The following is a 273,600-nucleotide window of genomic DNA, read 5'->3' on the forward strand; positions in this document are numbered from 1 at the left end:
AGCTCTGCAGCTGCTGTGAACTGCCATCTTCCTCCTGTTCTTAGGGCTGACCAGGGGCTCTGGCATCTTCAGGCAGGGCAGAAGGAAAAGCAGCATGTAAGCACTCCCTGCAGGAAGGGTGCCCGCATGTGCCGGAGGAGGAAGGCCCACTGCCACAGCCTCGAGCAAGGTTGGCGCGGGTGCCCCGCACATCCGCAAACCGAGGCAAATGAACAAACATCATCCTGGAACCCTCCGAACTCATCTCTCCTATCAGCCCACGCAAATACAAAAGAAACGTGGAAAGATAAAGATTTGCAAATGGCCCTGAGGTATAAAAATCCACTGAGTAGGTTGCTTACTGATCCATTTACATGGGAAAAGTTTCTGAATCCCCAGATCACTTCCATATTGAACTCTCTAAATCCCTCCTAATTCTGGGCTAACCTGCAACCCACCAAGATGCCCTTGCTGGACAGAAGCACCACTAGTCCAGAGGCTGGAATAGAACCACACCTGACCCAGGACAAGAGCCTCAGAAGCCTCCGCTCCCTGAACTGCCAGCTCAGCCTCGCGGTCTTAACGCTCCGCAAGAAAACCGTCTCCGGGATCAAAGCTGAGAGGGGAACAGTTCCTGCTCTCCTGAGAGCAAGGAGCTTGTGTCATGTGACATGCACAAGCCAACCCTCCCTGGTGGCCTCCTGCTTAGAATCCCAGGGAACAAGGTGAGCACCTTCCCGTGCCAGCCCAGGTGAGGCCGGGCCCTGGGGAACACTGGAGGAGTCCTGCTCTCCTGGCCCAGGCAAGGCAAAGATGGTCAGATCCCTGGCTGGTTTTTCAGAAGATGACAGGGTTGGGTTTTGTTTTTGTTTTTGACCAGCCAGGACACAGGTTCAATTGGCCAGGGCCTACTTAGGTCTGCTCCTCAACCTGAGGTAATTTGAGGACAGAAGTTCATGGTCCCTGCTAATCCCAAATTCCCGTGGCTTCATTTCCTAAGGGAAATGCAGTTCTACTTGTATCTAGCACTGTTTTCCTAGAGTTGGAAAAGCTGGACCTTTAGTTGTGTGGTACTGGGGATAGCACAAGTAAATATATTCACAGTTAATGTTCCATATTAGTGTGAAGTTTTGCATTCAACATTTGCACAAAAGCTCCTTGAAATATTAGAAAATGGCAAGATGCCCTACTCCTCCCACTTGGGGAAGACAACACTGTCAGCACGGGCACTGAGCTCTCTTCCAGAAGTGAGGTGAGGAAGGAGGGGAAAAAAGAGTTACATGGGGTGCCCTTTCACATTCAAATTATGTAAGAACCAAGGCTTAAGCTAGTTGATTAACATCTCAGTTTCCATGCACAAATCTTAAGGTTCTGTTTTCCTAAGAGTTTAAACATACGATTTTAGACTTGCCTGATGCATGTGAAACAGAATTAAAGGGAGGGAAACGCTAAAGCAGTAGGAAGAAAGTCTCCCTCATTTATGAAGAGAAAGCAGATTGTCCCAGGAACACTTGGATACTAGGAATCCAGCTCCAGGAGGAAGCTTCGGGATGCCAGAGTGGCTGCTTAGGAGAGGGGGACACCCTGTCTGGTCCCCCAGAGCCAGGGCTTGCAGCAGGGGCCACTGAAAAGGAGTGCGAGGCCCTGGCCTGACAGCGGAGCTCCCACAGAATTCAGGACCCCGGGCCCTGTGCTGTGTCTGCTCCACAGCCTGCTCGCCACGCTTACGAAGCCAGCAGCCCTAGGAGAGGACGACCCACCAGTAGTGCCGAGGACGGGCTGCTGCACATCAAGATCTCAACTATTTGATGGTCTTTCTCTGCCTTGCTCTCATTTACTTTGTAGACACAAACCGCATAGACCTTACCCAAATCATTCTCCTGCTGCCCCACAGAAGCCATGAGCCAGCATTTCTCCTTCAACAGCCTGAAGTTAGTTTCCATAAGGAAAGTGGGGGGCCTGAAAGAGGAATCTGTCGCTCAGATACTGAGTGTTACCATCTGAAGGGTCTTGGGCCTTGCCCAAAGCAGATATAACTGTAGCCAAATGTTAGCCTTCATTCCTTCAGGGACCAGACAGGACTTATTTGGGACTCCCTGTTGTTATAAAACAGTGTGAAAAATCAAAGGTAAAGAGTAGTTTATAGAAAATAAATACGAACTTGGGAGGCTAAAATCTCGTCCTCCAGGAGCCCTACTGCAAAGCCCCCCTGTGCCAGCTCCTTTATAGAGAGGACTTTTCAAAAAGCCACACACTGAGCAGGTAAGACAGTATGGAAATGTTAACCATTTCTCCCTGAAGTCAAGGAGCCAGCAGCTGGAATCCTCTCAAAAGGGCTTTAGGATTCACAGAGCAGCAGTAGGGCTCCAAAAAAGATCCATCACAGTAACTGTGATTCCAGAGGCTCCTTCCAGTAGCAAGGCGCCCGGAGACGGACTGCGTGTGGAGAGGCAGATCAAAGCAGATAGGCCAGGGGAAGCTGACGGGAGAAGATCCAGGAGGCCAGAGGAACCACGGCTTGGCAGCCCAGCAGCGCCAGACCACAGGGATGGCACTGCTGTCCCGGCCCAGAGCGTGGTGTGCTGGCTGGGGCAGAAGCCTCCTCCCCTAGCGAGGCCCGGGTTTCACTCTGTTACAGGGAACTCTCTCTCGTTTCTGCACCCCCTACAGATAATCCCAGTTCCCGTGTCATGTCATACTGACGCTGTGCTCAGCTAGACGCATCTTAAGAAAGTGAGACCTTTACACTTGGATGGGTTTGTTTATAAAAGCAAATACTCACAGTACAGGGTCCCACTAACGTCAAGCTCTGCGGTGGGAGCACCATCCCACGGTGGTCTGATTTGGGTGCCAGCAGCAGGCCACTCAGCCCCTTGAGGGGGCACCTGGTGACTTCTACCAGGTGAGACCAGTACTTCCCTCACTAAGGGGCACGGCACCTTCTGAGGAAGATGCTCCAGGACCAACATCCCAGGGGAAACACTGCGCCAGGTGCGCACATGACACTGGAGCCACCGAGCTGCTCACCGGGAGGCAAGCCCAGCGTGTTGCTGGTTCTTTCCCAACCGCAGCTCCCACCCGCCAGCCAGCGCGCAGCCTGGGGTGCACAGTCCTACCTGGAGGAAGGAGAAGAAACTGCCGCTTAGCCCCAGGGCTTCCCTTCGTGCAGTGAGACCCAGTGGAGAAGATGCTATCTTCTCACCTAGTGACTGGACGCAGCGAGGACTGACAGGTCTATATGAAAACTGTGGTCAGTAGGAAGTCATTTCAGTGTACGAATGTTGCCGACAAAATGCACATATCCCTTGGGTTAACACTTAAAACACAGATAGAAGAGTTAGGAATTCAGTCACTCAAGAAATACCTCCTGACATTAATTTCACTACACGTGATGAATTTGATAGTAAAATAAGACAGAGACACACATGAAATGGCCACAACACACATTTGGTTTCTGAATCCCTGTTTGGGGCCAAACTGACCCTGGCTGTATGGGCAGCCTCTCTGGCGTGGACCACGTCTGAGGCGGGAGACACAGAGGTCCTCAGGTGGGGACACAGCCACTGCTGGGCCCCGCGGGCCCAGGGACAGGGGAAGGGGGCAGGTGCCGGCAGTCCCCAGTGTTCCCTCCTTTAGACACATGGGCCTAGACGTGCCTTCTCGGCAGGGTGCACAGAGCACAGCTGGAAGGTCCGACTCCTTTTCTGACAATGACATACATCCCAGTGGGAAGGGCAGGAGCGTGGACTCCACACCACGAGTTTACTCGAGGGCCCTGTGGAAGATTTCCATTTGGCATCTGTGTAGCAGCATCGTGGGTTAACAAGAGCAAGGACGGGGCGGTGGGTGACGGCGCTCCGTAAGCTGGGGCAGAAGAGGCCTGGCTGAGCTGGAGGCCCCAGGCTGTGGGAATGTTGGGGTGAAGCCACCTCGCCTCTTGCAAAGATAAACCATAGGTTTAAAATCCATTAACATTCATTTTGGTGATAAAAATTCCTTAGAGTGGGAGCAAAATCACATTCCAAGCAAACGTTAAACCTTTCTGAGGGAAAGGGACACCGTTAAACATCAACTTAAAACAACACTGAGCTCAGAGAGGCTGCAGGTCCCTGTGCAGGCTCCACCCTTCAGGGCCAACAGCCTGGGCAGGTCTGTGTCATTCATCCTTGAAGTTCGACAGCAACACCCGCTGGGGCACAGAGGAAGGGTGCCCCTCCCTGGGGCAGGGGCCAAGGAAGGCCACTGGAGGGACAAGTCCATCCTTCTAAGGTTACATCATGGGGTCACAGCAGAGTTCAGACAGAACAATTTAAAACTCTGCAAAAGACACTTTTTAAAAACATGATCTCTCGGAAAAAAATAAATCGCAACAATTTTCAACTTCATGCAAATCGAGGGAGGAGAGTGGATAATGATAAAAGGTACAGCTGAAAAAATAAACATGATTCTATTTGGGCGGAAGAAATTCATCTCCATCATCTCGAATGCCACGCCCTGGCTGTCGATTTCACGTCTCCAGTTTCCATTCCTGCCCTCCCCGGCCTCCTCTGCTGCTTCCAGGAAGGGGACAAAGTCTTTGGTCTCAGGACGGTGCAGGATGCAGCATGGCACACAAGCGCACGCTAATGGGATTCACGGTCAGGCGCGGAGGCCGAGGCCGGTGCTCTAGATGGCGCCCTCGCTGTGCAGGCTGTGGTTGGCCTTGCTGTGCGTCACACAGTTCTGTTCATTGAGCAGGTTGGCCGTCTCGTCTGGCAACCCGTCGTGCAGCTCCGTAAGAGTCAATTCAATTTTAGTGTTTTCACTGTCTGAAGACTGAGGAGTTTTGTCCATCCGGGATGCCATCAAGGCATTTTGGTATTGCTGTCTTGAGATCTGAGGCCAGGAGATGGTACAGAAAACAAACCGAGATAATGTTTATTTTTAGGCTCTCTTGTCTCCATATGGTATTTATTACACCTTACGTCCCCCGAAGGGCCCCTAGCAGTTGCTCTAGAAGAAAACCATCCTTGAGTATAAACTGAGCCACTTATTAAAGTTCAAGTTGATTCTAGTGAACAATACACTTTTTGCTGATATATAATAAGCCATCTCCAAGTTCTGTCTCGACATTTCACAGAGACTAGAAAATGGCTTCCATCAGCTAATCCCCCCCAAAGCTATCTTTATTTCAGCCTAAGAAAAGAGCTCCGTCTCTCGTGAAGACCGGCTGGAAACGTTTACTCATTTTCTTACCCCCTCCAGCTCTCGTTCCCTGAAAAAGCCACACGTGACTTGGCAGCTCACTGGACAGAGCCAAGGAGACCGATGTTCTTCCCCAGCCAGAGTCAGGGCACAGGAGCTGGAGGCAGGGCGCCCGCAAAATGACCGAGGCAGGCTCGGCACAGAGGCCGCAGAGCCAAACGCTCTCGCTCTCGGTGGAAGCTGACCGCCACCTGCCGGGCCCTGCCAAGCCGTCGTCTCCTCTTACCTTAACAAACTGGAGATCGGAGAGGGCTCGCACCGAGTAGTCCGGGATGTAGACTTGGAGGAATGAAGAGCTGAGCTGATTGTTGCTGCTCCCCAACGTCGGCGTTATCGCATCGATCCGGTCACTGCGACTGAGAGAGTCCGAGTGATTCAAGCCGCATGGGCGAGGAGGTGACTTGTTTTCACCTGGAAAAGGAGAAGAAACCCAACTGCCTTTTAAGTGAGGTAGACACAACTCAAAGCTCTTTATTTTCCCAAGAATAATGAATAGACAAGCTCAATCAACTTATGCCAGACGCCTCGGCCATGCAGCCCAGCTGCAGGGTCTCCTGCAGCACGTTCCCGGCCCCCGTCCACGCCAACAGACCCAATCCTCCGAGTTTCCAAGAGCAAAGACCCCGTGGCTGCACACTGTGTCAGGAGCACAGGCTGGGGAGGCGAGGTCCGAGACACAGGAGCTACTTGATACGAAACATGGGCTGTAGGAAGGCAGCGCTGCATTATTTTGCCAGAAGCAAAAACAAAGGACTCTTGAACGTTCATAAATGAGTACATGTTTTTAAAGGGATCAAAACGCTTCTGTCTGCTTATACCATACCTGGCAGCCAAACCTGTTAACTTTGCCTCTGACCCCAGTAAAATCCCTGTCAGGCAGCCCGAGGACATCTCAGGATTGTTAAGAACCCTGGAAGACACCAAACCCTGAGACGGTTTGATTAGTCACCTTAGGTGCTGGGGGAGTCTTCAATGAGATCGACAGTACTCTTTCATTAAAACAAAGGAAATCCAGGTGAATCTAAGTGTTGCTGCTTTTAGAGGCATGTTCACCATAGCTTCTAATAAATTTCATTAAAAATAAAACCCACACCCTCACCAGGGCTTCTTCCATTTTTGCTTCTCTAGTCAAACCTATTGCACGAATATCAACTGGGTGCCCACGCTGAATTGTACAATATCACGGGATTGAAAGGGACCAATTCTCCCACCTGATGGTTGGCTCCTCTTTCCAATGTATCCCTGACTGGCTGTCAGCTGGTCCCACCCTTCAACTATCGGAAAGTCTGTCATCACACCCGTCAAAATCTGCTTCCCCAACTTCACTCTCCTCCACTCTGTGGAGCTCTACTGAGTGCTTTCCCTTCCTCTGCTACTTGGAATAGCCCTTAAAAGTCTGAAGATAGCTAAGTCACTTCCTCTCTGGGCTAAATGATTCAACTGTTCACCTCACATGTTTTATCCCCCCCCCACTTACCCCATCCTGACCATTGTCTGAGAGTCCATTCAGCAAACGTCCCTCTTTTCTTCTTTTTTTAGGCCATGCCGTGCGGCATGCGGGAACTTAGTTCCCCAACCAGGGATCAAACCCATGCCTCTGGCATTGGGAGTGCAGTGTCTTAACCACTGGACCTCCAAGGAAGTCCCAGCAAAGTCCCTCTTAAAACATGACATGCAGAACAAAACATGGCAAGTACTCAAGGAACCTCATATGGCGAGTCCCCTTTCTCCTAAAATTTTCATGTAACCACTTTCCCTACAATTTTCATGTCATGAACCAATTTTCCATTGTTAGTCAAAATTACACTCAATAGCAGTTCCTCTTGTTGCTTCCACTTATCTACGAGAACAAGGCAAATTAATTTATCAGATGTTTCCTATTTAGATGACCCAACTTTGATCAGATGACCCAACTTTGCTAAGCCTCAGAGTCCCTATCTGTAAAAGGCGAACGGTAATAGCACCCACCTCGTAAGGTCTTATGGAGATTCAAAATGAGATAAGGTATATGAAGTGCCTAGCACGGCATCTGACACCCAGTAAGTGCCTGATAAAGGAGGCTTGTTAACATTTTTATATTCTTTCCCATAAGTGTCATCCCAGACCTCTCCACCACGCGCCTACCCTCAGGATCAAGCTACTCTGTACTTGTGATAACTTCCCACAGGCTGATGGATGGAACAGTCTGTGAAACAAGGGATCCCACTGTATCCCTGGGCTTTAGCCCCAAATCTACAGATACTTCTGAAATGGTGTTCCCTTCGGTGGGTTACGATTTAAGGTTATAAAAACAAAACGTTTAAAGGGCAATTTCCTTATTGGTCAGACCCTGTGCGTGGCCAGATCGCCGTCTGAGGCCTTAGGCAGTGCTTCTCCATCTCCTGTTATTTTCTCCTGCGGAGGATTACAGGGCAATTTCTCTGGTCTCCCAAAGTATCTAGACTCCCAGTCAGCTTCCCCTCAACCCACTGCCCTCTGTTTTCTGAGAGATGAACCCTCTCCTTTGCCAGGAACCCGCTGCCTGGCATCACAGCCACAGTCTGGAGCAGCAGACCGTTTTCCAGGACCTCTTCTGCAACTCGACAGGAAGCAGCACAGTCACCTTTCATCGGCGTGTGGGGAGATGTGCGGGTCTTCATACCAAGGAGGACAAAGACTTTAAGTGGCCACCTCCCAGTGCAGGTCATGTTTTGTTGCCAAATTTATGTGCCACGGTTTTATGACAATAATTATGAAAAAGACTTTCAATTTTAATTCCTCTTATGCCTTTTCAGAATTGTTTTCTTTGCTTTTTGGTCTTGGCTTATTTCATTCATCCTACCTAGGGATGCTTTCATTTGCTAGTAAGCTAGAAAGACACAATAAAGAAACATTCCCAGCCTCCACCCTTAGAGCCACCAGGCACCGTGTGGAACTGGCTGGAAATCAGTGGTGTAGCTCAAACCCCATTCATCAGGTATCATATTACTGTAATGCCAGCACCTCGAAGGCCTGGGCCCGCAAAGTGGATTTTCTCATCACTAGATCAGATGGAATGGGCAGAACTAAGAAATCTCTAAGTTCTACGGAAAAAGTAAGACACAAATGACATTTCCCTGAGCTTCGGCCAAAAGTCGCTTTACTTCAGCATCTGTGACATTTTAAATTGGTAGCAGATGCCAGCAAATAAAATGGGGAGGAAACAATACAAACATACACATAAATACATATTTACGTATACATATATGTGTATACGGGTATATTCTGTCAGCGGATTTGATTCAAATAGCCCCATGAGTAATATCTTATGCCCAAACACCCGCAATTTTTTTTAAAGAGCAAAGACCTGAGGGAATATTAGCTTCTAAGACAAGTATTGCCTCCTTTGCCGAACATCCGCATTTTAAGAGTTCTGCAGAAGCTGGATTATGAAATGCAAATCTCATCGGCCAGATTTTAAAATATAAGCTGTATGGAGCAAAATAAATACAGAAAAGTTGTACTACCACATAGGAAAGCCCAGCAATTTTAATTAAAGAGAGATTAAACCTCTGCCTTTCTCTTAGCAGCTGGACATATTAGCCAGGCACGAGCATACTCTCCTGCGGGGCAATAATCAGCAGCTCGTCAGGACTCTGCACAGTACTAACTTCAGAACAAAGACAGCGAGAGGGAAGCGGGGCCACCGCCCGGGGAAGGGTGGAAGTACATGCGCCTCGTTCACAGGGAGGCCACAAAAAGGACCAAAGGAACAGAGATTTGGGGGCCTCGCCAAGAAATGTTCATAGTCCTTTCGGCTGAATGTGTCCTGCAGAAGAATCCTCAGGTTTGGGGCCTCTGCAAATTCCACGCACCGTGACTTTGCTGAGGTCACCAAAAGACCAAAGGGCAGCCTCGAAAATCCGAGGTCAGCGGTGTGGATGGGTCACGCAGGGAACTCATGTCAGACCCACTCTCCCTTTCCCAGTTTCAAGATTCCCTTCCCATCTCCCAAACCCTTTGCGCATCTGTTGTGGGCTTATGCTGTCCTGGATAGCTCACTATTAGTCACAGAACCATGGAGTTTTAGAGCTCAAAGAAGAACTGAAAATGGCCTTGACCAAATAAAGGGGGCAGACCCGGCCAGCTGGGCTTTGGTGGGGTCAACGGAGGCAATCAGAATTATGAAAAGGAAACATGCAGAATTACCTGGAGAACCTGCTGCTAACAACTCTGTTCTGCTGACAACAAAGGTACGAGACAGGGACAAAGGAACTGAAAAATGGAGAAAAACAGGGTGAGACCATATCAAAAGGCAAGAAAGGAGCTCTCTGTAATCAGGGGACAGGAGTGGATACCTGTTCTACCCATAGGAGCGTTCAGTTCCGGAAATGCAGAAGCCTATATGATATTATATAAATCAACTGAACACACACTGCTTTCCAGGAAGAGGAACACAGGGAGGCTGAAATCGGGAGAAATCCTACTCGCATGCTTCTTTACTAACCTAGAAACCTCTTAAGCCAGTAATACCCCATTGCAGTTTATAGCTCAAAACGTGCTCTCAAGGACTTCAATCACAGCTAGCCACGCAAAAGGGGAGCTTGATTCATCAACTGCCCCGAGAGCATGACCCAAGCTGCCTGTGCCAGCACCTCGATACCTGTTCACAGCACAGCCTACAGCATCCCTATCTGTGGCAAAAAATGATTCAATTCATTTACATGCTTAATTGGTCTGATTGTAACTTTGACCAGATGTTTTGAAATTTCACAGTATTCCATAGCAATTCAAAGTATTAGAGGAAGGTAAATAAAGAATATCATATACAGATTTCTTGGGAATGGCAGACCAAAGTCAGTCAATATGCCCTACCAGGCAGGGGTCATATTTTCTGGGCAGGTTTTTGTTTTTTGCTTTTTTTTTTTTTTAACTTGAGGTATAATTGACAAATAACTGGGTCGGTCTTGATAACTGATTACTGTAGGGTCTTTCTAGGCAATCAACATTAATAAATAGAAACATTACCTTGGGATTATTGTACTTATTACTGCATCTCAATGAATATACAAAATCCTGAATCCTCAATGTAAAGTCAAGTAAAACGCTGGGCTTTGAAGTAAATAAGATGCCGTTAATGAAATTCTCTCCCTTCCGAGCATTTCCTACCACATTAGGTAGGAAATTGCAGCCCCACACACTTCCTATATGGAAGGCCTGCTCTTCAATTCCTTTCCTGAATGTGATTTACCCTGTATAAATCCATGGTTTAATATGAACTGGGCTAATATTTAGGGTTCAAGAACTAGTGATGCATAAAAATGTACAAGTTACTCCTCTAGCTGCCCTTTCAAAGCCACCTTACATACCTGATTCTGCCAACCTGGGGCAAATTGGAGGGTGGTTGCCAAGCAATAGTCACAATCGCAACACCTACTTGTGTTAAACAAACATTTCCTCTTGTGCTTTAAAGGTGACAGAGTACTCATGTGAGTATCATCACATTCTATTCTTCTAACAGCCACAGGAGGTAACCTTATACCCTTTTCATAACGAGGAAGCCAAGGGCCTTTCTCAGTCAGATAACCCATAAGTGGAACTCAGGCTGTCTCCGAGGTCGTCTTGGCCTAGTTAAGAATCTCCCCGTCCTCTCAGTAGCAGTGAAAACAGAAGATCACCTTGAAGTTGACAGCAGACACCTACTAATTAAGTGGGGTTAGACAGGCTTTTGTTCACACTGGGTGCTAGACAATGGGGACACTGGCCCATGTGACTCAAAAACCTGCACCAGGATAGTGAGCAGATGCATCGGGGACCGGGGAGGTTTAGAAATGTCAGAGAATTCTTGACATTTCCCTGGCTTTCTAACTGTTAACATCTCTGGGCGCCTGAGACATTGTGTGGAGCAGTAGATGAGGACCAACGTCACAACACAGACTTGTCTGCAGGTGCCCCCTCCCCTTTTTGAGACTGGTTTTCAGAAGTGACAGCATTCTTTTAGGATCGGCTATTTTAAAGTTTGAGGTTTATAAAAGGTTATTTCCTAGCACAGCATGTCATTTGGTATTTTGGCCACAAGGTGGTACTGCAGCCCCTGTTTACCTGCCTGCCCTGTTCCAGCGGGGATAAGGTAGCAAAGCAAGTGGTGCAAAGAACCATTCAAGTCCCATCCCAGAGGTGAGCCAAGTATCCGCGTCCATGTTCCTACTAGAACAGACACCGCTTTCTGGCATCTTGTGCTCAGAGCACTAGGTCGATACCCCGCGGCACACCCACCCTTAGTTGGCTGACTTAACTGGCCAGCTCTCTAGTTGAGAAAAGCTGGCTATAGGCAATGGATATATATTAAAACCTCAACTACCCTCAGAAAAATGCAAATTTTAAAAAGTCCAAAAAAAAAAAAAAAAAAAGTCCAGGATCGTTAACATCTAAAAGAGTCAACAGTTATCAAGTGATGGATATGGAGCCACTGGAACCCCGGTCAGCACGGGCAGGAGTGTGACTGCCTCGGCCACCCTGGGAAACTGTGGGGCTGCAACTATTAACGCCGACCCCGCCATTCCACTCCTACACGTACACCCAACAGAAATGTCTTCACCAAAGGACGCGGACAGTGTCACAGACACACAATTCGGAGTAGCCCCCAAACAGGAAACTACCCCAGTGTCCATCTGCAGTGAAAAGAATAAATGCACTGCTGTATATTCATACCATGGAACACTGTACAGCAATGAGAAGAAACAGTACAAGCTCACACAGCAGGACAGATGAGTGCGACCAGGACAACACTGGGTAAAAGCCGCCAGACTCAATGCAAAATGTCCTGTATAATTCCATTTACCTGAAGTTCAAAAAGAGGCAAAACTAGTCAATGCTTACAAGTCAAGACAGTGGTTTCTTGGGGGAGATAGTGACTAAAGGGGAGGGTTGGGGGAGGGTTCTCTGGGGTTGGTGATGTGCTGTCTCTTGATCTGGGAGCTGGTTTACACAAGAGAGTTCTGTTTGTGAAAATTCATGGAGGTATATATGTATGATGTGAGCAGTATTTTTTGTATACATGATACACTTCAATAAAAAGTTCAAAAGTAAATAAATAGGGTTAGCCGGCGGGTACAGAAAGATGACAATACAAGGGCATTACTTCCTAAAACCTAGCCCTGCCCTGAGGCTGAGAAGGAAACTCACCTGGGGAGGCTGTAAGGGCCATTACACCATAGTATGAAAAAGCACTGGCTTCAAACTTCATACCTTCTTTCCCAGCTTCTACTTCCACTTTCCCCTGTGAAAAGAAAAAAGGGGGCACGTTCAGTCCAATTACATGAATTTCTTTGCAAACTCTATGCAAGATTTAGTCCTTCCTCAGATTTTTGTCTAAACTCCTTTCCCAACAATCCCAAAGAAGTAAAAAAAAGCCTCAGATAATCTTTCCCACCTAGATCGAGGAGAGGGTTAATTCATCTTAAATATGAAAAATTGGATTTAGCTAGAGATGCAGAGGTGAAAGTAATGTGATGTTTAATTTCCACGAGTCCACTCAATATTTCCCAGCATCCCAGTCCGTGGGTTGAGAGCCCTCCCAGTAAGTGAAAGATGGGGCTCTTTTTCCACCCATGCGACAAACGCTGAGAAGGTGCTCAGTGACGGTCACCCAAGCAGTTCCACGGGAGGCTGAGTCAGAGCAGAGTCAGGGTCAAGGGCCAACATGGTTTGTCACCATGAAACAGGGAGGACTAAACCGGCTCCCAGCGGCAGAACTCCCTCTTATCTCCCTAGCATGGGTCCTGACCAACTGAGCAGACACGTCGCAGGCCAATCCCTGGTCATCCAGACACTCCAGAGGCACTGGGACACCATGGTACTTCTCAGCAAAGCACCTTAAGTCATCTCGTCCCATCAGGACAAAACCTCTTCTAAGGTTCTCCCTTTTCTTTCCTTCCTCTAACTTGACTACAACTTCTTCCCTCTCATCATATCCTCTGGGACACACTGTGCCTTATTCATCCCTCTAGCACCATAACCCTTTTCTGGGCTATTGGAAAACCTTCATAAGCAAGTTGCATTCTAGATTTCCAAGTCAAGGATCAGAACAGCACTGGCTCACCTTACCTATAATTATTGCCTCTCTAGTAGGAGGGTACGTTTATGGTGCATCCTTTACTATGGGTAAACAAAAATTAAGCTACCATTTATTGAAGAGAAACTGTGCTAACAATTCACAGTGCTTATGAATCCATTTTAACGCTCACAAGTCTAGGAAGCAGACACAATTACCACCGTCTTATAAATCAGGAGAGCAGGGCTCAGAAAGATAAAGTAACCGAAGAACAAACTCTTCACCAGGTGGCTACACTGTGCCACCTACGAACGCAAACTCCATCATTGCGATCACTCCCTATTATTCTATACCAAATTCCCAGTTATGGAAGCCCTTTCTCAAAACCCTTCTTCAGAAAACGATCTGTTGTCTCTCTTTTGGGTTTTCCTTCATTCAATGGAAAATATTAGTTTTATCACTCTCCAAACAATTCTCTTGCTATAATATAAAATCAACCTGCAAACCAACAGGCACTAAAAACCCTGACCATGTAGGGTCCTCAGGAGAGGCTGTGCAGCCTTGTGAGAAGACAGCCCTTGCTCCTCCAAGAGCATACAATGCAGAAAAGGGGAGAGCACACAGTCCAGAAAAGGGGAGAGCACATGAAACTCAACGATGCAAGGCAGTAAACAAAAATTCTTCCTGTTCTTGTATAAAGATAAATTTTATACAGGAAGGAAAATCTGAGTAGAATTTGAGTCAAGGGAAGGGAACAGTGTTGAGGAAGGTCAGAGGTGGGTGACAGCAGACTTTCAGGCTCAGTGGGTTTGCCAGGAAAGAAGGGGAGATGGGCTTGGAAAAGCAGTTTGGTGAGCAGGTCAGACTGCGGAGCCCCTTGAAGGATGGGCTAATGAGGTCAGGTTCTTGAGCAGAGGAATACGGTTTCAGGAGGATCAAGTCTAGACGTACACGAGAGCAGTAACCACAGGACTGGAGCAAGATCACTATGAGAGGAGCTATGGATAAGGAATCAACATAATTTGGTGAAACCGTAAGGGAGAAAGAAGCGCAAGGAGAGAGAGGGGGCGTCAATAATCACAAGAGAAGTTTGCTCTGAGCGACTTGAAGAACGGGGACCCCATGAGTGGAGATGGAAATGTTGGGAAGGGGATGCATCAGTGATGGGGGCCGGGAAGAGGGGACAAATTCCCTCTAAGAAAACAAGGCCTTTTGAAGAGTCCATCAAAAAGGCTGAAATGGAAGGACAAAGGTCACGGAAAAGGTCAGAACTGGAGACGGGGGTCTGAGAGAGGAGAAGAGAAAATGAGGAATTATAGCCCTTGACTGGGAGTAGGAGGAGAAAAAGAAACAAATATGGGACCAAAGGGAAAACGGATATGAGTAGAACCGGACAACCGTTGTCACCACAGAAGCTGGGAGAGGGAAGAACCTCAGAGTAAAAGGATGGTCAGAGGGTCACTGAGGAGGCAGCCACTGTGGCCTCAGGGAGTCTTTTCCTGAAGAAATCAGACTGTGGAAGGGAAGGGAGGGCAAGAGGGACAAAGCACAGGCAGCAGGGCCGCAGGGGAGCTGGCAGCAGCCTTGGGGTCAAATGAGGCTTGTTTAGGATTAGGCAAATTGGGGCAGAAAGGGCGGAAAGTTAGTGGAGAGAGAGAAGGTGGGAACTCAGGGAGCAAAAGCCAAAAGCTGGTGGGAAAGAATGGGATGTAAGGTCCCTAAGAGAGGGGGGCAGGGACACAATATTCAGAGACGATGAGCAGCATAAATGGAGGTGCCCGCTGTGTATACCTTCAGTTACTTATCCATTTCTTCATGGACTAACCCCTGATTTTGTATCAGAGAGCTAGGATGTACGTATACGCTAACTGAAAACATCTGCCTCAGTGACTGTAAGCGCGAAAGTGTCTGTAGGACCATCACGTAACCTGCATTTCTATGCAGAAAATCAGGAGGAAGGATCAAATGCCGTAGAGCCTCATATCGTTTCTATGGATCTCCTGTTGATCTGGATCCTTTTTTTTTTTTTTTTTTTTTAAACAAGCTACAGGGCCTTCTGTGTTCCGTGTCCCTGCGAATGGGTGCCAGCTCTGGAACCTCTGTGCACCCTGGCCTCTCAAGAGACTCCCCCAGCAGCTGTGAGCCTGCAAGTTAAATTAGGACAGCTGCTCGAAGATCTGCAGCCCCTCAGCTGATCTCTCCCTGCCCCGCAAGACAGGCCGGCAGGTGGTGGAGAGGATCCGCTATCTTTCTTCTGGAGTCTAGATCCATCAGATTACAGGCGGGCGTACTAGGTCAGTGGTTCCCAGCTGCTTGGATTCCAAGAACTAGGAAAATCCATCTTCCTTTCAGAAACAGCGAGAGGGTTGCCGCATTTTTATTTCATAAAATAAAGATATTTTTAAAACACAGCTATCTACTGTGACCATCATTCCACAAAAGCCCAGACATTTTAACCCCCAAAATATAGAAAATGTATAATTTCAGAATAACAGGTCTTTAAGCTGAATACACACAGCTTTATGAAGAACTCACTGCAACTGTTTTTATTTTTCTCATTTTGCCTCAAACTGGCGAAAACTTTGCCAAGTATCCGCATTTAGGAACCACTGCACTAGACTAATTTTGCTGCAGTTGTAAAACTGCAGCAAAGGAGGGGAGACCGTGGTTCTCTCAGTCCTAACATCCTGTAGCTCTACAGGTCCAAACGTTTAAAAAACTGCCCAGCCCCACCTCCTCCTCTAGAGGACTGAAGCTTTCCTGGTAGGCAAGTTTTAGAAACATCCAGTGAACACATTTTTTTTACTCATCTATGTGTGTCAGTGTCTCAAAGAAGCGACCGTTTTCGAGTAAACCTACCAGTACACAAAGCAGGGCTACCCCATAAGGAAACGGCTTGCCTGGCCCAAGTTCAATCAGGTGTCTTCTCAGAAAATAAATTTCTTCCATATAGGGAAGGAGCTCCGTATCAATTTTACTTTTGGAACATTCACGAATTTGCTTTAGTCTAGTATATCACACACACAGAAGAATAATAATCGAGACAGGACAGACTCCCAAAGGAAGCTAGGGCTTCATGTTGGTAAACTGACAAAATGAGAAGACAGCCTCACTGCCCCAGGCAAAGCTGGCTCCCCGAGTAAAGTTACTACTACAGAATCCTACCTTCCTTTGGAAAAAGGTATTAGACAACTCTTTTCAAAGTTTCTAAGGATCCACAAAGTACCCAGCAGTCACGTGCTGTACCTGGCCTCAAGGCAGAAGCCTAAGCTATCCTCGTTGGCACGAACTAGATCAAGCGCTCAGTGGAAGCCGTGGACTCAAGGCTGAAGACCCTCAGATCCCACACGCTGAGCATCTGCTTGGTCTCCTGCTCACTCTGGAATTGAGTTCTTTTTTAATTTTGTTTGTTTTTTAAATCACAAAATAGGGTTTGACACCTAAAAGGAGGTAATGAAATGCCAGGGGCACAAGTGCTAGGTTGTGTTCACCAGCACTGCCCAGTAAGAGGGGATGCACCACCCAGACATCCTCTAGCAACATTTTTCAATCTGCAGTCCACAGATGTAGTCCTAGGACTCAGCAAGTTTGCTTCATAAACACTTAAATTAAAAAAAAATTTTTTTTGACGGTCAAAAATTAATTTACATATAGTTCAGGCTATCTGGTGCTGCCACCAGATGTCAGTGGCAGCATCTGCCTTAGTGCTCAAATCTGTTCAGTTGTTCTTACTACGTGAATCATCGTGGCTAAGGCTTGCTACTCAACCAACTGGGAGCTTGTTAGAAATGAAGCATTTCAGACTCCACCCTAGACGTACTGAATCCCCAAGGGATTCCCAAGCACACTGAAGTGTGAGAAGCACTGAGCCAAAGAGAAAGGAACAGGGGAGGACTAAACATACAAATAATCCGGTCACACCCAGTGGAGGCCAAATAACAATACAACATACTGCACAAACGTACAGAGTAGCTCAAACTGAGCACAGGGCTGGAGGGTGCCATCCTTGCCAGGCACACAGGGACCTAAGTGTGCTGAATGCAAGAGCCAGCGCCAGAGCTCCCTGCTACCGTCCTGCGACCAGTGGCACTTGCCTATCAGCCAAACAGTGTCATTTACACATTTAAAATACTAATTACAAACTTGTTTTCTTTATTGTTCTATGTAAGAGTTCTCAGCTCAAAGGGTTCAAAAGGAGCTCATGCTAGTTTTATATTTATACGTATTTAATTTTTAAAAAATAGAGTCAACACTAGGTATCTAAATAATTTTTTTCTGTAACATGGCTGTGTTATCTGTACACAACTCCAGAGTGAGGAAACATTATTCACTGGGACACGGAGACCCTGCAACTCAAAACTCCTTGAGAAGGTTTGGTATTGAAGGCTTCAATTCTCTCCCAATAACAAGTGAAATGATACTAAATATTGTAAAAGGCTGTTCAGTTCTAAGATGCTACCTGCCACCTCCACAAAAGAACAGATTTCACTCCGTAGGGAAAAACCCTTTCGAATCTACGTCAGAAGCCCTAAAGGAAAAGAGCGGATGGGGCAATTGAACAATAAAACGACTGGGGCATGAAATCAACAAAAATTAACCCCAGGAAAAAAAGCATCCCTTTCCATTGATTACATAATTGGCAAAGGAAAAAGCTATTCCTCTTGTTTTCCTATTATTCTTTATATTTACTAAAATCATAACCTAATTACGTGTTGTGTAAGAACAATGATTTTTTTTATCTGCTTAGACATTTTACTCCGCAAAGGACCAACAAATACTTCACTGTAAAATATCAACTATATTAGAAAAATGGCTTATAATAGTTATAATTACAGGCACATTATCTTTTTTGACATATTTTTGTACACGCTTTCTACTTCTTTTATGACCACATAATGATCTCTCATATTATCCACACTGAAATTTGATTAGCTTAGACATATGGACTATTTCTACTACTTTAATTATAATTGATAGATTTATTTGCTATAAATCTATTTGCATAAAAAGCTTTATAAAAAATGATTTCTTGAAATGCATGTATATGAGGGGTTTTATATATTTATTCCCAAAAGGAAGCTGCCAGTTTAAGCATGGGATTGGTTTACAGCATTTTTTTCTTTTTTGTTCACTGTTCATCATGGATTTTTACAAAGATTTTTTGTTTTTGGTTTGTTTTAGAAATCAAGAATGGATGCTTAATTTTGTCCTGATATCTATTGATTTAAGCATAGGGGTTTTTTCCTTTACTGCTTCCCTAATTAACACGGCATATTTTAGTTTTGTTGTCCTTCTATTAAACTAGCCCTGAATACCTAAAATAATCCTAATTCAGTCACAGTCACAGTGAATAGCTCTTTCGGTTCGTTATTGGTCTCTAACTGCTACCTTTTTATTTAGGAATTCTCCATCAATGTGGACAAGTGAGACTGGTCCAGATTATCAGACTTCAGATTAGGCCATACTGCCGTAAAGAATGCATTTAACTATCAAATCATCTTGTTCTATTTGTACAATACAGAAATTGAGTTCTTTAGAGTCTTAATTTTTTTTTTTTTTCCCCAAGCAATTCCTTTGATTCTAGCTGCTTTTTGGGGGAGAAGGGAGAACTTCTAGTTTTCTTTTTTCTCTTATCACATTAATTATGCAAATAGAATAATGATTTTTTTAATCTTTTAGAAAAACCAATCTTTATTTTATTTATGGGATGTAAAACGTTTTCATTTTAAAAGTTATTTTCATGACACTATTATTTAATTTGTTCTTTTTAGTTTGTTGCTTTGCTCTTTTTCTATTATAGAAAATCAGAGATTTTTTTCTTATGTAAATACCTAGAGGAATAAAATTTTAAACTTTGACATACTGTGGATACGGTATTTATATTATTTAATAGTCTTTTATTCTATACCTTATGTATAAACCTTTGTAAGAGAATTGATTAGTTTTAAAATAGCTTAGTACTTTTCGCTTATGCATTTTTATGTCTAATTTTATTTCATTATGATCTGTGCAGGTAGTTTTATGAAATTTCTATCTTTCTGAATTTTTTAGAATTTACATGTGACAGCACAAATGACCAATTTTTATGAAGAAGTAACATAAAACTTTTTTTTTAAGTGTATTTCCCTGGCTTTATATTTAATTTTCTTCAATTTGGTTAATTTTATTTACACAATTTAAAACTCTAACATTTTTTTCTTGCTCTTTTATGATGGTGGAAAAAATTTCCCACCAAGATTATGTTCCTACCCATTCCTACTTTTATATGTGTATTCTGTTAAGTTATTAAAGACATGTAGAGCCAATAAAGTTTTCTTCCACTATTTATTGTGCTTTTATCACAATACATTTTAGTTTAAAAATCTACTTTCTCAGATAAAACTTGAAAGTGCCTTTTTATTCATATGCAGTATGTGTCCCATAACCTATAGGATATTCTTTTAAGTAAGCTTACTTAAATGGTTTGCTTCGAATAAATTAGACTTTATTTCATCTAGGGTTTAAACTCAAAGTGATTGTTTCTAGTTATAATTGTATTCCAAACATCAATTACTTAATAAAAGAGTTTTTCTAGTGTCTGAAGACGGCAGCTCGCTGGCACTGGGGCCAGGAAGGGAAGGCAGCTACAGCTGCTTTCCTCTGGTTTAATGCTCTCGAAATGCAGTAGAACATGCTCAATAACCTGGAATGAATTTCCAATGATGGATTAGTGATATTTTAGGGTGGAATATACTCTGTAAATGGTGATGGCTATGCGAGACTGACAGGGTATTATGATATTTCATTTTGTCATACTCTGGGTACCTCAGGTAACTGCCTGGCCTTCAAGAACATGATTTTCACCAAACTCTACAGTTTGAATACCTCCATAAACCTGTGAAATCTTTATGAAACTCCCACGATGGGGTTTCCCTGGTGGCGCAGTGGTTAAGAATCCGCCTGCCAATGCAGAGGACACGGGTTCGAGCCCTGGTCCGGGAAGACCCCACATGCCGCGGAGCAACTAAGCCCGTGCGCCACAACTACTGAGCCTGTGCTCTAGAGCCCGTGAGCCACAACTACCGAGCCCGCGCGCCTAGAGCCCATGCTCCGCAACAAGAGAAGCCACCGCAATGAGAAGCTCGCACACCACATCGAGGAGTAGCCCCCGCTCGCTGCAACTAGAGAAAGCCCGCACGTAGTAACTGAGACCCAACACAGCCAAAAATAAATAAATAAAATAAAAATTAAAAAAAACTCCCATGACATCGTCAGTTCCAAGAACTTGTCACATGTGTAAAAATATTTAACATGACATAGGTATTCAAATATAGGTACATGGACATAAAAACCTATCAAAAATATCTTTAAAGATTTACTTATAAAGGGACAAGAATTATGAAGTCCCTCTTCCATAAAATCTATTTTTAGATCCACCAGCCAGGAAATGGCTTTTTTACATACCAATAGAGCATTACTGAATCAGAATTCATAAACGCTAACTATATAAAAATCGACGATTGAAAGCCACAGAGTTTCTAATATTACTGAAATTCACAATGTCAATCCTCAAAGTTCTAAATAAACTGTCTTAAATGTCATTCAGTTTCTCTAGGTTTAAGGAATATTCACATCTAGATTTTATGAGAAATATGAATGCCTTACTCCTTCACTGTAGTAAATCAAATAAATTCCCAACCCCCTCAGAGTTTCAAGCTTGTCTATCCCCTGAGAAAAAGAAAAACAATTCAGGATTGAATGAGACTAAGGTTAGTAGAATAATCAGGGTACTGACTTAGAAAACCTGCAAACAGAAGTTTCCAAGAAACACTATATGAAAGCAGCATATACCTGGTTAATCCATAGACTTTTCTACAGTTCCTCACTTCTGCTTCCAGAATTCACTATACAGTCCAAACACGGGGCATGAACACAACACTTCCCAGAGTTTCTAACATCTAGACATCTGATAAGAGTTATTTTCAGATAAAGAGAAACATCTTGATTCATTTAGATAATTGGGACTTGCTGGACTCAACGTAAATTGTAGATGGGTCTACCAAGTGCTAATTATACTCTTATAAAGATCCCTCCAATTCTTACCTAGGAAGTAACCAAGAAACAGGAGAATGCTTAAGGGACTAGTATTCTTATATTGAAATACACTCAGAATTCCTGTAAAAGTAATTCTTCAATAAAGAGACACAAGAAATCAATAAAACTAGCATGCTCTTCACTGTACTATGTATCTCGGTCTCCAGGCCAAGAACTGCGCTACCAAGTGAAACTTGAGATAATACGGGCCTCCTGTCAATCCAAGCACAAGAGCCCCTCTAGGGCCCTTAGGAGGGTTCAAATGGATGGACCTTCTCACCTTATACAGTGGATTAGGTTACAGTGAGAAGGAGGTAAGTTACCACTGCCATGAGAGGCTGTGATTATCCCATCAGTTCCTCAATAAAACAGAAGCTGGCAGTAATCAGGAATAAAAACAATAATAAATGGATTATTTTCATGGCGTTAAGGGAAGCGATCATAAGGCATCTCTAGGAAGTTGTGCAAGACCAAGTCGTAACAAGGGGCGGAAGAAATAAAAGATGATAAAAAGAAGACTCAAGGAACTCACAACACTTAAATTTCAAATGCCCAGCCAAGATTTAGACATGCACAGGTAATTCCCCAAACTCTTCAAAAAAAAAAATACAAACACCTAAATTCACCCTTCTTCAGATGAATGCCTCAATGCCTCAGCAATCACTAAGTGCCCGTCTGTATTGGAAATTAAATTAATAACATTGCTTTATATTGAAATTGTCTGCAGATACGAAAACAGGGAGATGAAATTCTCCCACTGTAAGGCCACCCCAGAAGTTATTAAGTATGTTATATCCTTGACACCCATTCACCTATACCAAGTCTCCTCCAAACTGGAAGGGTGGGTACTCAATAAGATCAAACAACTGTTGATTAATTCTTCTGACCTGCAAAATGAGAACGAAGTAGTCTACGGGTTTGTTTCGCTGGTAGAGGTAGTATTCTGGGGCTTTCTTGTTCTTCTCATCATACTTCAGCTCCTGGATGACATTGGGGTGCTTTAGCAGCCTTAGAAGGATCTTCTCTGACATCTGGGATGGGCTAAATGCTTCTACTTCTATAGATATAAACACAACTTGATATTACACTTCAAATGGATGGAAAAAAATGATACTAGTGATTAAGGTGTTTAGAGAAAAGAATACTTGGAATTGAAGCGGTAACAGTATGGATTAACGAGACTTCCGTTTGGTGATCCGCTGGGGGCAGATTACCTGGGAGAAATTAGAAAATGCTGAATTCTCACGTTTGTTGCTTTAAAACTTTTCATTTTCAACCTGTCATTGGTTTCAGTTCTCAGAAAAATACCCTCATTTTCTGACTGACACAAAGGAAAAGCAACCAGAAGCAGGCTCCATGACTGCCAGGACGCCCTGCAACAGGCCACAAAAGACTGACTGTCCAACAACAGCCAAAGGAAGAAGCAAAGGTCAGGAAGCATCTAGGTGTGGGTTAGTACCAGGTGCACACAGGCAGTGCTCCACATCTCATTCTCCCATTCAACTACCCTGAGAAAGTCTGGGAACAAAGGAAGGTAGAGATTCAGAATAAAAGCAAGGCACGTGCACACATCAACATGCACTCCAACTTGCTAGTTAAAAAAAAAAAAAGTAATGTTGATCTGAGTTTACAAAGATATTGATCTTATTAAAATAACAAAACCCAAAATTATTGACTTGAGGGTGCCGTCCTGAAAGTGGACTTTATGGTGCCTCAGAGGCAGAGTAGGACAACATTTAGTTTTAAATTGTGGTTCTTAAATGATGAACAATATTATCAGAAATAGAAAATAATAAGCAAGTTAAAGACACTGTTTATGTTTTAAAAATTTTTTAATTTTATATGTGCGATATAAATTCTGCACTAGCTTCTGTGACTTTTTTGTAATAACAAAATTAGACAGTACATTGTGGAAATTTTGGAAAACACAGAAAAAAATAAAGAAGAAAATAAAATCACCTATAAACCAACCACTCGTAACCATTCTGAGCAATTGGTGAGCATTTCTTTCTAATACCTCACCTAGGCATGTGTGCCGTGTACGTGTGTGTGTACACACAAGAACACAAGGATAATCTTGTGTACACACAGTTTTATACTGTTTCTTCTCACCTTACATTAAATTATGAGTATTTTCCCATGTCATAAATATTATACGGTGAGCATGTCCAGGTATCTGAAAACATGATCTTAAAGAGTACATAACATTCCATCACACGGCTGCCGTTAGCATTCTTTTCAAAATATCTTAAGTGTACTGCATTCAGTTGAAAGGCACTGGCTGCCCATCTTGGACACAGACGTCTTCTACAGGCCACTGGGTACTCTGATTTTCTCACACTTCCCCTGGCCAACAGAGCTCACCCTTCGCCTAGAGAGCCATCTGGGGATGTGAGCAGGGTCAGTCGGTCTCTCAAGTCCGTTCGACCTTGACCTCTCTGGAGCAGTCAGTGCTGGCTGGGTTGGTGGTTTTAATAATGTGAACACTTGCCTCCTGGAATGGGCCCAAGTTAACAATCTGATTTGAAGAGGCCATCAAGAAATCCATGTCAGAGTTCTTAGAATTTCTGATTTCATTAAAACCATAAAGGGTAAAGATTTTATTTTGAAAATTTATTGTTCTTCTTTGCAAATCATAGCACCTGTGTCACCACCGATGTCCAACTGTTCTTCTGAGGCAAGCTGAAGAGAGAACTACTCAACTGTCCGACACACAACGAGGTAGTGTCTGGTTTGCACTGTCCGCCTGCTCCGCCAGCTGGCTCTCCCCTGGACTTAGCTGAAGCGGATGACCTGGCCTACTGTTCACATGCAGTGTGGCACTGACATTCATCCTTACCTTTCAGACCAATTTTAAGTTACTGGTCCACCCCTGGTAAATGTCTCAGAGGGTTCATGCCGACACTGAACATAGGAGAGGAGAGAATTTAAAAAGAAAAAAACAAAACAAAACAAACAAAACAAAAAAACAAAAAACAAAACACAAAAGTGGCATTACTTATCACCCCATTTCCCAGTCTCCACCCCCAGCCCACCCCAGTCAGCGGTGGGTGAGAAACTCGCTCCAGGGTTGGCAGAGATTTCAAACTGTGATAAGTTGCACTTGCCTGTTGCTAGGAAACGGTGCATGGCCAGGAGAAGCTGTGGTGATATTTTAACCTTCATCTCGCTGTCTGTCTGCTTAAAGGCAGAAAAATCTTGCTTTCTTTCTCGATGGGCCACTTTCTTTTTCGTTCTGTTATCAGCTGAGGGAGAAATGGAAATACATTCCGTTAGACTGGGGCTCTTTTCGAATGAAAATGACATAGTATATGGAAAAGGCTAGGCTCTCTCTCCAGATGGTGGGCACGCTACATACAAGCACCACATGGAAAGGGGAAGGGAGAGAGAATCCTCATTAAATCAGTGCAGTACAGTCATGACTGTGACACAATCCAGAGTAAGAAATCACAGGCAACCTGATGAGGAGCAACTACCGACACACTTCGTGAGGATCTTCAGAGGCCTTTTAAGTACACTATTGGGCAGCTGGGGACAAGAATCCTCCCCTCGTGGAGCCTATACAACCACAGAGCAACAGAGCCTGTAGCCCGGAGCGCACACACGCTCCTGCTACTGAGGTCGCCACACCACAGTCAAGAACAATCATTACAGAAGACACAGGGAAGCACGTCCCTGCCTTTAAGAGGATCCCAGCCTCTGCTGAAAGAGCACACACACACACACACACACACACACTCAAGAAACAAACAAGAACACTTTCATGGAACAGTATTTTAATAATAATAACTGTTAGCTGCATTTCTACCCCAGACCATGAGATCCTCAAGGTCAACCAAATACAAAGGAAGTGATTCAGAATAGAGGTCAGCACACTTCCTCTGTAAAGGGCTAGACTGCAAATACTTCAGGCTCGCGGGCCATGTATGCTCTGTTGCAACTACTCAACCCTGCTGTTTAGCAAAAAGCAGCCATACGTAAATGAATTAGCAGGGCTGTGTTACAGTAAAACTTTATTACAGATATGAAATTTAAACTTCTTATCATTTTTGCATGTCACAAAATAAAATTATTATTCTGATTTTTTTCAACTGAAAAATGTAAAAAAAAAAATTTTAGCTTCTGGGTCATATAAAAACAGGTGGCGTGCTCTTGAGGGCTGTAGTCTGCCAATCCTTGATCTAGAAGGTGTCTCATGCAAAACCTTTCTTCAAGTATTTTTCTGGACAAAGTAATGATCAAGAAAAAACTAGGTTAGAGACAAGATCCTAATTGCTTCCTTTTTCTCCCCCAAGAATCTTGAGTCTTTACATTACCATTTCATGCTGAGGGCAAAACAGAGTGATTACTAACTAGGCTTGTCCTGGGGAGACGGTGAACACAACCTGTAATTTTCCTGTCTCAAATTCTCTTTAGAATCAGATAGCATAAATCAATGCAAGCATCCTAAATAATGTTCTAATGACAAAGGTAGTCACCATCCCTGATCTGAATCAAGAATATACCTGAACCACAAGTTCAGCCTCTCATCTCAGGAAGCCATGTATGAAATCAGTCTCACCAAGGTTTAAAAGAAGTGAACTGAAGTGTAAACATAAAAGCTCATAAATGTCTAGATTATCTTTCTTACAATGAGGATTACCCCTGGGGAAACACATAAATATGCAGAGACACACTTGGTATTAAACAGTCACTATGAGGAAGGATGAAAAGAATGTAAACGCAATACTGACAATATTCTCTATTATGAAATCTCTGATTATTCTCCAAGAGTCAAAAGGATAAAACACATAGGAACTGGTGTTTTTTGTAAAGAACACTATACAGATGTGAGGAAAAAATAAGATACATTTTCAGAAGGAGGTCAAGAGCTAAACATAAAATGTATTTTTTTAAGGGTGCATGGAAGACTTTTTAAATGAGGGACATTCCCTTCTAACGGGACTGAAAACAAATCATTCCGCTTTGAGCAAGGCTGGCTTTGTCCTGGGTGCTCCAGGCCATTTGAACAGTCCATTTCCCCCTCCAAGTCACTCTTTAAAAGCCAAACAGGACAAAAAGAGCCCAGATCCTCTTTCTCTATACCACCTTTGAGAGCCCCAAACATCTCAGGCCTTGGGCCACCTCTGGCATTAAGAAACTCTTGAAAGAGTCTTACTTTGCTAAGAGTAAGGCTGAGGAAGAGGGTTTAAGCTCCACAGTCCAACAGTTGTGGACTTTAATGAGACAAGATTCATGTTCAACACTCAGCCCAGAATCAAGCCGACTCCTGGGCAAACAGGTGTGGATACTTCCCTTCCCCTGACCCGATCCAAGACCACCTCTCAAAAGGCAGAGAAGCACAGAACAAGAAAAACACATTTTTTATTGTGTACCGTAACCCGTCCTGCTTTCTCTATATATACCCTGCTGCACCACCACTGCCCCAGCAAAACTATGCCTGCAAACCTCACCTCTACCCTGGCCCATGGGTCCTGGAATAGAGACATTTCAACAGTTGCTATCCATCAATTTAACAATCCCCCCTCACTTTTTAAGTGTTTGAATTATGACCATAGGTACAGACAGAAATTTATCTGAAAACAATTTGCCTAATTGTGTAAAATGAAAATTTAGTAAAGAACAAGTCTCCCTCCAGATGTAAAATAAATGTGAAAACCAGGAATGGAGTTTTCTGTTCAGGGCAAGCAATGCTCAGATCAACAGTTAGAAGCAGTTGGCTTTTCAAAAAAAACATGGTCAGTTGACATTACAGGACCTGCCTCTTCTTCCTCTCTGATGAAGCGACTGGAATATACTGGTAGGTGGTACCCAGCCTACACACACAGTGCATAATTAGAAACAGGCAGACAACAGCTGGAGAGACGTCAGATGACTCACAAACAACATGACAAATAAAAGCAAAGGTTTTGGAAAATTACACGCAGGCAATGGTACTCACTGTATAAATCTGTTTCATCTAGAATCTCAGATTTGATGATTTCTTCAATCACATCCTCTAATGTGACAATTCCCAGAACTTCATAAAATGGATCCCCCTCTCCCTCATTGTTTACTCGCTGCACAATAGCCAGGTGAGATTTACCTTTAAAGAAAAGAAAACAAAGAGATAATTTTCAGAATTTCCTGAATGAAGTCTTATAAATGATGATGGTAAAAATAGCAGCGAACACAGATACAAGATTATCAAAGTCTATCTTTCAGCATTTAAACATGGTTGGGAAATACCACAAACAAATGGAAAAGCTTCATGGGCCATAAAAAGTAAGACCAGTTAATCCAGAAGAGCATCATCGTCTACACACATGGTACCACCATGTTACCACTTGCTTCCTGATGGATTTGGTCTTCGGTTATGTCAGCTCTTCCCTTGTGACCTTTTAGCAACTGCTACTTTAGGAGAGCTCTCAAAGTGTGGTCTGTGGACCCCTAGGGGTGCCCAAGACCCTTTTAGGAGAGTCAGAAAGGTCAAACTATTTTCATTTAGAACACTAAAATGTTCCTGGAATTTTCCACTGTGTCAATATTTGCACCAATGGTGTAAAGTACCTGAGCACAAATCAAGGCAGCGGTAGTGGTGGTCACTATGCTAGTGGTCACTGTCTTCTCCTCCACACACACACACACACACAGAGGGGAAAAAATTAGTTCCTCTTAAGAATATCCCTTAAATTAGGAGTTTGGGATTAAAATATACACACTACCATATATAAAATAGATAGCCAACAAGGACCTACTGTATAGCACAGGGAACTATACTCAATATCTTGTAATAACCTATAATGGAAGAGAATTTTAAAAAGTATATAAATATATATATATGTGTGTATATATAGATATACATATATACATATATATGTAACTGAATCACTTTGCTGTACACCTTAAACTAACACAACATTGTAAATCAACTATATTTCAATAAAAAATTAAAAATAATTCTTTTCGGAACAACAAAAAGAATATCCTTGATGAAGCAGTGAAAGTTATAAGCTTCATTAAATCTTGATTCCCGGGACCTGGCTTTCAATATTGTATGTGACAAATTGCGAAGTACGGTAAAACACTTCTGTTGCATTCTCAAGTATGACAGTTGTTCTGAGGAAAAGGACTCAAATTGTTTTAAGGAAAATGACTCAACGCAAATTGTTTGAGTTGCAAGTTGGATCAGCCACTTTTTTCCACTGAACATCTTTTTTATTTGAAAGAATGACTACCAAACAAACTATGATTATTTAGACTTGGATATTTGGCAGACATTTTCTTGAAAATGAACAAGATGAGCCCGTTACATTGAGGAAAACAACAGCAGTGTTTGCTGCCAAAGATAACATCTGAGCTTTCAAGGGAAAATTAGAATTTTGGGAAACTTGTATCCACTGCCATGAGCTTGAGAGCTTCTCAGTAAAGACTTTTCTGATGAGACAGGTGGTGCTATTAACAAATGAGATTTTGAAAGCACTGAACAATAAAATGTGTCAACATTTCAAAGATCTGCATAACTGTGTGAACAAGTATTTTCCAAATGACCATGGCCATGGTGTTACCAAATCACGCATGGGTAAATGATTTATTCAGAATGCAATACATAACAGCGGATTTTTAAAAACTTTTTATTTTGCAGTAATTTTAGATTTACAGAAAAGTTGCAAAGACAGTAGAGTCCCTGTATACCTTTTACTCAATTCCTCCCCCACTGATAACATCTTACTTTACCATGATATAGTCATCAAAACTAGAAACTGACATTGATATGGTAATATTCAGTAAATTCTAGATTTTATTTGGATTTCACCAGTTTTTCCATTAATGTTCTCTTTCTGTTCAAGTATCCAATCCAGAGTACCATATTGCATTTAGCTGTCATGTCTTCCCAGGTTCCTCTGTTCTGTGACAGATTCCCAGTCCCCCCTCGTTTTTCATGAGCTTGACCATCAAGTAGCACTGGTCAGGTACTCTGCAGAATGACCTCTTATCTGGATATGTCTTTCTCACGATTAGACTGGGATTTTGAGTTTTCTAGTTACATCACATCAGGGCTCACATGGCAGCCACGTGACATCACAGGCGATGTTCACCTTCACCACTCGGTTAAGGTAGAGTTTCCCAGGTTTCTTCTCCACTACAAAGTTACTAATTTTTCCCTTTCCCTCATTCTACTTTTTGGAAGCAAGTCACTAGGTCTAGCCCACCCCCAGGGAGGCGTGAGTGGTAGGAATTAAGCTCTACTTCCTGGAGTCAGAGGGTAGCTACATACATTATTCAGAATTCTTCTGTAAGGAAGATTCCAGACCAAAAGATTTTAATGTAACAGTGCACCAAAAGTCCACTGGCATAGTTTCAGATTCTATATTGCAACTAACCTTTAAGAAACTATCACTTGGGGAGTTTTGGTATATTATCAAGGAAGAACATACGCAATTATTCAAAAAGCCTATTAAAATACCCCTCCCTTTTCCAAATACATATTTGTGTGAGGCCAGATTTTCTTCACATACTTCAATTAAAACAGTATACAGCACAGACTGAATGCAGAAGAGAATCCAGCTGCCCTCCATTTAGCTAGATAATAAAGAGATACACATAAAGGGAAACAATGACACTATGTTTTGGAAAAAAGTTTTTAATAAAAATGTTGTTTATGTTAACATGTAATGGATTTATGATTGTCCCTCAAAAACGAATAAGTAAATGTTGAAAATTTCTCAGGTTTAATTTCAAATATAGTAAACATCAAAAAGATATAACCTACAAGGAAGAACACATGCTGTGAAGCTGACCAGTCCTGGATGTGAACTCCAGCACTGCCACTTGAGCCATCACCAGCAGTGTGATCGGGAGCAAACTACCTAACTTTTCCGAGCCTCGGTCTCCTCTAAACCCAGGCTCATTCATGATAGCCGCTGCCACACAGGATTATCGTGAGTGTCAGAGATAATGTTGGTACCTAGCAAAGACAGTGCCTGGGATCCACTGGGTGATCATTAAATGGTAGCTCCTATTAATTTCTTAATATTCCTCCTCAATTCTAAGGCACCATCAACTTATTGCCAGCTTAGTAAGAAAAAAAAAACCCTACTACACTAAATGTACACTGTGGTTCAAAGATGCATTTCAATTTCAGAAAGATCTTTTAAAATATTAAATTTATCTCAAACACCAATATTGGTTTTCCCAACCCAAGGCACGCAAGGCATCTGAAACTTATCCTTAGGTTAAGCCAAGGAGACATGATATCTGGAAATTTCATGATCAGTTAACACGTATATTATTTTTTTTAATGTCGGTGAGGTTTTTGGGTTTTTGCAGGGGGTGGGGGTGGAGTGAGGGGGTGTCCTTTAAATAAAGTTTACTTAAAACTTCAAACTGGGTGAGTTTGCTCAGACACAATCAGCCAGACAAACTAAAAATATCCTGAAGGCCAGGTCTGATCAAGTTCCCAGCACTTACTCAGAAACTGGCTTTGGTTCTGTAGAGCTTGTCCGCCCTTTTCCGCTCTGCCTCAGACCCCTTTACACGCAACAGTGTCTGGAGGCCTAGAAGTTTAGACAATTAGGCCTCCTAACAATTTGCATCCTTAGCAGGCTCACGCTCAAAGAATGAAAATGTTTTGAGCAAATGAGACTAGGAGGGAAACTTATCAGCAATAGATATAAACAGGGCATCAGCTCAAGTCATTCTAGTCTAGTCAATTCGGTCCGGTCAGTTTCTCACATCTGCTTTCCCAAGGACCCAAACATAAGCAGTTAAAAATTCTTGGTGAATGCTGTCTGTCGAAAGTTAAATTCTTTTGCTATTCCCAGCTTGTGATCATTTAAAAGGAATTTTCCAAAGCAAGGTCTAATATTAGACTCAAAATGAAGTTTCCATTCCACTGAGGCGCTATTCTCACCAAAGTAACTACCGCATAATCAGATTGTCTTGGAGCAATTCGTTTAAATGCAGATGGACATACTTGAAATACCAGCTCAGCAGCACCAACAGATCTGACTGGAAAGAGCCTTACTCTCGGAGAAATTATTCATGTAAGGTAGGCTTCTGAGATTGAAAATTATTGAGTTTTCTTCCAAGCTCACTTGTTCCCTTTCACACCCCCACCTCCAATGTTGAAACTTCTTCATCTGCCCCAGAGCCACATATTTTTAGCTTTGGAATTCCTGGTGAGTCTTGTTTTTTGAACCTTCTTCCCACTAAGCAGTACAAAAAAAAAAAAATGATACCCCTCTTCCCTAATCATGCTTTTGGAGGACAACGATACAAGGTACCTCTTCCCCCACTTAACCATTCGCTGCAGGGAGTTCAGTCTTTGGCCTCATCCATGGAACAATCAAAAAGAAAATGTAAACCTGTCAATACAGAAATTTTAAAAACTGAGCTCAAATAGCATCCTTTTGAACCTGAGTGTTGGAGGCATTAAGCCAGGATTGAAAGCAGCAAAGCAATTTTGGGGAAACTAGTAAAAGGCATTTATAAACCAAAAACTAGAATTTTTTTTGGATTCTTAACCTCTAAAGAATGAAAACACAGCAATCAGCACAATATGTAATTATAGGCATTAAGTAGCACTAAAACTTTCAAACACACATGGATTAAATAAACTTGATTAACTATATACAGAATAAAGCAAGACATTAGGGCTTGGAGACAGCCCTTTTTTGCTAGCTATAAGAGGTCCTGCAGTATTCATGTCATTTCCAACTGCCCTGAACTTTATACCCACAGCCTCTCTTCACGTAGTCTGGTCCTAGATCGCTAAGGGATCACTAAGTCAGACCTAAGAGAATCTATGCAGGCCTCTTTTCAGAGTACAGGGCTCTATCAGTATATTTCTATTCAAATTCAGTATCATAAGCAAGTTATTATGCAATAATCACCTAGATTTTAACTGCTACGTGCTCAAAACAGGGCACTTGCACAGATGAAATTACAAGAACATGTCTTCATTGTGAGGTATGCTAAGTAAAATCATCCACACACGTAAAACTGGGATCGAATTTCTGCCTCTGCCTGCTTTCACTGCTCCCTAAATCAAAGTATTGCCTATTCTCTCTGGAGAATCAGCCCAGAATGGTAGCAGGTTGCCACGCTCCCATTTTTTAACCTTACCACGACGCTAGGCTCGAATTCTGAATGACAGATACCATTTGTATTTTGATAGAAATAATTAACTAGATAGTGATTAAGCTGGCAAAGGGTACCTTAGCTGCCTGATGAAAATATGGACTCGCTGGCTATCATACAAGTGTGATGTCAATCAAGTGAAATAGAACAGTAGACAGAGTAACTGAAATAGCTAAGGAAGAAAGCCAAGAGGGTAGATGAAGTAGAATGGAATTAGGAAGAACTCGACACAGCTGCACTAATAACAAGTGACAGGCGGTGGTCCAAGAGACCTAACAATGCAAGCGCAAGGCAGACAGAGTCTTAAATGCTACTCGAACAGCAGGAGGAAAACAAACAGAAGATTCAGCCATGAGAAACTAAAGCCAAACGTCTTATATCTGCCATGGCTGCCGTGTCACACCACTGTAGGGGCACAGAATGTAAGGCCTAATGGTTCCCCTGAGGTTGTGCAGTGTCGTGGCCCCTCACTTAAAGAAGGGTAGGGCAAATGAAGCATCTGATATGCCTTTGTTTTTAAACATTTCCCAGTTTATCTAACATAAGAATTATAGTAACTCAATAAGTAAGAATTAATAGGGGCTTCCCTGGTGGTGCAGTGGTTGAGAGTCCGCCTGCCGATGCAGGGGACACGGGTTCGTGCCCCGGTCCGGGAAGATCCCACGTGTCGCGGAGCGGCTGGGCCCGTGAGCCATGGCCGCTGAGCCTGCGCTCCGCAACGGGAGAGGCCACAACAGTGAGAGGCCCGCGTACCGCAAAAAAAAAAAAAAAAAAAAAGAATTAATAAAGTTCCTTAGAGTGAGTTCTATGACGGGTCCCCAACCCCCGGGCCGCGGACAGGTACCGGGCCGCATGGCAGGAGGTGAGTGGAGAGCGAACAAAACTTCATCTGCCACTCCCCATCACTCGCATTACCGCCTGAACCATCCCCCCATCCCGCACCCCCGTCCGTGGAAAAACTGTCTTCCACGGAACCGGTCCCTGATGCCAAAAAGGTTGGGGACCGCTGTTCTATGGAACTAGTGATAAAAGAATGAAATGCTCTGTAAATCAGAATTCAGGGCCCCCATCACTAAAACAAAACGGGATGGAGGATAGATTTGAATGGCCATACTTAAGATCTCCCAAGGAAACCAGTTTGCACATTAGTCATCAAGGAAGTCAATACACTTTAAATAGCATTAGAGTTAGATTTAGTCTGACTTACAAAAAGTGAACAAACTGATCAATGAGCTAATGTTTATGAACATAATTTATAATCCAGAAAATACAATGCTACGTATGTATCAATGAACTATAGTCACACAAATCCATTCATTCACTCAGTAAACATTTACTGAATGCCTACTACCTGCCAGGCTCATACCTCAGGGAACAAAACAAAGCTCTGGCTTTCAAGGAACATTCTAGCAGGGGAGACAGACACTAAGGGAAAGAGATAGTATGAAAGCATGTCAGATTGTATAAAATGTGCTGTGGAGAACAAAAAAGCAGGGGCCGAATTATTTAATTTAGGCTGGCCAAGGGAAAGGAGACATTTGAGCAACGCTGAATGTCATTAAACAGCCAAATGAAGTAAGTAAGGGGCTGGGGAAGATGTTTCAGGTGGAGGGAACAACGGAGCGCTGAAGAGGGGAGGCCTGGCATGCTTGAGGAAAAGCAAGGACGCTGGTGTGGCTGGAACAGAGTGAGCAGGAGAGGAAGAATCAAAGATGGGGGTGGGGGCGGGCAGCAGGGGTGGTGGGCAGTGGGCAGATCATGTCACCATCACAAAGACTTTAGCTTTTACTCGGAGATGGGAAGTCCCTGGAGGGTTCTGAGCTGAAGAGTGACTTGATCTGTATTGTTTTGAAAGGATCACTGGCTGCTGTAGTGAGAAAAGTCTTGGCAGCTGGTGGGAGAAAGATGCAGCGGGAAAGGCAGAGCCGGGAAAAAGGAAACCCAATCAAGAAGTTATTTCATGACTTTTTTTTTTCTTAAATTCCATATATATGTGTTAGCATACGGTATTTGTCTCTCTCTTTCTGACTTCACTCTGTATGACAGACTCTAGGTCTATCCACCTCATTACAAATAGCTCAATTTCGTTTCTTTTTATGGCTGAGTAATATTCCATTGTATATATGTGCCACATCGTCTTTATCCATTCATCCGATGATGGGCACTTAGGTTGCTTCCATGTCCTGGCTATTGTAAATAGAGCTGCAATGAACATTTTGGTACATGACTCTTTTTGAATTATAACTGATTCACTTTGTTATAACACAGAAACTAACACACCATTGTAAAGCAATTATACAGAAGGGAGGGAGGGAGGAAGGGAGGGAGGGAGGGAGGGAGGGAGGGAGGGAGGGAGGGAGGGAGGGAGGGAGGAAGGGAGGAAGGGAGGAAGGGAGGAAGGGAGGAAGGGAGGAAGGGAGGAAGGAAGCAAGGAAGGAAGGAAGCAAGGAAGGAAGGAAGCAAGGAAGGAAGGAAGGAAAGTTATTTCAGCAATCCCAGTGAGAGGAGATAGTGACCGGAACCAGATGTTAACAGTGGAGGGGATGAGAAGTGCTTAGATTCCAGGTATATATTTTAGAAGGAGCCAACAGGTTTTGTTGATGGACTGAATGTAGGCGGGAGAGAAGGAGACAAGCCAAGGCTGACTCTAAGGTTTTGGGGCCTGAGCCATGGAAAGGATAGAGTTGCCAAGAAGGACTGTGGAAGGTACACATCTGGAAGGAAAAAATCAATTCAGTTTTAGACAGGTTAAGTTCAAGATGCCTACTAGACATCCTAGTGGAAATGTCAAACAGGCAGTTACATACCTACGTCAGAACTCGAGAAAGAGAGCGAGCGAGACATGTGGGTTACAGATGAAGAGCGAGAACCCCCAGAGAAGAGAGGCTAGTGAAGCCAGACACTGGAGGAGATTACCGAGAGAGAGGGTGTGGGCAGAGAAAAGATCCCAGCACTGAGCCTGGGGCAGGCCAATGTCTCATAGGGCAGGAAGTGGAGATACAGCCAAAAAGGAGATTGAGAAGGAGGGGCCGGTGGAGTGAGCAGAGAATAGAGAGAACAGTGTTTTGGAAGCCAAACTTTTTAAAAACCACTTCAAGAAGCAGAAAAGAGTCAAAAGTATATGTGGTCAAAAGGTTGTGAAAAATGATTTTGGTGACAAAAGATGCTCAAGATAAGAAAGGTCATAGATGAAGAATCCAAAGATTATCATCTCAGTGCCATCCACTGTGATTTCCAGAACAGCCCTTCCTACTTCTAACAGGGACACACACTGGCCTGCTTCTGCCAGGGAGCCTTCACCGGAGAGAAAAAGGCCTGTGTCTTTAGACAGAGTCTGGTTTGTCCTCCCCCAAATAACACCTCTTTTGAATACCCACTTCTGGAAATGATGCCATTAGATCTCCAATCACCCAGGCTTTAAACTCTAAATCACCTTTGCCTCTTCTCTCCATTTCTCCCCACCTTTTTTTTTTTTCCCTTTTTAACGAACAGTGAATGAATGGATGGATACCTACATGCAATAATGTGTATAAAATGCATGGTTCAGGGACCTCCCTGGTGGTCCAGCGGTTAAGACTCCACGCTTCCAATGCAGGGGGTGTGGGTTTGATCCCTGGTCAGGGAGCTAAGATCCCACATGCCTTTCGGCCAAAAAACCAAAACATAAAACAGAAACCAAATTGTAACAAATTCAATGAAGACTTTTAAAAAAATTGGTCCACATCAAAAAAAAAAGAAAATGCATAGTTCAAGGAGTAGTTACAGAACTACCACCCAGGAGGGACTAGAGGGGACTTCAGGGGTATGGGAGGCAGGGGCAGGAAGGTGCCAGGGCACGACAGGAGAAGCAGCTAAGTCGGATAAGCAGACGTAAGCAGGTTCCGAGGGGAATACAGGCCTGCCTGTGGCCTCCCAGGTAGGACCTGTCAGCAACCCCTTCTGTGTTAATAGCAGGTCCCCATAAAATAGATGACCTGGTGGTCCAGCAGCACACTATCTCATGATGACTCAGTGGCAATACAACCTCAGAAAAGGGGAAGCAATGCTCCTACTACATTTAGCCATATGTGGAATAGTGTGTTCAGGTCTGGGTCTTGCATTTTGTAAGAGGCAAACTGAGGCGAGAGCTACCAAGATCTCATAAGATGTATACGCAGTGGCACATGAGGAGGAAATGAAGGCCAGAGACATTGAGCTAGACGAGAAACCTGGGCAGGGATGAGGCAGGACGGCAGCCTTCAAATCTCTGAAACGGAAGTAACCATTTGGTTCTTGTGGCCCCTCCTCAGCTGACAACACTGCCCGTGTACTCGAACCTCATTTACCACCAGGTTAGTTGTTTCCCTGCTTAGATCATAAACTCCTTGATCACAGGGACCTCTGTGTTATTCATCTTTGTCTTACTCTTCATCCGCAGGCCCCACCAAGCCTAGCATAATAACCTAACACTCCTACATACACAAAGGTAATACTTACTAAACCGCAACACAATCATATCGTCCTATTACTCAAAAAGTGCTCCTTTCCCATCCACAGCTAAATTTAAAAGAAAACGTCTTCGAGTGGGGTTCAAAGGCCATCATACTCCTCTTACGCTCTCATTGTCCCGGCCAATCAAATGACTTGATTTCGTCCAATCATAACCTCCATGGTTTTCCTCATCCCCACAGAAGAGGTAAGAAGGAGCCTCTCCTCAGGGGAAGTGATCAGCGATCACAGGAGCCCGACTCCTGCACACACAGCCCTAACACGGGGAGTGCCTGGGTCTCTATACCCACATCACTCTTAACAGTAGATAGGTCCTTACCCTATCCATCGCCCTCTCAGTTCAACAGGTGCAAAATCAAAAGAAAAAGAAACCCTGAATAACAAGCTATAATACACAAAAGCAGCTATTTTCTCACAGATTTCTGTAATGAATACATGGATGAATTCTTACACATGTCTTGCAGATCCTCTACTGACTCATACGGTGATAGATCTAGTATTATGACATGAGTACAATGGTAAAGTTTGCTTAAGGAGAAGCAACACGATTTCATTCAGGGAGCTATCACCTTGCTATTTCTGTCCTGTTTAAAGCTAAAAAAAAAAAAAACCCCACAACCTTCATGTTTTTTAAGTACTTATTTTACCTCACCATCCCAGCCACAGCTAAGTGCATTTTTTCCAACTGAATTTTCCCACCATAAAATACACCAGAAAAATGTGACACAGATCTTAAAATAGTCCTGTATAAATAATCCAGGAGTATATCTATAGAAGCACTTGCTGTATATAGAAATACACGGGTTTTAAGTGATGATAACTGTTGCTATTCCAGGAGACAAAAGCCCTCTTTTATCAGAAGTTTTACTACTTCTAAAAATTCCAGTGGCCACCAGCTAAGTGGCTGACCAAGATCTCCCTAGCAGGACAGCCTCTCAGCTCCAGGTATGTGGGGTTCCTCAGCCATCGACACTCCCAGTTAGGTCACATCTGCCAGGAGGTTTACTAGGGTGGAATATGGAGTCATGGTTTCCTAAAAAATAATCTAATTTTGGGGGGTGAGGGTAGGAGTTTTTGATGCAGACAGTATTTCTTAATAGGGCCGTTTCCTGGGTAGAACCCAAATTTATCTACTAATTTAGATTATAACCGCTTTCAGGGAAATTCGTTGACCAAGCTCTGAAAGTAAGAAGGGCAATCACTCACGGAGGCGCTCAGCCTCTAAGGGACTTAAAAAAAAACAGAAGCAAAGCCTATGCCTTCCCTGAAGGTTGACTACAGAGACCTGGGCACAGAGCAGGGAGCCCCCAGGAGTAAGAGCACCTAGGTTGAGTTTACCAGGGCCCAGCCTCAATGCTGCTCCCTGGAGGTTACCTCTCTGATTGTCCCAGGCTTCCTTCTATTTGCTATAAATACCTGTTTCTTAACATTTAAACTAAGTTTGGTCCCACCTGCCCATTCTTAACTGTAGTTTCTTATTCTGTATCCCTAAAATAGAAATACCTGAGGGACTTCCTTGGTGGTCCAGTGGCTAAGACGCCGTGCTCCCAATGCAGGGGGCCCGGGTTCGATCCCTGGTCAGGGAACCAGATCCCGAATGCCGCAACTAAAAAAAAAAAAAGATCCCGCACGAAGCAACGAAGATCCCGCGTGCCGCAACTAAGACCTGGCGCAGCCAAATAAATAAATAAATATTTAAAAAAAAATACCTGAAAGAGAAAAACATTAGGTTGAACATATCTTTTAAGACAATCAATGTTTAAAAAAGAATTATGTTTGTAGATATCTTTAGAATGTTACTATTATTTTTGACTGGTTGAATTTCACTTCTCCATAAATATCTCTGATGCAGTAAGATTAGAAACATACACTGAGAAAATCCAATCCACGTGGTTCTCAGATTTTGACAGCTGTATCCATGGAGATTTGGGGAAGGTGTGGCTGCCTTCAAGGACATCAGCATTTACATCTGGAAAAGTTCCTGAAATACATGAAAACTACAGATAGCTGCCCGGCACCTCAGAGGCATGCAAATATTCACTCAAGGAGCAAATCCACACACCTATCTGAATCCTTCGAAAGTAGTTTTACCTTCAATCTATACAACTTTCCAGGCTAAAATAGTATTTGTCCTACAGCTAACTACCTCCTGCGCATTTCTAGAGGTTTCCTCTAGACTTATGTTTTAGGTTATGTCTGGCCTTATTTTTTGAGGTAGTAAATCACATCTTTTCTCGGTCATCATTATTACAGAGTGAAGACTCCATCTTTTTACAGTATGCTCAATATTTCACCTAAGAATTTAAGCTTCTATGTTGTGTTTAATATAAAAATGTTTTGTAAAAAATCATCTATCACCTACAATTTCCCCATCAGGCATACTTTCATCCACTCAAATATATATTGAGTATGTAGTTTATTCGAGCATAGGGCTAAGTACATATACATGTCTACCTCCTTAAGAAAACATGACTATTTTTAAAAGACAGATTAGAAAAAGATTAATCATATTATAAAAGGACTGCCTTATAAAATGGATCATTTTTAATAGAATTTTATTTTGAAATAACTGCATTCTTATGCCATTGCAAGAAATAACAGAAAGGTCTCATGATGTGTGTTCACCCAAGATCCCACATACTTTTGGGAGCATGTTGCAAAACCAGACTGTGTGACAGTACACCTCAACCAGTATGCTGACATCAACACAGTAACGTACAGAACATTTCCATCACCGCAAGGACTCCCCTCCCGTTGCCCTTTTACAGTCACACTCCCTTCCCTTTCCAACCCCCAGAACAAACCATGTTAATAGCTTCTCTGGTAAAGTAAGTGCTTAGTTTTCCACTGACAGTGGCTCTTAACCTTTAGCTTTTAAGTGTAAACAAATATTTAAAAACTCACAAAATGGTGATCAGTAGGAAAACATTTTTCAGTCAACAAAAACCTGTTTTACATGCAACTTCTGAAAACTCAAGAGTGGGCTTCAGTCCTCACAAGATTAACTAACCAGGCTCCCCTGGTTGAGGCACACAGCAGGCAGTTCTACAACTGTGAATGCTCAGATGGGACTGCTGATAAAAAGCAGCAGAGATACCAGCCCTGATTTAATAAATGTCTGCAGAAGCACCTCTGTGGCAGTATTTTCCAGGCAGCTCCTCTGGCTTCTCTGAATGTGATGGATTTTTGATGTGTCAACTTGGATAGGTAACAGCCCTCAGTAATTCAATTAAACGTGAATCTAGGTGCTGCTGGGATAGGATTTTGCAGATGTAGTTAAAGTCCCTAATGGGTCGACTTTAAGGGTAGCTATCCTGCTACCCTTAAAGCAGATTGGGACGGGCTCAATCTACTGAAGGCCTTAAAAGCAGGGTGAAGGCTTTCAGAGAGAGAGAGATGACCTTCCACCTGTCGAAAGCTGCTGCAGACCACACCTGTGGGGTTTCCACCTGCTCATGACCTTCCCTCCCTCATGGCCTGCCCTACCAACTCTGTACTTTCTCTTAGACAGCCTCTGCAATTACATAGGCTTGCCCCTTTTAAGAAAATTCCTTAATGAATGCGGTATCTGTCTTCTACTGGTTCTGCTTGTTGAACCATGACTGACCTACTCAGGATCCACACCACAAAGGGATTTAGAAGGCAGATACCAAAGGAAAACTAGGATTAGGGAATTCCCTGGCAGTCCAGTGGTTGGGACTCTACACTTTCACTGCCGAGGGCGCAGATTCAATCTCTGGTTGGGGAACTAAGTCCCTCAAGCCACATGGAGTGGCCAAAAAGAAAAACCAGGATTAGACTAGGATTAGACTAGGTAATATTTCCCAAACCCAAGACGGTGGGTGACTGATTGTCTAGGAAGACAAACTAATATTATGTAGTAATATATGCACTAAATGCCAGAGAGACCTGCTGAATGAACTTCCGGGTAGAAATAGCAAGGAAACTAAATTTTCAGAACAAAAAATTAACCTAGACTAAACTGTGATTGTATTTAAAGACAAGAAGCCAAATCATTTACTTATTAAACCATCCATGTGGATTATCCTATTAAGGACAGCCCTGTGGTCCTCCCACCTAACTCAGGATTCCAGGCCACAAATAATAGATGGCCTCACATTCCCACACCACCACCAGCTGTTCATTCTCTTTTGCTTGTTCTTCAGTCTTGCTGCCAGATACGTTAGCCAGAAACCCAAAGTGAGGCAATTAATAGAAGATTCCAGTCACTATGTGACTTGCTTAATGGCCTGTCCAAATGATTTGTGAGAAAAATCTTATGAACCAACAGGATAGAAACTGAAGAGTTTTTTCCATCATTCTCCTCTCCCAGAGTATTTAAAGACTTGGATTTTCCCATCTTTTGGGGAAATATTTTCTTATAAATAGTGAGGCATGCCGGGCATCTCCACTTCATCTTTTTTCGTGGTCTGTACCACTCACTGTACACTCACTGGAATGTTTTCCTAGTAAATGATCAGCAATGGAAAACGTGGCTAAGACAAAGGATGGCTTTCAGGCTGAGATGATGGGAACCTTCCCATCTTTCCCAAGAGATAAGTAGTTCTATAAAACTGCGGGGCTTATTTCAGAACCAATGAGTCTATTTCTGTCTTTCCTTTAGACTTGTAGCTTTCGTAAGGATGATAAATAAGGACTGACCATCTTAGTGAGGTAACAGCCCAAAATATTAGTAATTGCCCAACAGACCCAGTAACAGGAGATTCAAAAAAGGGAAATATACTTCCACTGCTAAGGTAAGGCCAACTGTCTGTGTTTTAATTTTATGATTTGCTCTTCTGTTCCTTCCTTGGGTCTTAGTCTTTGGATCAGTAACATTTAGAACTTTGTTTTGCAGTCCAAAACTCTTAACATCAACTGAACTAATTTCTTGGATGATTTCTACAACACAAGGAGGCAAGATCGGTAATTAGACAAAGCAGACATGAAAACATGGTTCTCTTGTGATATAGTGAATAAAAATTACCTAAGTCCATGGATATCGTAGCAGAAAGTTCTAAAAACTCAGAAGAAAAGGGCTACAGTTCTTAGCAGGAGAGACAGCGAGGAGTTGTCAGGAAAGCTGCAGGTTACTTTGAGACAGTCGTCCCAAATGCATTAGAGAAACTGTAAAAATCTGCCACAGAAGGAACGATGATCCATAGTCAGAAAAGTTACTGCAGCTTAAACAGGAAACCCTTCTTGTTCAGGACTGTCATAGCCACAGTTTGCAAAAAGTGCAGCTATCGATTAATGCAATGTAGTGTCAATTAGATGTACACTCCTGAGGTCTTTTATCTGTTGTAGCTTTTTCTTTTTCTTTTTCTTTTCATTACATCAGGTATATTGCCCTGTAAATTGTGGTAGTGGTACCAGGAATAAAAAATTAAGGAATTTTTCACTTTTCAAAAAAAAAAAATTACCTAAGTCCAGATGACGTGCCAAAAAACACTACAGACGAAACCACCCCTTACAACATTTGCTTTAGGAGCAGGCATTTTAAGGAGAGAGGTGAGGTCATCTCTTCTTTTAAAACCTGCTTAAAGGGAAAACTAAAGGCTGGTTTTATTAAGGAAAACCTTATCCCCTTTTCTTACTAAAGTCTCCTCTTTTCAGAAGTCCTTCCTGATGACCTCGAGTTGTAATGAGGAAATGGAATTGCTATTTTAAATTATTATACAGTTAATATAAGTTAATAGTTATGTATTATCATATAGTTAATAATCACATGATATGAGGGGAAAGGGCTATCAAAATATCACTGAGTCCTGGAGTTGCAGGGGAAAATGAAAAGTCATCTAGTTCAAATTCTCATCCAGTGCATTAATCCCATCTGCAAATTTTAAGCAAATAATAAACTTGAAAAAATATAAAGGGAGCAAAAATAATGAGTATTTTTCTTGCTGACCTGAGATAATAGAAGTTCTAGCATTTTACTCTTCTTTTTCCTGTCCCTAGAAACCTCAAGCACTTCGTCACCACAGAAGAGAAAAAAATGATATATCAGGGCTTCCCTGGTGGTGCAGTGGTTGAGAGTCCACCTGCCAATGCAGGGGACACGGGTTCGTGCCCCAGTCCGGGAAGATCCCACATGCCACGGAGTGGCTGGGCCTGTGAGCCATGGCCACTGAGCCTATGCGTCCGGAGCCTGTGCTCCACAACGGGAGAGTCCACAACAGTGAGAGGCCCGCGTACCGCAAAAAAAAAAAAAAAAAAGATACATCAGATGACTTTAAAAACCAAACATTTTCTGTTTAAAATTCCTTCTCGCCACTCCCATTATCTATCTTTCCTCCCAGTATCTCTTAAAAATGTGTCAGAGACAAAAGAAAGAAGTTTTTGTATTTCTTTTTTTTAATTAATTAATTTGGCTGTGCCTGGTCTTAGTTGCAGCATGCGTGATCTTCGATCTTCATTGTGGCATGTGGAATCTTTAGTTGCGGCATGAGGGAGCTTTAGTTGCAGCATGCTAACTCTTAGTTGCAGCATATGGGATCTAGTTCCCTGACCAGGGATCAAACCTGGGCCCCCTGCATTGGGAGCACAGAGTTTTAACCACTGGACCACCGGGGAGGTCCCAGGTTTTTGTATTTCTATAAGGAAAAACATCCATCAATAGAGAAGCCTGGTTAAATATGTTCTTGTAAATCCATACAATGGAATACTATGCAGCCATTAAAACAGGATCAAAGTAGATCTCCCTAAATTGTTATGAAAAGTTACCCAAAATAGATTAAGGAAAAAAAAACTGGAATATTTTACATAGTATGATCCTATTTGTATAAATTGTATATGTATAGGAAAATTCTGGCAAGCAATAGTTGGTTAGCAGATGTTTGGTCCCATCCAAAATGTCCGTAAGATATCCTTGATATTCAGTCTTGTCCAAAACCATTTGGCATGGACCAAATATGCTCAGGACGTTTTGGACAGGACCAAACGTCCTACAGGGGAAACAGTTAACAGTAGCATGTTGACTGAAATTTGTAACCATCAAAAGTTTGTGTCCTACAAACAATAATTCTGATAAAGTCTATTTTGTGTGATTGTCATCAAAAAGTAAAAAAGAATGGAGATTTATAACCACATGCACTACATTACTGTACATAATTCTAACGAGAGAATGTTTGACTAGGAATGAATGAGAACAGAATCCTCTGTCAACATTAGATGCCTCCTAAGCACCACTTCAAAATCCTCTCGGTCCCATTGCTTACCCCTTTCACCCCTTCCACCGCCGCAGCGACCAGTTCCACACAGGCTCAGATCGGCTTCATGCCCGTGTGACCAGTGCAAACAGACATCATCTCAGATACAGCTCACGGCATCTCTCACTTCTGCCTTGGGACTTCTCCTAAACGGAGAAGGAAATAATGCCCATGGGAAAATACGTCCCCTTCTGTATTCAAGCACCATTCTGAGAGCATCTCACAAGGCTCCTTTAAAAGTCCTAGGTAGGGGACTTCCCTGGTGGTCCAGTGGCTAAGACTCCATACTCCCAATGCAGGGAGCCAGGGTTTGATCCCAGGTCAGGGAACCAGATCCCACATGCCGCAAGTAAGAGTTCACATGCCGCAACTAAAGATCCCGTGTGCTGCAACTAAAGATCCTGCATGCCACAACTAAAAGATCCCGTGTGCCACAACTAAAAGATCCCGAGTGCAACAACTAAGACCCGGCGCAGCCAAATAAATACATAAATATTTTCAAAAATAGAAGTCCTAGGTAGGAAAGAACACCTGTTGCCTATAGCCGAAGTTAACACACTATCACATCCTTGAATTTTCTTCCCTTCCTTCCCATTTCACTTCCCTTGTCCTGAACTCCTGCTCCCTGGGATCCTATTCCAAATAAACGTCCCAGCACGCAAGCCTTTGTAGCAGGCCAATGTTCAGGCTAAGACGCCATCAGAAGTTTTTCTACTGACCAGTTTCTGGCTTTGTACATTTCATCCCCTTCTGTTTCCATGATACCAATGTGTCTTAACACCTCTGGCACTGGTATCTTGATACAATGCTAGTTTTGTACCTTTGTGTCAAAATACCAGGTGAGCTGGCACCATGCAGGAGTATTTCTCGAGGTCATTCCTACACTGGGATGGCTAGCAATAACTATACCTTGAAGTGACTGCAAACCCAAACTAAATGTATCCCCAGCTCAACTTCCCTGCAGCTAGATTCCAAAAAACACCTGGGACCATTCCAACATTAGAGACAAAGAGTGAACGAGGGTAATTAAAAATGCCAAGAGAGAAATTTTGATCAATTGTAGTTAAAATATCTGGATTTTGCAAATTTTACAAAAACACATGACCATGTAAACACATCTGGCTAGGGCCCATGCATGTGAGAAGCATTTAAGTTTAAGGTTAGTTAGCTTTATGGTAAATCCGCTTTTCACTACATATTAATCAAGTAAATGTAACAAAAGTAGACAGAACACAAAGACTGAAAAGGATCAAATCTATATACTACCACCATCCCCAGTCTAATCTTCTCTCCTAAACTTCAGAGATAAAAATATTCCAATTGCCTACTTGATCCTCTTCACTTGTCCTATGAGCATCTCAAGTTCAACACGCCGCAAACTAAATCTATCATCTTCTTTACCAAACTTGTTCCTTCACTTCTATTCCTCTTTCTGACTAATGGTACCAGAATATATCAAGTGTGAAACTGTGGGAGTCATCTTAGATTCCTCCTTTTTCTCTAGTTTCATCCTGCTACGGCAAACTGGTTATACACTGTGTTAAGCTGTTGAGTTGTAAATTTAAGACCACCTCCTAAATATCTATTGGATCGCTCCCATATTCCGAGGCATCCCCAACACCAGCTCGCCTTAGTTACAGGCCCTCAACATTTCTCTTCTGGACTTCCCTGGTAGCGCAGTGGTTGAGAATCAGCATGCCAGTGCAGGGGACACGGGTTCCAGCCCTGGTCCGGGAAGATCCCACATGCCGTGGAGCAACTAAGCCCGTGCACCACAACTACTGAGCCTGCGCTCTAGAGCCCGCGAGCCACAACTACTGAAGCCCTTGCGCCTAGAGCCCGTGCTCCGCAACAAGAGAAGCCACCGCAATGAGAAGCCCGTGCACCACAATAAAGAGCAGCCCCTGCTCACCGCAACTGGAGAAAGCCCACACGCAGCAACGAAGACCCAACACGGCCAAAAATAAAAAATGTAAGTAAATAAATTTATACAAAAATATATATATATATTTCTCTTCTGAACTGCAATAACCTTCTAACTTCTCTAACTTTAATGTAATCTCCCAAAGCCACCTCCCTGATGCCATAGTAATCTTTCTTAAAAGCAAATCTGAATGTGTTATTCTACTGCTTAAAATTCTTTAATGGCTTCCCATTGCATTTGGGATAGTTGAAACACTTCAGTATGGCCTACAAAGCTATCATGACATGATCCCTAGCTCTTTCTCTAGCCTCATCTCCTACATCTTTGGTCATTCAACATCAGAGAACACTTTCTGTCACTCTCCTGTGCCATTTTACGGTTCCCTCTGACAAGAACACCTTCCTCCCCTTGGCTCCTTTACTCTGATTCTCCTTCAAGGACACAATTCAACTGTCGACTCATCCTTGAAGTCTTCCTAACCTCACCTATGCCAATTGGGTTTGACGTCCTGTCTCAGCACTTCCATAGAGCCTTCATTAGCTCCACCAGACGATTTATTATCGTGTATTGTAATATTCTCTCTCCTGTACTATATTGTGAGATTCTTGAAGGCAAGAGTTCTCCTTTATACCTAAAGCCTCATAAGCTAGCACGGTGCCAGGTATATAATTCTGTCAATAAATGCTGAATAAATAGCTCAAATTAATCATAAGAAAATGAGAAGGGGGATGAAGATTAGGGGAAAAAAAAACAGCATTATCTCTGCAAGCTCTTGTCATAAGAGGAGATTGTTTTTCTTCCTGGGACACAATGCAGTAAACGAGGCCAATCAGTGGCTGCCAGTTGATTGTAATTTTTAGCAACAGTTTCCCAGAAGAGTGACCAATTGTTCTTACCTAATCTAAGGCCTGGTACATAAAAGACTCTCATTTCCTATTTAATTTAATTTTACTGATTTTATTATTTCAGCTCCTACTGGCACCAAATTCTAGAAAAGTTACAATAGAGTTTGTCCCCAGATGAAGCCAGCTTGAAAAACAAGTACAAATCAAACCCTGTGCTCCTTCCTGTTGGGCTTGAGAATATCTTCAAAGAATTTTCATTGTCTTCTTAAATACACAACATGAATTCAGCCTGGAAACTGAGACTCAAATATTGAAATATCATGGTTTGTCAAGTTAAAAAAAAAAAAAGAGAGAGAGAAAGAAATGAACTTAGCTTAGTAAATGAATGAATGTTCAAAAGAAGCCAACGCTCATTTGCTTACACAAAGATTCTTCAAACACCTTTTGAGGTATCTGCCCCTCGGTCAAAATGACAACATGTCTTAAGCTTTCTGGGAGTAGGTACAACTGCCTGATAAGAACATCACCTTGGTTCCTGACAACATTCAGAAAAACCTAGGTCATCCTTGGTCACTAATCCCTCACCTAAAAAGTCAGTTTCAGAGCTCAAATATGTGTGCTGGGACCCCAGAGAATCATGTCAGTGACTAAGGGCTTAAACTAAAATTAGACAGATCCGGGTTTGGATCCTTTGGTTCTGCTACCCACTAGCTGTGTAACCAAAGACAAGTCAATTACCCCCTCTTGGCCTCTCACTTTAATCATCTGTGAAATAGAGATAAAAATCCCAAGTTTCCATGAAAATTGAATGAAAAAGTTTAGAATTTAACACAGTACCTGGCTCATAGCAAGTATGCAATAAACGATAATGATTATATTCTTGATGAATTTTCTCCTGGTTCTGGAAGCTAATGATCATCTCAAATGAAGATGTATAATACTATTAATATCTATAGAAACAGGAACTCGGGATCACTGGGAATATTCAGCTACAAGCTGCTTGTTCTAAAATAGAGGCTATGGGCTTCTATGAAAAGGGTAATTTACATCACCTGAGCGCTCCATCCTATGCAGGCTTGCTTTAAAGATCTTCAGCATAGCAACCCCACAAATTGTTCACTGTTTCTCAAAACCAAAACTTCGCAGCTAGGTGGATTCAAATGGGTTATGGAGATTGTCCTCCCTCCCCTCTCACCTCTAGAAGTAGTTGCTCCCGCTTACTGGATGAGGCAGTGGGGAGGGCGGCCCATGAAGGAAGCTTGTACAGCCACTGCCTTTGTCATATTTCCTCTGTGAAGAAACAGAAGACTTCAGTTCCTGGGATTGGTTAAGCTCTAGAATAGAGAACTAAGGAACTACTTTGTATTCTCCTAGAAATCTCATCTCTCTTTGTGCATAGCGCCATTGCAGCAGAACTGTTACACATTTTTGCATCTTGATCAGGAAACTGGAAATGATAAAAATGAACACAGGTAGCCTGCCATACACCATAAATTGAAGGAAGCTGGCACAGAGCAGAGAAAGACTCAAAGACTGAGGGAACGTGAAGAGGAAAAGCCAGTGAAAGAATAAATTATATACAACAGCCATGCCAACCCCGACGTTTGCAAAAACACTGACGATTACTACGTTTAAGATCAGAATTGACTTGAGGTCAATATGGTCTCCTCTGGTGCTGGTCATGGATTCATTCAATAAATATTCTTATTGAGCACTCACTACATGCTAGGCACTGTCCTAAGCATGAGGGATTAAAACACATACAAATAAGACTAGTCTTCACTGTCAAGGAACTAGGAACCTAGTGTGAAAGACAAGTATAACATCGTAGACTCTCTCAAGGGACCTCCATGTGGCAACTTGCTGGTTAACTGACACACTCAATCTCCCTGTGAAACACACCAACTGAGGCCCGCAGCACACTGAAAGCTTCCGGCTAGTAAAACTACTACTCTGCATACTGTACTCGCATAGAGTAAACAGAACATTTACTAAGAATTGGTTATTTTTGTTCCCAAACCTATTTATGACATCTGCACTTGATGCTGCAATTTAAATATTATAGAAACTCATGACAATGAAAAGAAATTCCTGTTTCTATGGAAACTATGAGGAATCCTCTGGAAAGAATCAGTAAAAGCCAAGTTGCTTTAAAAAACAAAAAACCCTCCAAACAAATGTATGGATACCAAGGGGGAAAGAGGGGGGGACAGGATGAATTGGGAGATTGGGATTGACATATATATGGTACTACGTATAAAACAGATAACAAATGAGAACCTACTGTACAGCACAGGGAACTCGGTGCTCTGTGGTGACCTAAATGGGAAGGAAATCCAAAAAAGAGGGGATATATCTATACATATGGCTGACTCACTTTGCTGTACAGCAGAAACTGACACAGCAGTGTAAAGCAACTATACTCCAATTAAAAAACAAACCAAAAAAACACCTCAAAAACTTATACTGAATTAGGAGTGGGCAAGGGAATCATGAAAAGTGAGGAAAAAAATCTTTAATGATTCTGCACTTTGTATTGTTTGTTCAAAAATCCTTTGTATGGTTTATTCCACTTAAAAAGAAAACTCAAATTTAGAGAATTGAGAGAAGATATAATATAGATGTTAGATGGTCTCCTTCAACCATTACAGGGAACACAAATCAGCCCACATTCAAAGAAAAAGCAATACTATTTTTCAGTGCCTGTTGAAAACTGATTCAGGCAAAGAACATAAGTGGCTGCTAAACATTAACGGAAAGGTTGATGGAGAAAATAATTTTCATGTGGTACCAAAGTATCACTCCATGAATTACCGTGATGATCCGTGGAAGGGGGGAAACATCTTTACAGTGGAGACGATTGATAGTTGCCACTTTAATCAAGTGATTCAACATTATTAACAGTGAACAACCAGACTGTGTGCCACCTGATGTGATGTGCTGTGAAGTACCGTTCACCCTCTATATTCTTGCCAAAAGTGTTTAATTAAGAATTTGGATCTAATTTCCAGTGTATAGGTAATACAGGAGATCAGAGAAATTAAATGATAATAATGAGAAAACAATCATAGAAACCCAAAATGTAGAATACTCTACCAAAGAACTAGCTTGGTTTCTTTAAAAAGTCAATACCATTATTGGGGCTTCCCTGGTGGCACAGTGGTTGAAAGTCCGCCTGCCGATGCAGGGGACACAGGTTCGTGCCCCGGTCCGGGAAGATCCCAAATGCCACGGAGCGGCTGGGCCCGTGAGCCATGGCCGCTGAGCCTGCGCATCCGGAGCCTGTGCTCCGCAACGGGAGAGGCCACAACAGTGAGAGGCCCGCGTACCGCAAAAAAATAAAAAGTCAATACCATTATTAATTCTGTTTGGTATCATTATGACACCAGTTTGGTTACATAAGAACATGTCTTTTTTTTTTTTTTTAATAGTTGAAAGGGGTAAAATGACACGTCTGAATTTGTTTTTAAAATAGAAGCAAAGAAAAAAGTGAAGCAAATATGGCAAAATGTTGATAATTATTGAACCAATGACTATATTGGGGTTAATTGCCTATTTTTACTACTTCTGTATATACGTTCGAAACATAAAGAGTAGAAAACACTCAACATCATGAAAAAACTGAGGGGGGGATTATTCTAGCTTAAAAGAGACATAACAACCAAATGCAATGCACAAACGTTGACTGAATCCATGTTAGAAAAAAACAATTCTAACTGACATTTGGGGAAAATAACAATTAGAAAATCCGAATATAGACTGGGTAGTAAATGATTTGGGGGAACAACGAATTTCTTAGTGATAACGGAATGAAGATGATGTACGAGAAGTAATGCTGAACATTTCAGGGTCAACTGTCATGATGTCGGCAATTTACTTTGAAATGGTTAAAAAAACATTAAGAACTATCAAATCTAGGAGATAGGTATATGAATATTCATTATACCAGTTTTTAACTTCTCTGTATTTTTGAACATTTTCATAATCAAAAGTTTTAAGTTTGTCAAAGGGTTGCAAATGCTTTTTTCAAAATAATATATTTAAGATATGTACATAATTTTTTAAATTCCACATTTCAGTTAACTTTGTTATTTAGTGAACCAACTAAAAGGTAAGAGGGGAGAGGATCCACACGTGGGGTGCTGATACATACATGTATAACAACCAGCTCTGGGGAAAACAGCCCTGGCATGTAGCATTCGCTAGTTTCCAGGGTATGAATATTCCTACCACAACTGATTCCAAATTACTAACATGATGTCACTGAACAAAGAGTTGGGAAGAGATGAGCACGATTGGTCTTTCCAGCCAGTAAGAGCCCAGTTCCAACACCACTGAATCCAGATCATAACAGAAGGATACCAGCCGTAACAGGAGAGAGGGAGAAGATGGTTTACAGAAAACAAAGCAGCAAGGTCATCAGCCCACAAGGGGCAAGGCGGGGGAGGAGACAGAGGTGTGAACACAGAAGACAACATATTAAATTATATACAAATAGCGTGATGCTTGGTATACAGTAATCACTAACTTACTAAGCACCTCCTACTATTATTATACTATTATTTTCTAACCTGATGCGTAATCTAAAAGGTCATCTCATCTTTTTAAGATGTCATATGGTGGTTGCTTCTAGGGAGGAGAACTGAATGGGTGGGCAACTTGTAGTCAGGAATGGGAGGAAGCTACTTTATTGCTTTGAGCCTTTTCAATTTTGAAAAATGTGAATGTATCACTTATTCAAAATATAAATGAAATTGAAATCGATAAATTTTAGGACATGGGCCTCTTGAAAGAGCTCTTCTCTCACCTTAAGTCCCTAGCCTGACATGCATGCAGTTATGCGTTCATCCCCATCATTCCTAATGTAAGAATTTAAAAATCAACAACCACAACCAATAAGAAAAGTTCCAAATCATCATGCCCAGCTGACATGGTAGAAACTGCAGTTTAACAGGTCTATTTATATGTGGAAAAGTTAGAATCTTGGCTGCCTCAGTACCCACGATAAGATTCACAGGAAATCTTCAATAACTCAGAATGCCACATTTCACTCCAAAATACATTCATTCAACAAATATTTACTGAGCGCCTTCTATGTCTTTGGGTCTGGGAACACACATGAATAGAACTCTCTCTCCAACTCTAAGGAGTTCTAACTTGGCTTTGCAGAGTTTCCTTTACTAGGAATTTATCTAATCTTGGGCAACTATCTTTAGGCCAAAATTACTATTTATATATATGAACAGTAGAAACAATTCTTACTTAAAGGAACCAATATTTTCTCATAAATTTGACGGAAAATACATTTTGTTACATGAATCCTGTCTTGAAACCATAAATTAGAGGTGTATTCTTCTAGGGGGAAAAGGCCGTAGAAAAAGGAGCACGTAAACATGATTCTTAGATGATTAGCAGTGGTGAGTCCAACTCTCTGTAGGACTCCATGCCTCCATGGGCAGGAGTCAAGTGAAGTAGCAGAAGTCAAGACGGAATTGCAATCCTAGGAGTAAAATAATCCCCCTGAAGGCCTCCTCCATCATCAAGGTCAAGTGGGAGCCCCAGAACTCTGTTTCTGGCAAAACCACTCCCCAGTCTCCCCTTCAATACCTGCAGCCTCTCCACCAATGTCTGTCTTGGGATCATTGACTAATTTCATCATGCCCTTTACGCCGCTCACAAGAAGCCCAGGACTCCAAGGCCATCCCTTATTTTTTGCCAGCCTCAAGGGGTTTCCTCTCACGCATGCACTCAACAGCACTCTGCGGAAGGCTCAGGAGATCTGTGGAGCTCTCTCTTCTTCGATATTCTCTGAATTCCAGTCTCTTTCACCTCCCTGAATTCTCAACTCCACCTCCTCAACTCAGGGAGACTGCCAGGTTCTGTTTAGGTTGCCCCTCCTTGTACCGCGACCTCCATCCAGGTAGAAAGCTGGGGCAATCATAAGGGCTTACCTTATCTCAAGGATCATTTTCCTGCACTGCCTGTCCAATGTCTGAAAACCACTATTTCAATATACTTTGTACAGCTTTCTGCTTGTTTAAGGAAGGAGGGTAAACCTGGTCCCTGTTACTCCACACAGGCACAAATGGAAGTCTCTTTTCCATTTAATGTTTATTTTCCATCCTAACTTAGTCACTTTCTTACATGGTCACTCCCTTGACCTTGTCATTCATAATTACTGCAATCCCTCATTATCTCAATTCTGAACGTCTACTCTCCAACCACCATCTCCTATTTTTTTTTTTTTTTAGGACACTCCTGCTAGTACCCCAATTCCAACAATCTTTTGCCTTACTTTCAATCCGTTGTTTCCACCACCCTTACTTGTCCTCTTTCCCCTCCTAATCTAGCTCTACTTCATTCCACTGTCAATCATTTTAATTAGACCCTCAACTCCCTGGCCCCTCTCCATTTTATTTGCTTGGCTAAACAACAACCCGGGTTAAATCCAACTCATTATCTAAGAAATAGTACGTATTTTATGTTTTAACTTATTTATTGTCTTCTATTCCACTAGAAGGACAGCTCTATGAAGGCAAGGATTCTCATTTTCTTCGTTTACTGCTGTATTCCCAAAGCTGAAAACGGTCCCCAATAAATGGATGATACTCAATTATTTCTTGACTGGTTTAAATAATAAAATCCAATCCTCAACATAAGTATTCAAATGAAAACACTAAAAGTGAAATGTATCATTGTTTCTAGAATATCAAACTGCTTCTTGCTGTAAGAGACATCATTAAAAAAAAGCAGATAATGTGTATATACTTCCGGCCCTATCTTTTTTTTTTTTTTTTTTTTTAACAACCTCTCTTTAATGATTTTTTTGTAATGTTATATACATGGTTCTGACAAGATGTCAAACTAGAGTGGGCTCCCAACAGAATCCTGGAGATCCCAGAGACAGGTTAATAAAACTGTCACACTAATATAAAAGCTGTGAGAAAAACCTCAGGCAACAGAGAGCAGCCAGGTTTCAGCTGGGAGGAGAGGCCCATGCTAGGCTCTGAGCAGGTAGCATGGAGGAGACCAGGAAGAGAGAGGTTTCTTTACCTGTGTCTCTTTCTCTATGTTGCTCCTGCTTTCTTGGCCCCCACTGCTCATAGCACTCTCCTGCCCAGTTGGCTCTACCAGCAGTATTAGGGTGGCATGCTCAAGTGGGCTGGGCTGGGGAACAGTTAAACATACGTACAAGCAACTGCAAAGCCCTAAGTGTATCTTCCTCTTCCTACCCTCCTTCCCAGCCGGAGTAAGATGAGGACTATCGTCAGAGAAATCTCTCAGAAGCACGAGCCAGTGCCTCTGTTTTTGCTTGGGAGTCCAGGGATCCATCAACAGATGACATGGTTAAAGAGCCAGAAAAAAACGGATTCATAGAGAAGACAGATGAGCTCATCTTAGGGGCACAACTGCTATAGAGAAAAACAAAATTAAAGCACCTATATCAGCCAAAATCAAGCTAATGGATCAGTATGGAAAATAAATTAGTAAATATCTTCAAAGAGGGACCATAACTGGAAACATGCAGTAAGAACAGGAAGTTTTAAAATAAGAACTAGAGGGCTTCCCTGGTGGCGCAGTGGTTGAGAGTCCGCCTGCCGATGCAGGGGACGCGGGTTCGTGCCCCGGTCCGGGAAGATCCCACATCCCACATGCCGCGGGGCGGCTGGACCCGTGAGCCATGGCCGCTGAGCCTGCGCGTCTGGAGCCTGTGCTCCGCAACGGGAGAGGCCACAACAGTGAGAGGCCCGCGTACCGCCCAAAAAAAAAAAAAAAAAAAAAAAAAAATAAGAACTAGAGTTAATGGTATGAAAAATTAAGAGCCAAGATAATAAAGAACCCAATAGCTGGGCTGAAGAGCCAAAGATCAGGTTAAGAAACTCTCCTAGAATATATTAGGGAGGGGAAAAAAGGATGGAAAAAAGAAACATCAAGAGGTAGAGGACAGAAGTGGAAGCATCAATATACCTATGTCATGAGGCCCAGAGGAAAGGGAGGAGGAAAAATCAGAAGGAGAAAATATTTGAACATGAAAAAACTGAGGGTTCCCAAATTTAGAAAAAGATGTAAGACCTCGGACTGAAAAAAACCCATAAAAAGGGAAAAGAAGAGAGGGGAAAATTTTAAACTAGTCACAGTATAATGAAATGAAAGAACAAAAGAAAAAAATTACTAAAGTTGGGCTTCCCTGGTGGCGCAGTGGTTGAGAGTCCGCCTGCCGATGCAGGGGACACGGGTTAGCGCCCCGGTCCGGGAAGATCCCACATGCCGCGGAGTGGCTGGGCCCGTGAGCCATGGCCACTGAGCCTGCGCGTCTGGAGCCTGTGCTCCGCAACAGGAGAGGCCACAACAGTGAGAGGCCCGCGTACCGCCAAAAAAAAAACAAAAAAAAAACACTAAAGTTTAGCAGAGAAGTAAATCACTTATAAAGGAAAAACAAGAATCACGTTGACTCCAGAATTCTCAAAAGCAACACTGGTTTTAAGAAGTCAACGGAGTGATAGGTTCAAAGGGATGAGGAAAAAAAATTCAAACTTAAAAATAAGAAATACATATTCTGGAATACACTATAAAAATGGGAAAGGTAAGTAAATAACTTATCAAGTTTATTACTGTCTAAATAAGGTACAAAACAAAAAGTAAATCCATAGCAATTCCAGAACTAAAATTCTTTAAAAATCAAAGAACTTTGGAGGGGGCCCGGTAGGGGGGGTGTAGGGACTGAAGGGTATAGAGAGGAAGATGAAAACTTCTAAGATACTAGTATTTTTTTGAAGTGTGTGTGGGGAATACATACATTTAAAGGTTTAAAATAGGGAAAGATTTTCAATAGGAACAAACACCAGTATATATATTATCAAAATAAGAGTTAAGGACAACTACCAAAACAATAAAACTAGAATGTATAACTTTCAAACAGAAGGACTATTAGATTTAGCCAATAGATGGTAGGAAGAAGACAGCAAAAATAAGCAAACAGAAAACATGAAATAAAATAGCTTAAAAAGTCAAAATACAGAAATATTTTATGATCGATATAAATGGGTTTAGCTCACTGACAGTCACAGAATAACTTTTTAAAAGATGCAGGTAATATATGCTCACTGTACAGAAAACATGATGAAGTAATTTGGAAAACAATTAGAATCTAATGAAGAAATTAAAAATCACCAATAAAATCCCATCTGTCAGACATTTTTCTCTACTGAAGTGTTTATTACATATTTTCCACAAAAAATACCTTTTTTTGCACTTAAGTCTGAAAATCTTTGCATATCAATCAACATGGAACCTTATAACGATTTTTAGTGGGTAAATTGTAGTTCTATTTTATATCACCATAATTGTTAGATATCCAGTGTATTTCATTTCCTCTGGGTTAGACATTTCACAGTTGTTTCCAATCTTTCATCTTTCATATAATGTTTGATGCTTCCTCCTGGGAAAACTACCCTTCCCTGACCTCCATAGGATTTAGAGAAGGCCCACAGAGTTTTATGTAATAAGACTGCCCCCTCCATCACTTGGCTCTCCTTCTCAACTGGATAATTCTCATCATCACATTCAAATCGCCAAACATTTCCCATCTTTAAAACCGAAAAAGCTCTCCAGATTCCCTCTCTTCCCTGTTATCATTCCATTTCTCTACTGTTCTTTATAGCAAAACCCTTAACGGAACTGTCTCCATTCACTGTCTCTATTTCCTCATCTTTCCTGTTCTATTCAATATGTTCCAAACTAGTCGTATCCAATGAAACTACTTTTATGAAGATCCCCAATGACCTCTTATTTGGATAAATTCCAAGATCAATTCTTAGCCCTCATCTCACTCAATTTTCGATTACTCCTTTCCTGAAACAGTCTCTTCACTTGGCTTACACCACACTTCCCTGGTTTCTCTCCTTAACGGCCACTCCATCTCAAGCTCCCTTGCTAGTTCCTCTCACTCCCCCGACCTCTAGAAGACAGAGTACCCTTGCTCTTCATTCTTGGATCTCTTCTGTTCTCTATGGACACTTACTCACTTGAGTAATTATCTCATTTAGTGTCAAAGTTTTAAATATCATTTATACATCCAACATCCCTACCTGCATCTCCATCCAGATCACTCCTTTGAATGCCAGATTTATATATCCGACTGCCTACCTGACATCTCCACCAGGCTGTCTACCAAGAATATGAAACCTTCTTTCTCTCAATCTGTTCCTCCTTTAGTGGGGGAAGGGATGTACCAACATTCACCAAAATTAGTTGCTCAAGCCAAAAACCTAGTCTTCATCCTTAACTTTTTCCTCACTTCTAATCCTCTGAAAAATATCTAGAATTTGATCTTCTCTCACCACCCACACTGACCCCCTTGGTCCCAGCCACTATTATCTCTCACCTGAACTGCAACAGCTTACTAACTGGTCTCTCAGCCTTACTCTCACTCTCTACGATATATTGTTTGCAGAATACCCAAAGTAATCTTTTCAAGTTCACTAAGATTCTGTCACTCCCCTGCTCAGAAACTCCCCATCGCACTTAGAGTAAAAACCTCCCACCATGTCCTGCAAGGCCTTGCTGACCCCTGCGGACCTTTGTAACTTCATGCCCCACCATTCCTGGCTTCCTTTTCTCTAGATGCTTCTTGCTGTTCCTTGAATATGCCAAACATACCCCTGCCTAAGGATCTTTGCTCTCTCTGTTCCCATTTGTGGACCACTCTTCTCTCGATTTTCGTGTTTCTTAGTCCCCCACTTCATTCAGGTCTCTGCTCAAAGGTCACCCCTTATGCGGCCTTCCCTCACCATCCCATCTAAAAACAGCTCCCCCCTGCCCCAGTCAAAGGTCCTCTTTCTATGCTATATGTAGTACTTCTCAGTATCTGATATTATATTTCATATTTAGTTGCTTAGTCTGCTCCCCACTTAGATATAGAATGCACGAAGGCAGGGACATTATCCTCGTGACACTGTGTCCTCCGTGCCTGGAACACTGTCTGGCACATAAAGGGTACCAAATCTTTGAGTAATACTGACTGCACATCCTCAGCCACACATCTTCATGTATTTGTCTATTAAGGGCTAATGATGCATCTTTTCCTCCCCCTACAAAAAAATCAAGAGATTCAGATAAAAACAATGTAGAAAAATGTGTTATTACAAAATATTTCAGACGTAAACGGTATAAAAGAAAACAAACATCCATGTACCTATTATCTACTTTAAGGAATAAAACATTACAAATACAGTTGAGCCCCAGGAATACCCACCCACTCCACTGAGGCAGGTTAATATTAGATTTGAAGAAAAATAAAGGAGAGAAAAGTATTTTTTGATTCACCTATTTTTCTCATCTGCTTTTTTAAAAAATGAAAATAAAACTATTTGACAAAGTACTGTAAGTACTTAAAAAAAGGGGGGGATGGGGAACAAGGCTCCATAATCCAGTGAGATTGGTGGGTTTTGAACAGAGAAAACAAAAGAAAGGGGAGAAGAAATACTAGGGAAGTGGGCAAAAGGAAGCAGAGGCCTGGTGGGGTATTCATGGCGATACCAGGAGGAGGAGCAAGGCAAGTTAGGAACTAGGTGCTGGTAATCTATCTTCCTTACTGAACATGTGATTACAGAAGGATTACAAATCAAACCTGGCTGAGGGATCAGGATCTAATGAGGTACACACCACAGAAAGTTTAGACAGCATTGATGTCATCACAGTTTGACACAGAAGCATATATCAAAGTTGCTAAGTGAATGCTGCTGTGTATGACAGAGGGGAAACAAGCTGGTGGCTCAAAGCATAAGTGGAAGAGAGATGGAAAATCTTTTTAATTAGAAGAATACTTTAAGGATTTAATAAAGTTAGAGTTAAACTGGAAACTCCATGACCCATTAAAAATAGATCTTTTAGATCTTTGTCACTAAAGCGCAGTATCAGTAATCCAACAGAACAATTCCATATGTAATCAAATTTCTAACATATCTAATAGTATCTAACACTATTCTCCCACAAAAGCTACTGGCTCCGCAGAGAATATCTGACTCTAATCTTGGGGGTGGGAGATGGGTGGGGGGGGATACATCAGGATGGGACTGGAATACCTTGTTTTATTTTACTGGATTATCTTTTTGTTGTGTTTTAAAGGTTTAAAGAAAATAGGCTTTTAAAAATCATAATTTTAGTAAGCTAAACTCTGACCAAAGCATAAGTTACTCAGGGGCTGCCTGGGATAGCAGAACCAGAGAGCCTACATTCAAATTCCTGCCCTCTATCCCACTTCAGGCAAAAGGTACTTGAATTTTTGTGCCTCATGGTCTTCATTTGTAAAAACAAAATAATAAGAGCACCTGCACCAAAGTCCTTGTGAAGATTAAGTGAGTTAACACATATAAAGCACTTAAACAGTTAGAGAAAATTGTAAGTGCTCTACAAATGTTAGCTATAATTATCATCATCATTATTGATAAAACCTGACAAGGCTACGCATACCTTGAGGCCAAGAACAATGTCTTATTTGTCTCTATATTTCCAGCGTTTAGCACACTTCCTGGTACTCAACAGGTACTCAATAAATATTGCCTGAATTTAACTGAGTAATTCTAAACTTCTAGCTATTAGGTTGTAGGTTGCAAGCTTTAACACATTAAGGGAACCACCATGATAAATGGCAGGAGCAAAGATAAAAGGGCCAATAAAAACAAAACCCCAAATCTTATACCATCAAAAAATATTGTTTCTTGGGTATTTTAAAAATTTTTTCTGGGTTTCTCAAGGTCTACCTTGTACTAAGGGAGTTTGATTGGGATCAGATAGTAATAGTGGATCAAAATCTAGACCCTCGCTTCCCTGGTAGCACAGTGGCTGAGAGTCTGCCTGCCGATGCAGGGGACGCGGGTTCATGCCCTGGTCCGGGAGGATCCCGCGTGCCGCAGGGCGCTTGGGCCCGTGAGCCATGGCCGCTGAGCCTGTGTGTCCGGAGCCTGTGCTCCGCAATGGGAGAGGCCACAGCAGTGAGAGGCCTGCATACCACACACACAAAAAAAATAATAATCTAGACCCTCAGTCTAGAATTACACTAGATTCACTAAAGAATGAGATTCTCCCCCACAATAAATTTAATGTAACAGTTCACTGTAGAATTAAATTACTTTAACTTTTTCCAACCACCAAAACTTGTTTCTGAATTAAAGTACAATACAGCCTTAACCCATTCAATTCGGGACACCCTTTTGATTTTCCATTGCTCTTGGATTTTCCAGCAGTTTAGTCTCATTTGGGTTAATTACCAGTACTCTAGATGGAAAATTTTCCTGGTAGGTTGTTCCATTCATAGCCATTTAGAAAGCACTGCTTGCGTCAGACTCTGTTTTCTGCTTGGATAAAGGGGGCTGTTACTTCAAACCCCAATTTTTCTTGGCGTCCCACAGTCACACTTCATCGCGTACACCTTGTACCTTCTACAAATGACCTTTCAAAGCAACATGCTTCACCTAACCCGCCAAGTTAGCAGATTTACCTTTCCTTAGAGTACTGATTAAGGCCAAAGAGATTATAAGTCCATCAACAGACATCACATGACTGCAGTAATAGTAATAATTCGCCATTATTGAGGGCCTGTGTATGTTAGGCACTGTGTTTGTATATCTCATTTAATTATCCAAGAACCCCATGAAGAAGATATTAATTCCATTTTATAAATCACAAAACTAAGACTTAAAAAGGCTAACATTCCCTGGGTTTCTGCTTCAAAGGACTCTAAGTAGATTACTCAAAACGTTTCCTCACACACAATAGGGCCTGCTGAACTACAGTCTTCATTTTATAAGAAATGGAAGGTCAAAGGTTTTATAGCTAAGAAGTACACAGACATGAATTCTAATTGATTCCAAAATCCATCTTGTTAATTATTTTGCTATGCTATCTATACAACTTAATAAGGCCTTTCATAGAACTTCCTTCCACTCTCAGCTAAGGAATGAAAAATCTGCCTGAAAAGGTTCTATTTTGTATTGTAAAAGAAGGAAAAAGAAGGAAGGAAAGGCTATGGCAACTTCTGTCTCTGAAGGGTCTTAAGCTCTTATTTAAAACAGCAGATTAGATAAAAGAAACTGGCATCCAGACCCAGATAAGATGGTTTATCAGAGACACTAGTCTGTCATCTTGGTCTGCCGGCTTTCCAAATAAAGTCGTATTCCTTATCTCTACACCTTGTCTCTGATTCATTGGCCTGTCATGGGGTGAGCAGAGCGAGCTTGGACTCGGTGCCAGCCTGAGGCGCCTTCTGATGAGGAACATGAACAAGACCTCAAAGATTCTAAAACTCCAATTTGCATGACTAGAGCCCATCCTTCCAACCTATGATACTGAACAGAGAAGAATATCTGTGCTCATTTGGGTAGACTCCTAGGTACTCCAGAACATGGAAAGGAGCCAAGAGGGAAAATACTCCCCTTGAAGAAAGAACTGCTGTTTCCTGGAGGGAGGAGGTGGTTTTCCGGCTGAGAGATAGAAGGGGGATTGGATAAAGGCAGAGAGCAAATCAAAGGTGACAAAGCCACGTATGGGGGAAAGACAGATGCAAGGGAGAAAAGCATCTACATTAGCTGTACTGGCGCTGTCCAATAGAAATAAAATGTAAACTTAAAAAAATAAAATAAAACAGATTATACCAAACTGACTAGGATCACAGTGAAATCATTAAGTACTGAACCCTTTCTAGAACATTCTTCAATGTCTTTAGAACTTCAGTAAATTGCTTTACTTCCAGGTAAATAAATTCAACCATTTTTTGCAATTCAACTTAAGATTTTTTTTTTTTGCGGTACGCGGGGCCTCTCACTGTTGTGGCCTCTCCCGTTGCAGAGCACAGGCTCCGGACGTGCAGGCTCAGCGGCCATGGCTCACGGGCCCAGCCGCTCTGCGGCATGTGGGATCTTCCCGGACCGGGGCACGAACCCGTGTCCCCTGCATCGGCAGGCGGACTCTCAACCACTGCGCCACCAGGGAAGCCCCAAGATTTTATTTTTAATACATGTGTCAAGTCACCAGTCTTTTCTCTCAAAACCCAAATATACGCTATTGTGCAACAGCCCAGTTTTGACTGATGAACTTGCACTCATTTTTAGAAGCTCTCATTCTGTAATTCTTACTGACAAAGTATTTTTAAAATTCAACCTAGTGTTCAATGTTCAATTTAACTCTTAAAAAATCAGTTATACCAGGTGATTTCCTAATAACAGTATCTCTAGCAAGGTTTGTTGGGGTTTTTTGTTTGTTTTGTTTTAAGTATTTGTTTTTTCAAATGAGCTTAGAATTTAAAATGGGAATTCAAGGAGCACTCATGCAGTATTTACTAATTATCAAACTTTCATTGAGCTCAATAATTTACCATTCCAACTAGAAAATTGTATTATTAAATACTCCTGACCTGAAACCTACAGCTGTATGTCGCAATCTAATCTTACACAAAAAGTGCAAAAGTATCCTCAATTCTGCAGCTTAAAGGTGTTCACAAAATTGAGCCCAAATAATGTCCTAATCACATAAATTAACATCTCCCTAATTAAGGACTGATATAAAATTTACTTTACTAAGCAAATAGTTTATTGTATATTAATAGTATAAACTGACTACAATTCTATTAGACAATGTTTAAAATAGACAAGAAAGGTTTATTTTAGTTTGATATATATTGCATGCAACTGCTTTCCAGGAAGAATGAAAGCCTACTTTTCTATACCCTTAACAATGGATAGTCAATTTTTGCATTTCATTTAATGAAATGTGTAAAATATGATGTCTTGTTGATTACTAGGTTAGACTTAACATAGTTTCATGTTTTTGACTACTGGTATTCTTTTTTTCATATCCTCTATTTTTCTACTGGCATATTTATCCTTTTAAAGTTTTATTTAAAAGCTCTTTGTAAATTAAGTATTTTGTGCTATCATTTGCTTTGCAAATATTTATCCCAACCTGTGGTTGTCTTTTAACAGATTTGGCTACAACCCAAAAACTATTCATCTTTTCCTTCATGAATTCTGGGTTTTGTGTAATCTTAGAAAGGCCTTCCAATCAAAAGTGTAAAAACAATGTATTCTCCTGCAGTTGATCCACCTCCAATTTGTTCTGGCCCAAGAGGTGGCCACCTCCTTCTTTTGAGTGTCGTATACACTCCTAAATTCTAAAATTCTAAGTTGATCAAAAAGTATATCACATTAATATTTTTCATGACTTTAAAAAGTTTAGATCTATTCCACCCTCACTAGTTGTCATTTGTTTTTCTAAACAAGAATACTTTGTAGCCCAAGTCATCCTCTTAACTATGTTATCCTTTTCCAACTCAATCATGTTTTTCCTGTATTATTGTATCCAAAACTGAAACCAATACTTCAGATGTAATAAATAAACCGATACTTCATTTTAATATATGACCAGGATGGTGCCTCTGTTAGGTTTCATATTTCTTAACAATGCCCAGCACTTCATCCAAACTGTACTGAACCACTGTTTTTAGAACATGGCTTATAATAAGTCTTAGCTCATATTCCTCTGACAAAAAGTATATACTTTATCCTTGTCCACAATGTCAAGAGTTTGATCACTAATGTAGGCACATAAAAGATTCTTAAACATCAATGATACCTAGGCAACTATAACATATAAAATCTCTCAGACATTTCTGGTATAAGTTTTAAGTACTTTAACTTCACTGGAGGCCAATTTGGCCAAATCTACCAAAACTACAGACATTCCTTGATTTATCAATTCTATTTCTAGGAATTCATCCTACAGGTAAACTTACACAAGTATAAAATGATGTATGGGGCTTCCCTGGTGGCGCAGTGGTTAAGAATCCGCCTGCCAGTGCAGGGGACACGGGTTCAAGCCCTGGTCCGGGAAGATCCCACATGCCGCAGAGCAACTAAGCCCGTGTGCCACAACTACTGAGCCTGCGCTCTAGAGCCTGCAAGCCGCAACTACTGAGCCCGTGCGCCACAACTACTGAAGCCCGCACGCCTAGAGCCCGTGCTCCTCAACAAGAGAAGCCACCGCAATGAGAAGCCCGCGTAGCACAATAAAGAGCAGCCCCCCACTCACTGCAATGAGAGAAAGCCCGCGGGCAGCAACGAAAAAGTGGAATACTTCCCAATTCATTTTATGAGGTCAGCATAAAATATGACATACATATAACAAGGCAAATCATATGCTAATCTCCCTCATTAACATAATATAATAATTCTTAACTAAGTATCAGCCAATCAATCCAAAGATATATATAAAAGGATCAATACATCCCAAATTCCAAGAATAGAAGGTTGCTTTGACATTTAAAAAATCAATGTAATTCATTACATTAACAGAATAGAGGAGAAAAGTCACATATAATCACCTCAATGAAGGGAGAAATAGTATTTGACAAAATTCACCATCTAGCCAGGATTTCAGAAACAAAAAAACTCTTAGCAAAGTTAGGATTAAAAGGAATCTTGGGCTTCCCTGATGGCGCAGTGGTTGAGAATCTGCCTAACAATGCAGGGGACACGGGTTCAAGCCCTGGTCTGGGAGGATCCCACATGCCGCGGAGCAACTAGGCAAGTGAGCCACAACTACTGAGCCTGCGCATCTGGAGCCTGTGCTCCGCAACAAGAGAGGCCACGATAGTGAGAGGCCCGCGCATCACGATGAAAAGTGGCCCCCGCTTGCCACAACTAGAGAAAGCCCTCGCACAGAAACGAAGACCCAACACAGCCAAAAGTAAATAAAATTAAAAAGTGACTGTACCATTTCAAAAAAAAAGGAATCTTTTTTAATCTGATGAAGGATATCTACACAAAATCTACAGCAAACATCATCCTTAATGGTGAAATAGTAAAAGCTTTCCCCCAAAATGGAAAATAAGACAAGGATACCCACTATTTCTTTTATTCAACACTATACTGGAGATCCTAAGCAGTACACTTAGGCGAAAAAACAAACAGTATACGGTTTGGAAAGGAAAGAAATAAAACATTATTTGCGTGACATGATTGAGTTCACACACAAAAAAAATCCACAAGAATCTATAAACAATGAAAATTAAGTGACTTTACCAATATGTTTGATTAAAGGTCAATATACAAAAGTCAATTTATTCTACATATCAACCACCAACAATTCTAAAAATAGAAACATTTACAACAGCATTTACAAATGAAATATTTAAGAATAAACTAGCAAAATAAAACCTCTACACAGAAAACTACAAGTGTTATTGAAAGAAATTAAAGACTACATCAATAACAGAGGGTGATATACCATGTTCAGAGATTTGAATGTTGTAAAGACATCAGTTCTTCCTTAAACTGATCTCTGGAGTCAATACAATCCCAATGAAACTTCCAGCAGGTTCAGGTATATGGAAACTGATACTAATTATAAAATTTAGATGAATATGCAAAGGTCCACGAAAAGCTGAAACAATGTTGAAGAAGAAATACAAAGTTCAAGGACTTATATTAGCATATTAGCAAGTATCAAGTCTCATACAAAACTGAAGTGATTAGGAGTATGGTACTGGCACAGAGAGAGAAACTGATCAATGGAACAGAACAAACATAGACAAAGGAATCTTGTAAAATGCTGGTAGGAATGTAAACGGACACAATTACTTTGAAAACTGTTTGGCATTATTTACTAAAACTGAATGTAAGTATATCCTATGACCTTGCTACTCAAAGTGTGGTCCAGAACCAGTACAGCTGGAATTCCCTAAAGCTTGTTAAAAATGCAGGCCGCATCCCAAATCTACTGAAGCAGAATGTGCATGTTAACAAGACCCCCAGGTGATTGATGTGCACAGGACAGTTTGAGAAGCACTGCCCTAGGATCCATCAATTTCACTCACTGGTAACATATGCCCATCAGAAATGCATACAGATGTCCACCAAGAGACATGTACAAGAGTATTTATAATAACACTATTAATAGCCAAAACCAAAAACTGTCCCAATGCTGAACAATGGAAAGAATAAGTTGTGGGATAATCACAAAACAGAGTACTATTCAGCAATGAGAAGGAGCACTCGTAACTACAACTCACAAATACAATGCTGCATAAAAGATGCAGACCAGGGCTTCCCTGGTGGCGCAGTGGTTGAGAGTCCGCCTGCCGATGCAGGGGACACGGGTTCGTGCCCCGGTCCGGGAAGATCCCACATGCCGCGGAACGGCTGGGCCTGTGAGCCATGGCCGCTGAGCCTGCGCGTCCGGAGCCTGTGCTCCGCAACGGGAGAGGCCACAACAGTGAGAGGCCCGCGTACTGCAAAAAAAAAAAAAAAAAAAAAAAAAAAAGATGCAGACCAAAAGAATACACCTGGTATGTTTTAATTTACATGAAATACAAAAAAAGGAAAAACTATCAATGCTGAAGTCAGGGCAGTGGTTATGACCTTTAGGTGACGTGGGACCACTATTCCCTCTCAGTTACTATTTCTTGATATGCATAGTTTTACATGGGTGGGAAAATCCATCAAGCTGTATATATACTTACATTTTGTGTACTTTCTGTATATATGTTATACTTTTTAAAACTTTCATTAAGAAGTACCAGAAGGTTAAATGGGTCAACTATATAGAAAATGAATTCTCTCTCAATAAATCTGTTTTTTTTTTTTTTTTTTTAAGTTCTGGAAGGAAATACACTAAAATCTAAATAGTTCTCTCTGGGAGATAAGATTTATAATGGTTTTCTTTTGTTTACTCTTCTGAGCTTCTCATTTCTTACTTTCTACCACTAAGGACACTAATTTAATAAGTTATTTTACAAATTTTTGTGGAGGAAGACTGGGAGATTATCCCTAGTGGTGACCTCCCAAAGGTTTCAGTGACACTGGGAAACCATTCAAAAGCTAATTCTTACTATAACTGAATAAAAACATTTTACTTCTAAAATCTAATTTATGGCACCTACATACAAGGCAAACTGAAACAAAATTTATTCTATGAATCACCATAATGTTTTCTAGTTTTCAAAAAGTTCCTAAAGAGGAACCCAGCTAGCTTAGTAGAGAAAATACAAACAAAATTTCAATGCCTCAAGTTGAGCTCTGTGGTGTTAGAAAAAATTTTAACCAGAAATGTTACTTTTATATTGTTAAGCTATAGATATCTTTTCATGTCAATATTTTAAAATCTACCTTATCCTCTCTCCCCTCTTTTTTTTTTAAACAGCTATGAGACATAATTCACAGGCCATACATTTCACCCAAAGTATACAATTCAATGGTTTTTAGTATAGAGTTGTATGACCATCACCACTATCTAAAACTGCAGAACTTTTTCATCACCCCCAAAAGAAACCCATACCAATCAGCAGTCACTCTCATGTCTCCCAACCCCTGACCCCCACTATTAGGCAAGCATTAATTCACTTTCTGTCTCTACAGATTTGTCTATGCTGGACATTCAACAATTTTTTGTAGTTTACTGAGTACAAGTTTTACAATTCTTTTGTTAAATATAATATACTCCTAAGTATTCTATTGTCAATAAAATTTTCTTAATTTCATTGTTGATTGTTCATTGTGAATGCACAGAAATACAAGTGACTTTCCTATACTGTTGCTCTTGTATCCTCCCTGCCATCCCGCTAAATTCATTTATTAATTCTAATAGTTCTGTAGTGGATTCCTTAGGATTTTCTACATACAAGATCGTGTCATCTGCAAACATAGTGTTACTTCCTCCTTTCCAATCTGGGTACCTACCTTATCCTTCTTTAGGGGCTACAGATTATTCCTCTATTCTTTTTTTGTGTGTGTGGTACACGGGCCTCTCACCGTCGTGGCCTCTCCCGTTGTGGAGCACAGGCTCCGGACGCACAGGCTCAGCGGCCATGGCTCACAGGCCTAGCCGCTCCGCGGCGTGTGGGATCTTCCCGGACCGGGGCACGAACCCACATCCCTTGCATCGGCAGGTGGACTCTCAACCACTGCGCCACCAGGGAAGCCCAAGGGGCTATAGATTATTCATCACACATTGATTTTTTCTTTTTTTGGCTGCGTTGGGTCTTCGTTGCTGCGTGCAGGGGCTACTCTTCATTCACCACAACTAGAGAAAGCCCCCACGCAGCAACGAAGACCCAACACAGCCAAAAATAAATAATTTTTTTAAAAAAGAGGGCTTCCCTGGTGGCGCAGTGGTTAAGAATCCGCCTGCCAATGCCAGAGACATGGGTTCGAGCCCTGGCCCGGGAAGATCCCACATGCCGCGGAGCAACTAAGCCCGTGCGCCACAACTACTGAGCCTGTACTCTAGAGCCCACGAGCCACAACTACTGAGCCCACGTGCCACAACTACTGAAGCCCGCTCACCATAAAGCCCATGCTCTGCAACGAGAAGCCACCGCAATGAGAACCCCGTGCACTGCAACGAAGAGAAGCCCCCGCTCATTGCAACTAGAGAAAGCCTGCGCGCAGCAAGGAAGACCCAAAGCAGCCAAAAATAAATAAAATTTATTTTTTAAAAAAGATTAAAAAAAAAAGATATTAATGTGATGGTAATGTGTGATGAATAAGCTGTCTTAAAGACCATCCTGCCTAGAGGCAACACAGTATTTTTCAAGTTCCTTGAAGTTGTTCACTCTGAATTAGGATACATGTTAATTTCTAGAACATTAAGGATACATGTTAATTTCTAGAACAAAATAGTAGCCTAGGAATAATATAATACTCACATGGGGTTACATTTGATAGTGAAAGAAAAGAGTGGAAAGTACTTATCTTTAGGAGTATTGAGTAGCTTGTCAATTATGCATATTGATGCAGTTAGCCAGGTCATTCTAATTTCCTTTGCTACTACACTAAATAAAGCCCTGATGGGCTTCCTTGCTCTAGATGCTGGTAAAACTACTCTGCAAATGTAAGTATGCATTCACTGAGCTCCCATCCCACTGCCTGAAGTCACACGTGCATTATGAGTAAGAAAGCCACAAATGGGGCTTCAGTATAAGGAAATAATCTTGCTTTTACATAAGCACTCATGAAAATGTTTTTCTAAAAGCCAACTAGGTGAGTACAATTTTATGGGGCATCAAAATAGATTTTACAAACTCTCTATAACTTAGAGATATCCAGAAGCAGGGGGAAAAAATAAAACTTGAATGCTGACCTAAGCCTATAAAGGTGGTATATGTCCTGTGTAGTACAAGCCACGTTAAATATATCATGTTTTATGCTCAAGGAGATATCTGTTCTAAACCTTCATGTAGTCTAGGGGTAATGTCACTATTCTTTTATTCTTTCAGTGTTTTATTCTTTTAGTTGCTACATATTATGATATACTCAGTCATTTTTTTTAAGGGAGAGGAAATGAACTATAAAATCATGTTAGAAATCTAATGGGACTGCCAGGGGCTTCCCTGGTGGCGCAGTGGTTAAGAATCCACCTGCCAGTGCAGGGGACAAGGGTTCGAGCCCTGGTCCGGGAAGATCCCACATGCCACAGAGCAACTAAGCCCACGAGCCACAACTACTGAGCCTGTGCTCTAGAGCCCACGAGCCACAACTACTGAGCCCGTGTGCTACACCGTGTGCTACAACTACTGAAGCCTGCGTGCCTAGAGCCCGTGCTCCGCAACAAAGAGAAGCCACCGCAATGAGAAGCCTGCACACTGCAATGAAGAGTAGCCCCCACTCACCGCAACTAGAGAAAACCTGCACGCAGCAACGAACACCCAATGCAGCCAAAAATAACTTTTTTAAAAACAAGAAATCTAATGGAACTGCCAAGAAAAGTAAGCATATCCTTCTTAATATTGTAGCTTTATCTCTGGATGAAATACATTACATTGATTAGAAGCTTCATACAGGATCACACAATGGTACCTTTCATCTATACTATATAGGTCTTTTTCCTGAACTGCTTTTTCATAGAAATTATGCTTTACAAATATTTAAACAATTTAAATACAGCTGGTCTATAGCATGTGAAATTTACATTTTAGATGCTGCACATGTAAATATTAAAACCAAAACACTGGACTTCACATCTCTTTTTCCATTATATTTAAATTGTTCATCGGAATTTGAAACAAACTTTTACATACACTCAGTATCTAAATTATAAGCAGGTTGTATTCCTATGTTTCTAAATCAGAAGTAAAATTTCCCAGAGGAATAATGTCATAAATTGTGGTAAGATTTTTCATAAAAACCTGTTTATTAGAGTTGCTAAAATCTACTACGTAAAATACAGTATCAGACTCAGCAATAATATTGAGTCAATAAACTTCTGTGGGCTTAGTAACCTAAGCATTAATTGTGATAAAATGGAACGTTATTTTTAATACTTAGCAAAGGCATTATTTTTTAAGATCTTTTAAAAATAATTTGACTTTTGTTCCCCCTTCACACTCATTTTTTTTCCAATCTAATTATAGTCTTTTAATGCTTTGAGAAGAAATACAAATAAATTCATGGATACTTTGGAAGAATAATAGGTTATACAGCAAGTGCTGAGATAATCTCAAGCTGATGAGCTTACAGGTCAGCTTTATTTATTTAGTTATTTTTAACACCTTTATTGGAGTATAATTGCTCTACAATGGTGTGTTAATTTCTGCTGTATAACAAAGTGAATCAGCTATACATATACACACATCCCCATATCTCTTCCCTCTTGCGTCTCCCTCCCTCCCACCCTCCCTATTCCACCCCTCTAGGTGGTGACAAAGCACCAAGCTGATCTCCCTGTGCTATGCAGCTGCTTCCTACTAGCTATCAGTTTTACATTTGGTAGTTCACACTCATTTTTAAATCGATTTGATGAGGTCCTCAATGTCTATAATGTCAATGCTAAGAAAAAACACAGAAAGAAGTAAACTAACACAATAGCAGTTAATTGGAAAAAACATAAATAATATTATTTCCTTCACGGGGAAAAAGCAAAGTAAGTTGAAACTTTAGGAACACAACTTTTCTTCTTTACCCCTTTTGCTGTGGCTATGACCACACGGCAATAACAACACTGAAGAATGTGCATAAGCACATGGTGGTAATGTTCATGCAAGATGTTCATGAGTCATGCACTTCCTGTATTTCAGAGTGCCCGTACTATATTTCTTCAATGGTATTTCAAATTCAAACATAAAAATCTTTACCTTCTATTTGGGGGTACATTAAGTATCAGTGGATTCATTGTATATGGTCAGATAAACAATTACTTACTATCATGAAAACGCTCATTTTCTGGGCTTCCCTGGTGGCGCAGTGGTTAAGAATTCACCTGCCAACGCAGGGGACACGGGTTCGAGTCCTGGTCCAGGAAGATCCCACATGCTGCAGAACAACTAAGCCCGTGCACCACGACTACTGAGCCTGCGCTCTGAAGCCCATGAGCCACAACTACTGAGCATGTGTGCTACAACTACTGAAGCCTGCACACCTAGGGCCCGTGCTCCGCGACAAGAGAAGCCACCACAGTGAGAAGCCCGCACACCTCAGCAAAGAGCAGCTCCCGCTCGCCGCAATTAAAGAAAGCCCGCCCACAGCAAAGAGGACCCAACACAGCCAAAAATAAAGATAAAATAAATTTAAAAAGAAAAACAAACAAAAAAACCCACTCATTCTTACTTTCAAGAAGACATTTATTTACCTCATCTACATTTCCAGATGCTCAGTGAGGTTTTTCCACTCAGGTGACAAGAGCACTTTGCATCTCTGTTAAGAAATATTTGGCTTCAAAATGAAGAACGAACATACATCAACATAACCTGAAATCTAGTCATTCCTTTCCCCTGGCATTAAGTAACTTGGATTTGCCTTGTAATAACAGGTTCCTGAGGGAATATGGTACAATGTTCCTTAACTGAAGCATCAGCTCTCCAGGCCAGGCGCACACGGCTCCTAACAGGGCTTGTTTGTACAATCTGCTCCCTTTGCCCTGTGAACCTAGGGCTACTGCAGCCCTCCCAATCACCTCCCTACAGCATGCCTTAGCAAATGCTCAACTTCACTTTTACTTTCTCTTTTCCCACTACCTTACTTTTACTGCTTATCCTAAATGGATCATTTGGTCATTCTGTTTCTTTATACTTTACTACCTGTTTTCGTGAGTGGGCCCTACAACTAGAAAATACCCCTCATGAACAAGGACTCACCTGAAGCTATCATCAAATTTTTAATGTTTCAATATTCATACAAAGGTGTTATTTTTCCAAATAGACTAGAAATCCAGCACTGTGCTGTTTATCTCTATGCAATGGAGTGACATGGGGTCTAATTCCCTTCCCCTTGTGTCTAGGCTGACCCTACTGACTTACCAGTAACCAAAAGAATGAGCAGAACTGATGCAATTTCTGAGACTAGGTCAGAAGAATCCTAGCAGTTTCTTCTGGCTCTCTAGGGATGTTTGATCTCTAGACAGGCCATCTCCAAAAGTTCCCGGCGCAGATTCTCCCTCTCAGAACACAGCCAGCAGGCGTACAGATTCAAGTTACATAGAGAGGCCGCGTATAAGTGCTCCAGTCAGCAGTTTCAGCTGAGCAGCGCCTTCAAGTCATCCCAGCCTGGACACTAGACACGTGAGTAAAGAAGTGTCCAGATGATTCTGGCCTCCAGCTGTTTGACTCTGCCTTTCAAGTCTTCTCAGCTAAAACCCTAGACTTCGGAGTACAGAGCAAGCCATCCCTGTTATGCCGTGTCTGAAATCCACAGAATCTGTGGGTATGATAAAATGATTATTTTTTAAACCACTAACATTTGAGGGTACTTTGTTACACGGCAACCAATAACTGTAATAGAGTTCCCAGTTAATGAATTCCAGAAAGAAAATAGAGAAAAGGGAAGAAAACTAGCAAAGTAGTGTTTAGAAAGAACATGCATCTTCAAATTAAAATGGCCTACCAATGGCCAATACAACAAATTTAAAAGGTTTACGTCAAGACATATTGCAGTCTTTCAAAGATCACGTATAAAATTAGTCCTCTAGGGCTTCCCTGGTGGCGAAGTGGTTGAGAGTCCTCCTGCCAGTGCAGGGGACACGGGTTCGTGCCCCAGTCTGGGAAGATCCCACATGCCGCGGAGCGGCTGGGCCCGTGAGCCATGGCCGCTGAGCCTGCGTGTCCGGAGCCTGTGCTCCGCAATGGGAGAGCCCACAACAGTGAGAGGCACATGTACCGCAAAAAAAAAAAAAAAAAAAAAATCAGTCCTCTACATTGGAACAAGAATTAGGATAAGACTGGCCTCCTCACCATTAAGACTGGATACTAGCAGGGCTTCCCTGGTGGTGCAGTGGTTAAGAATCCACCTGCCAATGAAGGGGACATGGGTTTGAGCCCTGGTCGGGGAAGATCCCAAATGCCGTGGAGCAACTAAGCCGTGCGCCACAACTACTGAGCCCATGCACCTAGAGCCCATGCTCTGCAACGAGAAGCCACCACAATGAGAAGCTTGAGCACCATAATGAAGAGTAGCCCCCGCTCTCTGCATCTAGAGAAAGCCCGCACAGCAACAAAGACCCAACACAGACAAAAATAAATTAAATTTAAAAAAAGACTGGATGCTAGCAGACAAAGCAATCCATCAAAAGTCTCAGGGAATATTTTTTCAACCTAGAATTCCACACCCAACTAGCCATTACATGTACAGGCTGAATAAAAGGACTCAAAGTGTACTTTCTTCACATCTTTCAATAAGATGGTCCTTAAGGATATGTTCCATCATTATCAGGGAGTATGTCAAGAAAGGAGGAAATATGGGATTCAGGAAACAAGCTAGGAAAGCAATAATGGGAATTCACAGGGTGATAACTAGAAGTAAATGCCTAAAGAGTAATCAGTCTAGTCTGCAGCAACAATGGGCTCCAGGGAGGTTTCAGGGAGGAAGGGAGACTAGAACTCAGTAGATTATATAATAAAATGGAGAGGCTGAAAATAATTGACAATATAAGAAAGGCAAGAACCTCAAAGAACAAGAAAAGCAGAAAAAAAGACACTATACAGGGCTTCCCTGGTGGCTGCAGTGGTTAAGGATCCGCCCGCCAACGCAGGGGACACAGATTTGAGCCCTGGTCCGGGAAGATCCCACATGCCACGGAGCAACTAAGCCCATGCACTACAACTGCTGAGCCTGAGCTCTAGAGCCCACGAGCCACAATTACTGAGCCCGCACGCCTAGAGCCCATGCTCTGCAACAAGAGAAGCCACCGCAATGAGAAGCCCACACACCACAACAAATAGTATCCCCCACTCGCCACAACTAGAGAAAGCCCGCACACAGCAATGAAGACCCAACGCAGCCAAAATAAATAAATAAAAAATAAGACACTATACAAGAAAGGAAATGTAATCAAGGTACAGTACTAGGATGAGAAGTGAACAGTATTTATACAGTCATAATAATGTAAGTGATTTATTGATTTGTATATAGGTTGAATCTAAGACAACCGTAGTTACCTTACAGAATGAAATCAAAATCTTACCAGCTTTGATAATATATTGATAAAAGTCCTTTACTTTTTTTTTTTTTTTTTTGCGGTACACGGGCCTCTCACTGTGTGGCCTCTCCCGTTGCAGAGCACAGGCTCCAGATGCGCAGGCTCAGCGGCCATGGCTCATGGGCCCAGCCGCTCTGCGGCATGTGGGATCTTCCCGGACCGGGGCATGAACCCGTGTCCTCTGCATTGGCAGGCAGACTCTCAACCACTGCGCCACCAGGGAAGCCCCAATCCTTTACTTTTAATAACAAAAAGTAAAAAAGACGTCACAAATTGGAATATAAGAGGGAAGATGAAAAAAAGGTAGAGGCACTACTGTTCTAACTATTGAAAACAGAAAAAAATAACTGATAAAACCAAACTTTAGTTTTTTGAAAAGGTCAAAAAAATTGCTAAATCTCCAGCAAGAGTAACAAAGAGAAAAACATAACACAAATTTTATCAGGAATGAAGAGAGCTAATTTCATTACAGACATTAAAAAGTTAATAAGACCTTAAAAGAAGAGAATACTACAAACAATACTACAACACAAATTCAACAATTTAGGTGAAAGGGGCCAATTCCTTAAACTTCAAACTAGCAAAACTCATCCAAGATGAAATAAATAACCCTAACATTTGACAAAATTTAATTGTAGATAAAAACCTTCTGTTTTTATCTCTTTATCCAGATATAGAGAAATAGTGGTTACCAGTGGGGAGAGGGTAGTGGGGAAGGGGCAATATAGGGGTAGGGAAGTAAGAGGTACAAACTATTAGGTATAAAATAAGCTACAGAGCTTCCCTGGTGGCGCAGTGGTTAAGAATCCGCCTGCCAACACAGGGGACACGGGTTCGAGCCCTGATCTGGGAATATCCCACAGGCCGTGGAGCAACTAAGCCCGTGCGCCACAACTACTGAGCCTGTGAACCACAACTACTGAAGCCCATGTGCCTAGAACCCATGCTCTGCAATGAGAAGCCACCACAATGAGAAGCCCACACACTGCAACGAAGAGTAGCCCCCGCTCGCCACAACTAGAGAAAGCCCGCGCTCAGCAACAAAGACCCAACGCAGCCAAAAATAAATAAAATAAATTTTAAATAAATAAAATAAGCTACAAAAATATACTGTACAACATGGGGAATGTAGCCAATATTTTACATTATAAATGGAGTATAACCTTTAAAAATTGTGAATCACTATATCATACACCTGTAACTTATAAAATATTATATAGCAACTACACTTCAGTTAAAAAAAAAAAAACAACATTCTGGAGAAAATCTCCAGGCCCCTATGATTTCACTGGTGAATTCTACCAAACATTTAAAAAAAAAGTAACACTAAATATATATAATCTCTACAGAAAATATAAGAGGTAAGTACCCTTCCAATCTTATGAGACCAGCATCAACCTGATTCCAAAGCCAGACCAAAACACTAAAGTAAAACTACAGACCAGTTTCCCTTCCTTATAAACTTATATGCAAAATTCCTCAACATAATACAGTCAGCCTTCTTTATCAGTGAGTTCCACATCTGAATTCAACTAACTGTGGATCAAAGATTTCAGGAGAATTCTATCAAACATTTAGAGAAGAGCTAACACCTATCCTTCTCAAACTCTTCCAAAATATAGCAGAGGGAGGAACACTCCCAAACTCATTTTACAAGGCCACCATCACCCTGATACCAAAACCAGACAAAGATGTCACAAAGAAAGAAAACTACAGGCCAGTATCACTGATGAACATAGATGCAAAAATCCTCAACAATATACTAGCAAACAGAATCCAACAGCGCATTAAAAGGATCATACACCATGATCAAGTGGGGTTTATCTCAGGAATGCAAGGATTCTTCAGTATATGCAAATCAATCAATGTGATACACCATATTAACAAACTGAAGGAGAAAAACCATATGATCTCAATAGATGCAGGGAAAGCTTTCAACAAAATTCAACACCCATTTATGATAAAAACCCTCCAGAAAGCAGGCATAGAGGAAACTTTCCTCAACATAATCAAGGCCATATATGACAAACCCACAGCCAACATCGTCCTCAATGGTGAAAAACTGAAACCATTTCCACTAATATCAGGAACAAGACAAGGTTGCCCACTCTCACCACTATTATTCAATATAGTTTTGGAAGTTTTAGCCACAGCAATCAGAGAAGAAAAGGAAATAAAAGGAATCCAAATCGGAAAAGAAGAAGTAAAGCTGTCACTGTTTGCAGATGACATAATACTATACATAGAGAATCCTAAAGATGCTACCAGAAAACTACTATAGCTAATCAATGAATTGGGTAAAGTAGCAGGATACAAAGTTAATGCACAGAAATCTTTTGCATTCCTATACACTAATGATGAAAAATCTGAAAGTGAAATTAGGAAAACACTCCCATTTACCATTGCAACAAAAAGAATAAAATATCTAGGAATAAGCCTACTTAAGGAGACGAAAGACCTGTATGCAGAAAATTATAAGACACTGATGAAAGAAATTAAAGATGATACAAATAGATGGAGAGATATACCATGTTCTTGGATTGGAAGAATCAACATTGTGAAAATAACTATACTACCCAAAGCAATCTACAGATTCAATGCAATCCCTATCAAACTACCAATGTCATTCTTCACAGAACTAGAACAAAAGATTTCACAATTTGTATGGAAACACAAAGGACCCCGAATAGCTAAAGCAATCTTGAGAAAGAAAAACGGAGCTGGAGGAATCAGGCTCCCAGACGTCGGACTATACTACAAAGCTATAGTAATCAAGACAAGATGGTACTGGCACAAAAACAGAAATATAGATCAATGGAACAGGACAGAAAGCCCAGAGATAAACCCACACACATATGGTCACCTTATCTTTGATAAAGGAAGAAAGAATATACAGTGGAGAAAAGACAGCCTCTTCAATAAGTGGTGCTGTGAAAACTGGACAGCTACATGTAAAAGAATGAAATTAGAACACTCCCTAACACCATACACAAAAATAAACTCAAAATGGATTAAAGAACTAAATGTAAGGCCAGACACTATCAAACTCTTACAGGAAAACATAGGCAGAACACTCTATGACATAAATCACAGCAAGATCCTTTTTGACCCACCTCCTAGAGAAATGGAAATAAAAACAAAAACAAACAAATGGGACCTAGTGAAACTTAAAAGCTTTTGCACAGCAAAGGAAACCATAAACAAGATGAAAAGACAACCCTCAGAATGGGAGAAAATACTTGCAAATGAAGCAACTGACAAAGGATTAATCTCCAAACTTTACAAGCAGCTCATGCAGCTCAATATCAAAAAAACAAACAACCCAATCCAAAAATGGGCAGAACACCTTTTGCTTTTTGGTTTTGGTTTTTGTCTCAAACAACTCACTGAAGTGTCTCAAAGGAGATCAAGTTTTGCCAAAATGAACCCTGCTTGAGTTAACTGGTCGAAGGGATGGATTCTGGCCCTCTCAGGATTCCTTCTCCAGTCAGAGTGGGGAACTGGTCCACGTGTTTACTGCTGGGTTCACTGCAGCATCCAACCCAAAAGGCACGGAGAAGAAGAAAACGCAACGGGTGGAGCTGGGCTTGAGTCCAGCGTCACAGTCTGGCCCCTGCTACATGAGGCTACCCTGCGTGACGAAAGGCGGAAGTAGGGAGCTGAAGGACTCGGGAGGGGGCCGGGGAGATGTGAGGGAGTCTGGTGTTCCAGGTGAACGAGAAGAAAGGGGTTGGTCGAGGGTTTGGTGCTACAGTCGGAAGATTTGCAAATGCTAACACATTCCCGTGTGAGGCACATCACCTTTTGTCAGTTGTTGTGAATATGTGTATTTTAAGCAATAAGATTCAGCTGGTCAGACTTTTCTGGGCAGTCTCGGTGACGCATTTCCTGTGCTGTGATTGTTCTGAAGACGGAGTGGCTCTAACCACTGTGAGAAGCCCAAATAAAATCGATCCCCGAAAAAAGAAAAAAAATAGGCAGAAGACCTAAATAGACATTTATCCAAAGAAGATATACAGATTGCCAACAAACACATGAAAGAATGCTCAACATCATTAATCATTAGAGAAATGCAAATCAAAACTACAATGAGATATCATCTCACACTGGTCAGAATGGCCATCATCAAAAAATCTACAAACAATAAATGCTGGAGAGGGTGTGGAGAAAAGGGAACCCTCTTGCACTGTTGGTGCGAATGTAAATTGATACAGCCACTATGGAGAACAGTATGGAGGTTCCTTAAAAGACTAAAAATAGAACTACCATACGACCCAGCAATCCCACTACTGGGCATATACCCTGAGAAAACCATAATTCAAAAAGAGTCATGCACCACAATGTTCACTGCAGCTCTATTTACAACAGCCAGGATATGGAAGCAACCTAAGTGTCCATCGACAGATGAATGGATAAAGAAGATGTGGCACATATATACAATGGAATATTACTCAACCATAAAAAGAAACGAAATTGAGTTATTTGTAGTGAGATGGATGGACCTAGAGTCTGTCATACAGAGTGCAGTAAGTCAGAAAGAGAAAAACAAATACTGTATGCTAACACATATATATGGAATCTAAAAAAAAAAAAAAAATGGTCATGAAGAACCTAGGAGCAAGACAGGAATAAAGACACAGACCTACTAGAGAATGGACTTGAGGATATGGGGAGGGGTAGGGTAAGTTGGAACAAAGTGAGTGAGTGGTATGGACATATATACACTACCAAACTTAAAAATAGATAGCTAGTGGGAAGCAGCTGCATAGCACAGGGAGATCAGCTTGGTGCTTTGTGACCACCTAGAGGGGTGGGATACGGAGGGTGGGAGGGAGGGAGACACAAGAGGGAAGAGATATAGGGACATATGTATATGTATAAATGATTCACTTTGTTATAAAGCAGAAACTAACACCATTGTAAAACAGTTATACTCCAATAATGATGTTAAAAAAAAAATTTCAGGAAAAGAAAAGCAAAAAAATAACAAAACTTCAATTTCCTTCACACAGGCAACTATTTACACAGTATTTGCATTATATTTAAACTACTTATATAACATTTATATTGTATTAAGTATTATAAATAATCTAGAGATGATATAAAATATAAGGGAGAATGGCATAGGTTATATGCAAATACTACACCATTTTATATAAGGGACTTGAGCATCCTAGGATTTTGGTATCCGTCGTGGTCTTGGAACCAATCCCCTGAGGATACCAAGGAATGACTGAATTAACAAATGTCTAGCCAAACCAGGCCAATAATCTACTCTGGCCATTGGAAATGTATGAAACACACCATCCTATATGGTGTGTTTCTACTATATGTTTTTTAATGCACACAAGTAGTAAATATAATTATCAAAAATCCAAATAGTATGGTAAGCTCAAAGGGGAGTATGCATTTATTCAATTAACAGTTTCTGAATATCAAGTTCTATAAGTCAGTTACAAATAAGCCAAGGACAATGTCCTACAAGAAATGACTACCTAGAAAGAAGATACAGAAACGTGTGTTATATAGTCGTCTTTTGGTATGGGGGTGGGGTCAGTTCCAGCACACCACCCTCCGTACCAAAATCCAGGAATGCTCAACTCCCTCATACAAAATGGCACAGTATTTGCATATAACCTAAGCACATCCTCCCTGATACTCTGTATCATCTCTAGATTATTTCTAATACCTAATACATGTAAATGCTATGTAAACAGATGTAAATACAATATAAATGCAATGTAAATAGTTGCTAGCAAGCAGCAAAAATAAGTTTTGTTTCTTGGAAATTTTTTTAATACTTTATACCCACCAATTTGTTGCATACACGGATGGGGAACACATGGATTACCCATCTGCCACTATCGAAAATCCAACCTGGGGTACTTATACCTGGGAGGGTGTAATTATGATCCCTATTTTCTAGATCAGGGAACTGAAGGTTGGAGAGATCAACTAGATCTGTTCTAGATAGATTCCACGGCTGGAAAATGAGAGTGCCAAGGTTCAAATCCAGGGCCTGTGCTATTAACTACTGTGATTATGACGTGGCAGGCAAGAGAATCAGGGTCGGGCAAGGAATCACACTCCCACTCACAAGTATGTAGACAGTGCACAGCTCAACCTCCCAGCCTTCCCCCGACACATACTCCTCCCTCCCATTCATTAGCACCCAAACAGAAAGGCAGAAAGGAATTGGAGCTGCTCCTCATAAAGGATGCCCCCAACTGAGGTGGGTACCAGAGCACAGTCTTTGGCAGGTATGTTTATTTTGGAAGAAGAATGCCAAGGGACACAATTTCTGCCTTCAGAAAGCTTAGTCTAGTTTATACCCAAAGATCATGTCCTCAAATTGTCCGCAAATATGTGGTGTGCTCAGGGATTGTAATACATGTGCACATACACATCAGTGTGTGTATAGTAGATATAATAGTCTTGTAAATGCACACGTATATGGAGAACAGTATAGATTTTCTCTAAAAAAATCCTAGTAGCGCCATTCTACTTAATAACGTAATACTTCACAGCTGAGCTAAATGGACTCTCACCCTAGCTATGAGAATTTTTTAAGTTTACTATGAGTATAACCAAGACTTTAAGGGTTACTGGTTAAACTATTAAGAACTCTTTCAAAGTAGCCTCAAGCACTTAGAAGTATCCATTTACATGCAAAACCAAGGCTCAGGTAATTGCAAATTCCTTAAGGATCATGCTAGGTAACATGTGATTTATGTTTTATGTACATGTACATATACACACAAATGACAATATAACATTCCTTGAAAACTACTGTGTTTAAGATTTTAAGCTAGTTTAGACTGGCCTTCCCTCTACTCCCTCAAGTTAGTATGGCTTTACTACATATGATGGAATTTAAGAAATAAAGTAATGAAAATTCTAAGAGCTAAGCAAACCAATTAGGAGAAAGTGGTATAACAGCATAATGGAAAAAGTTAGGTGTCATAGTTCAAATCCTGAGACCATATACCACAATTTTAAAACGAAGTAACCCCAAAGAATAAAAATATCCATTTTAATCAATATTTTATTTTCAATTACTTCTATCCCATTTTAGCTAGAAAGGATTTCATGAGGGAGAGAGTAAACAAAGGGAGCACACTCTTTCAAAATTACAAATTTCCTAGGACCACAATGGAAAATATAAAAAGTTGGGTCTAAAGGGGTTCAGAACAAGCCTCCCAAAAATGTGCCATTTTTGCATGAGGCAATTGAGCTAAAGGCAATCAAGATCCTGCAGGTTCAGGAGAAACCTCTATTCCTCCCTTAACTACCTAGAAGAATTTATATTGGAGATTTTTTTTAGAAAAGGTTATTATCTGAGAAATTTAATCTAAGTGGCCCCATCCACATGGAGAACAAACATCTAATCACCAAATGTCTGCTCTTCTTGTCTAGTAAATGACCCTCCTGTCCTTGGAGGCCCCAGACCCTTATCCCATTCCTTAGTTCGGGATGGCATGTATGCTTCATTTTACCTTTCTGTCTCTCAAGCTCTCATGTATATGCAGTTCCCACACATAACAAATGTTTTTCTTCCAGTTTTAATGACATATACTTGACATACGTACAGCACTGTGTAAGTTTAAGATGTACAGTATAATGATTTGACAGCATGAAATGATTATCACAAGACTAGTGAGCATCCACCATCTCATATAGATACAAATTAAAGAAACAGAAGAAGTTTCTTTCCTTGTGATGAGAATTCTTGATAGTAAATCCTAACAAGTTTCATATGTAATACACAGCAATGTTAATTATATTTATCATGTTGTACATTACATCCCTAGTACTTATTTTTCTGATAACTGGAAGTTTCTACCTTTCGATTACCCTCATCCAATTCCTCTTCCCTCTCCCTCCCGCCTCTGATAACCACAAATCTGATCTCTTTTTCTATGAATTTGTTTCTGAAATACAGTTGACCTAGGAACTAACATAGTTTAATATTACACAATAGTGATTTGATAATTCTAGACATTTCAAAAGGATTACCACAATAAATCGTTATGATCTGTCACCGTACAAAGATTTACATATATTCCCACACTGTACATTTCAAACCCGTGACTCATTTATTTTGCATCTGGAAGTTTGTACCTGTTAATATCCCTTACCTATTTCTCCCCTCCCCACATCCCCATCCCATCCGGCAACCCAAAATTAAATTTGATTTTCTCCTGTTGATCTGACTCATGTCAATTTAATTCTTAGACCAGCCAGAAGAACCTAGAAGGGTAGAGGAGAGTTTTCTTCCTTCCTGACAGGTCTCAGTCTTGAAGAGACAGAGATCTTGTCTTACTCTCCAACAATAATGCAAATTCTCCATCTAGTTGGAGGATGGGGTAAAAGAAACAAGAAGGTACATTTCTGCAAAGATCTTTGAAGTTCCACATCCTCAAACAACCCTTCAAGGCATGCACATTAAGGAAGGGACAAAGACATTCCCTCACACCTCACAAATCAAAAAGCGGGAAGGGTTAGAAAGAGGACCAAGATTACACTAAAGAGGCTTTCGAATCTGCCATCCACAGAGGAACTGCAGCCAAGAGGCAGATTACTGTGATGACCATCACTCTGGAGGTTGAACCCTGGGATACAACAGAAAATGTAAAGGCCAAGATCCAGGATAAGAAAGGAATTCCTGGGCTTCCCTGGTGGCGCAGTGGTTGAGAGTCCACGGGTTCATGCACCAGTCCGGGAGGATCCCACATGCTGCGGAGCAGCTGGGCCCGTGAGCCATGGCCGCTGAGCCTGCGCGTCCGGAGCCTGTGCTCCGCAACGGGAGAGGCCACAGCGGTGAGAGGCCCACGTACCGCAAAAAAAAAAAAGAAAGAAAGGAATCCCTCCTGATCAGCAGACTCCTTTGCTGGCCAGCAACTGCAAGATGGACTTTGCCTACAACATTCAAAGGAGTCCACTCTTCATCTGTGTGGAGACCTCGTGGTGGTGCTAAGAAAAGGAAGAAGTCTTACACTGCTCCCAAGAAGAGCAAGCATAAGAGAAAGAAGGCTAAGCTGGCTGTCCTGAAACACTGTAAGGTGGATGAGAATGGTAAAATCACCCACCTTCGCCGGGAGTGCCCTTCAGATGAAGGCGGTGCTGGAGTTTCCACGGCCAGCCACTTTGACAGACACTATTGTGGCAAATGTGATCTATTGTTTCAAGAAACCGGAAGACAAGTAATTGTACACTGATTAACAAAGGACACGAGCTAATAAACTAAAAAAAAAATTTACACAAAAAAGTTTCGGTGAGGAGTGTTCTAGATTAGGAATTGGGCTTGTTCTCTTCTTAAACCCCTCACTGGCCTTGTGCCCTGTCCACCTGAAAGCCCAATGAACATGAAATGTAAGGGGCTGTGATGACTGCTATTATAAATGACATGGGGGACTTCCCTGGTGGTCCAGGTGTTGAGACTCCACGCTTTCACTGAAGGGGACACGGGTTCGGTTCCTGGTTGGAGAACTAGGATCCCACGTGCTGCACAGCCAAAAAATTAAATAAATATATAAATGACACTATTCCTACCATACTGATAACCTTCAAGGAGTCAGAAGCCCTAGAGTTCAACAAGTGAAGAGAACATTTAAAAAAAAAAACCAAAGGGGCTTCCCTGGTGGCGCAGTGGTTGAGAGTCCGGCTGCCGATGCAGGGGACACAGGTTTGTGCCCCGGTCCGGGAGGATCCCACATGCTGTGGAGCGGCTGGGCCCGTAGGCCATGGCCGCTGAGCCTGCGCATCCGGAGACTGTGCTCCACTACGGGGGAGGCCACATCAGTGAGAGGCCCGCGTACCGCAAAAAAAAAAAAACAAAAAAAAACCCAAAGTACCTTTAAGTGATTCATTTTCTTAGTGTAGTTAGACATGACTCACTTCAACTAAGAGCTCACACAAAATAAGTATTTTTTCTTCCCTGGCACATCAGGCAAGCCTCAATTTTTAAAAATTTTACTTGTTGAAGTAGCCTCAGGAGAAAAAGGCAAGAAAATAGAAGACCACAACTAAGTTTATAGATAAGGGAAAAGTTACTCACTAAAGCAAGAGTAACTTTCTTCAGGAGCTGTTCAAGATGATGGAAAAGATAACAAAAGGTTCCCCCGCTCATTCAGACATGCTGCCACAGGTTCAGCGACAGTGGTTTGCTTGTTTGTATGGACAGAAGTGATTCAGGGGAGAGGACTTTAAAAATACTCCTGTTTACCTAATGGAACTCAATGTTCAGAATGCTCATCTCATTCCTTTATCCATCTCCTCTCCGGGTTCACTCACAACAAGGGCTGAGATCACTTCCCCGGCAGAAGGAGGGAGGGAAGATACTACTACATATTAATAATTTTATAGTTTTGCTTTTCACCGTGGCACATGTATTTGGCAATGATCTCTGCAAACTTCTAAAAGCATCATAAAACTACAGTAAGGGGAATAATCACCGTCAATTAACTCACCAACCCTAATAATGAATGGTCTCCCTTGACACTCTCCTTATCACTGTTTTTTGTTTATGTTTTATGCCATGCTGCATGGCATGTGGGATCTTAGTTCCCAGACCAGGGATGGAACCCGTTCCCCCTGCAGTGGAAGCACGGAGTCTTAACCACTGGACCGCCAGGGAAGTCCCTCCTTATCACGGATATTAAAAAATTTTACACCAAATTCAGAAACTCTCAAATCTAGTTTTCAGCAAATAACACATGTTTAAAGACTTAGAGGAGGAGACCCTTACCATTTCAGGATGTATAAATATATCCTGAAGGTGACATTTTCAAGCCTCTGGAAATTTTTCAGTCACATGCACACCCCATAACCATCATTTTTTAGTCGTGTCTTCAGCTCAGTTTCAGTCACACTCACCTTACTCAGTCCCATCCGAACACGCCCACACTGAAGCCTCCCACTGTTATCCCAAGAAGACTCCTCTCTTTTCTATGATTTAGCACATGTCATACACTGCGATGTTGGGATCCCCTTCCTCAAGGGAAGGTCTCTTACTTCCCCCTCACATCTGGCACGGGCGGGCCTCAATGTTGCAGAACAGTGAATAAGCATTGTGTCCCCACCTCTGAGACACTGATTCACGTCCATCACGCTTTTCGCAAACTTGGCGGCAGATTCACGTTGTCTCTGCAGCCTTCTCTGATGGAGGTGTTCTACACCAACCCTTCTGCTACTACCATCACCATCAAGCAGTCCTTCCTGCAACAGATACTCACTGAGCCTCTATCACAAGCCAGGCACTGCTCTCAGGCTGGAAATGAAGCAATGAACCAAACAGATAAAACTCCCTGCCCGCCTGGAGCACACATTCCAATAGGGGAGAAGCGGGGTGCCCTGGAAATCTCACATTCAATTTGAACTTCATTATAATTTAGTTGTTTTGAGTCTATATCGAGTCAAGTGACTGTCTAGACTCCCGTCGGAGATATTCTGCAAAGATGGGTACCAACAACTCCTCCTAAACCTGCAGACATAGGACTACTCTTCCTGTCAAGAGGTAGACTCTTATTTCCTCTCTACCTGAACCTGAGCTGCCCTGTGACTTGACCAGCAGAATCATCACAAGTGACTGCTGTGCCAGTTCTGGGCCTGGGCCCTAAGAGGCCTGACAGCTCCCGCTGCCTGGGAAACCAGGTACCACGTAAAGAAGCTCAGCCTATCCTGCCAGAGAGAAGGCCGTGCGGAGAGAAGGCCCCGAGGATGAGAACCGTGGCACTCCGGGTGACAGCCAGCATGAGGCCGCAGACACGTGAGTGAGGCCACCTCAGACCTTCCAGCCACCAAGTGAACGCAGCCCCGTGAGTGAGCCCAACAAACATCACTGGAGCAGAGATCACCACCCGTGATAAATTCCTGAACTTCGCATCACGACCAATAAAATGGTGGTTGTTTTAAGCCACTAAATTTGGAGGGCCGGGAGGCGGAGCTGTTGTTAGGCAGCAACAACTTAGCCTTAACAAGACAGCGCTCTTAACCAGAGCCAGGGGTGGCATCTTCTGCGTGTTTCTAAGCCTTCATCATGTCCATTATGGTTAGGCAAAAAGGAAACATCCGGTCAAAAGCTGACGAGGGAATATTTATAAAACTGAATGGGGGAGGGGATTCCGGGAAGATGCCGCAGTATGAAGCACCAGGAATCTATCTCCCACCTAGACAACAACTGCATTGGTAGACTCTGTCTCATCCAACCATTTTGGAACTTGGAAGGCTTGCAACTTCCACGGGAAGACTTAGATGGTAGATTGTGGTGAATGTCAGTCCATTTGGGCTCTTAGCACAGTAGGAGCTACCCATCCTCCATCCCCAACCCCTTGGCAGACAACTGTGCATGTTTTCCTGGAACCACTGCCCACAGCTTGTGGGAGCTAGGGTGGGCAAAAAGGACCCTGTCCTCCAAATATCGGCATCTCTGCTCTGAGTGCTGATGGCTGCTTCTGATCACAGAGCGCAGACAAGAAGGTGGGCGGCCACTGTCACTGTGCCTCCCTGACCCTATTGCAGCCCCTTCCCTCTGGCTGAAATGACTTCCAGGGGGATTAAAAGGCCAGACCCCTTCTCCCCCTTCATTTTTCACTTTTTCCCCTTTTGGAGCCAGACTTTAAAGACTAGGACATTTAAAAACAGCTGCATATATGGGGAAAATTAGAAAGTGACTGTGTACGCCCAGGGAAAGGCTTAGAAAAGACCTGGGAAGACCTTCAGCTTACATCTCACACTGATCCTCAGCAAAGAGACCGTCTACAACAATCAAAACCAAAAAACAAACAATAAGAAAAACAAGCAAACCTTAGGGAAGGGGAAATCTGATTACCAGAGTTACCACATTACTAAATTCAAAAGTCCAGTAAAATAAAATAAATCACAAGGCATACAAAGGAACAGCAAAGTATGGCTCACTCAAAGAAAAAGAAAAATATCAGAACTTCCCTGGTGGTCCAGTGGTAAAGAATCCGCCTTTCAACGCAGGGGACACAGGTGCAATCCCTGGTCGGGGAACTAAGATCCCACATGCTGCGGGGCAACTATGCCCGCGCACCACAACTACTGAGCTCACAGGCCTCTACTAGAGCCCATGTGCCACAAACTACAGAGCCCACATGCCACAACTAGATTAGAGAAAACCTACATGCCACAATTAGAGAGAAGCCCACGCGCCACAACGAAAGGTCCCACGCGCCACAAGGAAAGGTCCCACACAGCCAAATAAACAAAAGAAAAAAATCAACAGATGCTGTCTCTGAAAAACACATAACGGCTAATACACTAGACAAAGACTTCAAAGTAACTGTCCTAAAGACGCCCAACAGACTAAAGGGAGATATGGAAAACGTCAAGAAAACAATGTGTGAACAAAATGGAAATATCAATAAAGAGATAGAAAACTTAGAAAGAACCAAAAGGAAATTCTGAAGCTGAAGAGTACTGATACATGGCTGAAATGAAAAATTCATTAGAAGGATTCAGAGGCGGATTTCAGCAGACAGAAGACTCAGCGAACTTGAAGATAGGACAATGGAAATTACTGAGTCTGAAGAAAAAAAGAATGGAAGAAAAGCCAATAGAGACTAAGGGACTCATGGGACATGATTTAGAAGACCAACATAAGCATAGTGGGAGTCACAGAAGGAAGAGAGAGAGAGAGAAAAGGGCAGAGAGAATATTTGAAGAAATAATGGCTGAAAATGTCCCAAATTTAATGAAATACATGAATATAAACATCCAAGGAGCTCAGTAAACTCCAAGTAAGAAGAACTCAGAGACCCACACCAAGACACATTATAATCAAACTTTCAAAAGACAAAGAATCTTGAAAGCACAACAGAAGTGACTCATCACATACAAGGGGTCCTCGGTAATTATCAGGTTTCTTGTCAGCCACTTCAGAGGCCATAAGACAATAGGTCGATATAGTCAAACGCTAGAAGAAAACCTGTCAAACGAGAATCCTATGTCTGGCAAAACTGTTAAGAGTGAGGGAGAAATCCAGACTTTCCCAGATAAACAAAAGTTGAGGGAGTATGTGACCACTGGACCGGCCCTACAAAAAAATGCTCAAGGGGGTCCTGCAGGGTGAAATGAAAGGACACTAGACAGTACTTTGAAGCCTATAGAGAAATACAGATCTCAGTAAAGGTGAGTACATTGGCAATTGCAGAAGCTAGTATTATTGTAACAGTGGTTTGTAACTACACTTTTTCTCCATGACTTAAGAGACTAATACATTTAAAGAAAAAAAAAACTATCAGTGTAAAAGCTAGTATTACTGTAACCTAGGTTTCTCACTCCAAATCTTGTTTTCTACATAATTTGAGAAAGAATAACTTTGAATTTATAATTTTAAAGAATCATAACTTTGTTTTTGAGTGTACTATGTATAAAGATGTTAATTATCTGACATCACCAACCAAAAGGGGTGGGGAACAAAGCTGTAAAGACTCACATTACTGAAATCAAATGAAAGTGGGGACATTAGCACTGGTTCTACAGATATAAAAAGGATAGGAGTAGGGCTTCCCTGGTGGCGCAGCGGTTGAGAGTCCGCCTGCCGATGCAGGGGACGCGGTTTCGTGCCCTGGTCCGGGAGGATCCCACATGCCGCGGAGCGGCTGGGCCCGTGAGCCGTGGCCGCTGGGCCTGCGCGTCCGGAGCCTGTGCTCCACAATGGGAGAGGCCACAGCGGTGAGAGGCCAGCGTACCGCAAAAAAAAAGGAGTACTGTGAACAATTGGATGCCAACAAATCATAACTAGATGAAATGGACAAATTCCTAGAGTCACAAAATCTACCGAGATTAAATCATGAAGAACTAAAAAATCTGACTATTCCTATAATTAATAAGGAGATTGAAACAGTAATCAAAAGTCTTCCAACAAAGAAAAGCCCTGGACCTGATGGCTTGACTGATGAATTCTACCAAACATTTAAAGAACTAACACCAATTCTTCTCTAATTTTTCCAGAAGACTGAAGAGGAGGGGATACTTCCAAACTCATTCTGTGAGGCCAGCATTACCTCGATACCAAATCTGGTCAGAGACACAACAAGAAAACTACAGACCAATATCCCTTGTGAACAGTGATGCCAAAACCTTCAGCAAAATGCAGCAAACAGAAGTCAGCAGCATATTAAAAGGATTAAATACCATAACCAAGTGGGAAATGCAAGCATGGTTCAACAGACTTAACAAAAAAAAAAAGTAATATGCCATTATCAACAGAATGAAGGAAAAAATTCCACACGATCCCTCAATAGATGTAGAAAAAGAATCTGATAGAATAACACCCTTTTATGATAAGAACACTCAAACTAGGAATACAAGGAAACTACCTCAACATAATAAAAGCCATATGTGAAAAACTCACAAGAAACATCATACCCAATGGTCCAAGACTGAAAGCATTTCCTCTAAGATCAGGACCAAGGCAAGGATACCCACTTTCAGCATTTCTACTCAATACAGTACTGGAAGTTCTACCCAGAGCAATTAGGCTAGAAAAAGAAAGGCAACCAAATTGGAAAGGAAGAAGTAAAAGTCTTTATCTGCAGATGATATGATCTTATATGTAAGAAAACCCTAGAGATTCCACACACCAAAAAAACTTAAAACTAACAAATTCAGTAAAGTAGCAAAATATAAAGCCAATGCAGAAAAATCAGTTGCATTTCTATATACAAACAATGAACAATTTGAAAAGGAAACTACAAAAACAATTCTGTTCACAAAAACAATTCTATTCACAATAGTATCAAAAAGAATAAGGAATTAATTTAACCACGAAGGAAAAAGATTGTACAATTACAAACACTGACAAAAGAAATTAAGGACATAAATAGAAACATCCCATGTTCATTAATTGGAAATCTTAATACTGTTAAGATGTCCATACCACCCAAAGCTACTACAGATTCAATGCAATTCCCACCAAAATCCCAATCATGTTTTTGGCAGATATAGAAAAAAAAAATCCTAAAATTCATATGGAATCTCAAAACGTCCCCAAGTAGCCAAAGCAATCTTAAAAAAGAACAAAACTTGAGGATATACTTCCTGAGATCAAAACTTACCACAAAGCTACAGTAATAAAACCAGTGTGGTATTAGTGAACAGACAGACATATACACAAATGCAATCTACTAGAGAGCCCAGAAATGAACCCTTGCAATATGGACAAATGATTTTTTACAAGGGTGCCAAACCTTCAATGGGGAAAGGATATTATTTTCAACAAACAGTCCTGGGAAAACTGGATATCCACATGCAAGAGAATGAAGTTGGATCCTTATCTAACACCACATACAAAAATTAATTCAAAAAATGGATCTAGAACCTAAATATAAGCCCTACAAGTATAAAACTCTTAGAAGAAAATATAGGACAAAAGCTTCACAACATTAGATTTGGCAATAATTTCTTAGATATGACACCAGTGGCATAGGAAACGAGAAAAAAAGACAAATAGGACTTCAAGAAAACTAAAACTGATGTACATCAGAAGATAATAATCAACAGAGTAAAAAGGCAACCCACAGTATGGGAGAAAATATTTACAAGTAGTTTATCTAGTAAAGGAATAGTATCCAGCATATAACTCCCAAAACTCAAACAATAAAACAACCCATTTAAAAATGGGCAAAGAACTTAAGTGGATATTTCTCCAAAGAAGATATACAAATGGCCATGAAGTACACAAAAAGATGCACAACATCACTAGTCATTAGGTAAAAGCAAATCAAAACTACCATGAGATACCACCTCATACCCATTAGGATGGCTACTATCAAAAAAACAGAAAATGATAAGTGTTGACGAGGATGTGGAACCCTTGTGAACTGTTGGTGGAAATGTAAAATGGTTCAGCCCCTGTAGAAAACAGTATGGTAGTTCCTCCAAAAATTAAAAATAGAATCACCATATGATCCAGCAATTCTACTTCTGGGTCTATTCTAAAAAGAAAAGCTGAAAGGAGGGTGTGGGGGAACTATCTGTACTCCCATGTTTATAGCGCCATCATTCACAATAGCTAAAACATAGAAGCAACCCATGTGTCCATGGACTGAAAAATAAAACAAAATGTGGTATATACACATAATGGAATATTAAGTCTTAAAAGGGAAGGAAATTCTGTAATATGTTGCAACATGGATAAATCTTGAGGATGTTATGCTAATTAAGCCAACCACAAAAAGGCAAAAACTGTCTGATTCCACTTATATGAGGTACTTAGGGTAGTCAAAAAAATCATGAAGAAAGAAGGTAGAATGGTGGCTGCCAGGGGCTGTGGGTAGGGGGAAATGGGAGTTACTGCTTAATGGGTATAGAGTTGCAGTTTAATAAGATGAAAAGAATTATGGAGATAGAAGACGGTCATGGTTACACAACAATGTGAATATATCTAATACCACTGAACTGTGCACTTAAAGATAGTTAAGATGGTAAATTTTATGTGTTTTAACACAAAAAATTTTTTTAAAAACCTAAATGGGATACCTATAAGCATAGAAGAGACCTAGAGCATTTTCTTTCTTGGACAGAGGACCCAAATCATTTTTTGACTGTGTATTCTATTAGTTAAATGTTGGCCACACCTCCTCCAATATACTGTATTTATAAGTTATACACAAATATTACTATATTAATACATTATGTACATCATGAAATACCTTCAAAAATAAATTCAAGGGTTCCCTGGTAGCGCAGTGGTTGAGAGTCCGCCTGCTGATGCAGGGGACACGGGTTCGTGCCCCTGTCCGGGAAGATCCCACATGCCGCTGGGCGGCTGGGCCCGTGAGCCATGGCCGCTGAGCCTGTGCTCCGCAATGGGAGAGGCCACAAGAGTGAGGCCCGCATACCGCAAAAAAATAAATAAATAAATAAATAAATTCAAGAATAATCAGTATAAATGTGTTTCTATAAAGCTATTTATGTTTTTGTTTTTTTTTTTGCGAGCTATTTATGTTTGAATAGACACGCGAGTCCTACTACATCCTAGTGGTTTGCTGTGCATGCAACTTACCTTGGGGACAACTGCCTTAGAGTAAACCAGTTTCTATGTTATTCTCGAATTCCTCCTTCCTCCTTCCATCTCTCTCCCCTTGGCCTCTGTACTCTAAACTATTCCAGTTTTCTTCCTCTCAGTGTTTTCCTTCAGTAGTTCCACTTCCTGCTTCCACCTTTTAAATATGGGCTTTGAGGTATGGCCTTCTGCTCTTCCAAGTACATCCTCCCTTGGCAATTTCATCTTGCTCAGTGACTAACCACTGCCAGAAGTCTTCTCAGCTTGTTCTCTCTCTGCATTAGTCTATAACCACTGAAAATTTACATCGGAGTCAAAAATCTCACCACTGGTGTATCATCTAGCCCACCCCACCCACACTGTCAGTGCCCACACAAAACCCTCCAACTGTTTATCTAGCTTCTGCTGAATCACCCCTAGTAAAGTAACTACACATCTAGGAACAATACAGAGCATTTTCTAACAGCTCTACTTATTAGAAATTCTACTAATATTAAGCTGAAACTGACTTCCCTGTAATTTCCATATTGGTTCTAGTTTTGGCTTCTGAGGTCTCACTACCCACACTCAAATCTAAATCAAATGCACTATCTTTGTAATCTTTGAGTATCAGTGGCAAGACATGACGACCTTCTCCAAGTAAAATAGGGCAGGTGAATATCAAAGCTAATTTGCACCTTATAAACCAAAACAGGCAATGAATACTACAGGTAAATCAGGGCAAGCACAGAACAATGTCCAGGACTAAGACATAGTATAAGAAACTATGGATCTCTAAGCTGATGGATGATACCAAGTCTGAGGTCTCTCTTCAGTTGATGGGGCATGTTCATTCTCTGTTTAGGGAACTAGGCAAGTCCTCCATGCTCCCAATCCTACTTTTACGATGGTCCCTTGATGACATGTTGTGAACTGAATACACGCTAGCTTAAAAAGCTATTCCATCTATAGTCCAATAAAGATATTAAAAAAAGAAAGAAAGCTTTTCCATCAACCTGATCTAGCGATTTAAAAGCAAAACAAAAACATACTCTCTGTTGTAGAATAAGCCATCAAGGGCTTACTTAAACACGAGGAGTTTCCGGGTACTCATGGTCATGACGTTGGACGAGTTGATGGCTAGAAGGAATATGACTAAGAGCTGACAGTAAGAACCCAAGGAAGAATCCGAAATAGTGCAGGGTGACACGTCTGCCAGGAATATACCTAGAGAATACCAAAGAGAACACAAATGAGACTGTGGCCTTCTGGTCTGTTTAGGGCCATTCACTTGGAAGCAAGGCACCAGAAAGACTTCCCATATCTAGCTCTGAGGATGAGGAACTTGGTAGTAAAAGAAGCTTTGAGAGTTCTAAGGCTTCCCTGGTGGTGCAGTGGTTAAGAATCAGCCTGCCACTGCAGGGGACAAGGGTTTGAGCCCTGATCCAGAAAGATCCCACATGCCGCAGAGCAACTAAGCCCACGCACCACAACTACTGAGTCTGCGCTCTAGAGCCTGCAAGCCACAACTACTGAGCCCGTGTGCCACAACTACTGAAGCCTGTGTGCCTAGAGCCCATGCTCTGCAACAAGAGAAGCCACTGCAATGAGAAGCCCGCGCACCGCAACAAAGAGTAGCCCCTGCTCACCACAACTAGAGAAAGCCCGCACGCAGCAACGGAGACCCAACACAGCCAAAAATAAATTAATTAAATAAATAAATTTTTTTTAAAAAGCTTTGAGAGGGCTTCCCTGGTGGCGCAGTGATTGAGAGTCCGTCTGCCAATGCAGGGGACACGGGTTCGTGCCCCGGTCCGGGAAGATCCCACATGCCGCAGAGTGGCTGGGCCCGTGAGCCATGGCCGCTGAGCCTGCGCGTCCGGAGCCTGTGCTCCGCAACGGGAGAGGCCACAACAGTGAGAGGCCCGCGTACCGTAAAAAAAAAAAAAAAAAAAAGCTTTGAGAGCTCTCAATGATGTTTTAAAAAGACTTGGCTGTATCAGACAAAATATGTAGATACAGAAGAGGAGTCCTAATTAAGTTAAACATGAGGGTGAGGAGAAGAAAAACATGTTTCAGATAGAAGAAAAAAAACTATTCAAATTCTTCTGAGGAAAACAAGACAAAACGGCAATTTAGAATTCTCAAGGTCTGCCAAGGTTTCCTGCACAAAGCAAGAATTTTGTCCACTTGCTGCAGAAAAGAAAGATCTTTCTCTTTCATATTTCTTACATGTTAGAAAATAGTAGTAAAATTCAGTCTTTCAGTCCTTAACAGCGACTAAAATGTAATCACACAATTATATTTAAGTTATATTCTGAGCTTGGACTGTCAATGAAATATCTTGTTCTAGAGAGAATATTTCCTAAGCTTTTTACACATACTTCTTTAAAATCACTAATCGCATCAAAATTTTCTTCCTGCAACAACCTCGTACACAGAGAGACTTCGAGCCATTGCTGTAGCTTAAAATATTGGAATTCCCTTAATAGTTACTGGGAACTATGACAGTAGAAATTATTTTTATTACTGTTTCTCTGAAATCTATTCATTTATAACACCTTCTATAGTCATCCTACTCTTCAGCTTTCTTAAAATGGCCATTAAATAGCCTTGGCTATTCCACTAATTGTATAAGCATGAAAGTTTTCTAATCTCTCTGGTCTTCATTCTTTATCCACAAGGTACAGTCATTTATTCACTCATTCAACAAATATTTACTGACAACTACTGCCAGTCAACGGCAGTCTCATAAAACTTACAATCCAAGTGCTATATAAAATGAAAAGGCTAGACTAAGATGTTATTGTCCCTTTGAGACCTAAAATTTCATGATATAAAAGATCACCTACATTTACCACTTAATTGGATCAAAAAAGCAGAAGACAGGGACTTCCCTAGTGGTCCAGTGCCTAAGACTCTGCACTCCCAATGCAGGGGGCCCGGGTTCAATCCCTGGTCAGGGAACTAGATCCCACATGCCACAACTAAGAGTTTGCATGCCGCAACTAAAAAGATCCCGCATGCTGCAACCAAGACCCAGCACAGCCAATAAATTTTTTTTTTTAAGTTCCTAAAGGACTATTACTAAAAAAAAAAAAAAAAAAAAAAAAAAAAGGACAAAAACTTGTCATTAAGAAATATAAATATTTAGACCACACACAAGCAAGGTCTGCTTCAATCTGGGGAGCAAATTTCTAGCTCTATCACAAGATCCTGTCCAAACAAAGTCAATGCCTGTAATGACCAAACAATGGGTCACAAATATGTGAATCTCTTTCCAAATTATGAAAAGGCTGAAATGATTAAATAGAACATTATAGATCGGTAATTTAAACCTACATAAGCTCATGTTTAGAAACAGTTTTTTATAGTCAGTTTTTTAGTTCATTTATAGAAGGCTTTCTATAACTTAGGTTAGTTTAATTAATGTTAATTTTTCATTCTTTCAAAACTTCATGCTGCAGAAGTTTACTGAATGCAATACCCATCACAAAACTGTACTGCAACTCAGTCGCCAAGTTTAAAAACATGTTCTTCAAACACTCGTCTGAAATAACAGTGAAAGTACTGTCATCTAATTCAGAACAATAAACATTCATATTTACCAGTAGGAACACTCTTGTTTCCAGCTGCTTACAAGTCCCAGAGTCATAACTAATACACTGATGAAAACAATTACTAGTATCCGAAGGCCCTAAAGCCACAAACAACATACTACTAATCAAAGCTTTACAACCTTGATTACACAGGGGAATGTGGTGAGGCCAGCAAAAAGCCCAAAGGGAAGCCAGCTTATCTCTCCCGCAAATTAGTAATGTTTTTCCTCTCTTTTCTGCCAAATCCTTGAAGGAGGAACACACTTCACATACAATTCAATAAAACGAACACTAAAAAATATTTCATATTCCTGAGATTTAATCATTCATTTATCTGACATTTACTATACACTTCACTATTGCAGGATCCAGGCTAACCCTATGATAGATATGGTCCCCATCTTCCCTGAAGGTTAACGTCTAGTGGGATAGACCAATATGAAACAAATAATCAGTGTGATAAATACTGTGAAAGAACAATAACAATGTTAAAAGACTTGGAGGAGAATCTTACATAATATAGAAAGGGAAAAAACACCCCCCCCCCCGAGAAAGTGACATTTAATCAGACAGCTGAAGGAAGTTACTCATCTTAATTTTTTTCTCTGCACATTTGCACAGATATTTGTTTTTGGTCAAATAAGTTGCATATTTAAAAACACCCCATTTTAGAACTAAGCAGCAGTGTGCTGGAGTGGGCCAGTACTAGCTCCTAAGAACTGATTGTTAAATTTTCACAAATTGCACAATTTGTTTATTAAATACAGTCATCCTTGAAATTGGCCATGGTGGGACTATTTATACCATGGGAACTGGCAAATGCTACAAATCAGGGCTTTTCTTTTTGGAAAATCCATTCACCAGCACACCACTGCTTGTAAAACTCTCCTTCTTAATAACTCCTCTTGGCTTCTGCCTCATTCCTGGGACAATCAAGGCAGACAAGGGATAAAGTGAAATTGTCATACTCCTAGCAAAAGCCCCACATATCAGTGATTTCTCAGGGCAAGGAGAGGTCTCTGCAGTTGCAACCAGAAAGACAGCTACTGACAGATGACCTTTAAATTTCCTTAGTGTTGTAATTTCAGGTTTTGCTTTCAATGTATACTGTTTCCTTGTTTCTTCAAATAGTTGTTTACATTTTAAAACTATAATACAGTGTATGTTGGTAAATCAGAAAAAAAAAAAAAAACGGTCAGCAGGTATATTTAAAATACAAGAAAAGCACGTAAGCATTTCTGTTTGCCCTCTGCCATCACCATGTGAAGATCACACCTTAGCTAGACTGGCGGTCCCCAAGGAGGATGAGATACCTGAAACAGAGCTAGGTCACCCCAGTCATCCCAGCCAAGACCACCGAAGACCAGCTGAAAGCCAGACAACTCCCAAAGTCAGCAGAGCACCCCAGAAATGTGAAGAATACTTATTGTGAGCAACTAAGCCTTCTCAGTTATCTGCTAGGCAGCATTACTATGGCAATAGATAACTGATATACAAGATCTTAAAAAATTACTCTTCCTACTAAGAAAGACTCTGAGTTGGGATCCAGAAGTGAAGGATTTAAACATAGGAAAAAAGATAAAGAGAATTTTTAGGTTAGTTTGTGAAGGTAAGATTCAGAGCAACAGGCTGTACAGTTCTATAGTTCCTGCTGGCAATTCTAGGACAGATGCCTCCAGAACAACCTAAAGAACTGATACATAACCCCATGTGTTTTAGAATTCTGGCAATGAGCACGGGCTAATAAGCTAGTGATGTGAAGAAGAGTAAGCAAACAAAAAATTAAGAATTATGGAAAATTCCAGGGAAGAAAACTATAAGATGTGATAATACATTATCTGGCTCACAGTGAACAATTTTCACATGTTCATAATAATGTACACACTAAACATTAGTTTGATATGAGAAGTTAGGGAATGCTTCCCTGAGAAAGTGGCATCTGAAGCCAACTGAAAGCATGTCTTTAAATTTTGAATAATTATACTGGGAGGATAGCGAGAAAGATGTTTGTGTATTAGAAGGAGGAAGGAAGTTTAGGAAAAGCAGATCCTTATCTTCCAGTGTAGGAAGCCCTTAAATAATATCTAAAACTGAAATTAAAAAAAAAAAAGCAATTTAACCACAAATTTTTAAAATATCAAATTTAATAGCATAAGAAACAGCTAAGCATTGAAAGTACTCAACTTTTGGGACTTCCCTGGTGGCGCAGTGGTTAAGAATCCGCCTGCCAATGCAGGGGATACGGGTTCGAGCCCTGGTTTGGGAAGATCCCACACGCTGCGGAGCAACTAACCCCATGCACCACAACTACTGAGCCTGTGCTCTGGAGTCCGTGCTCCACAACAAGAGAAGCCACCAAAATGAGAAGCCCGTGCACTGCAAGGAAGAGTAGCCCCCACTCGCCACAACTAGAGAAAGCCCACGTGCAGCAACGAAGACCCAACACAGCCAAAAATATAAAAGATAAAAACTAATTTTTTTTAAATGCTGTGAGTTCAGAACACAATGATTAAAACAATTTTTATTTAAAAAAAAAAAGTTGAAAGTAGTCAACTTTGGGGGGTGGGAACTGGGAGGAGATAGAGGGCTGCTATTTTTAATCACAAGCCCAGTGTCCTTTAAAGCTCTTATATTAATAAAAATTAAATTTTTAATCAATTTTTAACCTCATTTGCCTTACTTCCATTCTCCCCAAATTTCTATTTCTAGACACCTTATGTCTATTACAACTAGAATTATTTCCTGAATTCATTTATTCATTCAACTATTTACTGGACAGCTACTAATATCCACTGCTTTTGATAAGCAATTAACAAAAAACTAAGTCTCTAGTGGGGACACACATAATATTTTAGATATATTAGACAGATAGGGACTTCCCTGGTGGTCCAGTGGTTAAGAACTTGCCTTCCAATGCAGGTGTTGTGGGTTCAATTCCCAGTTGTGGAGCTAAGATCCCACATGCCTCGTGGCCAAAAAATCCAAAAAACATAAAACAGAAGCAATATTGTAACAAATTCAATAAAGACTTTAAAAATGGTCCACATCAAAAAATATATAAATATAGATAGGCCAGGAAGTGGTAAGAGGAAAAGTAATGCAAAGTAAACAAATGGGTAGGAAGGGTTATTTATATACGTTGGTGGTATTTAAGCAGACATCTGAAGTTAATAAGGGAGCAGGCCATGCAGATGTGTCAGAAGGACAAAGGAGGTGGAGATAGTAGCTAATGCAATGGCCCTAAGATGTAACTGTCCTCAGCATGTTCAAAGACAAGTTGGTAAACCAGCTATATAGGGCCTTATGTGCCATTGTAAGTACGTTAGCTATTATCCTGAGTGAGCTAATAAACCATTGATGGGTTTTCAAATGAGAAGTAATAGGAGTTAACTTTTATTTTTTAAAAGATCACTTGCTGGGCTTCCCTGGTGGCGCAGTGGTTGAGAATCTGCCTGCCAATGCAAGGGGCACGGGTTCGAGCCCTGGTCCGGAAAGATCTCACATGCCGCGGAGCAACTAAGCTGTGCATCACAACTACTGAAGCACGCGCGCCTAGAGCCCGTGCTCGGCAACAAGAGAAGCCACCGCAATGACAAGCCTGCGCACTGCAACGAACACTAGCCCCCACTCACCGCAACTAGAGAAAAGCCCAGGCGCAGCAACGAAGACCCAATGCAGCCAAAAATAAAATAAATAAATTTTTTTAAAAAAAGATCATTTGCTGATGTACAATCACTAGCAAAAAAATTGGCAACATATACTAAGGCCGAGGCTAATACATATTGAACCAAAAATCCCACTCCGGGGTATACACCCAACATAAACATATGTATTTCCCCAAAGCCACATACTAGAACATTCATAGCAGCGTGATCCATAATAGCCAAACACTGGGAACTACCTGAATGCCCATCAACAGAATGGATAAATTGGGGTATATTAACACAACGGAATAGTTCACAGCAATGAAGAGACCAAATTTCGTGCACCATTGTGGATGACTCTCACACACATAATGTTGCATAAAAGAAGCCAGACTCAAAAATTATACATCGTATGATGTCATTTACATAAACAACAGATAAGACTAACGTATGCTCTTAGTAGTCAAGACAGGGGTCATCCTTGGGGGATCACTGACTGCACGGGAATGTGAGGAGCTGCTGGCCATGTGCTGCTTCTTGCTCTGGGTGCTGGACTTAGAGGTGTGATCAGCTTGTGAAAACTCACTGCAAACCCATAATGTGTGCACTTTTCTGTGTGTATACAAATGTCAGTAAAGTTCTTTTTAAAAGATGAATCCGACTGCTGTGTGGAAAATGGATTCTAAGGAGGCAAAGAAGAAATAACAGGGAGAGCAGTTAGGAAGCTAGGGTAACGCTCCAGTATAACGTGATAGTGGCTCAGGTGGGAGAGGTAGAGATGGTGTCGAGTGGCCACATCCTGGAATACTCTGAAGCTTAAGTCAACATGATTTCCTGACAGGCTCTACAGAACAGTGAAAGCAGCAAGGACAACACTAAGATTTTTTTACCTTGACAACTGGAAAATAGAAGTGTTTTAACCGAAGTGGAGAAGACTACAGAAGGTGTAGATCTGAAGAGCATGGCAGGGGGAGGGGGTGTCTATTTGTGAGCATCTTATTTTTGTGAAGGGTCCAAGTAGAGCTGTTAAACCTGTAATTGGATGTATAAATGTATAAATCTAGAGATCAAGAAAATCCGGGCTGGAAAATAAATTTGGGAGTTGTTAGCACAAGCACATAGTTTTAAAACCAAGGGACTGCCTACCTCGGCCAAGTGATCAAGGTTAACATCAACACTCAGTATAAGTCATGTTGACGGTATGTACCCTTGATATGAAGTGATGATACGAGGTGATGAGAGTGACACTTTGTGGCTTCCTCCCCAAACCCTCAACTCCCGACAAACCCTTCTACAAAATACCTGACCAGTACTCCTTAAAATTGTCAAGATCCTCAAAACCAAGGAAAATGTGAGACACTGAGAACTGGGGATTCTGCCTATTAGCTTCATTCCTCCCATCACCTATTTTCTCACTTCCTCCTTCTTACCTTCACACTGCCTCTGACCTTGCTTCCACTCAGTCGGCTCCCTCTAGGGCAGCACTGTCCAACAGAAGTTTAAGTGAGGATGAAAAGAAATACTCTACACCTGGGCTGACTAATACAGTAGCCCCAAGGCCCATGTGGCTACTGAGCACTTGCCACCTGTCTATTGTGACTGAGTAACTGAATTTTTAGTTTTATGTAATGTTAATTAAATTTAAATAGGCATACATGGCTACTGGTTACTATTCGGACAGCACAGATCTGAGTTCAGGGTCTCTTATTTGATCCTTTCTTTTCCTGACCCTTTACCCTTTATAAGCCGTGATACTTCTGACTCTCCGTGATTATCTTGGCCCTAGAACCACTTTAAACAACATCTGGGAGGTCCAAGAGGGAGGCGATATGTATATACATGCAGCTGATTCACTTTGCTGTACAGCAGAAACTAACAACACTGTAAAGCAATTATACTCCAATAAAAAACTACCTGGGGTAAAATAAGTCATGGGAATGTAATATACAGCATAGGGAATATAGTCAGTAATAGTGTAATAACTGGTGACAGACAATAACTAGACTTATTCTGGTGATTACTTTGTAATGTATAAAAATATCAAAAAAATATATCAAATCACTATGTTGTACACCTGAAACTAATAAGTCAATTATACTTCAATAAAAAAATAGAAAAAACCAACATCTGAAGTCAGATTGCACTTGGCCTTGGTTCCTCTCTGTACCTACACAGTAAAACTGGAAAAGGACCTAAGCCTCCTGGTCCAAATGACCTCCCTCACTAACCTGCCTGTTAACTTAGGGCTCAAAGATCACTAAGAGATTGATGCCTGTGAATTCAAGGAGAGATTTCTCAAATGTGAATTTTTTTTTTAAACAAGGAAAGAAGATTCCAAGTGTTCAATATAAACTAGATATAAAAAAACTCTTTACAAATGTAAAAAATAAAAATATCCAAATTAGTGATATAAACTTAGTGAGATAAGGAATGTCCTCCTAAAACTAAACCACCATTCACAATGTGAATATGGTACCAGCTTACACAGCACAGAGTCCTGCCACTTTCCTCTAGTCAAACAATTGTAAAATCCTCATTTGTACAGTGTGTCTTTACAGCCATTAGGCAGGAAGACAGCATTCCATTATGACCTTTTCTCATTAACACACAATAATAATGGCAGCATAATCTGGTACAGACCCAAAATGAAGTGCCAGGGCTCAATGATAATGGATCATCCAGAAGATCCACATTACATTTATGTTAATTTTGAAAGATTCTTGAAATTAACACTTTCTTTTTTAGACAGCAAGGATCCTGAGAGTAAGTTCCCAAACCATCAGAGAACTCTAGCTTGAGAAACAAACTATTCCCAGTTGAAAATAATAGCCATGAGTAATTAATAAGAACTTCTTATAATTTAGCTATCAGATTCTTTCCACCCTGTAGTCAGATGAGAATAGCTCTTCAGAAAATTACTTTCACAGGGGTCAATGTCTTTTTAAAATCTTATTAGGGAGAGAATAATACAATGAGCCCCCCTGTACCCAACACTCCACCTGACCAATTACTGGCCTGCAAAGGTTGTTTTAACGGCCAAGAGAAGTTGCATGATGAGAATACCAGCGACATCTCAGTGAAGTGCCAAGACAAGTAAGTAAGCACAATGAAAGAAAAGGAAAACGGGCTCCTATTTATTCAGTCAACAAACATTTATCAAAGCTTCCCATACACCCAACCAACCCTTAGAGTCCAAAGACACAAGCGTGGTCCCTGTCTTCTTGAAGCTTTCAGTCTAGGAGGTTTGAAAACCACCAGCCAATTACAAAGTAGTGTAAGACATGTTATAACAGGCTAATTAAAGTACCAGGTGAGCACCTAACCCAGACTCGAAGGCTGGGAGAAGGCTAAAACAGGAAGGATGAGGAGGAATTTGCTGAGGGCAGCAATTCTGCATCACTCTTTACTACATTCTTCTTCCACTAGTCATAAGATTCCACGCACTGTGCTTTTTCTCCTTTTAAATCCACTATCCCTCCAAAGAATTTGTGAACTTGAAAGAAAATTAGCATAAGGAGGTATGTTTTAGTCTATTTGGGGCTGAGACTGCTTCAAGATCTTTCAGCTTCTAAACCCTTCGGTCTGCTCAAAGAGCTCATACTCACCAAATGTTATTTTCATTAATCATGCAAATTTCTCTCCCCTTCTCTTAAGAACGTCAAGGTTTCTCAGCTGAAAATACCCAGTAAGGTTCTTTCCCAAGAAGGGAGCAGAACTTCACTTCAGGCTGGAAGTGGCTCACAGAACCAAGAGAGGTGTTTACCGCAAGGAGATCCCCTTCTTCCCTATGGTGAGGCCATGTTTCAAACTGCTGACTTCATTGTAATTGTGATTCCCAGAGCTGTCGCCAAACTCCAGAGGAGCCAATTACAACCCACCTACATTTTTCTCAATTTTAACTGGCTATGCTTCTATTACTCTGTAACCCTAAACTACCGCCTAACATTACAAGATCATTTACCAAAGAATTTTACAACTGGAAGGAGTCCTTAGAGATCAGTTATTGCCGTAGTTTGCAGATTGTTCCAGAGAAGTCCTTCACAGGCCCTGCGGACACAGACACTCAAATTTTAATGTGAAGAATTCACTCATTCAGTTTTATGAAGACCTTGGCATAAAGCTCCTCCTGCCTCCTCAATGCACATATACTTGCAGGTTCTTATAATTGTGTCAGTGATGAGAAAAGGCTGTAACTCTGTGGAGGGCCTTTGTAAAGATTCCAGCCCACACAATCCACTTAGGTAAACCTGCTATCCATTCACTCATTGACACTGAACTGGGCAGAGCGGTAAAGAAAGCTGGAGTGCATCTGCTGGCTCATGCTCTCTAAAGGCGTTACTATCAGTTGCAAAATAATCAATGAACTTGATAACCTTATGTCATGATAGCCTATTAAAATCTGAGTATGATAAACTTTGGATGTTTATTGTCTTTTCAATTTTAAGAGTGAGCAGCTGTTAGCAATTTGACTTAAATTCTCCTAAAACATGGCTGCCAAGTGTTTGGTCAACCAACGCCCTCACACCTCTAGCAACAGAAATTTATCTTCCACTCAGTCGTTAGACAGCTTTCACTGATTATTCCTTAAATTGAGCTATGTCTTTCTTCCCGTAGCTTCCATCCATTGGCCTTAGTTCTATCCCCTGCAAGCACAAGGTACAAACCCTCTTCCTTTACAAATGTTTGACTGTGGCCTCCCCCATGCCCCAAGTTCTCTCATCTCCGAACCAAATATTCTTTCAATCATTCTTCTGTATGTGCCTTGCACTCCCTTCGCCATCTTGTCTATCACCTCTGAACACAGTCCAGAATCTGTATTCCAAAATGGACCTGGACTCAATAGTTGTATCCACTCTAGTACAGAATACAATTATCTCCCCCAATTCTAGATATTCCTTTTTTAATAATGCACCTGAGGTTGACTTTTTTGTTGCCACACCTCACTACTGACTAGCACTCAGCTGTTGACCGATGCCCCAAAGTGCTACTATCATCCACGTATCCCTCAACATCTTCCTGTGCTTCCTTTTTTTAAAAAATAAATTTATTTTTGACTGCATTGAGTCTTCGTTGCTGCACGTGGGCTTTCTCTAGTTACGGCGAGCGGGGGCTACCCTTCCTTGTGGTGCACAGGCTTCTCAATTAGGCGGCTTCTCTTGTTGCAGAGCATGGGCTCTAGGTGTGCAGGCTTCAGTAGTTGTGGCACGTGGGCTCAGTAGTTGTGGCACACGGGATCAGTTTTTCTCCAGCATGTGGGATCTTCCCGGACCAGGGCTCAAACCCGTGTCCTCTGCATTGGCAGGCAGATTCTTAACCACTGCACCACCAGGGAAGCCCCCTCCTGTGCTTACTTATACAATTGGCTTTATGGGCCAAAAAGTTAAATTTCATCTGATTTTAACCACTCCGTCAACTTATTTTGACAAAAACATGACAATTCCGGTTTGGACATGTACATGTCCTCTAGATCTTAGATCTGTTTTTTGTGCTTTTCTCTCTCTCTTTCCATTCAAAGTAAAGGACTGATCAGATGACCTAGCTTCAGGCTCACACATACTAACCTAAACATCCCTTCCAACCCCTCCATTTCAAGCCAAAAACAAATCATTTCAAACATTTTCACCTGGAACTCAGCTCTTCTTCAAAACCGCAATCAGCAAGAGGAAAAGGCGAGGAAATGGTATTACCTGGTCCCTTCAATGTCTTTCTAACTGCAAGGCTCCTAAAAAGTTTCCCCAGGAGTTCCCTGGTGGCCTAGTGGTTAGGATCCCGGGCTTTCACAGCCATGGCCCAGGTTCAATCCCTAGTCAGGGAACTGAGATCCTGCAAACCACATAGTGATGTGGCCAAAAAAATTAATAAAATTTTTGAAAATAAGTTTTTTTTCAAGTTTCCTCATTCTTTTTCAATAGTTATCTTTCACCCCCAATAATGTATCAGCAACAACTGCAAGAAGGACATGGGTGACAGAGAAGCTGAGCTGTAAAGGATGGGTAGAATTTTAAAACGCAGCAATTTTGGAAGGCTGTAGGGAGCAATTCCACATAAGGATTCAATAAGTAAGTATAGAGAGGACGAAAACTAGTACATATGAAAGATACTGTTCCCTTAGTGACTAAAAACTGGAGTACACAGAGAACAATAAAAGAATATTTCATTCAAAAGGTCTAAAATGCCACACTACGAAGGCTAGACTTTGCTAGAGTTGTTTGCCATTGAAAGTTACTGCATAAAGTAGTGGTTTCATCAGAATCACAGTTTGAGCAGATTGATCTGAAAGCAGTGTATAAAACTAACTAGAGGGAAAGAAATACTAGAGAACAAACCACTCGGGACATGAAGACCAATAGAGAAAAAAATTGTATTGATGTACGATAGATCCAAAAGTGAAAACAGAAAATTATCCATATTTCATTTAATCTAAGATGATTTTAAAATGCACCGTTACTTTATGTGCAACTAAAAAAATGTTGCCAAGTAGACTATGACACGCTATCCTCCCAATTTCATAGATGTTAAAATCTGAAAAAAAATGGACATTTACAATGAAATACAGCCTACAGTTTTGGATTTAACACAATTGGCTCAAGATCAAGAAACTTGCTTATTTTCAGGATATAATATACAGCAGTTTTTCTTTTTAACAAGCACATAAAGTCCCTCCTTACTAAATCTCCAGATCTGTCACAGGAATTCAACGGATTTAGGTGAAAGTAACCAACCAGCATCACTCCCTTCATTCTAAGAAAAGACGTCTGCTTTACGTACTGTGATTTTTAACCAGGGTTTGACATCAATCATGAGGCAGCTTCTTCCTCTCCCTTCAAAACATAACACAGAATTGTACCCCACACCTGATCTACCAGGTAAGAGTATCTTAGTAGGAAATCACAGCATGTATACTGGAAAAACTCCCTTAAGTTATTCTGCTGCTCCTCTGTTTAGGAACCACTAAATTAAAAGATAGTTACACTTAAAATATTCAAGCATGTGAACTCTTTCTAAGCTTAACTCCAAAGCTAAAAGTGATAAATGGTTGGCAAATTTGACAACATAAAAATATAAAACTTCTGTAAGGAAAAACTCCACCATAGCAACTAAGCTTGCGTGTCACAACCACTGAGCCTGCGCTCTAGAGTCCACAAACCACAACTACTGAGCCTGTGTACCACAACTACTGAAGCCTATGCACCTAGAGCCCATGCTCCACAACAAAGAGAAGCCACTGCAATGAGAAGCACGTGCACCCCGAGGAAGAGTAGCCCCACCTGCCACAACTAGAGAACGCCCACACACAGTAACGAAGACCCAGTGCAACCAAAAATAAATAGATTTATAAAAAAACCACCATAAAGAAAAATAAGTTGTGAGAAAATACTTGCAGATTGAGTTAATGCCAAAATATATAAAGACCTATTAGAAAAAAACCAGAAGAAAAATAAGCAAAGCAATAGGCAATTCGAAGTACAAATGGCTAATAAATACAAGAAAAGACGGTCAGTTTCACTAAAGAAGTGCAAATTGTAACAATGAGCTATTTTTCACTTATCAAATAGGCAAAAATTTTAAAAGATGAATAACAGCCAGTGCTTGGTAAGGCTACCTGAAGCATATGCATTATCTATAGAAGAATCAAAAATTCATCAATGGTTAATTATAGAATCATACAAAGCTCTGCAGTTGCTAAATTAGGCAAACCTGTATGCACGTGGAAAAAATGGCCACCATAGACTGTGCCAAGTTAAAAAAAAACCCTTTGAAGTTAAAATATGTATACTACAATTTCATTTTTGTAAAAACCACAAAATCCAACTGGGTATGTTTATATCCATACAGAAAAAGGTCTAAAAGTAAACAGACCTAATTCTTAACAGTAATGACCAATAAGAAAGAGTAAGGTGAGGGGGTGGGTGATAGACTTAACTCTTGCTTTATATATTGTACTTCTCTATTGTTTCAACTTTTACAATAAGCAATTTTTTTAAATTTCCCAATTAATGAAAGTATCAGCTGCACATCATCACTTTCCAAACTTAATACAAACAGTTAAGATGATACCTTCATCTACAAAAGTTCCTGTCCCTTCCCCCTTTGTTTTCTGGGTGCTTTTTCTAACTTAACCCTTCTAACTAGAGCCACCTGCCAGGAAAGAGCTCATTAACAAATGAGTCTTTCAATATTTCAGTCTCTTTTCCCTTCCAGGGCAACAGTCTGCAAATGGACTTGGGTTTTTCAGTAACAAACTGCAGAACCAACACAAGAACTGAACAAGAAGGACAGTCAGTAGTAAAATCTTTTCTGAGACCAAGAAAGAGATGGAACAGGTGAGCGAGAAGTTGGCAAACATCTTCTGTAAGGACCAGAGAGTAAATATCTTAGGCTTTACAGGCCATAGTTTCTGTCATCACAACTTAACTCTTGCCATTATAGTACCAAAGCAATCAGAGATCATATCTAACTCAATAGGCTTGGTTATGTTCCCATCAGAATGTGACACTGAAATCTTAGTTTCATAGTTTTCATATGTCATGAAATACTATTCTTTTGATTTTCAACCATTTAAAAGTGAAAAAAAATCATTACTCTGCAGACATACAAAAGCAGGTGGTAGGCCACAGGCAGTAGTTTGCATTAGAAAGTAATTTTACAAATCTCAAAAAGAGTAAAAACAAGCAAACAAGTCTCTAGTGAAATACTGTCTGGATTTTTTACATAGAAAATCTTTTTCAAGAGCTTTAAATACATATAGTGACCACAGTACCAATTACCACTATTATAAAAGGAGCTTTCTCTCAAATGGCTGACAGAATTTATATTAAAAGCAATTCCTAGTCACTAGAGAAATGCAAATTAAAGCCACAATAAGGTATCAGTACTCTTCCATTAGAATGATTATAATACAAAAGACTAGCAATACCAAATGTTAAAGATGTGGAAAAACCAGAACCCTCAAATATTGCTCGTTTCTAAAATAGTACAGCCACTTTGGAGAACAGCTTGGTGGTTTCTTAGAAAATTAAATATATACTTACTATATGATCCAGCAACTTCACTCCTAAGCATCTACTCAAGAGAAACGAAAACATACGTCCACACAAAGACACTTATGCAAATGTCCATAGGAGTGCTATTCTCATGATAGCCCCAAACCTAGAAGCTATACAATTGCAATCAACTAGCAAATAATAAATGGAGTTTACCCACACAGTATAATACAATTCATCAATATAAAGGAACAAGCTACCGACACATGCAACAACATGGCTGAACAAAACATTATGCTAAGTGAAAGAAGCCAGACATAAAAGACTATGTAATATATAGTATTCAGTACCCAATTCCAACATGTCAGTTTTTTACCCCTACACCCAGCTATTCTTTGACACCAGCTGGGTGTCCTACAATTCAACTCAATTCTGACACTACCCAGAGAGAGTAGCAGATTCCACAGGTTTAGGGCTCAGTTCCACTGTGCCCCACTTCAGATGCCAATCACAAGTCCAGATTGTTACCTGTGCTTCTGACCAACTGGCTATAAATCAGAGGTTCCCATCACCCCCTCCGGGGTTCGATTAATTTGCTAGAGTGGCTCAGAGAACTCTGGAAAGTAGTTTACTCACTAGATTACCAGTTTATTACAAAGGATATTAAAAGACACAAATCAACAACAGCTTGATAAAGAGATACATAAAAGACACAAAGGAGCTTCTGTACCGGAGGGGTTCAGGGCCCAGCATAAGGTTGCGCGCGTTCTGGTTCACCAACCCGAGAGCTCTCCAAACGCACTCCTTTTGGGTTTTTATGGCGGCTTCATGATTGATTAAATCATTGGCAGCTGGCGATTGAATTCCATCTCCAACCAATTCAATTCAACCTCTAGAGGGAGGTACGGGGAGGGGGGTGGAACTGAAAGTTTCAACCCTCCAATCACAAGGTTGGTCCCCCGGCAACCAGCCCCCATCCTTAAGTGCTTTCCAGAAGTCACCTCATTAACATAAACGCAGGTGTGTTTGAGAGGGATCAATTATGAATATCCAGACATCTTTAACATTCTTATCACTTGGGAAATTCCAAGAGTTTTAGGAGCTCTAAGCCAGAAACAGGGGATGAAGACCAACTATTTATTTCTTACTATACATCACAGTATCACATTATATGACTCCCACTTATATGAAATTTCTAGAAAAGGCAAATCTATCCAGACAGAAAGCAGACCAGTGATTGCCTTGTGGAGGCAAAAGCAGAGATTAAGTGTAAACCAGCAGGAAGGAACTTCGAGGTTTTGAAGAAAGCAAATGTTCCAAAGCTAGATTGGGATGATGGCCGCACAGCTTTACAAATTCACTTTTATAGAGTCAATTTGACTTTTGCACCTAAAAAAATAAATAAATAGGGCTTCCCTGGTGGCGCAGTGGTTGAGAGTCCGCCTGCCGATGCAGGGGACATGGGTTCGTGCCCCGGTCCGGGAAGAACCCACATGCCGCGGAGCGGCTGGGCCCGTGAGCCATGGCCGCTGAGCCTGCGCGTCCGGAGCCTGTGCTCCGCAACCGGAGAGGCCACAACAGTGAGAGGCCCGCGTACCGCAAAAATAAAAGTAAATAAGTAGAATAATAAATGGGGGAGAGAGACTGAAGATAGCCCAGTGGACCCACCAGGTGGCTCACAGCTCTCAGCATGTCCCAGGCACTTCCCTGATTCCGTGCCTTTGCTCTGGGAGTTGGAAGGCCTCCTTAACCGAGTCCTCCAGGAAACTCTAACCCACCCCCACTTCACTCCCAAGGAGGTGGCTGCTTCTTTGAATCTTCCCAGCACTTTGTGCTCAGACCTTTTATCTTAGTCACCTTTAGTCCTAACCTCTTATTCTGTGATAAATTCCTTGAGGAAAGAACTGTGTGTCATTCATCTATCTATTCTTCATTACACCCTACACAGAGCAGGCACTCAATGAATATTTGTAATATTGAGTCACAAAATCTATGGGATTAGGTGCTAAACAAACCCCTCCTGTATGTTAGCATGAAAAGTGGCAAAAATCTAAACCTTTAAAACTCACTCATACTCCTACCTCCCCCACCCTCCTCCAACAAACCATTATCTATATCCCTTCCAATCGTTCAGAAAACATTTCTAGTAGGCTCATTCCAGACTTTTCCATTTTAATCAAGCAAATACAGGAATCACGATTCACATTTCAATGCTGAGCACAAACAAACTTGACAGCCAGGCATGAAATCTGCAAGTCAGTGAAAACTTAATGAGACACAAGGAAATATGGCTCCATATACCTCAACCAAATACAAATTTCAACCCATATAAAATTCCCAAACTAGAAAAAATATCATCTTTAGAAGCCCTTCTGGCAAAATCCTGGTTGAAACGAAGATCCTCAGCTGTGACAGAGGCTACCTTTTATCTTAAGAAGTGTTAGTCCTGGTGTTACAAACCGAACTTGGGTCCGCTCGCCTGCCTCGCAGCAAAGCCAATTTACTGACATCGGGTTGTGGTGAAGGAAGTACAGTGTTTATTGCAGGGTCCAGCAGAGAGAACTGTCAGCTCATGTTCAAAAGACTTGAACTCCCTGACGGCTTTCAGGGAAGGGTTTTTAAAGGCAACATTGGGGTGAGAGCCGCAGGGCGCATGACTTTCTTCTGACTGGTTAGAGGTAACACGTGGTGTTTTAGGAATCAACCTAAACTGGTTTCAACCAGTCTGGGGTCTATGTGCTTGTGCTCAGCATGTAGTTACCATCCTTCACCTGGGTGGGGGTGGGGAGGTCTTAGTTCCAGCAGAACAACTCAAAGATAAGTGTCAGATTGCTATGCACATCCCTTGAGGAGAGAGTTAGGACTCTGTTTTATCACTGCACTACTACTGTTTCTCCACTGCTTTTCCTTTGTTTTTGCATCCCTCACTTCCCTAATTAGTAACTGCTTAAGTCTGCTCTTTGGAACTCAGGGAAGGCCTAAGAGAGCAAAGTCTTTTTCTACAAACAAGAAATGGGGACCCAGAGGGGCTTCTGTACCCGGGAGGGCCCTGCAGGGTCCTGCTTTGTTTCAATCCCCCCTTTTCTTTGATACTCTTCAATCCTGAGGAGAATAGGGGGAGGGAAAGAAAGAGAATAAAGTTTTGAACAGAGAGGTTAATCATAAACTCGGCAGGGGAACTTGGTTTTAGGGGGACTCGGTTTCACTGGTCACTTTTGCCTGAAACAGACAACACAGAGACCTTGAAGTTTAGAAATGTTCTAGCAACTCTACGACTTCTCAAACGCTGGCCTTTGGTTATTTAACTTCATATATAAGTGACTTCTGAAAATTATTTGCTCTTATTTTCAAAGAAGGTAAGACAAGGCAATTTCTTTTTAAAGTCACAACTTGCGTCAGATGGAATTTAACTCTCCCAAAAATGATGCACTGAGATAGAGTACATAAAGGCCAAACACTGATAAGGATAAAAAAGCTGACTCAAGATTTTAGAAAAACAAGCTTTAAAACAGTGAAGCAGACGCTATGAGGGACTAAAAACCGTCTACTGGTGATCTTCAAGAAAGAAATCTGAGATTTTAAGATGTTCAATCTCCAGTCAAACAGCAAATATTAACTGTGAAGATAGTCTGAAGTGATTACACACCACTGAGAAAGAGGCACACAACTACAGCTAGTGAAACAGTAGCTACAGTAGCTAGTGCCACTTGCCTTTTCACTCAGACCTAATAATCAGACACCTATTTTAAACATCTGTGATTGTAGTAAGTGTAAACCCTCTAGTACTATCTGTGATTTTATTAAATAAACATAAGCCATCCCAATATGGGAGTAAGAGGGGGAAAAATATTGAAAGCATTTTTAACTTTTCATCCTTTAATGGCTGATGCTCCAAACAAGCCCAGACAGGGTGGGGAGGAACCACAATTATTGAGAATTCACTATGTGTCAGGTGCTTTACATATAATATCTCATGTAATCCTAACCAGACTCCTATGAGGTGTTTTAAAGAGGGGAAGACTGAGGAACAGAAAGGCAAAGTAAAATTTAACAAGGCCCAAAGCTGGTAAGTAGCAGAGCCGAAGTTTCTGTCTTTCCTACCATCTCACACCACCTCCCTAAGCTGAACAGTTTGTGCGGTTAACTAGCTCTCACTGCCAGTTAATTAATTACAGGACACCTGACACCAATACTACTCTCTTGATTTCTCCATTAAGAACATCTAATTAGCCAATTAAGTGAACATTTTCTATAAGTAACTTTCAGTATTACTTTATGCATAAAACTACATTTCATTACAGCTGGTAGACTACAAATTCCTTGAGAAGTGACTCAATAAATATTTGTAGAATATTTTTTAAAATCCATTAAGCCTCTCTGAGGTTCCTTACCTAAAAGACTGGCATCCAAACATTTGCATCTTTCCTTCATTTATCCTAAAGTAAAGGAAAGCAATAAACAATGGTTTATTTGCTTAATTTCCAAAAGAAAACTAAAAAAATATGATTCTGTGACCAGAAATAACTGCCTTCTTTGAGTTTCCACACACTTTGTGTTTGTCTCTTTAAACACTTACTATCTTCTTTGTGGATTAAGATTATTTCCATGCCTGCTTTACCTTCTCTACCACACTGTAAGCAACTTTAATATGCCCCACAGCATCTTGAATAGAAGATGCTGAATGTTTAAATGAAGAAAATTATTTCTCTTTTCTCCCCTACATTTCTGTCATACTGATGCTCAGACTCAATGTGGTTAATAAAAAACAAAAAAGATTTCTACAATAATAATGAGATTCTTCGGGAACAATCAGCCTTGAATCCAAGTCGATTTCTGTCATCAGGTTCTAATTAAGAACGGCAGATAAAGCAGATGGAGAACAGCTTTAATCTTCATGCTAAGTTGATCCTTCTCTGGTGAAAACACAGAAAAATTGTTTGGACAAGCCAACTGAACAAACATGATATTGGATGTCTAGAGGAAAGTCATTCTTCAAGAGTCTTCTTTCCACTAGATGGCTATCTGAACTTTAACCAAGAGAGCTGGTCCAAGGGAAAGGGATCCCTTAATGTTACTGTGCATTCCAGCTAGGCCAAGGAAAGGGGGTGGTTGTAACGGGGACAAAAAATTAAAGACAGGGACTTTTTTTTTTTCTATTTTAAAAAGTTTTCCCCTTTTGGAGCTACTTACTTAGTCCTCTTCCCATTTTACTTCCTCATATCATTTACTCAGCAATGCAGAAGTATTTTCATAGAACTGATGAAATTTTGCCAAAGTTCTCATCAAAGTTTAGGGTTCACTTACACTGATTTGCCACTTCATTGCTGATGCAAGCTCTCAGGACTTTGTTTGGGCCATCTAAATGTGAAATCTTTCATTTTTTTAATGAATGGCTCCAAGATAAAGGTAAACATTAATTATTAAATGCTACCAAATAGTTCTTCCATTAAGGATAATGTATTGTGATCTATATAGTAAAACTCTGGCCATCTGAAGTGAACCCACTTAGGACCATTTGTTCAAAATCATTATTTTATACTAATGTTTATTCACTTCTTTCTGCTTATAGAATAAAAAGCTCATGAAAAAAACTGAGGACATTTTAACATCTTATTTTGTTTCTGTAAAGTCTATAAATTTTTTTCTGTGCAAATAAATTGACTATCACAAAATTGGTATAATACTGTAATATATAATGTACATCACACGGTGACAATTCTCCCATGTTATTAATTATGCTTAAGTACATCATTTTAATAGCTACATAATATTTCATCATTTGGATATATCTTGTTGGTCATTTGAATTGTTTCCAATATTTTTCTGGTTGAATAATACTTTGATAAACATCTCTGTGCACACGTCTATGTCTGAGTTAGACCATGTCCTCAGGAAAGATGACTAGAAGAATAATCACAGGAATCCCAAACAAAAATGTTCACCAGAAAGGGTGTGTCAGTTCCCACCAGCAGTGAGAGTGCCCATCTCCTCATACCCAGGTCAACACTGAATTTTACCATTAAAGATTTTTTTTTTTTTTTTGCTAATTAGGCAAAAACCGGTATCTTGCTGCTTTAATTTTCTTTTATTACCAAGGTGGAAATTATCTTCACTTTTTAAAATTTAAGTGGCTTACTTTAAGTCAGAAGTCTGTTTTTCATTAGCATGATTACACAGGCTTCTTTAAAACTCTGTAAAATTGCAACTGGCTCGAAAAGGCTTTATTCTATACCACAACAGATTTGGCTATTCTTAAGATAGATAAACCACTGCAAAAAAAAAAAAAAAAAGTAATATCTTTAAAACAGAAGTTCATATCATCTAAGTTAACTTAATTTTAAAATTTTACAATTAAAATGCTAAGGTAGTTATACTGCATTAAATCCAGGAGCTAAAAACAATATAAAATTCCCCATTTTACAAGAAGAAAAACACTTCATTAATGTTTCTTTTGTTAAAGTGTAAATATTTCTTTTTTATAAGACACGCTCAAAATGAGTTACTAGAGAAATAGCCTCAGCATTGCAAAAAAATATCATTAATCCTTGAGTCTAAGTAAATGTTCTTTCTTTTCATAATTTCAGCTTCTTATAAATGAGAGAGATTTCTTGGCTCATCAAGAACATTTAAATATCAATTAAGGGGCTTCCCTGGTGGCGCAGTGGTTGGGAGTCCGCCTGCCGATGCAGGGGACACGGGTTCGTGCCCCGGTGCGGGAGGATCCCACATGCCGCGGAGCGGCTGGGCCCATGAGCCATGGCCGCTGAGCCTGCGCGTCCGGAGCCTGTGCTCCGTAGCGGGAGAAGCCACAGCAGTGAGAGGCCCGTGTACCGCCAAAAAAAAAAAAAAAAAAAATCAATTGAAACAGCAGAATCAAATTACTCAGTGATCTACTTCAAGAGCCTGGCGTTGCCTCTTACATTATTTGATGGAGAAAGAACAATAGGGAGGTAAGAACGGTCTGCTCCATCTGGTGGGATGTTTCTGTGTAGCCATTCAAAATTGTGTTGCGTTTAAGACATAACATTAAATGGGAAGATACAACACTATAACCCCTATAATTATGTTAAAATCGCAGCCATAATCTCACTATAATTATGTTAAAAATAAAGATAAATATGCACTGGGAAGAAAAAAGATGTCAAAATGATGAAGAAAAACAACTGACATTGCTTTCAATAGTTAAATATTGGTTGTTTTATTGCAATAATATTATGCATTCTTGTAACAACAACAAAAGATTCTGTAATTCTTTAGTAACTGTCCCTCCAATAACTCTTCAGTCATGATCTGCAGAGTGTATACATACCTGTACACAATATGACCATTAAGACAGGAAAGTGGTACCGCAACTCTCAGTATACAAAGTATCCACCAAGTTTTAAATGAAATGCAAGTAAAAGATCACAGTGATTTCTAAAAACTACTTTTACTGAGAACCTAACGTGTCAGGCGCTGTGCTGAGCTTTCACATGGATTAGTTCATTTAACCCTCTCACAAACCTAGATGATATTATCACTATTCTCATTTTAAAGATGAGGATGCTCAGGCTTACAGGTAAGCTGAAGTAACTGGTCCAGTGTCATACAGCTATGAAGTGGAGAAGCCAGGGTTCAAAGTCAGATGTTTAATGCCAAAGCTCATGCTTTTATTGAGAATGAGACACTGGCATTTCTTCGTTAATAACCACACTGAGTGCGTAAGCTACGTCCAACATTCCAGATGTACATTCCAGATACAGATTGTAGCTTTCTGGGTTACAATCACAACTCCATTTACCCTTCCACAGAAAGCTTGAGAATCCCTCCTGAACAGAAGTAACATATTTGATTCATTTTTTCATGTGTAGTTATTACTGGCAAATGTGTAACAATAAAATGATCTCACTCAAAACTTCCAAAACCAGGATTACCATCTCTGCCTCTGAAAGCGCACACTGAATTCTGGCTATCATCTAAAAGGGGTTTTTAAAAGCACCAGTCTGAAATAGCCATCACAAGCCAAAGCACAAAGACCAAGTTGTAAAAAACAAACACAAGTTGCTGGGATCTAGAACAAGTCAATTCAGACTCAACAGTCTATATAGGAAAAGGGAATAGCTTTAAGATGAGGCCATGCCAAAAACTATCCAATTTCAAATTATATTCACTTTAATTCCTTTGTTTTCCATACAATATTACTTTTTGAGACTAAGTATATAGAAGAGTCTCAAATTATTCAACACAGTAAGAAAAAATGAAAAGTGGACCTTCCAAAATATCACACAATTCAATTTTCTCTCCCAGAGCAATTGCTATTTAGTATTGTAGTATTCTAGATTGTGGTAGGTATAGGGATTTATTAGAGAAGCAAAAAGTAATATCCAAGTGAGCAGTTCTCCAGGCTAATATAGCTCAAAATGCCAGATTAATTACTATATGGCACCTGAAACTGTATCAAAATTAAACACAGAAATTAGTCCCTGTCTTTAAAAGATGGTTTTCTTCCATTAGTGTTTAATTCCAAGGACAAAAGTCAAGACCTTAGAAATGAAAGAAGTCCTGACCTAAATAAAGGCTATTGAAGAGCCTTCCTTAGTGAGAAGAAAAGCTATACAACCCTAAAAACAATAGTTTATTGATTTCCTAATATAAAAACAGCGACTGAACATAAGAGATGCTTGATAAATGCTAATGAACATATATAATTACCTAGTGCAAAAAGTTCAAGTCACTCAACCTGACACTCACACACTTTCCCTTCTAGGGCAGTTTTCATTTCCAGCCGAATCCCCCACTACTCTCTCTTCCTTGCCTTCCTTTAACACTCATCCTCAAGAGGAAATAGCCTCTCCATTCCCTGTCTCTACCAGCGGAAATCCTACTCATCTTTCAAGGTCTTCTTCAAAAGCCCACTTCTCCTTGAAGTCTGCCCCTCCCCCAAGTGGCTCTTAGACAACATCTGTCTCAAAGCACCGGCTTATCCAGTAACTCCCGGCAACGTCTTTCTCCTCTGCTGAGACACTGCTGCAAAGCCCTGAACCAAATGGGGGGCTAAGACTTCCTCATCTCTGGGTTGTCTGCCTTAGCCTAGCAGCTTTGTGCCCTGCACACAGTCAGGTCAATAAATACTTCTTAACAGATGTAAGAGGAGATGTTAAAGGTTGATCTATACCAGGGCCCTCACTGTCTTATAAGTATTTATTAATTGATTTATGAACTTACAAAAACCAAACTGTTAAAAAAACAAAACAATTTTACATACAGAATAGCACAGTGGTTAAGTGTTTCTGAGCAGTTTGAGATTCTCCCTCGCTCGGCCACTTTCTCCTGGAGAAAGCTTAAACAGTTCCTTGGCCTTTCTGAGCTTCAGTTTCCTGACTTGTAAGTTAGGAATAATAATATCTATTTCATTGGGCTGTTGGCAGGTAAAATTAAATAGCACGGTACCTGGCCTATAGTAAATACTCAGTAAATGGAGCTACGGTCACTATTACATGAAAACTCTTCCTTTTTGCTAGGCAAGTTTTAAGTAACAATCTAAATAAAACCTGAAGCCAGCAATTTTTACTTTTTAGAACTTTATTTCGCATAAGTCTTCCCTGAGAAATCACAAATCACTGTCCATAAAGTTCCATACTATATAACTGGTGGGATACTGACTTATTAAAGCTGTGTAAAGTGACTCAATTGTTAATTCAACACATACCAAAGTCATATTTTCTTCTCCTGTACACTCAACAGTAGAAAATAATTCCAAGTTCCCCCGTAATATACCCACTGATCCTACAATGATTATCACCAACTAACCCCACTAGCACATCCTATATGTTTCCAGCACAGAACCATCAAGGCCTTCTGTTCAAGTATTGAGGGAGAACTACTTTGCAGTTACAGCTGCATTGATATATTTCAGAGACATACAGAACATGTCCCATGGGCTTCGACCAGTGCTGCCCTAATACTGGGTTTTGAAATATTGTTCGCCAGTACCCCGCTAATAAATCCCAACAGGCCTGTATTTGAAACAGTACTTATTTAACACTTTTTTAAAAGAGTACTAAAATCAGTATCTAAAAAGTTTAGACTTAAATAACCACACTAATCTTCTTTCAGTTCCTTGAATACACAATGTTACCGTCCCACCTCCTCACCTTATCTCCCTGTAATGTTCTCTTTTCACACCCAAATTTCCCCTAGTTGACTCTGACTTAACTGTCAGATCTCAAGTCACTCAAAAGTCACTTCCTTCCCTCACTTCCCACCTGCTGACATTCTCTCATGGCACCAAGCACTTTTCCTCCCCAGCACGACCCACGATGGCAAGTCTATTTGTGCAATTATCTGATCCATGTCTATCTCCCGCACTTAACTGCAAGCTCCAAGAGGACAGTGACAGTCTTACTCATCAACAGAAACACAGTATGTTTCAAAAAAGAAATGATCTTTCGAAACTCGGTAACACAAAATTACGAGACCAGTGTTTTTAACCTGTGGATTTTCAGTGTTTTTCTACATTTCTTCTTTATAAGTATTTCTAAACATTTAAAAAATCCCAGCCAATATCTAAAATCATCACGATGTGAAACACTGGAGGACTAATACATTTTTTTAAAACATAGAAACAAAGGCATTCCACATCAAAAGCTTTTGCCTTCTTGAACTTATTCACAGCTTCAGAACACTGTGAAACATGGCTATTAAATATAAACCTGAACCTTTCATAGGTTTATTTCAAAACCCAGGAAACTATAAAAGGATTATAGCACCTATGAAGCAGTAAGAAAACAATTAAAATGTATGCCAGAGAAGAGATTAAAAACACATGACTGGGGAATTTATGACAATGAGGTTAGTAACTAAAAACTTGCTCAGAGTAAGCCAGTACTTATAAGAAAAAAAACATCAGTTCTTTCGTGGTTCACACTTTCCATCTTACCAACATTTACTGTGAGCAAAAAATTCTGGCATTTGGTGAAGAGTTATTCAAAATATAAGCAGAAGTATATTTTAGAGAGAAAAAACCGGACACTAATGTATTAAAAAGGCACGTGTTTAGTTCTTTCTCAGAAAACAAATACTGTGTTCTCCAAGTTGGTACCTGATATTAGTATGTTCCAAGGTCTTCTCCTCATTTGAAAAGTAAACAGCTAGAAAATTAAGTACCACAGTGAAGTCCCCAGCCCTTTCTCAATATGCTTAAAGTCCTATTCTGGATGTATATCAAAATAAGTAAAGCTTTCAGGCTACAGAAAACAAGTTCAGAATTGAAGCAGTAATGGCTCATAGGTTGTCAATCACTAATGAACTTCCCCTGACGCTTCACATATCTAACCCAGGAGTGAAGAATTTGGGCTTTTAGGTGTTGCACAAGAAGTGGAGAAAAGACCTTTAAAAAATACTTGGGTTGGAAGAATGGGCTACCTCAAGCCCTTGCTTTAAAAAGTCCTCCAAGGTAGAAATTACCCCAACAAAGAGATTTTTCTGGCAATACAGGTGTTCAGTTAGTACCAGTAAATATACCCTACTTTTCCCTAAAAGCAAAATGGAAAACACTCAGGATAGCAATCAATATGTACAAAGAACCATTTACATGTACACTATTTATAAGGCAAAGAATCCTAAAAACCAGTCAAATCAACTGCTCAAATTCTCCCAAACACAACTTTTCTGATCCTATGCCTTTCCCAACTTGTTCCCTCCAACTGAAATGCTCTGACCCTCCCCTCAGCTTTTGGCCTTCTTTGAGACTGCCCTAAGTACGCCTCCATCTTCTCAGTGCTAGAGCACCGCAGAACACTCCCTATAGCACCAATTAACTCATTCTGTCTTTTTTATAACTACAGTCAGGACTTTCCCCCCCATGTTCCTTGAGGACTTACATAACATATAAAATAGCTTTCCATTTTCCATACTGCCTCATACATTCTAGATCAAATATTTATGGAAGTTATCAGAACTGGAGGGACTTGGAATTCTGAGTCTCAACCATGTCTTTATGGTAAAGCAATCAATGACCGCAGAGTTGAAATGGCTTCACTGCTAAAGTACACATTGATTGAGCACTCTAAGTGGCAAGCCCAGAGATGAACTAAACAAAAATTCCTGACCTCAAGGAGCTCACAGTCCAATAAAGAAGAGAATTGTAAACAACAATTACCAAAAGGAAAAAAAAAATCCACACAGTGATATATGAGGTATGAACTAGGTCCTATAATAACAGAAGAGGGCACCTAATTCAGCTGCAAGGTGGGTAGTTAAAGGCCTCCTCTGCAGAACTCAACTCAGCTCATATAATAGTTAAAAAGAGAAGGGAAGTAGGTGAAAGGTTCCCTGACATTGGTCTTGGCAATGATTTTTTGGCATTGACACAGGCATCAAAAGAAAAAATAAACAAATAGGACTACAGCAAACTAAAAAGTTTCTGCACAGCAAACAATCAACAGAATGAAAAGGCAACCTATGGAATAGGAAAAAAAATTTGCAAACCATGTATCTAATGAGGGGTTAATATCTAAAATATATAAGAAACTAATATAACTCAATAGCAAAAAACACAAAAAACAAACAAACAAAACCCAAATAACTGGACTTTAAAAATAGGCAAAGGACCTGAATAGACATGTTTCCAAGAAGACATACAAATGGCCAATAGGTATAGGAAAAGATGCTCAACACCACTTATCATCAGGGAAATGCAAATAAAAACCACAATATCACCTTACACCTGATGGAATGGCTATTATCAAAAAGTCAAAAGATAACACCTTAAATATACACAATTTTTATTCATCAAAAAATAATTAAATTTTTTCATTTTAAAAATAAAATAAAAATCAATTAAAAAAGAGAAAGGAGGGCTTCCCTTGTGGCCCAGTGGTTGAGAGTCTGCCTCCCAATGCGGGGGACACGGGTTCGAGCCCTGGTATGGGAGGATCCCACGTGCCGCGGAGCGACTGGGTCCGTGAGCCGCGGCTGCTGAGCCTGCGCGTCTGGAGCCTGTGCTCCGCGGCAGGAGAGGCTGCGATGGTGAGAGGCCCGTGCACCACGATGAGGAGTGGCCCCCGCTTGCCACAACTGGAGAAGGCCCTCGCACAGAGGCGAGGACCCGACACAGCAAAGATAAATAAATTAATAAAAAAAAAAAAAAAAAGAGAAAGGAAAGACAAATGTAACAAGCCAAAGCAACAGCACCTAGGAAGACAGAGAGGTGGAGAGCAGGGAGCTCGACTTGAGCACGGCTGCAGCTTGAAGGACATGGGAGGGGCAGGTAGGAGAAGAGCCTGATGTGCCTCTTTTGAATAAGTGAATAAAGGAATGCATGCAAAAGGAAAACTAGTATGTGCTTTCTACTTGCAAATATATATATACTCTATTTGAGGTAATACATACTTGCTTTGTGTCTTGTATTATTGGTTAAGGGTCAATAGGAGGCAGTTGGAAGTAGCACTGGATTAAGAACCAGGAAATCCAGGTTCTGGTCCTAACTTTGTCACTAACTACACAACTGCTCTTGGGAAAACACTTAGTGCTCATCTAGAAAATAAGATGTTTGAAATAGATTCACTACTATGTCTTCCTATCTCAAACATCTATTTTCACGCTAGAATGGAAGAAGGAACGGTTTAATATCGACAAAGATGGACAAGAGAGACTTTGCAGAATGAAACTTTTTAAAAGGAGTAAGATGACAAAACCATTGGATGAAAGTGTGGGAGGGGTTCAGGGAAAACACAATCTCAAAATATCACCCCACAGCTTACTCATTAATTATCAAGGGAGGAAGGTACTTTTCAATGTAGTATTCTTGCCAGAAAAAAAAATAATAAATTAACTGATTCTAACTATGAGGGAAAAAAAGTCAGACAAATCCAGATTGTGGAACATTCTACAAAACAACTAGCCTGGACTCCAAAAATGTCAATGCCATGAAAGAAAAAAAGGAAAGGGAACTATGCCAGATTAAAGGACATCACACATGAAAAGATGCTCAACATTACTAATCATCAGGGAAATGCAAATCAAAACCACAATGAGGTATCACCTAACATCTGTCAGAATGGTCATCATCAAAAAGAACACAAATAACACATGTTGGCAAGGATGTGGAGAAAAGGGAACCCTGTACACTGTTGGTGGGGATGTAAATTGGTGCATCCCCCATGGAAAACAGTATGGAGGTTTCTCAAAAAAGTAAAAATAGAACTATCAAATGACCCAGCAGTTCCACTGCTGGGAATATATTCAAAACAAAAACACCAATTAGAAAAGATGCATGCACCCCAATGCTCACAGAGGCATTATTTACAATTGCCAAGACACAGAAATGACCTAAGCGTCTATCAACAGATGAGTGGATAAAGAAGATGTAGTATATGTATGTGTGTATACACACACACACACACACACACACACACACACACACAATGGAATACTAGTCAGCCATAAAAAAGAACAAAATTTTGCTGTTTGCAGCAACACGAATGGATTTGGATGGCATTATGCTAAATGAAATAATCTAGACAGAGAAAGACAAATACTGTATGATATCACTTATACGTGGAATCTAAAAAATACAACAAACTAATGAATATAACAAAAAAGAAGCAGACTCACAGATATAGAGAACAAACTAGTGGTTGCCAGTGGCGGGGGGGAAGGGGCAATATAGGGGTGGGGTAGTGAGAGGTACAAACTACTGGGTGTAAGATAGTCTCAAGGATGTATTGTACAACACAGGGAATATAGCCAATATTTTGTAATAACTGTAAATGGAAAGTAACCTTTAAAAATTGTGTAAAAAAATAATAAAATATATATCAAAAAATTTTTAAAAGGACACCAAAGAGATCAGACAATTAAATGAATATGGTTGAATATTAGACAATATATTTGTATTGATATCAAATTTCTTGAGTGTGATAATGTTACTGCGATTATTTGGGAGAACATCCTTATATTTAAGAGACCCACGCTGAAGTATTTAGGAGTGAAGTATCATGATATCTGCAACCTACTTTCAAATGATCAATGGTTCAGGGAAAAAGAAACACACATATATGTACATATGTATATATGGAAAGAGAGACAAAAGTGGCAAAATATTAACAATTAATAAATCTAGATGAGAGGTATACAGGAATTCATTACACCATTATTTAAACTTTTCTGTGTTGGAATTTTTTTCAAAATAAAAAGTTGCATGAGGGGAGGATGAGTGAAAATTAGGCAGAGAAGAACAAGGTCAATCTTGAAAGAGGCAGTATAAGAGGTACAAAAGTAGTAATTTAAAGACCAAAAAGAATTAAGAAATAGAGGTGTTAAATATATAGGATATAATTATAAGTGGTGTAAGAGTTAGAAATCAGCAGAGATTTCAAGAAAAAAACGGCATTCTAACAAGGTATTAAAGGCACAGCAGAGTCTTCAGTGGGCAGAACTAAGTGTCTTTTAGGAAAAGGAACATGAGCAGAAGGGTGCCAGCCACAGTATGTTTATATAGAAACACTTATACACATGTAAATATAGACATACAGACATACACATATTACATATATGAAGTTATGAGACTGCCCTTTTGGACAAAAGGTACAAATATGGGTTAGAGCCAGAATATGAAGAGCTCTGCAAACTCTGGAAGGGTCTGGATTCCATACAGGAGATAAAGGGAACTCTTGTAAGTTTTCTTCTATTTTCCCCCTAAATAATAAAGGGCTTCCCTGGTGGCACACTGGTTAAGAATCTACCTGCCAATGCAGGGGACACAAGTTCGAGTCCTGGTCTGGGAAGATCCCACATTCTGTGGAGCAACTAAGACCATGCGCTGCAACTACTGAGCCTGTGCTCGAGAGTCCCCGAGCCACAACTACTGAGCCCGCGTGCCACAGCTACTGAAGCCCTTGCTCCTACAGCTCATGCTCCGCAACAAGAGAAGCCACTGCAACGAGAAGCCTGAGCACCGCAACAAAGAGTAGCCCCCGCTCTCTGCAACTAGAGAAAAGCCCACATGCAGCAACAAAGACCCAAAGTAGCCAAAAATAAAATAAATTAAATTAAATAAATAAAATTTTTTTAATTAAAAAAGAAAAAGTAATGCCTGCTTGCTTTGGGGGAAGACTATTGCCCTGTGTTTGTGGTGCTTGCATTCACTTGGGATTCCAAATGACCTGGGGAGAGAAAACGAGCCTCGCCTAACTTCTCTGCAGTTAACACTTAAGGCTTTGGGGTCTTTATTTGGCAGGGAGAGTTGGTAAAGTGAGTAATACACTATTTTTGGAAGATAAGCCTGGACAGTTTGAAAATGTTAAGTTTGGACACAATGTTTAACCCTGGAACTGCACCTTAAAAACCAGTACAGTAATAGAATGTTCTTTTGGCCAGGTGCCCACTGAAATTTATAAGGGATTCCAAAAGACACTTGTGTGTGGGCAGGTCTGTGAAGACAGTATAGTCTTTTGACCTGGGAGGCCCAGAGGCCCTTTCAGTGTGCCTATGAGGTGAAAACCTGTCATAATGACACTAACATATTACTTGGCCTTTTTTACCTCTCAAGTGGATTTTCTAACTACATAACAATGAATTGAAAGCAGATGCCCATGAGAACATAGGTGTCTTATTAAAGAGATCCATGTCAGTTTCTAATGTATTCATAAATGATAATAAAGATGACTATATATAAAAAAAGTAATGCCTGCTTAATTTAGAAAATATAGAAAAGTAATACAATAAATACAAAAATCATCCTATCTTTATTAGTAATATTTTTAGTGTACTTCCTACCATCTTTTTTTTTTTTTGGCTGCATTGGGTCTTCGTTGTTGCATGCAGGCTTTCTCTAGTTGCAGTAAGCGGTGGCTTCTCTTGTTGCGGAGCACGGGCTCCAGGTGCACGGGCTTCAGTAGTTGTGGCACGTGGCTCAGTAGTTGTGGCTCACGGGCTCTAGGGCGCAGGCTCAGTAGTTGTGGTGCACGCGCTTAGTTGCTCCACGGCATGTGGGATCTTCCCAGACCAGGGATGGAACCCGTGTCCCCTGCATTGACAGGCGGATTCCCAACCACTGCACCACCAGGGAAGTCCCCCTACCATCTTTTTATGTAGTTTTAGAATCATAGCTGAGCCCATGTTGCTTTTTTTTACTTAAAATAATCATTTCCCTATGTTATTAAAAACCTTACATTACTCTAAATGGTTGCATCAAATGTACATAACCAGATTTGCTTCACCATTCCTAAATACTAGATTTTTAGATTGTTTATAAATTTTTCTATTTAAAAAAAATATTTAGGGCTTCCCTGGTGGCGCAGTGGTTGAGAGTCCGCCTGCCGATGCAGGGGACACGGGTTCGTGCCCCGGTCCGGGAAGGTCCCACATGCCGCGGAGCGGCTGGGCCCGTGAGCCATGGCCGCTGAGCCTGTGCGTCCGGAGCCTGTGCTCCGCAACGGGAGAGGCCACAACAGTGAGAGGCCCGAGTACCGCCAAAAAAAAAAAAAAAAATTTAGCTCCTCAGAGTATTGAAAATAGAATAACCATATGATCCAGCAATTCTACTTCTGGGTATAATCAAAAGAACTGAAAGCAGGGACTTGAGCAGATATTCATTATGGTAAGAACGCTTAATATGAGATCTACCCTCTTAAAATTTTAAGTGTACAATACAGTATTGTTAACTATGGATACAATGTTGTATAGCAGACATCTGGAACTCATTCATCTTACTTTTATCATTTTTTTCTATCCTGGCTATTTTGATAGGTAAAAAGACAATGTATTAGTCTGCTTGAGCTACTATAACAAAATACCATAGAGAATGGCAAAAACAACCGACATTTATTTCTCACAGTTCCGGAGGCTGGGATGTCCACGATCAAGGTGCTGGCAGAGAGCCAGCAGTTCCTGGTGAGAGCCCTCTTCCTGTGTCTTCACATGGCAGAGAGAGGGTAATCTCTGTCTCCTTCTTCCTCTAACCCCATCATGAGGGCCCCACCCTCATGACCTCATCTAACCCTAATTACCTCCCAAAGGCTCCATCTCCAAATACCATCATACCGGGGACTTCAACATATGATTGGGGGTGTGGGGGTGACAGTTCAGTCCACGGAAGATGATATCATACTATTTTGATTACAGGAGGTTTCTAATAAACTAGTAAGATGAAAATTATGTTTAAGGAAGATCAACTTAGTAGAGGCATACTTGATGAAACAGACAAAATAAGGGAAGCAATCTTGGAAGTTTTACAATAATCAAGATGAAGAGATTGATCCATTCATTCATTGAAAATGCATTTATGGAGCACCTAAGACAGAGTAGGCACTGAATGAGGCACAAATAAAAGCGACTAAGGGCTGCAGTAGTAGAAGCTGGAATGGAAAGAAAACAAAAAGTGTAAGAGGTATTTTCAAAAAATGTCAATTAAATTTGGTAACAAGATACAGGGGGCAAAGAGAGTATAAAGTCCCTATGTATTAAAAGTTACTTGAGAACAGGAAAAATATCTAAGTCATCTTTGCGTCCCACACAGTTTTTTAAAATTATGACACTGAATAAATGCTTAAGGATTAAAAGTGAGTCAAAGAAAACATTCTAAAGATGGAAAAAGACCATGGAAGATAAAGACAAAATCTTGGGGAATGCTCAATTAGAAATGGAAGGAAGAAATCAGGAATCTAAAAGGAAAAGGAAGGAGTCAGAGAAACAGGAAGAGAAACAAGACTGTGCTGAAGAGCTAACCTGAATGTGAAAAGCAGCAAAGGAGTCAAGGAAGTGAGGAAGGATGACAACCAAGATGTGGATTTGAGAATAAAAGGAGTCACTGGTCATGACAGTTTGAAGCCAGACTGCAGAGGATTAAAGATGAAGGCAGGGGCAAGGAAAAGGAAGTAACTACCTGTTCCTTAGGAACTCTTGTAGTAAAAGGATAAAGGAAAACTAGACAGGTAACGATTCCTGAACACGCATAACTGCCAGAAATGCCTACATTGGCGTCTGCACATGCAGTGAGGCTAAGGAAGCTTTAAGGAAGTATTTACAACATTCGCCCTAGTTGGGAGCCTCAGACAACCAGGCGGGTTGAATGAATACAGGAAGGATTCTATCTGTACCATGTATGAAGAGGCAGCAAGTCTTCACAGTTGCTACTAACAGCTGGTTTGGTAAGTGGCCTTAAGAGGTCAGAGAAAGTAATACCTGTAGTGAGAACTTGGTTTGTTGGATTTTAGCTAACGTGTGCTCAACCAGCTTACGTCAATTAACATTCTTTTTTCTGTTTGTTTAGTCTCACTATGAGACTGTTAGAGGCTCTCCTCAAACACCCGTAGATGTTTGGCTGTCCATTCATATTTGAGAGGGTTATGCTTAAATGCTGGCAAAGGTTCTGTGTCAATTGATGAGCTTCACTGTAGAGTAACCATGCCAAAACTTCTGTATATTTTTAAATATCAAGGAACTGAGTAATAATAAATTTGTTTGACTGCCTAATATGCACGGGACTATTTAAGAACACTACTGTTTGTAAGAAAGCAAACATCAATTTCACTTCCTAAAATGCTTCGTTTTCTTGGGAAGTTAGATAAAAGGAATAGAGGCAAAATCCACTGTCATTATTTTATCTCATTTGAAAACACACTTTAGGAAAGATGCCTAAATGACAGCTAACTTATCCTACAAATAAATATAAAGTTTCTGTATACGTTCAGAAGAAGAAAGAAAGTCACATATTTTTATCTATCTGAGATAAATGATGTATAACAGGTACATAATTTCATAGGAATATAATCAAAGAAATACCTGATCTCATCAAAGTTAAAAAGTCTTTTTATTGTAGCAAATGTATAAGGTAGTCTGGAAACTACTGAGCTTCAAGCATGTGTGGTTCCAGTACATTCCTTTTACTCTTTTGTTCTCTTTTAATAATTATTACTGGTTTTACAGTGATTATTTCTTTTTTTTTTTTAACTGGGGTATAGTTGGTTTACAATGTTGTGTTAGTTTCTGCTGTACAGCAAAGTGAATCAGCTATATGTATACATATATCCCCTCCTTTTTGGATTTCCTTCCCACTTAGGTCACCACAGAGCACTGAGCAGGATTCCCTGTCCTTTATAGGATGATTTCTATAGATAAAAGGAAGCATCAGTTTCCAGAAACTCAATGTCCCCAAGTGAGAGGTATCTCGGGATTGCTTTATGCTAAAAGTACAAATGTAGGTGAAACTCAACTACTTCACCAATCTTTTATTTAATAAGGGCAATCAAGTAAGTATCAAACAGCTTCATTCCAGGCAGTCCAGATACAAATCTAAACTGGATTTTGTCAAATGCTAACATGTTTTGAACACAAATGCAACACAAAAACCTAAATTCCTTTTTTTCAAATACAATATTAATTTTGCTAAGCTGTTGTACATGCACACGTGCACTCACACACATGTACGCATAAACACACACACCTTATGGGTTTTTAAATGCTATTCGTTTTTCATTCCAAACACGAAGGATTCCAGTGAGGAGGATAAAATGGCACAAATGACAGCATGGTTGCACTATGACAAAATATTCCATATTTCCTAGGGAAAAAAAGGATAAGTTTCACCTAAGTACACTGAATTTCACTTAAATACCTAAATCAGTAGTTCAAGTTACAAAATTTACACTTTTTTTTTTTTTTTGCGGTACGCAGGCCTCTCACTGTTGTGGCCTCTCCCGTTGCGGAGCACAGGCTCCGAACACGCAGGCTCAGCGGCCATGGCTCACGGGCCCAGCCGCTCCGCGGCATGTGGGATCTTCCCGGACCGGGGCACGAACCCGCGTCCCCTGCATAGGCAGGCGGACTCTCAACCACTGTGCCACCAGGGAAGCCCCAAAATTTATACTTTTAATAAAATTTTAATGGATTTCATTTTTCCCCAAACATTACAAAACACGTGCTTAAAAAAACAACTTGATGGGATTAACATATGTATAAAATAGATAATCAGGACTTCCCTGCTGGCACAGTGGTTAAGAATCTGCCTGCCAATGCAGGGGACACAGGTTCAATCCCTGGTCCGGGAGGATCCCACATGCCGTGGAGCAACTGAGCCCGTGTGCCACAACTACTGAGCCCGCGCTCTAGAACCCATGTGCCGCAACTACTGAGCCTGTGTGCTGCAACTACTGAGCCCACACGCCTAGAGCTCATGCTCCACAACAAAAGAAGTCATCAATGAGAAGCCCGCACACCACAATGAAGAGTAGCTCCCACTCACCACAACTAGAGAAAGCCCACGCGCAGCAACTAAGACCCAACGCAGCCAAAATTAAATAAAATTAAAAAAAAAAAAGAATTAACAAGGACCTACTATATAGCACAGGGAACTAATAACCTATAAGGGAAAAGAATCTGAAAAAGAATATAACTGAATCACTGTGCTGTACACCCGAAACTTACACAACATTGTAAATCAACTACACTTCAATAAAAAAATTTTTTTTAAAAACTTGAAGCAACATAGAAAAAACATACTTCCTCCCCTAAAACCCACCATCAAGAGGTAGTCATTAATATTTTAGTAAATGTTCTTCTAGCCTTTGCAGGTAAATGTATGTACACAGGAACAAGGAAGTAAAAATTTTAAAGAAAAAAGTTAGCAGATGGCCCACACGATATGATGGGAATAGTATTTTACCCAATTGATTTGCTTGCAGCAGAACCTCACCCCCACCCCAAACAATCTCATGCCCCTAAAGTATAACCACTGGAGCAAGAAAAATCTCTCTGCTTGGTAATCAACTCTATAGAAACCAAATTATTCCTGCCATGCCTTAAATCAAGGTGGTACACTAGTGACTAAAGGAAACAAATCTTGAAAGAGATGAGAGAGCATGTTGTCTCATTCTAGCTGTTTTTAATGTTACCTCTAAAAACCTGTTCAAATATTTCCATCTCTTGCATGTTTCTCAGTACTGCCTAAGCCCCGAATGCCATTCTGCAGAGGCTCCAAGTTGAGTCAGCACATTGTTTTTATGATTGCAGATGGGCAAATGGAAAAACTGAGGCTTTGCACACTCCCATAAAGATCTGATGATGCCCTCAGTCTGCCTTTGCTAGCATGGGAAAACATTCTCTCTCTCAGATTACCAGCCCCACCACCACCACCGCACTCCGCACAAAAAAAGAAAAAAAAAAAAAAGAGCATAGAGTTTCATTTTGTCTCTTCTGGTTACCTGGTACCCCAAAACCTCAAGAATCATACTGACAATGACAGTATGAAATGCAGAGTGACTAAAAGTCAGGGTTTTTCCTAGTCTCTGTAAAAACAACCCAAAGAAAAACCCTTGGTAAAATGGGGCCTGGAGAAGAAAGGCACTACAGAACCACTTAGATACTAAGCAAATGCAGCCTTTTCTGTGCTCATCTTCTAGCCCAAATCCCAAGTCTGATACAAAACCACTCTAAACATTAGACAGAAACAAATTAACTTTTAAACTCCCAAGCTCCAGCCAGCTATATTTTTGGTGTCTTTGACACATTTCATATAGCCTATTTCTTTTTTTGTATATCTAATCTGAATCTGAAATAGAAATGTTACTCTTTCCTAACAAATTTCCCAAAGAATGACAATGTCAGTCGTCAATAGAGCTTCACTCTATACATATGAAAGTGTTAAGTTAAAATGCCTAACTTTTTTTAAGGAAAAAATAAAGTCCACTACAATCAAATGAAACATAAGGTAACCCCCCCCAAAATTCACATATTTTTGAAAAGCACTTTCCTATTTTAAGAACCATGTGTTACCTAATAAATGAGTTCAGCAAGGTTGCAGGCTACAAGATCAATATACAAAGGTAGATTATATTTCTATATACTACCTATGAACAATCTAAAAATAAAAGTAATAAAACAATTCCATTTAAAATAGCATCAAAAAAAATTTTATTCCAAAACAAAAAGATTGCAAATACACTGAAAAATACAAAACATTGTTGAAGGAAATTAAAGAAGACCTAAATAAATGGAAAGATATCCCATATTCATGGATGAAAGATTTAATATTAACACTGCAATACTCCCCAAATTGATCTACAGATTCAATGCAATCTCTATCAAAATTCCAACTGCCTCTGCAGAAATGGACAAGAAGATCCATGAAAAATTCATACAGAAATGCAAGCAATCCTGACAATCAAAATCATCATGAAAAAGAAGAACAAAGTTGGAGAATTCATACTTCCCGATTTCAAAACTTAGTACAAGGGACTTCCCTGGTGGCGCAGTGGTTGAGAATCTGACTGCCAATGCCAGGAACATGGGTTCGATCCTTGGTCCAGGAGGATCCCACATGCCACGGAGCAACTGAGCCCATGCGCCACAACTACTGAGCCCGCATGCTGCAACTGCTGAGGCCCGCACACCTGGAGCCCATGCTCCACAACAGGAGAGGCCACTGCAATGAGAGGCCAGTGCACTGCAGGAAGAGCGGCCCCTGATCGCAACAACTAGAGAAAGCCCGTGCGCAGGAACGAAGACCCAATGCAGCCAAAAATAAATAAGTAAATACATTTTAAAAATTATTTAAAAAATAAAAATTAAATGAATTTATTTATTAAAAAAAAACTTAGTACAAAGCTACAAGAATCAAAAGAGTGTGGTACTGTCATATGAAGACATATGAAGACATAGATCAGTGGAAAAGAATTTAGAGTCCAGAAATAAACCCTCACATTTATGGTCAATTGACTTGTGACAAGGATGCCAAGATAATTCAATGGGGAAAGAGTAGTTTTTTCAACAGATGGTGCTGGAACAACATGATATTCACATGCAAAAGGATGAAGTTAGACCCCTATTTCACAGCACATACAAAACTTAACTCAAAATGGATTAAAGGCCTAAATGTAAAAGATAACCTATGAAAGTCTTAGACGATAACACAGGCATAAACCTTTGTGACCTGGGACTGGACAATGGTTTCTTAGATATGACAATAAAAACAAAGCAACAAAAGAAAAAAAAAAAAAAAGAAAGAAATTGGACTTCATCAAAATCAAAACTTTTCTGCTTCAAAGGTTACTACCAAGAAAGTGAAAAGACAACCCAAAGAATATGAGAAAATATTTGCAAATTATATACCTGGTAAGAAACTAGTATGTAGAATACATAAAGAACTATTACAATTCAATAATAAAAAGACACAATTAAAAATGGGCAAAATATCTGAAGAGACTTTTCTCCAAAGAAGATAAACAAATGGCCAATAAGCACATGAAGTGATGCTCAACATCATTAGCCATTAGGAAAATACAAATCAAAACCACAATGAGATGGGACTTCCCTGGTGGTCAAGTGGCTAAAGACTCTGCGCTCCCAATGCAGGGGGCCTGGGTTCAATCCCTGGTCAGGGAACTAGATCCCACATGCATGCCGCAACTAAAGATCCCATGTGCCGCAACTAAGACCCAGCCCAGCCAAAAAAAAAAAAAACACAATGAGATACCACTTCACACTTACTAGGATGGCAATAATTAAACAAACAAACAACAAATCACAATAACAAGAGTTGGCAAGGATATGGAGAAATTGGAACTCTCATACCTTATTGGGGGGAATGTAAAGTGGTGCAGCCACTTTGGAAAACAGTTTGGCAGCTTCTCAAAGAGTTAAAAATAGAGTTACCATATGACCCAGCCAACCTACTTCTAGTTATCCCACAAGAGAATTGAAAACTTATGTCCACACAAAAACACGTATACCAGTAGTCACAGCACCATTATTTATAATGACCAAAAACTAGGCTGAAACAGCCTAAATGTCCATCTACTGATAGGTGGATAAACAAAAAGTGGTATATCCATAAAATAGAATATTATTTGACCATAAAAAATGAATGAATGAAATAATGATACATGCTACATGTATGTACTTGGATGTACTGATACATGCCATATAGATGTACATGGATGAACCCTGAAAACGCTACACGAAGTAAAAGAAGCCAGACAGAAAAGGCCACAGTGTGTATGCTTTCATTTATATGAAATGTCCAGAACAGGCAAATCCATAGAGACAGAAAGCGGATTAACAGTTTCCAAGGACTGTGGGGAGAGGAGAATGGAGAGTGACTACTGATGGGTTTCTTTCTGGAGTAGAAAATGTTCTGGAAGTAGACAGTAGTGATGGCTGTACACCTTGTGAATACACTAAAAGCCGCCAAGTTGTACACTTTAAAAGGGTGAATTTTGTGGTATGTGAATTAGATTTCAATTTTTTTTAATTTTAAAGTAACCATTTGTTTCAGCAGTAAAATGTTCCTAAGGAGAAATGGAATGAGTTCTCTGTTAGTAAAGGTTAGTTTTCCCTAAGACCAGGACTCATAATGTTCTCAGCAGATTTGAATATTTTCCAGGTATGTTATTCTACAAAGTTAACAAAGGGATTTTTGCAAAGACTGGCTATGATTACCCTATCCTAACACATCAACTATTAACACTTCTTCCATGTTTCCTTTCAGTCTGTATACATGTATATTTTTACATATCAATAATCTATGCAAAATAATCAGCAAAAATTTTCCCATACTGCTACATGGCTTTCAAAATGATCATTAAATGGTTGTGATTAGTTGACACCTACAATTTTCTTAACTCCTTCCCCTCCATGTCCATCTTGAAGTGTTAGATACATTTATCTCGAATTTTTCACTATTTTTAGATATTTTTTGCAATATACATACAACATGAAAAGCCAACGTAACTCTTTTCTTCTCCTGAATTATATCACTGAATTAAGATTTCCAGGGGAAATTACTAAACCCTTTGTAGGACATTTTTATGACTCCTGGTTGCCTTCTAAAAGTATTAAAAAGTTACATTGCTATAAGCAACAAAAACTTGCTATATTAGACATTGCCATTTTTTATGCTTTTGATGTAATCAATGTTAAAAGATTTTATCTGAGTAATCTGAGATCTTCCTTTAGTCTTCAAACTCTAGTTCTTCAAAGGTTTCCAAAATCCATGAGCACTTGTTCTATTTCTTTTAAACTTTGTTGTTTTTTTCAGTCACTTACAGTTAAGGAGAACGAAGAATTTTTTTAAATTCAGCATTCTTACTCTAAGGAGGGTAGAACACGTAATCAATTGCCTTGTTTTCCTTAAAAATATATACACATGTGGCCATCTCATAAGTAACAGCAACCGCTAAAAAAAAAGCCTAGAATTCAATCACAATAAAAAGAAAAACCTAACAATTAGCCACTTTCAAGATTTCAACATCCAGGGTAACTCCCTGGCAGTCCAGCAGTTAGGACTCGGCGCTTTCACTGCCGTGGCCCGTGTTAATCCCTGGTTGGGGAACTAATATCCCGCCAACCGCAGCGGCCAAAAAAAAAAGATTTCAACATTCGTAACAACGGTCAGCACACATGGCCCAAGGCGTCTCTCTTGACTTGCAATCTTTAGTCTAGAGAAAGACCAAGAACAACGTGGAAGAGTCTACAGAGCCATTACATAAAGATAATGGTGGGGCTTCCCTGGTGGTGCAGTGGTTGAGAGCCCGCCTGCCGATGCAGGGGACACGGGTTCGTGCCCCGGTCCAGGAGGATCCCACATGCCGCGGAGCTGCTGGGCCCGTGAGCCATGGCCGCTGAGTCTGCGCGTCCGGAGCCTGTGCTCCGCAACCGGAGAGGCCGCAACAGTGAGAGGCCCGCGTACCGCAAAAAAAAAAAAAAAAAAAAAAAAAGATAATGGTGAACTGAACACTAAGTGCCAAGTACTACTAGAAGCATTTTCATATTCATTATCACATGAATCCTTACTAAGCACCTTATGAGTTACAAAATATCCCATTTTACTATGGAAAAAACTGAGGCTTAAAGAGGTTAAGTTACTTGTCCAAAGTAGATCCAGGAAGAGCACATTTTTCTTAACCTTTATGCTAGCAGGTGGTATCCTCCCCACAGGATGTGAATTAAAAAAAAAAAAAAAATCCCACCTAGGTCTGACAGCAAGAGGGGGTTAAGTATGAAGACATGAGGATCTCACCATCATTACAGCAGTATTTATGATCAACGGTTGCACAGATGTAAACGTGGGGGAGGGTCAGCACCCCCATTACCTTCATCAAGCCCTAAGCCAGTCTAATAAACATCATCTACAGAAGACGCTTGTTCTTAGTCCCCTTTCCTCCCCTTCCACAGCCTGCCACCCCTAACATCTCTCTATGTAGACATTCTGGAGGTGCCAGTGATGTGATCTGAAAGAAAGAATGCTTCTTATTGTCTCTCCTTTGCAGTGTTGGTAGGATTTGGGGTTTTGCATTTGTGTTCTGAGAAAAAGATGATGAAAAGACAATACTAAAATTGTATTCAATCCCAGTCATCCATTTCCATGTATTTAGTTTAATAAATGTTCTTTATACGCCAAGCAAATCTTACTGGAATTCATGCTGACTACCAATTAAAATACATGCATTTAGAGAAAAGGGCCCTTTAGAAAGAAACATACTACTTTATATGTAACTAAAGTTTTGTAAACATCTAATTCGAGTCCAGAGGTTTGTTCTTAAAAGTTTAAGTAGTTCAAAAGCAAATAAAACCATAAAATATTATGTTGGCTCAGTATATTTTGTGCATTTTCCTGGTTAAAAATATTTTAAACTTGTTTAGGTTTTGCTAATAATTAAAATTCACGGGTACGTCACAGTAGTTTGGAATGTTTCAGAATTTAAATAATTCTGAGGCCCTTTTGAGCGGAAGGGGCAGGTGCTACGTAATCCCCATAAAAACCAAGAGAAAAAGCAAAACAAGATCCTTTCCTGTTTTGTCCAGATCATACTAAGTCAGAGCTGATATTCAACTGTGGTGTCCACTGACCTAAAAGGCTTTGGTGACTCTAACACAAATAACCCCCAAGTCAGACTGCATCATCTGAAAGAGTTTACCTTACATTATAAAAAACCTGAAAAAAGGGGCCCATAGATGTATGAATGGAACACATGCTTCAAATGCTTTGATGACTATTTCAATGGAAACTTCGCAGACCTGTACCTTGAACAAAAATTAAAAGCGCCAAAGAAATTTCAGCCCATAGTCCCAAATCCAATCTTCATTACTCTCACAGAAGAAATAACAACAACAAAATCATTCGAGGATATCTAAAACAAGTTAACTCAAAATAAAAAGAAATAGCTTACACTGAACTACCTGAGGCTTCAATCTAGATATCAATACCCATTTCTTAAAACACACTCGTAGTCTAACCTTAGCAGAGTAAAAAAACTCAAAGTAAACTAAAATAAAATGAGGTCACACATTCAGACTTATTTTCCATGTAACAAAATGCCTGTCAAAGATGGTTTGAATGCTGGATATCAAAAATATTGACATCAAAATCACAAGGCAAATAAAACCAACGGCAAACCTATATGTTTGCTTTTTCAGTGATGCGGCTGCCTTTAACTCTAACAAGAGTTTAAAGGTACCTTGAACTTGGAACCAGAAGTCCTGCTTGTTGGAATGGAGAGAACTCCATGCTAGAACTCCATGCTAGAGTCAGGGACATAGGTTCTAGTCCTGTTGATGCTACTAGCTAGGTGGGTAGCCCTAAGCAAGTCACTTAGCTTTCTCTCCTCAGGGTTTACTTTCCTTAGTTAAGAGGTTGACTAGACCAATGTTTCCTAAACTCACCTAATCACAAGAATTACCTCAGGGTAACTGTTAACAGTATGGATTCCAAACCCCCTTCCCTAAGAGATTCTGGTTGAGGACGTCTCTGAGTGAGGCTTAGGAACTAGTTCTTAATAAGTGATCCAAGTAAGTTTTATCATCTGGTAACCTTCACAAACACTGGACTGGATGAGCCATGAGCTGCCTGCCTTCTAGCTCTGATTCTATACTATCTGGATGTTTCAAAATGATGTTCTAAAAATATGCAAAATTGTAATAGTATCACATGTGTTATTGCAAAAAGTTAATAAACATACAAGATCAAAGAAAGAAATACATCCATCCCTTCACCCTCAACACCATTCATACTTTTAAACATCAATAAAGACATCCTCCTAGATTCTAGGCAAGTGAAACACTTTATTTGGTGAGGAAAAAAGTTTTAAATATTAAACTCTCAGCACATTAATATGGAAAGACTTGTGTTATAGGAAGAGAGAATTGTACACCAAATGTTTTAAGTGAAAACTACACATTGCATTCTTCTCTTAAAGAACATTATCTGATGAGCTTACCTGTTCCTAGTTTTAAAAAAAAAGCTAAAAAACAGCCTGTCTCTAGCAGCTATGAAACAGCAAGCTCTGCAATACTGGAATGCAATTGTTACAAAGCTAAAAGAAACAAAACAAAGCAAAACAAACAAACAAACAACCGGGTGGCTTAGAGCCCACACTACCTTTTGTTAGGAAGGTTTTGTCAGGTATAGGGAGAGCGTCCAGGGCACTTTCTGCACACAAAGGTAGCAACCTTATTTAACTCTTCCTTCCTCTACACTACGTTGCTTTAGACGGTTTTTCCAAAATTCTCATAATCCACTAGTGGGATTTACTTTTACTCTCTGTTTTAGATTTATAAATAACTATAAAACTCACAAAAGAAAAAGACTGATGGCATGGACCACGGGGGGCAGGGCTGTACAGGATGCTCACTGGCAACCGTTTGTCACATAAGTGGCTACAAAAGATGTAAATAAAATCAAGATTGAAACACAAAACTGCCTTTGGGTCAGCCTTGCAACACAAACAGGTATGAGACCAAGCGTGAAACATGACTACATACTTTAGCTATTAGTCAAACACCACAGTGTTAGCATAAAACACTGTCAAAGTGAATCTTGATGCTTGACCTGCAAATAGTGAAAATGGAATTGTTTAAATTTAGGGTCATACAGGCCAAAAATTGATTTAACAGTGAAAGTGGGGACACCAACCGTTAGGTACAACATCACAGAAGCACTGGGTTTAAGGCCATATATATGTCTAAATACATTTCTGTGTTTGTTGCTCTCAACAAGCCCTGAGGCAATGCTTTGACCAAACCTCACATTCAATTAAAACAGAAATGTAAAATCAGGATCAAGGGGATCAGCATGATAGAATGGTTAAGAGGGCAGGTTTGGCTGTGACACAGACCCAGTTAAAATCCCTAATCAACAAACTACTGAATGACCTTGAACACATCATTTCACCTATGCCTCAATTTCCTCATTTGTAAGATGGAGATGATGCTTTGCTAAGCTATCAGATTTAAACAAGGTGATTCATGTAAAGCACTAAGCCCTGTACCTGGTAGAGAGTAAATAAACAGGTAATAATAATAGTAAGCTAACTGTAAAAATTAGCATAATTACTGTCTTCCAACCTCAAGTAAAGCTATAAGTTTCCTGGCAGCCAGGAAAAAATTCTAATCATTAGAAAGAAAACATTTACATACACTATGTAAAGGTAGCTTTTCATTTCTTTCCACACTACAGAAAATTTCCCCCTCCTTAGTAAAGAATAATTCAGACTAATGATGTAGAGCTCTATCCAGGAAAGGCTTCAATGCAGATATTTTTAATTAGAAAGGATAATTTTCAATGAGATCTGGATTAAGGATCTAACCAGTTTGGTAGAGTTACAGTTGGTGTTGTTAGAAGAAAGAGGAAAAAGAAGAAAAAGCCTTCAAACCATCCCACACACCATTACTCAACAGAGAAAACAATAGCAGGTTGACTGTTCACATAACTTCATAATTGAATTAGAAAATGAAAAAGAAAAAAAAATCAGGTGAAATATTTTAACTAACACAAAAGAAAGAAATAACACAGTTATTAGTAAGGTGAAAGTGACCAAACTCATCAAAAAAAGATCAATGAAGGGAAGGTGAAAAATTAGTTATTCCTACAGTTTCAGTAACAAGCACCCACTCTGTCCTTTTAAGATCATGGCTTAAATTTCCCATTTGCAACCAACTTTCTTTGCCCACTCTCCCTAATATGCTACCAGCTTGAATGTACCTTTAATCTGTACTGTCTTCTTAACTGAATACATCATTCTGGTTACAGACAAAAATAACATCTTATGCATTTTTTTTTAGTATAATTCAGGGGAGGGCTTCCCTGGTGGTGCAGTGGTTAAGAATCCGCCTCCCAATGCAGGGGACACAGGTTTGAGCCCCGGTCTGGGGAGATCCCACATGCCACGGAGCAACTGAGCCCGTGTGCCTCAACTACTGAGCCTGTGCTCTAGAGCCCGCAAGCCACAACTACTGAGCCCGTGTGCCACAACTACTGAAGCCTGTGCACCTAGAGCCCATGCTCCACAACAGAGAGAAGCCACTGCAATGAGAAGCCTTGCGCACCACAACGAAGAGTAGCCCCCACTCGCCGCAACTAGAGAAAGCCCGCGTGCAGCAACGAAGATGCAACGCAGCCAAAAATAAAATAATTTTTTTTAAATTCATGGGAAAATATTAGCAATTCAATCTTTAAAGGATCCATTTCAAAGAAAATACTGTGAGAAGTAATTTGGGGAGAGGAAAAAGTTCCTAGTAAAAATAAATCAGTCATAGGAAAACTGTTCAAGGACAATCAAAAACAAATTTCAAAATAATGCAAATTTTGAAATTTTGAGTTAGGGGAAGGATTAATGAGTTGCAAGGTGCAGAACTAAATTCTCAAAGTGAAAAAAGACACAGAAGTGAAGAAAAGACTTCAGCAGGGAGTACACACCAGTGCTACCAATCCATCAGTAGATATGCAAAAATTCTGAATAATAATAAAAAAACATAGACTACATTATCTGTATCAATATTGGGAAATTTAGCAACAGAAAGAAAATAAAGTATTTCAAAGCCATTTTCAAGCATTTCAAGATATTTTTCTATATTACAGATACTGCAGCAAAATGAAAGACTGGTTAGATGCTCTAATTAACAGTTTAGTAGTGAAAGAATAATGACGTCCCAAAAGAAGCTTTGTCACCTAGAGATAATGGACATTTTCTTTTTACTGTTTAAGAATCCAGAAGAATCTCCTTCTGCTTTTAAATGCAAATTACCAATCTCTGAAGCACATTCTGCTCTATTCCTTTATCTGAAAATTACTGCAATGTGATTCTGTTCCAGAGAGGACACCGTTCAGGCAAGAAAATGGAATTAGGACAACTACACACTCTATGTTCAAATCATCACATCCAGTGAGCTGTCACCACTTACACATGACCTTTTTCAGTGGAGAGACCACTATCAGTGATCAAAATCCTATTTGAAGAAGGAAGAGTTAGCTTTGAGGGCTATCAGTTCATTAAAGGTCACACACACATTCTAGCATAATATATGAACATGCACCAACATCGTAACAAGTTAAAAACTCAGTATCCCTTGGCTTTCAAATAACAAAACTAGCTATTTACTGGAAACGTTTTTAAAGCTAGAATTTCAGTGATAATAGTGTGAGTTGCTATTCACCTGTTCATTACATGGTAAAACAAGCCAAAAATACCACGATGCAAGAAAGGTGAGCACACCACACTCTGCACTTCTCTTCCCTGGCAAAACTCCCTGGAACAGTGAACAGTGACTTGGAGACATGCTTCAATTTAATGTACCAGGTGATCAAGGCTAAAAAGAACACTTGTAAACCAGAAAGTCTCAAGAAATAAATAAACCATAATAGAGGAATTCATCCCATTGTTAAAGGTCCAAGCTTTATGCCAAAACCACACTTGGTTTGGGAAATTTTATTTGTTGTCAGATAAACATAAACAAATAGTGAAGAAAGCTAGGTAAGATAGAGCCTCATAAAAGGTTAACTTACCTCTAGTCTTTCCAAGTTATATATTAACGAATAGCTTTAGTTTTAAAAAAAAAAAAAACCTCTTTTCTAGCTAAGGCAAGTCATCCAAATGAGTGAATTTTTTTGGTGATACCTGGCTTATCCCATACCATATTCTCCAAAGCGGACCCTAATCTCTCCCACAGGTCACCAGACAACCAGGAACAGAAACTACTGAAAATGCACTTCCAATCTCTGAAATGTCAGTGATTGTATAGGGTTTAGAAAAGCTGTTTAAACGTTTTCCAAATGCCTGCAATTAGTACAGGTCAACCAAATGGCATAGCACGGCATGAGCAGGTCCCTACTTTCATCTACCCACTCAGAATCCGGGCAATGAATGCAGCAGACCTCTCAAGACCAGACTGCAGGGGGGAAGAGTACCATGCACAGAAAATAGGAACCCTGCTTTTTGATATGGGAAAAAGCAAGTGATGGCAGTCTTGTGCTTTTAAAGAACCTAGAAGCGCTTACTAGTTCAATCCATCCCCAAATCCATGCCATCCTTTCAACTTTGCAATTAAAAGAGAAGAGAAATTCCGGTCAATTCGCCTTGGGGGGTTGTTCTGAGGGTAGAGGACTCAAGTAGGGAGGAGGATGGAGAGAGAAAGAGCAAGCCAATGAAAGACAGCAAAATTTCCCACCTTTCTTAAATTCTTCCAGCATAGCGTCCAACTTGGTGTCATTGAAAACAAAGTGCAAGGGGTGGTTATAAAATTTAGTGATGGTTTTCAGGGGAGTACAGTCATCTGGATCCACGAAGGCCAAGTCTTTGACAAAGAGGAGGTCCACGATGTTGGAGCGCTCCCCCTCAAATACTGGAATCCGAGTGTAGCCGCTCTCCATGATCTCCGACATGGTGTTGAAGTCCAGAATGGCTTCGCCGGTGATCATGAAACAGTCCCGGAGGGGAGTCATCACGTCCTCCACGGTCTTCGTGCGGAGCTCCAGCGCCCCTTGGATGATGTTCAGCTCCTCCTTTACGAGGTCGTTGTAGGGGTCTGTGACCCGGAGCATCTCCAGCAGTTTTTCCCGGTTATAGACGGTGCCTATCTCCTGGCCCAGGACGCAGTCCAGCAGCTTGCTTACGGGGTAAGAGGCGGGGAAGGTCATCATCATGAAAAACTTGGTGAGGAAGATGGTGTTGGCCCCCACAGCCAGGCCGTGCCGGGAGCAGATGGCCTGGGGCACGATCTCCCCGAAGATGACGATGCCGATGGTGGAGACCACCACCGCCACGAGGCCTGAGCCAGCTATGTCGTCGAGCAGGATGGTGAGCGTGGTGTTGACCAGCACGTTGCCCAGCAGCAGCGAGCACAGCAGGTAGTTGCCCTGCCTGCGCACGGGCTCGATGCGCTTGGCGTAATTCTTCTCCTTCTCCGTGCCGCAGTTCTGCACGATGCGCAGCTCCATCGGGTCCAGGGCCATGAGTCCCAGGTTGAGGCCGCTGAACATGCCCGATAGGCACAGAAGCAGCGAAATGAAGATCACCTGCAGCCAGAAAGGCAGCAGGAACTTCTTCTCCTCCCCCACGATCATCTTGGTGTCCTCGCCGTCGTGATAAATCCAGGTGGTCTCGGCCCACGGGGGCGGCGGGAGCCCGGCCACCCCGGAGCCGCCCTTGCCCCCGACGGCGCCACCCGCAGACCCCGGGCCGCCGGCGCCCAGGGCTGGCGTGGAGAGCGACGTGCACAGGTAATAGGACTTACTCTTCTCCATCTTGCGCAGCGGTTTGATCTCGATCTCAATGATGCCTGATGTACGGCGATTGAGAATGATATGGGGCAAGATGATGATATCTGATGTGCGGATGCCGCAGCGCTGGGGGCCGCTGTCCGGCTCCGGCGGCGCAGGGCCCCCCAGCCCGCGCTCACCCGGGCTGTGGCGCCGCCGCTCATGCTCTGTGAAAGCAATGCGGGACCATGTCTCGTTGTTGATGTTCTGCCCGTACACCCGCAGCTTGACCCGGGTCCGCTCGCTCACCCGCAGCGCCCCCCCTTCCATGAACGACACGTCGTTCGTGTCCTCCAGCCGCAACCCGATGATCACAGTCTCCTCGTTCTCGCCCGCCGCTGCGCAGCCGCCCGCGCCGCAGCAGCAGCTCAGCAGAAGCAGCGGCAACAGCCGTCCAGCCGCCGCCTGCAGGACCCCCCGGCCGCGAGAGCTGAGGCTGCGGCGCGCCGCCATCTTCCAAGTGGGCAGTGCGGCGGCTGCCTGCCCGCCCGCCATCTTTACTTCGGGTTCACAAGTGCCCCAGCCAATCATAGGGTGGCTGCTCCAGCTGCAGCTTCATCCTTCCCACCCGGCGGCGCGAGCGCAGGCACCGGCCCCTGGGCGAGACTGCAACGCAGTGTTCGCACGCACTGCTCAGCAGTCCGCCTCCCTGACTGACACTGACTCGGCCTGGGCCAGCTCAGGAACCTCGAGGTTGGCGGGAGGGGGGAGAAGGGGGAGAAGTGCCAGCCGCTCCTGCGAGAGGCAGGCAGACCAGCTAGCTAATCACGAGCGGGCGTCCACCCTCCCAGCCAGGGGGCTGGAATGGGGGCGTGGCCGTGAGCGGCGCCGCGAACCAATGGCAAGATAAATGGGTGGGGAGACGAGGGCCAGCGTCCTCCTCAGCACGCCAAGTTTCCAGCTGAAAGGCGCGTGACTCTTGTGTATGTGCGAGGGGAGGAGGTGTGGCCAGCCGGTGCCCGAGAGCCAGTCACAGATGAGAGCTGTACGAGAGGGGGCGGGGCCCTACTTCCGGCTGCCAATGAAAAGGGGCCATTCGCGAGTGCGACAGCCCGGGGGGACCTCGGTAGTACATCCCGGCCCTGGGGTTGCCCCGCTGGACTAATGTCCCGAGGCGGCCCGAGGCAGCTGGTTCTCGCTGCGCCACGCTGCCGGCTTCCGCGTGCTCAATGCACGTGCAGCGAGGCTGCGCCTTCCTGCCCCAGGAGCCCGAGAAGCCCACTAGGGAGGCTTAAGATGCACAGTAGCCTAAAGTGAAGCCCAGCCACAGCCCGCGCCCCCCTTATTTATTCGTGCGCGCCTCTCCACTCGGGATAAGCGGTGGCCGGTGGGCCCCAGCACCGCACAGACCCGCTCTGCTGGAGCCTCTCGCCTATCCCTAAGAGACAAGCGCTCTCTGCAGCTCACGGTCAGGTGGCGCCATCTGCCGGTATCATGGGCGCCCTGCAACGCTTTCCAGGTCCGTCGCAAGCCCCACACGGTGAGCGGGAGGTGCGGAAATTAAAGTAGTACCCCATCTTCCAAGTCCTAAGAATCCCTTCATTTTCTTACTGAAAGTCCCCGGCCCCATTCCATATTTACTGAATGGGTAGGACCCAGGAATCTGTATTTCTAACTGGGACTCGGGCAAATTTGGGAAATGGGAAGGGGCAGACATACTAAGCAGATCCATAAAGGCTCATTCTTAAACACACTGACCAAACCCAGCTAGGTTCATCGGTCACTCAGGAGAAAAACACCCTGAAGACCTAGGACTCCCAAGCCCATTCTGTATCTGGAGGAGATGCAGTAGCAAGGTTGTTGCCAAAGTGGTTTTTTTTCTTGCAACTTAAACATCTGAAAAAGAATTGTTTCCTTTTTTTTTTTTTTTTTGTATTCTGCAAGCACATTTTCTTCCCTTTATGTAAACCAATCAAACATTTATTAATTTCTAGTAGAGATGATTGCAGTGGGCTCCTCACTGGTCTCTGCTCTTCTACACCTGCCCCCTTCCCTTCTCAACCCAGCAGCCAGAGTGGTCTTGTTAAATAAGACGCTGTCCCTTCCTTGTTTGAAACCCTACTCTGGCTTCCCAACTCATCACAGTAAAAGCCACTGGTAGCTACAATATCTGACAAGGCTCTGCCCACCCACTTTCGTCTATAACCTCATCACCTGCTGCTCCAGCCAGATTTCTTCTGACTGTTGTTCCTTCTCTCCAGGGATGCTCCTTCAGGGAGCCTGTGCACTTGCAGCTGTTTCCTGTGCCTGTGACTCTCTTCCCCCAGATGTCAGCATAGAACGTTAGTCCACCTCCTTCAGCATTGTTCAAAGGCCACCTTTAATATTTATCTATTTATTCATTCATTTACCTATTTATTTTGGCTGTGCTGGGTCTTAGTTGCAGCATGCAGGATCTTCATTGCGGCATGTTTAGTTGCGGCATGTGGACTCTTATTTGTGGCATGCAGACTCTTAGTTGTATCACGCAGAGTTCTTAGTTGCAGCATGCATGTGGGACCTAGCTTCCCTACCAGGGATCGAACCTGGGTCCCCTGCACTGGGAGCACAGAGTCTTACCCACAGGACCACCAGGGAAGTCCCAAAGGCCACCTTTATAAACTTGTGAACAAGCACTCCCTATACTCCATCTCTACTGTATTTTCCTTAATTTAGTTTACATCTGTCTCCTTCTACTAGAACTTAAGCTTCCTGAGGGCAAGGATTTTGTCTGTTTTGTTCACTGCTGTATCATCAGGGCCTAGAACAATGGTAGATGCTCGAAACAGTACTTGTAGAATGTTAAAGAAGTGAAAGAATTTTTATTCTGATTATTTCAAATAATGCCCCCAATCTAGTTTCCAGCCCTTCAGCTTCTGATGCTGCTTCTCCCACCCACAATTCTCATACTGCTATATCTGAGAAACAAGTTTATATTTTAAAAACCCTGATTCACACACTCGGCATGCATTTATAAAAATAACATTATCAAAGTTTGGAAGAAAAGTTGAGCTTTTTAGGGGTATGTGACAAAGGATAGATACAGTCCTTTTCTAAGTCAACTGATTGAAAATAAAACTGTTTTAACTTCATAAAAAGTGTGAGTACAAGTGTGTGTAAGGGAGCTAAGAGGGAAGATGATTAAAGGCTCTTAAATGCTGAATGTACACTTTCGGAATAAGAGTGTGGAGATGGGGGTGAGGAGAAGCTTGCCAAACCTACAGACATTTCCTGTGCATTTCAGAAAAAGCTAGGTCAGGAAAGTGTGGCATTCAGCAACTTAGAAGCAAGTTAGAAGTTCATAGCAAAATGTCAGAAAACACCCATCAAGACCATATACAATATAAAACCAGCCAAGTTCACATTCACACACAAGCTCAGCAGTCCCCTGTGTGAATCTGACGTTCATCCTGAGTGGCAGTGGTGGTAGGAAGGGGGGAATCATAGTCTCCGTGTAGGGAATTTCCTGGGCGTCCAGTGATTAGGAGGTTTCACCTCCAGAAAGGGCTACAAAATCCTCAAGACTGCTAACTGGTTGCTGTGGATGTCTAATCCTAGGTAGGTTCTGACCTTGACCTTCAGCACATCATTTAGGTAAAGCAGAACCTCCTAGCAAATACCTTCCCTAACCAACCCTCTCTTGCTAGAATCCTTTACTGGATCCTCAAGGGGAAGGGTACCTGTTCAGTTTTCTCATCTGCATGGAATATGCTCCCATGTCTGCAGGTTCAGAGATTTGGGAAGGCGCTGCATCCAGACCTAAAAGACTTTTAGAGTCTGACTTTAAAGATAGCAAGTAACAACCAATGGCTCTCTACGCATCTGGTTTCTCAACATAAAGCTCTAATTTTATACAGAAAGCTTTTCCCCCCAGAAAAAAAAATGCCTAGTTGTAGAAAAATATTCAAAGTTATTGCTTCAACAGTGACATTTTAATCTCACCAAAGCACCGGATCTTTTGAGTGAAAACAGGAACTGGGTGATGCTCCAGTTGCCCAAACTTTCCCTCCAACCAAACCTGCTCCCCCTGAAACAACACTGTCCACTTGTTTAAAGACATAGAACTCTTTTAGCTCAAATGAGAACTTTTCACAACAGAGGGCAAACAAAACAAAATAAAGTCAGCAATGCAGTTTGCCTTCTCTTTTTCAGGCTTTTTGTTTTAGGCTTTCCTATTTCCCTCCTTTGCTAGATATTTTCTGGACATAGTCACTGTGGAGAAAGAGAAAGGAAAACATGGCTTTTTTACAGAGTTGTGACAAAAGCTTCCTCCCTTGAGAAGGGTGCAAGCTCCTTGACAGCAAATCCCTGCCGATGGTGGGTGGCCCCCTGCCACTTCCCATTCTGCCAACTCTTCCCTCCCTCTCCGCCCTCCATCCTGGTCCCTCCCCCCTCCACGGTGCACTGGACAGCACCCCACACCCACTATCCTTCTCCCAGGGAGCCGGCCCCTCCTAAACCTCCATGGGGCAGCCCCAAGAAGTATCCTTCTGCTGCTCCAAATCCACTGTTTGCCCTGCTCCAGGCCCCCTATCCTCCTGACTGCCAGGCCCTGCGACTGCGGGACTTTCTAGGATCTTTTAGGGTGTTCTTTCTGACTGCTGTGCCACCCCAGTTGCAGTCTCCAGCTCAGTCTTGGACAAAGAAATGTTCTGAGCTCCATTATCCTTATCATTGCGACTAAAACCCCAGGTTGCGATTTTCGGTTTTAAAATGTTGATCCATGTGAATATTGCCCATCCAACAATCTAAATTTAAAAACTACATTTGGGGAGTGAGGAAGAGGTAGGAGATAAGGCAGACTCTGACAGGAGGATGGTAACTAGGGATGAGACTGCAGGGAAAAGAACAGATCCTAAATGTCCAATTCTGAGCCCTGGGTCTGATACCAGAGCTCTAATTTGTGATTATGGCTCTAGTCATAAAATGCCAGTTTTCCCATATCAGCTGAATTCATTCCTATGGTCTTGTTTCCAAATCGTTTGGAGCTGGAGCAAAAATTCTACTATAATAATTAGATCTCCATGTATAGACAAATAACATGCCAGACCTCAGTGGGAAAGAATTCTTCTCCTATTTTTAGTACCTCTGAGATACCTATTTGTTTTATTTGAAACACCACTACACTGAAGATTTAACTTATTGCTTCCCACTTATTAATACCACATCTCAATTCTCTGCTTCCTCTTTATTTTTTTTTAATATTTATTTTATTTATTTATTTGGCTGCATCGGGTCTTAGTTGTGGCATGCTGGCTCCAGAGCACGTGGGCTCTGTAGCTTGCTGCATGCGGGCTTTCTAGTTGAGGTGCGTGGGCTCAGGAGTTGCAGTGTGTGGGCTCAGTAGTTGCGGCACGCGGGCTTAGTTGCCCCGTGACATGTGGGATCTTAGTTCCCTGATCAGAGATCGAACCCAAGTCCCCTGCATTGGAAGGCAGATTCTTAACCATTGGACCACCAGGGAAGTCCCTCTGCTTCCTCTTTAAACTTTAAGTTTGTGACTCATTTCTCACCCCATTTCTTTTTTTCTTTTTCATTCATTTGTTCCCTCATTCAACTTATATAGATTGTGTATCTGATAAGCTCCAGGCGCTGTACTAGGCATTGTGGAGCTATAATATTGAATCAGAGGTTACCCCAAAAACTTACTAGTAAGGAGGTCAGCAAACATGTACTAAATAACTACATAGTGCAGGATAGAACATCGAATGTCTTAAAAAGAAATACAAAATAAAATGCAGGAATCGAGGGAAGCTCCATGGTCTTTGAGTTGGTCTTTGAGATATTTAAAATAAACAAATAGGTATCCCAGAGGAACTAAAAATAGGTTAGAATAGAAACGTTTTTAGATATGCAGATGAAAATGCTATTCAAAGAACCGGTGTTTTAGTCTGCTCTATCCTAACAAAATACCATAGACTGGGTGGCTTAAACAACAGAAATTTATTTTCTCACAGTTGTGGAGGCTGAAGTCCCAGATCAAGGTCCTGTGAGGTTGGTTGTTGGTGAGAGCTCTCTTCCTGACTTGCAGATGACCCCTTTGTCCTCAAGCGGCCTTTCCTCTGAGTGCATACATGGAGAGAGAGCAAGAGCTCACTGGTATCTCTTATAAGGACACTAATCCTGTTGGATCAGGGCCCCATCCTTATGGCCTCATGTAACCTTAATTACTTCCTTAGAGGCTTCATCTCCAAATACAAGCACTCTGGGGGTTAGGGCTTCAATATATGAATGCAAGGAGGAGGGACAAATGTTCAGTCCAAGAAAAAGGGATTGAGAGAGAAGAGGAAAAAGGCATTCTACTGGAGAGAAAAGTGTGAGATGAGGTTGGAAAGGGAGCAGCATTTTTAGAACACCATATGCTTGAATTTGGTTCTATGGCCCTTGAAGAGGAACAGCAAGAATAATGTTGGAAAGTTGGTTGGGGTGGGTTGAATGCCAAGTTTAGGAGTTTAGATTTCATTCTTCAGGAGCTATAGAATGTTCTAAGTAGAAGAGCTGTATTACAAGATTAACTGACAGGTGCCAGTGCAGCAATGCTGAGGCCCTGCCTGCCAATTGGATTTAGGGAACTTCTACCACTCCATGTAGAAAAAAATCTTCGCAGTTTACAAAGCACTTTCTCACATATTATCTTGACTGACTTTCACAACTATGACTAAGGGATACACCACTTCTCCAGCAACATATAGGACAAACAAACAGAGACAACTATCTCATGCCACAGAAGCCCCCAGAAAACCAAGATGGAACACCACAACCCCCAACTCTGGAAGTCCACACCTGAATCACAGCTGTGGCCACGGTGGTCTGTGCAGTAATCATGCCTCTTAGAGCAAACACAAGGTTTCCCAGGTGGGCCTTGGCCTCCTGAACATAGGTCAGATTTCTGGATATATATTTTTTAACTTTAAAAAAAGTTTTTGACATATAATAAACATATATAAAGGTTCATAAAGCATAAATGTATAGTAGCTGACCACATAATTTATCATTTAAAACAGAACCTGTTTGAGAGTGGAAAAAAAGGTACTATCAACAATTAACCTAGTTTGAAGCTAACTAGGACAGTCCCAGGCAAAGATTATGTTCACTTTGTTGTTGTTTTTTAATTAATTTATTTATTTTTGGCTGCATTGGGTCTTCGCTGCTGTGCACTGGCTTCCTCTAGTTGCAGCGAGCAGGGGCTACTCTTTGTTGCAGTGCGTGGGATTCTCACTGCAGTGGCTTCTCTTGTTGCGGAGCACAGGCTCTAGGTGCGCAGGCTTCAGTAGTTGTGGCACGTAGGCTCAGTAGTTGTGGCTCGTGGGCTCTAGAGCTCAGGCTCAGTAGTTGTGGTGCATGGGCTTAGTTGCTCCACAGCATGTGGGATCTTCCCGGACCAGGGCTCGAACCTGTATCCCCTGCATTGGTAGGTGGATTCCCAACCACTGTGCCACCAGGGAAGCCCCTTATGTTCACTTTGTAATTGTTTATAATGGTAACGGGAGCCACCCCCTAGTTGAGAAAACCCTTATATAGCCCTTCCAGATCACACACATGTTCTCTACCCTAGATGTAACCATTATCTTTACTTTTATAGTAATTATTTCCCTTTTTAATTCTGTATTTTAAAATTTGGGAATCCCCGAAAGGAGAGCAAGGACAAACCCTCTGATGCAGGGGTACACCAGGAGTCAGAAGAGCTAGGTGTAGTCTTGGTTCTAACCCGTCTTAGACTGTACTCCCACCGTGCAAGTCATTTAAAATCAGCCTCAGTGTTCTCCTCTGTAAAATTAGAAAAATCAGCATTATGAGGGAGGCATAGGGGAGCTCTTTTCAGAAAAGAAACAACTGGGGATATTTGGCATGGTTTATAAATAGCACACGAAGCAATGAATTTTCCTTTTTACCATGAGAAATCACCATTTGTAAAGGGTTGCCTCATGGGCTCCTGTTCCATGATTGAAAAGCAAAAGTAAAAACACCTCCTTCACAACATTTCCCTAGTTAGGTCCCTTGAAAGGAATAAGGTTAATAAGAAAAAGAAAATAAGGACAGTTAATACACGATTAACTACTAAGCCTAGAAGCCACACCAATCCTTCTGCGCTTGCTGTGCAAACCTTTCCTCCTTGACATTTTGAGGCTCTGCTTTCCTGAGGATGCTCATTTCCTATTCACAAAGAAAGTGATGTGATGGAAGCTTGTTAACTCAGAACAGAGAATAAACCGTCCAGGACGCCTCACCTAACACAAACAGGCTCTGAGTTATATGTCAAATTACCATAAGCAGCTCCAGTGCTCTTTGGTTCCCTCCTGTGAGCATCCCTGCCAAGCTCCACGTGCCCTTCTTGGCTTCTGCTTGTAATGAATTAAACATGTAAGTCAGAGTCATAGATTAAGCCATAGGCCTGCCATCATTTTAACTATAATGGGGAAAAGACCCTCACTTTTAATTTTGATGACACTGTGCTAATTCTAGTCCTAAAATGGGGCCACAAACTCAAAAAGCCTACAGGGGTCGGCAACATTGACTGGGTAGGGACGGTGTCTAAAGGGACACGCCCTGTGTAACAGGGGAGCCAATACTCACTGGGGCCATGGCAGCTGTGCAAAATGCAGGGCTCATGTTGCCAATTTTTCAAGAGAAGCCAGAAATTCATATGTTATGGAAAACCTTCTGATTTATAAATGTGGGCAACTAGTTCAAACAATTTTTTTAAAATTCTGTAACCTCTCCAGAACCTAGACCTATAAGTCTGTTTCTGAGTTGGAAGGGAACTTAGAGTATGCCAAGTTCAAAACCTCATTTTACAGCTGGAGAAAGCGAACCCCAAAGTGGACAAATGATTTTCCGAGGGGCAAGTAGCTAATTCAGCAGTAGAGTCAGATCTAGAAACAACACCTGCTTTCTGTCTCCTGCATCACTTTTCCTTCCATGAATGAGAAGAAGGTTAACGGCTTTCAGCCTAGTTTGCAAAGTCAGAGGACACAAGTCTGGATTACAGAGCACCCAGAACATCATCAATTCACCATTCTACTTTTTTACTCTCTCTGGCTTCTGGACAGTATATAGGAGGCACTCTGCTATTATATGAGGCAACGGACAGAACACTTCTGTCCTCAATTGATTTTCCCTTCACCTGGAGCCTGTCACTGCTGTACGGCTCTGCTACATGAAAGGAGGGACTAGTGTGGCCTGTTGGGGAAGGGGATCGGGACGACGGTCAACCGTCCAAGACAAGCAAGGCTCACTCGGCAGAAGATGAAGTACAAAACTTACATTCGCAGAACACTCCCATTAACCTCAGTGGGAGCTGTGCTTACGGGAACTGCAGGATCAGCAGTTGAACAGAGACTGGAATGAAGCGGTAAAGCTCAAGTCATGGGTTATTATTAGGATTGTCTACTTCCAGCTTCATATTTACAAAAGAGTTCATTCTGACTATCTAGTGAGACCTCCCTCTGCTGACTCTTAGGGCAGGGTCTACAAAGAAACCCTGTTTAGATCCAAATTGTGGCATGTGTACAACTGAAGAAACTTGGCAAAGCACAGAAGTGAGGACAGGTACCAACAAAGTTCAGAAAATATGCCTGGCTGTTTTTATCCTGTTGGCCCCCGGGGTGCATAATATTCCATTGTTAGCAATCCAGGCCTAGGATGGTGCCTGGTACACAGTAGGTACATAGTTAATATTTAGTGACTTAATGAAAATGTCAACTGAAAGAGAAATACACAACGTAAGAGTTGTGAGTTGAGTTTTATTCAGGGTCTTACTGAGGACTCTAGCCTGGGAATCAGCCTCTTGGTAGCTCTGGGGGGACTGCTCTAAAGAGCTAGGGGGAGAATCCAGTGTAAAGATGATTTTGTCTGGGGAATATGTGTAATCAAGCATACATCTCAGTGAAAGGTTACTGCTAGTCATGAGGAACAGGTATCTCAGTTAATCATTTTAGTGCTTTTCTATGTATGTAAAGATGTAAGAATCTGGGTTCATAAAAATTTTTCTTGAGATATATCTAACCATCTAAGGGACCTGTTTTTCCAAAGCACAGAGTGCTTCATCCTGTTTTTCGTCCTGAATTCCTTTCAGGGTGTACTGTCATCAGTGGCAGCAGTAGCTAAAGACTTAATCTTTGCAGAAGCTGACAGCAAGCAACATTCTTTGTTTTACAAAGAAATGGATAGATAGGTTCATATTTCTTGCTGAACTCATGTAATAGGTCTCCCAACCTAATAAGGTTGGGAGCCATCAGAAGAAAGGCCAAGAATCAGTTAAGAGGAGAGGGTTCTGCTGCTGTCTTGGCATGACCTTTAAAGCCATGTGTGCCTTAAGGGGTGTGGGGGTAGGGGTCCTGTTTAGGCTACTGCTGTGCCTCCCCCAGCAGGTAAAAGCTGAAAAGCCTCTGAAGGCTTCCATGATTTTTAATAAATCCTCCCCCTGCGATAATGAAGCACTGAAAATACTGTACTTGATACAATAATCAATTAAGAGAAAATCTGCTCCTTTAACTCTTTAAGTCCAATATCTTTTGAAAAAGGTTTGTGGCGAGGGAAGAATTAGGCCCCTGTTTCTATGGCACTGCTGTTAGTAAATATGTTAAAACGTATTAAATGATTGCAGAAGGTTGACAAGTATATAATCTAGGTGGTGGGTAAATGGGTCATCACTATAATTCTTTAAACTTTTCTGTATATTTGAAAATGGTTCTAATAAAATGTTGGAGGTAAAGCTGCCCACTGTCAAAAGACCTACAGGCAGCTTCATAAACCACGTCCTGGCAGCAAAGGAAGCATTGGCCTTTACCTGGTCCTGACATCACATGCTCGCAGCAACCATGTATCAGTAGATCTAAACTAATAATAATCTAAACCATGTGCCATGCGCTCTTTCAGAGAACTTCATACAGATGAAACGAAGGCACACAGATGTTAAATTATTTTCTCAAGGCCAAAATGCTAAATGGCAGAGTTAAGAGGGAAAAAACTAAAATGTTTGGCATCAGCTTTTTGCTCTTAATCATCATTCCATACTGCCTCTCACTCTCACAAGGATCAAATATTCCTAGTTGTCTATTTCGCCTATTTTTGAATATTTAAGTAACTGTCTATGGCATTTCTCTGGGTAAAACATATCTACTTTAATTTTATATTGTCTAATATATATCTTTTCTAGATTCCAGATCAAATACAATTCTTAAAATGTATATATATATTTTGTTGTTGTTGTTTGTTTTTTTGCGGTACACGGGCCTCTCACTGTTGTGGCCTCTCCCATTGCGGAGCACAGGCTCCGGACGTGCAGGCTCAGCGGCCATGGCTCACGGGCCCAGCCGCTCCGCGGCATGTGGGATCTTCCTGGACCGGGGCACGAACCCATGTCCCCTGCATCGGCAGGTGGACTCTCAACCACTGCGCCACCAGGGAAGCCCAAAATGTATATTTTTAATAAATGAAAATAATGTATAAAGTATGTTATTCTTTTTTAAAATTTTTATTTTTTATTTATTTATTTTTGACTGCATTGGGTCTTCATTGCTGGGCGCAGCCTTTCTCTAGCTGTGGCGAGTGGGGACTACTCTTCATTGTGCTGAACGGGCTTCTCATTGTGGTGGCTTCTCTTGTTGTGCAGCACAGGCTCTAGGTACTCCTGCTTCAGTAGTTGTGGCACGCGGGCTCAGTAGTTGTGGCTTGTGGGCTGTAGAGCCCAGGCTCAGTTGTTATGGCGCATGGGTTTAGTTGCTCCGCGGCATGTGGGATCTTCCCGGACCAGGGCTCGAACCCGTGTCCCCTGCACTGGCAGGCGGATTCTTAACCACTGAGCCACCAGGGAAGCCCTAAAATATGTTATTCTTAGGAAAAGAACAATGTGAATTTCTAGACCAATATCATCACTCAACATCTTTTGGGGGAACTGAGAAGTTGAGAATGACAAGCTAAGGCTAATACCTCTTCCTCATAAATTTTGAAAAGCCTGATAAACCAAATAACCAGAACACTCTTTCTTTTCATCTTTTCCCCTCGCAGGACCATCGAGCATTCATGAATAGTAAAGTATGCCTAATCCCAGCTGTACCATTCTAACTAATGCTGTCACTGAAGTAGGTTATGATTGGGTAGATATTGAACTCTAGAACCAAGAAAGCACTGTTTAGAATCAAGGTCACACAGATGAATCGGGCTTCATCTGGCAGATGGCAGATACCATCTGCCCTTTCCTCACTTTGTAGTAATAAGTTAGGGTCTATAGCTGAACCCACTCAGAAATCTGAGAATTTCTCCATTTTGAACAGCTTTGTTAAAAGAGGGGTCTGTCCTGTAAAATTCATTCCAATGTTTTACAAGACCTCTTGTATTCCCATACCTCTAATGAAAAAATTTCTTGGGTCATGCCAATTCCCCCCCCCCTTTTTGTTTTTTTTTTTTGGCTGTGCCATGTGGCACGTGGGATCTTAGTTCCCCAACCAGGGGTGGAACCCACGCCCCCTGCATTGGAAGAGCGGAGTCTTAACCACTGGACCGCCAGGGAAGTCCCTCCCCTCTTATTCTTTTTGCACTGAGCTCTGAGCGACTAGTTGAGATTTTCTTATTAAAATTCTTCATTGCTTAAAGGCTGTTATTTAAAAACTGAACTATCAGCTCCCGATGACAAGGACCATGGCTTATATATGACTTACACTTTCTGTGCCCCTGACAAAGTCTTCAGGTACAACTGGTCTTCAATTTATTTACTCACTCTTGAACCTTCCCTTAATGCTCTTAATTTCTAATGATATAACCATCCTTGAAATATTCCTCAATCTTCTTCTTTAACTATGGAAACTAGAACTAAATTTAATACTTTCCTAAAAGTTTAACCAGGGCAGCTTATAAAGGAAAAGAAAACCTACCATTTTTACATCTCCTAGCTTGTCTTTTAAAAATTATCAAACTTGGGCTTCCCTGGTGGCGCAGTGGTTGAGAGTCCGCCTGCTGATGCAGGGGACGCGGGTTCGTGCCCCGGTCCGGGAAGATCCCACATGCCACGGAGCGGCTAGGCCCGTGAGCCATGGCCGCTGAGCCTGCGCGTCCGGAGCCTGTGCTCTGCGGCGGGAGAGGCCACAAAGGTGAGAGGCCCGCGTACTGCAAAAAAAAAAAAAAATTATCAAACTCTTTTCCTGATCCGGTTAAGATTTACTGCAGATGGTCATTATTTTGTCACACATTAGGGTAAACTGAGGTCAAAAAATGATTACCTGTTTGTTTTCGTCATTCAACTGCACATTAAAAAGAAGAAAAAAAAATTGTTTGATTTAAAAGACCAATTACCTCAAGAGCACTCCTACCAAATTTGATTTGGCAATCTTTTGGCATGATTAGCATGAGTTCAGTAGGAGCTCTGTTTCATGAAAAAACATGGTGAAAAGTCCAAAAGGTGCTATGCAGGTCAGAAGGAAGATGTTCTCCCTGAGGCCCTTGGCCAACTGTTATTTCTGAAGCCTTTCTTGCCCATCAGCCGAGCTTTCAGACTGCTTCTCAGTTCCATTTCTTGCCACTAGGTGGCACCAGACTCAGTTAAGAGAAAAACTGCTTAACTAGATGATTTTGCTGTGAACCTTTAATTAATACTTTGTAAAAATAATTCATTAATTTTATCTAAAATACGGTGGAGTTTTGCCTTTTATTCTTTCTTGTGGTATGGGCTGTGGGGAAGAGCAGGTTAAGACGTGTAACTCATTCTTTCACCTCCTGCCCACTGCCTTCTGGTCAGCTGTTGTTTTAGCAGCACTTCTCTGTGGCTTAGCAGCCACTGGCAGCTTCACGGGGACTTCTGGACTTCGCACTGTCAGAGCCTTCTGCAAGCTTGAATGGATCTTTGATTATATCCTGTCAAAAGACAAACCAAAAAAAAAAAAAAAAAAAAAAAAAAAAGACAAACCAAAATGAAACGACAAGTTAAAGGTGTTTCAACAGACCCAAACACGAACATCTCAGTTGGACTTAGGTTGATTTACCTAGAAGGAGGATAAAATTTTACAATTCTGTGAGGTCCTGGGAGTAGCATCAGTCACTAGCTTATAAAGGTAGCTGTCTTTTCCTGAAGTTTCTAATCAAGTTATCACTACTTTCAAGGTAAACTTCATTTACAGCTTTGGAAAGGTGTTCCCTTTGGGGCCAAGAGAGTTGATTCTGCTTTGTTTCGTTTTGTGGGATTCCCATTTGTTTGTGCCTTTTATCTTTTTGGAACTGAGCTACTTACCCTTTTCTTACTCTAATCTCTAGAAATGTGTGCAAGACAAGGAGGTAAGACCCAGATACCAGGACCCTCATTAGCAGTTGCTGATGTTCAGATGTTGAGATTGCCAACCAAAACCAGCAAGATTTCAGGGCAGAGTAAGTGGAATTTTCAAAAGATAAGACGGCACTCTTTATTTTTCCTCCTTTCATCTTCAAATGAGATACCTCCACCAGTAGTGCCAAGGGGGTCAGAAAAAAAACAGGCAAAAAGGTTGGAAGTCAAGAATATGAACAAGCCACCTTAAATAATGAAGGTGAATTCATTAAACATGAATTTACACTCATTATTTATTGGTGGTCACTGCAAATAGAAGGGTGTACAAGTGATATCAATATCACTTCCAAATGCATGCTTTCAGCCCCAAAAGCTCTCAAGACCTGAAAGAAATAAAAGGTGGGACACCTTGACAAGCAGTCCTTTCCAGCACCAACATCTTGTGCTTCTATGAACAGTATAGATACGGAGAGGTAGTGCAGCATACTGGTTAAGAATGTCAGCTCTAGAATCAGATGTGGGTTCAGATTCACTGCTTTCTAGCTGCGTGACCTTGGATTAGCAAATTAATCTCTCTGAGTCTGTTTCTTCATCTGTAAAATGAAGATAAGGGGTATTGTGAAGAGTAAATGATGTGGTGCCTTCAACATATTAACTGTTCGATAAAGGCTAGGTCCTCTATACTATTACTACTGTTGTCATGTGATTACTACCACGACTGTCAACTGGAGCAAGACAGTACATAGCACACCTCCTATTTGCATCATTTCAGATGCTGCAGTGTTTTAATAACATAATTCTTCTAAATAGCAAAATACATTTTCCTTCTCAGGATTAAAAAAGGAGGAGGAGGAGGAGAAGAAAAAAAGAAGGGCTCTCAAAAACAGTCATTATCGAGTCAACCCTCAGTAAAAAGCAGTACTTTCATTCCTCTATTGCAGTAACTGATAGTAAAACAGAAATACAAGCAATTCCCTACATGCCGCCTGCTTACGGTACTCAGGAATCTATCATTAAGGTCCTCCATAAAAAAGATAAGAATGTCCTCCCCCGAGAGCACAAGGTTATATTTCTAGGACACACAGTTGTTTCATTCTTTATATCTTCCTTCAGTGTCAATTATTCCCATTTCAGAAACATGGAGCTGATGGCAAGACAATGGCACAACCATAGGCTGAAAGTAATAAGCTAGGACAGATGGGAGATTGTTATGATAAACCAGTTCAAACATGTAGAATGTTGCATTCCAGCCTGAGGTCAAGAACCCTCCTGCACATGAGGTGCTGCTAGCTAGGAGAGCTATGCTAGTAGAAAATCATCTCCCGCAGACGCAAACTCATTTAACTACAGTTTCCCAGCCAGAGTGCAGTGGAAGTGCTTTGGCTGGGGAAAAGACTCCCTTTACTTGTAACTAATTTTCTGACAGCTTTTAGAGCCAGGATTCAGGAAACCAGGTACAGGAGAATTAGAATGATGAAAATATTTCAAGATAAACATTGATTCTAACCAGCAAGATTTTGTTATCAGTGAAATACCAAGAATTTCAAAAGACCAATAACACATTCGTGAAATGTAATGGACTGAAAAGTCAGAATTCAAGTTTTTTCTACTTTCCCCCCAAAAGTTACCTCCTTAGAAACACAGAAGAGTTGACAATAGCAGAGTGCTCAAGAACTGAATAAGGCAAAGAAAGAAAATCACTCTTTACCTCTCGAGGTGCTTCTACACTTAGCTTGGACTTGATTCATGCTGGTAATAGTGGCCAAACAAGAACATACCAGGTTTTTTTGGCCCCAGGATTCTTGTCTCCAACTGAACTTCCTCAACCACAAATTTACCATTTTGGAGAGTGATCTGGCTTGCAGGATCTCAGTTCCCCAACCAGGGATTGAACCTGGGCCATGGCAGTGAGAGCCTGGAATCCTAACCACTAGGCCACTAGGGAATTCCCAATAAGCTTTACTCTTAAAGTGAGAGAGTGGCATGGACATATTCACACTACCAAACGTAAAATAGATAGCTAGTGGGAAGCAGCCGCATAACACAGGGAGATCAGCTCGGTGCTTTGTGACCACCTAGAGGGGTGGGATGGGGGGATGGGAGGGAGGGAGACGCAAGAGGGAAGAGATATGGGGATATATGTATATGTATAACTGATTCACTTTGTTATAAAGCAGAAACTAACACACCATTGTAAAGCAATTATACTCCAATAAAGATGTTAAAAAAAAAAAAAAAAAGACTACTTGGGAATTCCCTGGAGGTCCACTGGTTAGGACTCGGCACTTTCACTGCCAGGGCCCTGGCTTCAGTCCCTGGTTGGGGAACTTAAGATCCCACAAGCCGCCCAGTGTGGCCAAAAAATAAAAAGACTGCTTGTGAGGTAACAAAAGGGGAGGGAGGAAAAGGCACAAGAGTTACTTGTGTATCAATGTGTGCCCCATGTATCCAAAATTTCTATGAAATATAAACAACAGAAAGTAAAATTCATGGAGAAAAGATTACAGAAATTCTGAGCTCAGGAGAAAGGGTTTATAAGAATGATAAAAGAATCCTGCAAAGATGGTCAGAACTCAAATACGTAGAACACGGTTCCAAGGGACCAAGAATATTAACAAATACAAGTCCATAACCATAACCACCTCTATTTCTTAAGTATGTATTATTTGCCAGGCATTGGCCAACATTTACATGTATCATTCCATTTGATTCTCACAACCTGAGGAAAAAAGGGATTATTACCTCCCCATTACACATGAGGAAACTGAGGGTTTAGGGAGGTTAGGTAAGGTATGCGAGATCACACATAATTGGCAGAGCCAAGATCTGAACCTAGTCTATCTGACTCCAAGACCTGTGTACTTAAACCCCATGCTGTGCCACCACCCTGCCCCAGCAAGATCAGTAGCTTATTTCCCTGGGCTTCCACCATCCAGTGCCTTGAGGTGCATCACTGTAATGACTTTGGTGAATGTTAGAAGTTCTATCAGAGGAGCTTCCCTGGTGGCGCAGTGGTTAAGAATCCACTTGCCAATGCAGGGGACACGGATTCAAGCCCTGGTCCAGGAAGATCCCACATGCCACAGAGCAACTAAGCCCGTGTGCCACAACTACTGAGCCTGCGCTCTAGAGCCTGCGAGCCACAACTACTGAAGCCCACGTGCCTAGAGCCCACACTCCGCAACAAGAGAAGCCACCGCAATGAGAAGCCCGCGCACCGCAATGAAGAGTAGCCCCCACTCACCGCAGCTAGAGAAAGCACGGGTGCAGCAACGAAGACCCAACAGAACCAAAAATAAATAAATAAAATAAATTTTTTTTAAAAAGTAAGTTCTATCAGACAAAAGAGACTTGAAATCCATGACTAAGCCTGTTCTAAATAATAAAATACTATAAAATAATGAATGGATTAATAAAATAATTATGATAGCATGAATGGGGAAAAGGTAAAAATAAATAAGAGGAAGAGAGATGCTAATATCTGTTAAAACTACCTATCTGCCTTCCTCACAGGGAAGTTGTGAGAGATGACCTGAGATAAATTGTGATAAAATGCTTTAAAAAATGCTACACCAGGGCTTCCCTGGTGGCGCAGTGGTTGAGAGTCCGCCTGCCAATGCAGGGGACATGGGTTCGTGCCCCAGTCTGGGAAGATCCCACATGGCGCGGAGCGGCTAGGCCCGTGAGCCATGGCCGCTGAGCCTGCGCGTCCGCAGCCTGTGCTCCGCAACAGGAGAGGCCACAACGGTGAGAGGCCCGCGTACCGCAAAAAAAAAAAAAATTGCTACACCAGTATTTCAGTTACTAGAATAATTCTAAATATGAATCTAAGACATTTTAGAAAATATTCATTTTTGAATATGCTGGAATACTGGCTCAAATATACATTTAAGAAATTAGATATGATAGAAATTAGCATTCCAAAACAGCAGAGAAATGAATTAATAAATAGGAAAATTTGACTAGCTAATATTCAGAAAAATAGCGACACTCTACCTGAATATTTATGTTAAAATAAATTCCAAGGACTTCCCTGGTGGTCCAGTGGTAAAGAATCCACTTTCCAATGCAGGGGATACAGGTTCGATCCCTGGTCAGGGAACTAAGATTCCACATGCCGTGGGGCAACTAAGCCCACGTACCTCAACTAGAGAGCCTGCGTGCTGCAAACTACAGAGCCCAAGTGCTCTCGAGCCTGTGCGCCACAACAAGAGAGAGAAAACCCACACATCACAACTAGAGAGAAAAAACCCAAACGCCACAACTACAGAGGAGCCAGCACGCCATAACGAAGAGCCCAGGTGCCGCAAGGAATATCCCGCATGCTGCAACTAAGACCTGAGACAGCCAAAAATAAAAAGTAAATGAATAAATTAATTTAAAAAAAGGAAAGGAAAAGAGGAATTTAGCATTAAAAAAAAATAAATTCCAGATGGAGTAAAAATTTAAATGTGAAAAACAAACCATGGAAGTACTAGAAGAATCTTCATGACCTTGGATTAAGTAATAGATTCTTAGCGATGATACCCAAAGCACGAGCAAAGAAAAACTAACTGGACTTCATCAAAATAAAACCTTTTATGTATCAAAAGACACTATCAAGAGAATAAAAAGATAACACACAGAGTGGGAGACGTTTTTGCAAATCATGTACGTGATAAGGGTCTAGTATCCAGAATATATAAAGAACTCTTACAACTCTGCAACAAAAAGACAAACTACCCAATTTAAAAACAGGCAAAGGACAAGACAGTTCTTCAGAGAAAATATACAAATGGTCAAGAAATTATACAGTCAACAAGCACATGAGAAGATGCTTAACATCATTTGTCATTAGGGAAATGCAAATCAAAACCACAGTGCGGTACCACTTCACACTAAGATGGTTACAATCAAAACAGAACAGAAAATAACAAGTGTTGGCAAGGATGTAGAGAAACTGGAACCCTTGTACACTGCTGGTAGGAATGTAAAATGGTGCAGCCACTGTAGAACACTGTTTGGTGGCTTTCCAAAAAGTTAAATGGAGAATTACCATATGACCCAACAATTCCACTCCTAGATATAGACCCAAAAGAATTGAAAATAACTACTCAAACAAGTACATGAAACACATACACAGGCATGTTCACAGCAACACTACTCACAATAGCCAAAAAGTAGAAACAACCTAAATGTCTATCAACTGATGAATGGATAAAAAAAAAAAAAATGAGGTCTATCCTCATTTTTAGTCCCTAATACAAGGGACTACTGTTCAGCCATAAAAAGGAATGAAATACTGCTATATGGATAAACCTTTAAAACATTATATTAAGTAAAAGAAGCCAGACAAAAAAGGCCACGTAGTGTATGATTCCACTTACATGAAATGTCCAGAATAAGCAAATCCAAAGACAGAAAGCAGATTAGTTATTGCCAGGGGTGGGAGAGGGGGAGATTGGGGAATTACGGCTTAATGGGCATGGGATTTCTTTTGCAGGTGATGAAAGTTTTCTGGCACTAGATAGTGGTAATAGTTGCACAACCTTATAAATATACTAAAAGCTGCTAAATTGTACATGTTAAAATGGTTAAAATAATGAATTTTATGTTACATGAATTTTATCTCATTTTTAAAAAGTACTAAAAGAAAACATAAGTAAATTTATAATGTTCACATAGAGCATTGTGAACGTCCTATAATAATTCCTTTAATTCCTTTAACCATTTTCTATTAGAGTGATATTCATTTTTGAATAGTCTCTCTATAGGAGACTATTATATTTTGCAAATATTTTCTCTCATTTATCTTTTTATTTGCTTTTTTTTCCTGAATAGATGTTTTCAATTTCTATGTAGTCGTTTCCTTTATGGTTTCTTTCTCATTTCTTTTCTTTTAATTTATTAAAAGAAAAAAAAGTGAGCGGGGGCTACTCTTCTTTGCGGTGCTCAGGCTTCTCATTGCGGTGGCTTCTCTTGCTGCGGAGCGTGGGCTCTAGGCGCACAGGCTTCAGTAGTTGTGGCTCGCAGGCTCTAGAGCACAGGCTCAGTAGTTGTGGCGCACAGGCTTAGCTGCTCAGCGGCATGTGGGATCTCCCCGGACCAGGGCTCGAACCCGTGTCCCCTGAATTGGCAGGCGGATTCTTAACCACTGTGCCACCAGGGAAGTCCAGGAAAATGAAGTTATGAAGGTAAATCATTTTATAGGTACAAAAATGCTAGAAATAAGTTATGGTGGCCAACTAAAAGAACAATGCTTTGTTTTTTGCTTTAGCAGTCTGTGGTGACCATAACGATTTTTTAAATGGTTCTCTGTTTGAGGTTAGGGAATTGAAAGCCGAGCAAACCTTTGCTTCAAGAGCAGTATAGCCTCCACATGTCGGCAACTTCTCTCCAATTGGCCTGATCAGAAAATCTTGGGCAAATCGTGAATTCTTCAGGATAGCTGCTGTTTCTTCGTCCACTTCAACAGTTTCATCTTTCTGAAGGGTAACATGAAAAACACATTCTTAGAGATGCCTCTTTTGTCTCAATAGAAGAAAAACACCCTGAAGTTCTACTAATGAGCAATATCTCAAGATAAAGAGACTACACCTTTTGACATAAGTATTTTCTCATGTTCAGACCCTGCTGCTAGCTTCATGCTTATTTCCACATGGAACTGACCAGTGTCGTTATCAGTTTTCCTTTGGTGACAGTGCAAAAAAAAGGGCACTTGTGGCTCCAGTGTCTAGTCTCTGCTCAGAGGCAAATGTAGAAAACCACTGCTCTCTGAGTTTCACCTTGTTCATTGCTAAAATGAGGGCTTTGGACTAGTGGCTTTTAAAGTGTATTTCCTTGAGTCCCAGGGTGCCTGGGAAGGGTGTAAAGGGTCTACGCCTTGGGAACCAGGAGCGAACACAGGAGATTCTGAGCTGTCCAATCCCTGCTCCTATCAGATAAACTCTGCTTGTATCCCTTCAGATACTGGGGTTATATAAAGCAATGACGGACACATAGTATTGGTCTTTTAACTAAAATTTTGCTGAAAGAAATAATTCTGGGGGGGTTAGAGAGTGGGCGAAATGGTTAAAGTGGATCAAAAGATACAAACTCTCAGTTATAAAATAAATAACTCATGAGGATATAATGTACAGTATAGTGACTTTAGTTAATAATAGTGTATTATATATTTGAAAGTTGCTGAGAAAGTAAACCTTAAAAGTTCTCATCACAAGAAAAAACAATTTGTAAATATGTATGGTAATGGACATTAACTGGACTTACTGTGGTGATCATTTTACAATACATACAAGTATTAAATCATTATGTTGTATGCCTGAAACTAATATAATGTTATATGTCAATTATATCTCAATAAAAAATAATTCTGCTATTAGAAATGTTTTGAAAGCCAGTAGACCAGAGTAATGATTTCAAAGGCCCTTCCCACTCTGATCCTGTGAACCTAATGAAGCAGGCAAGTGGCAGTGTATCAGTGAAAAAGCATTAATGGCTCTGCGGCACCAGGGCGTATTTTAGAAATTTGAAAATGCTATCTAGACAAAAAAACCAGATGAAGGAAACAGTAAAGTTCTTCCACCTCTGGAGCAAATAATGACTGCATCTTCTATTTACTGAGTTCCCAGTACCAATGTTTTGCTATATTATTGCTAATCTTTATAGAAATTCTGCCATGTAGGTATTATTATCCCTACTTTTACAGTGGAGCAAATTGTATCTCAAACAATTTTGGTGGCACATTCAAGTTTACCTGAGTAATAAATAAATAACAGAGCCAGAATTTGAAACCAGGTATCTAATTCCAAAGCCTGTACGTCTCTGTTTTGAGAAAACAAAACCTACTCTAAAAAGAGTAGTAGAAATGTCAATGTCATCATTAAACACTAACAATCCTTAATTCCACAATACAATTAAACAACTGAAATACTGTTATGCAGTCCTCTCCTATTTTTCCATCCTTTCTCTATAATTCCATTAATTTGATGTCTGAATGACGTTTCTCATAGAAAAGTTTTTTAGATGTCACAATGGTATTTGGTTATGTAGGAGAATATTTTATTCTTAGGAGATGCATGCTGAACTCTTTAAAGGTAAAATGTCATGATATCTGCAACTTACTTTTCAATGGTTCAGCAAATTTGTATATACGTATATGTATATGTGTGTGTATATATGTAGACAAACGCACATACACCAAGACCAGAAAAGTGAGAAGCAATCAATGGAAGGTTAAGAAAAGGTTCCTGGAGCAAAGGGAAGAATAGGAAGAATGCTGCAAGTCATGGAAATCTTTATTTACCTTAAATGTGAAATTTGCATCAAATATTAGTTCTTTTTCGTGTCCTGTGATTCCTCCATTGTAAATAACTTGGCATCTTTTGGTTGGTCCTGTCTTAGGGAGTTTGAAAAGGCGAAATGTAGCAGAAACAAAACGGCAGTCACCTAAAAACAGAATATACTCATGGTTCATCTCCAGCACTCCAACGGCTATTGGTTTGCTCAGCAGATGAAGGCTTAATATTATAAAGACGATTTCTTCTTTGCATGCCATCAATTATCTTTATGGGCCCATCACTCTATTTACTGAATAACTTCAAAGTGCTTTATTAAATGCCAAACTTTGGGAGGTTGCCATTAAACAGGAGACAAGATGGAGATTTCCAGATGACAAAAGTCTCCTTCAATGAGACTCACTCAGGAGACACTTGATAATCACCAAATTTGAACCATTCAGGGTGCAGTTATAACAGTCCCTACTGCTGTTTCTTACCGATCATGTTTTCTAGTTCCTTGTTTTGAACTGTAATAAAATTGGCAGTGACCAAACGTGGAGGGCAGAACCCAATTTTTTGGGCAAGGATAGCAAGGTCCTTCCAGTACAAAGCACCACCCAGGCACTCACCTAAAAACAAGAAAAATCACAGATCAACCAATACAACTAGGTATTAAGGGAATTATCCTTCTGTATAATTGATTAGGCTATGGTATTACTTAAAGCATAGGTTCTAGAAAAATAGAAGAAGGACCTGAGTGTCCCCCAAGGTATAGAAAGTCATGGTTGAAACCAGATATGCTAGCTAATGGTCTCTGGGAACCATTGTTCAGGACAGTCACTAATATATTGGTTCTATCAATCATAATATTCATGTATGTATTAGGTCACATTCTGAAAAGCACTCTATGTAAAAAAACATACAAGAAAAATTTCAAAACTGCCTCTTAGTTCCAGATTAATCTCATGATGATCTGCTACTAGAACAGTAATTACTATTAATGTTCATAAGGCATTTTACAGTTTTTAAATTTATTACATCAACAAATTAGAAATAATCTAAATCATCACCAATAGAGAAATGGTCAAATAAATTATGGTGCAGCTGTACAATACAGTTGTATAATACAAACATTTAAAAATTTTTTTAAAGTTTTAGGCTTAGGAAATATGCTAAATAAAATTAGAATACTAAATTCTATATGCAGCATACTCCCAATATTATTATACACACCCACAGGAAAAAAAAACCCAGAAGTGTGTATACTAAGCTATTAAAAGAGGTTATTACTGGGTTATGTGCTTAGTAGTAACTTTTTTTTTTGTATTTTCCAACTTTTTTTTTTTCTTTTTTGGCTGCGCCACACGGCTGTCGGGATCTTAGTTCCCCGACCAGAAATTGAACCTGGGCCCCCTGCGGAGTCCTAACCACTGGACACCAGGGAATTCCCTATTTTCCAACTTTTTAACAATATCCATTTCTTCTTGTATAATAAGAAAAAAGTTAACATAATTTATTTTTAAAAGTTAAGAACTTTTGATTTCATAACCAGACTGACCAAACACATGCATTTACCTCCTCAACGTCCAGAGACTCCATGAAAATGACAGTAAAGGAATCGACAACACAATAATGATGAGAACATGGGGAATTAAGGAGGCGTCAACTCTGGAGCGGTTGCCGTCATTTCCACACTAGAGCTTTTAAGAATTTTTCACATTCATTATCCCATTTAATCTTCATAACAGCCCTCTAAGGCAGATTGAATTATTACCTCCATTTTACAGTACAGAACACACGGCTCAAAGAGATGAATTGAATTGTCCAAGGTCATACCAGATTTGAGTGTCAGAGGAGGAACAGAACCTAAGCCTCCTGAACTAATCCCATGTTCCCACATCACAAAGCCTCATCCTGGATATTAGCAGGATGGAACTCTGTACTTGGACGAGTATCTGCCTCAAAACAAAATAAAACACAAAAACCTACCCCTTAAAACTTTGTGTGTCCTGACTTCTTCTGGCAATTCAAGGCTAGCATAGACGTCACTGAAATATAGCTCCCCACCGTGCTGAAACAGCAGAATTAATCCAAACAAGGTTAAAGATTACATTAGTCCCAGATAGCAAAGGAATGAGGGGCTAAAATCAAGTTTTAAAAAAACAACCGAAGTTCTTGAGCTGACCCTTTTTGGACAAATAACTACTAGCTGCCTCCCTAGTTATAATCATAGCCAACTGCCAAGATTTGTTTTCAGTGCCTCACTCAACAGGTAATAAAATAACTTTCCAAGCTTAACCAATCTGAAGCGAAAGTAACCTCAGGTTGTTACAGAACTAACAGAAGTAAACGGTATTCATAAACTCTTCTCCCTTAAAAATTATATAACTTTTGTAATGTTATTTATTTTTATAATAACACATTATCTTTTTAAAACATTGTCCTTAAAATCTCAGGCATATGAGTGATCAGATTTTAAGATTTTATTCAACTAATTTCAAGAGCACGGACATCTAGATTCTATAGTAATGTCTCTACCTTCTACACATACACCCTGGTGAAAACAGTGAGCTGGTCTATACAATGGCCTACTCATTAAGACATTGTTAAATCGTTTCTACATAGATATTCTTATTTGATCTCTAAAACAGCCCTATAAACCAAGAATCTCATAATCTTCTATCTTCTGTCATGAAGAAATACATCTCATGATACATATAGAGGGTGTGGAGCTCCTGCAAGTTTTCCTTTAAGAGACTAGTTAATGGAAAAAATCCATCTTCCTTAACTTCCCAAAGATCTGGAGCCCTGATGGATACAAAATAAGGATCCCTGAGAAACACTGTCCATGCTAGGAAAGTATATTCAAAATAACCTTAGTAGTCAGTCCAAAGGTCCCCACAGCTCTGCAGATGCTATTCTAGGATTATGTACAGCAGCAAGCAGGAGGAAAAACAGCCAAGAAAGCAAATTTTAACATATTCAATCACAATCGTGACTCTCAGATTTATCACCTTTTGCAACCTAGAGGAAAACAAATTCATATCTAGGGTATTCCTGTCACTCCCACATTTTGCCACTCTTTCTAATTTAATGGAGAAATTGAGAGTTTGAGCTCTCAGCTCAAGGGGACAAGAACAGGACATATCCCATGTGCTCTCACTGATGTTCAAAGACCACTGGTCTCCCTCTTCCCCTCACCTTTAACACTCGATATACCTCCTGCAGCACTTGCTGTTTATCAGGTACAAGGTTAATGACACAATTGGATCTAAAAAAGAAGAGACAGAATGTCAAGCACGTCTGCAGACTACTTAGACACCTTCAAATCCTTTGGAGATTACCTAAAGGTGGTTCCCACCATTTTCTCAAAGCTACACTATTCTTCCCACCTCCCTCCTCTCTTCCCCACACTCAACTTTGTCCCAAGATAAGGGAGATGGACAGAGTGTTTGAAATCTCAATAAACTGTTAGCAAGTTTGAGCGTGCAGAAAAAATTTTGAGGCATGCTTCTTATTTGTTTCTGCCCTGATGTTGACTGTACACAATGACCTGGGACCAGATGCCTACTGCACAAGGCGTTTCTTATGCCACATGTAAATAGGCTAAGTTCCTCAAAGGCAGCTTTATTAAGGCATGATTTGACAACTCAGAGGAAAAACAGCAACACAGAATCCTATAATTTGCCATGAAAATAATACTGAAGATAACATATTGTATAAGCAGACTCATTGGTCTTGCTGGTCTTTTGGGCCCATTCGTAAACCACGGTTAAGTTTAAAATACATTCTCGGGACTTCCCTGGTGGTGCAGTGGTTAAGAATCCGCCTGCCAATGCAGGGGACACAGGTTCGATCCCTGGTCTGGGAAGATCCCACATGCCATGGAGCAACTGTGTGCCACAACTACTGAGCCTGTGCTCTAGAGCCTATATGCCACAACTACTGAAGCCCGAGCCCCTAGAGCCCATGCTCTGCAACAACCGAAGCCACCGCAGTGAGAAGCCAGCGCACCACAATGAAGAGTAGCCTCTGCTCGACACAACTATAGAAAGCCTGTGCACAGTGACGAAGACCCAATGCACCCCCCAAAAAAAAAAAATTAAAATACGTTCTCTCTCAGGCTAGTGTGTTCTGTGGCTGGTGGACTACAAGGGCCCCAGGCCATCTCCATCCCTTTATTAAGTTATGCTAAGTTTAGTTTAACCCCCCAAATAAGAATCCATTCAGCAAAAAGTGGTGACATTCGTGTGTTCAATAGGAAATGGGCTATCTTCACAACAGTAAGGACATAGACCTACATAACAATATCGTAACTCTCATTCTTGATTCCAGCCTCTCCTAACTTCTCTATGTAGCCATGAATAAAAGTCACATTGGGTGCCTGGAAGCCATATTTTTCCATGTGATATTCAATGTACTTGTTAGCCACTTCTACCTAAAGGAAGAAAAAAAAATAGATTTGATAATCAACATTTTTTAATGCACTAATTTTTTCTTAAAGTTTCCTATTACTAATGGAATGTACTGCCCCCAGAATGTTTTAGGTACATAAACGAGGTTCATCTGGGCATGCAGGATATACTACAGAGTGGGACAACTCAATGGGGCATAAACCCCCTGTTTGATACATGGGTTTTATTTGAATAAACTCTTCACGCAATAAGAAAATCTTTCAGGACAGATGGCAGAAAGAAGAAAAAGATCAAACTCCATTCAGTCATCTTGATATTCATAAATCAGATCAAACCTTTGACTCTGTGCTCCCAGAGAAGCCCCTAATTGTCAAAGTTCTCGGTTTCCAGGTCAGGAAGCAGTAATGGCACAAGCGAGCACTGCATTTAGCACCCTTCTTAAATTATCCTTGAAGAGTCACAAGGAAACAACTTTATCTCTAAAAGAATGCTCTTCAGAATTTTTTCCTCCTTGTCCTTGAAATAATTGCCTCACCTGACCTTCTGTCATGTCTATTCCGGTGACATGTCCCTTCTCACCAACCAGCTGACTAAGTGCATAGCAGTCTCGGCCACTTCCACTCCCCAGGTCCAAAATCCAGCAGTTTTCCAGACACTCAGGGATGACCAGACCACAGCCATAATATCTGGGAAATAGAAAATATATACACATTTTTTCCCTCTAGAGACGAGAAGATGTGGAACCATTAAATCTTATAAATCCTTCCTCCCTCCCTCCCTCCTTTTCTTCCTTCCATCATCCATTCAATTTCTCTTTAGATGTTTAGTCTCCCTCACTACACCGGAAGCTCCATGAAGGCTGGGACTCTATCTGCTTTGTTTACCATTGAATTGATGGGCACTGTACCAGGTACTAAGACAAATAAACCAACTAAAATATTTGTTAGGCATTAACTGAGCATCTTATGCAGGTCCAGGACTTCCTAGTTATTGAAGAAGAAAGGTAAGACAAAAATTCTGTCCCTTAAGTGTATTTAACGAGGGAGATAAAACGCAAACACAGAAAACATTTTCCATGATTTATTTACAAACTGAGTGGCACAGGAAGTAAGTGTTATAGTGGTTTGGGAAAGTGGTGCCCAAGGATTAAAGAAGGCTTCACAAAGTAGGTAGGACATCAGTGAAGCGTTGGATAGGTAGATTTGGAAGGTAGAAAGGACGGGGTGGGGGGGCTTCCCTAGTGGCACAGTGGTTAAGAATCCACCTGCCAATGCAGGGGACATGGGTTCAAGCCCTGGTCTGGGAAGATCCCACATGCCGCGGAGCAACTGAGCCCGCGTGCCACAACTACTGAAGCTCGCACACCTAGAGCCCGTGCTCTGCAACAAGAGAAGCCACCGCAGTGAGAAACCCTCGCACCACAACGAAGAGTAGCCCCGCTGGCCACAACTAGAGAAAGCCCTCGCGTAGGGATGAAGACCCAATGCAGTCAAAAATAAATAAATTATTTTTTTAAAAAGGAAGAAAGCAAGCAGGGGGAAGGCATTCCAGACTGATAACTTCATGCCGGGCCGGCAGAAATCATCTTGGCAGTGTTGATGGCAGGAGGAAGGGAAAGGTCTGGTTACAGTATAGTGCATCAGAGGGAGCCAAGGTTGGTTAGGAAGGGAGGGCCAACGGGGACAGGCTTGAATGTCAGGTCCAAGGAGTGTGAATGTATCCTGTGAGTAAAGGGGCAAATGTGTGGGTCACTGGAAGCTCTTCAACAGAGCAGTAAGATGATCGATCAGTGCTGTGCTTTACCAGTTTTATAATAGATAAGGCAAGCTCCATGGATTTGAGGAGATGGGTTAATTCCCTAGCGACCTGGCATCACTATATTTTGAGAAAGATGCTGTCTGGGGTCTGCGTGGAGGCAGCACAGGGCACTTTACCTCAAGGATACCTCCTCATTTACATTCTGCAGGGCTTCCCGGATGTGCTTAGGGACTGGCCTGGCTGCAGTGACACACGCATTGGTCTGGAGGTCTGCTGATTTCTTCAGCACCTGCCCGTAGTAGGTCTGACCCAGGGGCCAAGGGTGGGGTGAGGGGTGAGAAAATAAGAGTTGGAGCTGGTGTCCTCAGGGTGGAGGCGCCCATACGCCCCACCAACCCCCTCCAGCCCCGCCAGGCCTGGCCAGCCTTTGCTCGCTACAAAGCTCTAAGCCCGGACTTGGCCCTGCCCCACCCCAAGGATCCTGGCGGGCCAGGTCGGGCTTCCAAAGGCCTAAAGTTCCCACTCAGCTGAGGCTCCACCGCAGCCATAGGCCCTACTGCGAGCACCTGCACGTCCTTCCGGATCTCAGCGTCGCGGGTGGTGGCCACTGCCAGGAGGGAGAAAAGGCAGCTTAAAGGCGAGGGCGCTGAGCCCGCATGGGGGAAGGGAGCCCCGGGACTGAGGGGTGGTCTAGGGGAGGGCGGCAGGCGGGAGCGCAGCGGGTGGTGATGGTGGGGGTGGGGGGAGCAGGGTTAGGGGCAGAGAGCCTGCCCTGGGGGCGGGCGGGGAGGCGAGGGACCACACTCACTGTCTCCTCGAACTTTGGAACTTGGGTCCCCAGCAGCCTGCTCTCGAGGCCCAGCGCTCCGGAGGCCCAGCGCTCCCGAGGCCCCGCCCCCGGGCAGGAACCCACCTGCGCAGTCCGACCACGAGTCCTTCCTCGCGCTCCGGCCCTAGTGTGCCCAAAGTCAGCTTGGCTGTCTTTGGTCTTTCCAACCAGGAAGAGGCTCTTACTATTAAGGATCTTCCTTTATTGCTCCACTGTGCTTTTCATTTTATAATGCTCGTATGAACACCCACGTATATACTGATTTTTGCTCCCTTTGGGAATGAAATCACCTTTTCTCAGTCTACTTTTTAAAGTCAAGTGTATTGAGAGAGAATTTACATTCAGTAAAATTCACCTTTCTTTATAAAGTGTACAGTTCTATGAATTCTAACAAGGTATATACATCACCGCAATCAAGACTCTCACCCAAAATGTTTCTTCCTGCCCCTTTGCATAGTAAATCTCCCCACCCCAGCTTCTAAACAACCATAGATCTGTTCTCCCTCCTTTCCCAGAATGTCATAGTGATGGAATCAATGATTCCATATCAATCTCAGTCTATTTTGAATTGTATTTAGGAAAGCAACTTTGCTAAGTTCATTTTTAACCTCTAGTATTTTTTTGGTCAATTCACTTGTTTTCTAAGTATTGTCATTTCATCTTGCAGAAAAAAATTTTTAATTTAATTAATTTCTACACTCCTACACTGGTATACCTTATTTCCCTTTGTGGTTATAACAAGAATTTCTATTCATTAGGATAGTAAGGCGATATGGGGTTCCAACTGAAAGGATATCTGAATGGAAGATTTACTAAAGTATACTCATTTTTCAGTCTCATCTGACGATAATAATCTTCCCAGATGTCAATTCGTTGTTGTTAAATGTTAAGAGGAAGGTGTTATATTTTTAACAAATTAAACCCATGGAAATGATCCTTTTTGGAATATTTTATAGGTTAGAATATCTCTATTAAGTGTGTAAAATAGATATCTGGTTTTTGGCAATTGTTTAATGGTGAAAACACTCCAAAATATTAGTTTTCAAAACACTCTCTCCATAAAATTAGTTCCTTTAGAAAAGTTGTCACTTTCTCACTCATTGTTAAAGTGGTAACTTTATCTTGAAAGGACAGATTAGTGGGAGGTTAAGGAAAAGGCTCTATCATTTTCTACTTGTTCACTTGTGCTTGTTTTATTGTATTATCTTCAATTTGTGGTTATTCACAAGAATCATTTGATAAGCCTTAAATCCACTTAACCACACACAGATAAACTGCAATAAAACAAACCACCATCAACTTACATTTAGTTATTTCCAGTTTTCCCTCAGGTATCTAGTGTGCAGGGCTGATTTTGGACCAGACTGCTTGTGACCATCATTCATTCTGATTGGTCAGTGCTTCAGCCACAGAATTTTTTGTTTTTAATATCACCCCTGCTAAATGATAGGTATGCTATGTAGGCCAAGTCAGATATCTCATATCACGCCATATTTTAAATATTAGCAAAAAGCTAATTTTCTCTTTTTAAGATAAAAAATAAATATACACAGATATTTTCTTCCCTTACCTCAAAGGATGGCCTTGTGCATACCTCCACACATCCCACCTTGGAAGCTACTGGTCTGACAATTCCAGGATGGTCCAGAAAGGCAGATTTTTGGTTCAGTACACAAAACCATCTTTCAAATAGAGCTTTCCAAAATGGCCACCACCACTAAGTAAAGGATTCTCCAAACATTAGAAGTATTCAAGAAGAAGCTAGATGACCAACTGGTTACTTACCAGAGATGAAGTAGCAGGGGTAAATGGATTGGATTCAATTACTTCCTTTTCTTTTTTATTATGCTAAATACTAGAAATGACAGGAAGCACCCTTGTTTCTATTTATAAGAAAAGTAACAGATAATAGCAAGCTAGACTAGTAGTCAGAAGACCTACCATCAAGTTCAGTGACCTTGGGTAAGTCATTTAATCTCCCTGGCTATGTTTTTCATCTATAAAACATGAGGCTAGAATTTAATCACTTGTGTACAAGTGATTCTGGGGTTCTATTATTCTTTCTTCTAAAACATACTTTTAGAGAGATTTTTTTTTAAGTTTAATTTGAAATAGACATTGAACTTTTTCAGATGCTTTTTTGGTGTATATTACAATGATGTATGATTTTATTGTTTTTTATTAATGTAATGTGTTCTGCAGCTGTTATATGAACTTTGTAACTCTAGAATTATTTTAGCAGTTCTTCCAAATATTTCTCTATTCAATTTTCTGAGATTTTATTAGGATTTTTGCATCTATGTTCATAAAAAAGAATCTCCTAAATGTCTTTACATTATCTTGCTTTTTATTTTTTTTAATGAAAATTACATTTACTTCAGCAAAGGAACTGGGTATCTTGCTATCATTTTCTATACTTTGGGAGTATATGGAAATGATTTGTTATTTGATACTTTGGAAAAGTCTCAGGACAGCCATCACAAGCAGATGACATTTTAATTGGTTATTTCTGACAATTTATGGATTATTTCTCATAACCAGTCTGGACATATTCTCTTTTAAATGTCAATTTTATCATATTATATCATTATAAGGAGCCAGATATTTTGATACTAGTAATTAAATTTTTAGCATCAAGCTGACAGATCTCTCTTTTCAAATCTAATTGATTTATTTTATATATCTCCTATTCAATTATAAATGTACTAATTTGTACTTTTACGATTGAGCTGACATTTTATCAATTTAATCTGTAAAAACCAATTAATGGTTTCATATATTTTTCTAATTTTTGTCATTCATGCTTGGTTTTCTTATTCCACTTTGATTTCTTTTGTTCTCTTTCGAAATTCTAACCACAAACTCCTTAAAAAAAAAAAAAGAAAACATTTACTTACGCCTTATCCCTAATACAGATATTTAAAGCATGATTTTTTTCTTTATAGTACTGCTTGGGTATCATCACATAAATTTGCTTGCATAGATTTGAATTTTCATTATTTTGAAATTATCCTCCAACATATCCTCTACAACACAGATGTTATTTTAGAGAAGTATCTTTTGTCTCCATATTAACCTATTTCTATAAGAAACAAACTATCAAAGTATGTATACATTTCTGCCTGCTCTCACATTTCTGTCTACTTTTCGTCCATGTATTTTGGCATTATGTTCTTTAAAATGACTAAATCAGTACTACTAGGTTTTCATTATTTAATGTAAATTTCATCTTTATTTACCATTCAAATTTTGATTGTGAAATTAATTTTATCAGATATAACATAAGCAGTCACTGCTTCTTTAATATTTGTTCCAGCATGAGGAAGAAAACATAGACCATAGTTTAATTGTTTTTCATCTTAAATATTTCTTTGCTTTGTGTATACTTGGATGGTTAAACTTTGTTTTGTTTTCTAAACTGGTGACTTTTTAAAAAAATCAGTCCTTGGATTTTCTAAGTAGATAATCCTACTGTATGATAACAATTTTGTCTCTTCCTTGCTAATACATTTAATTTTAATTTCTGCACCAGGTGTGGCTTCCAGCAAAATGTTGAATAGAATCTGTGATAGTAACATCAAATGTTTTACTACTAATATGACAATTGCTGTAAGTTTGCAAGCCTTCTTTTTAAGGTAAATCGAGCCTGTTTATATTTAATAATTGTAATAAACATTTATAGAATGAATGTATAAGTGAATTCCTTCATACTGTTTTTTTACTTTAAGTTAATGTATATATATATAAAATGAGGAACAAATGTAATCTGATATGATTAGTCAACTTGATGATATAGAATATGAATTAAATTGGACTCATATCTGCTTTTTTTCTTTCGGTAAAAACACCATTTTCTTATGTCAGCTTTCTCCCAATACCTTAGTGAATTAAGAACTGAGCTAAAACAGGTTGGAAGTCGTATTTTAAATTCAAATAAAGCATAGACATTCAGACTTGACAACAGACAACGGTAATGACATTTAATGAGATAAATTCAATGAACATAGGTAAATGTCAATAAACGTAAGGTTTTCTACATGGCACAACCCTATACCGGAATCACAGTAACTCAACTGCATTCTCACTTGACAATAATGTCATACAAGTGAATTTGCTGATGACTAGCAAAATTACAAAATGAACCCAAGGCCAGTTAATCAAGAGTCACAACAACAAAGAAACCCTAGGAATGAAGGTCAAGGCAGGAGGTTGCAGCTGGCCAGATATGATACCATTTGCCTAATTTTCATGTAGGAATTTGCTACAACAAATAAAATAACTATCTCCTCTTAGTTACTAGAAAAGAAAAGAAAACAACAGGTATTACCTAATCACCATTCTGTGACCATGAAATTAAAATATTTCCTGAATGTATGATTAAAAGAAAAAAGTCTTTAAAAACAATATTAATCATTCTTATACATTCACAATAGAAGCTCTTAAGTCTGAATTTAAAACACTACTCAGTATTTGCTTAAGAAACACATTTAGACAATATGGCTTTTGACATATTAAAGTTCTATGAGAAAAACTAAGACATCTTTTAATTTTGCTTTAATATCAAATTAACAGAGCAACTTAAAAATTCAATAAGAGCATGGGTTGGTTTGATCCAATAAGTGCTTTCAAAATTCAATCACTAAAAAAAAAAAAAAAAAAATTCAATCACTTAGGGGCTTCCCTGGTGGCGCAGTGGTTGAGAGTCCGCCTGCCGATTCAGGGGACACGGGTTCGTGCCCCGGACCAGGAAGATCCCACATGCCGCGGAGCAGCTAGGCCCGTGAGCCATGGCCGCTGAGCCTGCGCGTCTGGAGCCTGTGCTCCGCAACGGGAGAGGCCACAACAGTGAGAGGCCCGTGTACCGCCAAAAAAAAAAAAAAAAAAAAAATTCAATCACTTAACTTCCTTTCAGGAGAAACTGTTCATCATCACGGATCTTATTCTAACTTAACTTTTGGAGAAGAAAATGGAAAATCAAACCCATAGCACAGTGGTTATGTAAGATATTTCCTCCTCAGTGTCAGGCAAAGTGCTTTTGCCCTCTCATAACACGTTCTACTTCAACAGATGATTTAACTGGTCCTGTAGATTTGATGACTGCTCAACACTACAAATTAGAATAGAAAAAGGTTTATCTAGAATGAGCATCTCGTTGTCATAGCAACCCTCTCTATGCAATAGTACTTTCTTTTGGCTTTAAATGTGGGGGCTATTGATGGGGTCAGATCCATGGTTGGATGCAGAGATAGGGGTATTCCTCTACATTCTTTGTATGCAATGGTTTCCTGTCCCTGCAAGTCCAATTTCATATGTTCTCCCTAGAAAAAATGGAGGACTAGATACTGAAAAAATTAAAAAATGCGATCAATGTTAAAAAAAAAAAGACATCTCATTGTGCAAATGATTTGCACAAAGTATATTATATGCATAGTTCTGTTGAACTAAATCAAAATTTCTATTGGTCCACTAGGGTCCCAGACATGTTTAAACTATGAAGAAAAGATCTGTAAAGCCAACTAGTAGTGTGAACAACATCGCAAGGGACAGATTTAATCCACTTAAAACAAAAACAAGGCTGTTCAATGACTTTAGCACATTTACTTTACTTAATGAATATTACCAATGTAAAAGGTTTCCTACCCTCAAAGTTGGTCTCTACACTCTATAACTTTTAGAAAGCCTTTGCTAGCAGTGAATTGACTTACTGCATGCCTTTGGAATATTCTTTATATTCCCAATGAGCTATCCTAGAACACATGGCAACGTAAGGGCCTCTGTGAACCAGAGTTTTGTACTGATCCTAGGCCCAGCAGCATAATTCCCCCCAGCCTGCTACAGTTAGTTGGCCCCCCACTCCTCTACCTTTGGGGTTACTTACTTCTTCTGAATAGCTTCTTGCCTAAATCAGAAAAGGAAAGAGGAAAATAAACATAAGAAAATGCAGCGAACTAGTAAAAGTTATTTTTGGTCAGATATGTATATATAGGCACAACAAATTTCCAGCTTGTCACATTTTATATTTCTGTCCATCCTATCCTAAGATTGTGCTATTGAACAGAGGTTCAATATCTGAGTGCAGAGTTGCTGAAAAGATGATTCTAAACCTAAAGATGTAATAATATTCTATCAGAGTGAGGGATGTGGTCTAACAAACTACAAGTTCCTGGGTATGTGGAGCCAAACGGTCACATACCTGATATGTACACACCCCAAAAAATGAGTATTTAGCTATTTAGATATCAAGAGTTAAATTCCCAGTCAGATATTTCTAATAGATACATAAGTATAATGTCAACTACATAAAATAAAAAGCAAAATGAAATAAGATGAAAAGTTAATTAAATTATAATTTTGTCCAAAAGGGGTCTCTATATTTCAAAATCTCCTGGATGATTTATATGTAGTTAGGGTTGGGTTATATATGGGAATGTAAGATAAAGAACATAGTTATACTTGATTCTCCAGGGAAGGTGCAGATGCTCCAGGAAAGACCTCAGGCACAGACAGTGGACAGATACCGGTTAAGTGCCTACTGGGTGCCAAGCGCTGTGCATGTGTGTGGTCCTGGATGGGCCCTGCCCTTACGGGGTTTGCAGTCTCTCCTTCTGAGAAGCCCTCAAATTATCAGAGAGGTTCACAAAGGTGGTGCCCACTCTGATCACACTCCATACCCCAAATTCTTCTGCAGTCTCAAGCATCTCTTCCAGAGGGAACACATCCTTGACTAACCCCTCCTTTACTCCCAGCTCCTGCCTCCACAGGAAAATGTGCTGAAACCCAAAGGCCACAAGAAACAGTCTGCAGAAAACGATTGCTTAATAAGTACAGTAGGTACTGGAGAGGGAATACTCACTGGTATTGAAGATGTGTTGTTATTATTGCCATTTTTCTTAAACTCTGCATTAAAAAAAAAAAACAAACAGAGAAATAGAACATTCCACTTCCCTGAAGCCAAACTGTGCATATAAAACCCAAATCGTAACAGAAATTGTTTCTTACATCTTCTGAGTGTAAGATGGCATCTTCCTGTAGTACCATGTTTCGAGCGGCCTGACCTAGCAGCTGGAAGACAAAAATAAAATGGTAATAATCAAAACTTCCAAACTTCCTGTAATCTCTCTGCAGCTGTTATACCACCACCCTTTCTCCGTGCCCACCCCCCCACCCCATACAAATATAAACCCTCCAAATGTAAAGGAGGATAATCTCCCATTTGGTCATGTTGAAAATCCATTTCATTGTCACTACGGCAGTTCTGGCATGGGCTCGACGTCTGTTCTGAAGGCCACAGCCTGAGAAATCAAGTCCTCCGTAACTGTTGAGTTTATTAATCAAGTGCTGAGAGGCAAAGCCTGCGAAAACAAACTCTGGCTCCACAAGCCTGGTGAGAACCTAACTTCTGATTCTTTAAAGGCAAACTTGAGATTTGGGGTGGTTTGAGAGGAGTGAGAGGGCAGGAGTTAGGATAGGGCTTTAAAGGACAGAAGGAAGGCAGCTGTTGAAAAATGGAATGAGAGACACAGAGGGGGTAAAAAGGCCTGGGGAAAAGCTTGGGCTTTCAAGTGGGAAACCACCGTGTAAAGGATGGCCAGATGGAGCTGGGGAAGAGAAAGAAAGAAGTGCGGCAGCAGACTTTGATGAATTCCCTGATAGCTGGGCCCTGAGGCCAAGAGAGAAAGGCTGAGTGAGCTCTGTTTCAGCTGGGTGGCCTGCGCTCAGCAGATCTGCCTCCTCACAGAGAGGCAAGAAGAGATCAACAGGGTTTCTGGCCTCCTGTGGCACCCTGTTCCTGGCAGACATGCAGTCCAACCATGTAAAGGGAGCTACTGTTATGTGTGTCCTACCAACCCTCCCTGTTTCCTTGGGTCAGAGAGATTCTGGTGAAAGGGGGACAGATGACTTCAAATTAACCAGGACACCAGCACTGTTCCAGCCTCCAGATTCCTTCCCTCACAGCAACTTTTATTTATTTTTCTTTTTAACTTTAAAAATTAACACAACTTGGGACTTTCCTGGTGGCGCAGTGGTTAAGAATCCACCTGACAGGGCTTCCCTAGTGGCGCAGTGGTTGAGAGTCCGCCTGCCGATGCAGGGGACACGGGTTCGTGCCCCGGTCTGGGAAGATCCCACATGCCGTGGAGCGGCCGGGCCCGTGAGCCGTGGCCGCTGAGCCTGTGCTCCGCAACGGGAGAGGCCACAACAGTAAGAGGCCCGCGTACCGCAAAAACAAAAACAAGAATCCACCTGACAATGCAGGGGACATGGGTTCGAGCCCTGGTCTGGGAAGATCCCACATGCTGTGGAGCAACTAAGCCCGTGCGCACCACAACTACTGAGCCCTCATGCCACAACTACGGAAGCCCACGTGCCTAGAGCCCGTGCTCTGCAACAAGAGAAGCCACCACAAAGAGAAGCACGCACACCACAACCAAGAGTAGCCCCCGCTCGCCACAAGTAGAGAAAGCCTGCGCACGGCAACAAAGACCCAACGCAGCCAAAAATAAATAAATAAAAATAAATAAATGTACAAAATAAAAATAAAAAAATAAAACTTTACATGCTTCTAAAGGCAAAACAATAAAATAAGACCTATCCAGCCTCTTCCCCTCCGCGGTATCTCTCCCCTATGCATAAATATTTTTTAAATTAGTTTTAGGTTTATCTTTCCATTGTTCCTTTACCAACAATGGACATATGTATATATTCTGCCCCCTTTACATAAAATGTGACCTACCATATGCGCTCTTCTGCACCCTGCTCTTTTCACCTGATAACATCTACTGAGATGGATCTGCAGCAGTATATACTGAATCTCCACCTTGTTCTTTCAGGGCTGCTGAGCTCTCCACTGAATAGATGTCTCATAAGGTTATTCAACCAGTCCTCCGCTATAGACTTTGGGGCTGTTTCCAGTCTTTTGCTATTGTAAGTAGTGCTACAAAAAATACCTCATAGTTCTTTGTATCTTTTTGCCATCATGTCTTTGGATAGACTCAGAATCTTGATTGTGACTGCTGGATCAGAGGGTTTTAATTTTGCTACATATTGCCACCCACCCCCCATTAAGGTTATACCATTTTGCATTCCCACCCACCAGGTATGAGAGTTCCTATTCCCTCCTTGTGGCCACTTTTAAGTGACAAACTCCAAACTCCTATGGATGGTGACTGACAAACCGATGGCAGAAAAGAAAGAGTTCTAACAGAATCTTCCTCATTCAGTCAACAAATAGTTACTAAGTGCTTATGAGCCAGTAAGAGACATAGCCCCCATCCTTACAGGGCTCACAGGCTGGGATGACAAAGACAAAGGTACTACAATACCTTGTGGTAAGTGCTGAGGGGGAAGCACTGAATGCCCTGGGAGTTGCGGGGGGGTGGGGTGGGGGGGGTGCAGGAGTGATTAACCCATTACTGGCTAGGTGCTCAGGGAAGGCTTCTTAAAAGAAGTGACTTCTGAGACCTAACGGCTGCTGTTTAGATTCCGAAGTAATATAATGTTACAAAAAAGTGGCATGATCAGATTTACTGTTTTAGAATGTGGTAAACAGGATGGACTAGACAGGGGACTAAAGGCAGAGAGACAGGTTAGGAGAACACTGCAGTATTCCAGGCAAGCAATGAGAGTGACCTGAACCACAGAAGTGGCAGTTAAAAAAGGGGGCACGGGGGGCTTGAGAGGTATTTAGAAGATAGGCTTGACGGGACTTGTGATGGCCTGGAGTGCAGGGGCTGTTGGAATGTAGGGCCAAGGCCTTTTCTGTGATGACAGATGTAGTCATTGACATTGTGCATCATTTTCTTACATAAACCAACCACACACGTAACGTTATCACCTAAGATTTCCAGTTTCAGTTTCCTTGAAGTGGAACATCTTAAATACACCTGTAAAACCACCTGAGTACAGAATCTTTTTAGATTTCAGTGAACTTCCTCCCAGGCTTGGACCACTGTCTTGCTCATAATTAACTCAATACCAGTTTGTCTTGGTACTTCTCTTCAACAAGTATTGCTAATTTTCAACTTAGTTTTCATAGCAACAGCAACCCTCTTTTTTTCTGCACTCATATTTCATCATTTCCCACATCATTCCATGAAACAATGTAGCTGCAATAGCAAGCACAAGTGCCTTACACAGGCTTAGGAAAAAACCACAATGAACCCTTACCAAGCACACAATTCACCTGGGGGAGCAGAGGCGCAGGTGTGCACGAGAGGAGCGTATTAGGCACAAGCATTCTTTGTGCCATGGACATAAGTTGGTATGATTTCCTCACTTTGTGCTCCAGTCACACCGGCCTCCCTGCATTCCTTACGTACATTCCCATCTCAAGGCCTCTGCATTTGCCATGTCCTCGACGTGGAACTCTCTGCCTCCAGATGTCCATATGGTTTGCTCCCTCACTTCATTCAAGCATCTGCTCGAATGCTACCTCCTCAGAGAGCCCTTCCCTGACCACCCTATTTAGGGAAAACCCTTTCAGCACTCTCTATTCCCAGCTTTATTTTTCTTCATGGCATTTACTACCACCTTTTTTGTGTTTCATTTTTTTGTCTGTCTCTTCAATAAAATGGAAGTTTTCTAAGTATAGGGACTTAGTTTTGTGTACCAACGTCTCCCTTGTACCTAGAACAGTTCCTGGCACATAGCAGACACTCTGTAAATATGTGTTAAGTGGATGCTGTGAAATGAGTGTTTCACACATGGAAATTGTCAGTTTCTCAAACAAAATAGCTATCTGGAGACTGCTGAAGAGAGAAGCAATGCTCTGTGGGCTAAGAAGGATTGAAAATCAGTAAGACACTCCCATAACCTCAGAGCCTAGTAAAGGAAATGGCAAAAATACATAACTACAGAAAAATACAATATGGTATGTGGTAAGTGTCATGTAAGAGATCCAGTAAAAAAGAAAACGTTTAGACTTATGTGTCAACTCTGTTCCAGAAAGTTGGACTGGCTTCAGCTTAACTCAATCCACACCGCTTACTGAGCACCCTATCTAAATCTACTACAGAAGAAGCCCTCATGAAAAATACACGAGGAGCAGGAACGGGAAGCAGCAAGCCATATCAGGGCAGTCAATGGTGGCACTGTGGCTTTTTGGCCACTTAATCCAGCTAGCGGCTGTGAGAAGTGACGTCAAAGAGTATGGGCTTAGAACCTGTCTGCCTAGGTTTGAATCCTAGCTCTACCCCTTCCTAGCTACTGTGGCACCCTGGACAAGCGAAATTCCTCTCTGTAAGAGAAGTACCTCCTTTATTAGTGATTGTGAAGACTTAATGAATTAAACGACATAAAACACACACACATTTTTTTTTTGAAAAGCTGAAATAGAATCTAAAAATCATGAAAAGGAGAAGGAAGCAGATATGTCTACCACTAAAACTGACAAAGCAACTTCTGTGCAACCAAGGCAAAAAGTGAAACACAGTAAGTTGCATAATTCTTATTTGGTAAAAGGCAACACAACAATTCTTCAAAAAAGATAAACTTTCCTCTGTTACTGAATCCTAAAATGAGTATACCATGTGGACCTCATACAAAGCATATCTGGGATCATCACATCAGTGACTTCAACAATAGTATTATGGTAAACGCAAACACTTTTTGGTTTTTTTTAATTAATTAATTTATTTATTTTTGGCTGCGTTGGGTCTTTGTTGCTGCGCACGGGCTTTCTCTAGTTGCAGCGAGCGGGGGCTACTCTTCGTTGTGGTGTGTGGGCTTCTCATTGTGGTGGCTTCTCTTGTTGCGGAGCACGGGCTCTCGGCGCACAGGCTTCAGTAGTTGTGGCACGTGGGCCCAGTAATTATGGCTCGCAGGCTCTAGAGCACAGGCTCAGTAGTTGTGGCACATGGGCTTAGTTGCTCTGTGGCATGTGGGATCTTCCCGGACCAGGGCTCAAACCCGTGTGCCCTGCATTGGCAGGCAGATTCTTACCCACTGCGCCACCAGGGAAGTCCCGCAAACACTTTTTTCATTCAGCTGTTTCTTGCAGCCACTATCAATAGAAGCTAAGGACATAACATGAAAGCTTATTTTGTAAGGATAATTCTACTGGACCTTAAACTAATATAAATAAAGCTGCTTTGAACATTCATATACAAATGTGAAGGCTTGCAAACACATTATGTTTGCTAATGCAACTACATAACAATGAAATAATAAGTGATGAAACATGAGTAAAAAAAGAGCGGGAGTGAAAGAGGTGCTACTGTTATGAAAACTAACTTGAAAATCAAAAATACTTCCTGAAAATAAGTAGCTAAGATACACTGCTACTGAGTTAATTATGAGCAAGACAATGGCCTACAGGAGAAAGTCATAGAAATCTAAAGACTCTGTCCCCAGATTGTTTTACAAGTGTATTCAAGATGTTTTCCACTTTAAAGACTCCAAACCTGGACATCTTAGATGACACATTATGTGCATAGATGATTTATGTAACAAAATGATGTATATGTTTTCTTTTCTCCTGGTTAAAACCTAGAAGTTGAAAGCCTGGGTCATTAGACCCATTTTGTTTGTCCAATCACCTGCCTCGTGGGCATCTGGATTGTCTCCAGTTTGGTGCTATTATGCATAAATGTGCTATGAACATGTTCAAACCTTTGTGTGGACATATATTTTCATTTCACTTGGATGAATACCTCAGGATACAATGGATAGGTCCTTTTTTGGAGAGAGACAGTGTACACATATAAAGCTTGCTGGTGTGACAAGCTATCAAATAATCCCGTACACGGAATCAGCCAGAGGATGATGAGGGGAAAATCAGGGCAAAGGAGAAAGCTAATCTAAGAAACAGAAAACCAAGAATGTGGCCAGAAAGACAAGTCAGAAAAGAATAAATCTGCGGACAGACGATGCATAAAAGTGTGGAAGGAATCTGGAATGTTGAGGGCAAAACCACGAAGAATTTAGGGGCCGAATGAGACAGATTTTCACTAGAGACAACTCTGAGAAACAAATGAGGAACTCCTTAGGACCACTATCTAATCCGTCGTCTGCGGCGATCTCTGCTTTGAAGCACCGATTCCCATCATTTCGTTTCTTCCCCCACCGCCTCCATTCCCCCGCGGCTCACAGGACCGCTAGTCCTACACAGAGACTACACACCCCAGAATGCAACACGCACCCTCCGGAACGAGGTCTTCTCCCTTCGCCACTAGTTCACGGACTACAATCCCCAGGATGCAACACGACCCTCTTCCCACGGCTATGGAAGTCGAGTCTCCCGCTATTAAGCCCGGAGAGTCCACTCCCAGCTCACCTCGGAGCTCCGGGAGCCCTTCAGCACCTGCTTGGTGAGCGCGATCACGTCAGTACCACAGGTGTTCACCTTCTCCGTGAGAAGCCCCTTCACAGACTGACCGAATCGCGCTTGCGAATCCGGGGCCCCAGTCGCCATCACTTCAACCAGTGAACGCCTCCCCACGGGCGATGGCGAGTCGCAGGGGCCAAAAGATGAACAAAGCGAAAGGAGGTGGTGTCTTTTTTTTCCTACCACGGGAAAAGGAAGGGACGCATGCGCGTAGCGGAGGGTGAGCTTTGCTAACTTTAAATTCATTTAAAATACTCAGTTGATATCCTGAAGAATACAGGGCCCAGGCAAACATCAATGGAGGGGATGGAATACAATTTCAATAAACCCATGGTTTAAAATCAGAAGGCCTGGATTACAGTCCCAATTCTGCCGTTTAGTTGTGTGACTGCAAATTAGCCTCTGCAGCATCTTGTGTTCCTCATCTGTAAAACAGAAGTAATAAAGTTAAATTCTCCAAAGTGTATGAGAATGAATTAAGATCAATTCAATTTTAGCAAACATTTCATGAACGAAATACCAAACACTGCTGGGCTGAGGTAAAGAAAGAGAAGAGACGCAGTCCTTGTCACCAGTGAGCTCCCAGGCTGAGGAGGCATGTAAACAAACAGAAGAACCGGGAAGAACAAGCTAATAGAAAAATTGGCACAGTTCACAAACAGGCAGTTAAAAAAGTAAATAAGATAGTCAACAGGTATGACAAATGTTTTACATCTCTAGTAATTTTTAGTGATAAATGACCCCTTTGTTGTATTTAAAGCAAACTGATTATCACCTTGAAAAGAATTAGTATCTGAAGTGTTTCATGTAGCTCTATTTTTTTTTTTTTTTTAGCTAATGCACGAGAGAGATGACAATGGTAAATTGGCGAATTATGTTTAAAATCACCTATACTCAGTATCAACATTACTTTCTCTTCCAAGTGTCTAGTTTCATGTCTCTGATTCTTCCATTTAATTCTTATTCTTAATCAAATTTATTGAGGTATAATTTATGTTCAATAACTACATTCTTTTAAAGCATACAATTTGATGAGTGTGATGGATGTGTACACCTGTGAATTACCACCACTATTAAGATACAGAACATTTTCATCACCCCCACAAGTTTCCAAGTGCCCCTTTGTAGACCATCTATCCCTCACTCCAGGCAACAACGGATCTGCTTTGTAGCACTATTGATTAATTTGGGTTTCTAGAATTTTATATAAATGGAATCATACAGGAAGTACATTTTTTGGTCTGGCTTCTTTCTCTCAGCATAACATTCTGAGAGTCATTCACTTAGTTGTGTATATCACTAGTATGTTCCTTTTTTATTGCTGAGAAATAGTCCATTGTATGGATATATCTCATTTTGTCAATCCACTCACCTTTTGATGAACATTTGGGTTGTTTCCATTTGGGGGTTTTATGAATAAAGCTGCTATGAACATTCATATACAAGTCTTTATGTGAGTTTGTTTACATTTATCTTGAGAAATATCTAGCAGTGGAATGGCTGGGTCATATGGTAAGTCTTTAACTTTTCAAGAAGCTGCCAAACCATTTCTCAAAGTTTACCACTGCATTCCGAACAGCAGTGTAAGAGACACCAGTTGCTGTACACCCATAAACTTAGGAAAAGGTTGAGCCATGGTAGAGCCATGGTAACAAGTAGCCACCTGTAGTAGACAGATTGGCCACTGACAGCTGGCTTCCATGATTCCTATCTCCTGGTGTTCACGCCCTTGTGTATTCCACCTCTCTTACTTGTAGGTGGGACATGTGACTTGCTTCTAACCAATAGTATATGCGTAGGTGATGGGAGATATGTGATTATATGTAAGTGATTATGTAATTACATTACATAAGACTGTAAGGCTCATCTTGCTGGAGTCTCTCCCTTTCTAGCTGTGAGGAAGCAAGTGGCCATATTGGACAACTCCATGTGGCAAGGAACTACAAGTGTGATCTAGTCACTGAGGGCTCAGCTCCAGCTGACAGCCAGCAAAAAAATGAGGCTCTCAGTCAAACAACCAAAAGGAACTGATTGCTACTAACAACCAGGCAAGTGGAGAAGCAGATCCTTCCCCTATCGAGCCTCCAGATGCGAAGCTGGCCCACACCTTGATTGCAGCCTTCTGAGACTCTAAGTACATGGCTCAGAAAAGCTGTTCTTGGATTCTTGACCACAGAAATAATAAGATAATAAATATGTGTTGTTTTAAACCACTACATTTGTGGTAATATTGTTACACACAATAGAAAACTAATATACCACCAGAACTTGTTTGAAATACGTTCAATGACAACTCACCTCAGTGAATCCCTTTTGCAAACCAAGCAATCAGGGTCTATCCATTGGCCTATCTTCAAGTTCACTGAGTCTTCTGTCTGCTTAAATCTCCTTTGAATCTCTCTAATAAATTTTTCATTTCAATTATACTTTCCAGCTCCAGAATTTCTTTTTGGTTCTTTATAAGTTTTCTCTTTATTGATATTTCCATTTTGTTTACACATTGTTTTCTTGACTTTCTCCATATCTCCCTTTAGTCTTTTGGGCATCTTTAAGACAGTTACTTTGAAATCTTTGTCTAGTATATCAGACATTAGGTTTTTTTCAGGGACAGTTTCTACTGATTTGTTTTATTCCTTTGAGTGGGCCATACTTTGCTGTTCCTTTGTATGCCTTTTGATTTTTTTTTTAAGAACACTGGACTTTTGAATTTAATAATGTGATAACTCTGGAAACCAGATTTTCCCCTTTCTCAGGGTTTGCTTGTCTTCCTTATTGTTTGTTTTTGTTTTTAACTGTGGTACGCGGTCTCTTTGCTGAGGATCAGCCAAAGTGTAAACTGAAGGTCTTCCCAGTCTTTTCTGAGCCTTTCCCTGAGCACACACAGTCACTTTCTAATTTTCTCCATACATGCAGTTGTTTTTGAATGTCCCAGTCCTTAATGTCTGGCTCCAGAAAGTGGGAAATGTAAAAACTGACCAGGGGGTGGGAATTCCCTATCAGTCCAGTGGTTAAGACTCCACTCTTTCACTGCTGAGGCTGCAGGTTCAATCCCTGGTCAGGGAACGAAAATCCCACAAGCTGCATGGCGTGGCCAAAAAAAAAAAAAAAAGAAAAATGACCAGGGGGTGGAAGGGAGGGGAGGAGAAGGGGTCTGGCCTTTTAATCCCCCTGGAAGTCATTTCAGCCAGAGGGAAGGGGCTGCAATAGGGTCAGGGAGGCACAGTGACAGTGGCCGCCCACCTTCTTGTCTGCGCTCTGTGATCAGAAGCAGCCATCAGCACTCAGAGCAGAGATGCCGATATTTGGAGGACAGGGTCCTTTTTGCCCACCCTAGCTCCCACAAGCTGTGGGCAGTGGTTCCAGGAAAACATGCACAGTTGTCTGCCAAGGGGTTGGGGATGGAGGATGGGTAGCTCCTACTGTGCTAAGAGCCCAAATGGACTGACATTCACCACAATCTACCATTGAAGTCTTCCCGTGGAAGTTGCAAGCCTTCAAAGTTCCAAAATGGTTGGATGAGACAGAGTCTACCAATGCAGTTGTTGTCTAGGTGGGAGATAGATTCCTGGTGCTTCATACTGCGGCATCTTCCCGGAATCCCCTCCCCCATTTAGTTTTATAAATATTCCCTCGTCAGCTTTTGACCGGATGTTTCCTTTTTGCCTAACCATAATGGACATGATGAAGGCTTAGAAACACGCAGAAGATGCCACCCCTGGCTCTGGTTAAGAGCGCTGTCTTGTTAAGGCTAAGTTGTTGCTGCCTAACAACAGCTCCGCCTCCCGGCCCTCCAAATTTAGTGGCTTAAAACAACCACCATTTTATTGGTCGTGATGCGAAGTTCAGGAATTTATCACGGGTGGTGATCTCTGCTCCAGTGATGTTTGTTGGGCTCACTCACGGGGCTGCGTTCACTTGGTGGCTGGAAGGTCTGAGGTGGCCTCACTCATGTGTCTGCGGCCTCATGCTGGCTGTCACCCGGAGTGCCACGGTTCTCATCCTCGGGGCCTTCTCTCCGCACGGCCTTCTCTCTGGCAGGATAGGCTGAGCTTCTTTACGTGGTACCTGGTTTCCCAGGCAGCGGGAGCTGTCAGGCCTCTTAGGGCCCAGGCCCAGAACTGGCACAGCAGTCACTTGTGATGATTCTGCTGGTCAAGTCACAGGGCAGCTCAGGTTCAGGTAGAGAGGAAATAAGAGTCTACCTCTTGACAGGAAGAGTAGTCCTATGTCTGCAGGTTTAGGAGGAGTTGTTGGTACCCATCTTTGCAGAATATCTCCGACGGGAGTCTAGACAGTCACTTGACTCGATATAGACTCAAAACAACTAAATTATAATGAAGTTCAAATTGAATGTGATATTTCCAGGGCACCCCGCTTCTCCCCTATTGGAATGTGTGCTCCAGGCGGGAAGGGAGTTTTATCTGTTTGGTTCATTGCTTCATTTCCAGCCTGAGAGCAGTGCCTGGCTTGTGATAGAGGCTCAGTGAGTATCTGTTGCAGGAAGGACTGCTTGATGGTGATGGTAGTAGCAGAAGGGTTGGTGTAGAACACCTCCATCAGAGAAGGCTGCAGAGACAACGTGAATCTGCCGCCAAGTTTGCGAAAAGCGTGATGGACGTGAATCAGTGTCTCAGAGGTGGGGACACAATGCTTATTCACTGTTCTGCAACATTGAGGCCCGCCCGTGCCAGATGTGAGGGGGAAGTAAGAGGCCTTCCCTTGAGGAAGGGGATCCCAACATCACAGTGTATGACATGTGCTAAATCATAGAAAAGAGAGGAGTCTTCTCGGGATAACAGTGGGAGGCTTCAGTGTGGGCGTGTTCGGATGGGACTGAGTAAGGTGAGTGTGACTGAAACTGACCTGAAGACACCATTAAAAATGATGGTTATGGGGTATGCATGTGACTGAAAATTTTCCAGAGGCTTGAAAACAGTCACCTGTAGGATGTATTTATGAGATAAATGATACGGATCTCCCCCTCTAAGTCCTTAAACATGTGAGTTATGTGATGAAAACTAGATTTGAGACAGCTTCTGATTATTTCAGGCAAAACTTTGGGGTTTTTTTAGTGTCCTCTTCACTCATTTGTTGAACTCTAGGGTTCCTGATTCATTGAAGGTAATTAGTGTTGGTAGGAACAGTGTCATTTATAATAACAGTCATCACAGCCCCTTACAGTTCATATCCACTGAGCTTTCAAGTAGACGGGGCACAAGGCCAGTGAGGGGCGTGAGCAGAGAACACGCCCAATTCCTAATCTAGAACACTCCTTACGGAAACTTCATACTGGGTTTTATAATGCAGAAGAGCAACCATTAGTGTAATCTTGGACCCCTTCCCCCTTTTTGATTTGTGAGGTATGAGGGGAGTGTCTTAGTCCCCTCCTTAACGGGCAGTGCCTTGAATGGTTACTTGAGGGTGTGGAACTTTAAAGATCACAGAAATGTACCTTCTCGTTTCTTTTATCCCGTCCTCCAACCAAATGGAGAATCTGCATTATTGTGGGAGATTAAGACGAGATCTCTCCCTTCAAGACTGAGCCCTTGTCAGGAAGGAGGAAAACTCTCTGCTATCCTTCTAGGTTCTTCTTGCTGCTGTAAGTATTAAGTCGACATGAGACAGATAAACAGGAGAAAATCAAATTTAACTTTGTATGGGAATCCACACACATAAGAGGGTCAAAGGCCCCACATACACAAGAGGTTCAGAGACAGAAAGGTAAAATGAGGTATATACACCATCCTGAGCTAAGGAATGGGGCAGGGGTCTGGGTCTTCCAAGGACAGGAGGGTCATTCACAGGACATTAAGGAGAGCAGATGCTTGATAATTAGATGTTTGTTCTGCCATGTAGATGGGGCCCCTAAGATAAATTTTATCTCTGGTAATTACCTTTTCTAGGAAAAATCCCCAATTTAAATTCTTCTAGGTAGTTAAGAGAGGGGCAGTGAGTTTCTCCTGGACCCGCAGGGTCTCGATTGCCTTTAGTTCAAAATGAGCCTCATGCAAAAGTAGCCCATTTGGGGGAGGCTTGTTCTAAACCCCTACAGATCCAATTTTTATATTTTCTACTGTGGTCCTAGGAAATTTATAATTTTTAAAGAGTGTTTCCCTTTTCTTCACTTTGTCTCCCTCATGAAATCCTTCTAGCTAAAACAGGATGGAAATAATTAATGGAAGAAAATAAGACATTGATTTAAATGGATATTTGTTTTTATTATTTATTTTGGATTACTTCCTCACTTCCATTTTAAATTGCAGTATATGATCTTAGAATTTGAGCTGTGACAACTAATTTTCTTCATTACACTGATCTCTCACCTTTTCATAACTGGTTTGCTTAGCTCTTAGAATTTTCATTACTTTATTTCTTTATGTGTAATAAAGCCATACTAGCTTGGAATATTTCAGGAAGTAGAGGGAATTCCAGTTTAAATTAGCTTAAAATCTTAAATACAGTATTTTTGAAGGAATGTTATATTATCATTTGTGTGTGTGTGTTTATATTTATTTATTATTTATTTACATATATATATATATAACTTAAATCACGTGTTCCTAGCATGCTCCTTAAGGAATCTGCAATTACCTGAGCCTTGGTTTTGCATGTAAATGGATACTTCTAAGTGCTTGAGCCTACTTTGAAAGATTCCTTAATAGTTTAACCAATAATCCTTAAAGTCTAGGCTGTACTCACACTTAGTAAACATTTATTTTTTCTCATAGCTAGGATGAAAGTACATTTAGCTCAGCTCTATGAGGTATTACCTTATTAATAAGTAGAGTGGCACTACTAGGACTTTTTTTCTAGAGAATCTACAGTGCTCTCCATATACACGTGCATTTACATGACTATTACATCTACTACACACAGTGATGTGTATGTGCACATGTATTACAATCCCTCAGCACACCACACATTTGTGGACAAATTGAGGAAATGATCTTTGCGTATAAACTAGACTAAGTTTTCTGAGGGCAGGAATCGTGTCCCTTGGCATTCTTCTTCCAAAGTAAACATATCTGCCAAAGACTTTGTTCTGGTATCCACCTCAGTTGGGGGCATCCTTTATGAGGAGCAGCTCGAATTCCCTTCTGCCTTTCTGTTTGGGTGCTAATGAATGGGAGGGAGGAGTATGTGTCGGGGGAAGGCTGGGAGGTTGAGCTGTGCACTGTCTACATACTTGTGAGTGGGAGTGTGATTCCTTGCCCGACCCTGATTCTCTTGCCTGCCACGTCATAATCACAGTAGTTAATAGCACAGGCCCTGAATTTGAACCTTGGCACTCTCATTTTCCAGCCGTGGAATCTACTTTGAACAGTTCTAATTAACCTCTCTAAGCTTCAGTTCCCTGATCTAGAAAATGGGGGTCATAAACATCCTCACCAGGTATGTGCACTCTAGGAGGGATTTTTTTTTTTAATGTGGACCATTTTTAAAGTCTTTATTGAATTTGTTACAATATTGCTTCTGCTTTATGGTTTGATTTTTTGGCCTCGAGGCACGTGGGATCTTAGCTCCCTGACCAGGAATTGAACCTGCACCCCCTGCACTGGAAGGTGAAGTCTTAACCACTGGACCGCCAGGGGAGTCCCTAAGAGGGATTTTTTTTTTTTTTCCTAAGAGGGATTTTTGATAGTGGCAAATGCTATGCCATTTTATATAAGGGACTTGAGCATCCACAAATTTTGGTATCCATGGGGGTCTTGGAACCAATACCCTGTGGATATAGATAGACTACGGTTTGGGGGGATTTTTGTTTTAATTTTGAAACGGTAGCTTTATTTTTTACAAGTTAATTAAAAGGTAAATGTTTCAATAAACTAAGATTTTTCAACAATCAGATGATAGAGGTATCATAGATATCGAAGGATGAAAAGTAAAATGTACAGCCAGACCACATTGTGACTAGGGCTGTTAAATCAGCGTCTGGAACCACTGCCCACGTGGTTCATGATGGTGCAGGGTCAAGTTCTCAAAAAGAATGTCATTAGCTTACCTCAGTCTGAGAACTGATTCCCCTTCGGCCGTATGCTGCTATTCCAGTCAGAGTCACAAGACACAAAGGCACAAACTGTGGGTGAAGTCACGTGAGTATAGGAGGCAATGATTGACATCTCTAGTACAGGAGCCATCCATTTCTAAACTCTATGAGGGTCAAGAACAATATCTATTTGTTAAATGTTGAACATTAGTAAAAAAATGACCATAAAAAAAGATTGAATCGGTGATAGATTAAACCTTGAGAACGGTGAAATCATCCAGGGAGAATGTAGATGGAGAAGGGCCAAGGACAGGCGACTAGGGAACCTTGACATCCATGAGAGGACAGAGGGAACAAGAAGAGGAACAAAAGAATTACCAAGAATCCAGAGCTATGTGATATTTCATATGAGAGGGTTTAAAGAAGATGAAAAAATCCTTAAAAAAGCAGCTACAGGTAAAAGGACGAAAGCAGTTACATGTAAAAGGACGAAATTAGAGCATTTTCTAATACCATATTAAAAAAAACTCAAAATGGATTAAATACCTAAATGTAAGACTGGAAACCATAAAATTCCTAGAAGAAAACATAGGCTGAACACTCTTTCAGTAGCAATATTTTTTTGGATCTGTCTCCTAAGGCAAAGGAAACAAAAGCAAAAATAAACAAATGGGGCTTAATTAAACTTAAAAGCTTTTGCACAGCCAAGGAAACGATCAACAAAACAGAAAGACAGCCTACTGAATGGGAGAAAATATTTGCAAATGATATGACCAATAAGGCATTAATATCCGAAATATATAAACAGCTCATACAACTCAACATCAAAAAAACAAACAACCCAATTAAAAATTGGGCAGAAGACCTGAATAGACATTTTTTCCAAAGAAGACATAAAGATGGCCAACTGGCACATGAAAAGATGCTCAACACTGTTAACCATCAGGGAACTGAAAATTAAAACCACAATGAGATATCACCTCACACCTGTCAGAATGGGTATCACCAAAAAGATCACAAATAACAAATGTTGGCAAGGATGTGGATAAAAGGGAACCCTTGTGCACTGTTGGTGGGAATGTAAATTGGTGCAGTCACTGTGAAAAAGAGTATGGAGGTTTCTCTCAAAAAACTAAAAATAGGGACTTCCCTGGTGGCACAGTGGTTAAGAATCTGCCTGCCAATGCAGGGGACACAGGTTCGAGCCCTGGTCTGGGAAGATCCCACATGCCATGGAGCAACTAAGCCCATGCGCCACAACTACTGAGGCCACGTGCTGCAACTACTGAAGCCCATGCGCCTAGAGCCCGTGCTCCACAACAAGAGAAGCCACCGCAATGAGAAGCCCGTGTACCGCAAGGAAGACTAGCCCCCACTCACCGCAACTAAAGAAAGCCTGCATGCAGCAATGAAAACCCAAAGCAGCCAAAAAAAAAAAACAACTAAAAATAGAACTACCATATGACACAGCAATTCCAATCCTGGGTGTATATCTGAAAAAAAAAGGAAAACACTAATTCAAAAAGGTACATGCACCCCAATGTTCACAGCAGCATTATTTACAATAGTCAAGATATGGAAGCAACCCATGTGCCCATCAACGGATGAATACACACACACACAATGGAATACTATTAAGCCAAAAAAAAGAACAAAAAAAAGAATGAAAATTTTGCCATTTGCAGCAACATGGATGGACTTGGAGGGTATTATGCTAAATGAAATAAGTCAGACAGAGAAAAACAAATGCTGTATGATATCACTTATATGTGGAATCTAAAAAATAAAACAAACTAGTGAATATAACAAAAAAGAAACAGATTCGCAGGTATAGAAAACAAACTATTGGGGCTTCCCTGGTGGCGCAGTGGTTGAGAGTCCACCTGCCGATGCAGGGGACACGGGTTCGTGCCCCGGTCCAGGAAGATCCCACATGCCACGGAGTGGCTGGGCCCAGAAGCCATGGCTGCTGAGCCTGCGTGTCCGGAGCCTGTGCTCCGCAACAGGAGAGGCCACAACAGTGAGAGGCCCGCATACCACACACACAAAAAAAGAAAACAAACTAGTGGTTACCAGTGTGGAGAGGGAAGCAGGGAGGGGCAAGATAGGGGTAAGAGATTAAGAAGTACAAACTACTACGTATAAAAGAGGCTACAAGGATATGTTGTACAGCACAGAGAATATAGCCAATATTCTATAATAACTGTAAACGGAGTATAACCTTTAAAAAATTCGTATCACGTTATAAGACTGAAACTAATATAATATCAACTATATCTCAGTAATAAATAAATAAATAAATAAATAAATAAAAGAAGGTCTGAAAGACATCCAATGGATTTCTTAGTGTGGTGGGGTCAGAGGTCAAACTACAATGAGTGTACAAGGAATGTGGAATAAGATAGAGACACAAGTGTTCATCATATTATTCTACCAAGAAGTCTGAACATGGAAGGAGAGAAATTAAAGGAAAATTAGAAGGGAACAGGGAACACAGCATCAGTGGAGGATTTTAAAATTTTGTATGGGATAAAAGTCTTGAGCGTATTTGTCAGCTGAGGAGAAGAAGCCAACAGAGAGGGTGAGTTGAAGATGCAGGAGGAAAATGATGAATGAAACAAGTATCTGTGAGAGGTCTGAGGAAACAGTGTCGAGAGTGTAGGTGGAGGCCTCGATTTTTTAAAAAATAAATTAACACGGTCATTAATACAGTTTCTATTTCTAGTCTTCTCTTCCTTTTTTCTTTTTTTTTTTAGAGTTTAACTCAACTTTGAAATGCGTAATGCATTCACATGATTAAATGCTTTAAAAGATCCAAAAACCTCTTCCCACCACCACCACCCTAGCGGCAGCTTCTTAGTTCTTTCCATTAACAACAAAATTCATGAGTGTCTTTTTTTTTTTAATGAATTTATTTATTTATTTATGGCTACATTGGGGGTTTTTTCAACATATTTATTGGAGTATAATTGCTTTGCAATGTTGTGTTAGTTTCTGCTATATAACAAAGTGAATCAACTATACGTATACATATACCCCCATATCTCCTCCCTCTTGCGTCTCCCTCCCACCCTCCCTATATCCCACCCCTCTAGGTGGTCACAAAGCACCGAGCTGATCTCCCTGTGCTGTGCGGCTGCTTCACACTAGCTATCTATTTTACATTTGGTAGTATATATATGTCCATGCCACTCTCTCACTTCATCCCAACTTACCCTTCGTTGCTGCACGCAGGCTTTCTCTAGTTGCGGCGACTGGGGGCTACTCTTCACTGCGGTGCGCGGGCTTCTCATTGCGGTGGCTTCTCTTGTTGCAGAGCACGGGCTGTAGGCACACGGGCTTCAGCAGTTGTGGCTCTTGGGCTCTAGAGCGCAGGCTCAGTAGCTGTGGCGCACGGGCTTAGTTGCTCCGTGGCATGTGGGATCTTCCCCGACCAGGGATTGGAACCTGTGTCCCCTGTGTTGGCAGGCGGATTCTTAACCACTGTGCCACCTGGGAAGTTCCTCATGAGCTTCTTGTGTGTCCTTCCAGAGATACTTTATGCATATACGTGCAATACGAGCAAAAAAAAATACATACATTCTCCTTTTTTTACACAAATGGGGGCATTCAATACACACCATTCTTATTTTTGTTTTTTTTTAAACCTAACAATATATTTGGGAAATATTTCTATAATAAGCATATAAAGTGTTTCCTCCTTTTTCGAACTGCATTTTATTCCAGTCTCCTATTGATGGGAGATGTACTGCTAGCAACTGTAAACATTGAAGAAATGATTTGTTTTTGTACACTGAACTGTGAGACATCTGCAGAATAAATTCTTAGAACTGGAATAACTGGTTCAAAAGGTGTGTACACAGAAAATTTCAATCTATATCATGAGAAGCAGAATAGCATTGCAGTTAAGGGCTAAGAGCTCTAGATTGCTTTAATTCCAGCTTCATTGCTGACTAGTTTTACAGCCTTGGGCAAGTCCTTTTGTCTGTTTCCTCATCTGTAAAATGGAGATGTTGATAATAATAGCACCTACCTTAATAAGAATTAAATAAAATAGTACATGTTATACATAGCAAATGCTCAATAAAGTTATTATTTTGCCAAATTGTTAGATTGATTAGAACGAGGAGTACCAATTCTTTATCTTTAAGGTGGAGGGAAAGGAAGTGATAAAGTGGAAATTAAGAGAGATACAACTTAATGGTCTCAGAGTCCATTAAGGGTGTAATTCAATTACAGGAGTAATTGAAATGGAAGTAAGGGTGACAATCTTTGGATTTGAGGTGAAGGAACTGCAAGGCTGGGATGTTGGATGATCATCCCCCAAGGACTATAACGTCATGCACGATGACGGCAAGAAGAGAGGAAAGTTGTAAGCTTCGTGCCCAAAATCTTAAAATGAATCTTCAATGAAAATGAGCAACATGAGGTCAGTAAGGAATTGCAATAACAGAGGTTAGAAACTGCAAAAGAGCGATTTTATTTAACTCTCTCTGCTTGCACACCTCATCACCTGTGCACTCGAGAAAGAAGATGTCTTGTGCTGAGTATTCTTTTCATGTGCCAAGTCTAGAGGAGCTTGTTGGAGTTCTGCGGAAGGGGCTAACGGATAACTTTGCTGATGTCCAGGTCTCTGTAGTTGATTGCCCTAATTTGACCAAGGAGCCATTTACCTTTCCCATAAAAGGTATCTGTGGGAAAACCAGAATTGCAGAAGTAGGAGGTGTGCCTTACTTATTGCCTCTTATAAATAAAAAAAAAAAGTTTATGATCTAAATAAAATCACAAAAGAAATCCAGCTTCCTGGAGCTTTTGTTCTTGGAGCAGGAGCAGGCCCGTTTCCGACTCTTGGATTCAATTCTGAGTTTATGCCAGTTGTTCAAACAGAAAGTGAACACAAACCTCCTGTGAATGGAAGTTACTTTGCTCATGTTAACTCTGCAGATGGAGGGTGCCTACTGGAGAAATACAGTGAGAAATATCATGATTTGGGGTTTGCATTACTGGCTAATCTTTTTGCCAGTGAAGGCCAACCTGGAAAGGTCATTGAGGTGAAATCCAAAAGAAGAACTGGAAAACTTAACTTTGTGACTTGTATGAGACAGACTCTTGAAAAACATTATGGAGGGGCTTCCCTGGTGGTGCAGTGGTTGACAGTCCACCTGCCGATGCAGGGGACACGGATTCGTGCCCCAGTCCGGGAGGATCCCACATGCCGCGGAGCAGCTGGGACCGTGAGCCATGGCCGCTGAGCCTGCGCGTCCGGGGCCTGTGCTCCGCAACGGGAGAGGCCACAACAGTGAGAGGCCCGCGTACTGAAAAAAAAAAAAAAAACAAAACATTATGGAGATAAGCCCGTAGGAATGGGAGGTACTTCCGTGATTCAGAAGGGAAAAGTGAAGACTCATATATTATGCCGGCAGAATTTTCTTCCTGCCCATTGAACTCTGATGAAGACGTGAATAAATGGTTACGTTTTTATGAGATGAAGGCTCCTTTGGTTTGCCTGCCAGTTTTTATCTCCAGAGACCCAGGGTTTGATTTGCGGTTGGAGCACACTCATTGTTTTAGTCATCATGGAGAAGGTGGACACTACCATTATGACACCACCCCAGAGACCCATTCATTTGGGCAAGATTAAATCAACTGATACTCGTTTGACTGATTAATTCATTAATTGATACTAATATAAAGCCTAATAGAAATGATCTCACTACTTAATAAGCCCTATTTTTTTTGGCCTTTGAAATGAAAGGTATGTCGACACTGTACTCTGTATTACTTCACAGATCTATCTGAAAGGGATTATTGGGAACAAAGACACGTGATGGAGATGTTCTTCATTCTTTTTATTCTAAAAATCAGTCTTATGTTTATAATTAAATATAAACAGGATTAAGAATCAAATGATGATTCCTACTAGCTAATGGCAATAATTTACATCTGTATATTCAGTTTTTCAAGTTAGTCTTACAACTGCTAAGTGGAGGTTTCTGGGTATTAGAAAAATCAGTGCTGGAAATGTTGATAGTTGTTAAATCTTTCTACTGAATTTTTGAAATCCATTTTAGAAGTCAAAGTACACTTTTTTCATGGAATAAGGTGGTCAGAGGGAGCAACTTTACTCCTTTTGGTGATGTTGAACCATACTCCGAAGTTTGTAATTTGCCTTTAACAAATATTAGCAATCAGACGGTTAGCCATGATTCCTCCTTTGTTTGGACTGTCAATTGGAAGCAGTTTTTGCCTTGTTGGTTATTTGCAAGAAGTGAAAAGAAACAGCATCAAAATACAATCTCGAAGTGAGTATACTTCAATTTATAAATGAGGCTATTGCCAAATATGACTACTATCCTTCATGAAATGTAAAATTATACCTTTACCAATTGTAATGATTGAAATTTTCCTCAGTGTTTTTCTATAATAATCACGAGCCAAAAACAACTCTCTAATCTTGTAATGCCAACACTGATTTAGGAGCTTTTTAGTACTAAGCATATAATAAATTGTCAAGAAATATTTTTTGTCTTTGGATGTTAACTATAACATGTCCTGTGAGTATAAATTCCTAAATCTTTTTTTAATAAACACTAGTTTGTACCAAAAGAAATGAATAAATATTTTACATTCATTAAAAAAAAAAAGAAACTGCAAAGGAGCAAGAATTCAAAGGTGGAGGAGTGGTAGTCTGGAGGCTGTGGGGAATGAAGAGAATGTCGATTCCATTGCCTTACAAGGACATCAGGTGTCTTCATTCAAAAGGACAGCAGAGGTATCAACTCACACCTGTTAGAATGGCTGTTATCAAGAAGACAACAAATAACAAATTTAGTGGAGAAAAGGAAACCCTTGTGAACTGTTAGTGGGAATGTAAACTGGTGCAGCCACTATGGAAAACAGTATGGAGGTTCCTCAAAAAATTAAATATAGAACTATCATATGCAATTTCACTCCTGGGAATTTATCTGAAGAAAACAAAAGCACTAATTAGAAAAGATATATGCACCCCTATGTTCATTGCAGCATTATTTACAATAGCCAAGATATGGAAGCAACCTAAGTGCCCATCAATAGATGAATGGACAAAGAAGATGTGGTATGTATATATAAGGAATACTACTAAGCCATGAAAAAGGATAAAATCTTGCCATTTGCAACAAAATGGATGGACCAAGTGGGTGTTATGCCAAGGGAAGTAATCAGACAGAGAAAGACAAATATGGTACTACACCACTTATACATGTGCCTAAAAAATGAAACAAATGAACAAACATAACAAAACAGAAACAGTCATAGATACAGAGAACAAACAGGTGGTTGCCAGAGGGGAGGGAGATAGGAGGAGGAAAGAAATAGATGGGGGAGATTAAGAGGTATAAACTTCCAGCTGCAAAATACATGAGTCACAGGTATGAAATGTACAGTGGGGGTAATTTAGGCAATAATTATGTAATATCTTTGTATGGTGATAGGCTTACCATAATTAGACTTACCGTGATCATTTTGAAATGTCTAGAAATATCCAATCACTATATTGTGTAACAGGAACTAACATAGTGTTGTAGATCAATTATACTTCAAAACAAACAAACTCATAGAAAAAGATCAAATTTGAGGTCACCAGAGGAAAGGGTAGAAGGAGGGGGAATTAGATGAAGGTAGTTAAAAAGTACAAGTTCCAGGGCTTCCCTGGTGGCGCAGTGGTTGAGAGTCCGCCTGCCGATGCAGGGGACGCGGGTTCGTGCCCCGGTGTGGGAGGATCCCACATGCCGCGGAGCGGCTGGGCCCGTGAGCCATGGCCGCTGAGCCTGCGCGTCCGGAGCCTGTTGCTCCGCAACGGGAGAGGCCACAGCAGTGAGAGGCCCGCGTACCGCAAAAAAAAAAAAAAAAAAAAAAAAGTACAAGTTCCAGTTATAAGATAAATAAATATTGGGTTGTGGACTTTCCTGGTGGTTAAGAATCCACCTGACGCCAAGGAGAAACTAAGCCCGTGCGCCACTACTGAGCCTGCGCTCTAGAGCGCACGAGGCATAACTACTGGGCCCGTGTGCCACAACTACTGAAGCCCGGGTGCCTAGAGCCTGTGCTCCGCAACAAGAGAAGCCACCGCAATGAGAAGCCCGCGCACCTCACCAAAGAGTAGCCCATGCTCACTGCAATTAGAGAAGGCCCGCGCACAGCAATGAAGACCCAACGTAGCCAAAAGTAAAAAATAGTGCTTGATGAGGACTTATAGACCAAAAAAAAAAAGAATCCGCCTGTCAGTGCAGGGGACATGGGTTCAATCCCTGGTCCGGGAAGATCCCACATGCTGCAGAGCCGCTAAGCCCGAGTGCCACAGCTACTGAGTCTGCGCTCTAGAGCCTGCAAGCCACAACTACTGAGCCCTCGTGCCACAACTACTGAAGCCCGTGCGCTAGAGCCTGTGCTCCGCAACAAGAGAAGCCACCGCAATGAGAAGCCCGCGCACTGCATCGAAGAGTAGCCCCCACTCGCCGCAACTAGAGAAAGCCTGTGCACAGCAACGAAGACCCAATGCAGCCAAAAATAAATATAAATAAATAAATACATAAATAAATAAATATTGGGTTGGCCAAAAAATTTCATTCAGGTTTTTCTGTAAGCTGTTACGGAAAAATCCAAACGAACTTTTTGGCCAACCCAATATTAGGATGTAATGTACAACATGACACATATAATTAACACTGCTGTAAGTTATATATAAAAGTTGTTTAAAAAAAGAAAGTTGTTAAGAGAGTAAATCCTAAGAGTTCTCATCACAAGGAAAACATTTTTTTTCTATTTCTTTAATTTGTATCTACATGAGGTGATGGATGTTCACGAAACTTATTGTGATAATTTCATGACATATGAAGCCAAACCGGTACACCTTAAACTTATACAGTACTGTATGTCAATTATATCTCAATAAAATTGGAAGAAAACAAAAGGACAAATGGGGGAAATGCTGTCCGAAGAAGAGTCCAGTTTAGGTAAGGCAGGAAGTAGAGAGAACATTCTATAGCCAGATAAGGAAAATAAGGAAGTATGCTTGGACTTCCCTGGTGGTCCAGTGGCTAAGACTCTGCGCTCCCAGTGCAGGGGGCCTGGGTTCGATCCCTGGTCAGAGTACTAGATCCTACATGCTGCAACTAAGAGTGCACACGCTGCAACTAAAGATCCCGCATGCTGCAATGAAGATCCCTCATGCCACAACTAAGACCCAGCTCAGCCAAATAAATCAATTTTAAACTAGCATCTATTTGTTAAAAAAAGGAAGTATGCTTGTTCTAGAAACAGAGAATACCAGAGGGGTCAGGGGAAAGGTTTTGGAGAGAAGGAGAAAAGCAATTGGATGCGTGGAGCAGAAGAATAACAAAGAAAGATGGGGATGGGAATAAGTGGGATACAGGGAACCTTGAGTCAACGGTGAAGTCACTGTTGTGAGAAGCTGATGCAAGCTATGGATCCTCTCTCCAGAAAAAAATATATTTATACATACATGCAAATGTTGCATGCAATCTCAGGTAGGTCACAAACTCCACGGACACCCAACATTTTTAATTTTTAAAATTATTTATTTATTTTGGCTGTGCCGGGTCTTAGTTGCAGCACGTGAGATCTTTGTTACAGCATGTTTTTTAGTGGCAGCATGTGGACTTCTTAGCTGCAGCATGCAGACTCTTAGTTGCGGCATGCATGCGGGATCTAGTTCCGCCACCAGGGTTCGACCAGGGATTGAACTCCGCACTGGGAGTGCAGAGTCTTACCCCCTGGACCAGCAAGGGAGTCCCCCCAACTTTTTAAGGTAAATTTTTTTCTTCACGTATATTTTATATTTTTTAATTTTTATTTTATATTGGGGTATAGTTGATTTACAACGTTGTTTTTAAAGTAAACTTTTTATTGAAGTATAATATACATGCAAATTATTGGTTTCCCACTGAAAGTGAACTTCCCTATGTTACCAAAAACCAGATCAAGAAGCAGAACATCACCTGCTCCTCAGAATCCCCGCCCTGAGTCCTCTTTCAGTCACTAACCATCCCGCAAGGGTAACCGATATCCTGACTTCTATAACCATAGACTAGTTTGATCTGTTTTTGAATTTTATATAAATAAAATCATAATGATGCATTCTTATAAGTCCGGTTTCTTTACTCAATATTACGTTTGGGTGGTTCATCCATGTTGGTGCATGGAGTTGCAGTTCATTCGTTCTCATGTCTGTATCATATCCCACTGTATGATGTATGACAATTTATCCATTCTGCAATCCATAAATATCTGGGTTTGGGACTGTTACAAATAGTGCTGTTGTAAGTACTCTTGCACATGCCTTTTGGTGAACATATGTACACATTCTGTTGGTTATACACCTAAGAATAGAGTTCCCAGGTCATAGGTTCAGCTCTAGTAGATAATGGGTCTTATGTTTTGACAAGGAACAAGGAAAACAGGGATGCAGGGGAAGTGGAATTCATACAAGCTTTCAGCCCGAATTCTAGTATAAAGTTATACAAGATGTTTTGCAATGATCATTTATCAATACTGAGAATGAAATAAAACCACAACAATCAAAGACTGGATGAATAAACCCAAGGGGAGATTCACTGAAAAGATTAATAAAACTTCTGACAAGTCAAGAAAAAAATAGAAAACGTAAAATTTTAAGAAATATTAATTGCCAAAACGGACTCAGGAAGACTCAGAAGAGTTGAGGAGACTAATAATTATTGAAGAAACCGGAAAATTACGTTAGAGAATTCTCTCTCCAAAGGACCTGACACTTCTCATGGTCACCTTTCTTTAGTGCTTCAAAGAATAGATAATTCCCATGCTATTTAATCTGGCTTAGGACATAGAAAAAGATGGAAAGTTTCTCCAATAACTTTACATAACTAACAAAATCATAATACCAAAACTTAACAAGGCATAAATAAGAAAACTTCAACCCATTTTTTCATATGACTAAAGATGCAAAAGAAAGAAAATCCTAAGTAAATTGCAAAGAGAATCCAATTCTGTATTTAAAGAAGACACTCTGGATAAGTTAGTATTATTCTAGGAATGGTGGGATACCAAGAAATCTACCAATATAATGCATCTCATAATTAATTCAGTATTTGTCAGAAATCTTTAAAATATGTATACAAAGCCTTTGACCAACAGCTCCACTTTTAGGATTCTATCCTAAGAAAATATAACAGTTATGCACAAAGCTTTCACCACAAGGCTATTCCTTAGTGTTGTTTATATCAACGACAAAGACAAAAACAGAAAGAACACAATACAGGGTCACCTAACCTATCCTCTACATATGAAATAACCTATGACAATGAAATAATATGAAGCCATTAAAAATAATGTTGTAGGGCTTCCCTGGTGGCGCAGTGGTTGAGAGTCCGCCTGCCGATGCAGGGGACACAGGTTCGTGCCCCGGTCCGGGAAGATCCCACATGCCGCGGAGCGGCTGGGCCCGTGAGCCATGGCTGCTGAGCCTGCACATCCAGAGCCTGTGCGCCGCAACAGTAAGAGGCCCACGTACCACAAAAAATATAAAATAAAATAAAATAAATAATAATAATGTTGTAGAAAAGTATTTTAATAACATAGAAAAATATCCATGCCAAAAACTGCAATATGGCCTCATGTAGGTTAAAAAATATGTTTCAAATTTTTAGTTTTAGCTATCTGCATTCTCCAGATTTTTTGCAATTATCATGTATAACTTCTCTAATATAGTGATAAGGATGTGAAGCAACCACCTTTTAAAATTCCTGTTTCTTGTTTGTGATTGGGGGTGAAATGTCAGAGAATCACCTTGGCATTCACTTTAGGAACAGAAAGTACTCATTCGTATTTCTCTACCAGCTGGTTGACCCCACTTAGGGCCCAGCCTGGATCACAGGCCTCCCCACTTCTCACCCAGCTGTCAAACTTTACACAAGATCTCATCCAGTCTACCCCAGCACTGATGCCAGATTCACCCTCCTCAAATACCACTGTACCTGTCACTTCCCTGCCGCAGAACTTTCAATAGCTCCCCACCCTCCCTAGCTTTCCAATTCAGGGCTCCAGAGCCTGATTCAATGTACCTGTCAGATCTTACTTCTCAGGGACGCCCCACAGTACACCCCCTTCACGTCTGTAGTCAGGACCATCACCATCCCACACACATCGTGCCCCTTCTGGCCTCCACATATTTGACTCTGCTGCTCTCCCTTCCAGCCTTGCCCCTCCTCCTCCCACCCCATGCCGCTGCCTAATAAATAGTCCCAACTCTCCTTCAAGGCTTAGCTCAAATCCCCTTTCTTTCATGAAGACTACCCCAGCTCATACCTCTGACCGCAAATGGGCCTAAAAGTCTGAACAACATTTGAACTGTTGAAGTAGTGGACGAAGTCTGGTTTACAAGGCCTTGAGGATTCATCTTCATCATGAGGTCCCTGCCCTGCTGTCTTCCTGCCTAATCCCAGCAGCCCTCACACCAGTCCATTCTCCTCAAAGTACAGACATTGGCAGATCACCCCCCGAGAGGGGCAGAAATTCCATCTCTCACCTTCGTGAGTCTCACTCAGTGAGTCCTGGTTGCCTGCCTGAGGACCCACCTCCTCTACAATGACTGACACCAGGAGTCACGCTGGTGATGACTGACACTGTCTTGGGACTGTGACCTTACCTGGTATTATCAAATCATTGATAAATACTAACAGCCACTGAAGGTTTGCAGCAGAAAATGAGGATTTTGTCTGTTAGGAAGATCCACTAATAAGAGTTCAGAAAAAGTAGGAAGGCCATTTTGGTATCACAATGTTAAGAGTAAATATTGAATGAGTACTTACTCCGTGCCAGGGAGCACTTTTACATGCATTATCTCACTGAGTCACAACAGCCTTAAGAAGTATATTCCAGGGCTTCTCTGGTGGCGCAGTGGTTGAGAGTCCACCTGCCGATGCAGGGGACACGGGTTCGTGTCCCAGTCTGGGAAGATCCCACATGCCGCAGAGCGGCTGGGCCTGTGAGCCATGGCCGCTGAGCCTGCGAGTCCGGAGCCTGTGCTCCGCAACACGAGAGGCCACAACAGTGAGAGGCCCGTGTACCACAAAAAAAAAAAAAAAAAAAGAAGTACATTCCACTCTTATCCCCATTATAGAGGAGGAAACTGAAACTTTGAACAGCTAAGTAACCACAAAATTACTATATGACCCAGCAATTCCACTCCTAGGTATATACCCCCCAAAATTGAAAACAGGGACCCAAACAGATACTTGTACACCAGCGGTCCCCAACCTTTTTGGCAGCAGGAACTGCTTTCGTGGGAGACAATTTTTCCACAGACGGCGGGGTGGTGGGGGGATGGGTCAGGCAGTAATGTGAGCGATGGGGAGCGATGGGGAGCGGCAGATGAAGCTTTGCTCACTCGCCCGCCACTCACCTCCTGCTGTGTGGCCCGGTTCCTAACAGGGGGTTGAGGACCCCTGTTGTACACCCATGTCCATAGCAGCATTATTCACAGTAGCCAAAGGTGGAAACAACCAAAGTGTCCATGACTAACGGACCAACAAAATGTGGTATATCCATATAATAGAATATTATTCAGTCATAAAAAAGAATGAAGTTCTGATATATGCTACAAAGCACATGAACCTCGAACACATTATGCTAAGTGAAATAAGCCAGTCACAAAAGACCAAACGTTATATGATTCCACTTATGTGCACTAGGCATAATTCATAGAGACAAGTTAGATTAGAGGTTACCAGGGGCTGAGGTGGGGGGAGAAGGCGAGTTATTGCTCCATTGGTACACCTTCTGCTTGGGGTGATGAAAACAGTTTTAGAAGTAGATAGTGGTGATGGCTGTACAACATTGTGAGTATATTCAGTGCTACTAAATTGTACACTTAAAATGGTAAATTTTATGTTATGTATATTTTAACATAATAAAACTTTTTTTTTTTAAGTCGTATAGCTAGAAAGTGGTCAAGCTAGAATTTGAGCCCAAACCTTTCTGACTCTAGGGCCCATGCTCTCAATCCAAGAGTTTTACTTCCCCTAGAAAAAGCAGCCAACCGGGAGCCAGGAGGGCTGGATTCTTGTCATCACCATCTGTGTGACCTTATACAAGCCTGATCTTCCAAGGCCTCACTTTCCCCAGCTGTTAAATGATAAGATTGAATAGAATAGCTTTGACAATCCCTGCTGGTTATAACAGTCCTGACAGTATCAGCTATGCATTGATTGTGATTTTACAGCATGGAAAATCCCAAGCCTTGACTCCTGACCTAGATATCATTTGCTTCTGGCGCACTCTGGAGACACTGATGGACAGGGAGCGAGGGAGAGGGACCGGCTGTCCACCCCTTACCTAGCCCCTCCCCTAGGGGTTTGCCCTGGAGTCGAGCCAGCTCTTGAAGAAGGCCTCCACTCCTCTCCCCATTCTAGGAGAGGGATCGGGCCTGGCTGTGCTCCAGGATAAACTTCCACAAGGCGAGCAATAACATAAAGTCAAGGTGAAGATCAGGGCAGCCCTTAAAAAGGCCTCCTTGCACCCTAAAGTGGCTGACGCCACTCCACAGTTGTTTGTCCTGCCTGCCGCCACCCGGCCACCATGTGGGTGCTCTTGGCTCTCTTGCTGCTCACCCTCGCCTATTTATTTTGGCCCAAGACCACGGGCTCTGGTGCCAAGTACCCCAAGAGCCTCCCATCCCTGCCCCTGGTGGGCAGCCTGCCGTTCCTCCCCAGACGTGGCCACCAGCACGTGAACTTCTTCAAGCTGCAGGAAAAATATGGCCCCATCTATTCCTTTCGTCTGGGTTCCAAGACTACTGTGATGATTGGCCACTACCAGCTGGCCAGGGAGGTGCTTCTCAAGAAGGGCAAGGAATTCTCCGGGCGGTCCAAAGTGGTAAGCAGTATCTATCATCCCTCTTCTCTCACCACTCCCTGGGGATGTTCAGTTCTCCAGGCAAGGCCATGCCTGGAATGACACTTCCATCTCCAACAACCTGTGATTCTTCCAAAAACAGACTGCCGGGGCTGTGGGTGGGAAGTGACCCCTTGGACCCCATCCAGCCTCTAAACTAGGCAGGAAGAATTAAAGGAAGATTTCATTTTCTGGGCTTCCCAGGAGGTGGGGTGGGCTGGGCGTGGTGGTTTGAGGGCGTCAGGGAGCCCTTAAAACAGTCATCTTGCCCGTGAACTGGATGATGATCTCTCTGAGCTTAGACTTCCATAATGAACTGAGAGAGCGCATATAAAGCACTTAGCCCAGTGCCCAGTGCAGGAAGTGCTCAATAAACAGCCTTGATGAATGCTGTTCTTCACATGGAAAAGGCGGGGAGTGATTGCTGTCCTCCGTGGAAAGTTGTGAGGGAGAAAAACCCTGGCTCTTGGAGGGCTGCAATTGCTGTATTCCTGGAGCTTTCTCCAGCTGCTCCAGCCGCAGGGGACTGACCCATGGGAGCACTTTGAGGGAGGATGCTGATCAGCCAGCCTATTGAGCTTTCTGTTTTGCTCCTGGGGGGCAGAGGGGAGTGGGAGTTAACCATCCAGCAACACTGCCAGCCCCCCACTGCAGCACCCGGCTGCTGAGAACTCCCTTGAACATCCCGGGAAAGGCCCCCTGGCTGCTCATCTTTGATCAGACCAAGGGTTGACTCTTTTTACCTTGGACCAGTCAGCCAGGTCTGCGGGCCAACTATCCCCCTTCCAACTCTGCTGAGCTCTTCTCTCCAGAGCAAAGAGGAAGGAGGAGGCTAGTCAGATGGGGTTTGCAGGTCAGGGGATAGAAGAGGGGAGGTTTGGGAGCTTTATGGTTTGGGGGGTGCCTCTGAGAAGAGGCAGCTTGGCCCAAGTCCAGACTGGGTGGACAAGAAATCTGCACTCTCCAGATGTGGCCCTGGGGTGGGCACACAGCCTGGCAATGGAAGGGTGAACTAAGGGCGGCTGAGCTGCTGTGCCTTTAGCAGCCTCCGCCCCCAGAGGGCCCAGGGAAAGGCAGGGGTTTGGGCTGTCCTCAGTCTCTGCTCCTGTTCCCGGGACAGGCACAATTTAGAGAGTTCATCCCATCCACAGCTGCCTTCCCCTGGTCAGAAACTGGTGAGAAAAAGAGGCTCAGAGGTCACCTGTCACTGACCTGAACCCCAGGACCGCTGCATTCTAATTCAGTGTTCTTTTTCTCCTCGCTCCGTCTCTCTGATGGAGTTGGGAGTGTGAGGCCATAGGTTCTGTCCTACCAAGGCCTTACAGTCATGACGGAGTGGAGCAGGGAGGTCCCACACGGAGGCAGAACGGCAGGTACCTGCCTTCTTCCCCAGGGCTAGGACCGGTGGATGGTGTCTGATTCCTATGTCCTTTCCTGCTTTCCAAAGTTGACTCTAGACATCCTGTCAGACAACCAAAAGGGCATTGCCTTCGCCGACCATGGTGCCGTCTGGCAGCTGCATCGGAAGTTGGCACAGAACGCCTTTGCCTTGTTCAAGGATGGCAACCTGAAGCTAGAGAAGATCAGTGAGTGCCCAGCCAGCCCTGGGCTGCTGGAGGGAGAAGAGGTTTGGGAGGGGAGAGGGTTCTGGATGATTCCATCTAGCATTTTCTTGGCTACCGCTGCCATCTACTGGACATCTGTCCGCTCTCTGTCCTTGACTAAGATGGAACTGGTAGAGAGGGGGTGAGGGGCGGCTCAATTCCCCACCCTCATGCCCCTCTCTCCCCTCAGTTAATCGGGAAGTCAGTTTACTCTGCGACTCCCTGGCCACCCGGCATGGAGAGTCCATAAATTTGTCGGAGCATCTCTCTCTGGCGGTGACCAACATAATCAGCTTTATCTGCTTCAGCTTCTCCTTCAAGAATGAGGATCCTGCCCTGAAAGCCATATACAAGTTCAATGATGGCATCCTGGAGGCTCAGGGCAAGGAGATTTTGTCAGACATATTCCCTGGGTTTAAGGTGAGGATGAGGCCGGGCCCCACTGTCAGATCTCAGCAGACCCTGACAGCACCCCCAGTTCTTCTTTCCTCTTTCAGGGTCAGCTCCAGACCCACCTTTTTTTTCTGACCATCTCAGCCACAGTGACCTCTACCTCCTCTGACTCTTAAAACCTTGCTGCTCCTCTACAGAAATCGGTTTAGCTTTTAAATTATGCATTTGAATACTCATGATAATGGCTCTCGTTTATTCACCAATTGCCATGTGCCAGTACCAGCACTCCACAAGCATTAATCATGCATTTCCCTTGGAAGTGGGTTTTATTATCCCCATATAGTTGAGAATACAGGCTTCAAGAAGTTAAGGAACTTAACTTGGGCTTGAGACTCAAGTCTATCTTCCTACTGGGTAAACCCTCAATCAGTGCTGGATGTTTGATTGAATGGGGAAGGGGACGTGGAGGTGACTCCTTTCTCCCTTGTTTGGAATTGTCCTAGTTGTCACTGATGGTCCCATTCTGGGTCCGTATCCTGCCTTCCATTCTGGCTGAAGTTTGGGGTTAGAGTGGGAACTCTCCAGAGTCAGAAAGATAGGATTTGACATTTCTACTTTGCAGATTTTCCCCAGCAAAGCCCTGGAAAAGATAAAGAGTTGTGTTCGAATGCGAAACGAATTGCTGAGTAAAATCCTTGAAAAAAGTAAGGTAGGTGATGGAGCAGAAGAGATGATGAGTTAGGTGGAAAGCATCATGAGAGCAGGGTTGGGTCCATTTTGGACACTGTAGGATCTCCTGCACCTAGCAGAGAGCCTGGCATATAGTAAGTGCTCAATAAAAACTGACTCAACTAATGAATAGGCGTGGAGAAGTGAGGAATTGAAGAGGATCCTAGAAGGGACTTGTCTACCCCCCAAATTTAAAGAGGGCCTAGTGCTTCCTCCTACTTCCACAAGCTCATGGGTCCTGACTAGCCTCACTCCACTCCCTCACTTCCAAGTGGGAGAAGCCTTTGCATCTACAGTCTGGGGTGAGAGTATGGCAGGGGTTGCAGATGGGGTTCCTTCCTCATCACTCTCCCAATCTCACCCAACCAGGAGAACTTCACCAGTGACTCCATCACTAACTTGCTGGACATACTGATCCAAGCCAAGATGAACGCAGACAATAATAATGCTGGACCAGACCAGGATTCAAAGCTGCTTTCAGACAGACACATGCTCACCACCATAGGGGACATCTTCGGGGCCGGCGTGGAAACCACCACCTCTGTGATAAAGTGGATTGTGGCCTTCCTGCTACATTATCCTCCAGTGAGCTTCTCCCTACCCCAGCCTTCCCAACCACTCTTGACCCCAGCCAGACTCACCTCTGCTCCAGAGAGGGAGGAAGAGACTATACCCTCAGGACTTCTTTGCGGGATGAATGGGCTGCCGCACCCCTTACCCAAGCAGTGGTTGGCTCTGGCCCTTGGGTGGAGCTGCCCCGTCTTCTGGAAACAAAGCCTGGGCTCGCAGAGCCACCACTGGGAAGGGTCTGGGCCAGTTCTTCTAGATGTGACAGCAGGATTCTTCTAAGCCCTTGCTTCTCCTGGGCTTAAACACCCTGGTAACATCCACCCTGTTCTGGCCCTCAGTTGAAGAAGAGGATCCAGGATGATGTCGACCAGAATATAGGTTTCAATCGCACACCAACTATCAGTGACCGGAACCGCCTTGTCTTGCTGGAGGCCACCATCCGAGAGGTGCTTCGAATCCGGCCTGTGTCCCCCACGCTCATCCCCCACAAGGCTATCGTTGACTCCAGGTGTGCCTTCCCTCCCAGTAACATCCAGCCCACCTGGTCCCTCCTCCATCACCCCACACCCCCAGCTGGCTACAGTCAACCACTGACTACCACTCATCCTACCCATGACCCTATTGACCAATGTGTCTACCACCCACTGACACCCACTGACTAATCCACAGATCTACCTGACCTCCCTCAGAAGCTGCCTGCTGCCACGTGGAGACACGTGGTGTGGGATGCTCCTAGCCAATCCAATAGCCGCAACACACATACATACTCACAGGCACCAGCTCAACATGCATACCCGTGGGCCCTGACAGGCCCACAAGTGTTGATACATAAGTGCTTGTCAGGAGGATAGGGCTGGATTCATAGTCCACCTGGTAGAAGCTGAGGAAAAGATGAGGGAGTGGACATGAGGGAGTAAAGGGCTCTTCTCCCCAAAGTGGGGGACCACAGGAGGCTTGGGGCTGAGCAGGTGGGGAAGGGCAATATTCCAGACCCTCTTTTCCTCTCCCTCCCTGGGGCAGCATTGGTGACCTTACCATTGACAAGGGCACAGATGTTGTGGTCAATTTGTGGGCACTGCATCACAGTGAGAAGGAGTGGCACCGGCCCGACCTGTTCATGCCCGGTGAGTCCCTGTTCTGTCCTGCTCCCTGGCCACACAGCCACCTCTGTGCCCACCTTTCCAGCACCACTTCCCCTCTGCTGAGCTTGCCACTAGCAAACTCCTGACTCCAACTACGTGGACCTGTTGACACCCCCATCCTACGCTAGACTTAGCCAGATTCTTCACAGCTGGGTTCCCACCTTCTCCTTCCACCAACCGCAAATCTCCTCCTCTAAGAAGCCCTCTAGGCAGATGTCTCCCATGAAGTCAGCCCCCTCTCCCCTAGGATGGTGGCATTTGCATCTGTTAATACGCCTTCTCTCCATCTGTCCCGAATATTCCATCTCCTCTGTGTGATTAAGGACTACCAGAGAGCAGGGCTGTATCTCTCCTCAGACTGGGCCCCCCTCCCTCAAGTAAGGTGGTCCATCTTCTCAGGGTGGGGTCCCCTGGGCAGGACCATGTTGCCCCCCCTCCTCTGCTTACTCCTGCCCTGGGCCCTGACTGACACCTCCCCATGTCCACAGAGCGCTTCTTGGACCCCACGGGGACCAAGCTCATCTCGCCATCGTTAAGCTACTTGCCCTTCGGAGCAGGACCCCGCTCCTGCATAGGTGAGATGCTAGCCCGCCAGGAGCTCTTCCTCTTCATGACCTGGTTGCTGCAGAGGTTCGACCTGGAGATCCCGGATGATGGGAAGCTACCCTCTCTGGAGGGCAACCCCGGTTTAGTCTTACAGATCGATCCTTTCAAAGTGAAGATCAAGGTGCGCCAGGCCTGGAAGGAAGCCCAGGCCGAGGGTAGCACCTCGTGACTCTGCCCTGTGTGACCCCACAGCACGGAATTAGAGGAGCTCTCTCACCTTCCCCAACCATTCCTCCCTCCTCCCCACCCACTCTGCCTTCTTTTCCAGCCTGCAGCCCTGGCAGTGCTGTGCATAAACAGTTGTGTTATTTTTTTTCAGAAGGTCCCTGAGCAGCTCATTCATTTGTTTGTTCACTCATTCTTTCAAAGAATATTTTATTGAGCACCTACTATGTACCACTCACTCACTGTCCCTGGACTCTCAGGCTCCCTGGTCTTACATGAAGCTTACATTCTAGTGAGGGCTGACAAATGAGCATTTCAGAGACTCATAAGTGCTTTGGAGTCAATTATACTAGGTGCTGATGATATGAGGGGAATGGCAGAGGTGGGGGGCGGCCACTGTGAATGACTGATTGGGGAAGGCGTGAAGATGGGGGCGGGGAGGTGTCCCATGCTGAGGGAGCAGCAGGTGAGCAGTTCTCAAGGTAGGAGAGGTCATTCAGTCTAGAGCAGAGCCAATGAAAGGAAGAGTGGTCCCTGATGAGGTCAGACTGCAGGCAGGGTCAGGTCCCATGGAGTCTTTCTAAGTAGCAGGAAGGAGTTTGGGTTTCTATTCCAAGTATGAGAGGAAGTCACAGGAGCGTTTACACATTCAAGTGGAAAGGTCTGGTTAATATTTTTAAAAGATCATTCGAGTTGCTGAGTAGACACTGGTCTGCAGAGGGATGAAAGTGGGGGCCCTGGGGAGGAGGTTGTGCTGGTCCCGGACAGAAGGATGCTGGTGGCTTAGACCCTGGCGACAGCAGTGGAGATGGCAAGAAGTGGTGAGATTGAGTTTACGTTTTGAAAGCAAAGCAGATTATGTTTGCTTTGATCCACTCATCGCTGCATGTATCTCAAAGCTTTGGCTTTGGGGAAGTGTCTATAATCCATAAACTCAACCCACAACTACCCATTCCTCTCGTCTTGGTCCCCAAAGACTGGTAGGTCTCCCTTTTCCTCATTCTGTACTGGGGTAAACACCGCCAGGAAAGGGCTTTCACAGCAGCCTCCCGCTCAAGTGCTCAGGCTCTGCCCCTGCCCCCCACCCCCAAACCCCAGGAAGTCTGTAAATGCCTCACTAGTAAATGGAGCCCAGACTTCTTCAAACCTTAAAACCAACATCTTTAAACCTTGGCCACTGGCCAGTCCGCAAATGAAAGGTGTCCTGAGACGCCCTGGGAGAAACTGACCCTTGCCCTTTAGAATAGAGAGAGGCCTCAACCCCAGCTCCCTGGCGCCAGCCAGACAAGGGTCAGATCATCAGCGACCTGGTCCTTCCCTTCTGACTGGAGGAGGGCTCTGGATGGGCTGACAGGGCAAGCCTGAGACTCCGCCTGGCCAAGTTCCAGGGAGAAGAAATCAAGGGAGCCCCCGCAAGGAGGGAGGGCCAAAGCTTTCCACCACAGCAGCCTCTTCTTCCTTCAAAGAGCTTTGCTAATCCAGGGGTAGTCGACCATTCCCCACTGCCCCCCAACTCAGTGCTGGCCTTCACTGGCCCGTGACCCTAAGGCCTTGCTAAAGAGCCCAGAGGAGTCGGTGGGCAGCTGTGGCTGACCCCAGCCTCCATCATGGGGAGCCTAGAGAGATGCTGCCACCACAGTGAGCTGATGAGAAAGGGGTTAAACTGGAGGTGGCTCCCTCCTTCTCCCGGGTTCCTCTGTCCCCACCAGCTGCTCGCTGGTCTAGAGCCAAGCTACCCTCAGCTCAGAGCAGAGGGGAGCTGACCGGCTGGAGGAGAGTTACTTTCTCCAAATTTGCTCAGAATCTGAAAGGCATTTTGCAGACTAGTGAGGAAGAGATAAACAACATCCCCTGTAGAAGCAGTGCATGAGTGTAACTAGGAAGGAAACATCCACTCTCCTTGATTCAGACCATTGAATGGCAGGGAAATGAGAGGCTAACCCTTCATTTTGAAGATGAGAAACCTGAGGGCCACTGGGGGCAGGTGTGTGTGGGGTTACTTGCCCTAAGTCACCCAGCGGCCTAGCAGCAGGTCTGGGACCAGAACCCGGGATTTCAGGGACGCAGGATGTGGAGCCAGCGTGCTCTCACAGGTCTTCCGCATCTGTGCAGAAGGGCCCGAGTGTCTGGCTGGGGAGAGTACAAAGCTGAGCATCCTTTTAGGAAATGACCTCGTGAACTCTGACTCCTGCCCAAACTGCCCTTCCCCTGCCTGGAAGACCTTTTCCCACCGACCTAAATCCTTTTAGCCCTCAGCTTCTGTTCATTGGTGTGGAATCGCACGTGCGCCTGAGCACCTGCCTGGGCTGCAAATGGGTGTGGTGACCCCCAGGGATGCTGCCACCCCTGCATCTCTGGAATTCAAGACTGAGCCCTCTTGTGTTCTTTTGGCTGCAAATCAACCTGACAAGTAGGTAAACACACAAGAGGAGTGAGTCACATGTTCTAAATCACTCGACTAATTGGTCCAGTGGTAAAAGAACTCTAACTCCTTATGCAGAAGGAATTCCAGATCTTTGGCAAAGCTGAAAGGTCTTCATCAAGACCCCACAGTCACCTTTTGAGCCTCAGACTGCCCTCAACCAGGGAAATGGTGTAATGGTAAATAAATATTGAACAACCAGTTCTCTGGTGCTGGTGGTAGGGAACAGCCTTGATTTGTAGTGTTTGCTGATCACTGTGGTGTAAACATTCCCACCATGAATGTTCTGGTTGGCCTCTGGTGGCCACAAAGCCTGCAGCAAATGAGGAGCCCTCTCTCCAGTCATGCTCAGAGGGATAAACACCCATCTCAGGACAGGAACCCAATCACAGAGGCTAGAGTCGGGTGGGGAGAGGCCTGCAGAAGGAGGCCCCAAGTTCTGGGCCCCAGGCTCCCCAGTTTCCTAGCTCTGGATCTTAGGCTCACTGCTAGCTTCTCATTTGTAAAGTGGGGTAACTTACCACCTGTGCTGCCATCATCTGAGGTTCTGGTGAGGATGAAAAGTAGAAAGGGCTGTGTGAGCAGGAGCGTTCCACACTGTTGGGAGTTACAGAAGATGAGAGGTCAGGCTGCGGGAGCAAGTTTTCTTTCTTTCTGTCATTTACAGACGGAGTGAGCGTAGGCAACTTACTTAGCCTTCTCAAACCTCGGTTTTCTCATCTGTAATATGGCTGGCTGAGATGTGTGTAGAAATAGCACCACCAACCCACAGCATTGCTGAGAACAAAATATGGACCTACATCTTGTGTTCAGTGCCTTGATAAATACTAGCTTTATTATCATTGCCTATATCCAGACCCACAAAATAAGTCCCTCTATAAGGGTTTTACACAAACCTCCCAAAGGCCACCAGCTTGGTCAGGAAGGAGAGCAGGTATATCCGGATGGGTCCATCTGCAGGACAGTACCACCAGGGATGCCCCCCTTGCAGCTCCAGATGGCCCTGCCGGTTGCCCCCCCTTTCTCTCCGGAGCCAGGGCAGGCTGGCAGCTGGGAAGTGGGTGGAGACCCCAAAGACAAATTTTTCAGGGTTCCAACACCAGGGTGCTTTGTAACATTTTCCAGTGGGATTGGGTTTCTTGAGACTTCTTGGTGAGAAGACATGCAGTGGAAAGTTAAACTGTGGTGAGGAGCAGGTTATACAGTGAGGAGAAACTTCAGATCAAGCAAAAATCCTCTTCTCCCCCTCACAAGCCACAAAAGCTCTTTTTAAAAAAGTCTCCTCTGAGGAAGAGCAAAACACTCTTGCAAGGAAAAGACACAAAGAAGGTCCAAATAACTCATTATTTTACAATGTTTCCGAGGGGTTACACCCTCGCTGTGGAGGTTAGCACTGATCTGAAGCAGGTGCCACCTGCCATTTCAGCACTGAGGGGCTCTGGTAGGTAACAGCTGGCTGGGTGCGGGGCCTCTGGGGGGCTCATGACGAGGCAAGGGGAGAGGGGTGAAGAGGGGATAAAGCACAACAGCTCCTGAGAAAACAGTGTCTGCTTTACCTGCCACCACGTTACTCCCCTGGCTCAGCGTACCCTTCTCTGGTTCCCTCTCACCTTTGAAAAGAAATGAAAAGTTCTTCACGGGGCTTGTGAGCACCAACAGTACAACTCTTCACTAGTCTGGCCAGCTAGTTAATTGCATGGGCTTTGGAGTCAACAGATGTGGGTTCTAATCCTTGGCTCTACCACAGCTCCACCAGCTGTGTGACCTTGGACTAATTAACTCCTCTGAATGCTTCATCCCCATTAATAAAGCGGGAATAATTACAGTCCATACTTCAGAGGGCTGCTTTGAGGCTAAAATGAGAAAACGTAGGTAAGATGCTTATACGAGACCTGGTGTTATATAAACAGTCAATAAATAAAATAAGGACAAATTAAAATCTTTTTATTACCAGCTTACCTCTCCAGCTTCATCTCCTGTCACCTCCCAGAATGCAGTTACCTAGAGGGATTAAACTGCTCACAGATTTGGACATGACACCGCACTCTCCCGTTTTAGGCATCCTACGCTTTTCTGTGCTTCTCACACAGTAGGCACACAGTAGGCACTCAATAATCTGCCAATCAAACGTTTGCCTGGAATTCCCTTTACACCTTTCTCCACCTGGCAAGCTCAGTTTAGAAGTCCCTGCTCCAGGAAGGCTGCCCTGAACCCCCAGGTGGGCTACATTCTCTTCCACAGCATCCTGTACACACATGCTTCATGGTATTTACCATGTAATACTAAAAAACTGTTCATTCTTCCTCACTAGAGCATTATTAGCTCTTCTAAAGAGGGGCCAGGTCTAAAGCATATTTGCATCCCCAACACTTGGCACACAGTAGGTGCTCCATAAATGCTCAGCTCTTAAGTAAGGCCAGCCACCTGTCCCAGATGGAAACTGCATCCCAAACACCTCCCAAGACCCACTACCCTTCCCAGCAGCTTCAGGTTTCCAGAAGGTTCAGTCAACAGTCAGCCAAACCCACTTCCTGCTCCTTCTCCTGAGTTAAACCTTGGTTTTTGCCCCCTGGCTGAAAATAGAGGAAACTGGAGGAGGGGGAGTTTCTTGAAATTCCTGTTCATCAAAGCTACTGTTCGTGCTTCAAGGCATTGGTACTGTCTCCACCTCCTGGTCACCTAGGGCAGTAGAGACAGCAAATGCTGTACCTTGTTAGAGAAATCAGGAACTCAGTGACTCAGGAACCTGAGGTGGGCCCTCAGACCTACGCAGTAAACGTACACATACAGCCTCTGGTATGCAGCTTGTAAGAGTTGTACCATTTTGTTTTTGTGCCACTCAGACATTAGCTTAAAGAAGGTAAGAATGAGGTACTCTACCAGTTCTTTCCTGTGGCTTTAGAACAGAACTGTCCGTCTTTCTATATGCTAATATGGCTCCCCTGGGGCTGCCTAGAGGAGCCCAACAGTTTAGAAGGAACTAGGCAGAAACCATCCCACTGGAGTCACTGAAGGGCTGCGGCTGTGTCCTCTGGCCCAGGGTCAGATGGAGGTGGGCGCACACCTGGCTTACACCACAGGGCTGACTGCTGGGCAAACCGGAGGGCTAGAGAAGACAGTGCTTTCTGCCAGCGTCCCCTGGCCCATCAGTGAGCACTCCGCCTGGGGAGGCAAGAACTCCTCACGGGAGGCTTCTGAGGATGCTCATCATTCTGCTTTGCCCACCTGCATGCGACCCAAAGAGAAGTCTTGCTGGGTGGGGGGTTCCACTTCCTGGGTAGAGGCAGAAGGCTGTTCCTTCCCACAGCCTTGGAGCGGGGACCTAACACCTGACTCAAAGTGCTAAGAGAACAGTCTTAAGCAGAGGCTAAAACGACAATGAGTCTCAGGAAAGGCTCACGGGCCCACAATGGCAGATGTTGGCACACCGTTGGCTCCCACATCACCTAAAAATCAGTTCTGAGGCGCCTGCCTAGAATGCAAGCCCTACACTGCCACCCCCGACTCCTCAAGCTTCTCTGAAACAGTACTGCTCACTTCGTCTCAACCTGCCTCACATTGCTGGTTAGCTATTTCACGTGAGTTTGTTTTGTCCTCTCCACTATAATTTAACTTCTAGAGGGCAGGGGCCTTGTCTTACACATTTCTTCCACATTCTCCTCAGCATCCAGCACAGTACTGGGCACAAAGAGGGGACTCCAAAACAAGTATTTCGTGTGTTAAATTCCAAGGCCAAGTGCCCATCCACAATTCTATCTTATCAATAAAAGAGATCTCCAGGAGGGCTTGATTCCTTTTAAATGTCATGTCTTAGCTTTGGAGTCTCTGACAAAACTTATTTCTGTTTTGGGGGCTCTGATTTTAACCTGTCTGTGGGACTTTACAAAGTACTCAGAAATATCCTCTTGGCAGAGAGAGGGTTTGGGTGGAAATGCCTCAGGACAGAGAGTGCCCTCGGCAGCCATTACCCAGCTTGCCCTCAGCCCAGGAGCCTGTCCTCAACTTCTCTCAGCCTCCGTGGGAAGAAGGGAAGAGCACTTGCAGTGAGGAATCTCGAGGTGTGACTCCCTGAAGTCTGAGGAGGAGGAAAAAGGAACAAGCGCTGCAAGGAAAAAGAGCAGTCGAGTTTCGGGGATCGATTTTATTTGGGCTTCTCACAGTGGTTAGAGCCACTCCGTCTTCAGAACAATCACAGCACGGGAAATGCGTCACCGAGACTGCCCAGAAAAGTCTGACCAGCTGAATCTTATTGCTTAAAATACACATATTCACAATAACTGACAAAAGGTGATGTGCCTCACACGGGAATGTGTTAGCATTTGCAAATCTTCCGACTGTAGCACCAAACCCTCGACCAACCCCTTTCTTCTCGTTCACCTGGAACACCAGACTCCCCCACATCTCCCCGGCCCCCTCCCGAGTCCTTCAGCTCCCTACTTCCACCTTTCGTCACACAGGGTAGCCTCATGTAGCAGGGGCCAGACTGTGACGCTGGACTCAAGCCCAGCTCCACCTGTTGCGTTTTCTTCTTCTTGTGCCTTTTGGGTTGGATGCTGCAGTGAACCCAGCAGTAAACACGTGGACCAGTTCCCCACTCTGACTGGAGAAGGAATCCTGAGAGGGCCAGAATCCATCCCTTAACAGTTAACTCAAGCAGGGTTCATTTTGGTAAAACTTGATCTCCTTTGAGACACTTCAGTGAGTTGTTTGAGACAAAAACAAAAACCAAAAGGTGGCAGGAAAGGCATCTGAGGGCTGTGGCACACTTCTGCCCACTCTCGCCACACATCGGCCACGTGCTGGACCTCAGCACAGGGAGGTAAGCCCTATGGCACTGTGGTGGCCGCCAAACCCTCCTGGCAATTCTGGGCAGGGCTGACGTCTGGGCCACAGCCAGTCCGAGCTTGACACTGAAGATCCAGTCCAGCTTCTGTCTGAGGTTCCACCCTGGCCTTCTGTCCCGATTGGTTGTGGACACCCCCGGGGGCTGAGGCCGAGGGCCAGGAGCAGCCGAGGGAGGCAGACAGGCTCAGAGCACGTTTCCGTTTACAGGGAGCAGAACACAGGCCTCTGAGTGTCCACGGAGCAATGTGCAAATTGCAGTGATGGGTAGAGTAAAACCTCTACTTGGAGCACAGGATCTCTGGCAAACGTGGGGACTGCCGCCGACAGCGCTGCTGAGTACACCCAAGTGCACAGTCAGACATTTGCTCAGTAAACAGTAAATGCGTAAAATAAATTACCTTGAGAGGGCTGCGCCTGCTCCAAACGTGTGGGTAACGTGAGCAGAGTGGCTGCCGTTCAAAGTGTATTCACAGGAAAACAGGGCTGGGGGCTCACACACAACGGACAGACACACACAGGTTATCCAAAAAGTCAATGTATACGAACTGCACTTTGTTCAACACGGATTTTGGTTTCGTGGACTCCAAACTCAGACACTCATTCACCTCACAGCCTTGCGTTTGTCTATTTTGTGTGTGTGTGTGTGTGTATATATATACATATATACACACATACACATATATATGTGTGTATTCATATATATACATATATATATACCTTCCTTTCTTACCATAACATCAATGCCTAGTCTGAATGTCATCATTCAAGAGTGGGGGAAGAACCAAACTCTTCATATGAACAGGGCTGGACAGGGAATGTTAGTTTCAGCAGTTTGCTTTCTCCATTCAGATTATTCCTATCAAAGCTCAACTGGTTTTTGAAGCCAAACTACAATAATAAGGATCCTGTGGTCCTTCAGGATGGCTGCCTTCGCCCTCCTACCTGGGCCACTTAGACACTTGACATAGGCTACAAAAATTAGTTACCCCACTCAAGGCGGGGCGGAGCAGGGAAAGGGCACGAAAACCACAGATAACCAAGGCATTTTTTCCAAATGGTCAGTTTGAAAAAACAAACAAATAAACAAAACAACTTACTCAGAATCAAGAGAAAATACTGTGTGAGAGTCAGGCTGTGGGACCGCCCTTTCTCAGGTCCCACAGCCTCCTCATTTGTTCATAGAGAACAGTGAGACGTGAAGGCTGGCAGACGTGTACTTGGGATGGGGGAGGGTACTGATCACCTGTGGGCACAGATCAAAAGGGCAGAGATGCGGAAAGCTGCACCTCTATCCACTGCCACAGCGCAGGGCCTTCTGCTCACCCGCAGAAGTTCCAGAGATGGCCCCCACCCAAGCCTGCACACAAAACATCTCCTTCTGGCTCAACTGCAGCCAGGACTCTTTGAAGGCCAAGTTGGGAAAAAGCCACAAATTTTCCTTTTCCAAAACAGATTTCTTGCCTGCCCACTGGTCAAGTTCTTATTTTCAGCTCACTTCTGTTGTTGTTGTTTTTTTTTAAAGAAAAAAACCAAAGAGAAGGCAGGTATAATCTTCCACACTTGAACCAGTCTGCGGCCAGCCAGGACCTGCTGGGAAGGGGCCCCTCCAGGATGCATCGTGCCACCTCGATCTGGTCACCTGGAATTTGAGAGCACAAGCCCTTTACCAACCCGCCACGCAACCGCTGGTCAGCTCTCATCTTCCCACAGGAGGAGCCCAATTCCGGCTCCGGAGACACTGGCAGCGAGGGGCGACAATCCCTGGACCACTGGGGCTTCATCCAGGGCTGAGACCTGCCACCTGTCTCAGACTGAGAAGCAGCAAGGTTCTCATCAACTCACACCAGAACATGAATCCACTCCATCACCAAGAGTCACCTCAGGGCACAGTCTCATCCCCTCCTTGGGGGCTTCCGAAACGCACATCTCTCTGACCCAAGCAGGTAGTGACACGTGACTTGAAAAGAGGTAAAGGGGGACGGGGTGGGGTATGAGGAATGAGTCACAGGACAACTTCTCAGCCCTCCGTGACACTGTATCTATGGGAGGCGAGGCACCCACACCCCAAACTGTACCTGGAGATGCAGGAAAACGCAGGAGCAGAGGGGAAAAAAAAAGGAACACAGTCACTTAATGCTTCTCTCATGGTTCTCCCCTACCCTGGTTGCGTCGCCAAGTTCTCGGGCGCAGGCAGGGCCTGCTCTAGCTTGGGGAGCTGCTGCTCTGGGAGTTTGGGGAGTCCTGCTCGTTGATGGTGTTCAGCAGCAGGCAGGCAGGCAGCCGCGGCAGGTGAGGGTGCCCAGGCTCCCGGGCCTGCTCCTCGGAGGGCTGGCAGAGCCCTTCCTCCTCGTCGCCAGGGGGCCGCACGTGGCAGCTGTCGCAGAAGTCCAGGGGCCCGTCCAGAGCATCGTCGATGAGCGCGTTGAACTCTTTGAGGTCGTCATCATGGTGGCCCCGGTTGCACACACACACCTCAATGCCCGAGTCACCTGTGAAGCGGCGACGTCTGCCGGGCGTCTTGTCTTTGCTGTCAGGGAGGGCGCCGCCCTGCTCGGAGCTGTACTCTTTCAGCAGCTCCTCCTTACATTCGGAATCCTTGTCCAGGAAGGCCCCAGGGTCCACCTCCCCCAGGCCAGCCACAGAGCCGCTGGGCTCCATCCCGGGGGCTTTGGTGGCTGCTGGGTCTGCTGGCACGTCGGAGGGCTCAGGGTCAGCGATGCTCGGGGGTCGCGTGCTGCTTCTGCTGGGCCCGGACAAGGGGCTGCTCTGAGCCCCCTGGGAGCCCCTGGTGGGGTCGGCGCCCGGGGGGCTGCCGCCTGTAGGGCCACACTGTGCAGGCAGCTGCTGCTGGAGCTGGAAGGCACTGTATGGTGGGGGAGGAGTTGGAGGTCGGTTCACCACTTCCTCATAAGGAGGTAGTAAATAGTTTGGCAAAAACCCTAAAATGGGGAGGTAGGGAGGAGAAATTACTGCACTGGCAATTGTTCTAGGACAGACTGCAGGCTCACACTAAGCATATGTCTCATCCCACCCCCAGCATACCCACCGAGGGACAGCTACAGCTCTCAGGTGCAGGCGGGGCACAGGGCTGTGAACGACTTTGCAGAGAAAGGGGGGCAGATTGGGAGTGACAGATTGTAGCTTCTGGAAATCTGAGAGCCCCTAAAGCTGCTTCACAGGCAAGGACTTCTGCTTGTCTGGCGTTAAGGCAGAGGGTTCAGCAAATGTGGTGAATGGCCAAGAGAGTTCTGTCTGGAAGGGACCTGTTTTCCACATGCACGCAAGTCTCATGTTTCTAGCTCAGACTGTGTCCTCCATCTGCATCCCATAGGCCTCAGGGTCAGGGACCCTAAGTTAAGCCTTTCCAGATATGTATCATGAAGAGAGCCTTTTTCTGGGAGGCTGGAAAACTGTGTTGCCTCTCACCCTAGTGTGGCAGGAGGTGGTCCGGAAATACACACCAAACCTCATCCTGATTCGCATCAAGAGCGGGTGGCTTACCAGTAAAGGGTGAGGGGCCTGTCATCAAGGCTTGTTAAGAACATGCCAGGGGAGTTATCTTTTGCTTTGAGGCACAGATGACCTAATTATAACAGTAATTGCTAGCATTTATTGAGCACTTACTATATGCCAGGCACTGTGCTAAGCACTTAACTCTTCTAGGTGTGGAATTCCAAATTTATGACTACTTTAGTCTGTAGAACACACAGAAGAATGGCTTTGGACAGGCTGTACTTCTGGGCCTCCACCGACCACTCGAGAGATCAGTGTAAGGAACCCCAGGGAGGGGCTTCCCTGGCGGTCCAGTGGTTAGGACTTGGCGTTCTCACTGACAAGGGCCCGGGTTCAATCCCTGATCAGGGAACTAAGATCCCACAGCATGGCAAAAAAAAAAAAGGAACCCCAGGGAAGTCAGGTGAGTGTGCCCTTCAGTGGGTCACTGAGTTTCTTGGTTCTCAGGAAGTCCCAATGCTACCCCCCACCGCTGCCCCTTTTGTAGCAGCCTCTGCTAAGGCACATCACATGGCAGGAAGCAAAATGGGGGGATTTCAGGCCACTGACCTCTAAATCTCAATGCATGCACATCATACACCATACAACCACCTGCCTAAAAAAATCTGCCTAAACTAAAGGAGCAGAGATGTAGTCAGAACCCAGCTGGTGTGGACTGGAGCGGCCCAGTGGCTGCCAGGGGCTGCATCCACAGCACTGGCTCCTTGGCGCTAAAGGTGTGCACCCCCTTGTTCCCACACTTGTGAGACCCTGCTCTGTGCGGGACAAGGAGGCCAACCCCCTGTGCCCACAGTCTATGTGTCCTGGGCCCCGAGGGTGGGGTTTGGTGTACGTACTGAAATAAAATGGCAGCGCTGAGTAATTGTGGGCTTCCCGGTAGGCGATCAGGTTGATTTCATGTTGCCGCTGTTGGGCCTGAAGGCGGTGCTTGGCTCGGCGGTGGTGGCACACGCAGCAGCAACTCAGGATAATGATGATGGTCCACACGAGCCAGAACCCTGGGGGCAGGGAGGCGAGACAGAGAGGAGTGGGCACACCATGAATGCCAGCTGGAGGGGCTGCTCTCAGCACAAGGAGGCCCATGGACACAGCACCTGGTCGAAGCTGGCACTGTTGGCCCTTGCCTGGTGAAGTTACATTTAGAACCTGTGATCAATTTTCATGTTTGTACCAGAGTGAAAGACACGTGGGGTGGAAGAGGGCAGAAATGTAAGAATGGTGAACGAAAAAGAGGTCACCCACTCTGGGGCGCCTCCAGGGCTCCTGGGGGAAGGGAAGAATGCCAAGACATCTGTGCAGCACTGCTGGTCCTCCCATATTTTAGGTTTGGGGGGCATTAAGTATGCTTACCTTTTAGGACAACGTGCCCTTCCTATCTTAAGAGATCTCTGAGAAAATGCTTCAGCCTCTCTTGGTGCCCACCTCCCCACTCCAGCCCTGCTCAGGCCCACAAGGACAGCTCCCAGGCTCCCCACCAAGAGGGAAGAGCCCCTCAGAATCCCCACATCTCAGCAGATGAGTGGTTGCCGGGGGCCTCGGAGGGGCTACCTGATAAAATTTTTTTCTCTACCATGTCGCCTCCGTCATACAAGAGTCACTGAAGTTAGAGGTGGAAAAATTCTAATTTCCTCAGGCCCACTTCTTCCCTGGAGAGTGTAAACAACTTCCTCTGCTCTTGCCATAATCCGGTACAATTCCATCTCCCACCATCACAAACAATCCACTCCCACCTCGCTTTGGCCTGCAGCTGCATTAGACTCGGGACCATCAGCGGCCTCCCCTTCTTCCTCCGGGCTCCAGAGAGGGGTAAAGGAGCAGGGGAGAAGCCTACCGCCCTCTTCCCCAGGCAGATTGTTTCTTCTCATTTCCCACTGTGTTCTCTTGGATCATACTCAGAGAACCCTGGCAAACTGCAGTATAAGACCCCCTCTCCAATCTTCACATGTATACAGAAAAGGCTTCTAATTTTTTTTTTTAGTGAATGAGCAATTTTGCTTTAAAATATATATATAGAGTAAAAAAGACTGGAAGGAAAAAATAGTGACATTTTAAGTCGTGGGATTATGAGAAGAAATTTTAATTTTCTTCTCCCAATTATTTTTCTTCTTTCAAATCATAAAACTGGAAACAAAGTAAGTTAAAACTTAAAAATATCTGTGACTAATTTTATTTTTGCTGGCTTTAAAAAAATTAACATATTTCTGAATAGGTTTTAAAATTCCTCTGGGAATGTCTTCATACAATGAAATGATATGAATCATTAAAAAATTATTCACAGAATACTATATTTGACATATAAAGATATTTCTAATATTAAATGAAAATAAAAGATTATGAAACAGCATAAAATATGACCCCAATTTTTGCTTAAGAAAAAAGTATATATAAATGTCCAGAGGGATGATCAGAAAGTTAGTCATGAGGTTATTCCTGGACAATAGAACAGATTTTCTGGTACCAGCTCTTGTTCTTTGCTTATTGCCGATAAGATGAACATGTACTTCTTTGAAATAGAAAAGAATATTTTTTCTCAATAAAAAAATAATCTGGGGCTTCCCTGGTGGCACAGTGGTTGAGAGTCCGCCTGCCAATGCAGGGGACACGGGTTCGTGCCCCGGTCCGGGAAGATCCCACATGCCGCGGAGCGGCTGGGCCTGTGAGCCATGGCCGCTGAGCCTGCGCATCCGGAGCCTGTGCTCCACAACGGGAGAGGCCGCAACAGTGAGAGGCCCGCGTACCGCAAAAAAAAAAAAAAATCTGAGGAATAATTTTAAGGTGAGTTTTTATTAAATGAGAATAGATTATATTATTTTTCATTTGTTCTCTATTCCTGAAGAACTTCAAGTTTTTCCCATTACAAACGTTATGTATATTTTTTATTGTCTGCTTTGTAATTATAAATTTGTGTTTAGAATGTGTTAAGTATTTCTACATCTCTTGTCAGAATGAGTTAATTTCATTAAAAAAAAAAAAAAAAAGGCTTCCCTCTCCCAGCAAACAAATTTGTAAATGAATAAACCCCTGATTTTTTTTCCTGTTTGTACCAGAACACAACATTCTGAAAGATCCCACTGACATTTAGGGTGTGGCCTCTAGCAACACCCAGTGTGTTTCCTTTTGTCCTCCAGGGGTGTCCGGGCTGAATCTCCCCACAGAGCCACCCCTATGGGGTAAGGCAGGATAGCAGTACAGCCTTCCAGCCCTGGCAGGCTGGCAACACCACTGTGTAACACCTTTGCGTTTTCAGCACGTGTCGGTGTTAAACTGAACCTTCTGCTGAGGTCTAGCAACAGGACAGCAGGTGGAGGACAATGGGCAGAGAATCTCTTCCCCATTTCCCATCAGCAGACAGAAAAACCCCATTCCTAACCAGAGTTCATAAATGTAAGTTGAAGTCAGAAGTCTCCCTTGTGGTCCTTCCCGGAGTCGCTGCTGACATTTGCTTAACTTAACTTGCACTTCTCTCCTTCCAATGCTCACCAACTGGAGACTGGACACTGTAAGAGGAGCCCTCAGGGAACGGTTTTGAGGCCAGAAAGGAGCTCTGGGAGTGAACTGGCTTCCCACTGCGGTCCTGTAACGTCTCCTCCAGCCCCTAAGAGCTGTTCAGCTCCCAGCCTCCCGGGGTGGGGTCACACCCAAAGGAAGCGGCACAAATAAGCACAATGCATTCTGCTGAAGAGCCTGGCTCCAAGTGTATTTTAGAGTCAAGTCAAAAGATTCTCGGCTAACCACTTTTTTATACTACCCAGCATCATCTCACAATCCTTTATACTTCGGTGTTACTTTATAATTTTCAAAGTACATTCTCCCATGAGATAATCAGCACCAAACTCTACAATTTTTTACCTCCCAAGTCATTTTTTCAATTGTTTCTTACCTAAAGGTAAATTAACTTTTAACCTTAATGCTGCAATATATATGATATAAGGCAAAACTTCTCAGCTATATTATGACGGCCTTTAAAAAAAAATAAAGTTATTTATTTATTTATTTTTTGCTGCATTGGGTCTTCGTTGCTGCGTGTGGGCTTTCTTTTTAGTTGCAGCAAGCAGGGGCTACTCTTCCCTGCGGGTGCGCAGGCTTCTCATTGCGGTGGCTTCTCTTGTGTGGGGCACAGTCTCTAGGTGTGCAGGCTTCAGTAGCTGTGGCACATGGGCTCAGTAGTTGTGGCTCGTGGGCTCTAGAGCGCAGGCTCAGTAGCTGTGGCGCTTGGGCTTAGCTGCTCTGCAGCATGTGGGATCTTCCCAGACCAGGCCTCGAACCCGTGTTCCCTGCATTGGCAGGTGGATTCTCAACCACTGCACCACTAGGGAAGCCCTATAATAGGCTTTTAATAAGAAAAATCTCAGGCACTGGTTTTTATGTTGGCCAAATATTTCTGGTTCTCCCCCATCCTGGCATGTGGGTAGGCTTGAACTTCCTGGTGCCCTTATGATTGTGACACTTTGGGGCAGATTCTAACTAATAAATTGAGATTGGAAGTGACAGGCGTCACTTAGAGGCCAGAACATTTCTTGCTGATGTGAGACCCTCTGTTAGTCTCCCTTCTGCCATGGCAAGCCGTAACATTCCAGATAGTGACTTCAGGGTCAGTCTGGCCCCAGGGGATAAAGAAGTAGGAACAAAGTTCTCATCCAACCTGTGATGGACATATAGTGTGAGTAATAAACCTGTTATTTTAGGGCCACTAGGAGTTTGGACTTGTTTATTACTGAGCATAACCTCTCGCCTATCCTGACTGATGCAGTATCTTTGTAGGTTTTTCTGGGGGAAAGGATTTAAAATGTTCATCAGATTCTTAAGAGAATCCTTATTCCAGAAAAAGCCTGAGTTCTATTGAACTAGAAATATAATAGAAAAATAGGTCTTTTTCTTTTTTTTTTTTTTTTAAGGAAAAATGAGGCAGGGTAGAAAGAGGCTGGGGGAAGAAATGAGACAAGAGGAAGGCATGCCCTTGGCAGAGTTACCCCAGTTATATTGAACAGCACCAGAAAACTCACATGTTTACTGAAATTCCATCAGCTGCTTCTGTTCATGTGGTATCATGGGCAGAAAAACTCTCCCTACCACGTACCACTTACATGACGTGATATAAAATCTCGAACTGAGTTTTGCATTTCTAATATAGTATCACAAAGTGATAGTGTGGATCAACACTAGGAGAAAACTAACTTGGGAGCAGAAGGGGCCTAGTGGGGTAATGAGGCATTAGCACAGGTCCAGAAAAGGCCCCTAAGGACTGGTCCAACTTGATGGAGTTCATGTGGGAAGACAGAAGGCATTCTTGGTTTGACCCTCACAAAACGGATGCTATTGGCAGCTATTCTAGTCAAAGCTGTGTCCCATCAGCTTTAAAAGGGGGACCGTCCAGACTAGTACCTATGGAGCTGTACAAACTTTTGATCTTTTCACTAGATTTCACAAACAAGGAGGAAAGTTTTAAAAAGGAAAACCTACTGAAAGAACCAAACAGAGAAAGACAGAAGCATGCCCTCCTCCCCAAACACACACCTACCCACAGATTATATTCCTCACTGACCTTTGAAAGCTGTGACCTCATGGTGGGACGCGTTTGTCATGCTAAGCAAAGTGGAAAACATGTTTTTAAAAACAATCACTGAGTCACGTGCCCCAGAGCTCACTATAAACTTGGGAAAACACCACTCCCCAACTGGCAGGAAATTCCTCATTAGGAAGCCAAAGTATACTGTCAACTAGCTCTCCTTCTACCCCACAGGATGGTGGGTGACCTCCCTGGCCCCTGATAGCTCTTAGCAGGAGCTCCTGATACTGCCGCTGTGGAAAAAGGACTGAATTTGGGAAATGAAGACTTTAGAGGACTTGCAACTTCATCGGAAAGACTGGACAAGTTTCATTTCCTAGCTTTGTGACCTTGATCATTTTGTCTTTACTTCCCTCATCTGTAAAATGGAGAGAATAATGGTTTCTACCTACTTGGTCATTGTGAGGATTACCGAGTTAGTATCTGTATGCAGAGTACTCAAGCGTGCACATTCGAGACCTTTCACGACCTGGGCCCACCACCCTTCCAGCCTGGCACTGAAGAGTTCAGGAAGGGGGTAGCTTTGTGTGAGGCACACTGACCCCACTACTCAGCTGCGACCAACTGACTGGCTACTTAACGCCCCTGGTCCTGAGAAACGGGATATGTGTACCTGGCAGGGTTGTATTTGGGGCAGGCTGAGCTGACGTGTGTGAAGAACTTAATGAGTGCCAGGCACACAGCAGAGTTCTATGCACGTCAGCACCCTCATCTCCCCTGGTCGAGCCCCACAGCCCAGCCCCATGGCCACAAGGGAAAGGTTAATGAGATGCATGCTCTCTTCTTTCCCATGAGGCCTTGACCTATGGTGTTTGGTATTCTTCACCCTGGGAAGTCATTCTACCCTTCTCCATGTGCTTAAAACCCATCCACCCTTTAAGGCCTACCTCAAATGCCACCTCCTCCATGCAGCCTGCCTGAATCCTGTCCAGCTAAAGCAAACTCTCCTGGCACATACACCGCAGTCCTTGCACGTACACTCCACTCTCTACTTTGCATTACTAGTGAGGCACGTTGTCTTATCTCCTCTCTCTGCTCAGAGACTCCCTTCTTGATGGCAAGGATTCTGTCTCCCCACACTCTCTAACACAGAAGAGGCCACAGCATCCAGTAGGAACTTGTTAGAATTGCAAATTCTCAGGTCCACCTCAGACCTATTGAATCAAAAACTCTGGGACTGGGGCCCAGAAATCCATGCTTTAATAAGCCCTCCAGGAAATGCAGATGCTTGCCAAAGTCTGAAACCACTAGAGTAAGAGTTTGCTGAATAGATGACTGAATGATGACTGAAAGTACAAGTGCCATGAAAATGCATGGGATGATAATAATAACAATGGCCAGGTTCTTATAGCCTCAGCCACGGCAGTGGTAAACAGGACCCTCACTTCCGCACTGATGCAGACCCAGGAATGACCCCTGGCTTAACGTTACAAGAGACTGTCTTAAAAGACACGGGAGTAAGGGCGCTGGCTGAAGCTTAAGGTCTGTGTGTGCTTGTGTGTCTGTGTAAAGTAGGCTCTGTGTGTGTATGTGTGTGTGTGAGACAGTCCTCAGCACACAGGAAAATTCAGCTAAGTAGTGGTATGAGGGTTGGCAGAAATGGCATTTGTTTTTCCGTGAGGCCTTCCCTGTGGGCAACTATGGTTAAAGAGGTACTTTGACAAAAACCCTGCCAAGGATTTCCTGGCTGAGATTTTTTTTCCTTCCAAAGGAAAGAGACAAAAAGAATAATGCAAAGCCCATTACTTTCACATTTCAGGCAAAGTTCAGAGGCAATTAGAGGGAACAGGGTTCAAAGCGCAAAAAGCACAGTTCTGATGAGAACTGAAAGGGCTCATTCCTACGCTCAACCTCCCTCCTCTACACATCAGGCCGAGGCCAGGCCCCTAAGAAGGAGGAAAACCAAAGAATTCTGAGAGGGGCAGAACACTCACTGGGCATCTTCTGACCAAAAAGCCATTTCTGGGCACAGACAAGAGGAAGTTTGGCTTTTACAGTCTCCGTCCCCCTAGAGCTTGGAAAGCATGGGCCAACTTTTACAGGGGTGAGTCTTTCCTCCCCGTCCAGACTCTGGTCTCCATCTGACCTTCTCCTTTCCCCGGCTGACCACAACTGGAGAGGTGATGAGCCACTGTGTAGCTCTTCCCCTGGCTTTCTTCAGGCCCTCGGGACGAAGTGCCTGGTTCCCAGACTGCCTGCCACCCTGCCACCTGGGTCTCCCTGTCCCAGCCGCCCCACCCCCAGCCCTGGCTTTGGTGACCCAATTCTGGTGGCTACTGAGTCTGCTCTGCCAAAAGCCCAGGAGGCTCTGTCAATCTGAGATGGGGGCCATCAGCAACTCCATTCTTTCCGCAACTGATGCCGCCTGGGCCGGGCCCCAGAAAAACAAGCTGCAGCTCTATGGCTTTTTGGCAGCCCAGCTTCAACTTTTGTTTTAACAAGGGGTGGGAGGGAGAATTTGAGCCCTGCGGTTATCTGCATTTTGAAACATTTAAACACAGACTGTCCACCTGCCTGGCACTTTGTGTTTCTCTAGTGAGTCCCTCAGCCCCACCCCTTCTAAAATAGCACCAACAACTCCAGGCCTGCCTTTGCTGCTGCTTATATAATGCTTGCAGGACTGGTGGGGACATCTTGAACCCTATTCTCTCTTTGGGGAGGAGTCTGCCCTTAACCACCCCTGAGCCCATCCTCAAAAGGAAAGGACAAGAGTGAGGAGAGGTCCTGTTTGTAGGACCCACTCCCACTGGCTACAAGATCCATTTGCATTTAGAGGGAGAGGCTTCCCAGCCAATAGTCTAATTTCCTTTGCATTTCAAACAATAGCCCTTCTAGCTGCTTTCTGACCATATCACTGATGTGGGGGGAATGGGGAGATCAGAAAGGAGAAGGGGAAAAAGGGAAGAGATGGTGGTGATGGTAAGGGCATGGTTGACCAGCAAGCACAAAGTTTGTTTCCAAATGGAGGGAGTGATGGGGGCTTAGAATTCTCTGGGGAAACAGTTAGCGTTTCCTCTAGCAACAGACAGTTATGAGAACCACTGCATGGTGGTCACCTGGCAACTCTGCCCTTAGGACCCTCCCATCCTCCCCTTCTTTGTCCAGCATCCTACAGTGTCTCGTCTGAGTTCCAAGAAGATTAGAGTACAAAGGGCTCTAGTGACCTCTCCAAGCCTGGGTCACTCCCTGAAGACCACAGCAATGTCACCACCCTTGTGCAACTCTGGAAGGTGCAAGCACTCCTGGCTGCCACCAAGCAGTGGCAAGACGAGGATTGTCTCCACATGGCACTGAGCTGACAGTAACAGGTTAGGTAGACTGGAGAAGCCTCTAGACACTTCAGTTTGTGATCTGGGGAAGGAAGAAAAGGGGCTGAACCTATAGACTCCTTCTCTCCAGGAGGGCTCTGTCGGCAAGGACCTAGGAAAAGATTATCCCTTTGAGAGGGACCCTCAGAAACAGAGGCAGCTCCTTGATGATCTCTGGGGAATTCTGGAAACCCTGGTGCTTCTTACAAGAAAATGGCATTACAGCCATCCACAGAGAGCAGGCCAGCATTCACAGCAGCTTGGCTGCTGCAAACCTCTCTTTGCAAAGATGACGAGCCTGGGCACCTGGGCTGGCCCATGAGAGAATGTAAGTTGTTGTCACTGCTCGGCACACCCAGGAGAGGGCGTCAAAGAGAACCCCATTCAGGAAATTCTGCAGCAGACCTGCTAACCACGGCTTCTTAAGAAGGCTCAGGACCATGTTATCCGGTCTTTAGCGCATGGTGTCCGAAGAGCACCAGAGCTCTCCTCCTCTGCAGAGAGATCGCTTCTAGAACGTGGAAGCAGATTCTGCTCACCAACACTGCCACCAAGAGAATAAGAAAAGGGCTGACCAGCCTATGGTTTCCCAATGAGCAGAGGCAGTAACCGAGACCCTGGGATGCCAAGACATCCCCAGGCAAGGACTTACACCAGAGTTCATAGTAGTAGTTGCAGCACTGAGACTGTCCACAGCAGTGTCCTGTGTCACAGATGTAGCTTTGATTGTTGGTACCCACGCAGGTTTCCTTATCCTAAAAGAAATTAAAAAAACACTGTAGCATATTAAATTATAGCTTTTAAACACTACTTTTCTTCTCATCCTCCTCTTACTGATCGCCTGCCCACCTTCCACCAAAACGGTTTGTATGTACAAATGTTTATTGAAAGAAAAGAAAGAGAGAGAGAGAGAAAGGAAGGGAGGGAGGGAGGGAGAGAGAGAGAGAGAGAGAAAGAAAGAACCACACAACAACAGCAGATTTAAGAAAAATAATATGGTTTATTAAAGGGGGAAGAGGATTCAGTACACAAAGCCGACTGGTAAAGAGCAGAGTTCTCCTCCTTGCTTTCTTTATATCTACGCAGAAACACTCCACGTTCTGGTCCTAAACTCAGCCAGTAAGAAGGTGGTGATTCTCCTGTAATAGGCTGTATATTTTAAATAAATCCGGTTTCTCTGTGAAAGTTCCCAGAATAATGAAGGCAGCACGTATTCTAGGATTGGCATCTGGTCAGTCAGTCCATCTTCCCTTCAAAACACATATCTCCAAGGTTAATTACAGTGTGATTCAAAAGAAGGCTAAAAATCTTGCTACTAAAATTCTTTCAATCTTAAGAAAAGGGGTGACTTGCTCAGGTGACCTAGTCCAATTTTAATTTGCTAGATCCTTTTTTGCTTACCAAATGATCTCTTAATAATCTTGACTGGATCTAGGATTCACACTGTCCCTTGTCAGGGACAGCTACAGAAAGGGCACCGCTGAGTAACCATCTAGCATTTTGCCAAATTCTATTCACAGCACTGGTGGATGGGGATGGAGGTGGAAAGGTTTTTTTATATTTCGTAGTTAAGATATGAAATACCCCACCGGCTGACCTAAACTTCAGCCTCAAATGTCCTCTGGGTCACAACGCATATGATGAGACCTAGAAGATCTGGCTTTCAACATTTCTTTGTTCTAAAGAAGTAACACATGCAGTGACTGGACACGGTCTTTGTGCCAAGCACCGGGCTGGGTACGAGGGATACAACGATGAATAAGAAGTTGTCCCTAACCTCAAGAGGCACAGAGCTAAGAAGGGAAAAAACCCTGCTCAGCAAAGAAACTAAAACCACAGTATTATATGTGCTGCTACTCAGGCTGACCCTGCCCGCAGTGTACATCCGGGCGGACGTCTGCCAGTGGAAACTCAAGTCACAGGGTCGGTTCCTGTTCTCTGGGTCTTGCTTTATACTACGCTGTCTGTTTGGCCAAGGGTACAAACAAAGCACTCCAGTGACTGTCTACAGGGCTAGAGGCTGGGCACCTGAAGCCACAAGGACAAAAGAAAGGGCATGGCTACAACCCAGATCCCAGGCTCAGTGTGTATTTCCACCACATCCTCAGGTGTTTCCTGGTCTTTAAGAGTCTTACACCCTGGTATAAAGGGGTTTAGGAAGAAGGAAACATGGGAAAGGCATTTGTCGACTCTGACAATGAGGGTTTCACAATAGTATTGCAAACAGAGTTCTTCCTATCTTTGCCTTCCTGTGTCCGCCATAAGTAAAATGGCACACCTAGCAGGTGGCTGTCCAGTGGGATGTCTCCTCTGAGGCCTGATGCACGTGGAGAAGGCAGATCTGTGTTCGTTGCTTTTGCTAGAACACACCCTCTCCCTCTTGACTTCAGAGCAAAACACTGCTTTCCTAAGGACATCAAAAAGTTTCTCCCAAGTTTACCAGGCCCTGAAATGCCATTCTTCTGGCCTGGCTCACAAGAGCACAGTCCAAACTGTCCACATAGTTTCTAAAAGAGGCCGCGCTGCCTACACTCTGACACATGAAAGAATCCAGGGACACTTCTGCCTCAAGAAAATTCACCAGATGAGGTCCAGGCTCGGAACACAGGGCAGCCAACTGGTCCTCTGTGAGGCATGAAATGGAACGTGTCTGAAATCTAAACAAGTGGCATCCTCATGACCTACTGGTGTCAGCTTTTCTCTTGGCTCTCCCATCCCCCGAGGCAGGAAGCCCAGTGTAAACAGAACCCCACTCTTTTTCCCTGCTCTGCCTCCACTTTCCCAGGGACAGCAGACTGTGGCAGCATCACTTAACTCAGTTCCTCAAAATACTTTTTTTTTTTTTTCCTGTACGCGGGCCTCTCACTGCTGTGGCCTCTCCCGTTGCGGAGCACAGGCTTCGGACGCACAGGCTCAGCGGCCACGGTTCACGGGCCCAGCCACTCTGCAGCATGTAGGATCTTCCCAGACCGGGGCACGAACCCATGCCCCCTGCATCGGCAGGCGGACTCTCAACCACTGCGCCACCAGGGAAGCCCCTCAAATACTTTTTACCCAGTGTATCTCATCCTTTGCTTTCCTCCCCGCAAGTAGAGTCCCCAAGTTGCCTGAGATGATCTTGGTTATGGGAACTGTCATTTTCTGCTGCAGAAGGAAGGAAAGCAGGTAGGCAGGTAAAGAAGACAAGATGTGGGTTCATGGACCTTTAGCAAGGAAGACATGAAGGATTAAGAAGGTAGCGAGATGTGAGTGTCATGAGCTCCTCCAGAGAAAGAGACCTTCTGGTATGAAAGGAAAATCCAGAAGCCTTGTGTTTGGCCCTAGCTCTGCCATTACAGAGGAATGGCACTCTGGACAAGTTATTCAATGGCCCTAGAGCTGGTTAAGATGCTCACTCATGTCTCCTTAAACCCAAAGGGTTTATTAGCCTACCCACCTCCCATTCCCTTTGACAGCAGCCTCGAGCCAATGCAAGAGCTCCTGTAATCTATGCCTCCTCTCAGTCAGAGCAAAGAACAGAGGTGTGCAAGTGCTGCTTGGTGCTCTTCCACCCTTCCCTGTATGAGGAAGTCACCCAGAGGACTTTCAAGGATCTCCAGGCAGCTCAAGATACAAATGGTAAAGATTCAGTCAGATCTGGGTTCAAAGCCCAGTTCTCACACTATGCTTACTACAGTGTAACTTGGGTAAATGACTTAACTTCTCTGAGCGCTCAATATCAACGTTATTCTATGAGCCATTATTGTTGGGCATGAAAGGCCATTCAATAAACAGCACTCTGCATTCACTTAGAACTATTTCTCAGAAGAGTAAAGTTTACTGGCAATGTGGGCTGCTTCAGACACATAAAGAATAGAAAAAGGAACTAGAGAGAATGCAATGGCAAGTTCAAACATGAAAAATTCTCAGCACTCTTTATGAGCACCCTTTGCTTTTCTTCCAAGCACCTCCAAGCACTACACACATATTATGTTGTTCAGGCCAAGTCCTGAAGAGTGGGAAGTTAATATCGCACCCCACCCCCCCTTCTCAAGAGTGAACGAGAGTTATATCGTGCACTCCCTAAGGGCAGGAGCTCTGTCTCCTTAATCCCCCTCCCCAACTCCAAGAATGAGCACAGTGCTTGGCACACAAAGGTTTGCTGAATGAAACAATGGCTATGCAGCCTCTGTGAAGGCAGAATGAGCTGGGGTGAATAATACGGCTAGTGTATACTGAGTACCTGCTATGTGCCAGGCACTGTTCTAAATGCCTTACAAGTCTTCCTTCATCTAAACTTGAAAGCACCACTATGAAGAGGGTAGTATAAGAGAATTGAGGTCAACAGAGGCTAAGTCACTTGCTGGAGGCCACACAGCTAGGAAGCAGTTCAATCTAATTCATCTGACTCCAGAGCCTGAGCTTTTAACTATTAAGCTACAGCCTCCTTGGTTTAAGTTATACTTCTTCACCTGCTTTTTACACTTCAGATGCTTAAATAAATCCACTTAAAAGCCCCAAACCAAACAAAATCAACATTTCGTCTTTGAGGGAAAAGATAAGGGCCCTGCCCTTGTGGAGCTCTTTGACTTTGGGAACATCTTCTGCTTGGCAGTGAGGAGGGGCAACATGCTTGGGCTTCCTCTCTTCTTTGTTTGAAAGGTCATTATTTTCACATACTGATTTTCTGAAAAGCAGAATGGTGTTTGTCCCATTGGGGAACACAGGGCCTTCACTCCTTCCTTCAACATTTACTGAGTACCTACCCTGCACCAGCACTGAACTAGTGGTGGGGAACACAATGGAAACATAAAAGGCCAAAGCAGTCACGCTCTTCACCCTCATGGAGCTTAAAGTCTAATGAAAGATGATAAAGTAATCATACAGATAAAACTGTAGGAAGGAAAAGTACGTGATTTGGTGAAAGCTTACAATAATTAAGAACTAGGAACTAGTCAAGGAGGTCCAGAGAGCTGTGAGGAGGGTAAGCTTGAACTGAGATTGCCAGGATGGTTAGAAAGTTAGTAACTAGGGAAGAGGGATGGGAAGAACATTCCAGGAAAAGGAAATGGTACAAGAAAAGCCCTTTAGCTAGGAAATGGCTGAACAAATAGGTAAGGAAGTTAGGTAAGCAGGGACAAGATGAGATTTGCATTTTAAAGATACTTTTTTTCCCAGGCAATGTTTTCATTTGCACAAACTCCTGGCCCAAATATGCTAGAAACGTAGACCTGTCACAAAGAAACTCTGGGTGAATAACATATGCTCTTACGCTGAGGTCTTTCACCTCAGAATGACTGTGATGATGACCATAAAGATCCTCATTTGTTAAACGTGTGCCTTCAGCTCTGGTGCCGCGGTGACCAGCTTCAAGAAACGGGGCACATATGGTCACCAAACAAAAAGCACAGGTGTGAAGAAGCAGGAAGCAAGACCAACACTGCCCTGGAAAGAACATTATTTACAGTGGAAGAGGATGAATAGTATGCCTTTTGCACATATGCAAAAAGTTACCTCATCTCTTTGGCAGCAGCATAAACTATGGGACTAACATCATTTTCCTTAAGAGTTTCAACGTCTTAGAGTTGCTATTCTTACTGAGCCACTGTAAAGGTCAATTTGATCAGTGTAAGAACTTTCAAAGTGCCAGCATAAAAAGACACTGAGCAGTAATGGTTCCCCGGGCATGGTTTTAATTTGCCAATTTATGGGGCTGGAAAACCCTGCTAGCAACTGGCAACAGCACCTTCATGCCCTTAGGAAAGCGGTGAAGTTTTAAAGTTTAAAAGTGAAAAATAGGAAAATTGAAATCCTTCACAGGATGTTAAAGTACAGATGCTAAATCTCTTGGCTGCTGGATATGAATGAATTTGGAGCACCATCTCTGGCCTTCTCTACAGGGGAAAGGAATGGAAACATCCATTTCTACAAATCAAATAACAAATATGTATTGATACCCTTTCCCCACTTGCCAGGCACTGTGTTGGATGCTACAGCTACCACATTGAGCAAGAGATTCTAGAGGAAAAGATCCTGCTTCTAGCAATGTAGCTGGGTAGGTAACTTTAAAAATATGATAATATTCTTTTGGGACTCCCCTGGCGGTCCAGTGGTTAAGACTTCACCTTCTAATGCAGGGGTGTGGATTCGATCCCTGGTAGGGGAGCTAAGATCCCACATGCCTCACGGCCAAAAAACCAAAATGTAAAACAGAAGCAATATTATAACAAATTCAATAAAGAATTTATATATATATATATTCTTTTAATTATACAGCTGAGCTTGCAATAAAGCAAGGAAGAGCCCTCGGACCAAAAATGTTGGGGGTGGGGAACTAGAAACTACAGTGTTAAATGAGATCTGGCCTTCCCAGCTGCCGTGGAAAGAAGGGCTGTTTGTTTTCTTGGGTCCACCTAAAACAGGGAATTGGAACTGAGTCCCAATATCAGGTGAAGACCCTTCAAAGAGACAGAGCAGACTAGAAAAAAATTAGCCCTTTGGCACACAGTGACCAATAAGAAAGGTCTGAATTGAGAGGGAAAAAGTATCTCTTCTAATAATCTGTAACCATCGGCTTTTCCGCAAGCTAATTTGAGATCTGAATCGTGCTATTACATAGTCTGAGAATCCCCAAGCCAAAATTTTAACACAAAAAGTAATCCCAGGACTTGCCTGGTGGTGCAGTGGTTCAGAATCCGCCTGCCAGTGCAGGGGACGTGGGTTCAATCCCTGGTCCGGGAAGATTCCCACATGCCACAGAGCACCCAATCTGGTGCGCCGCAACTACTGAGCTTGCACTCTAGAGCCCATGAGCCACAACTACTGAGCCCTCATGCCACAACTACTGAAGGTCGTGTGCCTAGAGCCTGTGTTCCGCAACAACAGAAGCCACTGCAATGAGAAGCAAGCTCACCACAACAGAGTAGCTGAGTAGCCCCCACTCGCCACAACTAGAGAAAGGCCATGAGCAGCAATGAAGACCCAATGTAGTCAGAAAAAAAAAAAAAAAAAAAGTCGTCCCAGAATGGGACATCTGGTAGAAGAAACGTAAAACTCTAAAGAGACCTACCCTCAATCAGGGCAAGAAAGATGCCCACAGATAAAGCTCTGTTGAAGATGAGCTCACACAAAATATAAAAACTTATGTAAAAATAATCCATCACAAACAAGATGTGGGAAATTCAACAAATAGGTGGATAAGACTCTCCAAAAAAACTTAATAGAATGATCAGATAAACTGTAATATATATACATGTTTCAAATGATTAAAGCCAAAAAGAAAAACATGAGAAAAGAACACACTAAAAAAGAGACAGTGACCAAATGGATTTCAGGAAAAAACAAAACTTGTAGAAAAAATAGTTATTAAAATTAAAAAGTCAACAGGTGGGTTACACAGAGATTAGACCGTGTTAAAGAGAGAATTAGTGAACTGGAAAGCAGATCTGAGAAAATCACCCAGCAACCAGCTTCTACCAATTAAGAGAAAACATAGAAATGGAAAATGAGAAATAAGAAGCTCAAGAAGGAAAGAGGAAAATGGAGGAGAGTCAATATTTAAAGAGATAACTGAAAAATTTCCAGAACTGATTAAAGATAGGGAATTTTCAGACAATAATAAACTCACACCTGGGCACACTGTTTGAAATTGGAGAACAACAAAGACAAAAAGATCTTAAATACATTCCAGTGGGCGAAGACTGAGAATTAACAAGTGAAATTAGAATTTAACATAGTAATAAGCTTCACAAGGATAATAAAACAGTATAATAGGACAAAGGGTTTTACATGGGGCAGTCAGGAAAGGCCTCCCTGAGAGGGTGATGTCTGAGTTGTGCCCTGAATGATGAGAAGGAGACAGCAGACCTGTAGGAACAGTGTTCCAGGCAGAGGGAATGTCAAGTGTATGCAAAGACACCAATGCAGGAATGAACCTGGTGTGCTCTAGGAAAAGAAAGAAGGCTAGTGTGGCTGAGTACAGTGAATCTAAGAAAGAATAATGTGAAAGGAAGAACTGAGAATTCAGAAAGAGGCCATACCTCATAGGCCTTGTACAACAGGCAAGCAACTTTAACTCAGAATCAGCTATTTTTGTTCTATCCTAGACAGCATCTTTAAATTCTGAAAATGCAACACTTTCAGGTCCAGATCCTTAGAAAATGATCTGTAGGTGGTCATAAAATACACTCTTAAAAGTTTTGTGGATTTACCTCTATTTTTACAATAAGAAAGTTGAAGTCACTTTCCCCCTACTAACGGTTTTAAGGTTGTTTGAAGAGCTCCAGGAAGTAAGTATAATTGTTCAAGGGTACACATTTTTTGGGGGTGCACTGGGTGGTATGCGAGATCTTAGTTCCCCAACCAGGGATCGAACCCATACCCCCTGCAGTGGAAGCACGGAGTCTTGATCACTGGACTGCCATGAAAGTCCCAAGGGTACACATCTTGAAATGTGGGAGGCCATTACAGAAGAGTTGGGGATGAAGGAAAGTAAACTGAGGCAGAGGGATGATTCCACAGGAGTCCTGACCCATTGTTTCCTAGGTGTTATTCTAATCTCCCTTTCTTTGATGGTAGGGATCGTCACATTCTACTTTTGCATCCCTCCCAGTATATACTACACATGACAAATACTCCTTTAAGCTTTACTAGCTAAAGGAGCCCAGTTTCTTCCTTTCTGATAAAGGGCAAGCCCCTGCTAAGAAGTGAACCAAGATTCTGCTTTGTATGCAACCAGATACTAGGAAAGAATTTTTATGCTGTTTTGTTGCGTTCAATAATTTCCCGAAAGGACATATAGCCTCGGCATGTTCCCCTAACCAAGCCAATAAATCCAGTCTGGTAAGATTCAGGCTCACCCCTCAGATCTGATAGTGTACTTTACCCCTTAAGGGCTCTAGGCTCCAGCTCCCTGGGCTCAGGAGCACCTAGTCTCCCATCCTCCAGCTGCAAAGTACTTTAAAGGGTAAAGCCAAAACCTGGAACTAGTGACACACTTGAGAAAAGCCTAGAACCAATGAGGGGAGCTGCTGCTTCAAGATATGGCTGCAGTGTGTGCTGCTGAAGGGGAGTCCCTGGGACCCCTGCTATAGGAGGGACTTGGTCCCTTTACTTCAACCTGTGAGGGTCCCCTGGAATAATTCTCTCTGGGGACTCCAGAAGACTGACACTCTCTAAGAATCCGAGGAAGAGTAACACAGTGAATCAGAACAAATCAGGGCATCTCACAAATGAGTGAATTCGCCCTCAAGTGGCAATGAACACATTTAGACAACAAAGGCAACAAAACAGAGATGCATTTCCCAAAGTATGGTCCATAGGCCCCAAATCACCTGGGGTATTTGTTAAGAGTGTAGATTGAGGGCTTCCCTGGTGGCGCAGTGGTTGAGAGTCCGCCTGCCGATGCAGGTAACACGGGTTAGTGCCCCGGTCTGGGAAGATCCCACGTGCCGCGGAGCGGCTGGGCCTGTGAGCCATGGCCGCTGAGCCTGCGCGTCCGGAGCCTGTGCTCCGCAACAGGAAAGGCCACAACAGTGAGAGGCCCGCGTACCGCAAAAAAAAAAAAAAAAAAAAAAAAAAGAATGTAGATTGAGAACCTCTGGGGGCAGAGACTGAAGAATTGCAATTTAATACATATTCCCCTGGTTATGCTCACATATATTCAAATTTGACAACCACTGCCCTAGATTTATAACAAACATACAATATAGGGAGGATGGGAGGGAGATGCAAAAGGGAGGAGATATGGGGATATACGTATATGTATAGTTGATTCACTTTGTTATAAAACAGAAACTAACATACCATTGTAAAGCAATTATACTCCAATAAAGATGTTAAAAAAAATACAATATACACAGTTCTTGCCCTCCAGAAGTGGAATAGTCTTATATTCTATTTATATAATCTTGAACACATCCAATAGTTACCCTCAAGAATTGCCACTTAGAATCAAGGCACATAAAATTATTTATACTCTCTCTGCCTCATTCCATAAAAAAATACAAATAACAGATCATAAACTTAAATTTTTAAAAATGTGACACGTTAGTTATGTACGCTCCTATCCATACCAGTACTGCTACAGCCAAAGCTGCACTGCAACTGGATCCTCATTAAATAGGCCCCAAACAGAGCAGCCAGCAAAGAAATTAAAACCCATTTCCTGTGTTGCTATTAGGAACCTGAGTAACAAACTCAGAAAAAGCCACTTGATCGTGGTAGGAAAATCCCAGAGCAAAGATCGGAAGTTGCAACATAGCCCATGGTTTTATTAAAGGCTACTTGTCGACGTCCCAGTGCATGCAGGCCTGCGGGACCTGGCCGGCTGCAGCAGCTCAGGACATTGGGTTAACCTGCCACTCTTTCACCCCTGGACACTTACAAGGAAAAACAGTTCTACCTTGAGGTACCGCGGCAATCCCTCATCCCTGACTTCTGCCACAGAATAAATGCACTGAGAAGTATGGCATCTTCAGCAAGGGATGGTGCAGGGAGCCAAGGGATAAAATAGCAGTAGCATGCAACAGAGCAGGTGGCACTAGAGCAGAGCAGGATAGCAATTCTGCTATTTTGTGTCCACAGTTGGTCATGAGGGCAAGTCCCTCCCTTCACGTTAGCTTTATCACTGCTCCTCCTGCTTGAGAGCAGGGATTGCAAACTGCTGGCCCGTGGACCACAGTGGGCCCACTAATGAGTTCTATGCCCACGCGGTACCTTTTTAAAAATTTTTTTACAACTTTTTAAAAAAATGGAATTAACTGTCAACATCGTAAGATGAGAAGGATTCATAGAGAAATTCAGATTTCCAGCTTCTGAAAATCCAGGGCCCACATTCCCTCGGGGCCCTATTAGGCAGGGCCACAGACGTGTATGTGCTCTGGCTCCACCGCAGCCTCCCTGAATTCCCTCCTGGCCAGTAACCCCATCTGCTTGACTCAGGTGTGTCACTGTCTGGCCCCTGTGGACATCTGATTAGCTCCTCCTGCTCTCAAGTTCAGTAATACTCCGTTCATCCCCTCACCCTGAGGTTAAGGCCTACTGCAGAGGGCCAAATATAAATGGCAGACATCTGAACTCTCTACACTGAGGCTCCAGCAACATCCTACACACACCATACAAAATAGGCACCTAGACAAGAAGGAGGGCCCCTCTTCACTGGATGAGGAGAATACCTCTAGCGAATCAGGAAAACCTACGGCCACAACACTCAGGAAATGCGACAGAGAACCAAGTTCTGCCCAGTGCCTGTGTTTATCGAGCATTTAGCTAGGCATTTTTACCCATGTTATGTATTCCTCTCTTTTTACAGGAAACCAGGAAACTGAGGTTCAGAGTGATTACCCAGCTAGAACATCTTTTCTGGATCTAAAGCCCGAATTTTAGTGGAAAGAACAGGATGCTTAGGGGTTATCCTAACTTTCATGATAGATGCTGACAGGCACAAAAATGACAGATAAGATACGGACTTTGCCTTTGAGGAACTCTGTAATTACTAAACTGTTAGGTTAAAAAAAAGTTTATGTCTCAGTTCTTGTTGCAGAAAACCTTCCTGAAATATTCAGGTTCCTTCTGTGCCTTCATTAATAAGTATAGTCTAATCAACAGAATTCATTCTTTTTTTTTTAACAATTTATAATGTGGCAAAGCCTCATGGTCATAATTTGGAGCAATGATGGTATATACACAACACACACATATATCTAATCAGTTTATATAATACACATTTATATAGGACTCTCAAGCTTTTCAAACTTCAACAGCCAGCCTCACATTTGAGCCTGCCAGCCAGCACCCTACAAGAGATCAGAAGTGCTATCACCCTCATCTTATGGATAAGAAACTGACACGGAAAAGAAACTGAAACAGCCTAAGGCTGCAGATTGACAGAATCAGGACTGTCAAAACCCTGGTCTTCTGACTTTTGGTTCAGTATTCTATGACTGGGTTCCAGCTCATCAAAGTCTTTGTTATATCCTGAAAATGGCTCTTGATCAAATAAAATAATCACTTCTTTGCCTAGAAAGAGGTACAGTTTTCAAAAGGATCTGAAATACTGAAGGTACACGTTAAGTTGCTGCTGTCTGTTGTGCTTTAAAAGAGATTCACCACAGTTTCACTGGACGGTGAAAAACACGTGGGGTGTCTCAGAGACCTTCCTCACTTTAAGCAAAGTTCTAAATTTAACCTCCTTTATTTCCTCAGCAGTTCCATCCCACTGCAGCAGGCTTTTGTTGGGAGCAAAAGAAATAATAACAGGACTTGTCTTGTGTGCTTGCCTGTCTAGAGACTAGTACCAGAGATTTATTGCCAGTAAAAAGTTCCACGCTGTTCAAGGAAACCATTTGCTTCTACCTCAACAAAGGGTTACATTAAAAATGGTCTCCCTGAGAAGAGAAACAAGATTTAAAAACATCTTCGGATCCAGACGCTCTCTCCAAAAGACTTGAATAACTTTAAAGAACTTTCTGTATTTTAAGACCTTATACCTTAGAATTAAAAGAGACGCCACATGATTTAGAAGAGGGGGAATTTAGTATCCTCCTTTTCTATATGTTATTGGAAATAGATTACAATAAACACAGGCCACAGCAACAGGGACCGGGCTTGGAATATGGCCTGTTATTAAAATAACTGTAGCCTAATTGTTCTTTAAGTTGTATAAAGTTATTTGAGCACTTCTGAGATCCTACCTTCTGGGGGGTGGTTATCCAGATTTTTCAGAGCAAGAGATAAAATGTCAGTTCCAGAAGGGCTTGATCTTATCTACTGGCCATAAAAAATTAACTTTATACCTGTCCTTGACAAGGCATAGTTCCTGCTGATTAGGGGCAACCAAGATGTCCAGATTCTAAATCTCTGGACAAAAAGTACCTATTGCTTAGAAAGCAGCAGGGAAAAGTACGCCCATTTCCCCTTTATTAAAACATGTCGGGCTTCCCTGGTGGCGCAGGGGTTGAGAGTCCGCCTGCCGATGCAGGGAACACGGGTTCGTGCCCCGGTCCGGGAAGGTCCCACATGCCGCGGAGCGGCTGGGCCCGTGAGCCATGGCCGCTAAGCCTGCGTGTCCGGAGCCTGTGCTCCGCAACGGGAGAGGCCACAGCAGTGAGAGGCCCGCGTACAGCAAAAAAAAAACAAACAAAAAAAAAACATGTCAGTCCACCCTTCCTGAGGCCTGTGGCTTGTGACTGCCTCCTGAGCAGAGTGCCATGCACTAGGCAGCAGTAGTTTTCAGCCCAGAGTGTCTCCACCCTGGCATGACAGTCGGCCCTTGGTATCCACAGAGTCAATCCCAGGCCGGCTGAATCACAGATGCGGAACCCATAGATGCAGGAGGGCCAAGTGGACTTAGTCATTTTACATAAGAGACTTGAACATCCTCGGATTTTGCTATCCGTGGAGCTTGTGGAACCAAACCCCTGTGAATACTGAGGGACAACTGTATTGACATTTGGAGCCAGATAATTCTTTGTCATGGGAACTGTCCTCTGCTTTGTAGGATGTTTAGCAGCATCCCTGGCCTCTACTCACTAGATGCCAGTAGCAACACCCCACCCAACCCCCTAGATGTGACAACCAACAATGTCCAAACATTGTCAAATGTCCCTTGGGGAGGGAGGCAAAATTGCCTCCAGTTTCGAACCACCATTCCAGCCAAACTGAACCACACAACTTAGCGCAGAATTGTGTTCCACCCAGCCTTGTCACCTGATTGTCCCCTGGGCTCCCCAACCACTCTGTAAATTCCCTGAGACAAGGATGAAGTCAATCTCATAAATGAACCTACCCTAGCAAAGGATCAGACATGCAAAAACCTTCAGAAAGTACTAATCCTGGTGACTGACGGTCAAGTAACCCCAAAGGCTAATCCTCCTGCACGCTCCTTGTGACTCTTCACTACGCCCTACAAGCAGCAACATGAAGGGATCCTCCAAGAGTTAGGCCAGGGCTGTGGCGATGTGATTTCACATGATGACTAAGGGACCTACCAAAGGCTCTCTGGCCATGATAGGTTTACAGTAACCCAGCACAACCTGAGCCTGGCCCATCAACCTGAAACTTTACTCCTGAGGCAGGAGAGTGACTGCACATTCTATTTTCTTTGGCAGCCGGTCCCAGCCTATCCTGGGCCTCCGCACCACACTCCAGAGCCACACCCCAAGGAGTGGGAGGTCACAGGTATTCACACCACTGCCTGGGGGTAACCAGGGATTTCTAAATCCTTGAAGAAAACCACAGGATAGGCTGGGCAGTATTTGAAACCAAGAATGAGACCATGAAGAAATGGACAAATTCTTAGAAATGCACAACCTTCTGAGACTGAACCAAGAAGAAATAGAAAATATAAACAGACCAATCACAAGCACTGAAATTAAAACTGTGATTAAAAGTCTTCCAGGGGCTTCCCTGGTGGCGCAGTGGTTGAGAGTCTGCCTGCCAATGCAGGGGACACGGGTTTGAGCCCTGGTCTGGGAAGATCCCACATGCCGCAGAGCAACTAGGCCCGTGAGCCACAATTACTGAGCCTGCGCGTCTGGAGCCTGTGCTCCGCAACAAGAGAGGCCGCGATAGTGAGAGGCCCGCGCACTAGGATGAAGAGTGGCCCCCACTTGATGCAACTAGAGAAAGCCCTCGCACAGAAACCAAGACCCAGCACAGCCATTAATTAATTAATTAATTAATTAAAGGAAAAAAAGTCTTCCAACAAACAAAAGCCCAGGACCAGATGGCTTCACAGGTGAATTCTATCAAACATGTAGGAAGAGCTAACACCTATCCTTCTCAAACTCCTCCAAAATATAGCAGAGGGAGGAACACTCCCAAACTCATTCTACAAGGCCACCATCACCCTGATACCAAAACGAGACAAGGATATCACAAAGAAAGAAAACTACAGGCCAATATCACTAATGAACATAGATGCAAAAATCCTCAACAAAATACTAGCAAACAGAATCCAACAGCACATTAAAAGGATCATACACCATGATCAAGTGGGGTTTATCCCAGGAATGCAAGGATTCTTCAATATATGCAAATCAATCAATGTGATAACACCGTATTAACAAACTGAAGGAGAAAAACCATATGATCATCTCAATAGATGCAGGGAAAGCTTTTGACAAAATTCAACACCCATTTATGATAAAAACCCTCCAAAAAGTAGGCATAGAGGGAACTTACCTCAACATAATAAAGGCCATACATGACAAACCCACAGCCAACATCGTCCTCAATGGTGAAAAACTGAAACCATTTCCACTAAGATCAGGAACAACACAAGGTTGCCCACTCTCACCACCCTTACTCAACATAGTTTTCGAAGTTTTAGCCACAGCAATCAGAGAAGAAAAAGAAATAAAAGGAATCCAAATCGGAAAAGAAGAAGTAAAGCTGTCACTGTTTGCAGATGACATGATACTATACAGAGAGAATCCTAAAGATGTTACCAGAAAACTACTAGAGCTAATCAGTGAATTTGGTAAAGCAGCAGGATACAAAATTAATGTGCAGAAACCTCTTGCATTCCTATACACTAATGATGCAAAATCTGAAAATGAAATTAAGAAAACACTCTGATTTACCATTGCAACAAAAAGAATAAAATACCTAGGAATAAACCTATGTAAGGAGACAAACGACCTGTATGCAGAAAATTATAAGACACTGATGAAAGAAATTAAAGATGATACAAAGAGATAGAGAGATATACCATGTTCTTGGATTGGAAGAATCAACATTGTGAAAATGACTATACTACCCAAAGCAATCTACAGATTCAATGCAATCCCTATCAAACTACCACTGGCATATTTCACAGAACTAGAACAAAAAATTTCACAATTTGTATGGAAACACGAAAGACCCCGAATAGCCAAAGCAATCTTGAGAAAGAAAAACGGAGCTGGAGGGATCAGGCTCCTGGACTTCAGACTATACTACAAAGCTACAGTAATCAAGACAGTATGGTACTGGCACAAAAACAGAAATATAGATCAATGGAACAGGATAGAAAGCCCAGAGATAAACATGCATATGGTCACCTTATCTTTGGTCAAGGAGGCAAGAACATACAATGGAGAAGACTGCCTCTTCAATAAGTGGTGTTGGGAAAACTGGACAGCTACATGTAAAAGAATGAAATTAGAACACTCCCTAACACCATACAACAAAAATAAACTCAAAATGGATTAAAGACCTAAATGCAAGGCCAGACACTATCAAACTTTTAGAGGAAAACACAGGCAGAACACTCTATGACATAAATCACAGCAAGATCCTTTTTGACCCACCTCCTAGAGAAATAGAAACAAAAATAAACAAATGGGACCTAATGAAATTTAAAAGCTTTTGCACAGCAAAGGAAACCATAAACGAGACGAAAAGGCAACCCTAAGAATGGGAGAAAATATTTGTAAATGAAGCAAGTGACAAAGGATTAATCTCCAAAATTTACAAGCAGCTCATGCAGCTCAGTAACAAAAAAACAAACAACCCAATCCAAAAATGGGCAGAAGACCTAAATAGACATTTCTCCAAAGAAGATATACAGATTGCCAACAAACACATGAAAGAATGCTCAACATCATTAATCATCAGAGAAATGCAAATCAAAACTACAATGAGATATCATCTCACACTGGTCAGAATGGCCATCATCAAAAAATCTACAAACAATAAATGCTGGAGAAGGTGTGGAGAAAACGGAACCCTCTTGCACTGTTGGTGGGAATGTAAACTGATACAGCCACTATGGAGAGCAGTATGGAGGTTCCTTAAAAAACTAAAAACAGAACTACTATACGACTCAGCAATCCCACTACTGGGCATATACCCTGAGAAAACCATAATTCAAAGAGTCATGTACCACAATGTTCATGGCAGCTCTATTTACAATAGCCAGGACATGGAAGCGACCTAAGTGTCCATCAACAGATGAATGGATAAAGAAGATGTGGCACATATATACAATGGAATATTACTCAGCCATAAAAAGAAACGAAATTGAGTTATTTGTAGTGAGGTGGATGGACCTAGAGTCTGTCATACAGAGTGAAGTAAGTCAGAAAGAGAAAAACAAATACCGTATGCTAACACATATATATGGAATCTAAAAAACAACAGAAAAAAATGGTCATGAAGAACCTAGGGGTAAGACGGGAATAAAGACGCAGACTTACTAGAGAATGGACTTGAGATATGGGGAGGGGGAAGGGTAAGCTGGGACAAAGTGAGAGAGTGGCATGGACATATATACACTACCAAATGTAAAACAGATAGCTAGTGGGAAGCAGCCGCATAGCACGGGGAGATCAGCTCGGAGCTTTGTGACCACCTAGAGGGGTGGGATAGGGAGGGTGGGAGGAAGGGAGATGCAAGAGGGAAGAGATATGGGGACATATGTATATGTATATCTGATTCACTTTGTTATAAAGCAGAAACTAACACACCATTGTAAAGCAATTATACTCCAATAAAGATGTTAAAAAAAAAAGAATGAGACCATGTGTCACAGTTCAGTGGAAGCTCCTGAGAGCATGTATGTTAAGCAAGAGAACCAAACAATAAAGAATATTCTGTCCCCCTTCATGCAATGCCCAAGGGAACCAATGTCTTCTGTGAGACACAGTCCCAGCAAAATATACGCCACTTGCAGGAAAATAAGTCACTGTGTCACACTCCAGCCAGCCATTCTCAAAGCCTGTCTCCCTCTCTATTGAGATATATACAGCTTTCTGCCACTGCCCCTCCTCTCTCTTTCAGTTAAAAGAACAAGACAGGTCAAGCAAGTCACCTAGGACTGAATCACCATTTTTAGCAACAGATGCCTCTTGTGAGGTCCACGTTCAAGTCCAGTTGAGCCCTGCCCACAGCAGCAATGGCTACAGAGGGGGCACAAAAATGGCTAAACCAGGTCAAATGCAGGGCTGCTTCAACTCACTGTTGCTACAAATTAGCAACAAATAGAGTCAAGAAGTGCCAGGGAGGAACTGGTATCCAGCTGCTGGGGAGTCAGGGCAGGGGAAGGAATTTTATAGCACAGTTTTTGGGGTTTTTTTCCTCCAAGTAGTCCCAAATTATTGTTTTCCTGGACTAAAATTTACCTCTTCAAGGAAAAGGGGTGGGAGGGGGTGGATCAAACTCATGGGATATTACTGGAGGAAGTGAATGTTTTCTTTGGCTCCATCCTGGATAAAAGTTTCAAAATCAGCAGATACAGTCTTCTTTTCCACCAAGTTACTGTCCAGTCCACTGGTTTCTCTTTGCTTTGATAACAAGAATGTGATGAAAAACAAGCACATTCCTCTTAAAAAAGCAGCTTCTTGCAACAGAGATGGTTGGGGGGGGCGGTGTTTAAAAAGTCACCTGAAAGGGCTTGGACGGGAACCATCCTTTCTGTTAGGTGACTATAGGGAACTGAGGTGTTCTACGGAGCTGTCGCTTGTAGTTTTCACTCATTTTTACAAATCAGTTCCAAATCAGTACACCTCTGGTAGTACAAACAAGTGTTACTTGGTGTTTGCTGCATTTATATACAGCCAGTTCCCTTCCAGCAGGGTCTTGCTTACTTTGTCCTGAACCTGGTAGAGAGGCTAATTAAAATCAGCACACATAGGACGGTAATGGTGACTGGGACACTCAGTCCCGTGCAGAGAACAGGGCCGCAGGGAGAAGGTCTGGCAGCAGGTTTGGTGCAGGAACCCTACCAGCGATGTGCAACAGCAGGACAGCACTGAGGAGACGTGGCCTCCAGAGCTACCGCTGCCACACGTTAGCTCTGTGATCTCGAATAGATAATTTCTTGACTTTCCGCTGCCTCACAGGTGAAAGGAGATAAGACCTCCTACCTGATGGGTGGCTGTCGTGACAAAATAATCAAAGTATCATGTCAACGTTGGCTGATATTCAGCAGTGTAGGGGTTAAATTGGAAGTTGGAAAATTCCATCTGCCCTCTCCCTGGGCACGGCTCCCGCGCTTGCAGCTCCAGGCTACCTTCCCTGTGTCCAGGGAGTAACTGGGGTTCAACACTCTGGCTGCCCTGTCACATTCAGCACCAGGCCAAGCAGGGGCCTTTTCAAGAATACAAACAGCCCCCTGTGCCTCTACCCATACATTCCAACCTGGGCAAGAGCACACTGCCTGAGCGGGCCCCAGACCCACCCCACTTTCACTGGGGACTACTCATTTCAGTATCAGGGATCATCTCACTTCATCAGTGAGGGCAATTTGGGGGATAATTTTCCCACAGAGAAAGGCAACATTCGAGGTACAGGATATAAATTCCTGTCTTGACGGATCTAGCCTGCATTCCAGCAACTAGAACTTGCCATCAACTGGTCCTTCCACATACCTACAGTGCAACAACTGAGACCACCGGACTGTGGAAAGGACCACCTGCAAAAGCCTCCTTTCCACACTTCTGAACTGTACCACTCCATTCCTAATGTCACTCGCCCACCGCCACCTGCCTAACGTTCCATCACCTGCATGCTTGTTCTACACCACCTGCCTGACTGTGAGGGCATGGATAGTTTCTATTGATACCTCTTTGTATCCACAACGTGCTTTGAGTAGAACAGGTGCTCAATACTTTTCAGATATAGATGTTAGTCATAAGAATCCTTCAGCATTATAAAATCAATACCTTCTGAATTAAACATGAAATAGAATTCATTCAAATCAGCAGACCAAGAACATTCTGTTGCAATCTTGTTCTCTGAAAATCAGTGATCCATCTGTTAGGTATACAGGATGGATTCCCTCTTAACCAGAAAACTCATTTTCTAATCTTGCCAGATAATGAAGGGATGGCATGCTCAACTGTGTGTTGTATCTAAAATCTGGCACATGGTGCCATAGCCCAAAAGTTCAGTAGCTGACTCTCTTCCAAACTTCAGCCCCATTAAGCACAAAAAGACTGTTCTCTAGACAACACTGTAGCTTCCAGGGGGCTGTCTTAACTGTCCCTTGACTGGAAGAACTAATACAGCCTTGAGGCCTCTCTGCCCTTCACAGACACTGAATTCATGCCACACTCATTATTAGATTGAAGGTCCCTCATGCCTCCCTCTTTCTCAGTGTCATAGAGGACACCAATACTCGATGAACCAAGGTCTTTGTTTTGTCTCAGGCATACTTAATACCAAGACTCACAGATGAGTTTCCCTTCTCATCTGCAGGAGAAAACAAAAACAACACTCCCAACCTGATCTGTCTGGAATGCTCTTTCCCCAGCTCATATGTCTGGTAAACTCCTACTCATCCTTTGAGACTCAGATCAGATATCACCTTCTCAGGAAAGCCTTCCATGCCCACCCCCCTCCCCAAGCCTGATTTAGATGCTTTCCCACCCTCTGCTGTCCTAGTCCCTGGGGATCCTCTGTTCCGGGCTTTAGCACATTGTCATGTAATTATTTCCCAGCTACTAAAGTGCAGGTGGGGGTGGGGTTTGCTCAGAGTGGGGCCAGACACCGCCTGGGTCCGGGCCACCTGGGGAACACAACAGAAATGCAGATTCCTGGGCCCTGGGCCCACACCTACTGAATCTACATTTTAATAAGCCCCACTCCCAGGTGATTTTTATGCATTTTGAGAACTACTGCATTAGAGTATGAGCTCCTTGGAAGTAAGGATTGTGCTTTATTTATCCTTTGTGCCGGGTTCACATTCATTAAGTGCAGAGGCATTATTCAGTAGATGCTGCATGCATGAGAATCTTCCACAGGGTAAAATGTAAAAGGGCACTCAGAGACAAATGTCTCATCTGGTACCTGGGCCACCTAGAAACAACCTTCCGAAAACATGCCCCAACTGGAACAAGGCATTAATCCAACTCCACTTTCACAGACACTGATGGGTAGTGAGAAAAACACCAGGCTTTGGAATTAAAAAACCTGGGTTTACAACAAACAAACAAACAAACAGAACTTCGATGACCATTTCCCTAGCTAGCTGAGCAACTCTGGACAAGTAGCTTACCTACTGTAAGCCTCGGGATGCACTTCTGTAGAAACAGAATCACACTACCACGTAAGGCAGGGGTGCTATGTGGATTAAGAGGGAAATAATATATGAAAGCACATATATATATTGTGTATGATAAAGACTAACAGCATATATGTTTTGTGCCATTTTCTTAAAAACAGAATTATCGCCAAGTAATCTTTAGAAGGCTGGCTTTTACACAGCTCCAATAAAAAACAGTTACACTGTCAGACACAGAAATGCTAGAAATATACAAAATTATGTTACCAAAAATACTCAGGGTTTTTATAGGCAAAGCTTGAATCACAGAAGCCTAAGGCAAAAAGGGCCTCAAGAGGTCCTCTAGTTCGGCCCTCTATCAGGAACCCGTTCAGAAACAAGAACAAAGATTCACCTGCTGTGGATCCTCCGAGATGCTCCCCACAACCAACCCAGTTCTTCACTCCACCTACCTCTGCATCCTTTCACTTAACTGAGCAGAGGTTACTGGACACGAGCAAGACTGATAGTAAATTACACTGGTACAGTAAGTAGTGGCCTCCCAAGTCTCAGTCAATGCACAATGACCAAATCCCAGGGCAAGAGCTCTGAGCTCCTGCCTACTATATCCTTCACCTCTGTAAAGGAACCAGTCCTCTAGCTTCTTGTTTCTTTACGTTTTTTGCTAAATGCCTATTCTCAGTCAGCCAAGGTGCTAGTGTTTTAAATATTCTTTTGTGAAATCTTCCCAATGACTCTTCCAGTAGGTTTTATTGTTTCCATTTCAAAGATGAGGTTCAGAGCAGTTAAGCAGCCTCTGAGACCCAGGTGGGGAGCCAGGATATAGACTTGGGTCTTCCTGGTTCCCCAGCCCTGCTCTTTCCACTGTATCAGGCAGTTTCCAGCCGCTATCCCCTGCCTGCTGACATAACATGGGATGCTTCATCCATCCTATTTCCAACGCTGCTCAAAATCCTTGCCAGGGCTTACTCTGCCCATGGGTTAAAAGGACAGTCTTTCTTGAGGGGCAGAGGAGGTGCTCAAAAAGGGCCCCCAACGCTCTGCCTATCGGCGGCATCAAAGGAACTCTGAAGATTAACAAGAGCAGTAATGGAACGTGCGGAGCTTTTCAGAAAAGCTTACTTTTAAAAGAATTTCAGGCAATCCAAGGGAGACTAGCACTTTTCTAAGAGTGAGGTTAAACCAGCAGTCCCTAGCAGTGACTTTCTTTGCTAAGGCTTCTGGTTTGATCACATCTGTGGCTTTTCCTCCCCCAGGAACAGGCAGTAGAGGGTGTGTGTCTGTCCCCACCCCCTCTTACAGCCGCCACTGGTTACAGTTACACATTCCGAAACAGACGTGCCTCTCAGACCAAAGAGGGGGCAGGGGTGGCCAGCTCTCAGAAGCCCTGGAACAAATAGTTGGCAACAGCTGTGTTCTCAGAAGACCGCAGTTGGTCGCTCGCTACTGTTTTCTCATTCCACACCAGGTTATCGGCTATAATTCAGTGCCCCTACTTCAAACAGCCGCGCGCAAAGCAATCGAGTTTCTGCCACAGGGGTCTGCTGGCTTTGAAAAATCGGTCAGGAAGGCCAAAATGTGATCAGTGCCACCCCCACCCCTCTGAGGCATTCAGGCTGTCCCTCAGTCACACAGTCCTGACCACACACTGAGGAGGAGAAAGCCTCCGGGTGCGCTACCCTGTAAAAGAAGGCCCCGACCCCAACTCAGAATCTCTTCAGAACCAGGGAACTGTGAAGAAATCTCTGCTAACTAGCCAAATCAAAATGGAGAAGGAATAAAAGGGGTTTTGATCAAGAATCCCGCTCTGCCTCTCCCCCTCCCCAGCCTCACTCAACTGTTTCCTCCCTAAGGCTCTGGTAACGGTTTTATGGTGCTAAAGGAAAATCAGAACGGAGGGCCCCAGAGAGACCTCGGTGAGGTAAGGGGTTAAGACACGGTGGCTCTGGGAATAAGGAGCAACTAGCAGGCAGGAAAGGAAGACTGGAAAATTCTGTGGGAGCTGGCCTGTTTTAACTGCAAGACATTTTCTAAAAGGTTCCCTCCGCCCAAAGCAGCAGGATGATAAACTCCCACCCTTCTTCCCTTCCCGAACCCGATCCACGGACCACCCGTTCCATTACCTGTCTAAGACCCAAAAGGAAAGGCATCCTGCAAGAGCATCGTCCACACTAACGTTGGGAAAAAAGGGCTTTTTAAAAGTTAAGGTCTTGGAATGAGCATTTTCCCTGGTGGGCCTGGTACTCAGCAGTCCCGGTTAACCGGCCTTCCTTAGCAAAGAAGAGAAAGTAAACAGACTCCTGGGACCAAGCAGGCACTCTGCCTCCTGCTCTCCTCACGGCTTCCCCCCACCAGCCTCCCACCCCCCCGCCTGGCTCCGACCCACCCCCACTTTCTCGTGACATATCTCAGACGCAGCAAAGCTGAAGCTGTCTGCCAAGGGGGAAATGACATCAGTTCAGGCACGGCAGAAAAAACTCCAGACAGCTGCTGCTGTGGAATACTGAGAAGGATGTGCTGCAAACCTATGAAGGCCTGCCCTGGACCCACCTAGGGTTGGAGCCCACAGCAGGAGGAGGATGGGGGGCTGCTGCCCGCTGCCCGCTCCCATCGGCTCTGAGCAGGCTGGGCTGTACATAAATCAAGGCTCTAAGGCTGAACAGAGCTACACTTCTCTGAATAATGACTGGATTCTAATAGCTCCCAAGGTCTTGTTTCTCCTCCTTGGGAAAGAAAAGGAGGCCAGGGGCTGTCAGTTTCACAGAAACTTTTCCTCCCCCCACCCCTGCCAGAGCTGGTGCTCAATAAAAGTGCACTCTGGCCTGCTTGTTTCAACTTTCTCTAGGGATGGATGCAATTCACAGAGACAGGTTGGAGAGGCACCCCTCCCCCAGCGAAGGCAGGACCTGCTACCTTGGGCGCTGACCTCTCAAGCCCTCGCTTTGACAGGAGAGTTTATATTTCATAAACAAACTGTGTATAGGTGCCAACATCTTTCCTCACTTGTCTTACAAAAGGTACAACAAGTCCCACGGCTGCCTCCAAGTTGCCAGTGAAGCAGATCATCTATATTTAAACCAACTCTTGCTTCTGAAAAGTTCACCACCTTAGGTTTGTCAGGCTTTCTTCTCTAAGCTCAGTTTATGGAGAAAACGGCTCTCTGTAAGGTTGGCGGCCTCATCTGACTTCTCCCAGTCAGTGGTATAAGCCAACTCTCGTCTGGCCACTGTTCCCTCAACAGCAGGTCACAGGCGCTCCCTCCAGTCCTGAATCCTCCACCAAGGACAACACTAGCTAAGGTCCGTGTTTGGATGTGGACTTGCAGAAATGACTCTCAAGGAGAACAATCTTCAGAGGAACTTTATGAACCCAAAGTTATTTTCTAATAATTATATTTCTGTCACTCAAAGCAAGTATATCTCCTTTCTTTTTACCTTCTGCAACAATTTTCTTTCAGTGATACTTATCAAAGGCCCCCATGGGACTGGCACTGTGCTGAGCAGACCCAGGTAAGTCAGAAATGATTCTTGCAAATTAGTATCTTTCACCTCCACCTAGGACAATAAATTAGCAGTACATAACACTTACAGCAAGGTGAGTTGCCAAAAGTACTTAGTGAATCAAGCCAGACACAAAATGTGCTTGCTGCAGGTCTACTGACGGTCAAGGTCACATCGACTTTCCTGACAAGGAAATGAATGAGCCAAGCCAGCTGGGCCATTTCCTGGAGGCTCACAGAAAAATGACTCACAGTCTCATTGCTTTGCAGAAGGGAAGAGGGGTGAAGTGGCTTCTGCTGCTGCAGGTGTTTGGGGACTAGGGAGCCATTCTTCAGCAAATATGTATTCTCAAGACACGGTCATCCAGTCTATCCTATGCCTTGCTGCTACCCTCACATACAGGCCGAACTGCCAGACAGGCAGGCCTGGACATCGAGGCACAAGAAAGAAGAGGCTGCTTCCAACGCCCTCCTTTCATTTCCTCAGTTCCCTGGCAACCGCCGACCATCCCAAAACACATGCAGCATTATTAATTTTGACAATCAAACTGGAGGAAGGGGCATCCTCAGCCCCTCCTGGGCAACTCTGGTCTGAACCTACCTAACAAGAGAGAGTTAGGTGACACCTGCAGCTCTACAGAAAGAGTACATGGCATAAGTGTACTTACTCATTCATTCATTCCACACCTATTGAATGCCCACAGCGTGCCAGGGCACTGGTCTAGGTGCTGGAGGTACTGCCATGAGCAAAACAGTCAAGAACCCTTGCTCTAATGGGCAAAGGAAATATTCCACATTTCCAAATAATATTTATCAGCAGTCATGTCTGAATAAGTGGAACTGCAACAAAATTATTAGAAATCCAAAAATAATCTTGTGAAAGTTCAAGCTAAATTATCAAAATTGCAACATAGGCTGCCCAATTTCCTCCCAACCTAATGAATCATCCTTTTATGGATGCTACTCAAGACAGTGTTTCTAATCAGCATCTGCCTACTTTTATCTTCTTATAAGATTGTAAGTTCCCTGTGCAAGGCAGCATTAAACCCAAAACATTACACGGAGCACAACATCATGTACTCTAACAAAGTGATCACTGAGAATGGCTTCTTTCTCACTGATCTATTTTTCCTTGCCCCTAGTCCCTGACCAACCCTCACTGAGCGCTAAGATTTGGGGGATGAGGAGAAAAAGAAGCTGAATTGGCAAATGCAGGCATTCCCAGGAAGGTGAGTTCACTTTTCTCCATGCTCTACGAATATTATAACCCAGGGACACAGCAGTCAATTTGGGGATTTAAGAGGCAAGAGGATAATCAGCAATTTCTGCTAGTCTGAGAAAAAAGGGTTCTTTTATGTAAGTGATCCAGATTCATACATGGTGGACCAAAGCTAAGTCAAATCCTTCTTCAAACCATTTTGGTCATCTGCCTGACAATGCAGAATTTAATTCAATGCTGAATTCACCAATTTAAAAAAAAAAAAAAAAAAAGGTTGCAATTTAATCCCACTACTGGGCATATACCCAGAGAAAACCATAATTCAAAAAAGACACATGCACACCAATGTTCACTGCAGCACTATTTACAATAGCCAGGACATGGAAGCAACCTAAATGTCCATCGACAGATGAATGGATAAAGAAGATGTGGTACATATATACAATGGAATATTCCTCAGCCATAAAAAGGAACAAAATTGGGTCATTTGTAGACATGTGGATGGGCCTAGAGACTGTCATACAGAGTGAAGTAAGTCAGAAAGAGAAAAACAAATATCGTATATTAACGCATATATGTGGAATCTAGAAAAATGGAACAGATAAACCGGTTTGCAAGGCAGAAATACAGACACAAATGTAGAGAACAAACGTATGGACACCAAGGGGGATGAACTGGGGGGGGGGGGAACTGGGAGATTGGGATTGACATGTATACACTAATATGTACAAAATAGATAATAAGAACCTGCTGTATAAAAAAATAAAATAAAATTCAAAAAAAAAATGTTTCAGTTTAACATGTTTATGGCCCCAAGCAATGTCTGAGACATCCTTCCACTGACCCAGAGCTCTCTTTCCCAGTTCAGAGAACTCACAAAGATAGTAATGCTGGAAATCCTTTGGATTAACTTATTATTTAAGAAGACAGTGTTCGGGGCTTCCCTGGTGGCGCAGTGGTTAAGAATCCTCCTGCCAATGCAGGGCACACAGGTTCGAGCCCTGGTCTGGGAAGATCCCACATGCGGCAGAGCAACTAAGCCCGCAAGCCACAACTACTGAGCCTGAGCTCTAGAGCCCGTGAGCCACAACTACTGAAGCCCGCGCACTTAGAGCCTGTGCTCCACAACAAGAGAAGCCACCACAATGAGAAGCCCGTGCACCGCAACGAAGAGTAGCCCCCACTCACCGCGACTAGAGAAAGCCCACGCACAGCAAAAAAGACCCAACGCAGCCAAAAATAAATAAATTAATACAAAAAAAAAAAAAAAAAAAGAAGACATACTGCAAAGCATATATGTTCACAGCTACTAGAATTCATTCCTTCACTGTACTTCATTTAAGAATCTTTTGGCAACGTTTTCTAAGCAGCCTATGCATTTATAATCTTTAAATTCTGGGAAGGAGGCGGGGAGAGACAGTTATTTGTTTATTACTGACAATAAGCCAGCCTCTGTGCTAGGACTTCATTTAACCAACATCTCACTTAATGTGACAACAATCCCATGATGTAGGTATTATTATCTTTATTGTTCAGTTGCAGAAACTGAAGCATATGGAGACCTTACCCAAGGAAGAGCAGAGGAAGTAGGCAGAGGAAGAGCAAGGATTTGAATGAAGTCTCTGGCTCCAAAGACTCTTTCTCTTACAATAATACAGGAGTCATGATATTAAACCAGAAGTTACCAATAAGGCAAAAACCAGAATTGAGGGTCAGTTGAACGCTGAGCAGACATGCATGTCCCTGGTCTGTGCTCCGGAATCCTGTCTGTAAGACTGTCACTTATACCGGATCTGACAGTGGTGTTCCCAAGGGTGGAGTCAGGGCGCTGGGGCCCCAGGACTCCCATTCTGACCCACTTTGGGGCTGAGCTCTGTGAAGTAAATGACTGGGGAAGTCCTGAAGTTCTCATATGTTCCCAACACACAATGGGTCCCCACACAAGGAGCAAGCTGGCATGGAAGGTCTTCCATGCCTTGGATCTCAACTAACCTGGTGAAGTGCTTGTCATCTGGCCAGTGGAGGCTAAAGGAGACTAGGGTTGAGGGCCCCCGAGTTTTTCATTTCGCAATCAAGGAATCTGAAGAAAGAGGGTTTTGTCAGAACAGGACAACAACCGCCAGGCTTCTAGGGCAGGAGATAATCTCCAGACCTAAAGCCTTTTTATTTCCAGGAGTTTTGAGTAGAGGCTGCTAGGCCGACACAGAACATCTAAGATAAAAATAAAAGACCTTTCTTATCTTTCGCGGGTTGTGCACAAGCACATTTAATTGCCCTAGAGTTCTGACTCAAAAAACACAGAAATGAATACTAACCCAAACCCCAAACCAATGGGAGCGCCACAATCAAAGTCAAACCAAGATATTGTCACGTCATGAATGCCAGGCTTGGCATCAATAAAAGGATCCTGAAGTAATTATTTTGGGGAATGCCATAGGAAGAATTCCAAGCCCAGAACAAAGATTTGCAGAACCTTGCCAAGTAGAAATGTTAAGGACTGCTCAGCTGCCAGAAACCAAGAACACTAGATTATCTGTGTCCTGGGGCTGGACAAAGGCAGACATGTAGCAAGCCTGCCGAGGCAAGAAAACACACCTCTCCTGGGCTCCGAGCAGGACAAGGAGTTCTACAAGTCACAGGGCTTGTTTCTTCTACAAGGCATCCATGAAAACCTGTGGATGCTCTCCTGCTATTGTACTGAGTCTTCCCAGAAGTTGTCTGGGCAAACAGCCCTCAATTGCAATCACTTGCTAAACATCAAATGATACATTTCAGAGAGGGAGGATCTTAACCTACGCTGATATCTCATATTTTACAGATGAAAAACATGAGCTTCAGTGATGTTAGGTAATCATTCAAGGACACACAGCTAGTAAGCAGTGGAGCCAGCATTACAACCAGGTCTGTGTGGCTCCAGAATGGCTTGAACACGCATGGAGACAGTATTTTGATATTATACCCGTCACTTCCCCCTCTTCTGTGACATGATAGTCACAGTCGCATCCAGCCACCCAGGATATACCATGGAGATGAGAAGGATGCAACACTGGATGAACTGGTCTGGCCCTGGAGGACTGATTTATTCAATTACACAGTTAGAGAGAAAAGACAGCAGACACAGAGACAAACGCAGGCACCCTACAACAAATGGGAGGGGAGGAGTAGAGGCAGTAAATGCACGAAGGGCTTGAAGAAGGGAAGCTATTGAGGGATAAAATGGCCAAAGAAAGTTTTACCAAGAGATGGCTAACTAAAAATCATGTAGGGTTTGCAGGGAGAAGGTGAACACATTAAGCAGGGCCAAGCATGACTGAAAGCATGGAAACAAGGGCACACGGGGCATCTGAGAAAGGCAGACGATGGGCAAAGATCAGCTGGAGGTACAATGCATACATGTGTGTATTTACTGAGTACCTGTAACCAGCATACCTTTTCTTTCTGATGACTACTACTAAAATATGATAAATCTTGAAGTTGACTTTGTGGGGGGGATGTGGGAGGTGGAGAGAAGACATCCATGGCAATGGTACAGCCTTAGCCTTTTAAAAAGAGAGAAAAATCCTGGTGGTGCAGTGGTTAAGAATCCGCCTGCCAATGCAGGGAACACGGGTTCGAGCCCTGGTCCGGAAGATCTCACATGCCGCTGAACAACTAAGCCCGTGTGCCACAACTACTAAGCCTGCGCTCTGGAGCCCGCGAGCCACAACTAGGTGCCCACGCACCGCACCTACTGAAGCTCACGTGCCTAGAGCCCGTGCTCCACAACAAGAGAAGCCAACACAGTGAGAAGCCCTCGCACTGCAGCAAAGAGTAGCCCCCGCTCGCTGCAACTAGAGAAAGCCCGTGCGCAGCAATGAAGACCCAACACAGCCAAAAATAAATAATATATGAAATAGCTCATAAACAATCACAACAAATAAACTTTAAAAAAACTTTTTAAAATAAAAAGAGAGAAAAATCAAAGTAGCGGAAGCTGAAACCAGTTTACAACAGCTTCCTAAGGCTTCTGCCTCTTGCTTCTCTGCCCCCTAACAAGAAAATCCTTTACTGCTGACAATCAATCACCCCACTGATATTTATCACCTTCGTGGATAAACATTTACTGCCCTCTCTGGAGAGTCCAGGGGAGAGTCCAGGGGTCTCCGAAACTCACCACTGACAGGGGGCTGTCACTGATGGTTAGTGTGCTGTTGCTGGATCGGCAACTTCAGCTTTATCAAGTACAACAGCAGCCTTGTTTGTTTTTATACCAAAATGCTAGGTTCATTTTTCCTGCCCTGAAAACAGTTCACCAAACCGTCAAGTAGCCAAGAATTACATGAAAATCAGCAAGCTACAACTCAGGGCTGTCCCCAGAAATATTTCATGTCTCCTCACAAACTGCTCTCTAAACCAAAGATCGGAATAAGAAAAAAGGCGGGGGGGACCTAGGTCACACCAACTACATGATATACTCTCACATGTAACTTGGAAAGAGAACTCCATTTAGGAAAATTAGTCTTCAAGGTCCCCACTAAATCTGATTTCATCTTTCACTTATATTTAAATTTAGGGCAGGGTAGAGAGAGACTCCACTTTTGGTGCAATGGTGGTAGGCCCAAGGAAAGGGCTAACATCATGGTCATTTTATTAAAGGTACCTCAACTCTAAGTCCCTGGAAGCAGCTCCGGGCCCCCTGGATGCAAAGCCATAAGAGCAAGTGTGCACACTCTCCAGCGAGAGATCATCTTGGTTGTGATTTTATAGGAAAATCCACTCTTTTTTTTTTAACATCTTTATTGGAGTATAATTGCTTTACAATGGTGTGTTAGTTTCTGCTTTATAACAAAGTGAATCAGATATACATATACATATATCCCCGTATCTCCTTCCTCTTGCGTCTCCCTCCCACCCTCCCTATCCCACCCCTCTAAGTGGTCACAAAACACGGAGCTGATCTCCCTGTGCTATGCGGCTGCTTCCCACTAGCTATCTATTTTACATTTGGTAGTACCACTCCCTTTTTCACGTACTCATAAATTCAGCAAAGTTATTTATTCTCAGGCCTATCTCCTCTTCTATAGTATAAGCAACTTAAGGGCAAGATGGGTAACTTTCATTTCTGTGTCCCTCACAATACCAAGTAATGCCTCACACAAAGCAGGCTCTCAAGAAAAACTGGTTACATGGATGAAGAGAATTGATGACTAAAGAGAAGATGGTAAAAATGAAGCTAATACACCTAAATCCCCAAACATTTGGGCAGGTGACTTTTTCTGGTCACAGAAACCTGAAAAACAGCTAAGAGATAAGGAGTGCACCTGGATGGTACTCTGAGCTCAGGAGGCTTGATGAAGGGATTGCGAAACCCTCTGGCTATCTAATTTCTCAGCTGAGGAATTTAAAGCACTTAAGCCATCTCAAAAGCAAAACTGCCTTCCTCAAGGCAGAGCTGGGACGTGATCTAACGCCCCCGTGACAGTTTTTCCTTTATGGAGAATGGGGTGAAGCGGCTTCTGGTTTTGCCTCCCCTTCACCAGAAACTCCATTAGCAACACCTGGAAGTCGCCTTTTTTGCTTAAAGGATTGTGAAACTTAATAAGCCCCTAGTTGGGGGCTTCCCTGGTGGCACAGAGGTTGAGAGTCCGCCTGCCGATGCAGGAGACACGGGTTCGTGCCCCGGTCCGGGAAGATCCCACATGCCTCGGAGCGGCTGGGCCCCTGAGTCATGGCCGCTGAGCCTGCGTGTCCGGAGCCTGTGCTCCGCAACGGGAGAGGCCACAACAGTGAGAGGCCCGCGTACCACAAAAAAAAAAAAAAAAAGGCCTAGTTGGAAACACAGCTCCTGGCACTAGGCCTTCCCTCAGTTCCTAGATCTTATGTATATCAAATACTACCTCCTCCTTACTTAGGCTGTTTGGTAACCAAATCTACTCCAGGTCTAAGATTTCATGGTCAAAAATACCAGCGGAAAACTTTATGAAAACGTATCCCTCCCATAAGCTGTAGGGAGTGGGGAAACTTCTGGAACATGCACGTCCACACCCCAAGTAAAATGATGACTGAAGGTGGTGAAACTGGAGAGGGAATCACACCAGATGCAGGGACGCTGGACCTTCCGTCACATTACACCCAACCACGGGCCACACCTGAACCCTGGATTCCCAGGCCGCAGAGAGTGAGGCAACACAGGCTGACAGCAGTTTCAAAAACACCTTGACCCGGAGTCCAAATCGTGAAGAAAGCACTACAGCAACGCAGAAGTGGGCAGGAAGACCCTACTCTATAAGTAGAAAACTTAGGGGGAAAACGCTGGAAGGGCCTTTGAGAAAGCATCCCCATCACAGCAAGAAGTCAGCACAAGTCACTGTCCCTCCCTGAAAAGAAGTAGCAGGTGCCAATATCTTATATTTTATATCCAACATTCCAAAGCCCTTCACTTTTCTCAAGATGCACGTTCTTGGCAAGATGTGCTCAGTACTATTGAGAATTACATTTTTTTTTTCGGCCACACCATGCAGCTTGTGGGATCTTAGTTCCCCGACCAGGGATTGAACCCAGGCCCTCGAAAGTAGGAGCACAGGGTCCTAACCACTGGACCACCAGGGAATTCCCAGTGTTATAGAAAAGGTGGCACTAACCAATGAGAGACACAATAAAGCATCACCCTTACAGAGATCTCAGGTTTATAAACTACTTTCATATCCCTTTTCATTGTTCCTTATATCAGCTGGTGATAGGGCCAGGCAATTACCATCCCCACTTGCCGGGCAGTACACTGGTCTGGAGTGTGAGTTGACCTAGGACTAGACCTAGGGTTTCTGACTGAAGAGGCAGAGGTCTTCCCATGGAACTCCAGTAATTGACTGCCTAGGGGCAGATTTTCCTTTAAGCTAGACTCTGTCAGGGCTCTGGCACTCTACCATGCTACCACCTATTCTCATGACCCTGGGCCAATTACTTCACCTCTCTGAGCCTTCATTACTTTTATCAGCATCACCCAGAAACCGCTCCGAGGCAGCCATTTCTGCGATAAGAGGCTCACATGGTTAAAGAAGTTTACCGACCCTCTTGGAGATTCACGATGCATGTGTTTTACGGTTAAGCCTCTGAAGGGTCCCACAATTAAGAAGCCTGTTCAACCCTAAATCTCCTACATTTCAAACAGCACGGCCTCTCTTACCAAACATCTGTTCATAGCATCATTATCTCTGCGGTGTCTTTCTTTGCCTCCAAATTCTATGTTCCACCTCTCCCTCAGCAGCATTGCTCATTAGCCGTGAGACACCCCCCCACCCCCACCCCCGCCGCCAATACTGTACCTTGAGGGTGGGCATGGTCAGCCAGACACGGGATGGGGACACCCAGCCTAGGCCCTGGAGAGCTGAAAGAGAAGATACGCAAACAGGGTCTCCTCATTTTCCTAGGTTTCTCTGAACATTTTTGTGCAATCTCAGATAAGAACAGGATTTTTCCAAAAATTCTCCCTACACTAGAAATTGAGGGCAAAAGTCATAAGTTAATCTTTCACTTTATATACTGGGAAGAGGTTGGAAATGGATATGTGTCCAAAAAAAAAGTTTTGAGAGGGAAAAAGGGGGGAGCGGGCTGCTATGATTAAAACTTCACCACTAGACCTATTCAAGTAAAAAAGAAAAAGCTGTGGTTGGAAGAGCACTTTTGATACTCACAGGATTGAAGCGTGTCACTGGGGAGTAACTTTTTTAAAGTAGTGTGACACAGGGTTAATTACTCACGAAAACTGAAGAACTATCATAATTAGCTGAATTTTCTAATAGCATTTTTACCCCTGGATCCAAATTAAATTCTCACACACAAGATCCTCTCCTGTAACATTAAGGAATTATTGTCAATTTTTTAGGGTGTGATACGGGAGGGTGGTTATGTTCGGGAACATAGTCCTTTTATCTTTTAGAGATTCAAACAGAACTATTTATGGTTGAGATGATATGAAGTCTGAAATCTGCTTCAAAATAATTTCACTGGGAATAAATGGAAGTGAAAGTGGACACAGTATAGATAAGACAAGACTGGTCAAGACACTAAATCTCTGAGGTTGGGAGATGGGTACATGCTGGTTCATTATACCATTCTCTTTTTTTTGTAAATGTTTAAAATACTCCATAATAAAAAAAAATTAAAGGATTCTATTCTAAATAATGTCCATTTTTGACCCTAAATAATATTAAGTTTTACAGAGCCCTTAAAACAAATAGAGAACACCAAAAGCTCAAGCAACAAAAGAAAAACACAGATAAACTGGAATGCATCAAAATTAAAAACAGTTGTACTTCAAAGGACACCATCAAGAAAGTGAAAAAAAAGACAGATTGGGAGGAAATATTTGCAAATCATTTATCTGATAAGGGATTCATATACGTCTCTTAACTGTGAGACTCTTCAGAGGCTTAACTGTAAAGCATATGCGTCATGAATCTCCACGAGAAACGGTAGACTTCTGTGACCACGAGGGTCTCTTCCTCTTACAGCAGAAATGGCTGCCTCGGAGCCGTCTCTGGGAGATGTTGATAGAAGTAATGAAGGCTCAGAGAGGTAAAGTAATTGGTCCAGGGTCATGAGAAGAGATGTTAGCATGGCTAGGTCTAGAGTGCCAGAGCTCTGACAAAGTCTAAAGGAAAACCTCCCCTTGGACAGTCACTCACTGGGATTCCGTGGGAAGACCACTGTTCTGTCAGTCAGATAAGGGCCTTTAAAACAAACAAAGGATTGAATAGGCATTTCTCCAAAGAATATATACAAATGGCCAATAAGAACACAAAAAGGGGACTCCCCTGGCAGTCCAGTGGTTAAGACTCTGAGCTTCCAATGCAGGGTGCAGGGGTTCAATCCCTGGTCGGGAACTAAGATCCTACATGCTGCATGGCGTGGCCAATAAAAACAAACCAAAAAAAAAAAAAAAAAAAAAACCACCAAAAAACAAACACAAAAAGATGTTCAACATTACTAGTTATTAGGGAAATACAAATCAAAACCACAGTGGGATACTACTTCACACCCACTAGGATGGTTATGATTTTAAAAAAGACAGTATTGACGAGGATGTGGAGAAACTGAAACCCTCATACATCGCTAGCGGAGATATATAATGGTGCAGCCACTATGGAAAACAGTCTGGCAGTTCCTCAAAAGTTAAACATAGAGTGACGATATGACCCAGCAATTCTACTTCTAAGCGTATACTCATGAAAATGAAAACATATGTCCACTCAAAAACTGTATATTCATGTTCAAAGCAGCATTATTCACAATAGCCCCAAAGTGGAAAAAGCCCAAATATCCATCTATTGAGGACTAAATGTGTTACAACCAAACAGAGGAATATTAATCGGCCATAAAAAGGAATGACATAGTGATACATGTTACAACATGGATAAACCTTGAAAATACTATGCTAAGTGAAAGAAGGCACTCACAAAATAGCACATGGTATATGATTCCATTTACATGAAATGTCCATAATGGACAAATAGAGACAGAAAGCAGATTATTGGTTGCCAGCGACTTGGGGGATGGGGCAGGGAGAGGGGGAATGACTGCTGATACAGCATTTCTTTTGGGGGTGATGAAAACGTTCTGAAATTACCTAGTGGTGAGGTGGTCCAAACTTGTGAATACACTAGAACCCACTAAATTGTATACTCTAAAAGAGTGAATTTTATGGTATGTGAATTATATCTCAATAAAGCTGTATTACAAAAAAGAAAAAAAAAGCCTCAGAAACCATCCTCACCTCAGAACAGGAAGTACCAGATGGAGGTTGGGGACAGGTGTCAAGAAGCCCGAGGGAGTCCCTCAGCTCGGTACAGTCCACTGTGTGCTGAGAGCAGACAGATCTGCGTGTGGCAGCACTGTGGTCTGAATGAACGACTAACCACAACCCCCTACTCTTTTCCTCACTCAAGAGGCTGCAGTGGTGCATGTATCAGAAAAATAGCATATACCCTAACTTACCTGCTCTAAGAATAAATGATTTCTTTCATACCTTATTATTAGAAAATAGTTGCTGAAAAAACACCTCTCATCTGATCACCAAGGCTGATGACATGGAAAGTGATTCACGTGCATTTTGGACAAGGAGTGAACCAAAATATATTCTTAAATTCCTCCACTGAAAACAAACCTTGGGTCAGTAAGGGAAGAGGGAAGTCTTAAAGTTCCCCAGAGCTAAAATAATTAATAACAACAACAACAAAGGCTAACATTTGCCAAGTAATTACTATGTGGCAGGCACTGCTCTAAGTGCTTTACAAGTATTAATTCAGTTAACCCTCACAATAACCCTACAGGCTAGGTGCTATTAACCCATTTTACAGATGAGGATACTGAGTTAACTAACTAGTCCAAGGTTATATGGAGGCAGTCTGGCTCCAGAGTCTGCCCTCTCAGCAATGCCACTTCCAGGCGTCTCTTCTGGGATGGCCACCACGGAGGGGTGGTAGTTCGGGCATGAAATTAGACTTGTGTACCACACAGCAATTGGCCAACAGCTCCAGGCCACCTGCTTGACATCTTCCAGGGACCACAAACCACTTCCTTCAGCACATGGGCAGGCATTTCTACCCTCCTCTGGGTAGAGGCTCACTGCCCTTGTGTGAATCCTACTCCACAGCAAAGGGAGCAACCAGTGTGCAGACAGGGAGACTGGAAGCTAAGCCAATTAGAGACCTATAGGCTTTTGAGAAAGTAAACTGAAATGTTCCCCAGGTGCCCGTGTTAAGAGTCAGAAGGCACATCTTCAAGGATAAACAGAGGGTGCAGGTGAAGAAATGATGTTCACACGTGTGTGGGGAAGTGAGCCCTTGCATGCGCTACTGATGGGCATGTGAACTGATAAAGCCGTTTTGGGGAGCAACTTGGCACTACTGGCCCCAAATTCCAAATGTACATACCCTATAATCCCATAGTCCCCAGTTCCACTTCTAGGAACCTAGCAAACTGCAGAAAGAAATAAGTGTAACAATGTTCACTGCAGCACAGCTTGAAATGGCAAAATACACTGGACACAACGTACGTTCCTTTATGGAGGGGTAGTCAAATAAACCATGGTCTAAAGCAATTACAGGCATTAAAACAAAATCAGAGGCGTATATGCGATATGAAAAGACGTCTACAATATATTAAGGTTTTAAAAAAGGTGCATGTTGTTAAAGTACTACATATAAATTATCCCATTTTTACTTTAAAAACAAATAAAAGAAAATACAGAACCCTACCCATACCAACAACTTTATGTATTTTATGTGTGTGGACGTAAGTTTATACATAGGAGTTATATTACTATATCTATAAATTTGCAGCATAAGCAGAAAAACCAAAAATACACAACAAACCACAAACTTTCACTTTTTCCTCTAAGTATTTTTGTATTTCTCTATTATTTACCATTGTTATGAGCGTGTGTTATTTTTGTGTAATTAAAAACTGATGTGAAAAGGTAAAAGGTACCTCAAAGCCCAAAGAAAGGCAGCAATCGGGTCTAAGAAAGGGATTGGAGAGACAGCCAGATTGGTCCTTATGAGAAATCAGGCCGGTGCAGGTGTTCCACTCCCAGCTCCCACCCCCAGCAACAGCAGCAAGGGGATTTGCATAATTAAAGACAAGGGACTCAAGAAAAAAAGAAAGAAGTACACAGGATGAACTTCTCACACTGTTCGACTCTATATTCAAGTCCCAAAGAGCTACCGTGCTCCAACATCCCAGTGTAGAAAGCCAAATATTAACTTTCTCTCCCAAATAAACCACAAAAGTGTAAATCTCATCAATAAACTAAGCTACGGTGTTTTTCATTGTGTCTGTGTTTGGCTGGGTTTTGATACGATTGGAGTGAAACTGCCAGGTGGAATTTTAGATGAGGAAGATTAATTTTTAAACGGCGAACAAAAAGCAGTATGTACAATTTTGAAAAATATGATTATTTTCTCCACGCACCGCATTTTCTCCATGCACTGCGTGTGTCTCTGATCTGCAAGAATGTGTAACAAAACAGTGTTACAATGTAAGATCCGTCTTGCTCCATATTTAAAAATCAAAACAGAAATGTTTTGATAACTTCACTCTAGGATACACCTTTCCAAACCACAAATATTCTTGTAACGTCTTACATTCACTCTCATCTCTTCCAAAACAAGTTTAAATTCTTTAAAACACCTAAGATGGTGAATCAAAACTGAGCCGTGGCTCTACGAGGGTGATGACGGCACCAGGAACAGAAGATATACAGCTCATCTGCTTTCCCACAGAAAAAAGTATGGAAAGATGAAAACCAAAAGTAAATAAATCCAGCTATGGGAATGTAGCTGAGTAAGCGAAAGTATCCCCCAAACCCCAAAAACCCCATCCAGGCAAGACTGACAAGTCTGAGAGGATGACCTATTTTAATTCCCACACTGGGAAAGCCCGGAATTGTATCAACAAGCTGCAGAATTCAATAGAATGAGACTTGTTTCCCTTTTCTTTACCTCCCATGTTGCAATGTTCTGGATTTATTTGTATTTCTTTGTTTGTGGTTTCCACATTTGCATGTGGGTTTCTGGCCAGACTTTGCTCCACCTAGTGGAACTTCAAAGGATGGGCCAAAAGGGAGGTGCCCACTGGCAGACCTCAGCCTGTTGTATGCAGCTGAGTGGACAGGTCACCAAGACCCGCTGTCGCCGTTCCCTGTCACCCAGTGGCTGCTCTGTCTGTGCGGTTATAGTGGGGTCGGTGGCCCCAGCAGGGCCCACAGTTGGGGTGGTAGGGCAAGGAATGAACCCACCTGGTCATTGCTCCACCTGGTCCTGATGGTCCCTCAAACGTCAGTCCAGCAACTTAAGGCAAGAAAGAAAGAGGCCCTCAGGTGTACGGATGGCCAGGCATTCAAAAGGCTGTTGGAATTCTGAATCCAAAGCCATCTAACTTACCCACAGCACCCACAGAGTAGCCAGCTTGTGCCCAGCACCCACAGATGAGGGGCATCCTGGACCTGGAAGAGAGGGCTCTCCTCCAGACACAGCTCTGGTAAGGTCCAGGACCGTCAGCTTCCCTCGTGGCGACCTGGGAACATCTAACGGTTTCTGCAGGCTGAGCGTGCGTGAGAACAAACTAACATTCGCGAGGCCAAAAATGAGAGGAGAGCCAAGATCTGGAATGAGGAAAGGAAAAAGTTCTGAGAACATGACTCAGTTCAGATTGGTGGTGGGACCATGGAGGACACAGAAAAGAAAGTGACTGGCCCTCAGGCTTTCACTGGGATGAAGACAAACGTTCTTAAAGTGAAACCACAAAGGCAGACCAAAGTGAGAGGAAACAAGGTTTAAGATGGGGTGACTTAGGGAGGCTCACCTGCTTACTGAACCACAGACTAAAAAAATGTGCTTTTGTCAAAACAGTTGATGTTGGCTGACGATGATGAGCTGACTGGTAACACATGTCAACAAATCTGAGCAACATCAGGATTCAGGACACTAAAGCTTTAAACTGTCCCACCTGAAATTTGTCATCAGAGGTTATTTCACACACATCTTTTCATAGGAAGGCTGACCTCAAATCCCACGACACTGGTCAGGAGCTGGTAAGGGGATATAGCAGGTACCACACAAGGGTTTCTCCACCTTGGCGCTACTGACATTTTGGGGAGGACAATTCTTTGTTGTGGGGGACTACCCTGAGAACATTTAGCAGCACCCCTGGCCTTCATACAACGGATGCCAGTAGTGCTCCTGAGTTACGACAATCAAAAATGTTTCCAGACACTGACAAATGTCCTCAGGCAGGGGCAAAATTGTCTCCAATTGAGAACCACTATTCTACATAGGTTCACCATGAAGAGTTACCTACATAGGTAAAAGATCACAGGGACAAACCTAAACTCAGATATAGAACAGCATCAAGGAAGTCACTTCCAAACTCCCCAAATCTCAGTTTCTGAACCTAGTTTGAGAGTTGACACTAACTTACCAACCACAATGCACTCTTGAGGATCACCAATAAGAATAGCAGTGATAAGTATTATTATATTTAATAATCATGAAGTATATTCCAAAAGCTTTACATATATATCTTTTCAGGTCCCAACAAACCTATAAAGTACGTGCTACTTTTATTTATTTATTTATTTATTTATTTACTTATTTATTTAGGCTGCGTTGGGTCTTCATTGCTGCGTTCAGGCTTTCTCTAGTTGCGGCGAGTGGGGGCTACTCTTTGTTGTGGCGCATCAGGCTTCTCTAG

At 42.5% G+C, this 273,600-nt stretch overlaps 5 protein-coding genes and 2 pseudogenes across 6 annotated transcripts; 3 read left to right on the top strand and 4 right to left on the bottom strand.

Annotated features, from left to right (window-relative positions):
- Positions 1-3,939: 3,939 nt before the first annotated feature.
- On the bottom strand, positions 3,940-143,624 carry CNNM2 (cyclin and CBS domain divalent metal cation transport mediator 2). 2 transcript variants are annotated; one of them, XM_065893816.1, is made up of 8 exons: positions 142,004-143,624; positions 27,249-27,392; positions 24,415-24,552; positions 22,195-22,364; positions 12,367-12,460; positions 9,391-9,456; positions 5,450-5,634; positions 4,645-4,854 (listed from the first exon to the last, which is right to left on the bottom strand). In XM_065893816.1, the coding sequence occupies exons 1-8, from the start codon at positions 143,622-143,624 to the stop codon at positions 4,645-4,647; spliced, it is 2,628 nt and encodes an 875-aa protein (XP_065749888.1). The 2 variants fall into 2 exon arrangements, with proteins under 2 accessions (XP_065749889.1, XP_065749888.1); XM_065893817.1 differs by lacking the exon at positions 9,391-9,456 and having other exon boundaries at positions 3,940-4,854.
- On the top strand, positions 82,936-83,556 carry LOC136136523 (ubiquitin-ribosomal protein eS31 fusion protein-like; annotated as a pseudogene).
- A 13,009-nt stretch (positions 143,625-156,633) lies between the features above and the next one.
- On the bottom strand, positions 156,634-172,571 carry AS3MT (arsenite methyltransferase). The gene is made up of 10 exons (XM_065894536.1): positions 172,324-172,571; positions 171,934-172,061; positions 170,535-170,685; positions 169,886-170,022; positions 168,786-168,855; positions 167,574-167,655; positions 166,082-166,213; positions 165,611-165,753; positions 163,656-163,790; positions 156,634-156,920 (listed from the first exon to the last, which is right to left on the bottom strand). Exons 3-10 carry the CDS (start codon positions 170,547-170,549, stop codon positions 156,834-156,836), a joined length of 801 nt encoding a protein of 266 aa, XP_065750608.1. The 5' UTR covers positions 170,550-170,685; positions 171,934-172,061; positions 172,324-172,571; the 3' UTR covers positions 156,634-156,833.
- A 5,070-nt stretch (positions 172,572-177,641) lies between these two features.
- BORCS7 (BLOC-1 related complex subunit 7) lies at positions 177,642-186,015 on the bottom strand. Its single transcript, XM_065894862.1, has 5 exons — positions 185,860-186,015; positions 179,586-179,648; positions 179,440-179,483; positions 178,465-178,485; positions 177,642-177,693 (listed from the first exon to the last, which is right to left on the bottom strand). The coding sequence occupies exons 1-5, from the start codon at positions 185,995-185,997 to the stop codon at positions 177,642-177,644; spliced, it is 318 nt and encodes a 105-aa protein (XP_065750934.1). The 5' UTR covers positions 185,998-186,015.
- A 12,415-nt stretch (positions 186,016-198,430) lies between these two features.
- LOC136135986 (ester hydrolase C11orf54 homolog) lies at positions 198,431-199,538 on the top strand (annotated as a pseudogene).
- Positions 199,539-208,326: 8,788 nt separating this feature from the next.
- CYP17A1 (cytochrome P450 family 17 subfamily A member 1) lies at positions 208,327-214,186 on the top strand. The gene is made up of 8 exons (XM_065894937.1): positions 208,327-208,807; positions 210,273-210,411; positions 210,620-210,849; positions 211,445-211,531; positions 211,921-212,136; positions 212,460-212,629; positions 213,142-213,245; positions 213,752-214,186. The coding sequence occupies exons 1-8, from the start codon at positions 208,511-208,513 to the stop codon at positions 214,036-214,038; spliced, it is 1,530 nt and encodes a 509-aa protein (XP_065751009.1). The 5' UTR covers positions 208,327-208,510; the 3' UTR covers positions 214,039-214,186.
- Positions 214,187-223,503: 9,317 nt separating this feature from the next.
- Positions 223,504-235,746, bottom strand: WBP1L (WW domain binding protein 1 like). Its single transcript, XM_065894808.1, has 4 exons — positions 235,717-235,746; positions 234,341-234,443; positions 225,651-225,812; positions 223,504-224,240 (listed from the first exon to the last, which is right to left on the bottom strand). Exons 1-4 carry the CDS (start codon positions 235,744-235,746, stop codon positions 223,504-223,506), a joined length of 1,032 nt encoding a protein of 343 aa, XP_065750880.1.
- Positions 235,747-273,600: the final 37,854 nt, after the last annotated feature.

The sequence above is a fragment of the Phocoena phocoena genome, chromosome 16 (genome assembly GCF_963924675.1).
Source record: "Phocoena phocoena chromosome 16, mPhoPho1.1, whole genome shotgun sequence".
Classification (NCBI taxonomy): Eukaryota; Metazoa; Chordata; class Mammalia; order Artiodactyla; family Phocoenidae; genus Phocoena; species Phocoena phocoena.

Bases quoted from the DNA above. Each gene is read 5' to 3' on its own strand.
- CNNM2 (XM_065893816.1), bottom strand. From the start codon at position 143,624: ATGATTGGCTGGGGCACTTGTGAACCCGAAGTAAAGATGGCGGGCGGG. The intron at 9,457-12,366 runs GTGAGTTTCCTT...TCCATTTTTCAG, and splicing joins GGCCCTTACAGCCTCCCCAG to TTCCTTTGTCCCTGTCTCGT. The intron at 4,855-5,449 runs GTAAGAGGAGAC...TCCTGGCCTCAG, and splicing joins CCGATCTCCAGTTTGTTAAG to ATCTCAAGACAGCAATACCA.
- AS3MT (XM_065894536.1), bottom strand. The intron at 167,656-168,785 runs GTGAGGGGAAGA...CTGCTGTTTCAG, and splicing joins AGGTATATCGAGTGTTAAAG to CACGGTGGGGAGCTATATTT. The intron at 156,921-163,655 runs GTTTGCTCGGCT...GTCTTTTGACAG, and splicing joins ATACTGCTCTTGAAGCAAAG to GATATAATCAAAGATCCATT.
- BORCS7 (XM_065894862.1), bottom strand. From the start codon at position 185,997: ATGGCGACTGGGGCCCCGGATTCGCAAGCGCGATTCGGTCAGTCTGTG. The intron at 179,649-185,859 runs GTGAGCTGGGAG...TTTGTCTTCCAG, and splicing joins AGGGCTCCCGGAGCTCCGAG to CTGCTAGGTCAGGCCGCTCG. The intron at 177,694-178,464 runs GTAAGTAACCCC...TCTAATTTGTAG, and splicing joins CAAGAAGCTATTCAGAAGAA to TGTTGAGCAGTCATCAAATC.
- CYP17A1 (XM_065894937.1), top strand. From the start codon at position 208,511: ATGTGGGTGCTCTTGGCTCTCTTGCTGCTCACCCTCGCCTATTTATTT. The intron at 212,630-213,141 runs GTGTGCCTTCCC...TCCCTGGGGCAG, and splicing joins AAGGCTATCGTTGACTCCAG to CATTGGTGACCTTACCATTG. The intron at 213,246-213,751 runs GTGAGTCCCTGT...CCATGTCCACAG, and splicing joins GCCCGACCTGTTCATGCCCG to AGCGCTTCTTGGACCCCACG.
- WBP1L (XM_065894808.1), bottom strand. From the start codon at position 235,746: ATGCCCTTTCTTTTGTCCTTGTGGCTTCAG. The intron at 234,444-235,716 runs GTGCCCAGCCTC...AATTTCTTTTAG, and splicing joins TTTTGTCCTTGTGGCTTCAG to GATAAGGAAACCTGCGTGGG. The intron at 225,813-234,340 runs GTAAGTCCTTGC...CCCTGCCCCCAG, and splicing joins CTACTACTATGAACTCTGGT to GGTTCTGGCTCGTGTGGACC.